This window comes from Coloeus monedula, assembly GCF_965178545.1.
Source record: "Coloeus monedula genome assembly, chromosome: 36".
Classification (NCBI taxonomy): Eukaryota; Metazoa; Chordata; class Aves; order Passeriformes; family Corvidae; genus Coloeus; species Coloeus monedula.
This window is the reverse complement of record NC_138816.1, coordinates 1,733,439-1,994,639: the sequence shown is the minus strand read 5'-3', so window position 1 is coordinate 1,994,639 and position 261,201 is coordinate 1,733,439. Positions and strand designations below refer to the sequence as shown.

Below are 261,201 nucleotides of genomic sequence, written 5' to 3'. Positions count from 1 at the left end.
GGATTTGAGGGGTTTGGGTGAGATTTGGGTTATTTTAGGGGGTCTTGGGGCATCTGGGTGATTTGGGGGGTTTGGGTAGTTTTGGGGGTATGGGGGTGGTTTGGGTGGGGATTCTGGGGGGCTGTGGTCAGTCTGGGGGGCTGTGGTCACTCGGGGGGCGCTCAGGACCGTATCCCTCCCATCCCCAGGGGATGCCGCGGTTCAAGGCCCGCTCGGCGCTGCTGGAGACCCTCAAGGAACGGGGGCTGTTCCGGGGGGTCAGCGAGAACCCCATGGTGGTGCCCATCTGCAGGTGGGGGCCGAGGGTCACTCTGGGGTGGCAGGAGATGACAATGGGTGGCACAGGTGACAGCAGGTGACACAGGTGACGCTGTCCCCCTGCCGCAGCCGCTCCAAGGACGTGCTGGAGCCTCGGGCCGTCCCACAGTGGTTCGTGCGCTGCCAGGGCCTGGCCGGGGCCGCGGCGGCCGCCGTGCGCAGGGGGGACCTGCGGCTGCACCCGGCCAGCCACGCCCGCACCTGGTTCAGCTGGATGGACAACATCAGGTGAGACCCCACGGACCCTGCCCTGCCCCACAGCCCTGCCCCACAGCCACACTCTCACCTGCCCCATTTCTTCCCCCGCAGGGACTGGTGCATCTCCCGGCAGCTCTGGTGGGGCCATCGCATCCCCGCCTACTTCGTCACCATAAACCATCCTCAAGTGCCCCCTGGCCAGGTGAGGGGGGGTCCTGTGGGGCTGGGGGGGCTGCTGGGGGGTGCTATGGGGCTGGGGGATGATGTCGTGGGGCTGGGGGTGAGCAGTGGAGAGTCTGGGGGTCCCTGGGTGACGTTTGGGGTCACATTTGGGTTATTCTGGGGGGTCCTAGAATGAGGACAGCTGGTTCTGGGTTAGGGGGGTCTCTGGGTGCTTTGGGGTGGCATTTGGGGGTCTCTGTGTGACATCTGGGATTTTTTGGGGGTCCCAGGATGAGGACGATCGGTTCTGGGTCAGCGGCCGCTCCGAGGACGAGGCTCGAGCCAAAGCGGCCGCAGCCTTTGGAGTCCCCCCGGAACTGGTCAGCCTGAGGCAAGGTGGGACTGGGGGGCACTGGGGGGTAACTTGGGGGGCACTGGGAGGGACTGGGGGGAACTGGAAGGGACTGGGAGGAGTAGGCTGGGCACTGGGAGGAGTCGGGGGGAGCTGGGGGGAGAAAGAGCGGGTCTCTGGTGGTCCCTGGTGGTCACTGCTGTCCCTGGTGGTCCCTGGTGGTCACTGGTGGTCACTGGCGGTCACTGCTGTCCCTGGTGGTCCCTGGTGGTCCCTGGTGGTCACTGGCGGTCACTGCTGTCCCTGGTGGTCACTGGCCATCACTGCTGGTCCCCGGTGGTCACTGGTGGTCACTGGCGGTTACTGCTGTCCCTGGTCAGATGAGGACGTCCTGGACACCTGGTTCTCCTCCGGCCTCTTCCCCTTCTCCATCTTCGGGTGGCCTGACCCGGTGAGGGGGAGCTCAGGGGGCTCTGGGGGGTCGCGGGGGGGGTTTGGGGGTCCCGGTCTCATTTCTGGGGTCCCCTCAGACCCCCGACCTGGAGCGGTTCTACCCGGGGTCGCTGCTGGAGACCGGACACGACATCCTCTTCTTCTGGGTGGCCAGGATGGTGATGCTGGGGCTGGCGCTGACCGGGCGGCTGCCCTTCCGCGAGGTGGGCCCCGAAACACCCCAAAATAACCCCAAAACACCCCAAAATAACCCCAAATTTCTCCTGGGACTCCCCCAGGTGTGTCCCCATCCTGTCCCGCAGGTGTCCTTGTCCCCCCCCACCTGTGTCACCTGTCCCCACCTGACCCTGTCCCTTCCTGTCCCCGGGTGTCACCTGTCCCTGTCCCCCCCCATCCCCCAGTGTAGCTCCATGCCCCAGGTGTGTCCCTGTGCCCCACAGGAGCATCACCTGTCCCCAGGTGTCACCTGTCCCCTCCCCCCCAGGTGTACCTCCACGCCATCGTCCGCGACGCCCACGGGCGCAAGATGAGCAAATCCCTGGGGAACGTCATCGACCCCCTGGACGTCATCGCGGGGGTGTCGCTGCAGGTGGGACCCCAGAACCCCCTGACCCCCCCCAAAAAAAGCCCCCCAAGTCCCCCGGGGGTCTGGGGGTCCCCGGTAACCCCCCCGTGCCCCCCAGGAGCTGCATCAGCAGCTGGAGAGCAGCAACCTGGACCCTGCGGAGCTGGAGCGTGCCCGGGAGGGGCAGGTGGGGCTCTGGGGGGAATTTGGGGGATCTGGGGGGGATTTAGAGGCGACTTGGGAGGGTCCTGGGGGGATCTTGGGGGATTTGGGGGGATTTGGGGGAGTCTGGAGGGGTCTGGGGTGGGGTTGGGGTGCCCGGAGGGTCCTGTGGAGGGATCCAGGGGGCTCCAAGGGACAGTGACGGACACTGGGGGGGGCTTGGGAGGTTCTGGGGGCTGCTGTGGGGGGAGGGGGGCTGTGGGGGGTCCCGGGAGTATTTTGGAGGGTCTTTATCCCCTCCCGGAGTGACCCCTTCCCCCCCTTCTGCCCCCACAGAAACGGGACTTCCCCGAGGGGATCCCCGAGTGCGGCACGGACGCGCTTCGCTTCGCTCTCTGCGCCTACACGGCCCAGGGTACCTGAAACCACCCCAAAACCACCCCAAAAACAGCCCCCAAATCCCCCTCTGCGCCTACAGGGCCCAGGGTATCCCAAAATCACCCCAAAACCACCCCCTGACTGCCCCGTGTCCCCCCCAGGCCGGGACATCAACCTGGACGTGGGGCGGGTTTTGGGGTACCGGCACTTCTGTAACAAGGTCTGGAACGGGGCCCGCTTCGTGCTGCGGGCGCTGGGAGAGGGGTACCGGCCCCCCCCCGCCCCACAGGTACCCCCCGAGACCCCCCCAAACCCCTCCTGACCCCCCCCCAGCCCCCTGGGAGCCCCCAGTCCTCACCTGCGGGGAGGGGACCTCGATGATGGGGCTGAGACCCTCCCCCCCCATGGGGTTTGCTGACCCTTGGGACCCCCCCCGTGTCCCCCTGACCCCCCGACCTTCATGTCCCCAATGTCCCCATGTCCCCCTGACCCTTTGATGTCCCCCTGGTGTCCCCAGTGTTCCCATGACCCTCTGATCCCCCATGTCCCCCCAATGGTCCCAATGTCCCCCTGACCCTTTGATGTCCCCGATGTTCCCAATGTCCCCCTGACCCCCCGCGTCCCCGATGTCCCCCTGACCCTCTGATCCCCCATGTCCCCAATGTTCCCCATGTCCCCCTGACCCCCCATGTCCCCAATGTCCCCTCGACGTCCCCCAGTGTCCCCCCGGTGTCCCCGTGCCCCCTGACGGCTGTCCCTGTCCCCAGGAGGGCTCCGGGGGTCCTCGGGGGGCTCTGGCCGAGCGCTGGGTGCGGAGCCGCCTCAGCCGGGCCGTGCAGGGCTGCGGGGCCGCCCTGGGGGGCTTCGACTTCCCGGGGGCCACCACGGCCGTGCACGGCTTCTGGGTGTACGAGCTGTGCGACGTCTACCTGGTACGGGGGGTCCTGGGGGGTCCTGGGGGGTCCTGGGGGGGGTACAGGGGGTTGTGGGGGCATGGCTGGGCTGCGGACGGGGAGGGCTCAGGGGGATTTGGGGTGGTCACGGGGGGTCCCTGGGGATTTCTGGGGGTCCCTGGGGGTTATTTGGGTTATCTGGGGGTCTCTGGGGTCTCTGGAGGTCTCTGGGGGTTATTTGGGTTATCTGGGAGTCCCTAGGGGTCCCTGGGGGTTATTTGGGGTCCAGGGAGGTCTCTGGGGTTATCTGGGGGTCTCTGGGGGTCTGGGGGGGTCTCTGGGGTCTCTGGAGGTCTCTGGGGGTTATTTGGGTTATCTGGGAGTCCCTGGGGGTCCCTGGGGGTTATTTGGGGTCCTGGGAGGTCTCTGGGGTTATCTGGGGGTCTCTGGGGGTCCCTGCGGGGTATTTGGGGTCCAGGGAGGTCTCTGGGGTTATCTGGGGGTCTCTGGGGGTCCCTGCGGGGTATTTGGGGTCCAGGGAGGTCTCTGGGGTTATCTGGGGGTCCCTGGGGGGTATTTGGGGTCCGGGGGGGTCTCTGGAGGTCTCTGGGGGTTATTTGGGTTATCTGGGAGTCCCTGGGGGTCCCTGGGGGTTATTTGGGGTCCAGGGAGGTCTCTGGGGTTATCTGGAGGTCTCTGGGGGTCCCTGGGGGGGTATTTGGGGTCCAGGGAGGTCTCTGGGGTTATCTGGGGGTCTCTGGGCGTTATTTGGGGTCCCTGGGGGTGTCTGGGGGTCCCGGCCCCCCCTGACCCCTTTTCCCCTCCCAGGAGTGTGTGAAGCCGGTGCTGGCCCGAGCAGCCCCCGCCCAGCCCGGGGGGGTCCCGGGGGGTCCCGAGGGGGAGGGGGAGGGGCACGACGGGGACGGCGATGAGGACGAGGAGAGAGGTGAGGGGGGGGGAGGGGAGAGCTGCGGTCACCGCCCAGGCTGGAGGGTCCGGGGGGGTTCTGGGGGGCTCTGGGTGGTTTCAGGGGGTGCCGCTGACGATGGTGACAATGACGAGGTGCCCCAGGTGACCGGAGGGGTTTGGGGGGGTGTCGGTTCTGGGAGGGGTTTGGGTGGAATCCCGGGGGATTTGGGGAGGTTTGGGAGGGTCCTGGGGGGTTTCCGGGGGTGCCGATGATGATGGTGACGACGATGACACTGTCCCAGGTGACGTGGAGGCCGTCAGGGACACGCTGCTGACCTGCCTGGACGCGGGGCTGCGGCTCCTCGCCCCCTTCATGCCCTTCCTGGCCGAGGAGCTCTGGCAGCGGCTGCCCCCCCGCGCCCCCCCCGCGCCCCCCAGCATCTGCCTGGCCCCCTTCCCCGAGCCCGAGCAGGTGGGGGGGGCCGGGGGGGGGGGTCTGAGGGGGGATTTGGGGTCCTGGGGGGGCTCTGGGAGGGGCTCAGTGGGGTCCTGTGGGGATGAGGGGGAAGTTGGGGGTCCCGGGGGTAATTTGAGGGTCCTGAGGGGGGGGGGGTCTCTGGCCCTGACCCCCCAATTTCCTCCCCCCAGTTCTGCTGGCAGGATGAGGAGGCCGAGGCCACCATGGAGTTCGTGCTGGGCATCGTCCGGGCGCTGCGGAGCCTGCGGGCAGCACACGGGCTGACCCGCCAGAGACCCCCCTGTACGGCCCGGGGGGGCCTAAATGGCGTTTTTGAGGGGTCCTGGGGGGGCTCGAAGGGGGTTTGGGGGGTACTAGGGATGCTTAAAGGGGGTCTGAGAGTAGATTTGGGGGGTTCTAATTGGGGCAGGGGGCTCCTGGGGGGCGTGGGGGGGTCCCGAGCAATCCAAGCAATGTTTGGGGTCACTGAGGGGGGGCTGGGCAGTGGGCGGGGGGGTTCCAGGTGGCTTTGAGGCCCCTCCAGCCCCCGCCAAAGCCCCCCGGAGTGGGGCAGGGTGGGCAGTGGGGGTCTCTGGGGGGGTGTCTGGGGGGGTCTCTGGGCTCCCACCCCCCTGACCCCCCCCTGTCCCCCCAGGTTTCCTGCAGTGCCCCGACCCTGCCTGGGGGTCCCGGGCCCGGCGCTACCGGGGGCTCCTGCGGGCACTGGGGGGGGTCGGGGCCGTGCGGCTGCTGGAGGGGGGCGAGGGGCCCCCCCAGGGCTGCGCCGTGGCCGTGGCCTCTGACCGCTGCACCGTCCACCTGCTGCTCAAGGTGGGTGCCCCGTGACGTCACCACACCACCCCCCCCATGACGTCATCATTGCAATGACACCATCACCCACCCGCACTGACGCTGTTTTGGGGGGGGGTTTGCCCGTTTTAGGGCGTCGTGGACCCCCCCAAGGAGCTGTCCCGGCTGGGGGGGCGGCGGGAGGAGCTGGAGAAGGCCCTGGAGCGGCTGCGGGAGCGGCGGGGGGGCCCCGGCTACGCCCAGAAGGTGCCCCCCCACGTGCAGGAGGCCGACGCGGCCAAGGTGAGCCGGGGGGGGCTTGGGGGGGCTCAGATGGAGCATGGAGGGCTGGGGGAGGCCTTGGAGGGGCTCTGGGGGGGCTTGGAGGGGGGCTGGGGGGATCCTGGGGAGTCCTGGGGGTCTCAGGAGGTGCTGGGGGGGTTTGGTGGGCTCGGGGGGTCCCGGGGGGGTCCCAGCCCATGTGTGTCCCTCCCACAGCTGACCCAGCTGGAGTCGGAGCTGCGGAACGTTCTGGAAGCTGAGGAGCTGATGAGGAAAATGCTGTGACACTCCCCCCCCTCGTCCCCCAGCCAGGACCCGCTCAGGACCCCTCCCCGCCCCCCGAGACCCCCCCCCCCCAATAAAGGCGTTCATGGACCGGTCCCGTGCTGACGTCACTGGGGGGGGGGGGGAACCCCGGGGGGGCGTGGCCAGTTTAATGAGGGGCGTGGTCTCCTCTGGCCCCGCCCCCGCTCCGCGCGGACAATGAGGGTGGGCGTGGCCGCGGGGTATTCTGGGATCGGGGCGGCCGCGGGTAAGGGGGGTCCGGGGGGGTCCGGGGGGGTCCGGGGGGGGGTCCCGGGGGCGTCGGGAGGTCCTGGGGGGGCGGGGCTCGGGGGCAGCAGCGGGGGGTGCTCCAGGAGGGGCCCAGGGGTCTTTGGGAGCCCGTGTTCCTGGGTTGGGGTCTCGGGGGGCGACTTTGGGGGGGTCCCCGGGGCGACTTTGGGGGACTCCGGGGGTCCCTGTGGAGTCTCGGGGGTCCGGGGGGGCTCTGGGGTGATGTGGGGGTCGCGAGGGGTCCCTGGGGGTTCCGGGGGGCTCGGGGGGCGTTGAGGGGCTCGGGGCGCCCCCGGCTGCTTTTTGGGGTGTTGGTGGGGCTCGGGGGAGGGGTGGGGGCGGGCGTTTCCCCCGTTAATTAGCGCTAATGAGCCCCCGTTAATCAGCGGCACTGCCCCCCCCCCGCAGCTCCGGCAGCACCGAGGCCGAAGGCTCCGCCCGCCCCCTCCCCCTCCTCCTCCTCCTCCTCCCCCGGGCGGGGGTCCCGGTGAGACCCCCCCAAACTCCCCCTGACCCCGACCCCAAACCAGCCCCGCCCGTCCGGGGGTCCCGTCCGGGGGGGTCCCGTCCGGGGGGGTCCCATGGCTGAGCCCTTCGGACACTTCACCCACGCCCTGATCCGGGCGCTGCCCCCCCCGGGGGACCCCTGGGAGGAGGCGCTGGGGGTCGCGGCGCCCCCGGGGCCCCCCCCGGACCCGGCCAAGGCGCGGCGGCAGTGGGGGGTCCTGGGGGGGGTCCTGCGGCAGCGCCTGGGGCTGCAGGTCCTGGAGCTGCCCCCGGCCCGGGGGGGGCTCCGGCCGCTGCTGCTCGAGGAGCTCGTGGTGGTGCAGGGGGGGACGGCGCTGCTGACCCGGCCGGGGCCCCCCCGCCGCGAGGAGGTACCGGGGGGACACACGGGGGTTTGGGGGGGGGGGGGTCTCAGGGGGCTGCGACCCCCGGGGGGGAGGGGGCCGAGGAGCTGTGGGACCCCCGGGATGGTGGGGGTGGGAATCGGGGTCCTTTTGGGGTGGGGGCTGGGCCGGGGGGGCTGTGTGGGCGCAGAGGGGGGGTCGTGGCTGATGTCCACTCCGCCCCCCCGGTGACCCCCGCTGTCCCCCCAGCTCGGGGGGCTCCGGGAGGTGCTGGAGCAGCTCCAGCTCCGGGTGCTGTCGGTGACGGACGAGGGGGCAGCGCTGGACGGGGGGGACGTTCTGTTCACCGGTGAGTCTGGGGGACCCCCCGACCACCCCGGGACACCCACGGGACCCCCTGGGACCCTCCAGGGTCCCAACCACCCCCTGCTCCCCCCTCCCCCCCCCCCCAGGCCGGGAATTCTTCGTGGGAATCTCCCCCTGGACCAACCTGCGCGGGGCCGAGGCCGTGGCTGACGCCTTCAGGGTGAGACCCCCGGGGGGCTTTGGGGGTTTAATGGGGTGGTCCCAGGGTTTTTGGGGTTTCCAGGGGGTTCTGACTCCCCCCTGTGCCCCCCTCCCCCCCCCCGCAGGACTTCACGGTGTCCACGGTGCCGGTGGGGGGCGGGGGGCGGCTGAAGGGGTTCTGCAGCATGGCCGCCCCCCAGACCATCGCCCACGGCAGCAGCGACGGCGCCCGCAGGGCCATCAAGGTGGGGGACAACGGGGAGGGGGGGACGCTGCGGTTTTGGGGATAAAAATCCCAGTTTGGAGGGGGAACCCAGTTTGGGGAAGGGCACGAGTTGGGGGCTCAGGGTTTGGTGGTCAGCGGGTCAGTTTGAGGGGTGTGGGGGGCCAAGGGGCCAGAGGGGAACACAGGGGGGTTCAGGGGGTGGGGTTTGGGAGGTCAGGGGGTCAGTTCTGGGGGTCAGTTTGGGGTGGTCAGAGGATCAGTTTTGGGGTGGTTTTGGGGAATCTGAGGGTCAGTTCTCAGGGTCAGTTCTGGGGTGGTTTTGGGGGATCTGAGGGTCAGTTTGGGGTGGTCAGAGGGTCAGTTTTGGGGTGGTTTTGGGGAATCTAAGGGTCAGTTCTGGGGGTCAGTTTTGGGGTGGTTTTGAGGCATCTGAGGGTCAGTTCTTGGGGTCAGTTTTGGGTGGTCAGAGGGTCACTCGTGTCCCCCCCAGGCCATGGAGCAGCTCTCGGACCACCCCTACTCGCGGCTGGCACTGCCCGATGACCCCGCCGGGAACTGTCTGTTCACACGGCCGGGGGGGCTCCCGGGGGGGGTCCTGGTGCACCGGGGGCCTGAGGAGTTCCCGCAGAGCCAGAAGGTGGGCGTGACCGGTGGGCGTGGCCGGTGGGCGTGGCCAAACAGGGTGGGGCTCTGGGTGTGGGCGGGGTGATGGGGAGGAGCCATTTAAGAGCGTGGCCATGCCCTGAGGCCCCCTCTCTGCCCCCCCAGGCGTTCCAGAAGGTTCCGGGGGTGTCGCTGGTGCCGCTGGACCTGAGCGAGGCCGCCAAGGTGGGCGGGGCCCTGAGCTCCTGCTGCGTCCTGCTGCGGGCGCGGCCGGCTGGGCGGGGCCGGCCCTGACCACGCCCACTGACCACGCCCCCATTCCCAGAGATCCCACCTCCCATTTTGGGGGTGGGGTCACATAGAGAGCCCCTCCCCCACCCCGTTTTTTAGCCCCATCCCCCCCCCCCCCCCCGGCCGCCACCCCTCCCTCCTCTGCCTTAAGAAGGCGTCCGGGACCAAATAAAAAAAAAATTCCTTTTAATTAATTCCTTAATTAATGAGTCATTACTTCTGCGGGTGGGGGAGGAGCAGAGCGCGTGCAGGGCGGGGGAGGGGCGGGGTGGGGGAGGGGTCACAGCACCCAGGGCAGGCGGAAGGCCTGGGGGGGGAGGGGCGTGCAGTGCGAGGCCTCGAAGTTCTGCAGGTGCTTCTGGGCCTGGGGGAGGAGCAGTGGGCGTGGTCAGGGCCTGACCACGCCCCTCAAGCCACGCCCCCTAGCCCCACCCCCACTCACCAGGTACAGCGCCAGCTGCCGGCGCTGGGCGGGGCTCAGATCCTCACCTGTGGGGGCGGGGCAAACGTCAGGGGTGGGGCCAGCCTGGCCACACCCAGGGCCACACCCAGCTCCTGACTGGTTGCCCAGCCCAACCCCCTGGTCCCACCCACCCTTGCCACGCCCCCACCCTCCCATTGGCCCATCCCGGCCCCGCCCCGGCCCCGCCCTGACCCAGGCTCCAGGGGAACGGGGGGCTCCGGTCGCCCGCAAAGGCCTTGAGCTGCTCCTGGCACCAGCCCTCGTCGGGGGCGCAGCCGCGGAGAACGGAGCCTGCCGAGAACGGGCGGTTCGAACCCAAAAACGGGACTTGGAACCCAAAACTGGGGAGTCAGAACCCCGAAAGGGGGGGACAGAGCCCAGAAGGGGGGGGGTCACACCCGGGCTCGGGATGGTCACTCACTCTCCTCCTCGGCGGTCGCGGCCTCGAGCCACTCCCACACCGCCCGTAGACCCTCGTCCACCACGACCTTGGGGTACCTGGGGGGGACGGGGGGAGTCAGAGCCCCCCAGAGACCCCCAGAGCCCCCTAGGACCCCCAGAGCCCACCAGGACCCCCCAAACCACCCTGAGACCCCCAAACTCCTCCAAATGCCCCCCTGCCCACAACCCACAGATCCTTCCTAGAACCCTCCAACCTCCCCCCAATCCTGCCCCGGACCCCTCCAACCTCTCCCGGCCCCCCCCAGGACCCCCCAATCCCCCCCAGGACCCCCCAAACCCCCCAGAACCCCCCATTTCCCCACCGGTGCTGCAGCAGCTTCAGCAGGAGGTCGTTGCCGCGGTTGGACGCGATGTCATCGGGGACCCTGCGGGGCGGGGGGGGACACGGGGGAGTCAGGGGGATTTGGGGGGGTCCTGGGGAGGTTTTGGGGGTCCCAGGGGGTCTGGGTGGGGGGGGGCTCACGTGGTGGTGATGATCTCATCCTTCGTCCTCCGCACCAGCAGCACCGGGCCCTGGTACCTGGGGGGCGGAGGGGGAGAAGGGGGGTTTGGGGGGTCCCTGACACCCGGGGGGGCCCGGGAGGGTTTGGGGGTCCTGGGGAGGTTTGGGGGGGTCCCCAGAGGGCGGGGGAGGGGCAGCCCCGTACCTGCAGAGCTGCTCGGCGTTGTTGAGGTTCAGGTGCTCCCTCACCGTCTGCGTCACCAGGTCCCCTGGGGGGGGAGGAGTTAGGGGGGGCTTGGGGGGGCTCGGGGGGGGGGTCTGGGGGCGGTGGGGGGAGGGGCACTCACGCCAGCTCCGGGGCAGCACCTTCAGGGCCAGGGGCACGAGGTCATCGAAGGAGGCGTCCAGCACCAGCCCCCCCACCTCGGGGTAGGACATGGCGGCCCAGGTGGCTGGGGGGGCCGGGGGTCAGCGGGGACCCTCGGGGGCCCAGGACCCCCCCACGGAGCCCCGAGCGGCTCCAGAGCCCACAGAGTGCCGGGGTCCAGCTCTTGGTCACCGGAGCCTCCTCCCGGCACTCCCAGTGCCCGCTCCGGTTCCTTCCCAGTATTCTCAACCCCGACCCAGTGCCCTGAACCCCTTCCCAGTGCCCCCCAGTGCTCCCACTGCCCTGAACCCCTTCCCAGTGCGCTCCCAGTGCTCCCAGTGCCCTGAACCCCTTCCCAGTGCCCCCCAGTGCTCCCAGTGCCCTGAACCCCTTCCCAGTGCCCCCCAGTGCTCTCAGTGCCCTGAATCCCCTCCCAGTGCACTCCCAGTGCTCCCAGTGCCCGCTCCGGTTCCTTCCCAGTACTCTCAACCCCGATCCAGTGCCCTGAACCCTTTCCCAGTGCCCCCCAGTGCTCTCAGTGCCCTGAACCCCTTCCCAGTGCCCCCCAGGGCCCTCCCAGTGCTCCCAGTGCCCTGAACCCCTTCCCAGTGCCCCCCAGTGCTCCCAGTGCCCTGAACCCCTTCCCAGTGCCCCCCAGTGCTCTCAGTGCCTTGAATCCCCTCCCAGTGCACTCCCAGTGCTCCCAGTGCCCGCTCCGGTTCCTTCCCAGTAGTCTCAACCCCGACCCAGTGCCCTGAACCCCTTCTCAGTGCGCTCCCAGTGCTCCCAATGCCCTGAACCCCCTCCCAGTGCACTCCCAGTGCCCCCCAGTGCCCTCCCACTGCTCCCAGTGCCTTGAACCCCCTCCCGGTGCCCCCCAGTGCCCTCCCAGCGCTCCCAGTCCCCTCCCAGTGCCCCCCAGTGCGCTCCCAGTGCTCCCATGGCCTCCAGTGCTCCCAGTGCCCTGAACCCCCTCCCAGTGCGCTCCCAGTGCCCTCCCAGTGCCCCCAGTATGCTCCCAGTGCTCCCAGTGCCCTGAACCCCCTCCCAGTGCTCCCCAGTACGCTCCCAGTGCCCTCCCAGTACCCCCCAGTGCACTCCCAGTGCCCCCCAGTGCCCTGAACCACCTCCTGGTGCCCCACAATGCCCTCCCAGTGCGCTCCCAGTGCGCTCCCAGTGCCCTCCCAGTGCCCTGAGCCCCCTCCCCGTGCCCGGTACCGGTGAAGCCCCCGATGGACCAGGCGTACAGGACGATGTTCGGGGGGGCGAAGTTGAGGCGCTGCAGCGCAAAGCGCATCACCACGTCCATGGCGTTGGCCTCGCTCTGCGGCAGGGGGACGCCCTGCGGGGGGGTCAGCGGGGTCCCCAAATCCCCTAAAACCCCCTGAACCCCCCCTGAAATCGCCCACCCCCGGGGTACCCCAAACCCCCCCCCCAAACCCCCATAAAAAGCACCCCCACCTGACCCCATCTGTGACACGCTCTGGGCCCTGCAATAGGGGGGGTCAGGGGATCCCCAAAATCCCCCAAATCCACCCCCCCCCAATCCTTCAGATCCCCTGGGACCCCCCCAGGCCCCCCGAGACCCCCCGAACTCACAGTGCTGCCGCCGAAGCCGGGGTGGTTCCAGCCCAGGACTGAGTACCCAGCTGGGGGGGGGGACATGCGGGGGTCACGCTGGGCCCGGGGGGCTTCAGGCCCCAAAAATGAAGGGGAAGGACCCAAACCAGCAAAAACCCCCCCAAAGACGTGCAAAGATCTAAGTGAGACCCCCCCCAGAACGAGGTGGTGCAGCCCAGGGACCCCCCAAATCCAACCCTCCCCCAAATTCAAACCCCCCCAAATCCAACTCCGCCCAAAAACCCAATCCCCACCACCCAGAACCGCCCCGGGACCCCCAAAGAAGGGGAACCCCCACCCAGGCACCCCCAACACAAATGGATCGACCCAACCCCCCCCACAAACCCCACATGGTTCACTCCACCCCCGCCTTCTGTGGGGTCTGGGGGCTTTGGGGGTCCCAGAGGGAATTTCAGGGGTCCCTGAGTAGTTTTGGGGGCCCTGGGGTGGTTTGGGGGTCCCAGGAGAGGTTTTGGGGTCTCAGGGGAGGTTTTGGGGTCCCAGGGGAAGTTTTGGGGGTCCCAGGAAAGGCTTTGGGGTGCTGAGGGAGGTTTGGGGGTCCCAGAGGAGGTTTTGGGGTCTCAGGGGTGATTTGGGGGTCCCAGGGGAGGTTTTGGGGGTCCCAGGGAAGGTGTTGGGGTGCTGAGGGTGGTTTGGGGGTCCCAGGGGAGGTTTTGGAGTGCCCAGGGAGGTTTGGGGTCTCAGGGGAGGTTTTGGGGGTCCCAGAGGAGGTTTTGGGGTCCCAGGTAAGGTTTTGGGGTGCCGAGGGAGGTTTGGGGTCTCAGGGGAGGTTTCGGGGTCCCAAGCGAGGTTTTGGGGGTCCCAGGTAAGGTTTTGGGGATCCCGCGGGAGGTTTTGGGGTCCTGGAGAAAGTTTTGGGTGTCCCAGGTGAGGTTTTGGGGTGCCCAGGGGAGATGTTGGGGTCTCAGGGAAAGCTTTGGGGGTCCCAGGTGAGGTTTTGGGGTCCCTCTCGTACCTTCCAAGGGCGTGGACAGACACCCGACCTCGTAGAAGCCGGCGTTGCCCTCGCAGCAGATCACCTGGGGGGGACATCGGGGCCGCGCGGGGGGGGACGCTGTGGGGTCAGAGCCCCCCGGGACCGCCCCGAACGCCCCCGGGCCCCCGAGGCCTCACCAGGGTGTCCCCGCGGGGGTCGCGGCCGCGCCGGTCGATGACCATGGTGTCGATCTCGTTGCCGTCACAAGCCACCAGCTTGGCCCGCTGGCCCCCGAACTGCGGGGACATGGGGGGGACAGCGGGCTCAGGGGGCAGTTTTGGGGTCTGGGCGGTTGTTTTGGGGTTTTTTTGGTACTCAAGGGTGGTGGAGACACTTTAGGGTCGCTTTTGGGTCACTTTGGGGTTGTTTCTGAGATCAGCAATTAGTTCAGAGTCTGAAAACTCTTTGGAGATAATTTGGGGTTATTTGGAATTCTAAAGAAATTATTTCGGGCTTAGTTTAGAGGCATTTTGGGGTCTCACCTGCTCAATGAGGTGCGCCTGGCCCTGCAGCACCAGGGTGGGTGTGTTTTGGGGTATTTTAGAGTGATTTTAGGGTGTTTTTGGGGTCTCACCTGCTCGACGAGCTGGGCCTGGCCCTGCAGCAGCAGGGTGGGTGTGTTTTGGGGTATTTTAGGGTGGTTTTAGGGTATTTTTGGGGTCTCACCTGCTCGATGAGGCATGCCTGGCCCTGCAGCTGGGTGGGTGTGTTTTGGGGTATTTTAGGGTGGTTTTAGGGTGTTTTTGGGGTCTCACCTGCTCGACGAGGCGCGCCTGGCCCTGCAGCTGGGTGGGTGTGTTTTGGGGTATTTTAGGGTGGTTTTAGGGTGTTTTTGGGGTCTCACCTGCTCGATGAGCTGGGCCTGGCCCTGCAGCAGCAGGGTGGGTGTGTTTTGGGGCATTTTAGGGCTGGTTTAAGGTGTTTTTAGGGTCTCACCTGCTCAATGAGGCGCGCCTGGCCCTGCAGCTGGGTGGGTGTGTTTTAGGGTATTTTAGGGTGTTTTTGGGGTCTCACCTGCTCGACGAGCTGGGCCTGGCCCTGCAGCTGGGTGGGTGTGTTTTGGGGTATTTTAGGGTGGTTTTAGGGTGTTTTTGGGGTCTCACCTGCTCGACGAGCTGGGCCTGGCCCTGCAGCAGCAGGGTGGGTGTGTTTTGGGGCATTTTAGGGTGGTTTTAGGGTGTTTTTGGGGTCTCACCTGCTCGACGAGGCGCGCCTGGCCCTGCAGCTGGGTAGGTGTGTTTTGGGGCATTTTAGGGCTGGTTTAAGGTGTTTTTAGGGTCTCACCTGCTCAATGAGGCGCGCCTGGCCCTGCAGCTGGGTGGGTGTGTTTTGGGGTATTTTAGGGTAGTTTTAGGGTGTTTTTGGGGTCGCACCTGCTCGACGAGGCGCGCCTGGCCCTGCAGCACCAGGGTGGGTGTGTTTTGGGGCATTTTAGGATATTTTGGGGCTGTTTTTGGGGTCGCACCTGCTCGACGAGGCGCGCCTGGCCCTGCAGCTGGGTGGGTGTGTTTTGGGGTATTTTAGGGTGGTTTTAGGGTATTTTTGGGGTCTCACCTGCTCGATGAGGCATGCCTGGCCCTGCAGCTGGGTGGGTGTGTTTTGGGGTATTTTAGGGTGGTTTTAGGGTGTTTTTGGGGTCTCACCTGCTCGACGAGGCGCGCCTGGCCCTGCAGCTGGGTGGGTGTGTTTTGGGGTATTTTAGGGTGGTTTTAGGGTGTTTTTGGGGTCTCACCTGCTCGATGAGCTGGGCCTGGCCCTGCAGCAAGGTGGGTGTGTTTTGGGGTATTTTAGGGTGGTTTTGGGGTGTTTTTGGGGTCTCACCTGCTCGATGAGGCGCGCCTGGCCCTGCAGCAGGGTGGGCAGCAGCGCGCGCTGCAGCAGCCGCACGGAGCCCGGGAACAGCATCCGCCGGCCCAGGGTGTGGGCCAGGAGCAGCCTGGGGGTGGGGCCGGCCCGGGACACGCCCGGGGGTGGGGTCAGCGCAGACACACCCCCGGGGGGCGGGGCCAAACCCACCCACCCATCCCCCTCCCTCCCCACCACGGCCAATCAGCTCCTTCCCCATCCCCTGGCCACGCCCCCTTGGGCCACACCCAGTACCACACCCTCATCAGCCCCGCCCACGTGGCCACGCCCACACCCCAAAGCCACACCCCTCAAAAGAGCCCCGCCCACCCCGAGCCCCGCCCACCAAAGCCACACCAACCCCGGCCCCGCCCACCCGGAGCCCCGCCCACCCCGAGCCCCGCCCACCTGACCAGGGCACACGGAAGCTTCCGGAGCGCCCCCAGGAGCCCCCGGGAGCCCCCCCGGGGCCGGGGGGGGTCTCGGAGCAGCGGCACCGCCCGGGAGCCCCCCCTGCAACCGAGAGCGGGGGGTCAGGGGGGCCCAGGGGAATTTGGTGGTCCCAGGGGAACTGGGGGGGGGGGGGGGTCAGGGGTCCCCAGAGGGGTTTGGGGAAGGCTCCCAGGGGCGTCTCCAGGGTGGTTTGGGGGTCCCGGGAGGGGTCGTGGGGTCCTGGGGGTGTTTTTGGGGGTCCCTGAGGTGTTTGTGGGGGTCCCGGGATGTTTGTGGGGGTCCTGGGGGTGTTTTTGGGGGTCCCAGGGGTGTTTGTGGGCGTCCCTGAGGTGTTTGTGGGGGTCCTGGGATGTTTGTGGGGGTCCTGGGGGTGTTTTTGGGGGTCCCGGGGGTGTCTGTGGGGGTCCCGGGGTGTTTTTGGGGGTCCCGGGGGTGTTTGTGGCGGTCCCAGGGTGTTTTTGGGGGCCCCTGAAGTGTTTTTAAGGGTCCCTGAGGTGTTTGTGGGGGTCCCAGGGTGTTTCTGGGGGTCCCTGAGGTGTTTGTGGGGGTCCCAGGGGGGTCCCAGGGGGGTCCCAGGGGTGTTTGTGGGGGTCCCAGGGTGTTTGTGGGGGTCCCGGGAGGGTCCCGGGGGGCTCTGACCAGGCGGGGCCGGCGCTGTCCCAGCGGAAGTCCACGGGCCAGCTGCGGAAGTCGAAGGTGTAGAGTCCGAGTTTGCGCTGGGGGGGGGATGGGGGAGAACAGCGGCCTAAGACCCCCCCCCAGACCCCTCGGTGGGGGGGTCGCTGACACCTTTTGGGGGTCCCCGGCGCCCCCGGGGCTCCCCGTGCCCACCTTGGCCTCGGGGGTGCCGCTGCGGTGGCTCTCCTCCAGCGCCGCGATGAACTCCAGGTACTGCGGGTTGCTCCAGCGGCCCAGCCCTGGGGGGGCACGGGGGGGGCTCACGGAGGGTCCCGGGGGGGCCCTCAGGGGGGTCCCGGTGCCCCCAAAGCCCCCTCACCTCGCAGACAGGCCACGCCCGCCAGCAGTAGCCCCAGCGTGGCCACGCAGTGCGACAGGGGCACCACGCGGGACATGGTCAGCAGGCCTGGGGGGGGGGGAAAACGGGGTGAGAGACCCCAAAAAAAAACCCCAAAACACCCCCAGACCATGCGGGGCATGGTCAGCAGGCCTGGGGGGGGGGAAAACGGGGTGAGAGACCCCAAAAAAACCCCCAAAAACACCCCCAGACCATGCGGGACATGGTCAGCAGGCCTGGGGGGAGATAAAGGGGTGAGAAACCCCAAAAAAAAACCCCAAAACACCCCCAGAGCATGCGGGACATGGTCAGCAGGCCTGGGGGGAGATAAAGGGGTGAGAAACCCCAAAATCCCCCCTTAAACCATCCAGAGACCCTAAAACCCCCCCTAAACCATCCAGACACCCTAAAACCCCCCTTAAACCCTCCAGACACCCCAAAACCCCCCTTAAACCATCCACAGACCCCAAAACCCCCCTTAAACCCTCCAGAGACCCCAAAACCCCCCTTAAACCATCCACAGACCCCAAAACCCTCCTTAAACCATCCAGAGACCGCCAAAAACCCCCTTAAACCATCCAGAGACCCCAAAACCCCCCTTAAACCATCCAGAGACCCCAAAACCCCCCCTAAACCATCCACAGACCCCAAAACCCCCCTTAAACCATCCAAAGACCCCAAAACCCCCCCTAAACCATCCAGAGACCCCAAAACCCCCCTTAAACCATCCACAGACCCCAAAACCCCCCTTAAACCATCCACAGACCCCAAAACCCTCCTTAAACCATCCAGAGACCCCCGAAACCCCCCCCAGCCCCACCTTTGCGGTACAGGTAGAACACGGCCAAGGGGGAGGCGTAGTACGAGATGGACCAGAGCACCGAGGCCTGCGGGACCCCCGCGACCCCTGAGACCCCCGAGCGCCGGGGGGGCCCCGGGGGGGAGCCCCGCTTCGGAACCGGGGGGAAATGGGGGCAGAGAGGGTCCCCAGTTCATGGGAAGGGGGTAAATGGGGTCTGGGGGCACCGGGAGGGAGTCCCCGATTCAGGGTGGGGGAAATGGGGGATGGGGAGGGGGTCTGCGGGTCCATTGGGGGGTCCCAGGGGGATGGGGACCCCCCCCCCCGGGCAGGGTGAAGGGCACGGACAGAGCCGGAGGAGTCCCGAGGGGTCTCACCAGCGCCAGGACACTGTCCGTGTGCTTCTCCAGCCCCCGCGGTTGGTAATAGGAGTCCTGAGGGGGCACGGGAGGGGTCAGCGCGGGGCTCGGGGGGTCCGCATCCCCGCGGCTGCCATGGCAACCACCCCGCCCGGGCCCCCCGCCCTCCCGCGCCTCACCCAGGCCGGCTCCCCGCGCTCGCTGCCGGCTCCGTTCCCTCCCTGCGGCGCCCCCGGGGCCCCCCCGGCCGCGCCGGGAGCGCGGGGCCGATGGACGCGGTAGAGCCGCGGGCCCAGGACGCAGCTGAGCAGCTTCGCCATGATGGCGGCGCCGGAAGTGGCGGCGCTTCCGGGAAGCTGAACATCCGGGGCGGGGCCAAGGGCAGGGTTCCCGCATTTGCTGATTGTAAAGCCCCGCCCACCGTGGCGTTGTCATGGGAACGGGGCGGGGGCAAGATGGCGGCGTTGCCGTGGGAACGAGGCGGGGCAAGATGGCGGCGTTGCCATGGGAACGGGGCGGGCCTGCGCGAAAGGCGCGAAGAGGCCTCGAAGTGCCCCAAAATCGGCTGAAATTGCCCCAAAATACAGCGAAAGGGGCGGGAATGGGGCAAAGAGATCCCAAAAGCAGCTGGAGTTGACCGAAAACAGCCGAAAGTGACACCAAAACCGACCTGGAGTGCATCAAATCCACCCAAAATTATGCAAAACTGGTCTGGAAACACACAAAACTTGCCTAAAATAGCTCAAAGTGCCCCAAAATACACCAAACCACATGAACACCTTCAAAAACCACTTAAAACTCTTCACAATCCCTCCCGAGTGGCCCCAAAACCACCCCGAAGTGCCCCAAAATGCTCTAAATCAGTCCAAGATGACCCAAAACCACCCCCAAGCATCCTCAAAAGGCCTAAAGTGTCCCCAAATAGCTCAAGTTGACCCCAAATTCCCCCGTATCGCACCCAAAATCCCCCAAACCAACTTGAATCACTCCCAAACCAGCCCAAAAAGCGCCGAAATTGCCCAAATTCCACCAACCCAGGCCAAATTACCCCAAACCAGCCCCAAAATCGCTCAAACACCCCCAAAACCAGCCCCAAACCCCCCCAACCCAGCCCGAATCGCACCCAACCAGCCTGGAGACCCCCACATTCCCCCCGAAATGAGCCCAAAACGCCGGGTTTCAGCCCAAATCTCTTTATGGGGGGGTTGCAGGGGGGTTGCAGGGCTGGGGGGGGCTCTGGGGGGGTTTTTGGGGGTCCCAGGGGGATTTTTGGGGGGTCCCTCAGCGGATGGTCTTGACGGGGCTCTTGAAGTTGCTGGCGGCCTGGAGCTGCAGCTGGTAGGCCATGGGGTGGATCTTGAACCCGTAGAGCCTGCGGGGAAAAAAACCAGGAATTTTGGGAAAAACCAGGAATTTGGGGAAAAAACGGGAATTTTGGGGACATCATGGGGGGGACAGAGTGACACCAGAAGGTTCCAGAGCGAACAAAGTGACCTCAGCAAGCACCAAAGGAATGGGGTCAAAGGGCTGTTTTTTGGGGAGTTTTGGGTTTTTTTGGAGGGAGTTGTGTTCTCTTTCAGAGTTTTTGGCTTGGGGTTTGTTTGGGGGGAGGTTGGTTTTTATTTTCATGGTTTTCGGGGGGTTTTATTTTTTTTTGAGACTTTGGAACTTTTGAGGGAGTTTTTTGGTTTTTTTTTTTTTACGTTTTTGGAGTAATTTCTGCTGTTGTTTCTTGGAAAAAGAGTTGAAGATTTTTTACATTTTAGGGTCATTTTTGATGTCATTTTTGATGTCATTTTTCGGGGAGAGATTACGAATTATTTCCTTAAGTTTTGGACTTGCTTTTGCCAAGTTTTTTAGCAGAAAGCGTGAAGTTGCTTTTGTCAAATTTGAGGGCAATTTCAAAAGAATTTTTTTTAACTTTCGGTGGTGAAATTTGGGGTCATTTTTTTCAGTTTTAGGCTCATTTTTGCAACATTTTTTCGGGCTTTTTTTTAAGTTTCAGGGTCAATTTGCAGGGACTTTTTATTCATTTTAGAAAGCGGAGGATTGGGCTCATTTCCTAAGATTCAACCTCCTTTTTGCAGCTTTTCATTCACGTTTCTCGGGGTCGTTTTTTCGACTTTCGGGGTCGTTTTCGCCGCGTTTTTTCGGGGCTGTTTTTCTGATTTCTGGGGCCGTTTTCACGGGGGCTTTTTTTTGGGGGGGGGGGGGGGGGGTTTGGGGGTTTTTTGCTGCTGGGAAACTCTGACCTGGGCACGAACTGGTTGGCGGGGCGCTTGGGGCGGTACTCGGGGTGCACCATGAAGAGCATGTGGGGGAAGCCGGTGCCGAAATAGGCGCCGTCGGTGTGGTGGTGCCGCGAGGACTTGGGCGTGTAAACATCCATGCACTTGGGGCAGTACAGCTTGACCATGGCCTCGCCGGGGATGTCCGACAGTCCTGGAGGCCACCCCAGACCCCTCCTCAAACGGATGGACCCGAACGAGCCTCCCCCGCAAACGACCCGAAATAAATCCCGAACAAGCCCCCAAAAAAATAACCCCAAACAACCCAGCCCCAAAACACCCCCCAAAATAACGCAGCTAGGGGTTTTCCCCGTTTTCCCCCAAACCCCACCACTTTTCCCCCAAACCCCTCCCAGTTTTTCCCCTAAAATCCCACCAACTTCCCCCCAAAACTCCACCAATTTTCCCCCCAAAATCCTCCCAGTCTTTCCCCCAAACCCCACCAATTTTCCCCCCAACCCCCCCAGTTTTTCCCCTAAAATCCCAGCAGTTCTTCCCCAAAAATCCCACCAATTTTCCCCCCAAAATCCCCCGTGACCACCCCCCAAAGCCCCCCAGTACCGATGGGCAGCACGGGCTGGTTCTCACAGCCCACCCACGGGCAGGACCCCTACAGTGCCCCCCCAAAATCCCCCCAGTCTTTCCCCCAAACCCCACCAATTTTCCCCCAAACCCCCCCCAGTTTTTCCCCTAAAATCCCAGCAGTTCTTCCCCAAAAATCCCACCAATTTTCCCCCAAAACCACCAATTTTCCCCCAAAAATCCCCCCTGTGACCACCCCAAAGCCCCCCAGTACCGATGGGCAGCACGGGCTGGTTCTCACAGCCCACCCACGGGCAGGACCCCCCCCCCCAGTTCCCCCCCAGTGCCCCCAGTACCGATGGGCAGCATGGGCTGGTTCTCACAGTACACCCGCGGGCAGTACCCGAAGTCTCCCTGCTGGTACTTCTCCAGCTGTGGGGGCACAGGGGGGGTCAGGGGGGGCCCGGGGGGTCCCGGGGGGCTCGGGGGGGGTCCCGGGGGGGGTCGGGGCCGCACCATCTGCGCGATGCCGCGGTTGGTGAGGATGTACCGGGCGTGGATCAGCCCGTAGAGCATCTCGGCCGCCTGCTCGATCAGGTCGCTCTGGTTGGGGTTGTCCTCCAGCTCCTCGTCTGGGGGAGTGGGGGGAGGCCGCAGGGGGTCAGCGCGATGTTGGGGACCCCCCCTCGAGCCCCCCGAAGGCGCTCAGGGCCGTACCTGGCTCCAGGTCCAGGATCATGTCCAGAGCCTGCCGGTAATGGGGCACCTGCTCGTTGAGCCCCGTCAGGTTGAACTTGTCCTGGATGTAATCCTCGTCCACCTGTGCGGAGGATCGGGGGTTTGGGGGGCTCGGGGGTTTGGGGGGGGGGGGGGGGTCAGGGTTTGGGGGGGAGGGGCTCAGGGTTTGGGTGTTTGCGGGGTGCCGGGTTTGAGGGTCCAGGGCTTTTGGGCTCTCAGGGCGTTCAGGGTGTCAGGAGGAGGATCGGGGGTTGGGGCGGGCCCAGGGCCGGGGGGTGTCCGGGGGGTCTCCCGGGGGTCCCTCGCCCACCTCGCAGAAGAACTCGTTGCCGCGGAGGCCGCAGAACCACGAGATCCACGACACCTCCTCGGAGCTGCTCATGGTCCCGGGGTTCTGGGGAGAGAAACGGGGGCAATGAACCCCCCCCCCCAGATCCCCCAAACCTCCCAGGGCCCCCTCAAACCGCCCCGACCCCCGCCCGGACCCTCAGAGCCCCCGATCGCCGGGGGCCCGAGCGCGAGCCCGCGGCCGCTCCCATCCCACCGCCCGGGCCGGAGGGACCCCGAGCTCCGCCGCGGGACTCCCAAATCCCCCCGGAGCCCCCCAAACCCCCCGGGCCCCCCCCGGGGCCTCCCGGGCCCCCTCACCCGCCGCTTTAGGGGCGCTCCGGGCACGATCCGCGCACGCGCAGCCGCCGCTTCCGCCCCAAGCCCCGCCTCCTCCCCGGAACCGACCAATCGGTGCCGGCCGCCTGGTACTTCCGCCCCAAACCCCACCCTCGGGTCAGGACTGACCAATCAGCGCCGGGTGTCGCGGTAGCTTCCGCCCGAACTCTCGTCCCGCGCCTGTACCAACCAATCACAGCCCGCTGGCGAGTCACGTGATTCCTCCGCCCCACTCGCAGCTTCCGGTGGCGGCTGCGGGGTCGGTCCGGGACCCCTCGGGACCCCCAAACACCCCCCGGGTCCCCCTGGGCCCTCCCGGGCCCCTCGATGTCGCTGATCGCGTTCCGCCGGGGCCGGGACCAGGCCGGCCGCTGGAAGGACGGGCGGCTGCAGGAGGAGCCGCCTCCGCCGTCCCCCGAGCCCTCCCCGGGCGCCCCCGACCCCGGGGCCGACGCGCGGAGCTTCTACGAGAGCCTGATCGCCGAGGGGGGAGGCGCGGAGCCCTCTCAGAGCCCCCGCAAGCGCCCCCGGGACCTTTCGGGAGAGGGGAAGGAGCCGCCCAGGTCGGTGCGACCCCCGCCAACCACCCCCCCCCCCCCCAATTTCTGACTAATTAATTACTGCCGTTAACGAGAGCCTCTTTCCCGCAGCCCCTCGGACCCCCCCCACTTCTGCCGCAGCTGCGGAGCCTCGTTCCGCGACCCCCCCGCGCGGCACCGCCGCTCCACCGCGCACCTGCTGGGGCTGGGGGGGCCGCCCGCGCCCCCGGCCCCGCTGCACATCCCCCCCTCCAACCCGGGCTACCGCCTGCTGCTGCGGGGGGGGTGGGCGGGGGGCGGCCTGGGCCGGGGGGGCAACGGGCGGCGGCTGCCGGTGCCCACCGAGCTCAAGCGGGACCGGGGTGGGCTGGGCTGGGGGCCGGGGTCGCGGCCCCGCGTCACCCACTTCGGGCCGGGGGACGCGGCGGCCGTGGCGGGGCCCCCCCCGCGGGCGGGGGGCGAGGGGGGCAAAGCGGGGCGCGGGGGAGGGTCCCGGTTCCGCTCCGAGGCGGCGGCGCGGGCCTGGGAGATCCAACTGAGGGAGTACATGGAGCGCTGGGATCCTCCGGAGCTCCCGCCCCGAGCGAGCCGGGACCCCCCCTGAGCCCCCCAACCCTCCCCGAGCCCCCCTGAGCCCCCTTGACACCCCCCCCCCCCCACCGGCCCCGCCAGCCGCCTCCCCAGAGACCCCCGCGGAGGAATTTGGGGTGGAAAGCCGCGTTTCCGGCCCCACGGTGAGTCTGGGGGGGTTCGGGAGGGGCTCGGGGCCCCCTCTGGGGCTGCGGACCCCCGAAATTGGGGAGGGGTCCTTCCCCCAGTGCCCCTCAAGGCTGACGTGGTCCTCCGCTCCGCCAGGGGGCGGCACAACGGCTTGGAGCTGCTTCCGCCCTGACTCGACTCCACTTCCGGCCGCCCGTGAGGCGACTTCCGCCCGGCCCCTCCGTGGGAACCCCCCGGGACCCCCCAGAGCCTCTCCGGGATCCCCTAAAACCCTTCCGGGAACACCGAGCAGCTCCTGCAGGAGGGGGAGGGGTTTCGGTGAGACCCTCGGCCTCGCCCCCCACCCCGGAACCTCCCCCCACCTCCCCTGGGGCTCCCCCCCCCTCACTGGGGAGGGGTCCCAGCCACGTTCCCCCCCCCAGATGTGGCAGAGCCGGAGCTCCTCAGCGCCTGGGCCGAGCACCGAGAGCCGCTGGAACCCCAAAGAAGGCTGAGGGAACCCCGAAAACGGCCGAAAATCCCCCCAGGACTCCCACAGCTCTGAAGGAACCCTCGAAATGGGTCTGGGGGCTCTGGAGAAAGCTTAAACTGCATCGAGGGAGCTCTGAGGAGGACAAAAGACCCCCAAAACTGGGACTTTGGGGGCTCGAAAGGGTCCCCCCAAACACGGACTTGAGGGGCAGTAAAAAGGGGCTCTGGACCCCCCCAGACTGAGATCTGTGGGGACGGAACCCCCCCGGGGCTGGGGGCAATAAACGGGGCAGGGCCGGTGCCCCCCCTCCCCCCCCCAGCGAGATTTGGGGCGCTGAAGTTTTCCTGGCAGGGATTTGGGGGCGGAAGCGCCAGATTTGGGCCTCCCCCCGCAAAGTTTCGGGGTGGCCGTGGCACTTTCGGCCCCCCCCCCCCCCGCAGATTTTCCGGGTCCCCCACAATGGTTTTGGGTCCCCCGTGGGCGGTTTTGGGGCCCCCCCCCCCCCCGCTGATTTTGGGGCCCCACCAGGGCGGTTTGGGTGGTTCCGCTTTCGGGGGGAGCCCCCGCCCCCCCCTTCACCACATCCTTTCCCCCCCACCCCCGCCGGGTTTTCCCAATAAGGAGGTCACGGGGGAGGGGAGTAATTAATAGCTTGGCACGTTAATGAGGCAGCAGTTCATTAATTAAGAGAGGGGAAATCACGGGGGGGGGGGGGGGGAGGATGGACAGGAGTGGGATCTTGAGAGAGGAAGGGAGCAGGGGCAGCCCCCACCCCCCAAACCCTGCCCCCCCTCCCCCGTGGAGCAGCCGGGGCCCCGCCGGGGTTTTCCTGTCCGGGGGACGTCTCGGGGGGTCGGTGACGCCCCGTGCGGGGGCCGAGGTGGCCATAAAGGCTCCGGGGGGGCTGGGCCGGCTCAGAACCGCCATGGCCGGGCCCCCCCCGCGGCCCCCCCAGCGCTGCCGTGTCCCCAGCGCCCACATCCTGCTGCTGCTGCTGCTGCTGCTGCCGCCGGCTCCTGGGGCTGCCACCCGCCTGCCCACCCCGGTACGGACCCCCTCGTGTCCCTTGTGTCCCTTGTGTCCCCTCTGTGTCCCCTCTGCGTCCCCCGTGTCCCTCTGTCCCTCTGTGTCCCCCCTTGTCCTCCCCCCATCCCTCTGTGTCCCCCCCTGTCCCCCCCATGCCCAGCCACTCCTCTGACCCCTCTCTGTCCCCCCAGGACCCCCTGGAGACGCTGACCCCGGCTGTGCCAGGTGAGTGACACCCCCGGGACCCCCCCCCATGTCCCCTCTGTCTGTCCACCCTCCCCCCCCATTCCCTGCCCCCCCCCAGCTGCCACGCCCTCCCTTTTTGGGGCCACCACCCCCTCCGAGGGGGTCCCTCCTCGTGTCCCCCCATGTCCCAACCCCCCCTTTGTCCCCAGGGGCCCTCCCGGAGCTGCCGCGGGTGACGAGGGGGGACAAACCGGCTGCTCATGTCGTGGGTGAGTGGGGGACGCCGGCGGGAGGGTGGGGTGGAGTTTCAGGGGGGCTTTGAGGGGTTTGGGAGGGACAGAGGAGCCTTTAAGGGAGTGTGAGGACATGAGGGGTGTGGGACGGGGAGAGGACAGCACACCCTGGGGTCTTCGGGGGTTTTTTTGGGGTCCTGACCCCCTTTTCGTCCCCAGCCTCAACGTGGCCGTCCTCATGGGGGTCCCTGGTGTGGGAGAGGACTTTTTTGGGGTTTTATTTGGGGTCTTTTTGGGTCCTGACCCCCTTTTCGCCCCCAGCCTCAACGTGGGTGTCCTCGCGGGGATCCCTGGTGTGGGAGGGGACGTTTTTTGGGGCATTTTTGGGATTCTGACTCCCTTTTCCCCTCCAGCCTCAATGTGGCCGTCCTCATCGAGGTCCCTGGTGTGGGAGGGGACGTTTTTTGGGGCTTTTTTGGGGTTTTTGGGATTCTGACTCCCTTTTTCCCTCCAGCCTCAATGTGGCCGTCCTCATCGAGGTCCCTGGTGTGGGAGGGGACGTTTTTTGGGGCTTTTTTGGGGTTTTTGGGATTCTGACTCCCTTTTCCCCCCCAGCCTCAACGTGGCCGTCCTCGCGGGGTTCCCTGGTGTGGGAGGCGAGTGTGGCCCCCGCCCTGGTGCGGAACGGGGTCCGGCTGCGGGGGAACCGGCTGGTGGTGCCCCGGGACGGGCTCTACTTCGTGTACGCCGCCGCCGCCTTCCAGGGCTCGCGCTGCCCGGCCGGGGCACGGCGCCAGCCGCTCCGCCTGGCCGTGTCCCGGCTGTCCCCCGAGTACCCGCGGGACGTGCCCCTGCTGCGCGCCGCCCGCTCCGTGTGCCGCGGGGGCGGCCCCGGCGGGCTCTGGGTGGAGTCCCTGTACCAGGGCGCCGTGTTCCAGCTGCGCCGCGGGGACCAGCTGGCCGCCACCACCTCGGCCGGACGCTTCCTGGACCTGCACGGCGCCGGGCAGGCCTACTTTGGGGTGCTGGGCGTGGATTAGGGGGGGAACGGGGGGGTGGGGGGACGGGGCTGGGACCGTTTGGGGTCAGAGCGGTGTCACGGGGGTGGGCGGAAGCGGGGTTGGTCAGGGGTGGACGGAGCTGGGAGCGGTCAGGGGCAGGAGGAGCCATCGGGGATGGGATGGGTGGGGATTGATGGATGGGGATTGATTGATGGATCAGGATGGGATGGATGGGAATTGATGGATCGGGATGGGATGGATGGGGATTGATGGATGAGGGTTGATGGATCGGGGATTGATGGATGGGGATTGATGGATGGGAATTGATGGATGGGGATTGATGGATGAGCATTGATGGATGGGGATTGATGGATGGGAATTGATGGATCGGGATGGGATGGATGAGGATTGATGGATGGGAATTGATGGATCGGGATGGGATGGATGGGGATTGATGGATGAGGATTGATGGATGAGCATTGATGGATGGGGATTGATGGATGGGGATTGATGGATGAGCATTGATGGATGGGGATTGATGGATGGGGATTGATGGATGAGCATTGATGGATGGGGATTGATGGATGGGGATTGATGGATGAGCATTGATGGATGGGGATTGATGGATGGGGACCAGAGCGGGCACAGAGGGGTGGAACTGGGATCAGCAGGAGCAGAGCGAGGGATGGGTGGGGTCAGCCGGGGATGGACGGGGCTGGGGTCAGTCGGAACCTGAGATCAGCAAGCCCGGAGTGAACGGGCTGAGAAAAGGTGAAATCTTATTTATTGCACTATTTATGGATTAATATGTAAATTACGGATTTTTTCAGTCTTTTGTACGTTCATATTGATTTTTTTATACGTTTTTATGTATTTATGGCACACCCACGGCCCAAGAACCGCTAAGTTGGGGCGGGGCCGGTAACTTATTGACTCCTTGTGTAATTTATTGTGGAAAGTCGCAATAAAGTGGAATTTGGGCAGAATTTCGCGCCTGGGGTTTGTCACTGGGGGTGGGGGGAGGGGCTGGGGGAGGGGCGGGGCTTCCTCCACCCCCCCGGGGGGATTTCTGGGGAGAATCTCCCCACCCCCAGCGGCAGCCGAGGGGGAACCCGGGTGTCTGGGCTGCCCCCGGTGCTGCCCAGTCCCTCCCAGTGTCCCCAGTTCCCCCCGCCGGGGGCGTGGCTCCCGTTGCCATGGGAACGAGCGGCGCCGGGCCCTTCGCGCCGCCGGGGGGCGCTGTAGCGACACCGGCGCCGCTACGGCGGCGCGAAATGACGTCACCGCCGGGGCTGGGGGCGCGTCCCGGGCCGCTCCACTGCGCGGGCGGGGGCGCCTCCTTGAGCTTGGGGGGCGGCGCGCAGGGCGCGAGCGCGGCCCGTTTTCCCCGCCCTCCCCCCGTCCTGCCCCCCGCAATGGTCTCGCCCGCGCGGAGCCCGCAGCCAATGGCGGAGCGTCCCGCGGCGGCCCCGCCCCCCGCGCGGCGCGGCCCGAGGCGCGCGGCGCATGCGCGGAGGCCCCGCGGGCCGTGTCGGAGGGAGGGGGGGGGCAGCGGAATCCGCCGCCATCCGGCGCCCGCCCGCCCCGCCCGCGGCCCCCGAGCGCGCGGCCGCCGCCGCGGAGCCCGCCCGGGGCGGACAGGTGGGTACGGGCGGGGAGGGGCGCGGCGGCGCGCGGGGGGGGGGGGCGCGATCCGGACCCACCCCCCCGCCCGGGCCGCGGCTGCGCCGGCACCGCCGCCATCTTGGAACGGCGAGGCCCCCCCCTCACACCCTCCCCTCCCCCCACACCGGCTTCTATCCCCCACCCCCGGCCCAGGTAACGGGAGGGGGCGGGGCCGGGGGGGTCCCGTTAACGGGGGGGCGGGGCCCGCTCGGGGTCAGGGGGCATGGGGGGGGCGGCCTGTGCGGCTCCGTGACCCCCCCGCCCCTCCGGTGTCCTCGGTTCTCCGGGGGGGGGGGGGGCCGCGGCCTGTGACCCCCCCCTCCCCTCCGCGGGCCTGGCGGGGCCCGAGCCCCCCCCGTTCCGCGTGTCCCCGCCCCGTGCGGTGCCGGTGTCCGGTGTGACCCCCCCGGTGCCCCCGCAGGTCCCGCGGCCGATGCGGCGCCATGAGCGATCGGGCTGCGCGGGGCCGGCGCTACAACTGCCTGAGCCTCAGTGAGAGCTACCGGGGGCGGCCGCTCGAGCCCCCCCGCGCCGCCGGTACGGCCCGGGCACCCCGGGACTGGGCGGGGAGCGCGCACCGGGGGGGGACCCCCAGGCGGCGTTCGGGGGCTTCTCGCGGGTCCCCCTCGGCGGCAGCGGCGGGTGGGGGTTCGGGGGTCCCCGTTCCTTGGGGGGGCTCAGGGAGGGAGGAGGGGTCCCGAAGTGGGGGGAGGGGGTACCCCGAGCGGCCGGGGGGGGGATTGGAAGGCCTGGGAGGGGTTCGGGGGGGGGTGCGGGACCCTCCCGCAGGCGCGTTTGGGGGATTGAGGGGTCTTCATGAGTGACCCCCCCATAGCTGGGTTTGGGGGGGGCTGAGGAGTCCGGGGTGGGGCTGTGGGACCCCCCCCGCAGCCGAGTTTGAGGGGGGGGGGTCAGGGGTTCCCCCGTGTGAGACCCCCACCGTGGGCTGTAGAGCCTGGATGAGGTGTGAGGGGGGGTTCGGGGGTCTCAGCGGGGTTCGTGGGTCCCGGGGGCCGTTCGGGGGGGTCACACGCGCTGCCCCCCCCCCAGGCGCCCCCCGCCATGGGCTGCAGAGCCTGGGCAAGGTGCCCACCCGGCGCATGCCCCCCCCCGCGCACCTGCCGAGCCTGAAGGCCGAGAACAAAGGGAACGACCCCAACGTGGCCCTGGTGCCCCGCGACGGCTCGGGATGGGCCAGCCGCAGCGACCCCCCCGACCCCCGCAGGTGGGGACCCCCTGGGGGATGAGGGGGGGCCCGGGGGTGCCGCGGGATGGGGCAGCCGGGGCGGCACCCCCTGAGCCCATCGGTGGGGAGGGTCCTGGGGGAGTCTGGGGGTGCTGGGGGGACTCCAGGATGGACCGGCCAGAGCGAGCCTTTCGCACTCTGCGGGTGGGGAGGCACCGGGCGTGGGGTGGTCTGGAGGTCTTGGGGGTGTCTGGGGGTCCTGGGGGGGGGACCTGTGGGTCCTGCCCCCCACCAAAGCCGCCCTGACCCCCCCCCCCCCACCCCGCCAGTTCCGAGCCCTCCGCCCCTCCCCCGCCGCAGTCGCCGTCACCGCCGGATTCGCAGCCGCCTGCGAGCGGCACCGGGGGGACACGGACCCCGGGGACCCCCGAGGTGAGACCCCCTGCGCCCCCATCCTTCCTTGTGACCCTCTGAAACCCCCCCACTCCCCCCACGAGTCCCCGTTGTGACCCCGCTGTCCCCGCAGAACCCCCCCCCGCCGCCAAGCGCGGCAAAGTCCTGGGCGCAGGCCAGCGGTTCCCCCGCCGATGGTGAGAGACAGACCCCCGACCCCCCCCGGGACCCCCCAGACATCGGGGGCCCTCCCTGACCCCTCACCGGGGTTTGGGGGGGCACCCCTGGCCGCAGGGGAGCTCCGTGCCCCCCCCCAAACCCCGGTTTTGGGGCCCCCCTGACCCCCCCCCCCCGTGCCCCCCCAGGTGCCAGGGCCCCCCCCCTCCCGGGCCGGTTCTCACGGGAGGAGTTCCCCAGTTTGGGGGCGGCCGCCGAGCGGGGGAGGGGCGGCCGCGAGCGGGGGGGCGCTGCCGACGCGTCGGGTGGGCGCGCACCGAGCCCCCGCCCCCACGGTGAGTGATTCCCCCCCCCCCGGGACCCCTTGGGGGGCTCCCAACCCCTCCAGTACCCCTGCTCCCCACTGAGACCTGCTGGACCCCCCCAGATCGCCCTGACCCCCCCCAAACCCTTTCTCTACCCCCCCCAGAGCTCTGGGACCCTCAGGAACTCCCAGTGTCCCCCCGACTGGTTTTTCAACCCCCCCCAGCCACTCCTGACCCTCCTGGAACCCCTCTGGGACCCCCCCGGACACCCCTGTCCCCCCCAGAACTCCTCTGGGACCCCCTGGACACCCCCAGCTCCTCCTGGAACCCCTCTGGGACCCCCCGGACACCCCCAACTCCCCCTGGAACCCCTCTGGGTCCCCTGGGACACCCCTGACCCATCTTGAGAACCCCTGAGATCCTCCTCTGCTCCTTGGGGACCCCCCAGTGGCCCCCAAGCCCCCCCCGCACCCCGTTGGGACCCTCCCCCATATCCTGGGAGCCCCCCCAGCCCCGCTGACCGCTCCGTCCCCCGCAGGCGGCAGCTGGCGGGAGGGGCGCGGGGCCGAGGAGCCGCCGGCCGAGGGGGGGGGAGCCCCCCCCGGGCCCCCCCACTTCCCCCCGTACCGGGGGGTGATGCCGCCCTTTGTGAGTAACCGAGGCTGCCCCCTCCCCTAAACCCCCCCCTAAGCCCCGGGGGCTGTGCCCCAGCCAGGGGGGGCTCCCCATTGATTTTGGGGTGTCCCTCCCCCTCAGATGTACCCCCCGTACCTGCCATTCCCGCCGCCCTACGGGCCCTTCCGCAGTCCCGACGCACAGAGGTGAGCACTGGTTCCCAAACCCCGCTGAGACCCCAAACCTTCCCCGAGACCCCAAACTCTCCCTGCGACCCCAAATCCTCCCTGAGACCCCAAACCCTCCCTGAGACCCCAAACCCCCCTGAGACCCCAGACCCCCAAGACCCCAAGCCCTCCCTGAGACCCCAAACCCTCCCAGCGACCCCAAACCGCCCTGAGACTCCAAACTCCCCTGAGACCCCCAAACCCCCTCAGCACCCCAAACCCTGAGGCCTTTCTCCATGCAGTTCCCTCATTTGGGGTTTGCCCTGCTCTGATTCTCTGGACCCCAATCCCCCCCCGCCTTGCCCCAAAGCCCTGACCCGCTTTTCCCACCAAAGCCTTGAAATTCCGTCAGTTTTTGGGAAATATAAAATTCCCTTTTTTTGTTCCCCCTACCTTTGTCCATCGGGGGAACCCCAAAACCTCATTTCCCCACAATCCCCACATCGAGAGGGACCCTGAACCCCCCAAAACCCTTGCGGAGTTCCCAAACCCCTGAATCCCCCTCTCCTCCCCAATCCCTTTCACTGAGGTGACCCCAAACCTTCCCTGTCCCCCAATTCCCGCTTTGTGGGGGACCTCAAACCCCCCCCCAATTCCTTCTGGTGCGACCCCAGACCCACCCCGCCGTAACCCCGGGGTTTTGGGGTCCCCGCAGGTTCCCACGGCCGGGGGGTCCCCGTGGGGCCACGGCCCCACCCCGGGGGGGGTCGCCCCCATCCCGGCCCCCCGTCCTGCGCCAGGACGAGCTGCGGGAGTTCGATGAGCTGGACCAGGAGAACGACGAGGGCTGGGCCGGTAACGGGGCCGGGGGGCTCTGGGGGGGCTCTGGGGGTGCTGTGGGATCCCCACCCACATTCCTCTCCCCCACCCCCCAGGAGCTCACGAGGAGGTCGATTACAGCGAGAAGCTCAAGTTCAGCGATGAGGAGGACGGGCGGGACGAGGACGAGGACGAGGAGGGGTGCGGACCCCCCCCAAATGGGGGGCAGCCCCCCCCAGCGCCCCCATAACCGCTGTGGGGCACCCCAGGCTCCTCCCTAACCCCCCCCCGTGTCCCCCCAGGAAGGAGAACGAGCCTCCGGCCCCCCCCGAGGCACCGCCCCCCCCCAGGGAGGAGCCGCCGCCCCCCAAGTCCCCCCCGGAGGGGCCCAAGGAGCCGCCGCCCCCCCCGGCCCCGCCCGCGCGGGCCCCGCCCCCGCCGCCTCCCCCCAACCGCGGCAGCTGGGCCACGCCCAACGAGCTCCCGGTGAGCTGGGGGGGACGGGGGGACAGGTGGGGCACAGGTGTGACGTAGGTACATACAGGTGTGCTCAGGTGTGACACAGGCATGCTCAGGTGTGATGTAGGTACATACAGGTGTGCTCAGGTGTGACACAGGCGTGCTCAGGTGTGATGTAGGTACATACAGGTGTGCTCAGGTGTGACACAGGCATGCTCAGGTGTGATGTAGGTACGTACAGGTGTGCTCAGGTGTGACACAGGTGTGATGTAGGTACATACAGGTGTGCTCAGGTGTGACACAGGCATGCTCAGGTGTGATGTAGGTACATACAGGTGTGCTCAGGTGTGACACAGGTGGGGCACAGGTGTGATGTAGGTACGTACAGGTGTGCTCAGGTGTGACACAGGTGGGGCACAGGTGTGATGTAGGTACATACAGGTGTGCTCAGGTGTGATACAGGCATGCTCAGGTGTGATGTAGGTACGTACAGGTGTGCTCAGGTGTGACACAGGCATGCTCAGGTGTGATGTAGGTACATACAGGTGTGCTCAGGTGTGACACAGGTGGGGCACAGGTGTGATGTAGGTACATACAGGTGTGCTCAGGTGTGATACAGGCATGCTCAGGTGTGATGTAGGTACGTACAGGTGTGCTCAGGTGTGACACAGGCATGCTCAGGTGTGATGTAGGTACGTACAGGTGTGACACAGGTGGGGCACAGGTGTGACATAGGTACATACAAATGTGTTCAGGTGTGACACAGGCGTGCTCAGGTGTGCTCAGGTGCGGTGTAGGTACGTACGGGTGTGACAGCTGTGCTGAGGTGTGATGTACATACGGGTGTGGCACAGGTGTGCTCAGGTGTCACGTAGGTACGTACAGGTGTGACATGGGTGTGCTCAGGTGTGATGTACGTATGTACAGGTGTGACAGGTGTGCTCAGGTGTGCTCAGGTGTGATGTAGGTACGTACAGGTGTGACACGGGTGTGCTCAGGTGTGGCGTAGGTACATACAGGCATGCTCAGGTGTGATGTAGGTACATACAAGTGTGGCACAGGTGTGTTCAGGTGTGCTGAGGTGTGATGTAGGTACGTGCAGGTGTGACACAGGTGGGGTACAGGTGTGATGTGGGTACGTACAGGTGTGATACAGGCGTGTTCAGGTGTGCTCAGGTGTGATGGAGGTACATACAAGTGTGCTCAGGTGTGACACAGGTGTGATGTAGGTACGTACAGGTGTGACACAGGTGTGCTCAGGTGTGATGTAGGTACGTACAGGTGCGACACAGGCGTGTTCAGGTGTGATGGGTACATCCAGGTGTGGCACAGGTGTGCCCTGGTGCATACAGGTGCGATGCAGGTGTGCTCAGGCATATTCCAGAGTGACGTAGGCACGTACAGGTGCGACACAGGTGTGCTCAGGTGTGACGTGGGTGTGGCAGACTTGTATTCAAGGGTGACGCCGGTGTCTGTAGTGTACCTAGACATGACAGAAGTGCATCCAGGTGTGTCCAGCTGTGGCAGAGGTGCGAGGCAGGTGCATTTAGGACTTCCCAGCTGTGTTCAGGTGCAGCAGAAGTGCGTGCAGGTCTGATACGTGCGTGTCAGTGCGTCATAGAGGTGTCACGGAGGTGTCACACGGGTGTCTGTAGTGTCTGTAGATATCACACAGGTGTCCTACAGGTGTCTGTAGGGGCTGTAGGTGTCACACAGGTGTCACAAAGGTGTCAGACAGGTGTCTGTAGTGGCTGTTAACACAGGTGTCACGGGTGTCACACAGGTGTTAATGGGTGGCTGTAGGTGTCACACAGGTGTCACACAAGTGCCTGTAGTGGCTGTAGGTGTCACAGGTGTCATACAGGTGTCACGCAGGTGTCGGTGGGTGGCTGTAGGTGTCACATAGGTGTCACACAGGTGTCACACAGATGCTTGTACTGACTGTAGGTGTCACACAGGTGTCACACAGATGCCGGTGGATGGCTGTAGGTGTCACAGGTGTCACGCAGGTGTCACGCAGGTGTCGGTGGGTGGCTGTAGGTGTCACACAGGTGCCGGTGGATGGCTGTAGGTGTCACAGGTGTCACACAGGTGTCTGTAGTGGCTGTTAACACAGGTGTCACGGGTGTCACACAGGTGTTAATGGGTGGCTGTAGGCGTCACACAGGTGTCCGTGGTTGGCTGTAAACATCATTCAGGTGTCATGGGTGTGACACAGGTGTTAATGGGTGGCTGTAGGTGTCACAGGTGTCACACAGGTGTCACACGGATGCCGGTGGTGGCTGTAGGTGTCACACAGGTGTCACACAAGTGCCTGTAGTGGCTGTAGGTGTCACAGGTGTCATACAGGTGTCACGCAGGTGTCGGTGGGTGGCTGTAGGTGTCACACAGGTGTCACACAAGTGCCTGTAGTGGCTGTAGGTGTCACAGGTGTCACACAGGTGTCACTCAGGTGTCGGTGGGTGGCTGTAGGTGTCACACAGGTGCCGGTAGATGGCTGTAGGTGTCACAGGTGTCACACAGGTGTCACACAGATACCGCTGGGTGGCCGTAGGTGTCACACAGGTGTCACACAGGTGCATGTAGCTGTCCCAGGTGTGTCACGCAGGTGTTGTGCCCGCAGGACGAGGACGAGGCGTGGCGGCGGCGCCGCCGGCAGAGCTGTGCCGAGCTGTCGCAGGCGGTGGCGCGGGCGCGGCGGCGCCGCGAGGCCGAGGAGCGCCGCATGGCCGAGCAGCGCCGCGCCGCCTGCGCCGAGAAGCTCAAGCGCCTGGATGAGCGCTTCGGGGCCCCCCCCGAGCGCCGCCCGCCCGCGGGGACCCCCCCGGGGCCCCCCTCCGGCACCGCCGAGGCCCCCCCGGGCCCCCCTGAGCCCCCGCCCGCCCCCCCTGAGGCCACCCCGGAGCCGCCGGAGCCGCGGGAGGAGCCCGAGAGCAGCGGGGGAGCCCCCGGGGCCGCAGGTGGGGCGGGGGGCTGAGGGATGGGACCCCCGAACCGCCGGTGGTCTCTGGAGGGAGTTTGGGGGGGCTTTGGGGGGATCTTGGTTCTGGGACTGCCCTGTAGCGGGGCTGTGGGGTCTGGGGGGGGTGTGGGAGGGTTTAGGGGTGCCCCACAGCAGGGCTGGGGGTCTGTGGGGCTGTGGAGGGTGTGTGGGGGGGTCTGGGGGTGCCTCAAAGCAGGGTGGGGCACACAGGGACCCCCTGACCCCTCTCTGTGCCCCCAGCAGAGCCGCCTCCCCCCGAGGTGCCCCCTGAGCCCCCCGAGGAGCCGCCGCCACCCCCCCCGGCCCCCCCGGCTGCCGCTGCGCCCCCCAAGGGGGACCCTAAAGGGGAGGGGGGGGCGGCCCCCCCACGCCAGCCCCCCCCGGCCCAGCCCCTTGCGTACCCCAAGTACCAGAAGTCGCTGCCCCCCCGGTTCCAGCGCCAGCAGCAGGTGGGGGGGCTCTGGGGGGCCGGGAATTGGGGAGGGGGCCGCGTAACGGGGCTGGGAGTGGAGACGCCCCCCAAGCGTGGGGGTCTCAGGAGGGTGGGCTGTGTCCCTGGCGTGAGGTCTTTGGGGGGTGGGGTTTGCCTGCAATTCAGGGGTTTTTGGGGTAGGCTTTGCTCCCCCTTTTGGGGGGGGAAGTTGAATCTCCAAACTTCAGTGTTGTGAACCAGGTTGTGCCACCCTTAATCTGGGTGATTTTGGGCTCTGTTGTGCCCTAACCAGGGGTTGGTCTCTTGGGGGGGGGCTCAGACCATGCCCCAGTCTGGGGGTCCCGGGGGGGGGGCGCTCAGACCGTTCCCCAATCCGGGGGTCCCGGGGGGTGGTGCTCAGACCGTTCCCCAATCCGGGGGTCCCGGGGGGGCTCAGGCCGTGCCCCAGCCCGGCCCCCCTGACGCCCCACACCCGCAGGAGCAGCTCCTCAAGCAGCAGCAGCAGTGGCAGCAGCAGCAGCACGGCCCCCCCGCGGCCCCCCCTGCGGCCCCGCCGGCGCTGGGGGCTCTGGGGGCAGGGGTGCCCCCCCCCGGTGCGGCCCCCCCGGCCCCCCCCGGCCCCCCCAAGCTGTTCGGGGCCCTGGGCCGGCCCCCGGCGCTGCCCCAGCTCGGCTTCGACCCCCGCTGGGTGATGCTGCCGCCCTACGTGGACCCCCGGCTGCTGCCCCCCCGCGCCGCCCCCGTCGACTTCTACCCCCCCGGCGTGCACCCCTCTGGTAAGGGGGGGGTCTCAGCCCCGTGGAACGGTTCTGGGGGGTCTCGAGCACGTGGGGTGGGTTTGGGGGGGAGTCTCAACCCCCCGCAGGGCGTTTGGGGGGAGTTTGACCCTATAAAGGGTCAGGGGTGTGTCAGCCCCACGGGAGGGATTTTGGGGAGGGTCTGAGGCACGCGGGGCAGGTGTGGGGGATCTCGCCCCACTGAGGGGGTGCTGGGGGGGGGGTCTCACCCCGTGTCCCTCCCCCCAGGGCTGCTGCCGCGGGAGCGCTCGGACAGTGGGGGCTCGGGCTCGGAGCCCTTTGACCGCCCGCCCGCGGCCCCCCCGCTGCGGGATCGCGGGACCCCCCCGGGGGACCCCAAACCCTCCTGGGGGGGCGACGCCTTCACAGCCCCCCCCGAGCCGCGGGGGCTGCCCTCGCCCCTGCGCCCCCCCACCGGCGACGACGACAAGGGGCTGCGGTGAGTGGGGGGCCGGAGGTGGGGGGGGGCGTGGGGAGGCTGCAGTAAGCGAGGGGGGGCCGGGAAGTTTTGGGGGGATCAGGGGGGGTCTGGGGGGGCGTTTTGGTGGTCTCAGCCCCGCTGACTCTCTCTCTCTCCCCTTGTTCCCCCAGGAGCGAGACCCCCCCGGTCCGCCTGCGGGACCCCGGCGCGCCCCCTCCCTACGCCTACCCCCCTTTCGAGAACGGAGGGGGCCCCCCCCTGCCCCGCTTCCCGCCCCCCCCCGCCGAGGACCCCCCCGCGCCCCCCCGGCCCTGGGCCCTGCCCCCGGCCGCGCCTCCCCCGCGCCCCCCCGAGCCCCCCCCCGCCCCCGACGGGGCCCCCCCGGAGCCGCCGCCCCCCCCCGGCGCCGCCACCCCCCGCCCACCCCTCTTCCAGGAGCCCCCCAAGAAGGCGCCGCCCCCCCAGAAAGCCCCGAAGGAGGAAGGGGGGGCGGCGCTGGGGGGGCCCCCCAAGGAGGACGGGGGGGGCCAGCGCCGGCCCGAGCGCCCCCCCCGCGCCCCCCCCGACCCGCACAAGGCCCCGCGGGGGGGGCCCCGCACCGAGACCCGCTGGGGACCCCGGCCCGGCGGCCCCCCCCGCCGCGCGGCCCCCCCCGAGGAGCCCGCCGAGAAGGGCCCCCCCCCGCGGCGCGCGGGGCCCATCAAGAAGCCCCCCCCGAAGGAGGAGGGGGCGGCGGGCGAGGAGCCCCCCCCTGCCAAGGACTCCCCGAAGCCCCCCAAGGCCAAGCCCGCGGCCGCCCCCTCCCCCGCGGCCAAGGACCCGGGGGCGCCGCCGGGGGGGGCGGGGGCGGGGTCCCCCTCCCGCCGCCGCTGTCGCGACCCCGCCCTGGAGCGCGGGGGGGGCGCGGGGGGGCCGCGGGGGCGGCCGCGGGGGGGGCGCGGGGAGTTCTTCGCGCGGGGCCGCGGCTTCCGGGGGGCCTACGGGGGGCGCGGCCGGGGCGGGGGGGCCCGGGGCCGCCCCCCCCGCGAGTTCCGCGGCTTCCGCGGCCCGGCCGGGGAGCCCCCCCCGCCCGCGGGCCCCCCCGGCGGCGCCCCCCCCGCGGCCCCCCCCGCGCCGCCGGGCTCGGAGCCGCGCAGCGAGGGCTCGGAGTACGAGGAGGAGCCCCCCCGGCGGCGGCAGCGCGGCTCCGAGAGCTCCGACACGGGGGGCGGCGAGACCCCCCCGCGGCCCCCCCGCGCCGCCGCCGCCGCCGCCGCCGCCGCCCCCCCCCCGGGGCTGCCCCCCCGCGCCCCCCGCGGCCGCGTCTTCACCCCCCGGGGGGTCCCGTCCCGGCGGGGGCGCGGGGGGGGCCGCCCCCCCCCGGCCTGGAGCCCCCCCCCGGCGCAGCCCCCGCAGGACCCCCCCCCGCAGCCGCCGGCCCCGGCGCAGCCCCCCCGCGGGGGCGGGGGCTCGGAGCGGCCCCCCCGGCGGCGGCGGCACGGGCGGGGGCAGCAGCAGGACAAACCCCCCCGGTTCCGCCGCCTGCGCCAGGAGCCCCCCCCGCCCCCCCGCGGCGCCGCCCCCGCCCCCGCCGCCCCCAGCGCCGCCGCCCCCCCCCGGCGCCCCCCCCGTTCCCCCGAGCACAACTCGGACCAGTGGGAGACGGCCTCGGAGAGCTCCGACCTGGGGGGGCGCCGGGGGGGCCCCCCCGAGCGGGACCCGCCCGCGCCCGGCGGCCCCCCCGCGCAGGGCCCCCCCCCCGCCGCCCCCCCCAGCCCCCGCCTGGCCAAGCGCAGCTTCTCCAGCCAGCGCCGCTCCGGGGGGGGCGCGGGGGGTCCCCCCCAAAACACCCCCCAAGGGGGGGGCGGCCGCAGCGGGGGGGGCCGCGGGGGGCGCGGGGGGGACAAGAGGGGGTGGCCCTCGCCCCGAAACCGCAGGTGAGGGGGGGTCCTGGGGGGGTGGGGGGGGGTCAGCGTTTTAGGGGCGTCATGGGCGGGAGGGCGATGGGGAGGGGCTGAGTGGGGTCTTGTGGGGGTAAAATGGGGAGAGGGGTTTTGGGGGTCCTGGGGGGGTCTCAGAGGGCCGGGGGGGGTGGGTCTGGGGGGGTCTGGGGGACCCAGGACTGGGTTTTGGGGAGGGCTTGTGGAATTCTGGGGCATCTTGGGGAGATGAAAGGGGGGGCGGGGGTTGAACGTTCAGGGGGGGTTCAAAAGGGGTCTCTCACTCTCTGTGTGCCCCTCCCCCACAGCCGTAACACCGAGGAGCCCCCCGCCCCCCCTGGCCCCCCCGGCTCGGGCACGGCCCCCCCCGGGCTGGCGCTGCCCCCGCCCCCCTCGGCTGTTTTCCGCCTGGACCGGGTGGTCCCGAGCGACCCCGGGGGGATCCGCAGGGCCCTGGCCCAGCTGCGCCCCAAGGCCGGGACCCCTGCCCCGGGGCTGCCCCCCCCCGCAGGTACGGACCCCCCCGAGCCCCCCTCGTACCCCCCCCGATCCCCCCAGCCCCCCATAACCGCCCCCTTTTCTCTGCACAGCCCCTGAGCCCCCCCTGGGCCCCCCCCTGGGCCCTCCCGGAGCCCCCCGGGCCGGGCCGGGCCTCGGGGGCTTCTTGGCCAAACGGCGCGAAAGGGCCCAAAATCAGGTGAGGGGGAGGGGCGGGAGGGAAGCCTGGGGGGTCCTTGGGGCTCCCCTGCCCCCTCCCCCCACTGACCCCCCCCTTGCACCCCCCAGGATCCCCTGGGGTTCGGGGACCCCCAGCAGGATGGGCCGGGGGAGCCGCAGGGGAGGCTGAGCCCCCCCCTCTGGAGCCACCTGCCCACTAGTAAGGGACTGGGGAGCACTGGGAGAAGGGACAGGGGCCACTGGGACGTGCTGGGAGGTACTGGGGGGCACTGTGAAGGGACTGGGATGCCCTGGGATTAAGTAGGGCGTACTGGGGGCACTGGCATTAAATAGGGGTTGTGGGACTTACTGGGGAGCACTGGGAGGTACTGGGGGGCACTGGGAAGGGACTGGGAGGCACTGGATTAAATAGGGGGCTTTGGGACTTACTGGGGGGCACTGGGAAGGGACTGGTAGGCACTGGATTAAATAGGGGGCTTTGGGACTTACTGGGGGGCACTGGGAAGGGACTGGGAGGCACTGGGATTAAATAGGGGGCTTTGGGACTTACTGGGGGGCACTGGGAGGTACTGGGGGCACTGGGAGTCACAGGGGGTTCCCTGCCCCCGCAGGTGCCCCCCCCAAGCCGCTGGCCCCGGGGCAGCCCTGGATCGAGCCCCTCCCCCCGTTTGAGGACGCCGCCAGCCCCGAGGTGAGGCCGGGGGGGGCACGGGGGGGTCCCCGCCCCCCGTGTGTGATTCCCCAGCCCGCTGACCCCCCCCCCCCCGCAGCCCAGCCCCTCGGACAGCGGCGTGGAGCTGAGCGGGGACTCGGCCGCCTGCAGCCAGCGCAGCTCCCCCGACGGGGGCCTGGCCCCGAACCCGCCTGGGGGGGCACAGCCGGGGGGGCCCCCCCTGCCCGAGGGGCCCCCGGAGCCGCGGTGCCGCTTGCCCCCCCCCCGCGAGGACACCCAGGTACGGGGGCCCCGAAACACCGGGGGGGGGGGTTCAGGTAAACCCTGAGCCCCCCCCTCACTCCTGAGCCCCCCCTCACTCCCTGTGCCCCCCCCAGTTGTGCGGGGCCCCCCCCACGGCCCCCCCGGGCCCCATCGGCACCGAGCGCTCCCAGCGAGCCCGGAACCCCCCCGGCGGGGGCGGCGAGGTCTGGGGGCCCCCCCACGGCACCGACGGGGACCCCCGGCCCCGAGAGCGCGGCGAGAAGGAGGGAGTGCCCCCCCCCGGGGGGGGAGATGGGGTAAGGGGGGCTGGGGGGGCACTGAGGGGGCTGGGGGGCACAGAGGGGTTTGGATCAGGGTTTGGGGCAGCTACAGAGGGGTTTGGGGTCAGGATTTGGGGAGGCACAGAGGGGTTTGGGGTCAGGATTTGGGGCAGGTACAGAGGGGTTTGGGGTCAGGGTTTGGGGTCAAGATTTGGGTCAGGCACAGAGGGGTTTAGGGTCAGGGTTAGGGGTCAGGATTTGGGGGAGGCACAGAGGGGTTTGGGGTCAGGATTTGGGGGAGGCACAGAGGGGTTTGGGGTCAGCGTTTGGGGTCAGGATTTGGGGGAGGCACAGAGGGGTTTGGGGTCAGGATTTGGGGTCAGGTTTGGGGGAGGGTTTCACTGTGTCTCTTTCCTTCCCCCCAGCTCAGCGTTGCCCCCCGGGATTGGGAGCTGCTGCCTGGGGGGGGTCCCGAGGCCCCCCCAAATCGGCCCCTGGAGTCCAAGGGCCCCCCCGGGGACCCCCCCGGGCCCAGCCAGCGCCCATTCCCCGAGCTCTGCTATGGGGGGGCTGCAGCCACCGGGCAGGTACGGGGGTGAGGGGGCCACTCTGAGGGGGGGCTGGGGGGCTCGGTGGGACTGACCTGACCCCCCCTTGTTCCTCAGGTGCCCCCCCCAGCCACGGAGCCCCCCCCCGGCAGCAGCAGCAGCTTCCGGCCAGGGACGCCCTCGCTGACCCCGTACAGGTACCTGAGGGGGGGGGCACACCTGGGGGGTCTGGGGGGTTCCTGGCTCCCCCCGAGCCCCCCTGAGCCCTCCCCCCCGTCTCCCCCCAGGCCGGTGCTGGTGGCGGGGGCGGGGCTGCCCCTCCCCCCGCTCAAGGGCCCCTTCATGGATTTCCCGGCCCTGGGGGGCCCCGACCTGGCCAAGCTGGGGGGGGCGGGGGGGGTCCTGTACCCGCCCCCGTTCCTGTACGGGCCCTACTGCCCCGACCCCCCCGTGCTGCAGGTGAGTGGGCGGGGCTGGGGGCGGGGCTGGCGGGGCCTGGGCGGGGCTAACGTGGCCACGCCCCCGCAGGTGCGGCAGGAGCTGACCCCGCCCTCGGAGTTCTACGGGCAGGGCCAGAGCAGCTTCCAGCAGGTACGGCCACACCTGGGCTGGCCCCGCCCCCCGGGCTGGCCCCGCCCCCCCCGGTAACCCCCTCCCCCCGTGTCCCCCCAGATGCTGCTGCCGCTGGTGGAGCCCCCCCCGGTCCCGCCCGTCGTCAACTTCGGGGCCCCCCCGGCGCCGCCCCTCCCCCTCCTGCCGCTGGGGCGGCTCCTGGCCCCGCCCACCCGGCCCTTCGCCCCGCCCCCCCACCGCGGGCCCCGCCCCCGCCCGGCCGAGCCCCCCCCTCCCCCCGGGGCGCCGGCCCCTCCCCCCGCCGCCCCTCCCCCCACCCTGCCTCCCCCTGTCCCCCGTGCCGCCCCTCCCCCCCCGGGGTCCCGCCGCCCCCCCAGCGCTTGGGGCCCCCCCCGGGCCCCCCCGGAGCCGCAGCGCCCCCAGTGACCCCTCCCCCACCCGGGGGGTCCCGGTATTTATGCGGGTGGGGGAGCGGCCGGACGTAATCCCCCTCCCCCTCCCCTTGCGTGGGGCGCGGCCCCTCCCCCTCCTTTGGTAAAGAAATGTTGAAAACGATAAAAAACACAAAAATGAAACCAAACGGCCCCGGCAGAGGAATAAAGGTGCAGCAGCATCCCGTGGTGGGCGTGGCGAGGGGCGGGGCCGCGTTTATTGGGGGGGCTCGCGGGGGGGCTCGCGCGGGGGGAGGGGCTCCCCGAAGGCGCGGTGGGCGTTGGGGAAGCGCCGGGGGCTGAAGTCGGGGTCCTCGCGCAGCCGGCGCTGCAGGTCCGCCTGGAGCTGGGGGAGGGGCATGGGGTGGCACCCGAGCCCCGCCCCCAACGAGCCCCGCCCCCAACGAGCCCCCCCCCACCCTCAGCCCCCATCCAGGGGCTCTCTGAACCCCCCCACCACAGGAACACCCCCCAATCCCCACCCTCCACCAGCCCCCTCCCCTCTGCCTGGCAGCTCTGGGGGGGGCACAGAACCCCCCCCATTCCCCAGAGCTTCCCCAGACCCCCCGTACCCCCCCGAGCCCCCAGCCCCATTCCCCTGTACCTGCTGCCTGTACCCCCCAGAGCCCCCCCAGACCCCCCGTACCTGCTGCCTGTACCCCTCCTGCAGCCCCCCCTCGCTCAGCTCCCGGCTGAGGCTCTCGGGGCTCCCAAGGCTCCGGGCGCCGGTGGCGCGGGCGGCTCTGGACACTGCCTCGGCCAGCAGCAGCGGGGGCGGCTCGGCCTGCATAGTCTGGGGTGGGGAGAGGGGTCAGTGGGGTCAGTGTGGGGTCAGGGCAGGGGCAGTGCGTGCGGTCAGCGTTACGATCGTTCACGGGGTCAGCGGGGTGTCGAGCAGGGCTGAAGGGGGGTCAGTGTGAGTACGGGGGGCTGTGGGCTGGATGTGTGGTCATTCGGAGGTCACCCAGCGGTCACTGCGGTCACTGACCTTGCGGCGCTTGGCCGGCATCCCGCTCAGGTAGGCGTCGCTGAGCGGGGGCTGCGGCTTCGCCTTGCGCTGGCGCTGGGCGTCCTCGCGGATGATGGGGACCCACTCCTGGCGGGGACACGGACACGGGGGGGGTCACACAGGGCTGGCCCTCCCTCCCCTGACCCACACCCGCTCCTGGTGGTCACACACGGGGGGGGTCACCGAACCCCGTCCCCCCCACTCACCGGGGGCACGGCGGCCGCCCAGGCCTCGCTGTCGCTCTCGGGGGGGGGCAGGGCCTCCTCGGCCGTGGTGGCGGGGGCGGGGGACCCCGCGCCGTCCCACTGCAGTGGGGGAGGGGTGGTAAGGGGCGGGGCCTGCACGGGGAGGCCACGCCCCCTCTGTGGGAGGCTCTGCCCCCGGTGTAGGCCCCTCCCCCTCCATACCTGGGCGTTGTCCGGGGGCGGCTCCGCCTCCTGCACCTCCATTGGCTCCTCGGGCAGCGGCTGGGCGGGGCAGAGGGGCAGGGCTTTAACCAGGGGTGGGGCTTGTGGGCCAAGGGGTGGGGCCTGTTAGTGGGTGGGGCTGCTGTTCAGCAGGGTCACACCTGGGGGTGGCGTTACCTGTGTGGGCATGGCCATGGGGAGGGGCCATGAGTGGGGTCAGTGCCCAGGGGTGGGGTTACCTGTCGGGGTGTGGCCCTTGGGTGGGGTCAGTGCCCAGGGACGGGGTTACCTGTCTGGGTGTGGCCCTTGGGTGGGGTCAGTGCCCAGGGGTGGGGTTACCTGTCGGGGTGTGGCCCTTGGGTGGGGTCAGTGCCCAGGGGTGGGGTTACCTGTCGGGGTGTGGCCCTTGGGTGGGGTCAGTGCCCAGGGACGGGGTTACCTGTCTGGGTGTGGCCCTTGGGTGGGGTCAGTGCCCAGGGGTGGGGTTACCTGTCTGGGTGTGGCCCTTGGGTGGGGTCAGTGCCCAGGGGCAGGGTTACCTGTCTGGGTGTGGCCCTTGGGTGGGGTCAGTGCCCAGGGGCGGGGTTACCTGTCTGGGTGTGGCTCGTGCTCGTGGCCCGTGCTCACCTGGCGGGGCGGGGGCTCCGGGGGCTCCCCCAGGTGCCGCACATAGGGCAGCACCTGCTCGGGGGTCACCGGCATCTGCTCGAGCACCGCCTGCAGCCGCAGCCCCACCACGGCCGTCAGCCACCCCACCAGCGACGGCGGCACGTCCGCGGACAGGCGGCGCTGGGGGGGGACAGGGGGGTCAGGGCCAGCAGGGACCCCTGAGCCCCTCTTCCCCCCCACGGGTCTGGGGTCCCACTCACGATGCGGTCGCTGATGAGGGCCCCCAGGGCCCCCCGCTCGCCCCGCAGGCAGTGCAGGTTCAGCGCCAGGCACTCGAACAGGCCCCGGTTGCAGAGCTCCAGCAGCCGCGGCCCGAAGGAGCCGTCTGGGGGGACAGGGACGGAGTGACCCCCGCTGACCCCTCAGTGACCCACGGCAACCCCCGCACACCCACTCACCACCGCCACAGCAACCAGCAGCTGCACTCGGGGCCCCCCACGACTGCCCCATGGATCCCACCAGCCCCTGCAGACCCCAGGACCCCCCCAGGGCCCCCCCGGGACCCCCGGTACCGGTGCAGCGCAGCACGTGCAGCGCGATGCGGTTGAACTGCTCCCGCAGGAACTCCACGTTGGTCCGGGTGATGTCCACCCCGTCGGCCACTCGGACACCGGCCTGGGGGGTGGTGAAACATGAAAGGGAGGCATCCACCAGGCCTCCCCCAAACCCACCCCACACCCCAAACTCATCCCTATCTCAGAGTCCCCCCCGTAAGTGCCCCCCCAGCCCCCCCGAACCTTCCCAGCGACACCCCCAGACCCCCCAGCCCCACTCACGAAGCTCTCGCGGATGAACCCCTCCAGCCCCATGATCAGGTTGTGCGTCGCTGCCTGGGGAGGGTGGGACGAGGGCACGGTCAGGGTCTGGGGGGGCTCTGGGGGGGCTCAGGGGGGGCTCGGGGGGTCCCGGGGGTTCCCTCACCCGCACGTTGGCCTCGGTGGGGTCGCGGCCGCCCAGGTAGCGCTGGCGGAAGCAGCGGCGCAGCAGCGGCTGCAGCCGGGCCAGGGGCTGGCAGCGCCCGTGCAGCAGCAGCACCACATCCACCATGGACAGGTGCTGGCAGATGAGCGCCAGCAGCGCCCCGAAAAACCCTGCAGGGAAAAGGGAAGGCTCAGGGGGCACCCCCAAACCCGGCACAGCCAAGGGGGCCCCAAAACCCACAGAAAAAGACCCAGAACCCACAGAAAGAAAACAAAAACCCACAGAAAACGACCCAAAACCTCCCAAGAAAGACCTGAACCCCCCCAGAGCCCTCGTTCCCTGGGGCTCCCGTTTCTTTCTGGTCACGGCACAGGGGACCCCCGACCTGAGCTGTGTTCTGGGGGCCCCAAACCCACCCTGCAGCACTCCCGGGGTCCCCAATCGCCCCCCAGGACCCCCCCCGTGCCCCCCTCTCACCGTCGGGCCCCGGGGAGCCCTCGAGCAGGCCGGGGGTGCCGCTGAGGCGGCTCAGGAAGGCGGCGATGCTCTCGGGGGGGCCGCTGGGGGGGGCGCCCAGGGGGCCGAGCATGGAGCTGAGCACGCCCTGCAGGACGCTGGTGAAGAACTCGGGGGGCAGCGGCTCCCCGGGAGGGGGAGGGGCGGGGCCGCCATCGGCGGGGGCGGGGCCTGCAGGGGGGGCGGGGCCGCCCTCGGGGGGCGGCGGGGAGGGGGGAGGGGCGGCAGAGGTGGGGGAAGGGGACAGGTCGGAGGTGGGCGGGGCCTCGGCCGAGGGGGCGGGGCCAGGCTGGGCAGCCTGTGGGGAGAAAGGGGGGGGGTCAGGGGGGCGTGCCCAGCACAGGCCCCGCCCCTTACGCAACAAGCCCTGCCCCCTCCATGCTTAGGACCGCCCCCTTCCCACATCGTTAATTCACCCCCGCCCACGCCCCACCCCCTCATTAAGCAGCCCCATGCCCCGCCCCCCGTGGCTCTGCCCCTCCCTGTAGCCCCGCCCCTGTGCCCCCAACCCTCCCCTGTAGCCCCGCCCCCCTTGGCCCCGCCCCCCGTGGCTCTGCCCCTCCCTGTAGCCCCGCCCCGTGCCCCCAACCCTCCCCTGTAGCCCCGCCCCCCTTGGCCCCGCCCCCCGTAGCCCCGCCCACCTGCAGCAGCTCGGCCACGCCCTCCAGCAGGGGGCTCCCCCCGGGCACGGCCACGCCCACGAGCGGCGCCGGCCCCGCCCCCAGCAGCCCCCCCAGCAGCCCCGCCAGGGGGCGCTGCTGCGCCTCGGCCCCGCCCCCCCCCGCTGTGGGTGGGGCTGGGGGCGGGGCTGGGGGCGGGGCCGAGCCCTCGGGACCCCCCGGAGCCCCCCCGGGTGGGGGGGCGGGGCCGGGCGGGGCCGGGGCTTGGCCCGAGGGGGGGGCGGAGTTGGGGGTGGGGGGCGCAGGGGGGGCCGAGGAACCGCCCTGGGCTGGGGGGAGAGAGAGAGGGGGGGTCAGGGGGTCTGCGACTCCCCCGGGACCCCCGAAACACCTCCCAGGGACCTCCCTCCACCTCCAACAGGAACCTGGAACCCCCCCCCCTTGTACCCCCAGCAACCCCCAGTCCTTCCCAGTGCCTCTCCTGCTCCCTCCAGTACAGCCCAGTACCCCCCAGTCCCTCCCGGTTCCCCCCAGTACCACCCGGTTCCCTCCCAGTTCCTCCCCAGTCTCCCTGAGTCTCTCCCAGTTCCCCCCAGTCCCTCCCAGTTCCTCCCCAGTCCCCTGCAGCCTCTCCCAGTTCCTCCCCAGTCCATCCCAGTGCCCCCAGTCTCACCCAGCACCAGCGGCTGCATCAGGAGCTGCCCCACCAGGCCGCTGATCACCTGCGCCAGCGACGCCCCCCCAGGGGCCTGGGGGGGTCAGCAGGGTCAGGGGGGGACCCCGACCCAGGACCCTTCCTCGCCCATCCCCCATCGCCATCCCCGGGGGTCCCTCCCCACTGTGACTCCCCCTCCCCACCCTGGGTGCCCCCCAGAGCCCCCCCAGTCCCCCCCACACTCACGGGGCCGGCGCCGGCCTGGGGGGCTCCGGGGTGGGTGGGGCGCGGGGGCGGCGCTGACGGCCGGGCGATGACCACACGGGTGGGGGCCTGGAACCCGCCCACGGCCTGGCCTGGGGGCAATGGGGGGTCAGGGGGGCACGAGACCCCCGAGAGACCCTCCCAGAACCCCCCCAGTGCCGTGGAGGCTTCCTAGAGAGCCACGGGGCACGGCCGGACGTAGGGCTGGGGACACTGGGGATGCTGGGGACACTGGGGACACTGGGGACGCTGGGGATGCTGGAAGCACTGGAAGCACTGGAAGCACTGGGGACATGTGGGGCAGAGCCCAGCTGGGGGCACTGGGGACACTGGGGACATGTGGGGCAGAGCCCAGCTGGGGGCACTGGGGACACTGGAGATACTGGAAACATGTGGGGCAGAGCCCGGCTGGGGACACTGGGGACACTGGGGGCACTGGGGATATGTGGGGCAGAACCTGGCTGGGGGGCTGGGGGCAGGTGGGGACTTGTGGGGCAGCCTCTGGCCATGGGTCAGTGCCACGGGGCCGGGCTGTGGGTCAGCTGTGGGGGATCATTTGTGGGTTACTCCTGGTCAGCTGCGGGTCAGGGCGAGGGGTCAGCAGTGGTCAGTTATGGGTCAGTTGTGGGTCAGGATTAGGGGTCAGCAGGGTCAGGGTTAGGGGTCAGCAATGGTCAGTTATGGGTCAGTCGTGAGTCAGAGTTAGGGGTCAGCAAGGACAGGGTTAGGGGTCAGCAGCGGTCAGTTATGGGTCAGTTGGGGGTCAGGGTTAGGGGTCAGCAGCGGTCAGTTATGGGTCAGTTGGGGGTCAGGGTTAGGGGTCAGCAGCGGTCAGTTATGGGTCAGTTGGGGGTCAGGGTTAGGGGTCAGCAGTGGTCAGCTATGGGTCAGTTGTGGGTCAGGGCTAGGGGTCAGCAGTGGTCAGCTATGGGTCAGTTGTGCGTCAGGGTTAGGGGTCAGCAGGGTCAGAGTTAGGGGTCAGCAGTGGTCAGTTATGGGTCAGTTGTGGGTCAGGGTTAGGGGTCAGCAGGGTCAGGGTTAGGGGTCAGCAGCGGTCAGTTCCGGGTCAGTTGTGGGTCAGGATTAGGGGTCAGCAGCGGTCAGTTCCGGGTCAGCAGTGGTCAGCGGTACCTGTGGCCGCAGAGGCCGCGGCCGCCATGGCCTGCTGGGTGATCTGATGGGCCACGGCCTGCAGGAACTCGGGGGGCAGCGGGGGCAGCTGGACCCCCACCCCGCCTGGGGGGACAGGGGGGTCAGGCCACGCCCACGGCCCCACCCACGGCCCCACCCACGGCCCCGGCCACGCCCACAGCCTCACCCACTGCCCCACCCAAACCCCCACTGCCCCCAGCCCCCCCAAACCCAACCTAGACCCCCCCCAAACCCCCCAAAATCCCCTCCCCCACTCACCGATGCCCAGCCCGGGGCCGGGGGGCCCAGCTGAGCCCCCCGCGGGGGGAGAGCCCGAATCTGGGGGGCACAGAGAGAGGGGGTCACGGGGGGCTGGGGGGATTTGGGGTGCTGGGGAAGGGTTTGGGGCTGGGAGCGGCCGGGGAGGGATTTGGGGGTCTGGGAGAGGTTTGGGGGGGGTCCCAGGGGGATTTTGAGGTCCTGAGAGCAGCTCTGGGGGTCCCAGGGGGATTTAAGGGGGGGTTTGGGGGTCCCAGATCGAGTTTAATGGGGGGACATGGGGGAGGTTTTCAGTGGGAATTTTGGGGATCCTGGGGGCGTTTTAAGGGGGGGTTTTATAGTTTTGGGAGGGTCAGAAAAGGATTCTAAGGAGAGTTTCTGGGGGTCCTTGAGGAGATTTTAAAGCAGATTTTTGGGGGGTCCTGGGGGGTTTGTAGGGGTACTTTAGAGGGTCCCTGGGGGGGTTTTGAGCGGGAATTCCGGGGGGGTCCCGGGGGCCTCGCTCACCCTGGATGTTCATGTGCATCATCACCACGGGCTCCACGCTCTGGTGCGAGATCCGGATCACGCGGGGGGGCCCCGGCTGCGCCCCGGGGGGAGGGCCCGGGGGGGGCGGCGGCGCCTCGGGGGGGTCCCCGGGGGTGGGGGGCGTGGGGGGGGAGGGGCCGGGGGGCAGCTCGGCCGGGCCGGGGGGCGCGGGGGGGGCGGGGCTGCCGTTCCCGGCCATCGTCACCGTGGTGCCCACGTTGATCTGGGGGGGCCGGGGGCGTCAGGGGGGGCCCCACGGCCTGGGACCACCCAGACCCAGGGGGATCAGGGTCCCCTCTGCCCCCCCCCCCCCAAAATCGGGATCCTCCCCAGACCCCACCGTGGTATTTTGGAGTTCCTCCATCCTCTACTTTGAAACCCCCACCCTCATTTTGGGGCCCCCATCCCCATTTTGGGGCCCCTAACCCTATTTTGGGGCCCCTAACCCTATTTTGGGGCCCCCATCCCCATTTTGTGCTTCCCCCTCCCCATTTCAGACCCCCCCATTCTCTATTTCCAAACCCCACCCCCAATCAAGACCCCCACCCCCCTCATTTTGGGGCCCCCCCAACCCCCTATTTTGGGGTCCAAAAACCCACAGCCCCCCACCCCTCCCGAAGGCTCCCACCCCCCAATTCCGGGGTCCCCCCACCTGGATGGGGATGGTCGCCTGCTGCACCAGCATGGGGGGCCCGTAGTGGGGGAGGGGCCGGGCGAGGTGCAGGGGGCGGGGCGGGGCCCCCCCCAGGTTGCAGCGCAGCTCGGACAGGGCCACCAGGGCATTGCCCAGCAGCCGCTGCCCCTCCCCCACCAGGTTCAGCAGCCTCTGTGCCTCCTCCCGGCCCTCGCTCTGGGGGAAGGGGTTGGAAACAGGGGGGGGTCAGGGGGGCCCCGCGACCCTCCGGGACCCCCCTGAGGTGGGGGGGGGGGGACGAACCCCCGCCGAATGCGGCTTTGGTTGCACAAAAATCCCCCGAATTCCGCCCCCAGACCCCCGAAAACTCCTCTCCCGAACTTCTTCAGACCCCCCCGAGCCCCCCTGAGACCCCCCCCTCGCTCACGCTGCCCCTCGCATCGCGATAGTGCCGCCGGTATCGCGATAGTGCGGCTGGTGGTGTGACAGCAACGCTGACACAGTCACGGCTCCCAACCCTTTGTGACCCCCAAAACCGCCCCAAACGTTCCCAAAACCCCCCCGGGACCCCCCCGGACCCCCACCCACATTGTTGTTGTAGTCGGCCGTCGCGGCGGACCCCAGGATATCGCGATAGCGCTGCCGATAAGGCTCCAGCCGCGTCTCCAGGCGCCGCAGCTCCCCCAGCACCTCGCCCAGCTCTGCCGGCGTCGGGGGGCTGCGGGGGGAGCACGGGTGAGGCCGGGACCCCCGAAGCCCCCCCCCCAGACACCCCAAATCCCCCCAAAGCCCCGCTCACCTGGCGGCCTCGGGGCCCGGGCCGGGCTCAGGGGGCTCCGGGGGCTCCGCGGGCGCCGACGCCTCCATCTGCTCCTCGGGGGGGGGCCCGGGGGTCTCCGGGGGGGCCGGGGGGGGCCCCTCAGCCTGGGCAGGGGAGCGGGACCCCCCCCCATTGCCCTGGGAGGGGGAAAAACGGGGGGGTTTGGGGGGGGCTTGGAGCGCGCTGGGGTGGGGGAGGGCACGGGGAGGGGATTTGGGGGGGTTTTGGGGAGATTTGGGGTCTCGCTCACCTCCAGCTGTGCCAGCACCCCCTGGATGTCCCTCAGCATGTGCTGGGCCACCAACAGCCGCATCCGGGGCTCGCTCTGAGGGGGGGGACACCGGGGGGGTCACTCTGGGCCCCCCAACACCCCCTGGGACCCCCGGAGCAGGGGGGGGCACAGCCTGGACCCCTCAAACCCCCCCCCAGACCCACCTGGCCGGGGCCCTGGTCCATGTTGATGTGGACGTCGACAGAGGAGCCGTCGATCTGGGGGGGGGGCCCCGAATTATTGACCCCCCCCAAAGCCACTGACCCTCCCCTCCCCCAATGAACCCCTCATCAGTTCCCCCCCTCCCAAAACCACTGTCCCCCAAATTCCCCCCCAAACTCCCCGACCTTCCACTGCCCCCCACAAAACGACCCCCCCCCAGACCCCCCCAACTCAGCGACCTTTTCCCAGATCCCCGACCCCCCCGCGGCCCCCCTCACCGGCAGGTTGAAGGTTCCCACCATGACGTAGCTGTTGGCGTTCCTGTCGGGGCCCCCCCGCGGGCCCCCCCCGTTCTGCGGGGGGGGGGAGGAGCCCAGCCCCGAGGGCCCCCCCGAGGACGGCGACTGCGCCTGGGGGGGGGCTCGCTCCACCAGGTGGATCACCTTGCCCCCCACATCTGGGGGGGGGACACGGGGGAGTCAGCGGGGTGCGATCCCCACCCAGCACCCCCCAAAAAAACCCCGAACCCCCCCCCCTGTCCCGAACCCTCCATGATCCCCAAGGAGCACCCCCAGCCCCCCCAAACTCCCCCTCCCACCCCCATCCTCCCCCCGGGGGTGCCCCCAGCCCCGTTCCCAGGGACGCCCCCAGCCCCATTTCCCCCCGGGGGTGCCCCCAGCCCCCCAGCCCCCTTCCCAGGGGCGCCCCCAGCCCCCCCAGCCCCGTTCCCGGGGGCGCCCCCAGCCCCATTTCCCCCCGGGGGTGCCCCCAGCCCCGTTCCCGGGGACGCCCCCAGCCCCATTTCCCCCCCCGCCGGGCCCCCCCTCACTGTAGTCGCGCAGCCGCCGCTCGTCCTGCAGGACGCGGCCCTGGTAGATGAGCCGCTGCTTCTCGGCCGCGATGCTCACGGCGCCCGCGATGCGCTGCTTGAACTCCCGCACCGAGATCTGCGGGGGCCGCGCCGGGGGGGTCACACCGGGGGTGGAACGGGGCCGGGGGGGGGGTGTGGAAGGGGGGGGGGTCACACCGGGATCTCTCTCCGCGCTCTCCCCGCCCTCACCTCCGGCTCCACTTCGAAGCTCCGCGTCTGTGAGTCCAGCGTCTTCACCAGCACCTGCAGCACCTCCGGCCGCTCCTCCGCCATGGCGGGGCCGGGGGGGGCCGGGGGGGCCGCGGCGACGGGGACGGGCTGCCCTGAGGGGCGGGGGGGGGGGGGGGGGTTGGGGGCCGTTACAGCGGGGCCGCCCCCGGAGCCCCCCCCCGCCCCCTCAGCCCCCCCCCCCCGCCGCCCCTCCCCCACCTCGGCGGTGGCGGCGGCTCCGACGCGGCCGCGGCGGCTCCGGCCCAGCGCCTGCTCCGCTCTGCGCCTGCGCGCGCAGGACCCCGCCGGGGCTGCCCCGCGCGCGCGCCTGCAGCGCCGCCGCCGCCGGGAACGCTCCGCGCCCCTCCCGGGGCTCTCCCGCCGGTACCGGAGCCGTTAAAAGCCGCGGAACCGCCGCGCCGGCATCAGGCGGCCGCCAGAGACATCCCCGCGTGGGGGCCCTCAGCGTGAGGCGCGCGCGCAACGCTCCGCGCCGCCATCTTAGCGGCGGCGGCGCCCCCGGCGCCGCCATTTTGTTTAAGGGCGCCGCCATCTTTGGTGAGGGCAGCCCCGCCCCGCCCCGCCCGGAACCGGCACCGCCCTCGGCGACCCAAAATCGCGTTTATTTACCAAAAAAAACCGCGGGGGGCTGGGTGGGGGGTGGGGAGGCGGGGCCTCGGGAGGAGCGCGCGCGGGCACGGCGGGCGGCGGTGGCGGGGCCTCCCCGGGCTGTGGGCGGAGCCCGAATCCCGAAGGAGGTGTCAATCACAGTGGGCGGAGCCTCGGTCCGTGTGCGTGTGGCAGCGGGGCGGGGCCGCGGCGGGGGCGGGGCCGCGGCGGGGGCGGGGCCTCCCCGGGCTCCGCCGTAAGTGGGGGCTCAGCCCGGGGGGAGGGGGCGGTTTAGGGGCCCCCGGGGGGCTCCCGGTGGTCCGTGAGTGTTCCCGGTGGTCCACGGGGATCCCAGAGGGCTCCCGGTGGTGCATCGGTGTTGCCGGTGGTCCATTAGTGTTTCTGGTAGTCCAGGGGGATCCCAGGGGGCTCCCGGGGGTCCAGGGGGATCCCAGGGGGCTCCCGGGGATCTCTGGGTGTTCCCGAAGCTCTGTTAAGTGTTCCCAGTGGTCCATTAGTGTTGGCTTCCTGGTGGTCCATTAGTGTTTCTGGTAGTCCAGGGGGGGATCCCAGGGTGCTCCCGGTGGTCCACGAGGGACTCCAGGCGGTCCCGTTGTCTCCTTAGTGTTCCCGGGGGTCCCCGCGGGATCCCGCTGGTGCGGACGGGCCCCCCCCCAGACCGAGCTGGGGGCTCCCCTACTCCGGGAGGGGTCCATCCACCGCCCCCCTGCCCCTCTCCTTGCCCTCGGGGGGCTCCCAGCGCTCGGTGGGAGGGTCCCACCACTCCGTCACGGCCTCGTCCCCCTCCGGGGGGGGGTCCCACAGCCCCGCCGGCGGCTCCCGGCCGTCGGGGGGTCCCCGGTCGCGGTGGCGGCGGGGAGGGGAGGCCGGGAGGGGCTGGCGGGGGGGGGGCCGCAGGCTGGCGAGCAACACCAGCGCCTGCAGCAGCGCGTAGAGCCCGGCCAGGGGCAGGAGGTGCCGCAGCAGCGCCCGCAGCCCCGCGGCCACCGCGGCGAAGGCAGCGAGCCCCTGCAGCCAGGCCCCCCCCGCGCCCCCCCGGCCCCGCAGCCCCAGCGCCCCCAGCGCCGCCCGCGCCGCCCCCAGCGCCCCCCGCACGCCCAGGTCGAACACGTGCCGGGCCAGCGCCAGGCAGATGTCCAGCGGCTCCGGCGGCGCCGCGGGGTCCGGCGGGGGACCCCGGCCCCACGGAGGGTCCAGCGCCCACGGGCACATCGGGGGGGCTGCAACAGAGCGGGGGGGGGAGGACACCGTCAGGGCAGGGGGGGCGATGACTGGCCCCTCCCCCCCTCCAAAGGCATAACGGGGGGGGGGGGGGGGGAACGGCGAGCTCCCCTCCCCCAGAGCCCCCCGCCCAGCCCCCGTGGGGACCCCGGCCCCGCCCAGCCCCCTCCCCCAAGCCGCCCCCACCCCGCGGGTCTCACCTCGGGGGGACCCGGAAGTGCTCGGAACTGTGGGAGCAGGGCCGGGGGTCCCGCGGGACCCCTCTGAGCAGGGCGAGGGGTGGGGAGGGGTCCCGCGTCCCTCCGGCCGCTGATTCCGCCCGGGCCGGGCCGCTCGGAGCTTCCCGGGGGGAGGGGCGAGCTCGGGGTGGGGGAGGGGCGAGTCCGGGCCGAAGGGACCCCTCGGGGGGGGGGGGGAGGGTCCCGCGCTGCCCCCCCCGTTCTGAGCGACCCCCCCCCCACTCACCCAAGATGGCGCCCGCGCCGCGCCCTCCCCAAGACGGCGCCGGGTCACGTGACCCCGGCCTGGCCCCGCCCCCCCGCCCGCGCGACCCCTGGCGGCCCCAAAGAAACAACGGCGCCATTTCAGCCCCAAAATCGTCTTTATTTCGCTCAAATCCGAGCCCTCCCTTCCCCCTGTCCGGCGGCGCAGTCGGTGCCGAGGCCTCGTCCGGGGCTGCAAAAGAGAAGCGGTTTCTGAGGGGATGAAGGACGCACGGGAAGTCCCGGTGCTCCGGGAGGGTTGGGGGTCCCGGGGTGCTGGAAATGGGGCCGGGGGGGGTGACCGGGGACAGGGGGGGGGTCCCCGGGGACGGTCCCGGGGCGGTGGCGGCGGCTCAGGGCGCTGCGAGTGTGTCTTCAGGGCGGATCAGGAGTTTTGAACCTGTTCCTCATCGCCGCCGCCACCGCAGACACGCGCAGGGACACGGGGGAATCACGGGGGACTTACCGGGGACTTACCGGGGATTTACCGGGCACAGCGCGGTCCCGCCGCCACCTGCGACACGCGGGGGAGGAACGGGGGTGAGACCAGCGCGGACCCCGAGGTTCGGGGTGACCCCAGGGGGACTCAGGGCCCGGGGGGGGTCCCGGGAGGGTTCGGGGGCGTCGCTCAGGCCTGTGGCGTCCTCAGGGGGGTCGGAGACTCTAGTCTTTGGCGTCATCACCGCGACAGCCCCCCGGGGTCGGGGACAGACCCCCAAAGGGACCGGGAACCCCACATCAACCACCCTCAACTTCACCAGTCCAGTTCCCCCATTTTCCCTCCTTGAGACCCCCAGAATCCCCCCGACGCCTCTTCCAAGAACGCTGCAATTTCCCCGAGACCCCCCAGACGTCCCACGGCCCCCGATGCCCCCTCAGGACACTCCCGGCCCGCCCCAGCAGCGCCGCGACCCCGACTCTCACCCGCTCCCGGCGCGAAGAGGCTGCGGGCAGCCCCTCGGCCCCTTTTATAGCGCCGCCAAGCCCCGCCCACCGCAGGCCCCGCCCACCGCAGCCAAGATGGCGGCGGCTCCGACTGGCGGGAAACGAGCCCCCGCCCCCCCTGTGGCCCCGCCCCCTCGTGAAACCACGCCCCTTTCGCCTTTTATGGGCGCCCATTCATTCGCAAGCCCCGCCCCCACACGCTCGAGGCCGATCCGGCAAAACTTTATTACCAAAAAACCAGAAATTTTACAGCCGGGGGAGTCGGGGGGGGGCCCCGGGGGGTTTGGGGGGTCCCGGGGGGGGGTCGGGGGTCCCCAGGCCCCTCCCCCCAGCTGCTACACAGGGGAAGCTTCACTTTTTTCTCGTTTTTTTTTTTTTTCTTCTTTTTTTTTTTTTTGTCTTTTCAGGCCTTTTTCTACAAAACCCCCAGGGGAGGGGGGGGTGGCCCATCCCCCGCGGCCGGGCCGGGTTCAGGGTGAACTTGGGGGGGTCCCGGGGGGTCCCGGCGGCGGCAGGGCCTGGGGGGTCCTTATCGGGTCTGTTCGACTGCGGGGGGAGAGAGAAAAAGGGGAGGGGGATCAGGGGCAGCACCAGGAAACCCAAACAAGGCAGCCCCCCCCCAAACCCACCCCCCAAACCCCAAAACCCCCCCAGAACCCCCCAACTGTTTCACTGTAGGAGGAGGTGTCGATCTCACGGGGCAGCTCACTGATGCTCACCCCAAACCCCGCACCCCTGACCCTCCCCCAGGACCCCCCGAAGCCCCCCAGGAGCCCCCGTTTCTCTCACTGTAGGAGGAGATGTCGATCTCATCGGGCAGCTCGCTGATGTTCACCTCGAACCGGTCCTGGACGTCGTTGAGGATTTTGGCGTCGTTCTCGTCCGACACGAAGGTGATGGCCAAGCCCTTGGTGCCGAAACGCCCCGCCCGGGCCACCTGCCCGCCGGGATCGGGGTCAGGGGCACCCCAGGGAGCCCCCAAAACCCCCCTGGGACCCCAGAAACACCCCAAAACCCCCTGGGACCCCCCCCAAATCCTCCCTGGGACATGGAACCACCCCAAAAACCCCTAGGGCTCCCCGAAAACCTCCCTGGGACCCCCCCCAAAACCCCCCTGGGACATGGAACCACCCCAAAAGCCCCTGGGACCCCCCCAAATCCTCCCTGGGACATGGAACCACCCCAAAAACCCCTAGGGCCCCCTGAAAACCTCCCTGGGACCCCCCTCAAATCCTCCCTGGGACCCCACAAATACTCCCCAAGCTCCTCTGGGACATGGAACCACCCCAAAAACCCCTGGGGACCTCACCAAATCCTCCCTGGGACCCCACAAATACCCCCCAAAATCCCTCTGCTTCCCCCCTCAAACACTCACTGGGGACCCCCCCAGGAGCTCCAGAGCCCCCCCAGAGTCCCCAGTGTCCCCCACACCCGTGTCCAGCCCCTTCCAGGACCCCCCAGGACCCCCTACCCGGTGCAGGTAGGTGTCCGAGTCCTCGGGCATGTCGTAGTTGAAGGCGATGTTGACCCTCTCGATGTCCATCCCGCGGCCAAAGAGGTTCGTGGCCACCAGGATGCGGCGCTGGAAGTCCTTGAACTGCTGGTACCGGGACAGCCTGGGGGGGGGGGGAACACGGGATGGTTCAGGGTGGTTTGGAAGTGTTCTGGGGGCTCGGGGGGGGGTCTCTGGGGTTACTTTAGAGCTGCTCCAAGGGTCCCCACCTCTCCTCCTGCGGCATGCCGCGGTGGATGGCAATGGCCGGGAAGTTCTGCTCCACCAGCAGCTGCGCCAGGGCGATGCAGCGCTGCACCGACTTCACGAAGATCACCACCTGCGGGGACCCCAAAACCTCCTGCACACCCCAAAACCCGCCCAGCCACCGCCACCCCCCCTCCCGGCCCCTGCGTTCCCCCCCTCCACACCCGGCTCTGCATTTTGGGGCTCCCCCCGCCCGATTTTGGGGGGGATTTTGGGGGGAGGATTTCGGGGCGCCCCCCGCACCTGGTTGAACTCGAGCACGTCAAGCAGATCGAAGAGCTTCCTGTTCTTCTCGTTGTCCTTGAGTTTGACGTAGTACTGCTGCAGCCCGTGCAGCGTCAGCTTCGTCTCGTCGTCCACGAAGATCTCCATGGGCTGGGGGGGGAACGCGCTGAGCCCCCGCCCGCAGCCCCCAGCCCCACCTGGGCACCCCCCCCCCCCGAGCCCCACCCGGGCACCCCAAAACTCTCTGAGCCCCAAAAGAGCACTCAGGGACCCCAATGTGGTCCCACGGGGTGGCTATGACCCCTCTGCACCCCAGAACAACCCCTGAGACTCCAGAGAGTCGTCAAGGAGCCCAAAACAGACCCAGGGAGTTCCTACGTGCCCGGGGACCCCGGGGTGGCCCCAGAGCGTCCCTGTGGCTCCCCGCACCCCAAAACTGCCCCTGAGGTCCCCCAAGAGTCATCAAGGACCCTCACATGGCCCCCGGGGGGATTCCTGTTACTCTCTGCACCCCAAAACAGCCTCTGAGAACTCAGAAGAGTCTCAAGAGCCCCAAAACTGCTCCTAAAACCCCCAAAAACAATCTCAAGTACCCCAAAACTACTCCCGAGACCCTAAAAGAGCCTCAAGGACCCCAAAACTGCTCCTGAGACCCCAAAACTGCCCTGAGGCCCCCAGAAAGAGTCCCAAGGATCCTCATCCTAAGCCCAGGGGGTCCCTACACCCCCCCCCCCATCACCCCAGCACCCCCCAGCACCCTCCCCCCATCCCCACAGAGACCCCCCCCACGATCGGGGGGGGGTCCTGCCCATCCCGGGGGGTGCCCCCCCCACCTTTCCCCCCCCTCCCCAGCCCCCCGACTCCTGCTCTGGGCCGGCTCGGGGCCGGGGCCGGGGGTCCGGGCGCCGCGGGGTCCGGGGTCGCGCCGAGGCCGAAGGGGCTCCCGCCGTGTCCTCAACGCCGTCCGGGCCGGGGGGGGGTCCCGGGGGGGGTCCCGGACCCCCGGGGCCGCCACAGCTCGGGGGGGTCTTCGTCCTCCGGGCGGGACGAGCCCGGGACAGGAGCAGGAGCAGGAGGAGGAGGGGCGGTGGCCGGGAGGGGGGGGAGGGGCGCGAGAGATCTTCCGCACAGGGGGGAGGGGCGGCGGGGGGCGGGGCCGAGGCAGGGGGAGGGGCAAAGGAGGGTGATTAATTAATTACGTCTTGCATGAATTTGCGGCACACGGGGCGGATTTCCTTGCTCAGGGTGGCGCTGAACATCATGACCTGCTTTTCGTGCGGGGTCATGCGGAAAATCTCCTGGACGTCCCGGCGCATGTCTGGGGGAAACGGGGGATCGGGGGGGGTCAGGGAGGGCATTGGGGGTCCCAGAGAGGCCGACTGGGGTCCCTGGGGTTTGGGTTTGAGGCCCCCACGATGAGGTTGAGATCCCAGTGGGGCATATGGGGGTTCTTGAGAAGGGTATGGGTGTCCCAAAGCGCTGGGTGAGGGTCCCAGGGCCTCATCTGGAGGGGAACAGGGTTGGACCGGGGTCCCTAAAGCAACAAACTGAGACCCCACAGGCTGGGTTGGGGTCCCAGGGCTGGGCTGGGATCCCAGAGAGCTGGAAGGGGATCCCAAAGAGCTGAACTGGGGTGGCAGGGGCTGAACTGGGATCCCAAAGGGCTCAATTTGGGTATCAGGAGCTGATTTGGGATCCCAAAGGGCTGGACTGGGGTGGCAGGGGCTGAACTGGGATCCCAAAGGGCCCGATTTGAGTGTCAGGAGCTGATTTGGGATCTCAAGGGGCTCAACTGGTGTGTCAAAGGCTGAACTGGGATCCCAAAGGGCTCAATTTGGGTATCAGGAGCTGATTTGGGATCCCAAAGGGCAGGACTGGGATGGCAGGGGCTAAACTGGGATCCCAAAATGCTGAATTAAGATCCCAGGGCCCAAATCAGAGCCCTCCAAAGCGCGGTTGGGGTCCTGTGGTGCCCCCCCCCCACCCATCTCCCCCCTCCAGGACCCCTGAGAGACCCCCGGGACCCCCCTGGGACCCCCGACTCACCGAGCTGCTCAAGCATCTTGTCGCACTCGTCCAGGATGAAATGCTTGATGTGTTTGAGGTTGAGGCTCTTGTTGCGGGCCAGCGCCAGGATCCGGCCCGGGGTCCCCACCACGATGTGGGGACAGTTCTTCTTCAGCACCTCCTCGTCCTTCTTGATGGACAGCCCCCCGAAAAACACCGCCACCTGCAGCAGAGAGCCCCCCAAAAACCCCCCTTGAGAGACAGCCCCCCCGAAAAACGCCACCAGCTGGGGGGGGGTGGGACACGGTGGGACCCACCCAAACCCCCCAAAAACGCCTCTGGGGTGGATGAGCCCCACAAAAACACGTCCATTCCCAAGAGCAGTCAGTGATCTGCACCCCAAAATTCCCAGTAATTCGTTGAGACCCCCCAAATTCTCTCAGAGACACCTAAAAATGGCTCAGCATGCCCCAAGACTCCCAGAACGCCCCCAAGCCTTTTCAGAGCCACCCCAAAGTCTCCCAGGTGCTTCTAGAACACCCCAGGACATCCCCCAACCCTCTCAGGTCTATCCCCAAATCCCTCAGGATTCCTCCCAAAACGCTCAGAGCCTCTTGAGTCCCCTCAAACCATCTCAGAAAGCCCCAAACCCCTTCGCCACCACTCCTAAACCCCCTCAGCTTCCCCCAGACCCGCTCAGGCCCCCCCTAAATCTCTCCAGACCCTTCCCACGCCCCCCAGGACCTCCCCAGAGCTGACCTTGACGCTGGGCATGTACTTGGAGAAACGCTCATACTCCTTGCTGATCTGGAAGGCGAGCTCCCGCGTGTGACACATCACCAGCACCGACACCTGTGGGGACACGGGGGGGGCTCAGCGCTCCGTGACACCCCCCAGACCCCCTCCCCAGCCCCCCAGCCCCCTCCTGACCTGCCCCGTGACGGGCTCCAACTGCTGCAGCGTGGCCAGCACGAACACGGCCGTCTTGCCCATGCCGGACTTGGCCTGGCACAGCACGTCCATGCCCAGGATGGCCTGAGGGATGCACTCATGCTGGACTGCAGGGGGGCGAGGGGGGGGTCAGCGCCACCGGAGGCCCCCCGGGAGGGTCCCCGAGCCCCCCCAGGGCCCCCCAGGCACCTTCGGAGGGGTGCTCGAAGCCGCAGTCGACGATGGCGCGGAGCAGCTCCGGCTTGAGCAGGAAGTCGCGGAAGCCGGAGCTGTGGATGGACACGTAGGAGCCCTTCACGTCCTTCTTGGGGGGGGCCTCGGCCCCGTCGGCCCCCGCCGCGTTCTCCACCTCGTCATCCTCGTAGTCCAGCAGCTCGTTGTCCACGTCGTTCTCCGCCATGCTCGCGGCTGGGGGGGGAACGGCCAGTGAGGAGGGGGCACCGACATCGCCCGTGGGACCACCAGCATCACCCGTGGGACCCCTGACATCACCCCTAGGACCACCAGCATCACCCGTGGGACCCCTGACATCACCCGTGGGACCACCAACGTCACCCGTGGGACCCCTGACATCACCCGTGGGACCACCAGCATCACCCGTGGGACCCCTGACATCACCCGTGGGACCACCAACGTCACCCGTGGGACCCCTGACATCACCCATGGGACCACCAACGTCACCCGTGGGACCCCTGACACCACCCCTAGGACCACCAACATCACCCGTGGGACCCTGACACCACTCCTGGGACCACCAACGTCATCTGCGGGACCCCTGACACCACCCGCGGGACCACCATCACCACCCCTGGGACCACCAACATCACTCGTGGGACCCCTGACACCACCCCTGGGACCACCAACACCACCCCTGGGACCCCTGACATCCAGCCCCAAAAGGGATCCAGGCACGGTCAGTGAGAAGGAGGCACCGGGGTCACCGACACTGCCCCATGAGGGGTCCGGGCAGGGTCAGCACTGCGCGACCACCAGTGGCCCAGGACCCCCAACACCCCCACAAAGGGATCAGGGCAAGGCCAGCACCGAGAGGCCACCGCAGCACCGGGACCACCGAGACCGCCCCAAGGGATCTGAACGTCACCGGCAGCCCAGGAGCACCGGGACGCCGGAGAGACCCCCGGGTGCCCCCGAACCGGGGCTGCAGCACCCGCGGTACCCCCAAACCCCGCCGAGCCCAGGGAGCACCCACGCCTCCCTCACCCCACCCCCGCCCGCACGCGGGACCCCGACACCGGGACCCCCCGGGCCCTCCCGGGCACCGCGATCTCCGCCGCCCTCACCGGGAGGGCCCCGGCGCCGCTCGGGGATCCCGGCCCGCTCCCCCCGGCCCCCCCATCCCGGCGGGCTCCCCCCGGCCCCGCCCCGCCCGATCCGCGCCGTTCCCGCCAATCCGCGCCGCGAGCCCCCCCCGCCGAGCCCCCCCCGCCGCCCCCCGGCGCCGCCATCTTGGAGCGCACAATCGCGGCGGCCCGAGAGCGGCCCCCGGGCGGCGGCGGCGGCCCCGGGGCGCTGCGGAGGGCGCAGGGGGCGCGGGGCGGACGGGAGGGCGCGAGGGGAGCCGGCGATGAGCGGCGGCGGCGGCGATGGCGGCGGATGCGGCGCCGGCCCGGCCAAACTCACCCCAAACGCTGCGACCGCCGCGACCGAGAGGGCGGGGCTGAGCGTCACTTCCGGTCCAGCCCCGCGCGCGCCGAGCGCGCCCCGCCCACGGCCCGGGGCTGCCCCGGGCGATCGCCTGAGCGCGCGCGGCCCCGCCGCCGCCCCGCTCCGCGCTCCCGCCGCCCCGCTCCCGCCGCCCTCCCCGCGGCCCCGCCGCTCCCCCCGCCGCCCGCCGCGCCCCCTCCGCCGCCCGTTTCAACCCGCACCGGCCCCGCTGCGGACGGACCTCCGCTCAGGCAGCGCGAAGGGCAGCCCCGCCGCAAGGTCCTCAGGGACGCCGCGCGCCCGCCTCGCCGAGCGGAAGGCCCCGCAGCAATCCCGCCCCCCGCGTCGCTATGGCGACGGTTCCCGCCACCGCCCGGCCACGCCCCCAGGGATGACGCGGCGCCGCTCTGAACCAATCGCTTTATTGCGCGCGCCGCGGGGCGGGGTCAGGGGCCGCCCGCCAGGCTGATGGTGGCCAATGAGACGCTCTCGGTGGAGAGGCTCCGCCCCTTCTCGTAGATGAGGTACACCAGGGGGGCGGGGCCTTGCGCCTCGGGGGGCGGTGCCGCCAGCGCCGAGTACCCGCTGGGCCCCGCCCACACGCGCAGGCCCCGCCCCCACCACGTGGTGCCGTTGTCGAAGCTCCAGCGCAGGGTCAGGTTCACCCCTGGGGGCGGGGCCCGTCGGGACACGCCCACTCCGGCCACACCCACGCCGCCAACACAGCCCCGCCCCCAAAGACCCTTCCCCTCCCCCCACACCTGGGACACCCCCTGAACCCCCCCCCGGGTGCTCCCACGGCCCCCCAGCCCCACCCGCGTCCCCCTGTAGCCGCCCTCGCGTTACCCCGCGTCCCCCTCGGTTCCTCCCCCGTGTCCCCGTGTCCCCCTGATGTCCCCCCATGTCCCCCTGATGTCCCCATGTCCCCCTGATGTCCCCGTGTCCTCCCATCTCCCTCAATGTCCCAAATGTCCCCATGTCCCCCTGATGTCCCCCCGATGTCCCCGTGTTCCTCCATGTCCCCCTGATGCCCCCGTGCCCCCCCAATGTCCCTGATGTCCCCCATTGTCCCCCCGTGTCCCCCTGATGTCCCCGTGTCCCCCCAATGTCCCCGTGTCCCGATGTCCCTGATGTCCCCCTGATGTCCCCGTGTCCCTCCATGTCCCCCTGATGTCTCCGTGTCCCCCGATGTCCCCCCAAAGTCCTCGATGTCCCCCTGATGTCCCCGATGTACCTGCGTCCCCCCGTGTCCCCCTGATATCCCCGTGTCCCCCCAATGTCCCCTCGATGTCCCCCCGTGTCCCCCTGATGTTCCTGATGTCCCCCATGTCCCCCTGATGTCCCTGTGTCCCCCCAATGTCTCCGTGTCCCCCCATGTCCCCCAGATGTCCCGGTGTCCCCCTGATGTCCCCCCGTGTCCCCGATGTCCCCCCGATGTCCCCCCGTACTCACGCTCGCTCTCGTGGGCTGGGTTGCTGAAGAGCACGAGCCCGTGGCTGGCCAGGGCTCCGGCGGCCACGGCCGGGTCCAGCAGCGCGGGCTGGAAGGTGACGGCGGCGGGGGGAAGGGTCTCGCCCCCGTCCCAGCTCCGCGCCAGCATCCGGCAGCGGCAGCGGTACGAGTCCTGGTTGCGGATGCTCACGGCGATGGAGCCGTCGGGCAGCTCGTAGGGCTGGGGAGGGGCTGGGTCAGTCCCGGACATCCAAAACCCCCCCAGAAATGAGGAGGGGGACATACCTAGGGACACCCCAAGCCCCCCTCCCCGCCCTCACCTGGCACTCGTCGGGGGTGAAGTCACGGGGCTGCCGGGGGGCCCCGAAGGGGATGGCGGGCAGGACCCCCCCCCGGCGCCAGCGCCGCCCGCCGTCGTCGCTCAGCAGCAGCGTGACCCCGTCGCGCTCCAGCGTCCCGTGCCCGCAGAACACCAGGCGGCCCCGGAACGGCGCCCGCTGCTTCTGCCGGGGGGGAACGGGGGGTGGTCAGACCCCTCCAGGACCCCCAGACCCACCACCCCACCCCCCCCCTCCCCAATCCCATCCCGTACCTGGATGCCAGAACCGGGCCCGGGGGCGAACACCTCCCCGCCCACCACGTCCGAGAGGTTCTGGGGGGGTCCCCAGGAGCGGCCCCCGTCGCGGGAGCGCAGCAGGAGGGTGCTGGGGGGGCCGCAGGCCTGCGGGGGGTGGGCGCAGCGGGCGAACAGCAGCAGCACCTCGGGCCCCGCCACCGCCAGCGCCCCCAGGTTCAGCCCGTCCCCCCCCCAGCCGTCGTCGGCCGCCACCTCCGTCGGGCCCCACGTCGCACCTGGAGCGGGGGGAGGACACGGTCAGAGCCCCTCGGGACCCCCCCCGAGATCCCACACCCACCCAGGGAGCCCCCAGACCCACCCAGGGACCACCGGAATCCCCCAGGGATCCCCTAGACCCCCCCACACCCAGCCAGGGACCACCGGAATCCCCCAGGGAGCCCCCAGACCCACCCAGGGACCACCGGAATCCCCCAGGGAGCTCCCAGACCCACCCAGGGACCACCGGAATCCCCCAGGGAACCCCCAGACCCACCCAGGGACCACTGGAATCCCCCAGGGAGCCCCCAGACCCACCCAGGGACCACCGGAATCCCCCAGGGAGACCCCCAGACCCACCCAGGGACCACCGGAATCCCCCAGGGATCCCCCAGACCCCCCCACACCCACCCAGGGACCACCGGAATCCCCCAGGGGGCCCCCAGACCCCCCCACACCCACCCAGGGACCACCGGAATCCCCCAGGGAAACCCCCAGACCCACCCAAGGACCCTCCACATCCCCCCAGGGACCCCCCAGCCCCAAAGCTGTCACAGCAGTAGCGGCAGGCGATGACTTTGGTCGCCCCCAGAGACCCCCCCAGGCCCTTCCAGAGACCCCCAACCCCCCCCCAGCCCCACCTCCATCAGGGGAGTGGCGGCAGGCGATGATTTTGGCCCCCACGTCGGCGGCCGAGCGTTTCCGGCCCTCGGCGCAGGCCAGCAGGGCCCCCCCGGGGGTCGCGGCCACCAGCGGCACCCGGAAGGTGTGGACCCCCCCGCGGCCCTGCCCGCTGACCCACAGCACCTGCTCCCGCACCACCCGCGGCCGCACCTGCGGGGACACGCGGCTCAGGGGGGCTGGGGGGGCGTTGGGGGTCCCAGGGGCTCAGGGGGGGCTCAGGGGGGACGTTGGGGGTCCCAGGGGCTCAGGGGGGGCGTTGGGGGGGCGTTGGGGGGGCCGTTATGGGGGGAGCTGAAGGCCTTTGGGGGTCGGGGGCATTGGGGGGGTCCGAGAGTGCTGAGGGGGGGGGGGCCCTGGGGGGTGTCACCGGTTTGGGGGGGGGGGGGGGGGGCTCCTAACGAAGGCCCCGAACGGTCCCTGGAGACACTTCCGGGGGCGGGGGGGTCGCTGGGCGGGGTCGGGGCGGGGCCGGTGGGCGGGTCCCGAGGCGGCCCCTCCCCGGTACCGTGTCGGGGGTCGCGACCCATCGCGAGGCGGCGCCGATCGCGAGCAGCAGCGGCGGCAGCAGCGCCCGGAGCGCCCGCGCGGGGCCCATCGCGGCCCCTTTAAGCGCCACCGGAAGCGCCGCGAGAGCAGCGGGAGGGGCGGGGCCCGGCCTTAAAGGGGCAACGGCGGGGAAAGCGCGGCCTTAAAGCGGCAACGGCTCCTCCGGGTGGGGTCCGCACGCTGCGAACGCAGTTGTTTTTTTGCGGGGACGAGCGGTTTTATTGTTTTTGGGGTTTATTGCACCTCGCTTCAGCCCCGCCGCGAACGCGGGGAAAGCCCCGGCCCGCGGGGGGCGGGGCTGGATGCGGGGGGGGCGGGGCCGAGGCGGGTAATTTCGAATTGCTCCCATCAGACCCGGCCACGCCCCCCAGGTCCCGGAGTAAAGAATTCGGGATAAAACGTTCCTCGGGAAGGGTCCGGTCAGGACTCGGCCAAACGCAGCAGAGGGCCCGCGGCGGTGGGGACACTGCGGGGGGCAGCGGACACGAGGGGTCAGGGGTCACCCGGGGGTCACCCGGGGGTCAGGGGGCACCCGGGGACCCCAGGCCGGTACCTCTGCAGCTGCTGAGCCCCCAGCAGGTCGTGCAGCAGGAACGGGACCCCCAGGCGGGCGCCCGGGGGGGTTTTTCCGCTCTGCAGGTCCCGCAGAGGAACCTCGCGGTGCCGGGAGCGGCGCACCAGGGCCAGCAGCGCCCGCCGGCCTGCGGACAGCGCGGTCACCGGGGGGCGCGGGGCGGCCACGGAGCCCCCCCGAGGGCCGGGGCCGCTCCGGGAGGGGCCGGGGGCGCCCCCGGGGCCGGGGGTCCGCACTCACCCCGCAGCAGCGCCCGCACGAAGCGCCCGACCCCCGGCACCGCCAGCCACCAGCTGCCGGCGTCGCGCACCGTCAGCAGCCCCGCGGCCACCAACTGCCTGGGGGGACACGGCGGGGGCTGTGACACCCCCCGGAGCCACGGGGAGCCCCCCCCGAGGGACCCTGGACCCAAACCAGGGGGGGCTGCAGCCCCTGGGAGCGCCCCGGTGCTGGTTCAGGGTCGGCACAGCCCCCCCCCCCCCCGCGACCCCAAATTCTCCTCGGGGCCCCCCAGCCCCCCCCGGGGCGTCCCCGTACGTGACATCGCGGTCCTCGAAGCCGAGCTCCCGCATCCGGCGCTGCTCGAAGCTCAGCTCGGGGCTCGCCGCCACGGCCGCGTCCAGGAAGCGCCGCACCAGCCCCTCCCGGGGGGTGCCGGCCACGGCCGCCAGCGCCTGGGGGGCACGGGGGGGTCACCGGAGGGGTCACCGCCTCCCCCAGCCCCCCGCAGCCCCCGGTACCTTCTCCCGGTACAGCTCCAGGCTGACGACCCCCAGCGCGTCGGCGCCGAGCCCCAGGTGCAGCAGCCGCACGTGGCCCTCATCCCGCAGCCGGTTCTGGGGGGACGGCGGGGTCAGGGCGGGTCCGGGGGGGGTTCCCGGAGGGGGGGTCCCGGCCCTGCGGCGCTCACCAGGTGCCGGTCCACGGCCGTCCGGTCCCGCACGACGTCGTAGAGTTGGTGGCGCAGCACCAGCGGCGGCAGCGCGTCCCCGAAGAGGCGGCGGGGGAACAGCGCGGCCACGGCCTGGAGAGCGGCCTCCACCGCCGCGGGGCTGCCTGGGGGCGGGGGGCGGCGTTGGGACCCCCGGGAACCTGCCCCGCACAGCCCCGGGAACCTCCCCACACAGCCCCGGGACCCTCCCCACACAGCCCCGGGACCCTCCCCGCACAGCCCCGGGCTCCCCCGGCTCTCCCCGGCCTCGCCGCTCAGGCCCCGCCACCCCCGGTACCGTCGGGGCGCGGTCCCTCCCCCGGCAGCTCCAGGCGGCGCCGCTTGGCCCCGAGGGCGCCGTTGGTGTCGCCGAAGCGGCGGCGGCGGCTCATGGGGGGCTTGGGGAGGGGCTCGGGGGGCTCCGCGCCCCGGAACGGCACCGGCGCCACTGCCGCCTGCACCGGGCGCGGGATGATGGCGTCACTGCGCCTTCAGATGACGCCGCAAAGAGGTGCGTGGTGATGACGCACGAGATGGGCGGAGGCAACGGACGCGACCATTAGGAACCAAAGTGGGGGGGGAAATGGGGGATGGAGAAGGAGGGAGCTGGAACAAACCACAATGGGGGGGGATACACGGGGTTCAACGGACTGGATGAATGGACTGAACCACGTGAGATCAGAGGGGGGGCGCGGACAGAACCACAGAGGCAGCGGGGGTGTCCCTGTGCCCCTTTATTGCGTGTACAGGCTGGCGGCGAAGACGATGTCGCGCTTGATCATGGCGGCGGCCGCCTCCATCTTGGCGGCCAGCGCGGGGTCCCCCACGACGCGCGCGGCCTGGCGCAGCTCCCGCAGCAGCTCCTCCAGCCGCTGGATCGCCCGCACCACCGTCCCCTCCTGCACCGGCGCCAGCCGCGCGATGTCCGCGAAGGGCTGGGGACACGGCGGGGGCACACGGGGGTCAGGGGGCACACGGGGGGCATTGGGGGTCAGGGGGCATTGGGGGTCAGGGGGCACACGGGGGGCATTGGGGGTCAGGGGGCAGTGGGGGTCAGGGGGCACAGAGGGCGTTGGGGGTCAGGGTTAGGACAGGGAGGGACGCGGCTCCCAGGGGTGTCCCGGGGGATTTTCGGGGGTCCTCAGGGGTCTCACCATGCCCCGCGCCCACTCGTAGACGACCTGCACGAGGCTGAAGCCGAACTGGGCCACGAAGTCGTCGGGGCCGGGCCCGAGGCCGTGCTGCTGCTCCAGCCGCCCCACGCGGGCAGCGACGGCCCGCAGCCGCTCCAGGGCCTGGGGGGCAGCCGTGAGGGCAGTGACCCCAGCCCCACACACCCCACAACGGCCCCCTTCAAACCCCCATAGCCCAGGGACCCCCACCCCGAGGGCCGCCGGGCCGTACCTGGGTGAGGGTGGCCGGCAGCCCCTCGGGCAGGGGCTCTCCGCGGCCCGGGGTGACCAGGCAGGACAGCAGGGCCACGCTCTCGTCCGGCCGCAGCGGCGCCAGGACGTTGCCCAGCAGCAGCTCGGTCAGCACCAGCTGCTCCGTGCTCAGCAGGGCCGCCACGCGCCCGCCCAGCGCCACCGCGCCGCCCGCGATGTACCCCAGCTCCGACAGCACCTGGGGGGACGGGGAGGGGTCTGGGGGTCCTGAGAAGGGGTTTGGGGGTCCCGGGGTGGGGTCTGGGGGTCCCAGGGAGGGGTTTGGGGGTCACGGGAGGGGTCTGGGGGTCACAGGGAGGGTTTGGGGGTCCCGAGGAGGGTTTGGGGGTCCCAGGGGAGGGTTTGGGGGTCCCAGGGAGGGGTTTGGGGGTCATGGGGAGGATTTGGGGGTCCCAGGGGGGTGTTTGGGGGTCCTGGGGTGGGGTTTGGGGGTCCCAGGGAGGATTTGGGGGTCCCTGGGGGTTGTTTGGGGTTCCCGGGGAGGGTTTGGGGGTCCCAGGGAGGATTTGGGGGTCCCAGGGGGTTGTTTGGGGGTCCCGGGGAGGGGTTTGGGGGTCCCAGGGGGGTGTTTGGGGGTCCCGGGGTGGGGTTTGGGGGTCCCAGGGAGGATTTGGGGGTCCCAGGGGGTTGTTTGGGGTTCCCGGGGAGGGTTTGGGGGGTCCCCACCTCGAGGCGCTGGTGGTACTCGGGCAGCAGCAGCAGGGACTGGTCCGACAGCTGGAACTGGAGCTCCTCCAGCTGTTCCAGCAGCTCCTGCCTGGCGGCGAACTGGGCGTACTGGGAGGGGCAGGGGTGCACAGGGAGGGCTCAGGAGGAGTCCCCAAAGCCCCCCTCCCATCCCGGAGCCCCAGCCCCCCTGCCCCGTACCTGCTGGGCGAAGCGGGGGCCGTGCACGCAGCGGAAGCCGCGCAGGGCCGAGCCCAGGGCGCGCAGCTCGGCCGCCGCCGCCAGCGCCGCGGGGTCCCGGCCCGGGGGCACCCCCAGAGCCTCGAGCAGGGGCAGCCCCCCCTCCCTGCCGGCCCCCCCCGCCAGCCGCGCCAGCTCCTGCAGCGCCGCGCCCACGCCCGCGCCCGGCGGGGGGGACCTGCGGGGTGGGGGGGGGGGGGGGGATGCGGCGTCAGACGGACCCCGAAATCCACTGGGACACCCCCAGAAACTCCAGGGAGATCCCTGGGATCCCAAAAGTTACAGAGAGCCCCTCCCCAGGGACCTCGAAAATCCACAGGAAACCCCCACCCCTGCCTTCCCCACCCAGGGACTCGTCCCTCCCCAGGGAACCCCCCCAGAAAGAAAACCCCAAAATATCCCAGAACTGTGGGGACCCCCCCCCCAAAAAGCACTGCTGGACACCCTGAGCCCCCTCTGAGAACCCCAAAATGCCCCCCAGACCCCCCCCGTACCGGGGCCGGGGTCCCCTCGGGGGGCGCAGCTCCTGCAGCAGCACCTCGGGGTTCACCCGCAGCGTCTTGGCCGTGACCCCCACGATGTCCTCGGGGCGCAGCTGCTCCAGGGAGTGCCCAGGGGGGCCTGGGGGGGCCCCCAAAACCTTCAGGGACCTCCCCCCCCCCAGAAGAGGCTCCAAAATCCCCCCCTCATTGCCCCAAAGGAGACCCCAAAGGGGATCCAGTGACCCCCAAATCTCTCAGGACCCTCCCCCGAAAGTGACGCAGGAATCTGGGGACCCCCCCAAATCCCTCTTAGGGACCCCAAGACCCCCCCCAGAATGAACTCAGGTACCCATGGAGTCCCCCGAAATCTGCAGAGACCCCCCCGGGACCCCCCAAAATCCCTCAAATACTGGGATTTTCACCCTCAGGCAGGAAGAGGCGGGTGAGCAGCAGGTCCTCGGGGTAGGGCACGTCCGGGGGGGGCTCTGGGGGGGCCCCCCCGTTCTCGGGGGGCTTCTCGCTCAGCACCAGCGTCGTGAAGGTGCGGCTGGAGCCCCCGGAGGTCACCTGGGCAGGACCCCCGGGTCAGGGGGTTTAGGGGAGATTGAGGGGGGCTTAGGGGGTGTTTGGGAGGTTATGGGGGGGTTTTATGGGGGGATTGAGGGGTTTCTGGGGGGGCTTTAGGGGTAACTGGGTTATTTTTGGTGGTGATTTAAAGGGGGTGGGGGGATTGGGGCGATTTTAGGGCTTGGAGGAGGGTTGGGGGGTCATGGCTCACAATCTAGCAGCGCCCACTGATCGTAATAGATCACTTTCTGGCAGCCCCCTAAGGCTCACTATTTGGCAGCCCCATTGACGCTGATCGATCTCTTTCTGGCAGCCCCCCGAGGCTCACTATTTTGCAGCCCCATTGATGACCATGGCTCTCTTTCTCGCAGATCCCTAAGGCTCACTATTTGGCAGCCCTGTTGACGCCATGGTTCCCTTTCTGGCAGCCCCCCCAGACTCATTATTTGGCCCCCTATTGGTTGTAATGGATTCTTTTTGGGTTTGGGGGTGCCTGAAGGACCGGCCCCAGTGTGTGGGGGAGTTTGGGGGGGTTTGGGGTACCTGCAGGACCAGCCCCAGCGCGTTGCGGTGTCTCGGGGTGCAGACCACCACCACCCGTCCTGGTGCCAGCACCCGCTGTCCCCCCGCCTGCGCCAGGCACCGCTGCGGATCCCAGAGCCCGTCAGGGGGGGGCACCTGGGACCCCCAGGACTCCCCCATTGCACCCCTGAACCTCCCAGAGCCCCCCTTTGCCTCCTGGACCCCCCAGGATCTCCAGAGACCCCCTCATGGCACCCCCGTGTCCCCAGGAACCCTCAAACCCCCAAATAGGTGCCCCAGTGTCTCCTGCCCCCCCCCCCAGGCCGTCCCCAAGCCCCCCAGGAGCCCCTGGAAGGTGTTCCCGTCCCCCAGACCCACCTGGAGCACGGCCCGGGCGCGGCGCAGCCCCACGACGGCGCGGTGGTACTGGGGCAGGTCCCCCACGTCCCCCGCCGTCCCCTCGGGGTCCCCCAGCGCCGCCAGCGCCTCCCTGAGGGCGGCCACGCGACGCGTCTGCGCCTGGGGGGGGGCACAGAGGGGGCACCAGTGCATCCCAGTGTCCACACTGGGATGTCCCACTATCTCCCAGCCCTGATATCGGGCAGTCCTCGTGTCACCAGTGCCTGCCAGCCCTTACTGGTTACCTCAGTATTCTCTAATCCATCGCAGAGATGCCCCCAGCGTACCCCAGCCTCTGTACTGGGGTGCTCTCATGTCCCCAGAGGCTCCCAGCCCCTACAGCAGGGTGTCCCTGTGCCCCCCATTCTACACCAGGACGTTCCCAGTGCCTACACTGGGGTGTCCCCAGGCCGGGGTGCCCTCACCGTGGCGTCGCGGCGCAGCGGGAACTCGGCGAAGCTGCGGCGCATGAGGTCGTGCGGGCGCAGGGCGGGGGCGCGGAGCAGCAGCAGGATCATGGGGTACGTCAGGCGGAACCGCGACTGCAGCGGCGACGGCCGGCCCTGGGCGACGTGGGGGGGTGACACACGTGTGGGGACACGCGGGGACAGGCGGGGACACGCACGGCACTCACCAGCATCATGCGGTGCAGGTCGGACAGCTCGGGCACCGGCCCCTTGCAGAGGATGATGACGGTGCCGGTGGCATCCAGCCCTCTGCGCCCTGCACGCCCCGACATCTGCGTGTACTCGCCTGGGGGGGACACAAACCCATGGTGAGTCGCAGCCCTACCCCGCAGCAACACGCTTTCTGACATTTTCCTCTTCTATTTCCCACCAATTTTCCCCCCCTCACGTTTCCCGCCTTTTTCTCCCCTCATGCTTCCTGCCCTTTTCGCCCCTCACTTTTCCCACTCTTTTTCCCCTCACGTTTCCCGCCCTTTTCTCCCCTCACGTTTCCCACCCTTTTCTCCCCTCACTTTTCCTGCCCTTTTTCCCCCTCACGTTTCCCGCCCTTTTTCTCCCCTCACGTTTCCCGCCTTTTTCTCCCCTCACGTTTCCCGCCTTTTTCTCCCCTCACGCTTCCCGCTCTTTTTGCCTTTCACGTTTCCCACTCTTTTTCCCCTCACATTTCCCGCTCTTTTCCCCCCTCACGTTTCCCGCCCTTTTTTCCCTCACGTTTCCTGCCCTTTTTCCTCTCACGTTTCCCGCCCTTTTTCCCCTCATGTTTCCCGCCCTTTTTCCCCTCACGTTTCCCGCCCTTTTCTCCCTTCATGTTTCCCGCTCTTTTCCCCCCTCACGTTTCCCGCCCTTTTTCCCCCTCACGTTTCCCGCCCTTTTTCCCCTCACGTTTCCCGCCCTTTTTCCCCCCTCACGTTTCCCGCCCTTTTTCCCCTCACGTTTCCTGCCCTTTTTCCTCTCACGTTTCCCGCCCTTTTTCCCCTCACGTTTCCCGCCCTTTTTCCCCTCACGTTTCCCGCCCTTTTCTCCCTTCATGTTTCCCGCTCTTTTCCCCCCTCACGTTTCCCGCCCTTTTTCCCCCCTCATGTTTCCCGCCCTTTTTCCCCTCACGTTTCCCACCCTTTTCTCCCTTCACGTTTCCCGCCCTTTTCTCCCTTCACGTTTCCCGCTCTTTTCCCCCCCTCACGTTTCCCACTCTTTTTCCCCCCTCATGTTTCCCGCCCTTTTTCCCCTCACGTTTCCCACCCTTTTCTCCCTTCACGTTTCCCGCCCTTTTCTCCCTTCACGTTTCCCGCTCTTTTCCCCCCCTCACGTTTCCCACTCTTTTTCCCCCCTCACGTTTCCCGCCCTTTTTCTCCCCTCACGTTTCCCACTCTTTTTCCCCCCTCACGTTTCCCTCCCTTTTTCCCCTCATGTCTCCCGCCCTTTTTCCCCTCATGTCTCCCGCCCTTTCTCCCGCCAGCTTTCCCACCACACTTGCAATGCTCTTCCCTCCGTTTTCCCCAATGTTTTTCCCCTCACATTCCTTCTCTTTCTCAACTATTTTTCTCCTGTTTTTCTGGTCCAGTTTCCCGCCCTTTTTCCTTCCCGTTTTCGCCTCTTTCCCGCCCCACTGGGACATGGAGGACACGGCACCGAGGCCCCGAACGCTGCCCCACAGCCCCCCCCCGGCCCCGCACCGGGCAGGAGGTCACGGAAGCTGTTCCCATCGTGCTTGCGGATGGAGTCAAAGACGACGGTTCGTGCCGGCATGTTCACCCCCATGGCGAAGGTCTCGGTGGCGAACAGCACCTGGGGCAGGTATGGGGCAGATTTGGGGCAGGTTTGGGGCTGGGGGTGCCGCCATGGGGCAGGACCCTGTGCCCCACACGTGGCTGCAGCACCTCTCCCCACACACCCCACACACCTTGACCAGCCCTTGGCTGAAGAGCATCTCCACGACCTCCTTGAGCAGGGGCAGGACCCCGCCATGGTGGACGCCGATCCCACGCTGCAGCAGCTCCGACAGCTGCAGCACCTGAGCAAGGGGGAACGTGGAGGTGTCACTGCCCCCACGGGCCCCCCGGCCTCGGGGGCAGCCATCACCCACGGCACGAACCCCTCACAGCTTTCCCAGCCTCCACGACACCTCCACATCCCAAAGCCCCCCTTGTCCCCTCCCAAAACCCCCCCCAGGCCCCACACCTGGGGCAGGCGCCGGTCGGAGCCGCGCAGCCGGGCCAGGCAGCGGGTCAGGAACTGCCGGACCTGGCCGCGCTCGGGGCCGCTCAGGAGGTCCAGGGAGCCCAGGGCGGCCGCCTGGTCCTCGCAGCGGCCCCGCGAGAAGGTGAAGGTCACGGCGGGCAGCAGCTCCCGCTCACGGAGGGTCTCCAGCAGGGCCAGCCAGACCCCCCGCTCCTGGCCGGGGGAAAGCTCAGGGTCAGCGGGACCCCCGGGGCAGCCCCCAGCCCCTCCGGAGCCCGCCGGACCTGCCCGGGGTTGGGGCCGGCCATGGTGGGCTGCCGCGCCCCAAAGCTCTGCGCGTGTTTGCTGCTCTGCTCCTTCTTGGCCTCCACCGCCGCGTAGTACCTGGGACAGGTGAGGAGCAGGTGTGGGGGGAGTGGGGGACGGAGAGGGGCAGGTATGGGGCAGGTTTGGGGTGAAGTTTGGGGTAAGTTTCTGGGCAAGTTAGGAGCACGTACAGGGCAGGTTTGGGGCAAGTTTAGAGCACTTTTGGGTGAGGTTTGGGGCAGATTTTTGGGGCAGGTTTAGGTGAGGTTTGGGGTAGGTTTTTAGGGTAAGTTTAGGTGACATTTGGGGCAGGTTTTTGGGGCAAGTTTAGATGATGTTTGGGATAGGTTTCTAGGGCAAGTTTAGATGAGGCACAACACAGGTTTTTGGGACAGGTTTGGGTGACATTTAGGGCAGGTTTTTAGAGCACATTTAGGTGACATGTGGGGCAGATTTTTAGGGAAGGTTTAGGTGAGGTTTGGGGCAGGTTTAGGTGACTTTGGGGCAGGTTTTTAGGGCAGATTTAGATGAGGCACAACATAGGTTTTTGGGGCAGGTTTGAGGCGAGTTTAGAGCAGTTTTGGGTGAGGTTTGGGGCAGGTTTTTAGGAAAGGTTGAGGTGAGGTTTGGGGCAGGTTTTTGGGACAGGTTTAGATGAGTTTTGGGGCAGGTTTAGGTGAGGTTAGGGGCCGGTTTTTGGGGCAGGTTTGGGTCTCACCCCTGCGTGCTGAAGGCCCCGCCTGGGCCCAGCAGCTGGAACAGCTGGTGCCGTGTCCGGGAGCTGTTCCCGGTGAACAGGAAATGCTCCAGCGGCACCGGGCGCCGCGGGGTGCTCAGCACCCGCACGCAGCGCCGCTTCGTGCGCCTGGAACACAGCAAAATCCCGTGGGATTGGGAAAAAACAGGAGGGGAGCAGTCACAGGGATCCCCCCATCCCCCATGCCACTGTCGCCCCCCACCCCCCAGATCCCTGTGGCCCCTCAGGGACGTCCCCAAAGCCCCCCAGGTCCCTCTCGGAGACCCCCAAAGCCCCCCAGGAGCCCCCCAAAGCGCCCCCCCGGTCCGTACCCGACCCACTGGGCGAACTCGAGGGCGTTGGGGACCGTGGCACTGAGCAGCACCAGCTTCACGTGCTCGGGCAGCAGGATCAGCACCTCCTCCCACACCACGCCCCGCTGGGGGGGAAAAAGGGGGGTCAGGGGGTCCCCAAAACCCCCTGGGAACCCCCAGAACTCCCAGCAACCCCCTCGAACTTCTTGGGGACCCCCCACCCTCATCTGTGATCCCAAATGAAGTCGGAGCCCCCCCCAAGACCCCCTAAGTCCCCCTAAACCCCATGAGGACCCCCCTCCCAAATCCTCCCAGGACCCCCAAACCCCTGGGAACCACCCCTCATCAAAGATCACCCGCTCCAGGTCCCAAATGACCTCTGAGCCCCCCACAAACACCCTCAGAACCCCCAAAACCCCCCTGGGAACCCCCCCGGGGGACCCCCAGACCCGCACCTCGTCGTCGTTGACGTAGTGCACCTCGTCGAAGATCACCCACTCCAAATCCCGGATGGCGTCGGAGCCGTTGTACAGCATCGACCTGGGGACGCAGCCGTGGATTTTGGGGTCCCGGACCCCCTCCCCAACCCCCCCCATCCCCCCCAGGACCCTCCCGGAGCCCCTCACCGCAGGATCTCGGTGGTCATCACCAGGCAGGCGGCCTCGGGGCGCAGCTGCACGTCCCCCGTCAGCAGCCCCACGTCCCCGAAGGTCTCACGGAAATCCCGGAATTTCTGGTTGGACAAGGCCTTGATGGGGGACGTGTAGATGGACCTGGGGGGGGGGCGGGGGACACACGGGGGGGTCACCCCACAGACCCCCGGGCAGGGCAGCAGCAGAGCTCTGGGTACCCCCAGAGGGGTGTAGGGGGTCTGGGGGCAGCCAGGAGCGAGGCAAGGAGGGCTTTGGGGACATCCTGGGGGACACAGAGCGGAGGTGAAGAGGATTTGGGGAGCCCAGAGACATTTTGGGGTCTCTCAGGGAGGTCTTGGGGTCTCTCAGGGAGGTTTTGGGCTGCTCCAGGGGATTTTTGGGGGGATATCGGGATGTAGGGTCAAGGGTTTGGGATGACTCTGGATACGCAGGGTGGGGAGGGCCTGGTGGTTTGGGGTTCTGGGGGGGGTTTGGGGTCTCACTGGGTCAGCCCAAACTCGGCCACCACCGTTCGGGGTCCCTGGGGTGGTGTCTGGGGTGTTTTTGGGGGGGGGGGGGGGGCTCTCCCCTGGGGATTTGGGGGGGTTCTGAGCACCCCCCGAGGCGCTGTTGGGGTCTCACCGGGTCATGTGGCGCCGGGCCAGCGCGATGGCGTACTCGGCCACTGCCGTCTTGCCGGCCGAGGTGTGGGCGGCCACCAGCACCGAGTGACCGCGCTCGAGGCACAGAGCTGCCCGCTGCTGGAACGGGTCCGGGCGGAACGGCCACTGCGGGGGGCAACGGGGTCACCCCAAACCCCCCCGAGAACCCCCCGAGTGACCCCGCTCAGGTCACACGGACACGAAAGGCTCTGGGGTGGGGGGGGGGGGGTCACCCCAAAACCTCCTCGATCCCCAAACCGCCCCGAGGGGTCTTCACCCCCATCCCGGGGGTCCCTGGCACCCCAAAATCCCCCCGGGGCCCCCCCAAACCCACCTTGTGTGCGGGGTCCGGCAGCAGCTGCTCAAAGCCGTCCACGGGGGACGCGGCGTCCACCATCTCCGCCCAAACCTCCTCGGGGGGCTCCGGGGGGGGCGCGGGGGGGGTCCCCGCCTCCTCCTGGGGGGGTGGCACTGAGCGATGGGGGGGCACAGGGACCCCCCAAAACCCCCCCCAAATCCGCCCCCCCCCAGCACCCACCTTGCCCAGCAGCTCCTCCAGGCTGTCGGAGCGGCGCAGGGGGGGCGCGGGGCCGGGCCCCCCCTCGGTGGGGGGGACTGGGGGGGCCCCCTGGGCCTGGCCAGGGCCCCCCCCGGGCTCCTCGCCCCCCCCCAGGTCGAAGGTGTCGAGGGTCTCCAGGAGGCTGGACAGGGACAGCGGCCCCCCCGCCGCGGCTGGGGGGGGTCAGGGGGGCACCCCCAGGGCTGGGGGGGGGCCAAACAACCCCACCCCCCCCCAAACCAACCCCCCCCCAAAGCGGGAAAGACCCCCCCGACCCCCCAAATCCCCGGTGCCCCCCTTACCTTGGGGCTTGAACTCCACCCCCCGCTTCATCCCGGGGGGGGTCGTGAGCAGCTCTGGGGGGCACAGGGGGTGGTCAGGGCGTCAGCAGCCCAAAAAAGGGGCGGGGGGCTCCCTGCGATGGGGGGGGACCCCAAATCGGGGGGGGGGACACCCCAAATGGGGGGGGGGGTCCGTACCCTTCTCAAAGTCCACGTCCTCCTCCTGCTGCTCCTGCGGGGCCCGGATCTGCTCCAGGCTGGGCTCGTCCTGACCCCCTGTGGGGCAGGGGGCATTTGGGGGGGCTCTACAGGGCTTGGGGGTCCCGGGGGGGGTGGGTCGGGGGTCCCAGGGTCGGGGGGGGGGGGGGGGTCGTACCTGGCCAGAAGGGGCAGCTGGAGATGCCCCCCCGCAGCCCCTCGCCGGGCGGGCCGGGCGGCCGGAGCAGCGAGGGCGAGTTGGAGGCCGAGAGCCCCACGGACGGCAGCAGCTCCTGGGGGGGTCGGGGGGGAGGGGGGGGGGGTCAGGGCGAGCCCCCGGACCCCCAGAGACCCCCCCAGAGACCCCCACCCAGAGCCCCCACCTCGGTGAAGCCCGTGAGGGCACCCGTGCGGGGGTCCCGCTCGGCCCGGAGCCCCCCGGCCACCGGCGTGGGGTCCAGGGAGAAGAGTGCCCGCGGCTCCGGGGTCCTGTGCCAGCTCCTGGGGGGGACAGGGGTCACAGCGGTCACTCTGAGGGACAGCGGGTCACCCTGAGGGACAGGGGGTCACTCTGAGGGACAGGAGGTCACTCTGAGGGACAGGGGGGTCACTGTGGTCACTCTGAGGGACAAAAGGTCACAGCGGTCACTCTGAGGGACAGGGGGTCACTCTGAGGGACAGGGGAGTCACTGCGGTCACTCTGAGGGACAAAATGTCACAGCGGTCACTCTGAGGGACAGGGGGTCACTCTGAGGGACAGAGGGTCACTGTGGTCACTCTGAGGGACAGAGGGTCACAGCGGTCACTCTGAGGGACAGGGGATCACTCTGAGGGACAGGGGGTCACAGCGGTCACTCTGAGGGACAGCAGGTCACTCTGAGGGACAGGGGTCACAGCGGTCACTCTGAGGGACAGCAGGTCACAGCAGTCACTCTGAGGGACAGGGGGTCACCCTGAGGGACAGGGGGGTCACTGTGGTCACTCTGAAGGACAAGGGGTCACAGTGGTCACTCTGAGGGACAGAGGATCACTGCGGTCACTGAAGAACAAGAGGTCACTGCGGTCACTCTGAGCGACAGAGGGTCACAGCGGTCACTCTGAGGAACAGGGGGTCACTGTGGTCACTCTGAGGGACAGGGAGGTCACTGTGGTCACTCTGAGGGACAGAGGGTCACAGCGGTCACTCTGAGGGACAGCAGGTCACTCTGAGGGACAGGGGTCACAGCGGTCGCTCTGAGGGACAGGGGGTCACTCTGAGGGACAGGGGTCACTGTGGTCACTCTGAGGGACAGGGGGGTCACTGTGGTCACTCTGAGGGACAGGGGGATCACTGTGGTCACTCTGAGGGACAGGGCATCACTGTGGTCACTCTGAGGGACGGGGAGGTCATTGTGGTCACTCTGAGGGACAGGGAGGTCACTGTGGTCACTCTGAGGGACGGGGAGGTCACTGTGGTCACTCTGAGGGACAGTGGTCACTGTGGTCGCTCTGAGGGACGTGCGCACCCGTGACCCCTGAACCCCCTCAAACCTCACCCCACGCACTGAAGACCCCCCCAGCCCAGGACCCCCCAGAGCCCCCCCAGAGCCCCCAGCCCCATTTCCATTCCCTCCGAGACCCCAGCCCCATTTCCAGCCCCCAGCCCCATTCCCAGCCCCATTTCCAGCCCCCCCCGAGCCCCCAGCCCCATTTCCAGCCCCCAGCCCCATTCCCAGCCCCATTTCCAGCCCCCCCGAGCCCCCAGCCCCATTTCCAGCCCCATCTCCAGCCCCCCCGAGCCCCCAGCCCCATTTCCAGCCCCCCCCAAGCCCCCAGCCCCATTTCCAGCCCCCAGCCCCATTCCCAGCCCCATTTCCAGCCCCCCCGAGCCCCCAGCCCCATTTCCAGCCCCATCTCCAGCCCCCCCGAGCCCCCAGCCCCATTTCCAGCCCCCCCCAAGCCCCCAGACCCATTTCCAGCCCCCAGCCCCATTCCCAGCCCCATTTCCAGCCCCCCCCGAGCCCCCAGCCCCATTTCCAGCCCCATCTCCAGCCCCCCCGAGCCCCCAGCCCCATTTCCAGCCCCCCCCAAGCCCCCAGCCCCATTTCCAGCTCCCAACCCCGTTCCCAGCCCCGTTCCCAGCCCCCAGCCCCATTTCCAGCCCCATTTCCAGCCCCATTTCCAACCCCATTTCCAGCCCCATTTCCAGCCCCATTTCCAGCCACCAGCCCCATTTCCAGCCCCCCCCGAGCCCCCAGCCCCCTTTCCAGCCCGTTTTCCAGCCCCCAGCCCCATTTCCAGCCCCCAGCCCCGCTCCCCGCCCCACACCTGCGGGCCCGCTGGTGGCCGTGGATCGGTAGCCACTCGGGGGTGCTCAGTAGCCGCAGCTCCAGCTCGGCCGCCAGCGGGGCACAGAACGGGGGCAGCCCCTGCGGCAGCTGCGGGGGGAGGGCGGCACCGGGGTGGGCACGGGGGGAGACCCCCCCCCAAAAACAACACAGGGAGCGGAGGGGACCCCGAAAGGGGCGGGGGGCACCCAAAGGGGGGGGCTGGGGAAGGGGGGGGATAGGGGGTGTTTTTGGGGGGCTCTGGGGGCGTTTGGGGTATTTTTTGGGGTGTCTGGGGGTGTTTTGGGAGCTCTGGGGGTGTTTTGGGGGGTCCAGGGGTGTTTCTGAGGGGGAGTCTGGGACGCTTGGGGAGGGGTCCGGGGGTGTTTTGGGGGGCTCTGGGGGTCCGGGGGTGTTTTGGGGGGGTCTGGGGGTCCGGGGGTGTTTTGGGGGGGTCCGGGCTGGTTTGAGGGGGGGGGGTTTGGGATGCTTTTGGGGAGGTTTGGGGGGCTCTGGGGGTCCAGGGGTGTTTTTGGGGGGGGGTCTGGGGATTGGGGTGTCTTGGGGGCTCTGTGGGTGTTTTGGGGGGGTCCGGGGACGGTTTGGGGCGGTCCGGGGGTGTTTTTGGGGATCCGGGGGTACTTTGGGGGAGTCTGGGGGGGTTTTGGGGTGTTTTGGGGGGGGGCTCTGGGGATCCGGGGGAGTTTTGGGGAGCCCGGAGCTAGTTTTGGGGGTCTGGGGGTGTTTTTGGGGAGGCTCTGGGGGTCCGGGGGTGTTTTGGGGGGGGTCGGGGGGTTTGGGATGTTTTTGGGGGTTCCGGGGCTGTTTTTGGGGTCTCCGGGGCCGTTTTTGGGGTCTCTGGGGATCCGGGACCGTTTTTGGGGTCTCCGGGGCCGTTTTTGGGGTCTCCGGGGTTTGGGGTTTTTCGGGGGGGGGGGAGGGTCACTCACGGTGGCGCGGGGCTCGGGGGCCTCGGCGGCGCCCGGGGGTCCCGTCAGGAGCTCGAAGCGCCCCGCGCAGCCCAGCTCCAGCAGCGCCAGCGGCAGCTCCCGCGGCCCGCGGGGGGGCACGGCTGGGGGGGGGGGGGGCACCGGGCCGGTCACCGGGGACCACCGGGAGCCCCCCGGGACCCCTCCCACAGCCCCCAAGAGACCGCCCCGCGCCGCCACGGGCACGCCAAGCCCGCCCCGGAGCCGCCCCGGACCCGCCCGGCCTCACCGATCCGCTCCAGCTCCATCCCTGCTCCGGCCCCGCCACCGGCGCCCTGACCCGGAAGTGCCCGAAGCCAACCGGAAGTGCTGTCAGCCGAGCAGCCCCGCCCTCGCCGGCACAGACCAATCAGAGCGCGGCCCGCCCTCAGCCAGCCAATGGGGAGGCGCTTCTTCGGGCGCGGTGCTCTCTGGGAAGGCGCCACTCGCTTCCGCCTCGCTCCCGGGGCGGCCGCGCCGTTGCCACGGAAACCGCGTGAGCTCGGTGTCCCCCCCCCCGGTGTCCCCCCCCCCCCACGCCGCCGCCATGCTGACCCTGCCGCCGGGGCTCACGGATGAGGAGGAGGCGCTGCAGAAACGCTTCGCCAAGCTGCGGAAGAAGGTGCGGACGGACCGGGGGGGCTCGGGGGGGGGGGCTCTGGAACGGCCCCAACCCCTCCCGTCCATCTCTCAATCCCCGTTCCCACCCCGCAGAAAAAGGCGCTGCTGGCGCTGAAGAAGCAGCAGAGCTCGGCCGGGAGCAGCGCCCAGGGCGGCATCAAACGCTGTGAGGGGGGGGGGGAGAAAATGGGGGAGGGGGGAGAAAATGGGGGAGGGGGGAGGAAAAAATGGGGAGGGGGGAGGAGAAAATGGGGAGGGGGGAGGGCTCTGGACCCCCCCGCAGCCCCCAACCGCTGCGATCCCTTTTGGGGATCCCCTTTTGGGGAATCCCCTTTTGGGGAGGGGTCTCCGCGTGGGCGCTTTGTGCTTTGCTCTGTGTGGGGGAGGGGCCTTCGGGGTCCTCCCGGGCTGTGACCCCTCCCCCCCCGTGCCCCCTCCCCCCAGCCATGTCGGACCAGCCCCCCGTGGACACGGCCACGGCCACCGAGCAGGCCAAGCTGCTGGTCAAGTCCGGCGCCATCAGCGCCATCAAGGCCGAGAACAAGAACTCGGGGTTCAAGCGCTCCCGGACGCTCGAGGGCAAGCTCAAGGTGGGACCCGACCCCCCCCCAGGATCCCCCCGGGACCCCCCTGACCTCCCCAGGGCTCCTCAGTGTCACCCAACCCCCCCAAATTCTCAATTCCCCCAAAACCTCCCAGGGCCCCCCCAACTCCTGTGGCCCCACCCCAAATCCCCGGGGGCCCCCCCAAACTTCCCTGTTACCCCCCATTCTCTGCCTCTCTAAAGATTCCCTCCGTTCCCACGCTCCCTGTGCCCCCCCCAACCCGGGACCCCCCCAAAACTCCCCTGGGACCCTCCCCAAACCCCCCTTGGGGACCCCTCAGACCCTTCTCCCCCACCTGCAGACCTTGGAACCCCCCCAAACCCCCCAGGATCCCCTTCTCCCATCACCCCAAACCCCCTCAGCCCCCCCCCCAATACCCCTGGGGGCACCCTGGGGATATTTGGGGACCCCCCCTCACCCCATTCTCCCCCCCAGGACCCCGAGAAGGGCCCCACCCCCACATTCCAGCCCTTCCAGCGCAGCGTGTCGGCCGACGACGACTCCCAGGAGGTACCGAGACCCCAAAAAGGGGAGCCTGGGGGGCTTGGGGTGTGGAGGGACCCCCCCCGTTTGTTCTTGGGGTCCCCCAATGCCGGGACCCCCCCAGTCACCCCCTCCCATTCCACAGTCGCGCCGCCCCCAGAGGAAATCGCTCTACGAGAGGTGAGCGGGGCCCCCCCCGTGGGTCTGGGGGGCTTTGGGGACCCCCTGACCCCTCCCCGTATCCCCCCAGCTTCGTCAGCGCCACCGACCGGCTGCGGGAGCCCGAGGGGGGGGCGCGGGGGGAGCCCCCCGAGCGGGGGGAGCGGCGCCTGGACTGGGACCCCGAGCCCGAGCCCGAGGAGCGGCGGGAGCGCGACGGCGCCTTCCGCAGTACGGGGGCCCTAAAAACACCGGGGGGGGCCGAAAAACACCGGGGGGGGACCCTAAAAACACCGGGGGGGACCCTAAAAACACCGGGGGGGGCCTAAAAACACCGGGGGGGGCCTAAATTCCCCGGGGGGGACCCTAAAAACACCGGGGGAGGGGCTTAAAAACACCAGGGGAGACTCAAAACCTGAGAGAACACCCCAAACCTGGGGGGAGAACCCAAACCTGGGGTGGGACCCTAAAAACTGGGCGTGGCCCCGAATCTGGGCTGTGTTCAAAACCCAAGGGCACCAAAACCCGGGGGTGGGACCCCAAAACCCGAGAGTGGGACCCCAAAATTGGGGGGGGGGATCTCACAATGTGGGGGTGGGACCCCAAAATTCGGGGAGGACCCCAAAACCCGGGGGTGGGACCCCAAAATTCAGGTGGGACCCCAAAACCCAGGGAGGATCTTAAAACTCGGGGGTGGAACCCCAAAACCCAGTGGTGGGACCCCAAAATTCAGGGGTGGGACCCCAAAACCCGGGAGGATCCCAAAGCACTGAGAGCAAGGGGGGAGCAATTTGGGACCCAAATGGGTTTTGGGGGGGGGGGGGTCCTGTGGGGTTGAGGGGGGTCGTGGGGGGGTTGCGAGCATCGGGGTGCCGGGGGCGTCCCCGTTCGAGCCCCCCCGTGCCCCCCAGGGTCGGACTCGTTCCCCGAGCGCCGCCCGCCCCGCAAGGGGAACACGCTCTACGTGCACGGGGCCGAGCTGAGCCCGGAGCTGCTGCGGGCGGCCTTCGGCCCCTTCGGCGCCATCATCGACCTCTCCATGGACACGCCCCGCAAGTGGGTGGGGCCGGAGGGGCGGGGCCGGGGCGGTGGGAGGGGCTATGAGTGGGTGGGGGCTTGATTTGGGTGTGGTTAAGCGGGGTGGAGGCGTGAGCAGGGGGAGGGGCTAAACAGGGTGGGGTCTGGTGGTGGGTGGGGCTAAGAGGGTGGGGTCATGGGATGGGGGTGTGGTCACAGGATGTGGGTGGGGCTGTGGGTGGGTGGGGGCACAGGGTGTGGGCGGGGCTATGGGCGGGGTCACGGGATGTGGGTGGGGTCACAGGATGTGGGTGGGGCTATGGGTGGGGGCACAGGCTGTGGGCGGGGCTATGGGCGGGGTCACGGGATATGGGTGGGGTCACGGGATGTGGGCGGGGTCACAGGATGTGGGTGGGGTCACGGGGTGTGGGCGGGGTCACGGGATGTGGGTGGGGTCGTGGGGTGTGGGCGGGGTCAAAGGATGTGGGTGGGGTCGTGGGGTGTGGGCGGGGTCACGGGATGTGGGTGGGGCTAAGGGTGGGTGGGGTCACGGGATGAGGGCAGGGTCACAGAATGTGGGTGTGGTCACCAGGTGAGGGCGGGGTCACAGAATGTGGGTGGGGTCACGGGATGTGGGTGTGGGCATTAGGGGTGTGGCCAAAGCAGGCGGGGTTAATTATTGGCGGTGTGGGTGTGGCCATTAGTCGTGTGGCCAAAGTGGACAGAGTTAATTATTGGTGTGGGTGTGGCCAGCACAGGGTATGGCCAAAGTGGACAGAGTTAATTATTGGTGTGGGTGTGGCCAGCACAGGGCGTGGTCACTGTGGGCGTGTCCTGAGGGCCCCGCCCCCTCCCTCTGTCCCCTCAGCTGCGCCTTCGTCACCTACGAGAAGATGGAGTCGGCCGACCAGGCCATGGCCGAGGTGGGGCTGGGCTGGCTTTGGGGCAGCTTTTGGGGGTCCTGGGGAGGGGTCCCTGCCCTGCTGACCCCCGCCCCCTCCCCCACAGCTGAACGGGGCCGTGGTCCAGGACGTGCAGCTCAAGGTCAGCATCGCCCGCAAGCAGCCCATGCTGGACGCCGCCACCGGGAAGTCGCTCTGGGGGTCCCTGGGTGAGTCTGGGGGCGCTCCCGGGGGTCCCTGGGTGGGGGGAGGGGGTCCCTGGGGTGGCCCCCACCCCACCTGACCCCGCCCCGTGCCCCCCCAGCCGTGAAGAACAGCGCCAAGGGCTCGCACCGGGACAAGCGCTCGCAGGTGGTGTACAACGAGGACCTGTTCGGGGGACAATAAAGGACGGCACGGACACGGCGGGGTCGTGGTCAGCTCGGGGGGGGCACCCGGGGGGCACGGGGACGCCTTTATTGTCACCGGGGGGACCTGGGGATGCACCGGGGACACCTCGGGGACCTCCTGGATCCTCCCGGGTCCCGCTGGTGGCGGGTGCTCGGTGACACCGGGGGGAGGCCGTGTCCAGGGTGGTTCCAGGTGGGTCCAGGCCGTGTCCAGGGTGCGTCCAGAGGGCGTCCAGGGGTATCTGGCCATGTCCGGCTGTGTCCGGGGTGGTTCTAGGGAGTATATGGCTGTGTCCAGTTGTGTCCAGAGTGGTTCCAGGGGTATCCGGCCATGTCCAGTTGTGTTCAGGGTGGTTCCAGGGAGTATCTGGCTGTGTCCAGTTGTGTCCAGGCCGTGTCCATGCCGTGTCCAGGGGTATCTGGCTGTGTCCAGCTGTGTTCACTTCATGTCCAGGGGTATCTGGGTGTGTCCAGTTGTGTCCAGGGTGGTTCCAGGGATACCTGGCTGTGTCCAAGGTAGCTCCAGGGAGTATCTGGCCATGTCCAGTTGTGTCCAGGGTGGTTCCAGCGGGTATCTGGCCGTGTCCAGTTGTGTCCAGTGTAGTTCCAGGGGGTATCTGGCCGTGTCCAGTTGTGTCCAGGGTGGTTCCAGGGGGTATCTGGCCGTGTCCAGTTGTGTCCAGGGTGGTTCGGGGGTAGTTGCAGGGTGTGTCCGGCCATGTCCGGCTCAGGGCAGGAAGCCCAGGTCCTCGTCGCGCAGGCGCTCGCGTAGCCAGGGCAGCACCTCGAAGAGGCTGATGTGGAAGTCGCGGGCGTGGGACTGCGCCCGGCCCTGGCGGCACCCGGACACCACGCCCCAGCTGACCACGCCCACCTGCGGGCACCCAGGGGTCAGTGGCCACACCCAGAGCCGGCCACAAACAGCCAGGGCTCACCTGGGGGTCAGGGACCACACCCCAGCCGGTCAGCCCCACACCTGGGACCACCAGTTTGTCCCAGTGTCCATCTCAGTGTCCCCAGACCCCCCCAATGTCCATCCCAGTGTCTCCAGACCCCCCCAGTGTCCATCCCAGTGTCTCCAGACCCCCCCCAGTGTCCGCAGACCCCCCCAGTGTCCCCAGACCCCCCAGTGTCCATCCCAGTGTCCCCAGACCCCCCCAATGTCCATCCCAGTGTCCCCAGACCCCCCCAGTGTCCCCAGACCCCCCAGTGTCCATCCCAGTGTCCCCAGACCCCCCAGTGTCCATCACAGTGCCCCCAGACCCCCCCAGTATCCCCAGACCCCCCCAGTGTCCCCAGATCCCCCCAGTGTCCATCACAGTGCCCCCAGACTCCCCCAGTATCCCCAGACCCCCCCAGTGTCCATCCCAGTGTCCCCCCAGTGCCCCCGCCGTGTCCCCGCTGACCTGGAAGTGTCGCTTCCCCCAGGTGACAACGACGGGGCCCCCGGAGTCGCCTGCGGGGGGAAACTGGGATGGACTGGGAGGCACTGGGACAAACTGGGGTGAACTGGGGGAAGGGACGAGGCCCTGGGACCCCTTTGGGGTCGGTGTGGGGCTTTTTTGGGGGGGGCTGTGGTGGTTTGTAGTGGTTCAGACTGGTTTATCCCGGTCTGTACCGGTTCAGACTGGTTTATCCTGGTCTGTACCGGTTCAGACTGGTTTATACTGGTGCGTACCGGGGCAGGCGTTGGGGTCCACTTGGGGCTCGGTGCCCCCCGAGCACAGGAACCGGGGGGTGACCACGTCGGCCAGAGAGGTCACGTTGGCGTACGGGGCGGCCCGGAGGGCGTCGGCCTCGCACAGAGCCCGCTGGACACGGGGGGACAGCAGCGGTCAGCGGGGCCGGAGGGGACACCGAGGGGACAGAGGGGACAGCAGGGACAGAGGGGACAGAGGGAACAGCAGGGGGACAGAGGGGACACCGAGGGGACAGCAGGGACAGAGGGGTCACAGGGGTCAGCAGGGACTGAGGAGACACCGAGGGGTCAGCAGGGACAGAGGGGACAGAGGGGACACCGAGGGATCAGCAGGGTCAGAGGGAACACAGGGGTCAGCAGGGACAGAGGGGACAGCAGGGACAGAGGGGACACCGAGGGATCAGCAGGGACACAGGGGTCAGCAGGGACAGAGGGGACAGCAGGGACAGAGGGGACACAGGGGTCAGCAGGGACAGAGGGGGACAGCAGGGACAGAGGGGACACAGGGGTCAGCAGGGACAGAGGGGTCAGCAGGGACAGAGGGGACACAGGGGTCAGCAGGGACAGAAGGGTCAGCAGGGACAGAGGGGGCACCAAGGGGACAGCAGGGGCACAGGGGGACAGAGGGGACACCGAGGGGTCAGTGGGGACAGAGGGGACACCAAGGGGACACGGGGAGACAGCGGCGGTCAGAGGGGACAGCGGGGACACCAAGGGGTCAGCAGGGACTGAGGGGTCACAGGGGTCAGCAGGGACTGAGGGGGACATGAGGGGACACGGACATGGAGGGGACAGCAGGGACAGAAGGGTCAGAGGGCAACGAGGACACGGAGGCAGCAGGGACAGACGGACATAGGGAGACGCAGGGACAGACGGACGCGGGGAGGGGACAGACGGACACGGGGAGGGGACAGACGGACACCGGGAGGGGACAGACGGACGCGGGGGTGTCACACGTCCCCACCTGGTCCCCCAGCTTGAGCAGCACCTTCTGCCGCTGCAGCCCCGCGCCGCTGCGGGGGGACAGGAAAAACGCCTCGACGTTCTTGGGGGGCAGCAGGAGGCGGCCTGGGGGGCACGGGGGGGGGGGTCAGGGGGGTCCTGGAGAGGGGGTCAGGGAATTTGGGGGGGGGGGGGGTCCCAGGGAGGGTCAGGAAGGGACAGGGAACAGCTGGGAGGGTTTTTGGGGAGGTCCCGGGACACTGTGGGGGTGTTTTGGGGGGGGGGGTTGGGGGTCCTATTTGGGTCTGGGGGGGTTTCTGTGGGTCTGGGGGGTCCCGGGGGTCTCGGGGGGGCTCACGGTGGTCCTGGCAGGAGCTCCTCTCCGGCAGCCGCAGCGCCCGCGACGCCCCCTCGGTGCAGGGGATGCAGATGGGGCTGGCGAGGGGGCACAGAAGTGGGGAGGGGTCAGCGCCCCAAAACGCCCCCTGAGACCCCTCAGAACCCCCCCCCCGGACCCCCCAGACCCCTCACCGGTGGGTGGGCGAGGGGGGCACGGCCCGGTCCAGCTGCACCAGGGCCACGTCGAAGTCGTAGAACTCGGGGACGCCGCGGTCGCGCCGAGCGCCCAGGCGGAACTCGGGGTGCAGGAACAGCCCCACCACCCGCCGGTGCTCCCGCAGGCCTGGGGGGGACACGGGGGGCTCAGGGGGGGCTGGCGGGGACCCCCACGAGCCCCCCCGAGCCGGGGGGACGCGGGGGACACAGAGGTAACCCCGAGCTCGGGGGTCCCCCGGGGGTGCCGGGGTCGGCTGTGCCGGGGGGCTTTGGGGGGGAACGTCGGGGGTTTGGGGGGGTCCCCAGGGTTTTAGGGAGTCCCCAGGCCATTGGGGGTGTCCCCAGGTGTCCCCTGACCGATGTCCACGCCCAGCCAGGCCGGCTGGTCCTCCACGGTGAAGCAGTGGGCAGCGGTCAGCACGAAGTAGGGGGACACGAGTGACCCCTGGCAGCGCTCCTGGTGTTGCCTGGGCCGCTGTGGGGGGGGAGGGGGAAAGGGAGGAGTGAAGGGTCAGAGGAGGCCCCAAAAACCCCCTGGGACCCCCCCCAGACCCCCCCGGACCCCCCCTCACCGTCACTGTCACCGTCACCTCCCAGGGGTTCCTCTCGCGCTCCTCGGCCTTGGTGAACTCCAGGCTGACCCCGCACAGGTCCAGGGTGGAGCTCTCATCTGGGGGGGGGGCACGGGGAGGGGGTTTGGGGGGTCCTGAGGGGCTCTGCGGGGGTCCTGATGGGATTTTGGGGGTCCTTGGGGTGATTTTGGGGTCCCCCGGTAGCGGTGGGAGAGCCTCCTCAGGATGAACTCCTTGGGGGTTTTGGGGTCTTGGGGAGGTTTGGGGGTCCCAGGGCAGTTTGGAGGGGGGTTTGAGGGTCCCGGGGCTGATTTTGGGGTGACTTGGGGGTGTTTGGGTACCGATCATGCGGTGGAACCCCTCCTGCAGCTCCTCGGTGCCCCTCGAGAGGAACACGTGCTGCTCCCGTGGGGGGCTCCGGGGGTCCCGGGGAGGTTCGGAGGGGTTTTGGGGGTGTTTTTGGGGTCTCCGGGTACCGATCATGCGGTGGAACACCTCCTGCAGCTCCTCGGTGCCCCTCAGGAAGAACACGTGCTGCTCCCCCGCCTTGTGCGACGCCAGCGCGTTCAGGAGCTCGCCGTGGTCGCCGGCGTCCTCCCCCAGCCCGAAGGCGTAAACGTCTGGGGGGAGGAAATGGGGGGTCAGGGCACCCTAAAGTACCCAAAAATACCCCAAAAACACCCCCGAAACCCACCAGAACACTCTAAAGTACCCCAAAATACCCCCAACCACCCCAAATCCCCCAGCCCGAAGGCATAAACGTCTGGGGGGAGGAAAAGGGGGGTCAGGGCACCCTAAAGTACCAAAAAATACCCTAAACCCACCCCCAAATACCCCCGAAACCCACCAGAACACTCTAAAGTACCCCAGAATACCCCAAAACACCCCAGATCTTCCACCCCGAAGGTGTAAACGTCTGGGGGAGAAAAGGGGGGTCAGGGCAGCCTAAAGTACCCAAAAATACCCCAAAAACACCCCCGAAACCCACCAGAACACTCTAAAGTACCCCAAAATACCCCAAACCACCCCAAATCCCTCAACCCGAAGGTGTAAACGTCTGGGGGGAGGAAACGGGGGGTCAGGGCACCCTAAAGTACCCAAAAATACCCCAAAAACACCCCAAAAATGCCCCCCAAACCCACCAGAACACTCTAAAGTACCCCAAAATACCCCAAACCACCCCAAATCCCCAGCCCCGAAGGCGTAAACGTCTGGGGGGAGGAAAGGGGGGGTCAGGGCACCCTAAAGTACCCAAAAATACCCAAACCCACCCCAAATCTCCCACCCCGAAGGTGTAAACGTCTGGGGGGAGGAAATGGGGGGTCAGGGCAGCCTAAAGTACCCAAAAATACCCCAAAACCCACCAGAACACCCCCCAGCACCCTAAAGTACCCCAAACCACCCCCCAAAAAAACCCCAAACCCCCTCAAAACATCCCCCAGCACACCAAGATATCCCCAGGACCCCCCAGACCCACCCAGGACCCCCCAGACCCACCCAGGAAATCCTCGCGGTCGTTCTGGGGGTCTCTCCCGATGCTCAGCAGCTCCCGGATCTGGTGCAGGACGGGCACCGGCGACCCCCCCATGTTGGCCTGGCCTGGGGGGGGGCACGGGGGGGGATTTAGGGGGTCCCAGGGAATTTGGGGGGTCCCAGAGGGTCCCGGGGAGGACTTGGGGAAACCCCAGAACGTTTTGGGGGGGGGGGTCCCAAGGGAGATTTGGGGGATTCCCAGGGGGTCTCGGGGATTCGGAGGAATTCAAGGGGTCCCAGGGGATTTGGGGAGGTCCCAGTGGGGGATTCCTGGGGGTCCCAAGGGAGATTTGGGGGGGTTCCCAAGGGGATTCCTGGGGCTCCCAGAGGGTCTCGGGGATTCGGAGGAATTCAAGGGGTCCCAGGGGATTTGGGGAGGTCCCCGGGTGATTCTGAGGAATTCAAGGGGATTTGGGGGGGATTTTGGGGCGTCCCAGGGGGATTCGGAGGAATTTAAGGGGTCCCAGAGGATTTGGGGAGGTCCCAGTGGGGGATTCCTGGGGGTCCCAAGGGAGATTTGGGGGGGTTCCCAAGGAGATTTCGGGGCGTGCCAGGGGGATTCTGAGGAATTTAAGGGGTCCCAGGGGATTTTGGGGCGTGCCAGGGGGATTCTGAGGAATTTAAGGGGTCCCAGGGGATTTGGGGAGGTCCCAGGGGGATTCCCGGGGGTCCCAACGGAGATTTGGGAGATTCCCAAGGGGATCTGGGGGGTTCCCAAGGGGGATTCTGAGGAATTTAAGGGGTCCCAGAGGATTTGGGGAGGTCCCAGTGGGGATTTCGGGGCTCCCAGGGGGTCTCGGGGATTCGGAGGAATTTAAGGGGTCCCAGAGGATTTGGGGAGGGTCCCAATGGGGGATTCCTGGGGGCCCGGTGGGGGTCCCGGGGGGTTCCGGGGGTCCCCACCGTCGGTCATGATGACGATGACGTGCCGGGTGCTGTTGGTGACCGGGGCGGGCCGCAGCCCCCGCAGCTGCTCCGCCCGTTCCTGCTGCACCAGGAGCTCGTACACGGCCCGCAGCGCCCCGGCCAGGTTCGTGCCGGGGGCCTGGGAGTGGGCTGGGGGCGCGGGGGGGTCAGGGAGACCCCAAAAAAACCCCCCAGAGCCCCCCCAAAGGCACACGGAACACACAGAGACCCCACAGAGCACACAGAGACCCCAAAAGCCCCCCCAGAGCCCCCCCAAACCCGCACAGAACACACAGAGACCCCACAGAACACACAGAGACCCCAAAACCTCCCCAGAACCCCCCAAATCCCCCCAGGACCCCCCAAACCCCCCCAGGACCCCCAAACCCCCGCACCTTCCAGGGGCAGCCCCTCGAGCCGCTCCCGGACCCCATTCCCGGGACCCCCAGGACCCCCCAGGACCCCCCAAATCCCCCCAGGACCCCCCAAACCCCCGCACCTTCCAGGGGCAGCCCCATTCCCGGGACCCCCAGGATCCCCCAACCCCCCCCCCAGGACCCCCAGACCCCCCAAATCCCCCCAAACTCCCTCAGGACCCCCCCAAACCCCCCCGCACCTTCCAGGAGCAGCCCCTCGAGCTGCCCCCAGACCCCATTCCCGGGACCCCCAGACCCCCCAAATCCCCCCAAACCCCCCCAAACCCCGCACCTTCCAGGGGCAGCCCCTCGAGCCGCCCCCAGACCCCATTCCCGGGACCCCCAGACCCCCCAAATCCCCCCAAACCCCCCCAGGACCCCCGCACCTTCCAGGGGCAGCCCCTCGAGCCGCCCCCAGACCCCATTCCCGGGACCCCCAGGACCCCCCAAACCCCCCCAGGACCCCCGCACCTTCCAGGGGCAGCCCCTCGAGCTGCTCCCGGACCCAGGCGCTCTCGGCCGCCCGCGGCTCCGTGGGGCTCAGCACCACCCGCGCCTGCGACCCGAACGTGATCACCCCATAGCGCGGGGCCGCCCCATAGCTGGCGATCTGCGGGCAACGGGGGGCTCAGGGGGGCTCGGGGGGCTCCAGCGGAGCCTGGGGGCGTTTAAGGGGGATTTGGGAGGGGGGAGAAGGGGTTTGGGGGGCTCCCGGGGAGGGTTATGGGGCGGTAGAAGGGATTTGGGGGGCTCTGAGGGGGTTTAGGGGCGTCCCAGAAGGGATTTGGGGGCTCTGAGGGGGAGTTTAGGGGCGGTAGAAGGGATTTGGGGGCTCTGAGGGGGAGTTTAGGGGCGGTAGAAGGGATTTGGGGGCTCTGAGGGGGTTTAGGGGCGTCCCAGAAGGGATTTGGGGGCTCTGAGGGAGTTTAGGGGCGTCCCAGAAGGGATTTGGGGGCTCTGAGGGGGATTTGGGGGCGGTAGAAGGGATTTGGGGGCTCTGAGGGGGAGTTTAGGGGCGTCCCAGAAGGGATTTGGGGGCTCTGAGGGGATTTGGGGGATTTAAAGGGGAGCTGTGGGGGTCTAAAGGGGATGTGGGGGCTCCCAGAGGGGATTTGGAGGGAGTCTGGAAGGGATTTCGGGGTTTTGGGGTGGTTTCGGGGTTCCCTGGGTGCTTTGGGGGCTTTCAGAGGTTTCCCGTGATGTTTTCGAGGGGGGGGTTCGAGTTCCCAGGATGGTTTTTGGGGTTCCTGGTGTGGCTTTTTGGGGTTTCTGGGGTAGTTTTGGGTTTTTTGGGGGGTGTTTTGGTGTTTCTGGGGTCCCCAGGGTGGTTTTTGGGGTGTTTTCAGCGTTTCTGGGTAGTTTTGGGTTTTTTGGGGGGTGTTTTGGTGTTTCTGGGGTCCCCAGGGCGGTTTTTGGGGTGCTTTCGGCATTTCTGGGGTAGTTTTGGGTTTTTTGGGGGGTGTTTTGGTGTTTCTGGGGTCCCCAGGGCGGTTTTTGGGGTGTTTTCAGCGTTTCTGGGGTAGTTTTGGGGTTTTTTTGGGGTGTTTTGGTGTTTCTGAGGTCCCCAGGGCGGTTTTTGGGGTGTTTTCAGCGTTTCTGGGTAGTTTTGGGTTTTTTGGGGGGTGTTTTGGTGTTTCTGGGGTCCCCAGGGCGGTTTTTGGGGTGTTTTCAGCGTTTCTGGGTAGTTTTGGGGTTTTTTAGGGGTGTTTTTGGTGTTTCTGAGGTCCCCGGGGAGGTTTTTTGGGGGTGTTTTCGGCATTTCTGGGGGTGCCACCTTCTCCACGAGCTCGCTGAGCGCGCTCCGCGCGTCCTCGTAGTCGCGGGGGCTGACGCTCTGCGAGGCGTCGAGCACCAGGAACACGTTCAGCGCCGCGCCCGCCTCCAGCCGGATCCGCCGCTTCAGCGTGGGGTCTGGGGGGACCGCGACCACCCTGAGACCCCCCCCCCGAGACAGCCCCGGGACCCCCCGAGACCCATCGGAGCCCCCCAGACCCACAGGGACCCTCGGGGACCCTCAGTATTGGGTCTGGGGGGAGGGGGCTGAGACCAGCGGGACCCTCCCGGACCCACCGGGACCCTCGGGGCCCCTTCCCGTGGGGGGGAACCGTCCCCAAAAGGCTCCGGGAGCCCCCAGTGACCCCCCCGGGACCCCCACCATGGCTGCGGTTGGCCTCGGCCGCCTCCACGGTCTGGGTGAGGGACGCCAGGAACGCCTCGGCCACGTCCTCGGGGATGTCGAAGGCGTTGGGGTCTGGGGGACACGGGGGGGACACGGGGTCACCTCCGGGACCCCCCCTCGCAGCATCCTCGGGGCTCAGAGCCCCCCCAGCCCCTCGGGACCCCCCCCGGTGCCCCCCCGGTGCCCCCAGCCCCTCATTCCGTCACTGGGGCTCAGCACCCCCAGGACCCCCCCCACACTCCCTCTGTGCCCCCCCCGGGGCCCCCCGGGACCCCCCCTCACCTCTGCACGGGGCTCGGTGCCGCTCCAGAACCCCCCGAACCCCCAGAACCCCCGGTCCCTCTGTCACCCCCGGCCCCCCCGGACCCCTCCGGGACCCCCGGGACCCCCCCTCACCTCGGCACCGGGGCTCGGTGCCGCTCCACGCCCCCCCCTCGAGGCAGCGGCGCTCGGCCGAGCCCACCAGCTGCAGCCCCGGGCGGCACCGGAACCGAACCACCCCCTCCACGCCGAACCGGGCCCGCGACCCCTCCATGGACGCCCCCGGGGGCACGGCCGGGGCCGGGCAGTCACCGGCTGGGGGGACGGGGAGGGTCAGAGCCACAAAACCACCCGAAAAACACCAAAAAACACCCAAAAACTACCCCAAAACCACCAAAAAGCACCAAACCCACCCTAAAATCATCACAAACCCACCCAAAACCAGTAAAACCCACCAAAATCGCCAAAAAAACACCCAAAAACCACCCAAAACCACCACGAACCCACCCAAAACCAGCAAAAAAATACCAAACCCACCCAAACCCACCCAAAACTACCCCAAACCGCCCAAGAACCACCCAAAACCACCAAAAAAACACCAAACCCACCCCAAAATTACCACAAACCCACCCAAAATCACCCAAAAAACACCCAAAACCCAGCCTAAATCACCCAAATCCACTAAAAAACACCAAAATCACCCAACAAACACCCCAAAACCACCCTAAACCACCCCAAAACCACCGCAGACCCACTCAAAACCACCAAAAAACCACCAAAACCACCCAAACCCACGCAAAACTACCCCAAACCACCCAAGAACCACCCAAAACCACCAAACCCACCCCGAAATCACCACAAACCCACCCAAAACCACTAAAACCCACCAAAACCACCAAAAACTACCCCAAACCACCCAAGAACCACCCAAAACCACCCGGAACACCCCAAAACACGCCGGAAACCCCCGTGGGACCCTCCAGAACACCGCCGGGGCCCCCCCAGGAGCCCCCCCAAGACCTCCCAATGCCGCCTTGGCCCCCCCCAGGACCCCCAGGACCCCTCCCCAAATCCCCCCCCCCCCTTACATCCATCGTCGCAGACGGGGTCGGGCCCCTCCCAGCGCCCCCCGGCCCCGCAGCGCCGCTCGGGGGGGCCGCGCAGGGTGAACCCCCCCGCGCAGCCGTAGCGCAGCACCGAGCCCGGGGCGTGCCGCCCCCCCCGCGGCCAAAACCAGCCCTGCTCGAACTCCAGCGGCGCCGGGCACCACACGGCTGGGGGCGGGAGCGGGGGCTGAGACCACCGGGAGCCCCCCCGGGACCCCCAAACCCACCGGGAAACCCCAAACCCACCGGGAGCCCCTCCGGAAACCCCAAGCCCCTTGGGAGCCCCCCCGGAACCCCCAAACCACCCGGGAGCCCCCCCGGGAACCACCGGGACCCCCCCCCGGAACCCCCAAACCACCGGGAAACCCCAAACCCACCGGGACCCCCCCCGGGAACCCCAAACCCCTTGGGAGCCCCCCCGGAACCCCCAAACCACCCGGGACCCCCCCCGGCAACCACCGGGACCCTCCCCGGGAACCCCAAACCCACCGGGAGCCCCCCCGGGAACCCCAAACCCCTTGGGAGCCCCCCCGGGAACCCCAAACCCCCCGGGACCCCCCCCCAACAACACCGAGAACTCCCTGCGACCCCCCCCCCCCCCCGAAATCCCCCGGGACCCCCAAAGCCCCTGGAACCGCCGGGACCCCCCCGGGACGCCCCGACGACCCCAAGGACCCCTCCCAAACACCCCCTTCCCCCACCTGTGACCCCCCCCCCGAGCCCCCCCAGCGCCCCCAGCCCCACCTTGGCAGCGGGGGGGCTCGGTGCCGCCCCCGGGCAGGGGGTCCCAGCTGCCGTCGGGGCCGCAGCGGCGCAGCGCGGTGGGGGCGGGGGCGGTGCCGGGGGGGCAGCGGTAGAGCAGCACCTCCCCCCCCGCCACCAGCTCCCCCCGGCCGCCCGCGATCGGCGCCAGCGAGGGGTCACAGCGCGGGGGGGGCAGCGAGGGCGTGGGGGCGGCCGGGGGGGGCGAGGGGACACCTGGGGGGGGGGCGAGGGGACAGTCAGTGGGGGGGGCGGGGGGGGAGGTCCCAGCGGTCATTGGGGGGCAGGTGAGGGTCCCGGGGGGGTCCCGGGGGTCATCGTGGGTCGAGTGTGGGGTCCCTGGGGGTCACTCTGGGTCACTCTGGGGTCTCTGGGGTGGTCTCAGGGGTCCCTGGGGGTCACTCTGGGTCACTCTGGGGTCTCTGGGGTGGTCTCAGGGGTTCCTGTGGGGCCGGTTTGGGGTGTCCAGGGGGCTGTGGGTCACTCTGGGTCACTCTGGGGTCCCTGTGGGGCCGGTTTGGGGTGTCCAGGGGGCTGTGGGTCACTCTGGGTCACTCTGGGGTCTCTGGGGTGGTCTCAGGGGTCCCTGGGGGTCACTCTGGGTCACTCTGGGGTCTCAGGGGTCCCTGTGGGGCCGGTTTGGGGTGTCCAGGGGGCTGTGGGTCATTCTGGGTCATTCTGGGTCACTCTGGGGTCTCTGAAGGCTCTCAGGGGTCCCTGTGGGGCCGGTTTGGGGTGTCCAGGGGGTCTCTGGGGGTCCCCGGGGAGGGGTCACTCACTGACCGAGGACCAGGGGCAGCAGCAGCAGCCCCAGGACAGCTCCGGCCATGGCTGAAGGTCCGAGTGTCCAGCGCCGAGGGTCCGACTGGGCTCCGAGTGTCCGGCTGTCCGAGTGTCCGGCTGTCCGAGTGTCCGGCCCGGTGTCCTGGGGGGGGTTACAAACCTCCCCCTCCCTCCCCCACCCCGCGGTGTCCGGGAAGTCACGGGAGGGGGGGGAGGGGGTCAAGGGCCGGGGCCGTGACCGAGGGGACAGCGGGGGCCCCGCGGGGGGGCCGAACGCGGCTTCCACGGCCCCGAAAATTCCCCGAATGGCCCCAAAAATGCGCCCGGGGAGGCCAAAAGTGGCTCCGATGTCCCCCAAAACGCCGGGAATGCCCCCAAGAAACGCCGGGAATGTCCCCAAAAAACGCTTGGAATGTCCCCAAAAATACCTTTAATGACCCAAAAAACTCACCGCGGGGGGGGGGGGGGCACGGAATAATCCTTTAATGTCGCAAAAACCGCCCCAGGGGGCACAAAAACAACTTCAATGTCCAAAAAACGCCACGAGGACAAAAAATCCCCTTTATGACCCCAAAAACGCTTCAGGGGACTCACAAACTCCCTCAACTCCCCAAAAACGCGCCCGGAGGGGGGACAAAAACGGCTCTGATGTCCCCAAAAACGGCTCTGATGTCCCCAAAAATGGCTCTGATGTCCCCAGCCCCCAGCTCCTCCCATCTGGGGCCTCCCGAGGGGATTTGGGGGTCCCCGAGGGATTTTTGAGGGATTTTGGGGCGTTTCGGGGCGATTCGTGAACGATTTCTGTCCGATTTTGAGGCGATCTGAGGCGTTTCTGGGGCGGTTTTCGGGTGATCTTTCTGGCGATTTGGGGGTGATCTGAGGCGATCTCGAGTGATTTTTGACAGATTTTGCGCGATTTGCGGCCGATTTCGCCACCCCCCCGTCACCACGGCAACGGCGACAGCGGGGACAGCGGGGACACAGGGGCGGGGGGGGGCACCCGCTGAGCCTCCCGGGAGGGGACACCGAGCCCGGGATGTCCCCAAGAGGAGGCACCGAGCTGGGGATGTCCCCGAGGAGCGGCACCGCCGTTGTCCCCCAGGCAAAGCCTCCAAGCGCCGCCACCTCCCTGTCCCCTCTCTTGGCGCTGTCACCAGGGGAAGGGACCCCCCCGGTGTCACCTCGGTGTCCCCAAGGGACGAGGACGGGGACGCTGCTGCTTCCACCTTTATTGGGGACAGGGCGGGGACAGGAGAGGGACGCGGGGAAACGGTGGGGACTTGGGGAAGAGGAGGGGACAATCGGGATGGGGACACGGGGACACGGGGACGGGGCGGGCACAGCGCGACAGGGACGCGGCGACACCAGGGGGGACACGGGGACAGCGACCCGGGGACAGCCCCGGCGCTACAGCGGCTCCCGCAGCTCCTCCGAGCGTCCCCAACCTGGGGAAGGGACACGGAGAAGGACAGCGCTGGACACGGGGTCCCTGCGTGTCCCCAGAGCCCCTCCCCTGTCCCCAGCTGTCCCCTCACCGCGGCTCTCGCTGTGCTCGGTGTCCCCGGACACGTCCCGGCTCCCGATGTCGCCGAGGGGAGCGACCCTCGGCCGCTCCGGCCGGGCGGGGTGGCCCTGGGGACGCGTCCCCTCCTCTTGGGGACCTGTCCCCTGTGCCGGGGGAGGTGGCAAAGGCCATTGGGGACGTGTCCCCGCTGTCCCCGCTCCTTGGGGACGCGTCCCCTGCCCCAGGATCTGCCCCAGGACAGGCGGGAATGGCCGCTGGGGACGTGTCCCCGCTGTCCCCGCTCCTTGGGGACCTGTCCCCTGTCCCGGGACAGGCGGGAACGACCCTTGGGGACGTGTCCCGTGCCCCAGGACAGGAGGGAATGGCCGCTGGCGACCTGTCCCCTCCTCCTGGGGACGCGTCCCCTGTCCCGGGACAAGCGGGAACGGCCCTTGGGGTCGCGTCCCCGCTGTCCCCGCTCCTTGGGGACGCGTCCCCCCCTCCTGGGGACACGTCCCCGCTCCTTGGGGACGTCCCCAGGGTCCCACCGGGGCTCGGGGATGTCCCCAAGGTCCCCGCGGTGCTTGGGGACGTCCCGGGTGTCCCTGGAGCCGCGTCCCCAAGTCCTGGAGCCACGTCCCGAGGCCCTGGGGACGCGTCCCCTCCTGTCCCCGCGCTGTCCCCGAGGGCAGCAGCGACTGCAGCAGTGACACCACCGCTTGTCCCCAGGACTCGGGGACAGGGGCGGGCGCGGCGGGGCCTGCGGGGGGGACACGGGTGGGGACGGGGACAGGGACACCCGGCCCGGTGGCCTCGTGGCCCCTCCCGTGTCCCCCCGATGTCCCCGATGTCCCCTTCTGTCGGGCTCTGTCCCTCAGTGCCCCTCTTGTCCCCACGTCCCCTTTATTCCCACGTTCCCCGTGTCCCCCCTTGTCCCCAAATGTCCCTCAGTGTCCCCCCGTCCCCGATGTCCCCCCATGTCCCCAAACCATCCAAATGTCCCCAACCCAGTGTCCCCAGTGTCCCCTTTATCCCCTTGTCCCCAAAAGTCCCCAGTGTCCCCCCTCATCCGAATGTCCCCAAGGTCCCCCAGTGTCCCCTTTGTCCCCCTGTCCCCAAATGTCCCCCAGTGTCCCCAAAGCCCCCTCACCCCCCAGCAGCAGCAGCGTCCCCAAGGCCACCGCCAGTGTCCCCAGTGTCACCTCCATGGCGCTGCCAGCCCCCCCCCCGCTGTCCCCAACTTATGGGCTCGGGGACAGGGCCGTCCCCTGGGTGGGGACAGGGGGTGGCCGTGCCCCAGGGCGGGGACAGGGGACACGGCTGTCCCCGTGGGGGTGACAAGGGGACCTCAGGGTCCCCAGTGTCCTCAACGTCCCCAAACCCTCTGCAACGTCCCCAAAGACTCCCTGGTGTCCCCAAACCCTCCCTGATGTCCCCAACCCCCCCCTCAGGTGTCCCCAAACCCTCCAGGTGTCCCCGCACCCCCCCCCCGTGTCCCCAGCGACGGCCACCGCCCGTGGTGGCACCTTGGGGACAATGGCCCATTGTCCGCAGCCAGCGGCCCCTGACACGGTGACAAGTCCGGGCCGTGTCCCCCGGTGTCCCCAATGTCCCCAAGGTGGGGACCAGCCCGGACTCGCCGCTGTCGCCGCCCGGGGTGGCCCCGGCCCCTCCCCCACAGCCACGGACCGGGGGGTGGGGGGAGGATTGGAATTTTGGGGGGAATTTATTGGAATTTTGGGGTGAACTTGGGGGGGGAGGGGGATTTTGGGGCCCCGCAAAGGCTCACGGGAAGGACTCAGAGCCGTGGGGGTTTTTTAAAATTGGATTTATTGGAATCCTGGGGCGGTTTCGGGGTGACTTTGGGGGCTTTTGGCTCACGGGAAGGCCTCGGGGGGCGGCACCGCCAGCGCGGCCGAGCTGATGATGAAAACCTTGACGTAATGAACGGCCTGGGGGGAGGGGCGGGGGGTCACGACCCCCCCGGGACCCCCCCCGGACACCCAAAAATCCGGGACCCCCCCCCCCCCCCCGAAAGGGGCCCGGGGATCCCAAAACCCACCCGGGACCCCCTTGTGACCCCCCCGGGGGTCTCAGGGATTGGGGGACCCCCCCAAGGAATTTGGGACCCCCCCCAACGTTGTTTCCCCCCACCCCCCCCCCGCAGGGATTTTGGGGCCCTCCCATAAACTTGGGCCCCTCCTCCTTCCCCCCCCGCACCCCCCAGGAATTTTGGGGCCCCTCCCCCCCGGATTTGGGCCCCCCCGACCCCCCCCGTACCGCGCAGAGCCCGGCGAGCAGCAGGAGGGCGAGCAGGAGGCAGAGGAGGGCGAGGAAGAGCAGGGGGCAGCCGGGGGGGGGCGTCTGGGGGGCGCCTGGGGGCGGGGCCAGAGCAGGGGGCGTGGTCAGGGCTGGGCCCCGCCCCCTCAGAGCCCCGCCCCCCGCTTTGACCCCGCCCCCTCTCTCACCAGCCCCGCCCTCCCGGGGCGTATCCTCGGTGATGTCATCGCTGACGTCATCGCTGACGTCGTGGCGGCGGCCGGAGGGGGCGGCCCCGAGCAGCGGCTGCTCCGCCCCGGGGGTGACGTCATCAGCGATGTCATCGGTGATGTCGTCATCAGGGCCCGGGGGGCGGTCCAAGGGCAGGAAGGGCGTGATGTCATCGTCGGTGGTGACGTCATCGGCGAGGTCGTCCCAGGCACCGTCAAGGTCCCCGGTGACGTCACCCAGCAGAGAGGAGGTGACGTCATCAGTGGTGATGATGTCATCGGCGGGGAGGGAGCTCAGGCCGGGGAAGGTGATGTCATCATCCTTGATGACGTCATCACCCTTGATGATGTCACCGAGGAGGTCGTCTTGATGGATGACGTCATCGAGGCGGTGCCCACTGGGGATGATGTCATCGATGATGTCATCCCCAGGTAGCGAGGGGTGGATGGCGATGACGTCATCGATGTGGGCGTCCACGCTGATGGTGTCATCGATGACGTCAGTTCCGGGCGTGATGTCATCGTCCCTGGGGAGCAGGGGTGTGACGTCACCCCAGGTGATGACGTCATCAGGGAAGCCATGCTCGGTGACATCATCAACGAGGTCACTCTCGGGGCCAATGATGTCATCAGTCAGGTCACGTAGTGTGATGACGTCATCGGCGAGGTCGTGTCCAGCGATGACGTCATTGGCAAGGTCATCCTCCTCTTGTGGGAGGTCACTCCCCGCGATGACGTCATCGGTGAGGTCACGGCTGATGATGACGTCACCAACAAAGTCACACCCGGGGGTGATGACCTCACCAGTGACGTCACTGCCAGGGAGGGAGGCGATGACATCACTGCCTGCGATGACGTCACCAGCAAGAGCTTCCTCCGGGACAGAGGAAGCGACGTCATCGCTGTCGATGACATCAGCAGTGACGTCATCCCTCGGCACAGAGGAAGCGACGTCACCCTCGGCCGTGACGTCACCAGCGGGAGGAGGGGAGGGGCCGCCCCGCCCCTCTGCGACGTCATCGCCCTCTCCGGCTGCGGCGATGACGTCATAGGCGATGACGTCATCGTCGGGGGCCTCCTCGTCCTCCGGGGGCGGGGCCAGCACGGTGATGGTGATGCCGCCGGCCCGGCAGGCGACAGCGCCCAGAGCCTCCCCCGCCACGGCCGCCGAGTCCTCGGCCCCGCGGGCCGCGGTGACAGCCCCGACCCCCGGGGCGGTGACATCACTGACCCCCGGGGCGGTGACATCACTGACCCCCGGGGCGGTGACATCACTGACCCCCGCGCCGGTGACATCACTGACCCCCGGGGCGGTGACATCACTGATCCCCGGGGCAGTGACAGCCCCGACCCCCGGGGCGGTGACACCGCTGTCCCCCCCGTCCCTGTCCCCAACATCCCCTGGGGCGGTGACAGCCCCGTCCCCCCCGTCCCTGTCCCCAGTGTCCTTGACCAGCTGGACAGCGGCGTTCTGGCCCTCAGTGTCCTCGTCCCCAGGAACCAGGACATCGCTGTCCCAGATGTCCCAAGGGATGGCGGCACCCCCGTCCCCAGCGTCCCCCAGGGCAGTGACACCGCTGTCCCCCATGTCCCTGTCCCCCATGTCCCTGTCCAGGGGGGCTGCGCCGTCCCAGCTCCCGCTGTCCCCTGCAGTCGCAGCGTCCGCGATGTCCCCAGGGGCGGTGACACCGCTGTCCCCGATGTCCCTGACACACGGGACGGGGACATTGCCCTGTCCTCCATCACTGGGGACCGTGGCGTCCCCGATGTCCCCAAGGTCCCCAATGTCCTTGATGACCTCGATGTCCCTCATGTCCCCAGTGTCCCCAATGTCCTTCATGTCCCCAGTGTCCCCAAGGTCCCCAAGGTCCTTCATGTCCCCAGTGTCCCCAAGGTCCTTCATGTCCCCATTGTCCCCAAGGTCCCTGATGTCCCCAGCATCCCCAACATCCCCGACGTCCCCAGAGTCCTTGATGTCCCCACTGTCCTTGATGTCCTCAGTGTCCCCAACATCCCCGATGTCCCCAAAGTCCTCGACCTCCTCCTCCGCCGGGGCCGCGGTGACGGTGATGGTGATGCCGCTGGCCCAGGGGGTGACGGTGACGGTGCCACCACCCCCGGTGCCCCCCCCGGGCTGTCCCCAGGCGGGGTCGGGCTCTGTCACCTCCCGGGGGGGGACATGGGGGGAGGAGCCGCCCTCGGCCATGGGGGGACCTGGGGGACAGAGGGGAGGTCACTGGGGGGAGGGGGGGACAGAGGGGACTTTGGGTGACCCCAGAGGGGACAGGGGGACACGGGGGGGACACGGGGGGGACACGGGGGGGACACGGGGGGGGACACACGGGGGGGACACACGGGGGGGGCGGTACCTGAGGTGGCTGCAGGTGACAGCAGGTGACCCCTGGGGGGTCCTGAGCCCGGATTTGGGGGTCCCGGCGCTGCTGCAGGGGGGTCCCGGGGACGTCACCACATCCCGGGGACAGCGACGTCACCGAGGGGGCGACACCCGGGCTGGGGGAGGGGCAGAGCCCGGTTTTGGGGTCTCTGACCCAAATTTTGGTGTGTCAAAAGTCCAATTTTTGAGTCTCAAAGGCCGAATTTGGAGCGTCTGATTCCAGTTTTGGGTCTCAGAGTCCAACTTTAGGGGCTCTGATCCGATTTTGGGGTTTTTTTGGGGGGTCTCAGCAGCTCCGGCTCCGACCGACGATCCCAATCCAGAGGGGGCGGGGCCTGGGCGCTTTGCCCCTCCCCCTCCTCCTTAGATCCCACCCCCTCACCCCAAGCCCCGCCCCCTCCCCTTATTGAGCCCTAACGAGGCTAAAACCTCATTAACAGATACTTTAAATTATATTTATTAAATCCCAGGCCCCCCCTGGAGCTGGGGGTCCCCGGGAGGGCTCAGGGGGTCCCCGGGGGGGTCCCTGGGGGGGTCCCCGGGGGTCTCCAAGGCCTGCAGGGCCTGCTCCAGGCGGGCGAGTTCTGCTCCGAGCACGGCAGCCTGGGGTGGGAGGGGTTAATTACCAATCAGGGCAGCGCTAATTAGGCCGCCCCATTGCCGTTGTCCGTTAACGAGGCCAGCGGTGCTAATTAGGGCCTTGACGAACCTGGTGCTGCTCAGCGCCCGCGGGGGGGTTGGGGGAGGTCCCCCCGAGGCTCCTGAGGCGCCGCTCGAGGTTCCTGAGGCGGGCGCGGAGCTGGGCCCGGGCGGCCCCCGGCTCCACCAGGCCCTGGGGGGGGACAGGGGGGCCCCAAATGTCACCGCGGGGGGGGGGGTTGGGACCCTAAAAATCCCCCCCCGAGCCCCGGCCCCGCCCTCACCTGGATCTGCAGGTGCACGAAGGTTCCGGGCCCCGCGGGAGCCCCCGCCCAGCCCGGCCCCGGCCCCGCCCCCGGCGGGAGGAGCCGCACAGGCCCCGCCCCCGAGAGCGTGCGGAAGGCGGGGCCGAGCGGCTCCAGCCAATCCCGAGCCGGCTCCGGGCACTGCACCAGCACTGGGGGGGGGGGAGAAACCACACCCACAAAAATGGCCGCCCCCATGTGGGACAACATGGCCGCCACCATGGGGGCCGCCATCTTGGGGTGGGCAGGTGCACGCTGGGATACGGCTGTGCCCCAAGGCACACTGGGATCTGTAGTTCCCAATCAGGAACAGCCATCTCCCAAAGCATGCTGGGATTTGTAGTCCCTTATCCCCCTGGTAGCCATCTTAGTTACTCCAGAGCATGCTGGGACATGTAGTCCCCCTGGCAGCTCTCTTGTCCATCCCAAAGCATGCTGGGATTTGTAGTCCCTTATCCCCCTGGTAGCCACCTTAGTTACTCCAGAGCATGCTGGGACATGTAGTCCCCCTGGCAGCTCTCTTGTCCGTCCCAAAGCATGCTGGGATTTGTAGTCCCTTATCCCCCTGGTAGCCACCTTAGTTACTCCAGAGCATGCTGGGACATGTAGTCCCCCTGGCAGCCCTCTTGACTCTCCCAAAGCATGCTGGGATTTGTAGTCCCTTATCCCCCCGGTAGCCACCTTAGTTACTCCAGAGCATGCTGGGACATGTAGTCCCCCTGGCAGCCCTCTTGACTCTCCCAAAGCATGCTGGGATTTGTAGTCCCTTATCCCCCCGGTAGCCACCTTAGTTACTCCAGAGCATGCTGGGACATGTAGTCCCCCTGGCAGCCCTCTTGACTCTCCCAAAGCATGCTGGGAGTTGCAGTCCCGTGCCCCCTCCCCCCGCGGGGCTCACCTGGGGGGCGGGCGGCCCCCCCGAGCCGGAAGGTCTCGCGCAGCCCCCGCACGGCCCGCACCAGCTCCAGCATGGCCGCCACCTGCGCCTCCAGCTCGGGGCTGCGCCAGTGCGCCTGGGGAGGGGGGAAACGGGCTGAGACCCCCGGGAACCCCCCCAGAGCCCCCCGACCCCTCTAAACCACCCACAACCCACCCCAGACCCCCCTGAAACCCCCCAGGACTCCTCCAAACTCCCTCTGGACCCTCCCCCAAATCCCCCCCAGTCCTCACCAGTTGCCGGGGGTCGGGGAACGGGGCCCTGCAGAGCGTGGGGGGCGCGGGGGGGGCGCGGGGCAGGCGCTGCCAGAGCTCCTCGGCCACGAAGGGGGCGAAGGGGGCCAGCAGGCGCAGCCCCAGCTCGGCGCAGGCCAGCAGCGTCTCCAGGGCGCCGGCACGGAGCGCCGGGGACTGCAGGGACGCCTTGGACACCTCCTGGGGGGACACGGGGCGGGCAGGGGGTCAGGGAGCCCGAAAATGGGGAGAGAGACCCTGAAAATGGGGAAAGAGACCCCTGAAATGGGGTCAGGGGGTGCAAAGTGGGGAGAGAAACATCAAAATGGGGAGAAAAACCCCAAAAATGGGGAGAGAGACCCCGAAAATGGGGAGAGAGACCCCTAAAAGGGGGTCAGGGGGCCCAAAATGGGGAGAGAAGCCCCAAAAATGGGGAGAGAAACCCCAAAAATGGGGTCAGGGAGCCCAAAATGGGGACAGAACCCCAAAAATGGGGAGAGAAACCCCAAAAATGGGATCAGGGAGCCCGAAATGGGGAGAAAACCCCCAAAAAGGGGGAGAGAGACCCCTAAAATGGGGAAAGCCCTGAAATGGTATCAGGGAGCCCGAAATGGGAAGAAAACCCCCAAAAATGGGGTCAGGGAGCCCGAAATGGGGAGAAAAACCCCAAACTGGGGAGAGAAACCCCAAAAATGGGGTCAGGGAGCCCGAAATGGGGAGAGAAACCTCCAAAAACAGGGAGAGAACCCCCAAAATGGGAAGAAACCCCCCAAAAATGGGGAGGAAAAACCCCAAAAATGGGGTCAGGGAGCCCGAAACGGGGACAGAAATGCTGAAAACAGGATCAGGGAAAAGACCCCCCCAAGTGGGACAACGACCCCAAAACCAGACAAACCCCCCCCAAAAAAGGGCCCAGCCCCCCAGAGAGTGGGAATTGGGTCTTTTGGGGCGTTTTGGGGCGTTTTGGAGCCTCGGGGGAGCCCCCACGCACCAGGTAGACGTCGCAGAAGCTGCGCAGCCAGAAGCTCTGCACGGCGGCCGCGGCGCCCTGCGGCTCCAGCGCCTCCAGCCGCCGGCCACACTCGGCCACGGCCGCGGCCAGGCGGGCCAGCACCCACCGGTCCAGGGGCGACCCCGGGAGCACCTGGGAGTGGGGCACGGAGCACGATGGGGGACCCTGGCGGCTTCCAGGAGATGGTTTTGGGGGGTTTTGGGGTGCCAGTACCTGCTCAGGGGGCGTTTTTGGGGTCCCAGTACCTGCTCAAGGGATGGTTTTGGGGTCCCAGGGGTGTTTTTGGGATCCCAGTACCTGCTCAGGGGGTGGTTTTGGGGTCCCAGGGGTGTTTTTGGGGTCCCAGTACCTGCTCAAGGGGTGGTTTTGGGATCCCAGTACCTGCTCAGGGGGTGGTTTTGGGATCCCAGGGGGCGTTTTCGGGGTCCCAGGAGTGGTTTTGGGGTCCCAGGGGTGTTTTTGGGATCCCAGTACATGCTATGGGGTTTTTGGGGTCCCCATGGGCGTTTTTGGGGTCCCAGTACCCGCTCAGGGGGCGTTTTCGGGGTCCTACAAGTGTTTTTGGGAGCCCAGTACCTGCTCAGGGGTTTATGGGGTCCCTGTGGGTGTTTTCGGGGTCCCAGGGGTGTTTTTGGGGTCCCAGGGGTGGATTTGGGGTCTCAGGGGTGGATTTGGGGTCTCAGGGATGTTTTTGGGGTCCCAGGGGTGTTTTTGGGGTCCCAGTACCTGCTCAGGGGGTGTTTTCGGGGTCCCAGGGGTGTTTTTGGGGTCCCAGTACCTGCTCAGGGGGCGTTTTCGGGGTCCCCCTGTCCCCGCCCAGGGCCCGCAGCACGAAGCCGACCCCGTTCCAGACTTTGTTGCAGAAGCGGCGCTGAGTCAGCACCGAGGCCACGCCCAGCCGGATTTCGGGGCCTGGGGGGAAGGGGGGAGAGATTTGGGGTCTGGGGGGAGCACCAGGACCCCCCCCAGTGCCCCCCAGTAACCCCCAGCCCCCTCCCAGTCCTATCCAGTACTCCCAGTACCCACCCTGGGGGAGGTCCCAGGGGTGATTTGGGGTCCCAGGGGGGGGGTCCCAGGGGGGATTGGGGGTCCCAGGGGGGTCCCGGGGGGGTCCCAGCAGGGATTTGGGGTCCCTGGGGGGGGTCCCAGGGGGGATTGGGGGTCCCTGGGGTGGCCTGGGGGGTCCCAGGGGGGATTGGGGGTCCCTGGGGTGGCCTGGGGGGGGTCCCAGGGGGGATTGGGGGTCCCTGGGGGGGGTCCCAGGGGGGACTGGGGGTCCCTGGGGTGGCCTGGGGGGGTCCCAGGGGGGATTTGGGGTCCCTGGGGTGGCCTGGGGGGGTCCCAGGGGGGATTGGGGGTCCCTGGGGGGGTCCCAGGGGGGACTGGGGGTCCCTGGGGTGGCCTGGGGGGGTCCCAGGGGGGATTGGGGGTCCCTGGGGGGGTCCCGGGGGGGTTTTGGGACGGGGGTCTCACCGTGGGCGTTGTGGGTGCTCAGGGCGAGCCTCAGGGCGTCGGCGCCGCACTCGGGGATCCCCTGTGGGAACTGCCGCCTCTGGGGGGGATTTGGGGGGCCTTGGGGTCAGTTTAGGGGGTCTGGGGTCAGTTTAGGGGGTCTAGGGTCAGTTTTTGGGGGGGTTTCGGGTCAGTTTTTGGGGGTCCCACCTGCCCCTCCTCGGCCGCCTGCAGCTCCTGGGGGTCCAGGACGCGACTCCGGAGCTTCTCCTGCAGCTCCTGGGGGAGGAAACCCCCAAAAAAGCCCCAAGTCAGCCCAAGTTTGGGGGGGTTTGGGGAATTTGGGGGGGTCTGGGAAAGGAAAATCCCGATTTTGGGGGTTTTTTGGGGGATTTTAGAAGGTTTTGGAGGATTTAGGGGGTCCTGAGAGGGAAGCTGGGGAAGGGAAGCCCCAAAATAACCCCAAGATTACCCCGAATTTGGGGATTTTCCTGGGATTTCGAGGGAATTCGGGGGTTCTGGGGGATCTGGGAAAAGCAACCCCCCAAGTAACCCCAAATTCGGGGATTTTTCTGGGGGTTTTGGGGTTTTTCGGGGTTCCTCAGGGGTACCTGGAGCGTGGCCCCCCTGATGATGTCGCGGGGGTCGATGACGTTTCCCAGGGATTTGCTCATTTTCCGTCCTTGGGAATCCCGGACCAGCGAGTGCAGCAGCACCTGGGGGGGACGGGGGACACTGGGACCCCAAAAATGGGGACAGGGACCCCAAAAATGGGTTTGGGGACCCCAAAAATGGTAACAAGGGGACACTGGGAGCCCAAAATGGGGACAGGGACCCTAAAAATGGGTTTGGGGACCCCGAAAATGGTAACAAGGGGACACTGGGAGCCCAAAATGGGGACAGGGGACCCCCAGGAAAGGATCAGACACCGAGAAAGGGGGAAAGGGACACCCAGGGGACACTTGGGGACACCTCAGGGACAGCTGGGGACACCTGAGGTGACCCTTGGTGACCCCTGGGGACACTGGAGGACACTTGGGGACATCGGGGACCCCCAGGGGACATCAGGAGCCCCAAAGACCCAACCAGACCCTGGGAACTGGGGGGGATTTGGGGACACAGGGGACCCTTGGGGACCCTTGGGGACAGCCGGGTGGCACTTGGTGGCACCGAGGTGAGCCCTGGGGCCAGCGGTGACCTGGGAGAAGGGCAGGTGTCCGGTGAGCTGCTGGCCCAGCATGGCCATGCGGGCCACCCAGAAGAACAGGAGGTCACTGCCCGTCACCAGCAGCGAGGTGGGGTAAAAGCGGCGCAGGTCGGGGCTCTGGGGACAAAGGGGACACACGAAGGGACAGCTGAGGTGGCACCACCGGCCTGGCACAGCCCGGGGGGACAGGAGGGGATGTGGAAGGCACGGGAGGGACATCGGGGAGGCACCGAAGGGCACGGGGGGGGGACACTTGGGGACATTCAGGGACAGTGGGGGACACTTGGGGACATTCAGGGACACTCAAAGGACATTCAGGGACACTGGGGGGACACTTGGGGACAGTGGGGGACACTTGGGGACATTCAGGGACACGCAGGGGACACTGAGGGGACACTTGAGGACATTCAGGGACACTCAAAGGACATTCAGAGACACTCAGGGACACTGGGGGACAGTGGGGGACACTTGGGGACACTCAGGGACACTGAGGGGACACTTGGGGACATTCAGGGACACTCAAGAGACACTCAGAGACATTCAGGGACACCCAAGGGACATTCAGGGGCACTTAGGGACACTTGGGGACACTCAGGGACACTCAAAGGACATTCAGGGACACTTGGGGACCTTCAGAGACACGGAGGGGACACTCGGGGACACTCAAAGGACATTCAGAGACACTTGGGGGACACTCTGGGGACACTGAAGGACATTCCAGGACATCGAGGGGACACCTGGGGACATTCAGGGGCACTGAAGGGCGCTCAGGGAGGGGGCAGGGGGGTGTTGGGGACATTTGGGGACACTTGGGGACATTCGGGGTCTCACCTGCTCGGGCCAGCCCAGGGCGGCGAAGGGGAAGAGGGCGGAGGAGAACCAGGTGTCCAAAACATCGGGGTCTGGGGACAAGAAAGCGACCCCAAAGGTCATGGGGGACCCCAGAATGGCACCCAGGGCCCCATAAAACCCATCAGGACACCCCAAAATGTCACCCAGGGACCTCAAAACCCATCAGGGGACACAGAAATGGCACCAAGGGACCCCAAAACCCCTCAGGGAACCCCAAAATGTCACCCAGGGACCTCAAAACCCATCAGGGGACACAAAAATGGCACCAAGGGACCCCAAAACCCATCAGGGGACCCCAAAATGTCACCCAGGGACCCCAAAACCCATCAGGGGACACAAAAATGGCACCAAGGGACCCCAAAACCCCTCAGGGAACCCCAAAATGTCACCCAGGGACCCCAAAACCCATCAGGGGACACAGAAATGGCACCAAGGGACCCCAAAACCCATCAGGGCACCCCAAAATGTCACCCAGGCACCTCAAAACCCATCAGGGGACCCCAAAATGTCACCCAGGGACCCCAAAACCCATCAGGAAACACAAAAATGGCACCAAGGGACCCCAAAACCCATCAGGGGACCCCAAAACAGGCCTGGGGAACCCCAAAGTGTCGCATTTAACCCCCTTCCAAAAAAAAACCCTACACTGTGGAATTTCACCCCGATTTTTTTGGGAACCCCCCCCCCCCCCCCAATTTTTAGGCTCCTCCCCCCTCCCAAATTTCGGGATATCCCTGGCCCGTTTCGGGGTATCCCCGGCCATTTTTGGGGTGTCCTGGCCGATTTCGGGCTGTCCCCGGCCGGTTTCGGGGTATCCCTGGCTGTTTTTGGGGTGTCCCGGCTGGTTTCGGGGTATCCCTGGCCATTTTTGGGGTATCCCTGGCCGTTTTTGGGGTGCCCTGGCCGTTTTTGGGGTATCCCTGGCCCGTTTCAGGGTGTCCCTGGCCGGTTTCAGGCTGTCCCCGGCCATTTTCGGGGTGTCCCCCGCCGGTTTCGGGGTGTCCCTGGCCGTTTTTGGGGTGCCCCGGCCATTTTCGGGGTGTCCCTGGCCATTTTCGGGGTATCCCTGGCCGTTTTTGGGGTATCCCTGGCCATTTTCGGGGTATCCCCGGCCGGTTTCGGGGTGCCCCGGCCATTTTTGGGGTGTCCTGGCCATTTTCGGGGTATCCCCGGCCGGTTTCGGGGTGTCCCTGGCCGGTTTCGGGCTGTCCCCGGCCGGTTTCGGGGTATCCCTGGCTGTTTTTGGGGTGTCCCGGCTGGTTTCGGGGTATCCCTGGCCATTTTTGGGGTATCCCTGGCCGTTTTTGGGGTGCCCTGGCCGTTTTTGGGGTATCCCTGGCCCGTTTCAGGGTGTCCCTGGCCGGTTTCAGGCTGTCCCCGGCCATTTTCGGGGTGTCCCCCGCCGGTTTCGGGGTGTCCCCGGCCGTTTTTGGGGTGCCCCGGCCATTTTCGGGGTGTCCCTGGCCATTTTCGGGGTATCCCTGGCCGTTTTTGGGGTATCCCCGGCCATTTTCGGGGTATCCCCGGCCGGTTTCGGGGTATCCCTGGCCATTTTCGGGGTATCCCCGGCCGTTTTTGGGGTATCCCCGGCCATTTTCGGGGTGTCCTGGCCATTTTCGGGGTATCCCCGGCCGGTTTCGGGGTATCCCTGGCCATTTTCGGGGTATCCCCGGCCATTTTCGGGGTGTCCTGGCCATTTTCGGGGTATCCCCGGCCGTTTTTGGGGTGTCCTGGCCATTTTCGGGGTATCCCCGTCCGGTTTCGGGGTATCCCCGGCCATTTTTGGGGTGTCCTGGCCATTTTCGGGGTATCCCCGGCCGGTTTCGGGGTGCCCCTCTCACCTTGCTGCAGCTGCAGCTGCTCGGGGGGGCAGCCCAGGGTGCCCGCGGCCGCCGCCCGCGCCTCGGCCTCGCTGCGCCCCACGAACCACGGCCCCTCCTGGGGGGGCCCCTCCTGGGGACCCTCGGGGCCGGGACCCCCGGGACCCCCCCTCAGCCGGTAGGCGGGGACGCGGTGACCCCACCAGAGCTGGCGGGACAGGCACCAGTCCCTGGGGGGGGCACGGGGAGGGGGCGTTGGGGACAGCCCCAAAATAGCCGGGACCCCTCCCCAAACACCCGGGACCCCTCCCCACGCACCCCAAACCCCTCCTGGGCACCCGGGACCCCTCCCCACACACCTGGGACCCCTCCCCACACACCTGGGACCCCTCCTGGGCACCCAGGACCCCTCCCCAAACACCTGGGACCCCTCCCCACACCCCCTGGACCCCTCCCCAAACACCTGGGACCCCTCCCCAAGCACCCCAAACACCTCCCCAAACACCCGGGACCCCTCCCCACGCACCCCAAACCCCTCCCCACACACCTGGGACCCCTCCCCACACACCTGGGACCCCTCCCCACGCACCCCAGACCCCTCCTGGGCACCCGGGACCCCTCCCCACGGGCCTGGAAAGCCCCCCCAGACACCTGAGACCACTCCCCAAATAGCTGGGAGCACCCCCTCGTGTGACCCCAAACACCTGGGACACCCCCCAAGAAACGTGGGGACACCCCCTGGGAACCTGGGACCCCTCCCCACACCCCCTGGACCCCTCCTGGGCATCCGGGACCCCTCCCCAAACACCTGGGACCCCTCCCCACACCCCCTGGACCCCTCCCCACACACCCGGGACCCCTCCCCAAGCACCTGGGACCCCTCCCCACACCCCCTGGACCCCTCCTGGGCATCCGGGACCCCTCCCCACACCCCCTGGACCCCTCCTGGGCACCCAGGACCCCTCCCCAAACACCTGGGACCCCTCCTGGGCACCCGGGACCCCTCCCCAGACACCTGGGACCCCTCCCCACCCCCCCGGGACCCCCCCTCACCCCGCGTTTTCCATCCAGGTCCTCCAGTTCTTCTCGTGGAATTTGGGCACCAGGCGGAGCCTCCCCGACGTCACCGCCTGGGGCCAGCGGGGACAGGTGACCCCCCTCAGGGGGCTGTGCCACCCCCAGCGTGTCCCCAACAGCCCCCCCGTGTCCCCAAACCCCCCACAAACGGCCCCAAACGCTCCTGAACATCACCTTCTGGGCACCCGGGGCACTCCAGGTGTGTGTGACCCCCCAGTGTCACTCCCAGTGTCCCCAGTGTCCCCCCAGTGTCCCCAGTGTCACCCCCAGTATCCCCAGTGTCCCCCCCAGCGCTCCCAGTGTCCCCAGTGCCACCTCCAGTGTCCCCAGTGTCACCCCCAGCGTTCCCAGTGTCCCCAGTGTCACCCCCAGTGTCACCTCCAGCGTTCCCAGTGTCCCCAGTGTCACCCCCAGTGTCACCTCCAGCGTTCCCAGTGTCCCCAGTGTCCCCCCAGCGCTCCCAGTGTCACCCCCAGTATCCCCAGTGCCACCTGCAGTGTCCCCAGTGTCCCCCCCAGTGTCCCCAGTGTCCCGCCAGTGTCCCCCCCAGCGCTCCCAGTGTCACCCCCAGTATCCCCAGTATCACCCCCAGTATCTCCACTGTCCCCCCATCACTCCCAGTGTCACCCCCAGTGTCCCCAGTGTCCCCCCAGTGTCCCCAGTGTCACCCCCAGTGTCCCCAGTGTCCCCCCCAGCGTTCCCAGTGTCCCCCCAGCGTCCCCAGTGTCCCCCCAGCACTCCCAGTGTCCCCCCAGTGTCCCCAGTGTCACCCCCAGTGTCCCCCCCAGCGCTCCCAGTGTCCCCCCCAGTGTTCCCAGTGTCACCCCCAGCGTCCCCAGTGTCCCCCCAGTGCTCCCAGCATCCCCAGTGTCCCCCCAGTGTCCCCAGTGTCCCCCCCAGCGCTCCCAGTGTCCCCCCCAGTGCCACCTCCAGGGCCGCCCTGGCCATGTCCCCGCAGCTCAGGAACCACTGGCGCTTGAGCAGGAACTCGACGACGTCCCCGGAGCGGCTGCGGGGACACGAGGGGACGCTGGGGACGGCCGAGGGCGCGGCGGGGAGGGGACAGCGGGGACAGGGGGTACCTGCAGAGGGGCAGGGTCATGGCGTGGTCCTGGACGCCCCGGACGAGCCCCCGCTGCGACAGCGCGGCCACCACGCGGGCACGGGCCTCGAACCGCGGCACGCCCTGGGGACACGGGGACAGCGGGGACACGGTTGGGGACAGCGGGGACACGGGGACAGCGGGGACACGGTTGGGGACAGCGGGGACACGGGGACAGCGGGGACACGGTTGGGGACACGGTTGGGGACACGGGGACAGCGGGGACACGGTTGGGGACAGCGGGGACACGGGGACAGCGGGGACACGATTGGGGACAGCGGGGACACGGTTGGGGACAGCGGGGACACGGGGACAGCGGGGACACGGTTGGGGACACGATTGGGGACACGATTGGGGACAGCGGGGACACGGTTGGGGACAGCGGGGACACGGTTGGGGACACGATTGGGGACACGATTGGGGACATGATTGGGGACGCGACTGGGGACACGGGGACAGCGGGGACACGGTTGGGGACACAGGGGATTGGGGACACGACTGGGGACAGCGGGGACATGGTTGAGGACACGGTTGGGGACACGGTTGGGGACATGACTGGGGACACGATTGGGGACAGCGGGGACACGGTTGGGGACACGGGGGATTGGGGACACGACTGGGGACAGCGGGGACACGGTTGGGGACAGCGGGGACACGATCAGGGACACGGGGGATTGGGGACACGGGGCTTGGGGACACGGGGACAGCGGGGACAGGAGGGGACACGATTGGGGACAATGGGGACATGATTGGGGACACGATTGGGGACACGGGGACAGCGGGAACACGGTTGGGGACAGTGGGGACACGATTGGGGACAATGGGGACACGATTGGGGACACGGTTGGGGACACGATTGGGGACACGGGGACAGCAGGGGATTGGGGACATGGGGACACAGTGATATGGGACAGGGCTGGGGACGTGGGGACATCCTGGGGACATCCTGGGGACACCCTGGGGACAAGGACCAGATTTTGGGACACTTTCGGGACCAGTTCAGAACCAATTTGGGGACATTCTGGGGCCATTTCAGGGACCAGTTTGGGCCCAGTTTGGGCCCATTTTGGGAAGGCTTTGGGGCCAGATTTTGGGGCCATTTGGGGCCATCTGGGGCCGTACCTGCAGCCACCCCCCGCCCGGGGGACACAAGGTGCCGTCGTCGCTGATGACCGAGAGCAGGGGCAGCCCGTGGGCCCGGGCCAGCGCCAGGTCCTGGGGGCTGTGCCCGGGGGTGACCTTCACGGCCCCTGGGGACGGGGACGCGGTCACCCCGGGGCCACCCCCGTTCCCCTTCCAGTCCCACACTGGTCCCAGTGCCCCATCCCAGTCCAGTCCCAGTCCATCCCAGTGTCCCCAAATCCCATCCCAGACCCCCCAGTCCATCCCAGTATCCCCACATCCCAGTCCCAGCTCAATCCCAGTCCCCCCAGTCCATCCCAGTGTCCCCACATCCCACCCCAGTCCCTCCCAGTCCATCCCAGTGTCCCCAAATCCCATCCCAGTCCCATCCCAGTCCCCCCAGTCCATCCCAGTCCCATCCCAGTCCATCCCAGTGTCCCCAAATCCCATCCCAGTCCCCCCAGTCCATCCCAGTGTCCCCAAATCCAACCCCAGTCCCCCCAGTCCATCCCAGTGTCCCCACATCCCACCCCAGTCCCTCCCAGTCCATCCCAGTGTCCCCAAATCCCATCCCAGTCCCATCCCAGTCCCCCCAGTCCATCCCAGTCCCATCCCAGTCCATCCCAGTGTCCCCAAATCCCATCCCAGTCCCCCCAGTCCATCCCAGTGTCCCCAAATCCAACCCCAGTCCCCCCAGTCCATCCCAGTGTCCCCAAATCCCATCCCAGTCCCCCCAGTCCATCCCAGTGTCCCCAAATCCCATCCCAGTCCCCCCAGTCCATCCCAGTGTCCCCAAATCCAACCCCAGTCCCCCCAGTCCATCCCAGTGTCCCCAAATCCCATCCCAGTGCCCCCAGTCCATCCCAGTGTCCCCAAACCCCATCCCAGTCCCTCCCAGTCCCACACTGGTGCCGTACCGGTGCCGAGGCCGGGCTGGACGCTGGTGTCGGTCACCACGGGCAGCAGGGCCCCGCTGAACGGGTGCCGCACCCGGCGGCCGTGCAGGTGCTGAGGGGGCGGGGTCAGGCGGGGCCACGCCCCCGGGCCACGCCCCGACCACGCCCAACACACGCTGGCCCTTTAAGAGCCTCTGGATGAGCCCCGCCCCTTCGGGGGCGGAACCACCGCTGGCCAATCCCCGGCAGGCTCACAGATGGCCCCGCCCCTGGCCATGCCCCCAGAGCCTTTTAAGGCAGCAAAGCCCCGCCCCAGCAGTGAAGCCCCACCCCCTTTGCCCCAAACCCCACCCTCTCGCCCTTATATGGGTGTCCCAAAAAGGGGAGGGGCTAAATCCTGACAGCCAATGGCTGGCCTGCAGGGAAGCCACGCCCCTCTCTGAAGCCACACCCACACGCCAAAGCCACGCCCCCCAACCCCCCCAATCATTGTCCCCAAGGGCATTCCTGTGGCCCCGCCCCCGAGGCTCCACCCACCGAGGCCCCGCCCCTCACCAGGTACCGGGGGTCCCGCGGGTGCACGGCCACGGCCACGTCCCCAAAAATGGTCTCGGGCCGCGTGGTGGCCACCGGCAGCTCCAGCTCTGGGGACACCGAGGGACACGTTGGGGACACGTTGGGGACACCCAGGGACAGGGGGGACACATTGGGGACACCCAGAGACACCAAGGGATGGGGGGGACACTCAGGGACACATTGGGGACATATTGGGGACACCCAGGGACACACTGGGGACACACTGGGGACACCCAGGGACACCAAGGGATGGGGGGGACACTATGGGGACACCAAGGACACATTGGGGACACTCAGGGACACCAGGGACACACTGGGGACACACTGGGGATGCTCAGGAACACACTGGGGACACATTGGGGGCGCTCAGGGACACATTGGGGACACTCGGGGACACGTTGGGGACACTATGGGGACATGTTGGGGACACCAAGGGCACATTGGGGACACACTGGGACACCCAGGGACAAGGGGGACACTCAGGGACACGCTGGGGACACCCAGGGACACCGAGGGTCACGTTGGGGACACACTGGGGACACTCGGGGACACGTTGGGGACACCAAGGACACATTGGGGACACTCAGGGACACACTGGGGACACGTTGGGGACACTCAGGGACACACTGGGGACACTCAGGGACATGTTGGGGACACTCAGAGACATGTTGGGGACACCCAGGGACACACTGGGGACACACTGGGACACATTAGGGACACCCAGGGACACCCAGGGACACATTGGGGACACTCAGGGACACATTGGGGACACCCAGGGACACATTGAGGACACACTGGGGACACTCAGGGACACCACGTGATGCTCAAGGCCACATGAGGGACGCTCAGGGACACGGAGGTGACACCCAAGGACGGGCCACAAACCCAGGACCCCCTCCCCAAAGCCACCGCCGGGTGCCACCGAAGCCACCCGAGGGTGTCCCCAAGGGCCACCCACCATCGTCGCCCTCCACGGGGTAGGCGAAGGTGACGAGGAGGCCGAAGGTGACGGGGTGGGGACAGCTGGGGACGCTCAGCGCCGTGGGGCCCGTCAGGACGCGGGGCTCCACCTGCGGGGACGAGGGGTGGTCAGAGCCTTCGGGGACAGCCAGGGGACAACTTGGGGACAGCCAGGGGACCCTCGGGGACACCTCGACGTCGGCCAGCGCCGAGCGCAGGGCGCAGCTCCAGCTGACGACGCGCTGGTCCCGCCGGATCAGCCCCGCCCGGAACAGGCGCACGAAGGCCTCGGTGACCGCCCGCGAGAAGCCCTGGGGACAGCAGGGGACAGCAGGGGACACTTGGGGACACGCTGCGGACGGGGAGCTCAGGGGAGGCTCTGGGGACGGTTTGGGGAGATTCAGGGCACTCTGGGGACAGCTGGGACAACCTGGGGACAACTGGGGACAACTGGGGACAGCCTGGGGACAGTTGGGGAGAGCTGGGGACAACCTGGGGACAACTGGGGACAGCCTGGGGACAGTTGGGGAGAGCTGGGGACAACCTGGGGACAACTGGGGACAGCCTGGGGACAGTTGGGGAGAGCTGGGGACAACTGGGGACACCCTGGGGACAACTGGGGACACTTTGGGGACAGCCTGGGGACACTCGGGGAGAGCTGGGGACAACTGGGGACACTGGGGACGCTTTAGGGACAGCTGGGACAACCTGGGGACAGCCTGGGGACAGTTGGGGACAACTGGGGACACTTTGGGGAGAGCTGGGGACAGTTGGGGAGAGCTGGGGACAACTGGGGACACTTTGGGGAGAGCTCGGGACAACCTGGGGACACTTTGGGGGTGTTGGACACTCAAGAACGCTTTGGGGACAGCTGGAGGAGAGCTGGGGACAATTTTGGGGCACTTTGGGGACAGTTGGAGAGTTGGGGACAGTTTTGGGGCACTTTGGGGACAGTTGGAAAAGAGCTGAGGACAATTTTGGAGACAGTTGGAGGAGAGTTGGGGACAATTTTGGGGCACTTTGGGGAGAACCTGGGAACACTTTGGGGTCAGCTGGAGGAGAGCTGGGGACAACTTTGGGGCACTTTGGGGACAGTTGGAGAGTTGGGGACAGTTTTGGGGCACTTTGGGGACAGTTGGAAAGTTGGGGACAGTTTTGGGGCACTTTGGGGACAGTTGGAAAACAGCTGAGGACAATTTTGGGGACAGTTGGAGGAGAGTTGGGGACAACTTTGGGGCAGTTTGGGGAGAACTAGGAACACTTTGGGGACAGTTGGAGAGCTGGGGACAATTTTGGGGCAGTTTGGGGAGAACTAGGAACACTTTGGGGACAGTTGGAGAGTTGGGGACAATTTTGGGGCATTTTGGGGACAGTTGGGGCCAGCTTGGAACGCCTGGGGACAGTAAGGACACCCTGGGCCGCCCTGGGGCCGGTTTGGGGCCGTTTGGGGCCGGTTTGGGGCCGTTTGGGGCCGGTTTGGGGCCGGTTTGGGGCCGTTTGGGGCCGGTTTGGGGCCGTTTGGGGCCGTTTGGGGCCGCGCTGGTGGCACTGACGGGGTCCATGGTGAAGGCGCAGCGGCTCCAGTCCAGCGAGGCCCCGAGCGCCCGCAGCTGCTCCAGGATCTCGTCCCCGTGCCTGGAGGGGACAGGACGGTGACACCACGAGGCCACCCCCCCCGGCAGCGTCCCCAAATGTCCCCAAATGTCCCCTCACCGCTCCTTCCAGTGCCACACCTCCCGCAGGAACTCGGCCCGGCTCAGGTCCTGCCGGCGCAGCCCCCGGCGCTGCCACAGCCAGCGCTCCACGATGGCCTGGGGACACGGTGGGGACACGGTGGGGACACGGTGGGGACATCTGGGGACATTCCAGGGCGATTTGGGGGCGTTGGGGACACCGGGAAGGCACAGGGGGACATTGGGGACGCTCGGGAGGGGGACTTGGGGACATTGGGGGTGGTTTTGGGGTCGTTGGGGGACACGGCTGGGTGGCGATGGCGGCGTGGGGACACTGAGGGGACACTGAGGGGACACTTCAAGGACGCTTTGGGGACACTTCAGGGACCCTTTGGGGACACACCTGGGTGGCGATGCCGGCGTGGTCAGTGCCGGGCACCCAGAGGACGTTCCAGCCCTGCATCCTCCGCCTGTGCCCAAAAACGCCCAAAATAACCCCAAAACATCCCGAAAGCATCCCAAGACCATTCCCAGAATACCCCAAAGCCACTCAAAATAACCCCAAAATGCACCCAAATCCCACCCAACCCCAAACCCCCCCAGCCCAAATCACCCCAAAACCCCCTCCCCAAACCCCACCCAACCCCCCCAAATCCCCCCAGACCCCCCCAAAACCCCTCTGAAAATCCCAAATTCCCTCTCCAAACTCCCCCCCGCCCCAAACCCCCCCAAAATCCCCCCCAGAGCCCCCCAAATCCCCCCAGACCCCCCAAATCCCACCCACACCCCCCCAAAACCCCTCTGAAAATCCCAAATTCCCTCTCCAAACTCCCCCCCGCCCCAAACCCCCCCAAAATCCCACCCAACCCCCCCCAAATCCCCCCCAGAGCCCCCCAAATCCCCCCCAAATCCACCCAAACCCCTCCAGGCCCCCCCAAATCCCACCCACACCCCCCCAAAACCCCTCTGAAAATCCCAAATTCCCTCTCCAAACTCCCCCAAAACCCCACCCAAATCCCCCCAGCCCACCCCAAATCCCCCCCCAAAACCCCTCTGAAAATCCCAAATTCCCTCTCCAAACTCCTCCCCGCCCCAACCCCCCCCAAAATCCCACCCCAAATCCCCCCCAGACCCCCCAAATCCCACCCAAATCCACCCAAATCCCCCCAAAATCCACCCAAACCCACCCAAATCCCCCCAAATCCCACCCAAACCCCCCCAGGCCCTCCCAAATCCCCCCAAAAATCCCAAATTCCCTCTCCAACCTCCCCCCCCGCGCCCCAAATCCCACCCAGACCTCCCCAAATCCCCCCAGACCCCCCCAATCCCACCCAAATCCCCCCAGACCCCCCCAAATCCCACTCAAATCCCTCCAGACCCCCCCCAATCCCCCCAAATCCCCCCAGACCCCCCCAAATCCCACTCAAATCCCCCCAGACCCCCCCAAAATCCCACCCAAATCCCCCCAAATCCCACCAAATCCCCCCAGACCCCCCCAAATCCCACTCAAATCCCTCCAGACCCCCCCCAATCCCCCCCAAATCCCCCCAGACCCCCCCAAATCCCACTCAAATCCCCCCAGACCCCCTCAAATCCCCCCCAAATCCCACTCAAATCCCCCCAGACCCCCTCAAATCCCCCCCAAATCCCCCCAGACCCCCCCAAAATCCCACCCAAATCCCCCCAGACCCCCCCCAATCCCACCCAAATCCCCCCAGACCCCCCCAAATCCCACTCAAATCCCCCCAGACCCCCCCAAATCCCCCCCAAATCCCACCCAAATCCCCCCAGACCCCCCCAAAATCCCACCCAAATCCCCCCAGACCCCCCCAACCCCCCCCCAAATCCCACTCAAATCCCCCCAGACCCCCCCCAATCCCACCCAAATCCCCCCAGACCCCCCCAAAATCCCACCCAAATCCCCCCAGACCTCCCCAAATCCCACCCAAATCCCCCCAGACCTCCCCAAATCCCACTCAAATCCCCCCAGACCCCCCCAAATCCCACCCAAATCCCCCCAGACCCCCCCAACCCCCCCCCAAATCCCCCCAGACCCCCCCAAAATCCCACCCAAATCCCCCCAGACCTCCCAAATCCCCCCAGACCTCCCCAAATCCCCCCAGACCCCCCCAAATCCCACCCCAATCCCCCCCAAATCCCACTCAAATCCCCCCAGACCCCCCCAAAATCCCACTCAAATCCCCCCAGACCCCCCCAAATCCCACTCAAATCCCCTCAGACCCCCCCAAATCCCACCCAAATCCCCCCAGACCCCCCCAAATCCCCCCCAGACCCCCCCAGGCCCCGCTGACCATCGGACCAGGATGTCCTGCAGGGTGACGCCCAGCGCGTGCCCCAGGTGCAGGCTCCCGGTGACGTTGGGGGGGGGCAGCACCAGGCTCAGCACCGGGGCCCCCCCCGGGGCCTGGGGGGCACAGGGGGGCTTTGGGGGGGAGGGGGAACTCACCCCCCCCCGTTTGACCCCCCCTCAAGGGGTTTGGGGGTCCCCCCAGGTGTTTTTTGACCCCCCCAAGGTGTTTTTTGGGGTCCCCCAGGTGGATTTGACCCCCCCCAAAGGTGTTTTTTGGGGTCCCGCAGGTGTTTTTCGGGCCCCCCCACGTGGATTTCGGGTCCCCCCAACTGGATTTGACCCCCCCAAAGGTGTTTTTTGGGGTTCCTCAAGTGTTTTTGGGGTCCCCCCAGATAGATTTGAGCCCCCCCAAAGTGTTTCTGGGGGTCCCCCAGCGGTTTTTGGGGTCCCCCCAGGTGGATTTGACCCCCCCAAGATGCTTTTTGGGGTCCCCCCAGGTGGATTTGACCCCCCCAAGATACTTTTTGGGGTCCCTCAGGTGTTTTTTGGGGTCCCTCCAGGTGGATTTCGGGTCCCCCTAGGTGGATTTGACCCCCCCCCCCAAGGTGTTTTTTGGGGTCCCCCAGGTGGATTTGACCCCTCCAAGGTGTTTTTTGGGGTCCCCCAGGTGGATTTGACCCCTCCAAGATGCTTTTTGAGGTCCCTCAGATGTTTTTGGGGTCCCCCAAATGGATTTCGGGTCCCCCCAGGTGGATTTGACCCCCCCCCCAAGGTGCTTTTTGGGGTCCCCCAGGTGGATTTGAGCCCCCCCAACGCATTTTTTGGGGTCCCCCCAGGTGGATTTGGGGTCCCCCAGGTGGATTTGACCCTCCCAGGGGTTTTTGGGGTTCTCCAGGTGGATTTGACCCCTCCAAGGTGTTTTTTGGGGTCCCCCCAGATGCATTTGAACCTTCCAAGCTGGTTTTTGGGTTGCCCCAGGTACATTTGATGCCCCCCAGGTGTTTTTTGGGCTCCCCCAGGTGTTTTTTGAGCTCCCCCAGGTGTGTCCCCCTCCCTCACCTGCTCGGGGGGGCTGAAGACCCCCGCCCTCTCCCACCACGGGTACCAGGCGGCCTCGACGTAGCGGGGGCTGTACCGGGGGGGCAGCGGCACCGCCGTGGCTGCGGCCCCAAAGCGTCACCTCAGGGGGGGGCACAGGGCCACCACCCCCCCCCCGGGACCCCCAAATCCCCCCAAAATCCCCCCCAAAATCCCCCTCCCCAAACCCCCCCGTACCCTTTTTGCCGTCGGGCCCCAGGGGGTGCCGATATTCCACCTCTGGTTTGGGGGTCCAGCCCTTGGGGAGGGCTCCGGGCTCCTGGGGAACCAGTACGGACCAGTCTGAACCAGTACAACCCGCTACGGACCGGTCTAAACTGCTGTGCACCAGTCTGAACCAGTACAAACCAGTACAACCCACTACAAACCGATCTAAACCACCACGCACCAGTCTGAACCACTACAAACCAGTACAACCCGCTATGGACCACTCTAAACCACCATGCACCAGTCCAGTCCAAACCAGTCCAAACCAATACAAACTAATACAACCCACTACAAACCGACCTAAACCACTACACACCAGTCCAGACCAGTACAAACCAGTACAACCCACTACAGACTGATCTAAAGCACCATACACCAGTCCAAACCAGTACAAACCAGTGCGGACTGTTGGGCTCTCCACCGAAACCCTTCCCCGACGTCTCCCAGTCCCTCCCAGGGCCCCCCAAGTGCCCTCAGCTGTCTCCCAGTCCCTCCCAGTGCCCCCCAAGGTGCCCTCAGCTGTCCCCCAGTCCCTCCCAGTGCCCCCCAAGTGCCCTCAGCTGTCCCTCAGTCCCTCCCAGTCCCTCCCAGTGCCCCCCAAGGTGCCCTCAGCTGTCCCCCAGTCCCTCCCAGTGCCTCCCAGTGCCCCCCAAGGTGCCCTCAGCTGTCCCCCAGTCCCTCCCAGTGCCTCCCAGTCCCTCCCAGTGCCCCCCAAGGTGCCCTCAGCTGTCCCCCAGTCCCTCCCAGTGCCTCCCAGTCCCTCCCAGTGCCCCCACCTGCCCCGCCGCCGCCGCCGCCCCCCCCTCGTTGCGCTCCCGCCTCAGCCGCTGCCGCTTCTCGCGCTGTTCGCGCCCGCGGAGCCGCGCGCGCTCGGGGCCGTCCCACGCGGGGCTCTCGGGGGTCTCCTCGGGCGGGGGGGTCCCCGCTGGAGGGGTCCCGGTGCTCCAGGCCCGAGCCCGGGCCCGGCGTTCCCCGGGACCCCCCAAAACCCGGGGGGCACCGAGGGCGCCGCGCCTGAGGGAGGGCGCCGCCATCTTGGGGGGGGCGGTGGCACCGGGGGCACGTGACCGGGGAAAGGGCGGGAATTGTACCACGTGACCGGGAAAGGGCGGGAGCGGCATCACGTGACCGGGAGAAAGGGCGGGAACAGCACGGGGGGCGTGGCCTCGGCGGGAAGGGGGCGTGGCCTCGGCGGGAAGGGGGCGTGGCCTCGGCGGGAAGGGGGCGTGGCCTCGGCGGGAAGGGGGCGTGGCCGCGGCGGCGGCGGCGTGGGGTGAGTTTGGGGGGAATTGGGGGGATTTTGGGGGGGAATTGGGGGGATTTTTCGGGGCGATTGGGGGCGGGGGGAATGGGGAGAGGATGCAGATGGCGGAGCGGGGCGGTTGGGCTGGGGGGTGGCTTTTGGGGGGCGGCAGTGGCAGGAGGGGTGACACGCAGGTGACACGCGGGTGACACGCGGGTGACACTCTGGTGACACTCAGGTGACACTCAGGTGTCCCCCAGGTGCGATGGAGCCGGCCCCGGCGCCGCCCCCGCCGCGGGCGCTGTCCCGGGGGCAGCTGCAGTGCAAGAACCTGCAGGAATTCCTGCGGGGGCTCAGCCCCCCCACGCTGGACCGGCTCTACGGGCACCCGGCCACCTGCCTGGCCGTGTTCAGGTGAGAGAGCCCCGAAAAGCCCCAAAAAACCCGCCCAAAATAACCCCAAGTATCCCCAAGTCGTCATAAATAACCCCAAAATAATTCTCAATAACCCCCCCCCCCCCACGCTGGACTGGCTCTATGGGCACCCGGCCACCTGCCTGGCCGTGTTCAGGTGAGAGAGCCCCGAAAAACCCCCAAAAAACCTGAAAAACCTGCCCAAAATAACCCCAAGTATCCCGAAATCGCCAAAAATAACCCCAAAATAACCCCCAATGACCCCCCCCCCACGCTGGACCAGCTCTACGGGCACCCGGGCACCTGCCTGGCCGTGTTCAGGTGAGAGAGCCCCGAAAAACCCCAAAAACCGCGCCGAAAATAACCCTAAATAACCCCAAATATCCCCAAATGTTCTAAAATCATCATAAATAACCCCAAAATAACCCCCAATAACCCCCCCCCAATGCTGGACCGGTTCTATGGGCACCCGGCCACCTGCCTGGCTGTGTTCAGGTGAGAGAGCCCCCAAAAAATGCAAAAAATCCCTGAAAAACCTGCCCAAAATAATTTCAAGTATTTTAAAATCATCACAAATAACCTTGAAATAACCTTAAAATAACCGCCAATAATCGTAAATAGTAAATATCCATAAATAACCCCAAAATGAAGCGGAAAAACCCCAAAATAAACAGCCCCAAACACCCCAGGGAGCTCCAGGGGCCGACGCAGGCTGGGATTTGGGGCAGATTTTGATGGATTTGGGGTGGGTTTGAGGGGATTTGGGGCGGGTTTGAGGGGATTTGGGGGTGGGTTTGGGGTGGGTTTGAGGGGATTTGGGGTGGTTTTGGGGTGGGTTTGAGGGGTTTTGGGGGTGGATTTGGGGTGGGTTTGAGGGGATTTGGGGTGGGTTTGGGGCGGGTTTGAGGGGATTTGGGGGTGGGTTTGGGGTGGGTTTGAGGGGATTTGGGGTGGTTTTGGGGTGGGTTTGAGGGGTTTTGGGGGTGGTTTTGGGGTGGGTTTGAGGGGTTTTGGGGGTGGATTTGGGGTGGGTTTGAGGGGATTTGGGGGTGGATTTGGGGTGGGTTTGAGGGGATTTGGGGTAGTTTTGGGGTGGGTTTGAAGGGATTTGGGGTGGGTTTGAGGGGTTTTGGGGGTGGATTTGGGGTGGGTTTGGGGGTGGTTTCGGGGGGGAGGTTTTGGGGGTGGTTTTGGGGGCTTTTTGGGGGTCCCGACCCCCTGTTCCCACCCCCAGGGAGCTGCCGGGGCTGGCGCAGGCCGGGATCATGCGGATGCTGTTCCTGGAGCAGCCCCTGCCCCAGGCGGCCGTGGGGCTCTGGGTCAAGAAGGAGCACAGCAGGTGGGGCTGGGGGCGGCTCGGGGGGGTCCTGGGGGGCTTTGGGGGGTCCTGGAGGTGTTTGGGAGGTCCCTGGAGGGTCCCTGGGGGTGTTTGGGGGGTCCCTGGAGGGTCCCTAGGGGGTTCTGGGGGTCCCTGTGGGGGTTTGGGGGGTCCCTGGGGGTGTCTGGGGGTGTTTGGGGGGTCCTGGGGGTATTTGGGGGGTCCCTGGAGGGTCCTGGGGGTGTTTGGAGGGTCCTTGGGAGTGTTTGGGGGGGGTCCCTGGGGGTCTCTGGGGGTGTTTGGGGGCTCCTGGGGGGCTTTGGGGGGTCCCTGGGGGTGTTTGGAGGGTCCCTGGGAGTGTTTGGGGGGGTCCCTGGGGGTGTTTGGGGGCTCTGGGGGGGTCCCTGGGGGATCTTTGGGTGGATCTGGGTGGGGGTCTCTGAGCTCCCCTTGGGTTTTGGGGGGGTCCCTGTGGCTCGGGGGTCCGGGGGGGAATTCAGGGGAGTTTTGGGGGGGGTCTCAGGGGTGTTTTTGGGGTGTTTCTGGGGGTTTTTGGCCCGCAGGGAGCAGGAGCAGAGCCGGGAGGTGCTGCTGGAGCTGCGCCTGTGGCACCCCCACACCCTCCCAGGGGGGCTCCCGGGGGTCGCCCTCCACCCCAATTTCCGACAGAACCTCAGGGTGGCCCTGCTGGGGGGGTGAGGAACTGGGGGGGGGTGCGGGGAGGGGGAAATGGGGCAAAAAATGGGGAAAAAATGGGGGAAAATGAAGAAAACGGAAAAAAAAATGGGGGGGAAAAGGGGGAAAAATGAGGCAAAAATGAAGCAAAAATGAGGCAAAAGTTGGGAGGGAACGTGAAAAAAGTGGGGAGGGGTCAGGGGAAGAACGCAGTGGGTTTTTTTGGGGGGTTTTGGGGGGGGTTTTGGGGTCCCGACCCCCTCAGGGGCGCTGATTTTGGGGGTCCCACAGGGGTGAGGCCTGTGTGGGGATTTGGGGGTCTTGTGGTGGCAAAATCTGGGCCTGAGGAGGGTTTTTGGGATAAATACCAAACTTTGGAGGTCTGGGGGCTTTGTGGGGAGGTTTTTGAGGATTTTTGGGGCAGTTTGGGGGGTTTTTGGAGTCCTGATCCCCTCAGAAATTCTGACTTTGAAGATCCTACAGCAGCAGGGCCTGGGTGGGAGTTCAGGTGCAACAGAGGCAAAATCAGGAATTGTGAGGGATGTTTTTCACATTTACCGAACTCTGTGGGTCTGGGGGTTTTCTGGGGTGGTTTTTGAGGATTTTTGGGGCAGTTTGGGGGGTTTTTGGGGTCCCGACCCCCTCAGAAACTCTGGGGACCTCACCGCAGTGAGGCTTAGGTGGGAGTTCAGGTGCAACAGTGGCAAACTGAGGAGTTGTAAGACATTTTTTTCATACTCACCAAACTCTGTGGGTCTGGGGGTTTTCTGGGGTGTTTTTTGGAGGTTTTTAGGGCAGTTTGGGGGCTTTTTGGGGTGCCAATCCCCTCAGAAACTCTGACTTTGGGGATCCCGCAGCGGGAGGGCCTGGGTGGGAATTCAGCTGCAACAGGGGCAAAATCAGGAGTTGTGAGGGGATTTTTTGACGTTTACTGACCTCTGTGGGCCTGGGGGTTTTCTGGGGTGGTTTTTGGGGATTTTTGGGGTGCCAACCCCCTCAGGGGCGCTGATTTTGGGGGTCCTGCAGGGGCAAGGCCTGGTCGGACGACACGGCCCCGCTGGGCCCGGACAGACACGCCCGGGACGTGCCCGCGCTGGACAAATACGCGGAGGAGCGGTGGGAGGTGGGCTCGGGGGTGGATTTTGGGGGGATTTGAGGGGATTTGGGGGTGCCAGGACCCCCGGAGAGGCTGAACCCCCTGTTTTTAGGTGGTTTTGCACTTCATGGTGGGGTCCCCGAGCGCGGCCGTGAGCCAGGACCTGGCGCAGCTGCTGGTGCAGGCCGGGCTCATGAAGAGGTTTGGGGGGGAAGGGGGGAATTTGAGGGGGTTTTGGGGGGGTCTGGGGGGCTCTAGGGGGTCTTAGGGGAAATTTGGGAGGGGTCTGGGGAGGATTTGGAGGGAATTCAAGGGGTGCTGGGGGGGGTTTGGGGGGGTCCTAGGGGCAACTGGGGAGGGACCAGGGGAGATTTGGGGGGTCCTGGGGAGGATTTGGGGTGTCCTGGGGGGTCCTGGAGGTGTTTGGGGGGTCCTGGGGGCATTTGGGGGGTTCTGGGGGGATTTGGGGGGTCCTGGGGGAGATTTGGGGTGTCCTGGGGGCAACTGGGGAGGGACCAGGGGGGGTTTGGGGTGTCCTGGAGGCATTTGGGGGGTCCTGGAGGGGATTTGGGGGATCTTGGGGGGTCCTGGAGGCATTTGGGGGGTCCTGGGGAGGATTTGGGGTGTCCTGGGGGCAACTGGGGAGGGATGGGGGGAATTTGGGGTGTCCTGGGGGGTCCTGGAGGTGTTTGGGGGGTCCTGGGGGCATTTGGGGTGTCCTGGAGGCATTTGGGGGGTCCTGGAGGGGATTTGGGGGATCTTGGGGGGTCCTGGAGGCGTTTGGGGGGTCCTGGGGAGGATTTGGGGTGTCCTGGGGGCAACTGGGGAGGGACGGGGGGGATTTGGGGTGTCCTGGGGGGGGATTTGGGGTGGATTTGAGAGGTCCTGGGGAGGTTTGGGGGGGTCCTGGGGGGTCTCGGGGAGTTGCTGAGTGGATTTGGGGACTCACAGGTGAAATTCGGGAGGGATTTTTTTGGAGAGGGGAGGAGAAATGAGGAGATTTTGGGGCTGTCCCCAGTTTGGGGGTGACCCCCCCAGATTTGGGGGGGGGAGGGGGGCTCACTGACGCCCCCTCCCCCCTTTCGGGGTCCCCCCAGCGAGGGGGGGGAGCCCCCCTGCATCACCTCGGCCGGGTTCCAGTTCCTGCTGCTCGACACCCCCGCCCAGCTCTGGTTCTTCATCCTGCAGTACCTGCGGGGGGCCGAGGTCGGGGGGAGCCCCAAAACCCGGGGGGAAACCCCAAAATCCGGGGGGGAGCCCCAAAACCCGGTGGGGGAACCCCAAAACCCGGGGGGAGCCCCAAAACCCGGGGGGGAACCCCAAAATCCGGGGGGGAACCCCAAAATCCGGGGGGAGCCCCAAAACCCGGGGGGGAACCCCAAAATCCGGGGGGAGCCCCAAAACCCAGGGGGAAACCCCAAAATCCGGGGGGGAGCCCCAAAACCCGGGGGGGGAAATCCCTAAAACCCGTGGGAGTCCCTAAAATTTACGGGGTCCCCAAAAAACCCCGGGATTCACCCCAAAAAAAACCCCCCCCAGAGACCCCCCCCTGGGTCTGGTGCTTCCCTGTCCAGGATTTTTGGAGGGGGGGGGGGTTCCCAAAATTTGGGGGGGGGGGATCCTGAGATTTGAGGGGGGGCCTTAAGATTTGGGTGGGGATCCCAAAATTTTAATTGGGTTCTCAAAATCTGGGGGGGGTCCCTGAAACCTGGGGGGGTCTCCCCAAATTTTGGGAGGGGGGGGGATGTCCCTAAACCAGAGGGAGTTCTCCAAAATTCGGGTTTTTCCCCAAATTTGAGGCTTTTCCCAGAACCTGGGGAAGTTCCCATAATTTGGGGGGGGGGGAGGGGTCCCCAAAAAGCCCCGGACCCCCCCCAAAGCCCCCCCTGTGCCCCCCCAGGCCCGCGGGATGGACCTGGTGGAGATTTTGTCCTTCCTGTTCCAGCTCAGCTTCTCCACCTTGGGCAAGGTGGGACTGGGAGGGACTGGGAGGGGACTGGGAGGGGACTGGGAGGGACTGGGGATAACTGGGAGGGGACTGGGGGGGACTGGGACAAACTGGGAGGGACTGGGAGGGCACTGGGGGGGACTGGGAGGGGACTGGGAGGGACTGGGAAGGGACTGGGGGGAACTGGGACAAACTGGGAGGGAGTGGGAGGGGACTGGGAGGGACTGGGGAGCACTGGGAGGGGACGGGGGGTAACTGGGAGGGGACTGGGAGGTAACTGGGAGGGGATGGGGGTTAACTGGGAGGGACTGGGAGAGTTTGGGAGGGGACTGGGAGGCACTGGGAGGGGACTGGGGGTAACTGGGAGGGACTGGGAGGTGATTGGGACAAACTGGGAGGGGACTGGGGATAACTGGGAGGGGACTGGGGGTAACTGGAAGGGACTCGGGGTAACTGGGAGGGAACTGGGAAGGACTGGGAGGGGACTGGGAGGGACAAGGGGTAACTGGGAGGAGAGTGGCGGTAACTGGGGGGGACTGGGAGGTCACTGGGGCAAACTGGGAGGGACTGGGAGGGAGTGGGTGCAGCTGCCCCAGGATTGTTCCGTGGTGGGCTGGGGTTACTGGGGGTTACTGGGGGTTACTGGGAGGAGCCGGGGTGTGACTGGGCTGGACTGGGCTGAACTGGGAGCGTTGCAGGATTACTCCGTGGAGGGGATGAGCGAGTCCCTGCTGACGTTCCTGCAGCACCTGCGCGAGTTCGGGCTGGTGTTCCAGAGAAAGGTGGCACTGGGGGCACTGGGAGGGCACTGGGGGCACTGGGAGGGCACTGGGAGGGGACTGGGGGCACTGGGAGGGGACTGAGGGGACATTGGGGACACTGGGAGCACTGGGAGGGCACTGAGGGGATGTGGGAGACACTGGGAGGGCACTGGGAGCAGTGGGAGAGGATTGAGGGGACATGGGGGACACTGGGAGTGAACTGGGAGCACTGGGAGAGCACTGGGAGCACTGGGAGGGCACCGAGGGGACATGGGGGCACTGGGAGGGTACTGGGAGCACTGGGAGGGCACCGAGAGGACATGGGGGCACTGGGAGGGTACTGGGAGCACTGGGAGGGCACCGAGAGGACATGGGGGCACTGGGAGGGCACTGAGGGGACATTGGGGGCACTGGGAGGGCACTGGGGGGTGACAGGGCTGACCGTGGGCCATGGGGACACCTGGGCACCCCTGGGCACCCCTGGGGACACCTGGGCACACCTGGGCACCCCTGGGCACCCCGGGGCCACCTCCCGCCCCCCGGGGCCACCGAGGCCCCCCCGTGACGCGCCTCGGTGGCCGCAGCGGAAGTCGCGGCGGTTCTACCCGACCCGGCTGGCCATCGCGCTGGCCTCGGGGACAGCAGGGCCGGCGGGGCCAGCGGGGCCAGCGGGGCCGGAGCCCGACGGCCACGGCTTCGTCCTGGTGGAGACCAACTACAGGATCTACGCCTACACAGGTGACACGGGGACAGCCGGGGACAGCCCCTGGCACCTGCCTGGCACCTGTCTGGCACCTCCATCACCTCCATCACCTGCCTGTCACCTCCGTGTCACTCCTGTCATCTCCATGTCACCTTTGTGTCACCCCTGTCACCTGCCTGTCACCTCTGTGTCATTCCTGTCACCTCCTTGTCACCTCCCTGTCACCTCCCCATCACCCTTGTCACCCGTCACCTGCCTGTCACCCTCATTGTCAGCCTTGGCCTCACAGCGTCCCCATATCCCGATGTCCCCAATGTCCCCAACTCCCCCTGATGTCCCCAAGCCCCCCCAATGTCCCCAAGCCCCCCCAATGTCCCCAAGCCTCCCCAATGTCCCCAACCCCCCTGATGTCCCCAAGCCCCCCCGATGTCCCCAACCCTCCCTGATGTCCCCAACCCCTGCAATGTCCCCAAACCCCCCGATGTCCCCAACCCTCCCTGATGTCCCCAACCCCCCCAATGTCCCCAAACCCCCCCGATGTCCCCAACTCCCTCTGATGTCCCCAGACTCGGAGCTGCAGGTGGCCCTGATCGCGCTCTTCTCGGAGCTGCTCTACCGCTTCCCCAACCTCGTGGTGGCCCAGGTGACGAGGGACAGCGTGCAGGCGGCCATCGCCAACGGCATCACCGCCGACCAGGTGGCACTGGGGACACCCTGGGGACATTCTGGGGACACCCTGGGGACACCCTGGGGACGTTGGGGCTTCGGGGACATTGGGATGTGGGGATTTAGGGCTGCAGGGATGTGGGAGGCGTTCAGGACGTTGGGATGTGGGGACACTGGGGGACACTGGGGGCACTGGGGGGGACACTGGGGGACACTGGGGACACTGGGGGACACTGGGGGGACACTGGGGACACTGGGGACACTGGGGGGACACTGGGGGGACACTGCTGCCCCCCAGTGACGCCCCCCGCCCCGCCCCGCAGATCATTCACTTCCTGCGCACCCGCGCCCACCCCGTGATGGCCAAACAGGTGAGGGGGGGACCCCAAATCCCAGGGGCTGCTGGCCATCGAGGGGGGGTGGTGGTCCCAGCCTGGGGCTCCCTGTCCCCTCCCTGTCCCCTCCCTGTCCCCACTGTCCCCTTTTCCCCCCCCCCAGACCCCGGTGCTGCCCCCGACCATCACGGACCAGATCCGGCTCTGGGAGCTCGAGCGGGACCGGCTGCGCTTCTCCGACGGTGAGAGCCCCAAAGTGACCCCAAAGTGACCCCAAAGTGGCCCCAGAGTGTCCCGGGGGGGAGGTGACACCCCGGGGCCCTCCCTGAGCTCGTGTCCCCTGTCCCCACAGGGGTCCTGTACAACCAGTTCCTGTCCCAGGTGGATTTCGAGGTGCTGCGGGACCACGCCCGCAGTTTGGGGGTGCTGGTGTTCGAGAACCCCGGGCGGCGCCTCATGGTCGTCACCCCCGGGGGCCACCCCGACGTCAAACGCTTCTGGAAGCGCCAGAAACACAACGGGTGACCCCGAAAACCCCCAAAAAACCCCCCAAAAAAACCTCGGAAACCTCAGAATTCGGGCTCCCAAAACCCCACGGTTTCCGCTCCTGGCACCCCAAAACAGCTCCTGCAAACCAGGAACTTGGGGTTCACCATCTCTGGAGGTTCCAGGTGTCCCAAACTTTGGGGTGCCAGCGCCTCATTCCCAGGAAAAAACGGGTTTTGCAGGGGAAATGCAATTTTTTTTTTTTTTTTTTTTTTTGTAAGAACGGTGTTTTAAGGGGCTGTTTTTGTAGTAAAAATGTTTTGAGGAAAAGGAAGCGGCGTTTTAACAACGAAGCGGGGGATCCCTGAGGAAAAAGGAGGTTCTTGGAGGGACCGTGGGGATTTGGGGAAGCTCGATGGGAAAATTACGGATTGTGGGGAGAAAAAACGGGAATTCCAGAGTGGTGGAGTTGGGGTAATTTCTGAGGGGGAAAAAAAATCACGTTTTTAAGGGAAAGAAGCGATGAAGCCCCAGGGGAGAAATAGGATGGATGGAGGGATGGATGGGTGGATGGATGGATGGAGGGATGGATGGAGGGATGGATGGATGGGTGGATGGATCGGGGACAGTGACGGGAGTGGCTGTCCCCGTGTCCCCAAATCCCCCGCTTTTTGGCCTGCGCTTCTCATCGCGCCCTTACGGCCCCGCGCGCGCGCGCTCGCGGCATTACGGTAGGGCCGGTAGCGGGCGCGGCCCCGCGAGCCGCGCGCTCTGATTGGCCGCAGCCGGCGCGGCGCGAGGGGGAGGGGCGAGCCGCGCACGCGCGGCGCGCGAGCCGGGCGCTGATTGGCCGAGGGCTTCCCGCGCCGGGCGCTGATTGGGCCGCGGCTCCGTGAGGGAGAGGAGGAGGAGGAGGAGGAGGAGGGAACGGCGGAAGCGGCCGCGGCGGCGATGGCGGCCTTGGAGCGCTGGGTGTCCGGGCAGCTGCAAGAGCTGCTGGGCCTCAGCGCCCGCCACGTCCCCGCTTTCCTGGTGGCGCTGGCGCGGCGGAGCCGCAGCCTGGAGGAGCTGCTGGAGCGGCTGCGAGAGACCGAGGCCCTGCGCGTGGAGGAGCCGCGCGTGCGCGAATTCGCGAGCCAGCTGTGGGAGAAGGTGGGCGGGGCGGCGTGAGGGGGCGGGGGGGGAGGGGCTTCTCAGAGAGGCGCGAAAATGGAGGGGGCGTGGCTTTCACTGAGGGGGGCGAGGGGGAGGGGCTTTAGATGGAGAGGGAGGCGTGGCCTGCAGGTGTGGGCGTGGCTTTACAACGCCATTGACGGTGCTGAGGGCGTGGCCAACCAGAAAGGGGCGGGACTTGATGGCGAACTGGTCAAGAAGGGGGCGCATTTTAACGCCCTTTAGAGGTGATGTCACCGCGAGTGGGCGTGGCTTACGCACAGCAGCCAATCAGGCTGTGCTCTGGATACCAGTGGGCGGGGCCATTGCTGTGCGGGCGTGGCCACATTGGGTGTGACCGGGTGGGCGTGGCCACATTGGGTGTGGTCAGCTGGGTGTGGCCAGGTGGGCGTGGTCATATTGGGTGTGGTCAGGCGGGCGTGGTCATATTGGGTGTGGTCAGCTGGGTGTGGCCATGTTGGGCGTGGCCGTGGGGCGTGTCCTGACCCCGCCCCACCCGCAGGTGCCACGGGAAGCCCCCCGGGAGCCCCCCGGGCGCGCGGCCGAGCGGGCGGCGCTGGAGCTGCAGCGGCAGAACCGCGGCTACCGATTGGTGGAGAGCGACGAAGAGGGGCCGGGCCCCGCCCAGGACCACGCCCAGAATGAGCCACGCCCACGCCGGCGTCACCTGAGGCGACGGCGCCGCTCCGAGTCCCCCCCTGAGGCCGCCGCGGCGTCGCCGTCACCCCCGCCGTGAGTAGAAACGGGGTTTTTGGGGGCCCTTCCCAAATTTCGGGGGGTTTTGGGGTCACTTCTGCCCCTGGCGGTCACCACATGTGGGTTTTGGGGTTCCTGGGTAGAAGTTTGGTGCTCCCAGGGGGGATTTTGGGCTCCTGGGTGGATTTTGGGGGTCCTGAGTGGGATTTTGGGATCCTGAGTGGGGTCTTGGGGTCGTGGGTGGGATTTTGAGGTCCTGGGTGGGAACTTGGGGTCCTGAGTGGGATTTTGGGGTCCTGGGTGGGATTTTGGCGTCCTGAGTGGGATTTTGGGATCCTGAGTGGGATTCTGGGGTCCTGGGTGGGATTTTGGGATCCTGAGTGGGATTCTGGGGTCCTGGGTGGGATTTTGGGATCCTGAGTGGGATTCTGGGGTCCTGGGTGGGATTTTGGCGTCCTGAGTGGGATTTTGGGATCCTGAGTGGGATTCTGGGGTCCTGGGTGGGATTTTGAGGTCCTGGGTGGGATTCTGGGATCCTGGGTGGGATTTTGGTGTCCTGGGTGGGATTTTGGGATCCTGAGTGGGATTCTGGGATCCTGGGTGGGATTTTGGTGTCCTGAGTGGGAACTTGGGGGTCCTGAGCGGGATTTTGGGGTCCTGGGTGGGATTTTGATGCTTTTTTGTGCTCCTGGTTGGGTTTTTTTCGCTCCCGGGTTGGATTCCGGTGCTCCTGGCGGGTTTTTGGGGTTCCCTGATCCGTTTTTCCCTCTCCCCAAGGGCGGCCGAGCCCCGCGAGGAGCCGGAGGAGGAGTGGGAGGCGTCGGAGCGGGAGCGGCTGCGGGACCTGCAGGAGCGCGACGCCTTCGCCGAGCGGCTGCGGCGCCGCGACCGGGAACGGGACCGGGGGGCTCGGAGCAACAACAAGGTGGGGCTTGGGGGGCGTCTGGGGGGGGTCCCAGGAGGGGTTTGGGGGCTCTTGGATGAGAATCGGGGCTGTTCCCCCCTTCCTCACCCCTTTTTCCCCCTCCAGGCCTACGAAGAAGCCCAAAAACGCCTGAAAATCGCCGAGGAAGATCAAAAAGCCATGGTGAGAGCTGCTGAAATTGCCACTCCTTACCCTTCCCGCCACCCCGTTTTTCCCCTCTTTGTGCTGGTTTTGTTCTCTTTCCGTCCCCTTCCATCCCGCTGCTCCCCCTCGCAGATCCCCGAGCTGCGGAAACGCTCCCGCCGCGAGTACCTGGCGAAGCGCGAGCGGGAGAAGCTGGAGGAGCTGGAGCTGGAGATCCAGGACGAGGAGCTGCTCTTCGGGGAGGATTCCCTGAGCGCCCCCGAGCTCCGGGAGCTCCGCTACAAACGCCGGGTTCGGGACTTGGCCCGGGAGTACAAACGGGCCGGGGACCGGGAGCAGCTGGAGCGGAGCAGCCGCTACCACATCCCCGAGGAGACGCGGGGCAAGGTGAGGGAAACGCCGGGATTCCCGGAATTCAGCACGTCCGGGGTGTCCCGGGAGGGTTGGAATCGGGAATTCTGCATTTGTTCCCTTAAAAATCGGTCCTGGAATCTCCGAGATCCTGTTAGAATTGTGAATTCGGGGTTTAGCCACCCAAAATCCTCCCTGGAACCTCCGGGATCCCGTTAGAATCACGAATTTGGGGTTTAGCCACCCAAAAGCCATCCTGGAACCTCCAGGATCCTGTGCAGGACCCCTGATTCTCCCCAAATCCCCTCCAGTGCCCCAAATCCCCCCCAAACCCCCTCCCATTGCCCCAAATCCACCCCCAAACCCCCTCCCAGCACCCCAAACCCCCTCCCAGCACCCCAAATCCCCCCCAAATCCCCTCCCAGCACTCCAAATCCCCCCCACACCCCTTCTCAGTGCCCCAAATCCCCCCCAAACCCCCTCCCAGCACCCCAAACCCCCTCCCAGTGCCCCAAACTCCCCCCAAGCCCCCTCCCAGCACCCCAAATGCCCCCCAAACCCCCTCCCAGCACCCCAAATGCCCCCCAAACCCCTTCTCAGTGCCCCAAATCCCTCCCAAGCCCCCTCCCAGCACCCCAAACCCCCTCCCAGTGCCCCAAATCCCCCCCAAACCCCCTCCCAGCACCCCAACACCCCTCCCAGCACCCCAAATCCCCCCCAAACCTCCTCCCATTGCCCCAAATCCCCCCCCAAACCCCCTCTCAGCACCCCAAATCCCCCCCAAACCCCTTTTCAGTGCCCCAAATCCCCCCCAAACCCCTTCTCAGTGCCCCAAATCCCCCCCAAACCCCCTCCCAGCACCCCAAACCCCCTCCCAGTGCCCCAAACTCCCCGCAAGCCCCCTCCCATTGCCCCAAATCCCCCCCAAACCCCCTCCCAGCACCCCAAATCCCCCCCAAGCCCCCTCCCAGCACCCCAAATCCCCTCCCAGCCCCCCAAATCCCCCCCCCAACCCCCCTCCCAGCGCCCCTGACGGGTCGGTCCCCCCGCAGAAGATCCCGGAGCGGGAGGAGCCGGGGGCCGAGGAGCCGCTGGCCCCCCGGGACGAGCAGCGGCGCTGGGAGGAGCAGCTGCTGGGAGCGGCCGCGCTGCGCTTCGGGGCCCGCGACGCCGCCCTGCGGCAGCCGCCCCGCGACTACGAGCTGCTGCTGGAGGAGGACGAGATGGTGCAGTTCGTCAGCGCCGCCCAGCTGGAGGGCACCGACCCCCAGAAGGTGGGCAGGGCAGGGAAAAGGGGATTTGGGGAGGGAAAAGGGGGATTTGGGGTGATGAGAGGGGGTTTGGGGAGGGAAAAGGGGGATTTGGGGTGGGAAAAGGGGGATTTGGGGTGAGGGGAGGGGGTTTGGGGTGGGAAAAGGGGGATTTGGGGTGAGGGGAGGGGGTTTGGGGAGGGAAAAGGGGGATTTGGGGTGAGGGGAGGGGGTTTGGGGAGGGAAAAGGGGGATTTGGGGTGAGGGGAGGGGGTTTGGGGTGGGAAAAGGGGGATTTGGGGTGAGGGGAGGGGGTTTGGGGAGGGAAAAGGGGGATTTGGGGTGAGGGGAGGGGGTTTGGGGAGGGAAAAGGGGGATTTGGGGTGAGGGGAGGGGGTTTGGGGTGGGAAAAGGGGGATTTGGGGTGAGGAGAGGGGGTTTGGGGAGGGAAAAGGGGGATTTGGGGAGGGAAAAGGGGGATTTGGGGTGGGAAAAGGGGGATTTGGGGAGGGAAAAGGGGGATTTGGGGTGGAAAAGGGGGATTTGGGGTGAGGGGAGGGGGTTTGGGGAGGGAAAAGGGGGATTTGGGGAGGGAAAAGGGGGATTTGGGGTGAGGGGAGGGGGTTTGGGGAGGGAAAAGGGGGATTTGGGGAGGGAAAAGGGGGATTTGGGGTGGAAAAGGGGGATTTGGGGTGAGGGGAGGGGGTTTGGGGAGGGAAAAGGGGGATTTGGGGAGGGAAAAGGGGGATTTGGGGTGAGGGGAGGGGGTTTGGGGAGGGAAAAGGGGGATTTGGGGAGGGAAAAGGGGGATTTGGGGTGGATTTGGGGAGGCAAAAGAGGGATTTGGGGTGGGAAAAGGGGGATTTGGGGTGAGGAGAGGGGGTTTGGGGAGGGAAAAGGGGGATTTGGGGAGGGAAAAGGGGGATTTGGGGTGAGGGGAGGGGGTTTGGGGAGGGAAAAGGGGGATTTGGGGTGGGAAAAGGGGGATTTGGGGTGGAAAAGGGGGATTTGGGGTGAGGGGAGGGGGTTTGGGGAGGGAAAAGGGGGATTTGGGGAGGGAAAAGGGGGATTTGGGGTGGGAAAAGGGGGATTTGGGGTGAGGGGAGGGGGTTTGGGGAGGGAAGAGGGGGATTTGGGGTGGAAAAGGGGGATTTGGGGTGAGGGGAGGGGGTTTGGGGAGGGAAAAGGGGGATTTGGGGTGGGAAGAGGGGGATTTGGGGTGAGGGGAGGGGGTTTGGGGAGGGGAAAGGGGGATTTGGGGTGGATTTGGGGAGGCAAAAGGGGCATTTGGGCCGATGGAACCGTGGTGAGCTGAGGTGTGACCCCGCTGTCCCCCCAGGGCATCCCTGAGGCAGAGCAGCACCGGCACTGGGGACAGTGGGGGGGGCACTGGTGGTACTGGGGCTGTTCTGGGGTGACACCGATGACACCGAGGGTGGCACTGAGGTGACACCGATGACACCGAGGGTGGCACTGGGGTCACACCGATTACGCTGAGGGTGGCACTGGGTGACACTGGTGACACCGAGGGTGGCACTGGGTGACACCGAGGGTGGTACTGGAGTGACACCGATGACGCCGAGGGTGGCACTGGGGTGACACCGAGGGTGGTACTGGGGTGACACCGGTGACACCGAGGGTGGCACTGAGGTGGCCCCGCTGTCCCCAGGACGTCCCCGAGGCCGTCCCCGAGGCGGAGCGGCGCCGGCAGTCGCTGCAGGACAGCCGCCGCTCGCTCCCCATTTTCCCCTTCCGGGCCGAGCTGGTGGCGGCCGTGGCCCAGCACCAAATCCTCGTCATCGAGGGCGAGACGGGCTCGGGGAAGACCACCCAGATCCCCCAGTACCTGCACGAGGAGGTGCTGCTGGGAAGGACTGGGAGGGCACTGGGAGGAGATTGGGGGGACTGGGAGGGGATTGGGAGGGACTGGAGGGGACTGAGAGGGCACTGGGAGGGACTGGAGGAGACTGGGAGGGGATTGGGGGGACTGGGAGAGAGCTGGGAGGGACTGGAGGAGACTGGAAGGGGATTGGGGGGACTGGAGGAGACTGGGAGGGGATTGGGGGGACTGGGAGGGACTGGAGGGGACTGAGAGGGGATTGGGGGGACTGGGAGGGGATTGGGAGGGACTGGGAGGGGATTGGGGGGACTGAGAGGGACTGGAGGAGACTGGGAGGGAACTGGGGAGGACTGGGAGGGAGCTGGGAGGGACTGGGAGGGGATTTGACGGGATTTTGGGTTCTGGGGGGGATTTGGGGGGCTCAGCTCTGATGTTTGGGGTCAGTTGTGGTCTGGGGGGGTCAGTGGTGATGTGGGGGGGGTCACTGGGGGGTGTGGGGTCTCTGTCACCCCCCTGACCCCCCCCCGACCCCCCGGTGTCCCCAGGGCTACACGCGGGGCGGGCTGAGGATCGGGGTGACGCAGCCGCGGCGCGTGGCCGCCATGAGCGTGGCAGCGAGGGTGGCCGTGGAGATGGGCACCAAGCTGGGCAACGAGGTGACACCGGGGGGGACGCTGGGGACACTGGGGGGGACACTGGGGACACTGGGAGGGACACAGCCCCACCCTGGGGAGCACCCTGGGCACACCCTGGTGACGCTGCAGGGACAATTGGGGGGGGGTGAGCGGTCAGAGGGCGGGACTGAGTGACCACAGGGGTGGCCCGAGCGGCCACAGGGAGGTGCCAGCGAGCTGCCCCTCGTCCCCAAGGTGGGCTACAGCATCCGCTTCGAGGACTGCACGTCGGAGCGGACGGTGCTCAAGTACATGACGGACGGGATGCTGCTGCGCGAGTTCCTCACCGAGCCCGACCTGGCCTCGTACAGGTGAGCCCGGGGACAGCGGGGAGGGGAGCGGGGCCGGCCGGGCTTGGGACACACCGGGGACGCGTCCCTGTGGCCGTCCCCAGCGTGATCATGGTGGACGAGGCGCACGAGCGGACGCTGCACACGGACGTCCTGTTCGGCCTCATCAAGGACATCGCGCGCTTCCGGCCGCAGCTCAAGGTCCTGGTGGCCTCGGCCACGCTGGACACCGAGCGCTTCTCGGCCTTCTTCGACCACGCGCCCGTGTTCCGCATCCCCGGGCGGCGCTTCCCGGTGGACATCTACTACACCAAGGTGACGGCGGGGACAGCTGGGGACACCGGGGGACGCAGGAGAAGGGAGGGGGTGCCTGAGGATTGCTGGGGACCCCCAGTGCTGACGTCCCCTCTGTCCCCCCGTGTCCCCTCAGGCTCCCGAGGCCGACTACCTGGAGGCCTGCGTGGTGTCGGTGCTGCAGATCCACGTCACCCAACCCCCCGGGGACATCCTGGTCTTCCTCACCGGACAGGTCAGTGTCCCCTGAGCATCCCCTGGCTGTCCCTCCCGCCGTCCCCACGCTCGAGACGGTTTCCCTGGGCGCGTCCCCGACGTGTCCCCGCGGGCGGCAGGAGGAGATCGAGGCGTGCGTGGAGCTGCTGCAGGAGCGCTGCCGCCGCCTGGGCTCGCGGCTGCCCGAGCTGCTGGTGCTGCCCATCTACGCCAACCTCCCGTCGGAGCTGCAGGCCCGCATCTTCCAGCCCACGCCCCCCGGCGCCAGGAAGGTGCGCTGGCCCTTTAACGGGAGGGTGGGCGGGGCTTCTGAGGGTGTGGTCAGAATGGGTGGGGTCTAAAGGGGTGTGGCTTTGAGGGGTGGGGGTGTAAATGGGTGGGGTCTAAAGGGGGCGGGGCTCGTCCGGGCGTGTCCGTGGGCGTGTCCTGAGCGTCCCCTGGGCAGGTGGTGGTGGCCACCAACATCGCGGAGACGTCGGTGACCATCGACGGCATCGTGTACGTGCTGGACCCCGGCTTCTGCAAGCAGAAGAGCTACAGCGCCCGCACGGGCATGGAGTCGCTGGTGGTGACGCCCTGCTCGCGGGTAATGCCACCTGGGTCACCTGCTGTCACTTGGGATCACGTTATTGTCACCCCCTGTCACCCCGTGTCACCCCGTGTCACCCCCTGTCACCCCCTGTCACCCCCTGTCACCCCCTGTCACTCCCCACACCGGCACCAAGTCCCTGCTGGTGATGCCCCTGCTCGTGGGTAATGCCACCTTGGTCACCTGCTGTCACTGATTGCCACCCCCTGTCACCCTGTCACCCCCTGCCACTCCCCACATGGGCATGGAGTCACTCTTGGTGATGCCCTGCTCACGGGTAATGCCACCTGTGTCACCTGCTGTCACTTGGGATCACGTTATTGTCACCCCCTGCCACCCCCTGCCACCCCCTGCCACTCCCCACGCCGGCACCAAGCCCCTGCTGGTGACGCCCTGCTCGCGGTGCTGTCACCTGTGCCACCTGTGCCGCCTGTGCCACCTGTGCCAGTCGCTGTCACAGACACAGGGTCCCCCAGGTCCCCCAGGTCCCCGCGGTGTCCCCGGTGTGACGGTGCCACCCGCTGTCCCCTCCAGGCCTCTGCCAACCAGCGCGCCGGCCGGGCGGGGCGGGTGGCACCCGGGAAGTGCTTCCGCCTCTACACGGCCTGGGCGTTCCAGCACGAGCTGGAGGAGACCCCGGTGCCCGAGATCCAAAGAGCCGACCTGGGCTCCCTGGTGCTGCTGCTCAAGAGCCTGGGTGAGGCGCTGGGAGGCACTTGGAGGCACTGGGAGGGACTGGGAGGGCGTTAATGGGGAGTTTTGGGGGGCTAAAGGGGCATTTCTGGGGCTCTGGGGGTGTCAGGACAGACCTGGGCTCCCTGGTGCTGCTGCTCAAGAGGCTGGGTGAGGCACTGGGGGGCACTGGGAGGGACTGGGAGGCACTGGGAGGGACTGGGAGGCACTGGGAGGGCATTAACCGGGAGTTTTGGGGGGTTAAAGGGGCCTTTTTGGGGCTCTGGGGGTGTCAGGACAGACCTGGGCTCCCTGGTGCTGCCGCTCAAGAGCCTGGGTGAGGCGCTGGGAGGCATTGGGAGGGACTGGGAGGCACTGGGAGGCACCGGGAGGGCGTTAATGGGGAGACTTAGGGGGATAAAGGGGCATTTCTGGGGCTCTGGGGGTGTCAGGACAGACCTGGGCTCCCTGGTGCTGCTGCTCAAGAGCCTGGGTGAGGCACTGGGAGGCCACTGGGAGGGACTGGGAGGCCACTGGGAGGCACTGGGAGCATCTTGGGGGTACTGGGGTATCCTAAGGGACATTTTAGGGACCATTGATGCCCCTCAGGTGACGTTTTAGGGATCCCTGGGACATTCTGGGACCATCCCGGGGCACCTCAGGGGGACCTTGGTGCCAAGCTCGGGGTGTCCCCGGGCTCGGGGGGGGCTGGGGAGCCCCGGTGGCACCTTGGGGACGTGGAGGTGCCATCGGGGGGACACCGGGGCGTCCCCAGGGATCAACGACCTGATCCACTTCGACTTCCTGGACCCGCCGCCCCACGAGACGCTGGTGCTGGCGCTGGAGCAGCTCTACGCCCTGGGCGCCCTCAACCACCTGGGAGAGCTCACCACGGTACTGGGAGCACTGGGATGAACTGGGAGGGCTCGCCGGGCGCCGTTAGCGGCGCGGCGCTGGTCCGGGACTGGTTCTAACTGGTGTCCCGTGGCAGCTGGGCCGGCGCATGGCGGAGCTGCCCGTGGAGCCCATGTTGGCCAAGATGATCCTGGCGAGCGAGCAGTGAGTGACGGCCGAGTCCCCAGTGTCCCCCCAGTGTCCCCCCAGTGTCCCGAGTGTCCCCAGCATCCCCTGAGTGTCCCCCGAGCGTCCCCTGAGTGTCCCCTGAGCGTCCCCTGAGCGTCCCCAGTGTCCCGAGTGTTCCCCGAGTGTCCCCCCAATGTCCCCTGAGTGTCCCCCAAGTGTCCCCCCAGTGTCCCCTGAGTGTCACCAATGTCCCCTGAGTGTCCCCCGAGTGTCACCAATGTCCCCCTCAGTGTCCCCAATGTCCCCAATGTCCCCTGAGTGTCCCAAATGTCTCCTGAGCGTCCCGAGTGTCCCCCAAGCGTCCCCAATGTCCCGAGTGCCCCAAGTGTCCCCTGAGCGTTCCCTATGTCCCCTGAAAGTCCCCTGAGTGTCCCGAGTGTCCCCTGAGTATCCCGAGTGTCCCCAGTGTCCCCAATGTCCCCTGAGTATCCCGAGTGTCCCCAATATCCCCTGAGCGTCCCCAATGTCCCCGAGCGTCCCCCGTCCCCAGGTACGGCTGCACGGAGGAGGTGCTGACGGTGGCCGCCATGCTGTCGGTGAACAACGCCGTGTTCTACCGGCCCAAGGACAAGGTGCTCCACGCCGACAGCGCCCGCGTGGCCTTCAGCGTCCCCGGCGGGGACCACCTGGTGCTGCTCAACGTCTACAACCAGGTCTGCTGGCCCTGGGGACACCGGGGACACCGCGGCGGCTCTGGGGACACGGCGGCGTCCGGCGGTGGCACTGACCGTGTCCTCTTCTCCGTGTCCTCTTCTCCGTGTCCTTTTCTCTGTGTCCTTTTCTCCATGTCCTCGTCCCCTCCCCCCGTCCCCAACGCCGCTGTCCCTCCGTCGGCGCGTCCCCAACGCCGTCCCAGTGGGTGGCCAGCGGCCACTCCCTGCAGTGGTGCTACGAGCACTTCGTGCAGGCGCGGTCCCTGCGCAGGGCCAGGGACGTGCGGGACCAGCTGCAGGGGCTGATGGAGCGCGTGGAGATCGCGCCCTCCTCGTGCGGGGCCAACCTGGACCTCGTCCGCAAGGTGAGTCCCAAAAACGGCTCCAAAACACCCCCCGGGACCCATCCCAGTCCTCCCCCCCCGCCCCGCCAGTAACCGAGTCCCCGTTTGCGTCCCCCCCTAGGCCATCACAGCCGGGTTCTTCTACCACACGGCGCGGCTGGCGCGGGGCGGGTACCGCACGGTGAAGCACCAGCAGCCGGTGTTCATCCACCCCAACAGCGCCCTGTTCGCGCTGCAGCCGCGCTGGGTGCTGTACCACGAGCTGGTGTGCACCTCCAAGGAGTTCATGCGGCAGGTGGGGACCCAGGGGGACAGCTGGGGACACAGGGAGGGACGTGAGGGACACACTGGGGACACAGGGAGGGATGTGAGGGACACACCGGGTGCTGTACCACGAGCTGGTGTGCACCTCCAAGGAGTTCATGCGGCAGGTGGGGACCCAGGGGGACACGGGGATAGCTGGGGACACACGGAGGGACACGCTGGGGACACAGGGAGGGACGTGAGGGACAGCTGGGGACACAGGGAGGGACATGAGGGACACACTGGGGACACCTCCAAGGTCCCCACGTGGGGACCACAGTGACAAGGACCCCGTAGCCACATCCCCGAGGTGACAAAGCGGCGACCCCGAGACAACCGAGCACGAGATGCGACCCCCAACCCATGGTTGTGTCCCCCAGAGATGTCCCCAGAGGTGTCCCCAGCTCCCCCCCCAGGTGACCACAGCACTGGAGGTGGCCCCCAGGTGTCCCCAGGTGTCAGCGGGTGTCCCCTGTGTCCCCAGGTGATCGAGATCGACAGCGCCTGGCTGCTGGAGGTGGCCCCCCACTACTACCAGGCCAAGGAGCTCGAGGACGGCAGCGGCCGCAAGATGCCCAAAAAAGCCGGAAAATCGCGGGAAGAGCTGGGCTGACCCCCCCGGGGGGGGACACCTGGGGACGTTTGGGGACATCTGGGGACGCTTGGGGACATCCGGGGGCGCCCCAATACAGCCCCTGCGGCAGAGGATCGGCGCCAGCCCCGCGCCCGGGGACGCTGCTGTGCCCTCTGTCACCGCTCGCTGAGTTTATTCTGTACATTAAGTTAAGGGGGGGCGAGGGGGGGACAGGGGAGGGGACAGAAGGGGACACTCCGAGGGGGGAGGGGCGCTCAGGTGTCCCCCTCGGCGACTTCAGGGCCGGGCCAGGGCCATGGCCAGCGCCGCGGCCACCAGCAGCTTCTTGGGCTCGGGGACGGCCGTGGGGGCTGGCATCAGCTGGGGGGGGGGGACACGGGGTCAGGGGACACCAGGGACGTCCCCAGGTGTCCCCCAGGTGTCCCCCAGGTGTCCCCAGACTCACCTTGTCCACGCGGTGGCAGCGGATGAGCCCCTGCGAGTTGAGGAAGAAGGTGGAGAAGGCGTCGTAAGACCTGGGGGGGACACGGGGACACTTGGGGACATCGGAGACAGAGGTGGCATCAACCCCCTGGGGGGGGCAGGGGGTGACACAGGGGGGTGACAAAGGGGTGACACAGGAGGGTGACACAGGGGTGACAAAGGGGACTGGGAGTGACACAGGGGTGGCCCAGGTGCATCACTGAGCGCAGCAGGTGCCACTTGTCCTGGTAGAAGGGGGTGACACATGGGGTGACACACGGGGAGTGACACACAGGGTGACACACAGGGGGTGACACAGGGAGGTGATACGAGGGGGTGACACACAGGAGGGTGACACAGGGAGGTGACACAGGGGTGACAGGGGGTGACACAGGTGACACACGGGGGGGTGGCATACAGGAGGGTGACACAGGTGACACGGGGGTGCCACACCGGCGGGTGCCACACAGGGGGTGCCGCAGGTGACACAGGGGGTGACACAGGGGGTGCCGCAGGTGACACAGGGAGGTGACGCGGGGTGACACAGGGGTGACACATAGGGGTGACAGGGGGTGACACACGGGGGGGTGGCATACAGGAGGGTGACACAGGTGACACAGGGGGTGCCACAGCGGCGGGTGCCACACAGGGGGTGACACATGTGACACACAGGGGGTGACACAGGTGACACAGGGGGTGCCACAGCGGCGGGTGCCACACAGGGGGTGCCGCAGGCGCGTCCCTCACCTGAGCAGCGCCCGTTTGTCGCGGCGGTACCAGCGCAGCAGCAGCAGGTGCAGGGGCAGCCCGGTCAGGCGCCAGCGCGCTCGGACGCTCCAGTCCTCGGGGTGCCGGGTCAGCGCCAGCACCTCCAGCCTCAGGCTGGCAAAGTAGCCCCAGGCCAGCGCCCGGCACAGCGCCACGGCCACCGCGTACATGGCACGGCCCCTGGGGACAGCAGCGCCGTCACCGCCCCGCGCCAGCGGCGTCCCCGGGCTGCCGGAGCACCCCCGGCCCTGACAGGGCTGTCACCCACCCCCCCGGCGTCACCCACCGCGTGTGCAGGTGCAGCAGGTGGCACTGGAACTCCACGTCGGGGGCGTACAGGGCGTAGTCCGGGATCTTCAGGAAGAAATTGGGGAGCTGGGGGGACAGGGGGGTCACCGGGGCTGCTGTCACCTCCCCTTCTCGTCAATCCCCCCCCAGTTTTGTCACCCCCTCCCCGCTGTCACCTCGTGCCGCAGCTTCTCGTGCATCGTGGCCAAGTGCTCCTCCATGGAGGGGGGGTTGGGCCGGCGGCCGGGGGGGGTCCCGGGGGTGCCCGGGGGGGGTCCCGGGGGTCCCAGCAGCAGCCGGGGGGGGTCCCTGATGGCGATGTCGTCCTCACGCCGCCCGTCCACCGTGGTGACCGGACCCCCGAGCCCCTCCAGCCCCCGCGGGGGGGTCCCGGGGGGCCGGGCCTGGGGACAGTGTGGGGGGGGCAGCAGGGCCAGGGCCGGGCCAGGGCCCAGGGGGGGCTCCAGGTCCTGCGAATGGGGGGGAAAAAAGCGGGATTTGGGATCGGAACCATTTGGGGAGGGGGCTGGGAGCAGCAGGGACCCCCCCAGGGGTGGGTGCGGGTTGCACCCTGGCTCCGCCCCCAGCGCTTAAACCCCGCCCTCGATTTGCATAACCACGCCTCTGCTGGCGGCAAACAGAAACTATTTAAGGAACTTATTTGCATAGCCACGCCCATCCCTTCTTTTCCCACGCAGCTCTATTTGCATGGCCCCGCCCACCCCATCTCCATTTGCATAACCCTTTTTCTCCCCAAACAAACGCTACGCCATTTTTTGCATAACCCCGCCCCCTCCCAATACCCGCCACACCTCCTATTGACATAACCCCACCCACTCCGCGACCCTAATTTGCATAGCCCCGCCCCTCTCCCCCCTCAGCGCGCTCCCCTCACTTGCAGCCGCGCTCGGTAGCGGCGACGCGGCGGGGTCGTTCCGGCCGCTGCGGCCGCTGCCGGGGCCCAGGCGCGGCCGGGCCGGAGGCGGACGGCGGCGGTGACGGTGGCGGTGACGTGCCGGTACATGGCGGCCACGGCGCCCCGCTCGTCGCTGTCCCCGCTGGCGCTGCCGCCTCCTCTTCCCCTCACGCCGGGCGCTCGCTCCGCGCCTGCGCGGGCCGCGCGCGCTTCCCCCCTCAGCGCAGGGCGCGTGCGCCGAGCGCGGGAAGGTGACCCGGAGCGGGCTGCGCATGCGCGGTGGCTCCGCGCCGTTACCGCCCGCCCGCCCTTCATTCATAAGGGAGCGAAGGGGGCGGGGCCACGCGGCGGCAGCCAATAGGAACCGCGCTCTCACGCTCGGGGGCGGGGCTGAGGCCATATATGGGTAACGTAGTGAATAAGCCACGCCCACACCGCCCGGAGGAGTCGCCAAGAACGAAACGCAGCTCGGAGTCACCGATTTTATTGAAATGTCCCCAAAAACGAGCGGGGAGGAGGAGAAAGGAACCCCCCCCCGGGGCCGTGCGGGGGGGGAAAGGGCACCCACGGGGGCGGGAACTGGTTCCAGTGGGGTTGTGGGGCGGGAACTGGTCCCAGTGGGGCAGGAACTGGTCCCAGTGGGGTTACGGGGCACGGACAGGTACCCGTGGGGCAGGCACCGGTTTCCAGTGGGGCAGGAACTGGTCCCAGTGGGGTTATGGTGCGGGAAGTGGTCCCAGTGGGGTAGCAACTGGTTCCCAGTAGAGCTGTGGGGCAGGAACTGGTCCCAGTGGGGTTATGGGGCACGGACAGGCACCCGTGGGGCAGGCACCGGTTTCCAGTGGGGTTATGGAGCAGGAACTGGTCCCAGTGGGGTAGGAACTGGTCCCAGTGGGGGTTATGGGGCAGGAACTGGTTCCCATTGAGTCCATGTGGGGCAGAAACTGGTTCCCAGTTGAGTCCATGGGGCTCCCAGTTGTCCCCAGCCCCCCCAAAATCCAGGTGGCCCCATCCCCCCCCACGGCCCGGCCGAGGAGGGTCAGTGGCCAAGAGGGGTCAGTGGCCGGAGTGAGGGGGGACCAGTGGCCAGGGGGAGGCAGTGGCCGGAGGGGAGAGGGGTCAGTGGCCAGAGGGGCGAAGGACTGGGGGAGGTCAGCGGCCGACGCGCCCCAAGGAGCTGCGGGGGGGGAAAACACCTCAACCTGAGCCCCAAATGCCTAAAACTGAGCCCAGAATCCATCCCAAACCCGATCCTAAAACTGAGCCCAGAATCCAGCCCAAACCCGATCCTAAAACTGAGCCCAGAATCCATCCCAAACCCGATCCTAAAACTGAGCCCAGAATCCAGCCCAAACCTGATCCTAAAACTGAGCCCAGAATCCATCCCAAACCCGATCCTAAAACTGAGCCCAGAATCCATCCCAAACCCGATCCTAAAACTGAGCCCAGAATCCAGCCCAAACCTGATCCTAAAACTGAGCCCAGAATCCATCCCAAACCCGATCCTAAAACTGAGCCCAGAATCCAGCCCAAACCTGATCCTAAAACTGAGCCCAGAATTCATCCCAAACCTGATCCTAAAACTGAGCCCAGAATCCATCCCAAACCTGATCCTAAAACTGAGCCCAGAATCCATCCCAAACCCGATCCTAAAACTGAGCCCAGAATCCATCCCAAACCCGATCCTAAAACTGAGCCCAGAATCCAGCCCAAACTAAGCCCAAAATCCAGCCCAAAACTGAGCCCAAACCTATCTCAAAATCAATCCCAAAACGAGCCCAACCCAAACCCTGACTCTGACCCAAAGCTGATCCCAAAGTGAGCCCAAAATTGGGCCCAAAACAATCCCCAAAGCGATCCCAGTCCCGATCCCAGTCCTGATCCCATCCCCGCTCCCAATCCCGATCCCAATCCCGATCCCAATCCTGATCCCAGCCCTGATCCCATCCCCGCTCCCAATCCCGATCCCAATCCCGATCCCAATCCTGATCCCAGCCCCGATCCCAGCCCCGATCCCAATCCTGATCCCAGCCCCGCTCCCACCCCCGCTCCCACCTCCAATCCTGATCCCATCCCCGATCCCAGCCCTGCTCCCATCCCCGCTCCCACCCCCGATCCCAATCCCGATCCCAATCCCGCTCCCACCCCCGATCCCAATCCCGATCCCATCCCCGCTCCCGTCCCGTACCTGGCGCGGCGCGGGGGCGGCTCCGGGGGGGTCCCCGCGGGGGTCTCGCGGCGCAGCAGGAAGGGCCGGAGGCTGCCCCGCACCGGGGACCCCCGGGACAGGTTAAAGGGCCAGGGGGGCTCCGGCTCCTCCCGCAGGACTGGGGGGACGCAGGGGACGTCAGGGGCCACGCCCACGACCACACCCACTGACCACACCCACTGCACCACCCACTGACCACACCCATTGCCCCACCCACTGACCACACCCACACCCACTGACCACACCCACTGCACCACCCACTGACCACACCCACACTCACTGACCACACCCAATGCCCCACCCACTGACCACACCCATGACGTCACCCACTGACCACACCCAATGCCCCACCCACTGACCACACCCATGACGTCACCCACTGGCCACGCCCCCCGCCCCCGCCCGGCCGGGCCCTCACAGTCACGCTCGGTCAGCGAGTACGGCTTGATGGGCTCCTCCGGCCGCGGCCGCGGGAACGGGCGCCGGGCAGGGACTGTGGGGACAGCGGGGTCAGGCACGGGAGTGACCCCGGGTAACGCCCACGAAACGCAGGAATCCGGCCCCAAAATCCTCCCAAGTGAACACCGAAATCCAGCCCAAAATCCACCCTCCCAAACACTGAAATCCACCCCAAATCCAGCCCAAAATCCACCCCGGCAAACACCGAAATCCAGCCCAAAATCCACCCAGGCAAAATCCACCCCGGCAAACACCGAAATCCACCCCAAATCCTCCCAAACACTGAAATCCACCCCAAATCCAGCCCAAAATCCACCCAGGCCAACACCGAAATCCAGCCCAAAATCCACCCCAGCAAACACCGAAATCCACCCCAAATCCTCCCAAACACTGAAATCCACCCCAAATCCAGCCCAAAATCCTCCCAGGTGAACACTGAAATCCAGCCCAAATCCACCCCAAAATCCTCCCAAACACCGAAATCCACCCCAAAATCCACCCCGGTGAACACCGAAATCCACCCCACATCCAGCCCAACCCCCCCCAGGCCGACAGCCAGAATTCACACCAGAATTCCCTGGAATCCAGCCCAAAATCCCCCCAGGGATCCCCTGGAATCCACAGAGGGATTCCCTGGAAAAGGGGGGGGGAGTTGGGCCCGGACTCACCAGTTCTGGTGGAGAAAAACCCCTCAAAGATGACGAAATTGTTCACCTGGAAAGGGCAAGAACAACGAGCTCCATGTAACCCTAATTAACCTCATTACCCTGTTAATTACAAGCACATTCATAAATGAATATGAAATTAAAGTTTATTTCAATATTTAATGGAATTCCCCCTCCCCAGCTAAAACATTCAACCTCTAACTCCTCCTTTGAAACAAAATACTCAACTTACTGAAAAGCCAATCGTTGGCGTACAACCAAAAAACCATTAAAAAAAATTAATTATTCAGTACTTCATTAATTATTTCCTTCTCCCACCTGCGGGATGAGGTCGCAGAGCCCGAAATGTTTCCGGAGGAACCCCAGGAGCTTTTCCGAGGGTCTGTCCACGGCCAGCTTCTCGGGCTGCACCCTCTCCCGCTGCAATTCCGCCACATCAGCCCCAAAATTCCCTTCTTCCCCAAAACGATTTTCCTTTTCCTGCCCAGAATTCCCGTTCTCCCCTCAAAATCCCCATCCCCCCCGCCAAATTCCCATTTTCACCCCAAAATCCTCTTTTTTCACCCTAAAATTACCATTTTCTCCCCCAAATCCTCTTTTTCCCCCCTTAAAATTACCGTTTCCCCCCCAAAATTGCTCCCAGAAATCCTGGGGTTTTTTTTCTCTTAAAATTACCTTTTTTCCCCCAAAATCCCCATTTTTTTTGCCCCAAAAGTCTCATTTTCCCCCCAAAAATCCTCATTTTTTCTCTTTCAAATTACCATTTTCCCCCCAAAATTCCCTCCAAAAATCCTCATTTTTTCCCCTCAAAAATTACCATTTTCTCCCCAAAATTCCTCCATCTCCCCCCTTAAAATTAGCATTTTCCCCCCAAAATCCCCATTTTTCCCCCCAAAATCCCCATTTTTCCCCCCAAAATCCCCCTTTTTCCTGCCCCCAGCACCTGCAGCATCTCCCGGAAGAGCTCCCGGCCGAGCCCCCGGCGCTGTTGGGATTCGTGGATGTAAAAATCCAGGACACACAGAGGCTCCACCTCGACGTGGGACCCGTCCCGGTCCTGGGGGGCACACGGGGAGTGGGGACCCCGAATCCCATGGGATCCACCCCAAATCCCACGGGATCCACCCCAAATCCCACGGGATCCACCCCAAATCCCACCAGACCCACCCCAAATCCCACGGGATCCATCCCAAATCCTGCTGGATCCACCCCAAATCCTGCTGGATCCACCCCAAATCCCACCTGATCCACCCCAAATCCCATGGGATCCACCCCAAATCCCACGGGATCCACCCCAAATCCCACGGGATCCACCCCAAACCCCACCTGATCCACCCCAAATCCCACCTGATCCACCCCAAATCCCACGGGATCCATCCCAAATCCCACTGGATCCATCCCAAATCCTGCTGGATCCACCCCAAATCCCACAGGATCCATCCCAAATCCTGCTGGATCCACCCCAAATCCCACCAGACCCACCCCAAATCCCACCAGATCCACCCCAAATCCCACAGGATCCATCCCAAATCCCACGGGATCCACCCCAAATCCCACCTGATCCACCCCAAATCCCACCTGATCCACCCCAAATCCCACAGGATCCATCCCAAATCCTGCTGGATCCACCCCAAATCCCACCAGACCCACCCCAAATCCCACCAGATCCACCCCAAATCCCACGGGATCCATCCCAAATCCCACCTGATCCATCCCAAATCCTGCTGGATCCACCCCAAATCCCACCAGACCCACCCCAAATCCCACAGGATCCATCCCAGGGACCCCAAAAATTCCCGGGACTCACCAGCAGGAAAAGTTTCTTGTAGCCCACCTTGAGGAACCCGAGCACGGCGCCTTTGGGGGAGCTGGGGGGGAATTTGGGGGGATTTGAGGGGGATTTGGGGTGGAAAAGGGGATTTGAGCAGGGAATTTGGGGGTTTGAGGGGATACGGAGGGATTCGAAGGATTCTGGGTGGCCTCAGGGGGAATTTGGAGGGTCCAAGGGGGGGTTTTGGGGGTAATTTTGATGCTATTTTGGGGGGTTTGGGGGTCCCTCAGGATGTACAGCACGTGCCCGTCGGGGGGTGATTTTTGGGAATGTTTTGGGGTTATTTAGGGAATATTTTAGGGTGCTTGGGGGGATATTGGGAACACGTTTTGGGGATGTTTAGGGAGCATTTTGGGGTTCTTTTGGGGGCGTTTTTGGGGTCTCACCGCGTGTCCCTCAGGATGTACAGCACGTGCCGGTTGCTCTCCATTCGGGCCGCGCTGGTCACGGGGGTGGAGAGGCCCTGGGCCTGCCTGGGGGGACACGGGACCCCCCATGACCCCCCCGGGACCCTTTGTGACCCCTCATTCCTCCCCTTTAGGACCCCCTCACGCCCCCTGGGACCGCCCAGCTTTCCCCAGAAACCCCCCTTGGACCTCCCATTGTCCCCAGGGACCCCTCCCCAGGACCCCTCCTTGATGCCTGGGGACCCCCTCTGACCTCCCATTGTCCCCAGTGACCCCCTCAAACCCCTCAGTGACCCCTGGGACGGCCTCAGTTCCTTCCTCCCATTGTCCCCAGTAACCCCCCAGTGCTCCCAGTGCCCCCCACCTTGGCCGAGGCTTTGCCCAGCTCATCGATCACCGTCCTCAGCTGCTGCTCCAGCTCCTCCCTGCGCCGAGGGGACACCGACAGGAGCCATTGTCACCCCACCTTCCCCTCACAAAAACCCCCAAAATCCCCCCAAATCCTCCCAAAACCGCGGGGTCCGCCAGTTTCCCGGCAAGCCCCGCGCCCGCCCTTCCCGCCCTGCCCCGCGCGGCTCCCGGTACCGTTTGGCGGTGCCGCCGCGCCCCGCGGGCCGCAGGTGCTGATCCACGACGCAAAACCGCTCGCCCAGCACCGGCGCCAGGTCGAAGGGGAACTCCATGGTCGATCCCCGGGCCCGGCCCGGCCCGGCCCGGCCCGGCCCCGCCGCCGCCGCCGCCTCCTCCGCCCGCCGGGCCCGGCCCGGCCGCCACCGCCACGGCCGCGCCCGGGCGGCAAAGAAACCACGCCCCCCGCGGGGAGGAATCAGCCAATCGCGGCCGGGTCCGACAAGCGCCGGCCAATCGCTGTGCTGCGTTCGGCCGTCCTTAGCAACCGAGTCCCGCCCTTAGCAACCGACAGCCAATCGTTGCTTCCCATTTGACAGCCCTTAGAAACCGAGTCCCGCCCACGGAAACCAGCGGACAGCCGCTGCCGCCGCCGCGCCCGTTCGTAGCAACCCAGTGCCGCCCATGGCAACCGCTCGCCAACGGCGGACGCCCCTTCGCCCGCCCTCAGACAACAAATCCCGCCCATAGCAGCCGCCGGCAAATCACTTCCGCTCTCGGGCATCAAGCCGCGCCCCTGGCAACCCGCCGACCAATCACTTTTGCTGTCCTGCGCTAAGCTCCACCCCCGGCACCTGCTCGCCCAATCGCTGCCGCCCTTTCTCCCGCCTTCAGCACCCAAGCCCCGCCCCCCTTAGCAACCCGCTGTTCGCGCCGCAGCAAAGCATGAAGGGAAGCATTCCCCTCCTTCCCCGCAAAGCATTGTGGGATATACTCCCCCTCATACACGCCGCCATTTTGCGGCTCGGCCGCCATTTTGGCCCCGTGCCTCAGTTTCCCAGACAAGGAAAACGAAGAGTTTTGGGGGTGGGTTTTTGAACGTTTTATTCCCCCGATGGGCTTGGGGGGGTATCGGGGTAATTCTCCTTGAGGAATCCCCGGTAAAGGCGGCGCATCCGGGCCACCTCGGTGGCAGGGGGCTGCTGCCACTCATACCAGGGGTACCAGGCCTGGCCCGGCCCCGTCAGGGCAGGCGCCGGTGGAGTTTTCCCCACAGCCGCGTGTTGGTTGGAGAAATCCTCGTCAGGGACCGGCACGAAGGGGACGTGGAGCCACAGGAGACCTGGAAAGGGGGGATTGAGGGTCTTGAGGGGCACCCAGGGGGGTTGGGACTCCCTAAAATCTGAGCTTCAGGGCTCACCGTGGTCCTGGGCTTGGGCAATGGCCTGGGATAGGCGCTTGTGCTGCTTCATGCAGATCCCTGAGGGGGAAAAGGGGTCAGGGACACCCAAAAGGGACCCAAGGACACAAAGGTGACCGCAGGGACGCAAAGGTGACCCTCAGGTGTCCCCTCACCTGTGTGGATGGGGTGGAAGATGATGCCAGAGTGGGGACAGATGAACTGGTCCAGCAGCTTGACATTCTGGAGAGAGAAAAAAAAGCATAAAAAAGAAAGAAAAGTGAAGAAGAAGGAAAATCAGCAACAGGGGGCTAATGCAGGTCCCCCCACATTTTCCCCCAAGCCCCCCGAACTCACCCGAAAATCCACCAGCAGGTTCCGGTCCCGGCAGATGGGGCACGGGTTCCCCACGTGGCTCCCCCGGCGCTGAGGGAAGAGGGGGAAGCGACCCAGTCCCAGTCAGTCCCAGTCACTCCCAGTGCCCCACAAAACGTCACCTGAGAGGCCTCAAAGGTCCCCAAAACGCCCCCAGTACCCTCCCAGTGCCTCTGCAGTCCCCCCCTCAGGCTCTGCAGCAGCAGAACCCCCCCCAAAATGCCCCTTTCGCCCCCCAAAATGCCCCCAGTGTGCCCAGGAGCCCTCCCAGTGCTCCCAGTACTCACCAGACAGGCCTTGCGGGTGCGCTGGGGGGGCACAGATCCCTTGTGGCTGCAGCGGTAGCCGTGCCACACGGGCTTGTCACCGTAGGTGGCCCGGTATTCTGCGGTGGGGACATTTTTGGGGGGTTTTAAGGGGTTTGGGACCCCAAAACCCCCCCTCGGCCCCCCCACAAGAATCTCCTCCCCCACACAAACCTTCGCTCTCCAGGTACTCCCAGGGCCGGTCCTGGTAGGGGGAGGGGGCGGGCGGGGGGTCCTTGGGGGTTTCTTGGGTGCTGCAGAGCCGGGGGAAGTCCTGGGGAGGGGGTTATGACGTCATAGTTGCGTTCGGAGCGATGACGTCACGCATCGCGCAGGGCTGCCCCTTCCCCCCATCGCTCAGCACCCCGCGGTGACGTCACGGGACGGAGCTGACGTCACTCAGCCCGCACTAACCAGCCCGTAGCGCAGCATGACGTAACCCGCAATGCGGATCATGACGTCACGCCTCGCCAAACCACGCCCCCTCCCCGGCGCCCCCTAGCGGGAAGAAATCGGCGCGCACTGACGTCACTCGCCCCGCCCGCCGCACGTGGCTCGCGCCGCCCTTTCCCCCCCCCCCACACCTCCCCCCGTCCCCCCAACTCCCCCCGGCGTCCCCCTCCCGCCGCTCCGTGCCTCACCTGCGCCCACCGCGGCCTCCCCGCGCCCCTCCCGCCGCCTCCTCCCGCCGCCCTCAGCGCCGCCGCCGCCCGGGCCAGCGCCATCTTCCCGCCTCTCCCTCACGCCCCGCCCCGCGCCGCTCCCCCCTCCCCTCACGCGGGGGCGGGGCGCCGCCATCTTGCCGTACGGCCGCTCCCCGCCCGGCGGCTTCCGGCGCATGCGCAGCGCCCTCCTCCTCGCTGCCCGAATTAAAACTGCGCCACACGGCCCGCGGACAATGGAGGGCGGTAGCCGCGCGCGCGCGCGCGCTGCGGGCCCCGCGCAGGCGCGGTTGGGCGGTTGAGCGGGAGGAGGGGGCGTGGCCGGCGCGCGCCGGGGGGCGTGGCGAGGCGAGGGGCGTGGCCTGGTATAAAAGGCCGCGCCCGGCGGCGCCGCCGCCATTCTGAGGGCTGGTGGAGGTGAGTAAAGAGCTGCGTTGGGCCGGGGGTTTATCGGGTGGGGAAAGGGGCGCGGGGGGGGGGGGGGGAGGGGGTTCCCCGGTTTTTTTTTTTGGTTTGGAGGGGCTCTTGAAACGCCACGTGTTGTTAATTTGGGGGAAAAACGCGGCTTCTCTCGTCCCGAAGCTCCTCCGGGGCCGCCGCCGCCCTCATGTCCTCTCAGAGTTGAGCCCTTCCCCCTCTCCCTTTTCCAAGGGCGTTTCCTCGTTATTTTTTTTGCCTTTTTCCCCCTTTTAAAACTCTAAAATCTCCCTGGGGATAACAGCTTCTAATCGTTCCGTGTCTTTTCTTCTTTGCTTCTAATTTCTTTTTTTTCAATTTTTTTCCTTTTTTTTTTGTGTCGTTATGCCCACCTCCCCTCCTCCCCCCCCCCCCCTTTTATTTTTCCTTTCCCCGCTCCAGGTTTGGTTGGTCTTGAGAGACGCCGTCGCCTTTACCACGAGAGAAAAACAATACAAACAATACAAAATACAATACAAAACGCGAACAAAACAACAAAAAATATATATACAACAAAGAGGGGAAGGAAAAAACAGGTTTTCTCTCCCCCTTTGCCGTGAAGAGCCGCTGCAGCCTCTCCGTCCTTTGGACCGTCCTTGGAAGCCGTTCCAAACCCGAAGGAAACTGCCACTTTAAAAAACATATTTCCCTCTTCTTTCCCCCCAAAAAACAAAGGCAAAGCCCACTTTTTTTTTTTAAACAAAAAAACCCAAGCAACTTTTTTTTATTATTATTTTTTTTTTGGTTTCTAGCTCGACCAATTTAGCTCGATCCACTCTTTTAGGGCTTTAGAAAACAAACCAAGGAAAAAAAAAAAACCCTTAAAAAAAAAAACAAACCAAAATACCCGTCAAGCTGCAAAAAAAAAGTTGCTGCGTTTTTTTTAAAGCCATGACTAAAATCAAACGAATTTTTTGGCTCTAACACCACCTCCAAATGCCAAAATCCAAACCTTGAAGCGCTGTCGGCTGAGAAAAAAAATTGGATAGTAAGTGTTGAATTTTCAGCAGGCTCCCCCTTTAAAAAATACAAGAAAAAAACCCTTTAAAAAAACTGATTTATTTGTCACAAAGAGCAAAAAATACTGGGAGGAAGAGCCCCCCCCCCCCCCGTGTGCTTGAGGAGGACGTGGGCTGTGCCAAAAGGTGGTGAAAGCTGGAAATTTTGGGGGGGTTTCGGGAGAAAAAAGCGGTTTCGGAGGAGGAGGAGGGGTCCACGAGCAGCTCCCACGGTTTAAAAAGCAAAATCCCCGCAAAAAAAAAACCTCCCAGAAAAGCTGGAAAACGGCCCCCCCCCGGCCCACCCCAAAAAAAACCCCCCCAAAAAAGTCGCGCGGTGGGGGAGATGGAATTTCGGGAATTCGGGGAATTCCGGGAATTTTCGGGGCATTCCCGGCCAGCAATCTGTACATAAAGATTGCAAAAAAAAAAAAATAATAATAATAATAGGGGGGGGAGAAGGGGAGGGGAAAAAAAAAAAAAAACAACCCGAAAAAACCGCGCGGGGGGGGGGTTGGAAATTTCCAAAAAAAAGCTGATTTCTTTCCTATTTTTATTTTTTAGGTGCCATTTTAGGATTGTTTTTTGCGCTGAGAAACGTGGGGCGGGGGGGGGGCCGCTTAAAGTCGGGGATGGGGTGGAAATTTTGGGACGGGGGGGTGCGATTTGGGATGGGGGGGGTCGCAATCTAGCAATAAAGATTGCTAGGCAGGCTGAGCTTTTCCCAAATCCTGCTTTTTTTCCCTCAGAAAACCACTTTAAATCATTTCCCCCCCCCCTTCCCTCAGAACCCTTCCCAGGGCAGCTCCAAAATGGCGCCCGCTCTTTGTTTTCCACAATCCGGACTTTTTTTTTTTTCCTTAATTCCGCGGTTTTGGGGATTTTTTTATTACAGCTCCAATCCCACCTTTTTTCTTTTTTCTTCCCCCCCCCCCCCCCTTTTAATTTTGGGGGGGTTTAATCCCAATCCTAGTGGTTTTGAAGGGTTTTTTTTGGGGGGGGGGGAGTTTAACAGATTTCTCTTTGTCTCTTGTTTCTGTGTCCCCCCCCCCGCTTTAAAGCCCGCTAACCCCCCCCGAAATTCCTGAAAAATCCCTCAAAACCCCCCCAATTTGGGGCATTTTTCCCAGCTCTAAAATGGCGCCGAGGCCTCGCCGTTGATGCCCCTCCCCCTGCGAGGCCCCCCCCCCTTAAAATTCCATTTCCCCCCTTTTTTAGCCCCCCCAAATTGCTCCTTTTCCCAAAATCCCTTTTTTAACTCCCCCCTTCCATCCGCAGGACCCCCAAAATCCCCTTTTTTTGCCTTCTTTTTCACGGGATTTTTTTCCTTTTTTTTTTTTTTTTCCTTTTCTCTGTTGTCTTTTCTTGGTTTTTTTTTTTTTGTGGGGGGGGTTTGGGGAATTTGGGATTGGGGGGGGAGCAGTGTCCTCGAGCCTTTGATAACCTTGAATTTATCGTGACAGGGAAATGCTACCACTGGGCTTCACCCTCCCCTTTCCTCACACACACACCACCCAAAACAAAAAAAAACCCCAAAAAAATAGGAATTTTGGGAGGGAAAACACCCCCAAAACTCCATTTTTTCCCGATTTTCAATGGTTTTGCCCCGTTTTTGCAGCTTAGGAAGCTTTACCTCAGCAAAGGGAGGGAACAGCCACAACCCGGGTAAGCAAAAAAATCCTCTTTTTTTTTTTTTTTTATTTTTTTTATTTTTTGGGCTTTTAATTCCATTTCGTGGCCTTTGGATCCAGGGTTTTGAAAACGTCAAAATTCCCGAAATTCCCTTTTTTTTCCCCCCCTCTCTCTTCCCTCTCCTGGTGCATGTGGCAGTCGGGAGTTGGGTTTTTCCCCCTCCCCCCCTCCTTTTTTTTTAACCAAAATTCAACAGATTTGGGTGAAAACCACCGAGATCCCTGATCCTTTCTGGTAATTGGGATTTTTTTGGGGAATAAACCCATTTATTTGGCATTAATTCCCCTCCAGATTCTGCCCTTTTCTCCCCAGTGGTAGCATTTCCTTTTGGGGGGGTGGGGCATGGGCAGCCCCCCCCGCCTCAATTTTGGGGTCCCCCTACAGATTTATCCCCCAATAAAACCTTTTTTGGGGGTAAACCAAGTCAAAAATGCTGTAAAAACCTCAATTTGGGGAGGGAGGGGTCAGCCTTTGACCCACCCAAGGCCCCCCCCTTCAAAAATGGGGTTTTCCCCCTTTTTGGGGGGGGTTTTGGGGCTTTTTGGGGGCCCCCAGCCCCTTTAAGGGGGGGCTTTGCCTCTGTGGGACCTCCAAAAATGGGGGGAGAACCTCAAAAATCTTTTTGGGGAGGGGGCTTTGCCCCTCGCCCAGCAGTGGGACCCTTCCCACACTCATTTTTTGGGGGGGCGGGGTTAAAGGTTACAGTGAAAATTTGGGGTAAATCTCCAAATGTTGGGGCCCTCCCTCATTTTTTGGGGGGGGGTTGTGCTGATTTAACCTTTTCTTGTGTCTTTGCAGAGGGGTGGCTTTGCTGACACCCCCCCCCCCCCCCCAATTAATTCCTATAATTGGGGGTTGTATCCTTTAATTAATTACCGTGGGGGGGGCACTTAACGAACCCCCAGCTCTGGGTGCTTCACCCACCCCAAAAATTGAGATTTTAGGGGAGCTTTCACCCGAAAAATCGAGGTTTTGAGAGGTTTTAACCCCAAAAAAAAACCCAGCCAGCTCCTCCCCCTGCCCTCGTTAAGGAAACTGGGACATAATTAAGCTTTAATTAGTGGCGATTAATGATGTCAGAGCGTGAACCCCCTCACAGGAAGGGGGAGGGGCTGGGATTGGGGTCAATGAAGGGGGGGGGGGGGTTTGGCCTTAATTAATGAGGTGTTAATTAATGGTTGGTTCATTAGAGGGTTTAATTATGGCCTGAGTTGGGGGGGGCAGGGGGTGACACCCCCCAAATGTGGCTTCTCCTTAAGTGGCAGCTTGTTAATTAACCCCTGGTTAATTAAACTTGAGGGGGGGGGGGTTGAAAAGCCCCCCTTGACCTTTGTTCTGCTCGTTAATTAACAAAAAATTATTGAAATTATGGGGAAAATGGTTGGAAATAGCAGAGTTTGTCTCATTTTCTAAATTAATGGGGTTAATTCATCTTTAAATTACAAATTTGAGGGGGAGGGGCTCAGGCTTTGTTGCCCCCCCCCCCCCCATGTGTGATCCCAAATCCTCCTCCCCTGTGTTAATATTTTAATTAATTATTAATAAACGAGGTTATTGGAATGGCATCAGAGGGGAGGGGGCCTGTGCCCCCCCCCGTGTCCCTTGGGGGTCCCTGGGACCCCTTTTTGGAGACCATGTCCAGCTTTTGGGGTTGATTTCCCATTTTTGGGGTTGATTTTCCCACTTTTGGGGTTGATTTTCCCACTTTTGGGGTTGATTTTCCCACTTTTGGGGTTGATTTTCCCACTTTTGGGGTTGATTTCCCACTTTTGGGGTTGATTTTCCCACTTCTGGGGTTGATTTCCCACTTTTGGGGTTGATTTCCCATTTTTGGGGTTGATTTCCCACTTTTGGGGTTGATACGTTGTTGCTTTTTGGGGGCCATTTCCAGCTTTTTGAGGGTCATTCCCTGCTTTTTAAAGCTGTTTTCTGTCTTTTAGGGGGCAATTTCCAGCTCTTTCAGGTTCATTTCCCCTTTTAAGTGGTGGTTTCCAGCTTTTTAGGGTTGATTTCCAGCTTTTGGGGGCAATTTCCTCCTTTTAAAGGTTGTTTTCCTCCTTATTAAAGTTGATTTCTGGTTTTTTAGGATTGATTTCCTCCTTTTGGTGTTGATTTCCAGCTTTTCAGGGTGGTTTTCCTCATTTTTGGGGCTGATTTACGCGTTTCCAGGGTTTTTTCCAGCCTCTTGGGGTGGTGGTTAGCTTTTTGAGGCCTATTTCCAGCTTTTTGGGGTTGATTGCCTCCTTTGTGGGGTTGTTTCCAGTGTTTTGATGTGTTTTTCCAGCTTTTGGAGTTTATTTTCCCTCATTTTGAGATTGATTTCCTGCTTTTTAGGGTTGATTTCTTTTTTTTCCCAACTTTTCAGAGTTGTTTTTCCTCTTTTTTTGTGTTTGTTTCCCCCTTTTCCCCTTTTTTACAGTTGGTTTTCATCTTTTAGAGTCCATTTCCTGCTTTTTAGGGATGGTTCCCCCATTTTTGGGGTTGTTTTCCAGCTTTTGGAGGTTGATTCCCTCCTTTCTAGGCCCGATTTCCCCCTTTTTGGTGCCGATTTCTCCCGTTTTGCTCTCAGGACCCCACTCAGGTCTCGTTTTACCACCGACATTTTAACGTGCCCTGAATTTAAGGGGTCTCCCCCCAATCCTAACCCCGTTTTTCCCATTTTCCCCCCTTTTTCCAGGCTGTTCCTGCCATGGGCTCCGGCCCCATCGACCCCAAGGAGCTCCTCAAGGGCCTCGATTGTTTCCTGGGCCGGGATGGGGAGGTCAAAACCATGGATGGCATCTCCAAAATATTCAGGTGAGACCCCCCAAAATGCTCTTTTTTAGGGCTCTAACATCTTTTTTTTTAATTAATGAGCACTAATTAATGTTTGTACCGTGAATTAGCCTCATGAAGGACTCCCAGAAGATGGTGAGTCGCTGCATTTACCTGAACATCCTCCTGCAGACCCGGGCCCAGGACATCCTGGCCAAGTAAGCACGTGGCAAAACGGGATTTTGGGGGGATTTTGGGGTGGATTTGGGGTGGATTTGGGTGGATTCAGAGTTTTCCCGGCTGGCTCCAGATAGAATTCCCACTGTTTTCCCTCAGGTTTATCCTGGCTGAGTAAGCACGTGGAAAAGTGGGATTTGGAGTGGGTTTTGGTTGGATTTGGAGAGATGTTGATGGAATCAAGGTTTTTTTGGCTAAGTCTGGACAGAATTCCTACTTTTTCTCCCCTCAAATTTATCCTGGGAAGTACGTACGCATAAAAGTGGATTTTAGTTAGATTTAAGTGGATTTTGAGGGAATTTTTTTTTTGGTTTCTGGTGGAGTCAGGTAGATTTTGATGGATTCCAGGTTTTCTCAGCTGGGTCCAGCCAGAATTCCCACTTTTTTCCCTCACATTCTTCCTGTCCAAGTAAACACATGGAAAAGTCAATTTTAGGTGGATTTTAGGTGGATTTTAGGTGGATTTTGAGCAGATTTGTTCAGGATTTGGGGTGGATTTGGGTGGATTTGGATGGATTCCAGGTTTTCTCAGCTGCATCCAGCCAGAATTCCCACTTTTTTCCCTCAGATTCATCTTGGCCAAGCAAACACATGGAAAAGTCAATTTTAGGTGGATTTTAGGTGGATTTAGCTGGATTTTGAGTGAATTTGTTCAGGATTTGGGGTGGATTTGGGTGGATTTTGATGGATTCCAGGTTTTCCCAGCTGGGTCCAGCCAGAATTCCCACTTTTTTCCCTCAGCTTCATCCTGTCCAAGTAAACACATGGAAAAGTCAATTTTAGGTGGATTTTAGGTGGATTTAGCTGGATTTTGAGCAGATTTGTTCAGGATTTGTTCAGGATTTGTTCTGGATTTGGATAGATTTGGATGGATTCCAGGTTTTCCCAGCTGGATCCAGCCAGAATTCCCACTTTTTTCCCTCACATTCTTCCTGTCCAAGTAAACACATGGAAAAGTCAATTTTAGGTGGATTTTAGGTGGCTTTAGCTGGATTTTGAGTGAATTTGTTCAGGATTTGGGGTGGATTTGGATGGATTCCAGGTTTTCCCAGCTGGATCCAGCCAGAATTCCCACTTTTTTCCCTCAGCTTCATCCTGTCCAAGTAAACACATGGAAAAGTCAATTTTAGGTGGATTTTAGGTGGCTTTAGCTGGATTTTGAGTGAATTTGTTCAGGATTTGGGGTGGATTTGGGTGGATTTTGATGGATTCCAGGTTTTCCCAGCTGGGTCCAGCCAGAATTCCCACTTTTTTCCCTCAGCTTCATCCTGTCCAAGTAAACACATGGAAAAGTCAATTTTAGGTGGATTTTAGGTGGATTTAGCTGGATTTTGAGCAGATTTGTTCAGGATTTGTTCAGGATTTGTTCTGGATTTGGATAGATTTGGATGGATTCCAGGTTTTCCCAGCTGGATCCAGCCAGAATTCCCACTTTTTTCCCTCACATTCTTCCTGTCCAAGTAAACACATGGAAAAGTCAATTTTAGGTGGATTTTAGGTGGCTTTAGCTGGATTTTGAGTGAATTTGTTCAGGATTTGGGGTGGATTTGGATGGATTCCAGGTTTTCCCAGCTGGATCCAGCCAGAATTCCCACTTTTTTCCCTCAGCTTCATCCTGTCCAAGTAAACACATGGAAAAGTCAATTTTAGGTGGATTTTAGGTGGCTTTAGCTGGATTTTGAGTGAATTTGTTCAGGATTTGGGGTGGATTTGGGTGGATTTGGATGGATTCCAGGTTTTCCCAGCTGGATCCAGCCAGAATTCCCACTTTTTTCCCTCAGCTTCATCCTGTCCAAGTAAACACATGGAAAAGTCAATTTTAGGTGGATTTTAGGTGGATTTAGCTGGATTTTGAGCAGATTTGTTCAGGATTTGTTCTGGATTTGGGTGGATTTGGATGGATTCCAGGTTTTCCCAGCTGGGTCCAGCCAGAATTCCCACTTTTTCCCCTCAGATTCATCCTGGCCCAGCAAACACATGGAAAAGTCAATTTTAGGTGGATTTTAGGTGGCTTTAGCTGGATTTTGAGTGAATTTGTTCAGGATTTGGGGTGGATTTGGGTGGATTTGGATGGATTCCAGGTTTTCCCAGCTGGATCCAGCCAGAATTCCCACTTTTTTCCCTCAGCTTCTTCCTGTCCAAGTAAACACATGGAAAAGTCAATTTTAGGTGGATTTTAGGTGGATTTAGCTGGATTTTGAGCAGATTTGTTCAGGATTTGGGGTGGATTTGGGTGGATTTGGATGGATTCCAGGTTTTCCCAGCTGGATCCAGCCAGAATTCCCACTTTTTTCCCTCACATTCTTCCTGTCCAAGTAAACACATGGAAAAGTCAATTTTAGGTGGATTTTAGGTGGCTTTAGCTGGATTTTGAGTGAATTTGTTCAGGATTTGGGGTGGATTTGGGTGGATTTGGATAGATTCCAGGTTTTCCCAGCTGGGTCCAGCCAGAATTCCCACTTTTTTCCCTCACATTCTTCCTGTCCAAGTAAACACATGGAAAAGTCAATTTTAGGTGGATTTTAGGTGGATTTAGCTGGATTTTGAGCAGATTTGTTCAGGATTTGTTCTGGATTTGGGTGGATTTGGATGGATTCCAGGTTTTCCCAGCTGGATCCAGCCAGAATTCCCACTTTTTCCCCTCAGATTCATCCTGGCCCAGCAAACACATGGAAAAGTCAATTTTAGGTGGATTTAGCTGGATTTTGAGCAGATTTGTTCAGGATTTGTTCTGGATTTGGGTGGATTTGGATGGATTCCAGGTTTTCCCAGCTGGATCCAGCCAGAATTCCCACTTTTTTCCCTCAGCTTCATCCTGTCCAAGTAAACACATGGAAAAGTCAATTTTAGGTGGATTTTAGGTGGCTTTAGCTGGATTTTGAGTGAATTTGTTCAGGATTTGGGGTGGATTTGGGTGGATTTGGATGGATTCCAGGTTTTCCCAGCTGGATCCAGCCAGAATTCCCACTTTTTTCCCTCAGCTTCTTCCTGTCCAAGTAAACACATGGAAAAGTCAATTTTAGGTGGATTTTAGGTGGATTTAGCTGGATTTTGAGCAGATTTGTTCAGGATTTGTTCTGGATCTGGGGTGGATTTGGGTGGATTTGGATGGATTCCAGGTTTTCCCAGCTGGATCCAGCCAGAATTCCCACTTTTTCCCCTCAGATTCATCCTGGCCCAGCAAACACATGGAAAAGTCAATTTTAGGTGGCTTTAGCTGGATTTTGAGCAGATTTGTTCAGGATTTGGGGTGGATTTGGGTGGATTTGGATGGATTCCAGGTTTTCCCAGCTGGGTCCAGCCAGAATTCCCACTTTTTTCCCTCACATTCTTCCTGTCCAAGTAAACACATGGAAAAGTCAATTTTAGGTGGATTTTAGGTGGATTTAGCTGGATTTTGAGCAGATTTGTTCAGGATCTGGGGTGGATTTGGGTGGATTTGGATGGATTCCAGGTTTTCCCAGCTGGATCCAGCCAGAATTCCCACTTTTTTCCCTCACATTCTTCCTGTCCAAATAAACACATGGAAAAGTCAATTTTAGGTGGATTTTAGGTGGATTTAGCTGGATTTTGAGCAGATTTGTTCTGGATCTGGGGTGGATTTGGGTGGATTTGGATGGATTCCAGGTTTTCCCAGCTGGATCCGGACGCAATTCCCACTTTTTCCCCTCAGATTCATCCGGATCGGGGGGTACAAGCTGCTCAACACGTGGCTGACGGGCTCCAAGGCCGCCAACAACGTCCCCTTCCTGCAGCAGCTGCTGCTCACCCTGCAGCACCTCCCGCTCACCGTCGACCACCTCAAGCAGGTCCGGGGGGGCTTTGGGGACCCTCTGGTGCCACTTGGGGACCCCCCAGGTGGCTTTTGGGGACTCTCAGGTGGCCTTTGTCACTCCTACAGTCGGTTTTGCCACTCCCCCGCTGGCTTTTTGTCTCCTTTGGGTCCCTTCCAGGGGGTTTGGGGACACTCAGGTGGCACCTGGGGACACCACGGGTGGCTTTTGGGGACTCCCAGAGTGGTTTTTGTCTCCTTTGGGTCCTCTCCTGGGGTGGATTTTGTGTCCCTGGGGTGGTTTTTGTGTCCCTTTTTGTCCCCTCCTGACACCTCATTTCCTTTGCAGAACAACACGGCCAAGCTGGTGAAGCAGCTCAGCAAGTCCAGCGATGATGAGGGTGAGCAGAGACCCCCTGGGACCTCCCCAAAATCCCCTCGAGACCCCCAAAACCTCCCTCAGACCCTTTAAATCCACTTGGAACCCCCCAGAAAACCCCATAGACACTGAAAACCCTACTGAGACCCCTCAAAACCACTCTCAGACTCCCCAAAACCCTCCTGAGACCCCCAAAATCCCCTTGAGAACCCCAAAACCTTCCTCCAACTCTCTCAAACCCCTCTCAGACTCCCCAAAACCCTTCTGAGACCCCCAAAATCCCCTTGAGAACCCCAAAACCTTCCTCCAACTCTCTCAAACCCCTCTCAGACTCCCCAAAACCCTCCTGAGACCCCCAAAATCCTCCTGACAACCCCAAAACCTTCCTCAAACTCTCTCAAACCCCTCTCAGACTCCCCAAAACCCTCCTAAGACCCCCAAAATCCCCCTGAGAACCCCAAAACCTTCCTCAAACCCCTTTCAGATCCCCCTGAATCCCCCTGACCACCCCAAACTCCCCTTCAGACCCCTCAAAACCTTCCTCAGATCCCCCAAAACTTCCCTTGCATCCTCCAAAAACCTTTCTCAGACCCCCCAAATCCCCTCTCAAACCCCCCAAATTCCCTCTGTGTCACGTTCCCCCCCCCCTGCTTGATCAATCGTTGATTAATCGCAGTTTAATTAACGATTAATTATCAATTAACCCCTCAGAGCTTCGCCGCCTGGCCTCCATCCTCGTCAGCGACTGGATGGGGGTGATCCGCTCCCAGAGCAGCTCCCAACCCACAGGTGAGTCCCAAAATCCCCCACAATTCCCTCAAAATCCCCCCAAATTCCCCCAAAACCCCCTCACCCCCTTCCCTCCTGCCCTTTTCCCACCCCAGAACGAGATAAAAAGAAGAAGAAAGAGGAAAACAAAAGCAAAACGCCCGTCCCGGAGAAACCCCAGGAGGCCAAAAATGAGGCCAAAAGTGAGGAAATGCCCGAAAAAAAGAGGGAAAAACCCAAATCCCTGCGGACCACGGCCCCCAGCCACGCCAAGTTCCGCTCCACAGGTACGAGAACACGAGATTTTGGGGGATTTGGGGCTGCTTTGGGGAATTTGGAGCTGTCTGGAGGGGATTCGAGCTCTTTTCTTGGGGTTTCAGGCATTGGGGGGCCGTTTTAGGGTCGGTTTTAGATGCGTTTGGAGGATTTTTGGGGCTGTTTTGGGCATTTCTGACCCTTTTTCCCCTCAGGGCTGGAGCTGGAGACGCCGTCGCTGGCGCCGGTGAAGAAACTGAACTCGGCCTCGTCCGACAAGTACAGCCTGAAACCCGTCCCGGTCAAGAGGCAGAGGTGCGGATTTGGGGTCTCGGGGCTGTTTTTGGGGGATTTGGGGTAATTTTGGGGGTCTCAGGGCCATTTTGGGGAGTCTCGGAGCTGCTTTTGGGGGGATTTGGGGTAATTTTTGGGGTCTCGGGGCCATTTTGGGGAGTCTCCGAGCTGCTTTTGGGGGGGGATTTGGGGTAATTTTTGGGGTCTCAGGGCCATTTTGGGGAGTCTCGGAGCTGTTTTTGGGGGGGGATTTGGGGTAATTTTGGGGTCTCAGGGCCATTTTGGGGAGTCTCGGAGCTGCTTTTGGGGGGATTTGGGGTAATTTTTGGGGTAATTTTGGGGGTCTCAGGGCCATTTTGGGGAGGCTCAGGGCTGTTTGGGGGCAATTTGGGGTAATTTTTGGGGTCTCAGGGCCATTTTGGGGAGTCTCGGAGCTGCTTTTGGGGGGATTTGGGGTAATTTTTGGGGTCTCAGGGCCATTTTGGGGAGTCTCCGAGCTGCTTTTGGGGGGGGATTTGGGGTAATTTTTGGGGTCTCAGGGCCATTTTGGGGAGTCTCGGAGCTGCTTTTGAGGGGGGATTTGGGGTAATTTTTGGGGTAAATTTTGGGGTCTCAGGGCCATTTTGGGGAGGCTCAGGGCTGTTTGGGGGCAATTTGGGGTAATTTTTGGGGTCTCGGGGCCATTTTGGGGAGTCTCGGAGCTGCTTTTGGGGGGATTTGGGGTAATTTTTGGGGTAAATTTTGGGGTCTCAGGGCCATTTTGGGGAGGCTCAGGGCTGTTTGGGGGCAATTTGGGGTAATTTTTGGGGTCTCAGGGCCATTTTGGGGAGGCTCCGAGCTGCTTTTGGGGGGATTTGGGGTAAATTTTGGGGTCTCAGGGCCATTTTGGGGAGTCTCGGAGCTGTTTTTGGGGGGGGATTTGGGGTAATTTTTGGGGTCTCAGGGCCATTTTGGGGAGTCTCGGAGCTGCTTTTGGGGGGATTTGGGGTAATTTTTGGGGTCTCAGGGCCATTTTGGGGAGTCTCGGAGCTGCTTTTGGGGGGATTTGGGGTAATTTTTGGGGTAATTTTGGGGGTCTCAGGGCCATTTTGGGGAGGCTCAGGGCTGTTTGGGGGCAATTTAGGGTAATTTTTGGGGTCTCAGGGCCATTTTGGGGAGGCTCCGAGCTGCTTTTGGGGGGATTTGGGGTAATTTTTGGGGTCTCGGGGCCATTTTGGGGAGTCTCGGAGCTGCTTTTGGGGGGATTTGGGGCTGATTTGGAAGAATATGGGATTTTTTGGGGGTGGGGGGTGATTTTGGGGGCAGGTTTTTTGGGGTGATTTTGGGGGCAATCTTGGGGGGGTTTTGGGGTGATTTTGGGGGGGATCCTGACCCTTTTTCCTCCCCCCACAGCGCCCCGACAGCCCCCGGGGAGGCTCCTCTGGCAGAGAAGAAATACAAACCCCTGAACACGGCCCCGAACGCGGCCAAGGAGATCAAAGTGAAGATCATCCCCCCCCAGCGTGAGTTTGGGGACGTTTTGGGGATTTTGGGGAGTTTGGAGACACCTTGAGGGGGTTTGGGGACATCTGGGAGCCATTTTGGGTGATTTTGGTGCCATTTTGGGTGATTTTGGTGCCATTTTGGGTGATTTTGGTGCCATTTGGGGTTGATTTTGGTGCCATTTTGGGGTTGATTTTGGTGCCGTTTTCGGGTTGATTTTGGTGCCATTTTGGGTGATTTTGGTGCCATTTAGGGTTGATTTTGGTGCCATTTTGGGTGATTTTGGTGCCATTTTGGGTGATTTTGGTGCCGTTTTGGGTGATTTTGGTGCCGTTTTGGTTGATTTTGGTGTCATTTAGGGGTTGATTTTGGTGCCATTTTGGGGTTGATTTTGGTGCCATTTGGGGTGATTTTGGTGCCATTTGGGGTGATTTTGGTGCCATTTAGGGTTGATTTTGGTGCCATTTTGGGGTTGATTTTGGTGCCATTTTGGGTGATTTTGGTGCCATTTCAGGGTTGATTTTGGTGCCATTTAGGGGTTGATTTTGGTGCCATTTTGGGTGATTTTGTTGCCATTTTGGGGTTGATTTTGGTGCCATTTAGGGTTGATTTTGGTGCCATTTGGGGTTGATTTTGGTGCCATTTAGGGTTGATTTTGGTGCCATTTCAGGGTTGATTTTGGTGCCCTTTTGGGTGATTTTGGTGCCATTTGGGGTTGATTTTGGTGCCATTTCAGGGTTGATTTTGGTGCCATTTGGGGTTGATTTTGGTGCCATTTTGGGGTTGATTTTGGTGCCATTTAGGGTTGATTTTGGTGCCATTTAGGGTTGATTTTGTTGCCATTTTGGGGTTGATTTTGGTGCCATTTTGGGGTTGATTTTGGTGCCATTTAGGGTTAATTTTGTTGCCATTTTGGGGTTGATTTTGGTGCCATTTTGGGGTTGATTTTGGTGCCATTTCAGGGTTGATTTTGGTGCCATTTTGGGTTGATTTTGGTGCCATTTTGGGGTTGATTTTGGTGCCATTTAGGGTTGATTTTGGTGCCATTTAGGGGTTGATTTTGGTGCCATTTTGGCTTGATTTTGGTGCCATTTTAGGGTTGATTTTGGTGCCATTTTGGGTTGATTTTGGTGCCATTTTGGGGTTGATTTTGGTGCCATTAGGGTTTAGTTTTGGGGTTCTTTCAGGCTTGATTTTGGGGACGATTCAGGTGATATTTGGGACCTCTCCAGAGGGGATTTCTGATGCCTTTTTGGGTTCCTTTTGGTGCCATTTTTGGGGACAGTTTGGGTGGTTTTGGGTAATACCTGGATGTCATTTTGGGACTGATTTGAGGCCCATTTTAGGACTGATTTGGACCCAGTTTTAGGAACAATTTGAGACCGATTTGGGCCAGATTCTGGTCCCATTTTGGGACCGATTCGGGTCCAGTTTCGAGAGGTGCCTTAGGTGCCATTTTGGGGTGAATTTCAGAGCCATTTTGGGGCGGATTTGGGATGTTTCTTAGGGCAGATTTGGGCACCGTTTTGAGGCAGGTTTGGGACCCATTTTGGGAGTGGATTTGGGGTTTTTTGGTGACCCCCCTGTGCTCCCCCAGCCATGGAAGGCCTCGGGTTCCTGGACGCCCTGAACTCAGCGCCCGTCCCCGGCATCAAGATCAAGAAGAAGAAGAAGGTTCTGTCCCCGACGGCGGCCAAGGTGAGGGACCCGTTTTGGGACTTTTTGGGGGCTATTTTGGGAAGGCTTTGGGAGCCATTTTAGGGATACTTTGGGTCCCTTTTTGGGGACGCTTTGGGGGTTAATTTAGGGGCACTTTTGGGGGCTATTTTGTGAATATTTTTAAGCCTTATTTTTTTGGAACACTTTGGGGGTCATTTGGGGACCACTTTGGGACCATTTTTGGGACTGTTTTGGGAGCACTTGGAGTCCTTTTTTGGGGACATTATGTTGCCTTTTAGGCACTATTTTGGTGCCATTTTGGGACCATTTGGGGACCATTTTGGGACCATTTTGGGAGCACTTGGAGTCCTTTTTTGGGGACATTATGTTGCCTTTTAGGCACTATTTAGGTGCCATTTTGGGACCATTTTGGGACCATTTTTGGGGACCATTTTGGGAGCACTTGGAGTCCTTTTTTGGGGACATTATGTTGCCTTTTAGGCACTATTTAGGTGCCAATTTGGGACCATTTTGGGACCATTTTGGGAGCACTTGGAGTCCTTTTTTGGGGACATTATGTTGCCTTTTAGGCACTATTTAGGTGCCGTTTCGGGACCATTTTTGGGGACCATTTTGGGAGCACTTGGAGTCCTTTTTTGGGGACATTATGTTGCCTTTTAGGCACTATTTAGGTGCCATTTTGGGACCATTTTGGGACCATTTTTGGGGACCATTTTGGGACCATTTTTGGGGACCATTTTGGGAGCACTTGGAGTCCTTTTTTGGGGACATTATGTGGCCTTTTAGGCACTATTTAGGTGCCGTTTTGGGGACCATTTGGGGGCCATTTTGAGGGATATTTTGGAAGCCATTTTGGGAACACCTGGAGGACCGATCCGGGGACGCTGCAGATGCAGTTTTGAGAACGCTGTGACTCCGTTTTTGGGGACGTTTTGGTGGCCGTTTTGGGGTGAATCCCCTCTGTTCTGACCCCCCCTGTGCCTCCCCAGCCCAGCCCCTTCGAGGGGAAGCCGGCGCCGGAGCCCAGCACGGCCAAACCCTCGTCCCCGGAGCCGGCGGCCGCAGAGCCCATGGACACGGAGCGGCCGGGGACGCCCGTGCCGGCCATCGAGGTGCCCGAGCCCATGGACACAGGTACAGACTGGGGGGGCCGGAGGGCACTTTGGGGGCTTTGGGGACAATTTGGAGGCATTTTGGGACAGTTTGGGTGGGACTGGGAACTGTTTGAGGACAGTTTGAGGAGATTTGGGGGCCGTTTGAGGAACACTTTGAGTCCCTCTTTTGGGACGGTTTGGGTGCCATTTTGAGAACGCTGCCAGTCCCTTTGTGGCAATGATCCAGGAGCCGTTTTGGTGTCACTTTGCCCCTTTTTGGGCACCATTTCAGCCCTCCCTGGGTGCCATTCTGGGGTCAAACCCCGCGGTTTTGGGATCCCCCTTTGCTGACCCCTCCTGTTTCCTGGTGTCCCCTCAGGCTCGTCGGAGGCAGGGGGTGACTCCAAGGCCACCGATGTCCCCTCAGAGGGTGGCCCAGGCCCGCGCAGGCCCCGCAAGAAGAAATCGGTGTCGTGGCCCGAGGAGGGGCGGCTGCGCGAGTACTTCTACTTCGAGCTCGACGAGACCGAGCGAGGTGAGCCTGGAATTCCCTGGAAAACCCCCCGAATTCCCTGGAAAAACCCCCGGGTTTTCACCCAGGACTCCTTTGGATCCTTTGAGGGATCTCCGGGACAGTTTGGGGACCATTTTGGGATCATTTCGGGGTTATTCTGTGGGACTCTTTGAGGGCCGTTTTGCAAACTCGTCGGGCACCATTTTGCGAACACCTCGGGCGCCATTTTGGAACGTTTCCAACCCGGACAAGCCGGAGCGAGACGATGCCAGGCCCTTCTCCCCTCAACTGATGCCAGATTTTCCCCTCACAGTGAACGTGAACAAGATCAAGGACTTTGGCGAGGCGGCCAAGCGGGAGATGCTGAAGGACCGGCACGCCTTCGAGACGGCGCGGCGCCTCAGCCACGACTCCATGGAGGAGAAGGTGCCCTGGGCCTACCCCAAGGCCCTGGAGCTGCCGGCGCCGCTCGTCATCCCCGGCAGCGGCAGCCGCGAGCGCTTCACGCAGGCCGAGCGCGTCAAGGGCATCCTGCAGGAGATCTTCCTCTCCAAGGAGAGGTGAGCGGGGATTCTGGGGGCATTTCTCGGGAATTTGGGCTTGGGGGCTGTCACATCCCGGATCTCCTTTCGGAGCTGCTCGGGAACGGGGGATTCGCGGTGTTCTGAGCCCAGAATGTCAGGGGTTGGTGAGGGTGATTCGGCAGCCATTTTGAGGAGACTCTGGGCGCCATTTTGTGAGGGCTTTAAGGGTTGTTTTTGGGACATTTTGGGGACATTTTGGGCACCATTTTGTGAGGGCTTTAGGAGCTGCTTTGGGGGCTATTTTGGGGACACTTTGGGGGCTGTTTTTGGGGACACTTTGGGCACCATTTGTGAGGGCTTTAAGGGCTGTTTTGGGGACACTTTGGGGACGGTTTTGGGGACACTTTGGGGGCCATTTTGTGAGGGCTTTAAGGGCCATTTTTGGGACACTTTGGGGACCGTTTTGGGGACACTTTGGGGGCCATTTTGTGAGGGCTTTAAGGGCCATTTTGGGGACACTTTGGGCGCCATTTTGTGAAGGCTTTAAGGGTCATTTTGGGGACACTTTGGGCGCCATTTTGTGAGGGCTTTAAGGGCTGTTTTGGGGACACTTTGGGCGCCATTTTAGGGACTCTTTGAGGGCTATTTTGGGGACACTTTGGGCGCCATTTGTGAGAGCTTTAAGGGCCATTTTTGGGACACTTTGGGGACTGTTTTGGGGACACTTTGGGGGCCATTTTGTGAGGGCTTTAAGGGCCATTTTGGGGACACTATGGGCGCCATTTTGTGAGGGCTTTAAGGGCTGTTTTGGGGACACTTTGGGCGCCATTTTAGGGACTCTTTGAGGGCCATTTTGGGGACACTTTGGGGGCCATTTTGTGAAGGCTTTAAGGGCCATTTTGGGGACACTTGGCGCCATTTTGTGAGGGCTTTAAGGGTCATTTTGGGGACACTCTGGGGGCCGTTTTGGGAGCACATTGCAGGCCTTTTTGGGGGCCATTTTAAGAATACTTTCAAGTCCCTTTTTAGAGACGTTTTGGGTGCAGTTTTAGAAGCACTTTGGGGGGCCATTTTGGGGACACTTTAGGCACCATTTTGTGAGGAATTTGGGGGCCATTTTGGGGTGATTTAAGCCCTGTCTTGGGGACGCTCTGAGTCTATATTTAGAAACACTTTTGGTGCCATTTTGGGAATTATTTCAGGGACATTTTAGATGCTTTTTTTGGCACTTTGAGCCTCTCTTTGGGGGTCGTTTTGGGATCCCTTTGTCCCTTTTTGGGGGACGCTTCAGGTGCCATTTTGGGACCATTCTGAGGGACACCCAAGCTCGTGGAGAATCCAATTTTTGAGGCACATCCAGAACTGGAAAACCTCAACCTGGGAATGTGGGGTTGGAAGCCCTTGGGGCCCCAAATCCCTTGGGATCCCAGAAACCCCCTGACTTTTCCCCCTCCCTTTTCCCCCCCTCAGCATTCCCGACAGCCCCCACGAGCCCGACCCGGAATCCTACGAGCCACTCCCACCCAAACTCATCCCCTTGGACGAGGTAAGCCCTTAAAAACCCCCCCAAAAACCCCCAAAACCTAAAAAGAAACCCCAAAACGCCTTTCCTGACCCCTCATTTGTGCCCCCCCAGGACTGCTCGGGCGAGGACGGAGCGTATCCCGAGGGGCTGGATCCCGGGAATTCCGCGGCCTCCCCGGAGCCGGGGGCGGGGGCCAAGCTGCCCCCAGTCCTTGCCAACCTCATGGGCAGCGTCGGGGCCGGCAAGGGCCCCCCAGGACCCCCCCAAAACACCCCCATCAACATGCAGGAGATCCTCAGCTCCATCATGGTAACCCCCAAAACGGGCAGCCCCAAAATTTGGGGAGGGTACGGGGGGGTCACGAGTACCTGGGGGGGCCACAAAATGGGAGGGGTCACCCCCATCATGGGAATCCCAAAACTGGGGGGGTGACCCTGTCGTGGGAAGCCCCAAAATTGGGGATTCATCAATTGAGGGGAGGGTTTAAATTTGAGGTCATCAATTGGGTTCCCATAATGGGAACCCCAAAATTGGGATGGGAGGGGGGGCATAAATTTGGGATCTTAAATTGAGGGGAGTCAGACATCTTTCCCCCATTTTTCTCCTTTCTTTCCTCTTTTTTCCCCCCGTTTTCCCCGGTTTTTGTCCATTTTTCTGTGTTTTTTCCCTGGTTTTTGTCCCTTTTTTGCCTGGTTTTTCCCTGGTTTTTGTCTGTTTTTCCCCTGTGTTTTCTCTGGTTTTTGCCTGTTTTTCGCTGTTTTTTCTCCGTTTTTTGTCTGGTTTTTGCCCGTTTTTCCCTGTTTTATGTCTCTTTTTTGCCCATTTTTCCTTGTGTTTTCTCTGTGTTTTCCGTGTTTTTTGTGCATTTTCTTGCCTGTTTTTCCCCGTTTTTCCCCCTTCTTTTCCCTGTTTTCCCCCCGTTTTTCCCCCCATTTTTTACCCTGTTTTTTCCCCATTTTCCCGTTTTCCTCCCATTTTTCCCCCGTTTTTTCCCCCGTTTTTTCCCCCGTTTTTTCCCCCGTTTTTTCCCCCGTTTTTGCCCCCAGTTTTTCTCCCAGTTTTTCTCCCAGTTTTTCTCCTCGTTTTTCCCCCGTTTTTCCCCCGTTTTTCCCCGTTTCCCCCCCATTTTTCCCCCATTTTCCCCCCGTTTTTCCCCTGGTTTTGCCCCGTTTGTTCCCCCATTTTTCCCCCGTTTTCCCCCCATTTTTCCCCCGTTTTCCCCCCATTTTTCCCCCATTTTCCCCCATTTTTCCCTCATTTCCCCCATTTTTCTCCCCATTTTCTCCCCATTTTCCCCCGTTTCCCCCCGTTTTTCTCACTTTTCCCCCCGTTTCTCCCCGCAGGGCGGCCCCAGCAGCCACAAGGCCGAGGAGCTGCTGAAGCAGCCGGACTATTCCGACAAAATCAAGCACCTGCTGGGCAACCTGCAGGCACAGCCGCCGGGGGGGCCCGCAGGAGGTGAGGGACCCCGGGGACACCTTGGGGACACCTTGGGGACCCCCAGGGACACCTTGGGGGCACCTTGGGGACATTGGGGACCCCTTGGGGACACCTTGGGGGCACCTTGGGGATCCCTTGGGGACGCCCCGTCCCCTCAGGGTGACCGTCCCCTCCTGGGGGGAGCTCTGGGCAGTGGCCCCGGGTGACCCCTGGGTGGCTTTGAGGGTCACCCCTTAACAGGGATGACCTTGGGGGGGGGAGGGGGTCCCTGAAATTTGGGGTGATTTGGGAGAAGTCCCTTGGAATCACCCTGGGGGGGGGGGGGGTGTCCCGTTAATTGGGGTCACCTCAGAGCTGGGAGGGGGGAGGGGAGGTCAGACAAATTTGGGGGGTTTTCCGTTAAATTCGGGTCCTTTGGGAGGTGACTTGGGGAGGGGTCCCTTCTCAGGACTGCCCCCTTCAATTGGGAGGGATTTGGGGGCGGGGTCCCCACCCTCCCTTGGAGCTGTTTTGGGGGGGATTTGGGGAGGGGTCCCCACCCTCCCTTGGAGCTGTTTTGGGGTCCCCCTGACCTCTCCCCTCCCCCTCTCCTGCAGTTCCCCACGGGCTGCTGGGCCCCGGCCCCATGAACGGCTTCCCCCCACCCAAGATGCAGCACTTCCCCCCGGGGGGGCCCATGCCGGGTAAGTGCCCCCTCCCCAAATTCCCAGCACCCCCCAGAACCACCCAAAAAAAAAAAAAAAAATCAACCCCCCCCAAAACCTCCCTCTCTAACCCCAAATTTGTCGTCTCTTCCCTTGCAGGCCCCCACGGTGGCGGCGGCGGCGGCGGCGGCGGGGGGGGGGGTCCCGGCCTCCCCCCGGGGCTCCCGGGGGGTCCCCGCCTGTTGGGCCCCCCCCCCCCTCAGCGCGGCGGCGATTTCTGGGGGGAGGGGCCTGACGGGGGTGGGGGAGGGGGAGGCCTCCGAGGGGGCCCCCCCGGTGGGGGAGGGGGAGGGGGAATGCGCGGGGGGGGCGGCGGGGGGGGGCCCCCCCCTCCGTTCCACCGCCCCCCGCCCCGGGGGGGCCGCGGCGGCGCCGAGCCCCCCCCTCCCCCCCCTTATCGCTGCCGGGGCGGGGGGGGCAGGAGCGGGGGCCCCCCCCCCAATGGCGGCGGCGGCGGGGGGGGGTCCCGGGGGGGCCCTCCCCCCCCCCCAGGCGGGCACGGCGAGCACGGCAGAGACCACCCCCCCCCCCGGGGCCACGGCGGAGGCCACGGCGGAGGTAAATTGGGGGGGGGGGCCTGGCTCTGGGGGGGGCCCGGCCCCGCTTGGGAGGGGCCCGTGGGTGCCCCCTCCCCACCCCCGCCGCCCCCGCCTTTCCTGCCCCGCTGGAGGGGGGGGGGCGGGGAGCCCCCCCCGCCCCCTCATCACCCCCCCTTGCAGCCCCTGGAGCCCCCCGGGCCTTGGGGGAGGGGCCCCGACTGGCGCAGACCCCCCATGGGGCTCTGAGCGGGGGGGGGAGGGGCTGAGAGACCCCCTCCCCCATCCCCAAAATGGCGGCTGAGGGGCTGAGGGCAGGGGGGGGAGACAGGAGAGACCCCCCCCCCCCCTTAAATGTGCTCCTCCCCCCACGATGGCGGCGGGGCCGGGGGGGGCAGCGAGAGAGCCCCCCCAAAATGGGGGTGATGGCGGTGAGGGACCCCCTCCCCCCAAAAAGCGGCTGGAGGGGGGGGCAGTGAGAGACCCCTGACCACCCCCCCCCCTCCCCAAAATGGCCCCAGGGCGGCACCGGACCCGCCCCAAAAATGGGGCAGGGGGAGAGAGGGACTGCCCCGAAAAGGGGCAGCGGCGGTGAGGGACCCCCACCCAAAATAACCGAGGGACCCTCCCAAATTTGGGAAGGGACACCCCCCCCCCCCCAAAAACGGCCCCAGGGACCCTCCAAAATGGCCAAGGGACCACCCCCAAAATGGCTGGAGGGCAGCGAGGGACCCCCCTCCCCCAAAACGGGCCCCGGGCAGCGAGGGACCCCCTCCCCTCCCCCCACAGCGTGGTGGGCTCCGAGCCCTGCCCCCCGCGGCGGCCATTGGTGGGAAGGGCCGCGGGGCATGCTGGGAGTTGTAGTTGTGTGAACGCCGGGGGAGCAAGGCATGCTGGGAGTTGGAGTTCGGTGCTGCTGAAGCGGCCGCGAGGCATGCTGGGAGGGAAAGGGGGTGTGGTAAGCCAGCCGCGAAGGCTGCTGGGAGTTGTAGTTCCGGACCTGTTGCGGCAGCAAGGGGCGCTGGGAGTTGTAGTTTGTCAGGTGGGAGGGGCGGCAGAGGATGCTGGGAGTTGAGACCGGCTCTAAACTGGAGGCCGCGAGGGCTGAGGGGAGTTCAAACCCGCTCTGGGAGAGGCCGCGGGGCATCCTGGGAGTTGCAGTTCAACTAACTCGGGAAGCAAGGGATGCTGGGAGTTGTAGTTTGGCTCCCGGGACATTCTGGGAGGGCCTAAACCCAGCCCTAACGAGGGCACTGCGGCCAAAGCGCGGCTTTGATTTGGCAGCGCGGCATGCTGGGAGTTGTAGTTCTCTAAAGAGGGGGCAGTAAAGCATGATGGGAGTTGTAGTTCGCTCCCAGGACACCTAAAGCCGGCTCTAGGAAAGGCCGTGAGGCCTAACGGGGCCTGAACCCGGCTTTAACTCTAAGCAAGCCATGCTGGGAGTTGTAGTTCCTCTAGCGGTGAACAGCAGAGGATGCTGGGAGTTGTAGTTCAGCTCCCGGAAGGGCCTAAAACCGGCCCTGAGGTGGCCACTGAGGCCTGGTGGGGCCTAAGCCTGGCTTTAATTTACCAGGAGGGCATGCTGGGAGTTGTAGTTCGGGTTCAAAGCCGGCCTAAGCCCAACGCAGGGCCCTGAGGCCTCGCAGGGCGCGAACCCGGCTTTAATTCCGTTGCAAGGCATGCTGGGAGTTGTAGTTCTTACCCTTTGCTTTTTTGTGTGTGTGTGTGGCGCAAGGGCTGCTGGGAGTCGTAGTCCGGCTCTGCAGGGGACAGCAGGGCATTCTGGGAGCTGTAGTTTCAGCGGTGGCGTGCAGAGGGGGGCTCAGGGCCCCCCCCCCCCCCAAAACCCGTGGGGCTCCCCCGCTGCCCCTCCCCCACCCTCCCCTCCCCTCCCTTCCTCCTCCTCCTCCTCCTCCTCCTCCTCCTCCTGCAGCTGCTGCCGTGGGGCTGCTCTGGAGCCGTTTTGGGGCCATTCAGGGCTTTTTTGGGGTCGGTTTGCGGCCCCCTCCCCTTTAACCCTCCCTAAACCCCCTCCCCATCGCGAAATTGCGGCGCTCGCTCTCCTCCCGGAGCGTTTCGGGGCCCCCAAAATCCTCCTTCAACCCCCCAAAACCCTCCAGAGCCGCCATTTTGGAGTCGGTCTGGGCCCTTTTAGGGCCATTTCAGGACCCTTTTGGGGCCATTTCGGGACCCTTTTGGGGCCATTTCGGGACCCTTTTGGGGTCAGGGGTTCATCCCGTCCCCCTTTAACCCCCCAAAATCTTCCTTAAACCTCCCAAAAAAGCCACCCCTGCTCCTCCTCCCGGAGCCGCCATTTCGGGGCTGGTCTGGGCCCGTTTCGAGGCCGCTCTGGGGCCACTTCAGAGCGATTTTGGGGCCGTTTTGGGGTCAGGGGTTCGCCCCCCTTTGCCTTTAACCCCACAGAATCCTCCTCACGTCCCCCAAAACCCCTCCAGGAGCCTCCCCCTTCCCCTCCTTCCTCCTCCCCCTCACGGAGCCGCCATTTTGAGGCCATCCCGAGTCTGCTCTGGGGCCGTTTTGGGGCCATTGAGGGGGATTTTGGGGTCAGGGGTTCATCCCCTTCCCCTTTTACCCCCCCCAAAATCTTCCTTGGATCCCCCAAAATCCTCCTTGGACCCCCCAAAATCCCATCCCCATCCTCCTCCTAGAGCCGCCATTTTGAGGCCGTCCCGAGGCCCTTTTGGGGCCATTTTGGGGCTGTTTTGGGGCCCTTTTGGGGGTCAGGGGTTCACCCCCTTCCCTTTAACCCCCAAAATCCTCCTGGAAGCCCCCAAAGCCGTGTCCTTCATCCTCCTCCTCCTCCTCCTCCCCCCAGAGCCGCCATTTTGGGGCCATCCCAGGCCCGTTTTGAGGCTGTTCCAGCACCGTTCCGGAGCCGTTTTTTGGGGCGATTTCGGGGCCGTTTTAGGGTTTTAGGGGTTCACCCCCTTCCCCTTTAACCCCCCCCAAAATCCTCCTTAAACCACTCCAACCCTTCCCTTAAACCACCCTCCCCTCCTTTCCTCTCTTTTTAACCCTTTCCCACCCTTTCCTCCCTCCTCTTCCCCCCCGGAGGTGCCGGGGTCTCTCCGGGCCGGTTTTGGGGCCGTTTTTGGGGCCGTTTTGGGGCCGTTTTGGGGCCGGGGGCCGGCGCCTGACGCGCCCCCCCCCCCTTTTGTCTCCCCCAGACATGTCGAGCCGCGCCGTGTGCCGCCACTTCATGCTCAAGGGCAGCTGCAGGTACGAGAACAACTGTGCCTTCTACCACCCCGGCGTCAACGGGCCCCCCCTGCCCTGAAACCCCCCAAAAAAAACCCCAAAACACCCCAAAAAACACCCCGAGATCCCTCCCCCCCCCACACCCCCAACCCGGTTATGGCTTCTGTGAGGCCTCGGGAGAGCAAAAACGGGGGGGGGGGGGGAGGGGAAAAAAGGGGGAAAAAGGGGAAAAAGAAGGGGTTTGGTGGTGGTGGTGATGATGATGATGATGGGGGGGGGGGATTGGGGTTTTTGGGGGAGAATCGGGGGTTTTTGGGGGAGAAATTGGAGAATTTAGGGGGGAAAAACCCGCTCCTTTAAGGGGTGGAAATTGGAATTTTGGCCGAGTTGGGGGGGGGTGTTGTTGTTTTTGGGGGAGGAAATGGAATTTAGGGGGAGAAATCAGAATTTTGGGCGGTAGCGCCTCTCGAAGGCGTGAGAATTGGAGTTTGTGGGGTGTGAGAGCCTCCCAAAAAGGTCCGAAATTGGGATTTACGGGGTGGAAATCAGAATTTTTGGGGGAAAAAAATTGGGAATTTAGAGGGGAAACACCTCTTCAAGGGGTGGAAATTGGAATTTTTGGGGAGGAAATCCCTCCCAAGGGAGAGGAATCGGCGTTTATGGAGCGAGAATTGGAATTTCTGGGGGGAAACGTCCCCGTGAGGGACGGAAATGGGAATTTTGGGGGGAAATCGTCGCTTCTGGGGCAGAAATTGGAACTTGAGGGGTGGAAATTGGAATTTAGGGGGTGGGATTCCCTCCCCAGGGCCAGAAATTCTCCCTCAGCAGTAAAAATTGTCATTTATGGGGTGCCAAGCCTCATTTTGGGGGCAGAAATTGTCGATTTTGGGGTTTAACACAACCCCTGCCCCCCCTCCCAACCCCCAGCTCAAAACTTGTCAATTTTAGGGCAAAAATCTTCAGGTTTGGGGACCAGGGCTGGAAATCATCATTTTTGGGGCAGCAGTTCTCTTTTTTGGGGCAAAACCTTTTAATTTTGGTGGGGGGGGGGTTTAACCCCCCCCCCCCTCCCCAGGGCTCAAAAATTTCGTATTTTGGGTCAAAATCTTCAATTTTTGGGGCCTGAATCCCCTCCCCAGGGCCTCCCCTTCCCCCCCCACCGGGGGTTTCCCTCCCCCTTTGAGGAGGGGCTGGACCCCCCCCCCAAAAGGGGACAACCCCCCAGGGGGCGGGGCGATAGCTATTAATGAATTATTAATGAGCTATTAATGAATTATTCATTCACCACCACCACCACCCCTCCCCCCTCCCCTCCCCCCGGGTCCGAATCTGCCCCACGTTGGGGGTGGGGGGAGGGGATGAGAAAATTTCCCCTCCCCCTCCCCCCCCCCCCCCGAAAATCCTCCCCTCCCCCCTCAGCTCGGGGTCGCCGCCGCCGCCCCTCCCCCACTCCGCCGCCGCCGCCGCCTCTGGGGGGGGGTGGGGGAGGGGCCGGGTGGGGGAAGGGCGGGTGGGGGAGGGGCCGGGGTGGGGGAGGGGCTGCGCCGGACGCTGTTTTCTGTGAAAACTTTGGCCGGGGGGGAGGGGCCACCCCCCCCTTTTGTATATTTTGTACATTATTAATAAACTTTTGGGGAGAAATCCCGGAAAAGGCGCGGGAAGGAGTGGAGTGGATGTGTGGGGGGAGGGGCACGGGGCAGCCTGGCACCCGCCAGGGGTCATTTGGTCACTCTGGCACCCAACAAAGGGTCATTTGTCCACCCTGGCATCCCTGTGGGGTCATTTGTCCACCTGGCACACACCAAGGGGTCATTTGGTCACTCTGGCACCCTCTTAGAGGTCATTTGTCCACTCTGGCACCCACTAAGGGGTCATTTGGTCACTCTGGGACTCACTGGGGGGGTCAGTGGTGGTCAGACCACACCCACACTGACCACACCCCAATGACATCACACCCACACTGACCACACCCACTGACCACACCCCAATGATGTCACACCCACACTGACCACACCCACTGACCACACCCCAATGATGTCACACCCACACTGACCACACCCCAATGACATCACACCCACACTGACCACACCCACACTGACCACACCCCAATGACGTCACACCCACACTGACCACACCCACTGACCACACCCCAATGATGTCACACCCACACTGACCACACCCCAATGACGTCACACCCACACTGACCACACCCACACTGACCACACCCCAATGACATCACACCCACACTGACCACACCCCAATGACATCACACCCACACTGACCACACCCCAATGACGTCACACCCGCACTGACCACACCCCCACTGACCACACCCCAATGACGTCACACCCCCATGACCACACCCACACTGACCACACCCCAATGACGTCACATGCACACTGACCACACCCCAATGACGTCACACCCACACTGACCACACCCACAATGTCACACCCACACTGACCACACCCCAATGACGTCACACCCACACCGACCACACCCACTGACCACACCCACACTGACCACACCCCAATGACGTCACACCCATACTGACCACACCCCAATGACGTCACACCCACACTGACCACACCCCAATGACATCACACCCACACTGGCCACACCCCAATGACGTCACACCCACACTGACCACACCCCAATGACGTCACACCCACACTGACCACACCCACACTGGCCACACCCCAATGATGTCACACCCACACTGACCACACCCCAATGACGTCACACCCACACTGACCACACCCACACTGGCCACACCCCAATGATGTCACACCCACACTGACCACACCCACAATGTCACACCCCCATGACCACACCCACACTGACCACACCCCAATGACCACACCCCAATGACGTCACACCCACACTGACCACACCCACACTGACCACACCCCAATGACGTCACACCCACACTGACCACACCCCAATGACCACAGCCGAGGCCGCCATTGCTCCACCACCTTTTATTCCTCCCAGGCCGGACCCCTCCCTTGGCCCCTCCCCCTGCAGCCCCTCCTGGTCACTGCCGGCCCCCCTGGCGGTCACTCTGCCGGCCCCCCTGGCGGTCACTCTGCCGGCCCCCCTGGCGGTCACTCTGGCGGTCACTCTGCCGGCCCTCCTGGCGGTCACTCTGGCGGTCACTCCCGCGGCCGGTGCACCACGACCTCGCCCAGCGCCTCGAGCACCTCCCGTTTGTAGTCGTCGAAGTCGCCGTCGATCTGGCTCAGGCCCTGCTCCTCCACCACCCACAGCTGGCAGTTGGTCTCGGTGATGAGCCGCGCGTCGTGGCTGACCACGATGACCGCTGGGGGCGTGGCCACACCGCCGTGACGTCACCGCCACGTCACGGCCCGGCCACGCCCACCCCGGCCCCGCCCAACCCGGCCCCACCTCCTTTGTACTCGTTGATGGCGTCGGCCAAGGCGTCGATGGACTCGATGTCCAGGTTGTTGGTGGGCTCGTCCTGGGGGGGGTCAAGGGGTCACTCGGGGTGGTCACAGCCGGGCGTGCCCCTCCCCCACCCGCCGGCCCCGGCCTCACCAGGATGAGCACGTCGGGCTCCCGGCAGGACAGTTCGGCAAACACCACCCGCGCCTTCTGCCCGCCTGAGGGCAACGGGGCGCGCTCAGCGCCGGCTCCGCCCACCCAGCGCCGATTGGCCGCCGGAGCTGTCAGTCAAACCCAGCCACACCCACCCGAGCGGACACGCCCCATCCCAGACCACGCCCCCATCCCAGACCACGCCCCCAAACCACGCCCCAATCCCAAATCACACCCCCAATCCCAGACCACGCCCCCAATCCCAGACCACGCCCCAATCCCAACCACGTCCCAACCCAAACCACGGCCCCAAACCCAGACCACGCCCCCAAACCCAGACCACGCCCCCAATCTCAGACCACGCCCCCACCCCAGACCACGCCTCTCCACGTGGTAGCCACACCCCAAAATGCACTAGTCACGCCCCACAACTCACTAGCCACACCTCACAACTCGTCACATCCCAAGAAGCACTAGCCACACCCCAGAACTCACTAGCCACACCCCAAAAATCACTAGCAACACCTCACAAATCAGTAGCCATGCCCCACAACTCACTAGCCACACCCCACAACTCCCTAGCCACATCCCAAAAATCACCAGCCACCTCATCAATCACTAGCCACACCCCAAAACTCACTAGCCACACCTCACAACTCCCTAGCCACACCCCCACAAACCCCTAGCCACACCCAAAAACTCAGTAGCCACACCGCAGCAATGCACTAGCCACACATCAGCCGCCCACCCGAGAGCTTGGCGATCTGCAGGGTGTGGGCGTGGCCCTCGAGGCCGAAGCGGCCCAGGCAGCGCCGGGCGTCCTGGTGGGCGAGGTTGAAGCTGCGCTGCAGGAACTCGGCCGCCGTCTCCTCCAGCCGCAGCTGCTCGGCCGCCTGCTGGTTGAAGAACCCCACCTTCTGCGGGGCGGGGTCAGGGCGGGGTCAGGGCGGGGTCACGGCCACGCCCACCCATCCTCTGCCACCAATCGGCGCCAAGAACGGGCTGGCCACGCCCCGTCGGTGATTGGTGCCACGCCCATTTTAGGCTCCACCCATTTTGTCGGGGATTTCGTGTGGCCACGCCCACGTGGAGCCACACCCATTTAGGCCACACCCCTTTTTAGCGGGCATTCGTTGAGGCCACGCCCACGTGGAGCCACGCCCCTTTAAGCCACACCCCTTTCAGGCCACACCCCATTGGTTATTTGTTTGATGCCACGCCCGTTTTAAGCCACACCCCTTTTATCGGGCATTCGTTGTGGTCACGCCCACGTGGAGCCACGCCCCTTTAGGCCACACCCCCTTTTTAGGCCACGCCCCGTTGGTTGTTTGATGCCATGCTCTTTTTAGGCTCCACCCCTTTTTGCATGCATTTATGGAGGCCACGCCCACATGTAGCCACGCCCCCTTCAGGCCACACCCCTTTTATCGGGCATTCGTCGAGGCCACGCCCACATGGGATCACACCCCTTTAGGCCACACCCCTGGGCCACGCCCCATTGGTTATTTCTGTTTGGTGTCACGCCCATTTTAGGCTCCACCCCTTTTCTCAGGCATGTGTTGAGGCCCCGCCCACCTGAGGCCTCGCCCCTCTGAGCCCCGCCCCCTCTGAGCCCCGCCCCCTCAGGCCCCGCCCCCTCACCAGGCGATGGTTCCGCCTCATCTGCCCCCGGAGCTGCGGAGAAATCGGGGTGGGAAGAGTTAAAAACCCCCCCCAAATTTCAGGGTTTCCCCCAATATTCGGGGCCCACGCCCTATTTTGGGGTCCCCTTCCCCATTTCAGGGTCCCTCTCCCCATTTTGGGGTCCCCTTCCCCATTTTCAGGGTCCCTCTCCCCATTTTCAGGGTCCCTCTCCCCATTTTGGGGTCCCTCTCCCCATTCTGGAGTCCCCTTCCCCATTTTGGGGTCCCCTTCCCCATTTTGGGGTCCCTCTCCCCATTTTGGGGTCCCCTTCCCCATTTTCGGGGTCCCTCTCCCCATTTTGGGGTCCCCTTCCCCGTTTTCGGGGTCCCTCTCCCCATTTTCAGGGTCCCTCTCCCCATTTTCAGGGTCCCTCTCCCCATTTTGGGGTCCCTCTCCCCATTTTCAGGGTCCCTCTCCCCATTTTTGGGGCCCCCTTCCCCATTTTGGGGTCCCTCTCCCCATTTTGGGATCCCCTTCCCCATTTTGGGGTCCCCTTCCCCATTTTCAGGATCCCTCTCTCCATTTTGGTGTCCCTCTCCCCATTTTGGGGTCCCCTTCCCCATTTTGGGGTCCCCTTCCCCATTTTCGGGGTCCCTCTCCCCATTTTTGGGTCCCCTTCCCCGTTTTCGGGGTCCCTACCGGCGTCAGGGCCCCGGTCAGCAGCTGCAGCAGGGTGCTCTTCCCGACCCCGTTGGGGCCCACGATGCAAACTGGGAATTGGGGGGGGGGGTTCCCAAATTAGGGCAGGGTCCCCTCGACCCCCCCAGGGGGGGATTTTGGGGCCATTGCAGGGATTTTGGGGCCCACCTCGGGATTCCATGTCGATCCCAAAGTCCAGGTTCCGGAACAGCAGCTCCTGGCCCTCGTAGCCGAAATCCACGCCTGGGATTTGGGGCAGGGGGGTGAGGAGGAAAAAAAAACCCCAAAATCCAACTTGGAACCCTCAAAATCCCCCCCGAGATCCCCCCAAATTCCATCCTAACCCCCAAAATCCCTCCCGGATCCCCTTCCAACCCCCCCAAACCCCCGCTCATTGCCCATTTCCCCCAAAAATCCCCAAATCTCCCCCAAAACCGTTCCCTGAGATACCAAAAATGCAGAAAATAATCCGGGTGAAAAACACCCCAAAATCCCTCCCGGACCCTTTCCCAAACCCCCTAAAACCCCATTGGTTGCCCATTTTCTCCCCAAAAATCCCCAAATCTCCCCCAAAACCTTTCCCTGGGATACCAAAACCTCAGAGAATAATCTGGGTGAAGAACACCCCAAAATCCCTCCTGGATCCCCTTCCAACCCGCCCAAAACCCCTCTCATTGCCCATTTCTCCCCCAAAAATCCCCAAATCTCCCCCAACACCTTTCCCTGGGATACCAAAAATGCAGAGAATAATCCAGGCAGGAAAAGAGCCCCAAACACCCCAAAATCCCTCCTGGACCCTTTCCCAACCCCCCCAAAACCCCTCTCATTGCCCATTTCTCCCCCAAAAATCCCCAAATCTCCTCCAACACCTTTCCCTGGAATACCAAAAATGCAGAAAATAATCCGGGTGAAAAACACCCCAAAATCCCTCCCGGACCCTTTCCCAAACCCCCTAAAACCCCACTGGTTACCCATTTTCTCCCCAAAAATTCCCAAATCTCCCCCAAAACCTTTCCCTGGGATACCAAAACCTCAGAGAATAATCTGGGTGAAGAACACCCCAAAATCCCTCCTGGATCCCCTTCCAACCCCCCCAAAACCCCGCTCATTGCCCATTTCTCCCCAAAATCCCCAAATCTCCCCGAAAACTTTTCCCTGGAATACCAAAAATGCAGAGAATAATCCAGGCAGGAAAAGAGCCCCAAACACCCCAAAATCCCCCCCAGATCCTCTTCCAACCCCCCCAAACCCCCGCTCATTGCCCATTTCCCCCAAAAATCCCCAAATCTCCCCCAAAACCGTTCCCTGAGATACCAAAAATGCAGAAAATAATCCGGGTGAAAAACACCCCAAAATCCCTCCCGGACCCTTTCCCAAACCCCCTAAAACCCCACTGGTTACCCATTTTCTCCCCAAAAATCCCCAAATCTCCCCCAAAACCTTTCCCTGGGATACCAAAACCTCAGAGAATAATCTGGGTGAAGAACACCCCAAAATCCCTCCTGGATCCCCTTCCAACCCGCCCAAAACCCCTCTCATTGCCCATTTCTCCCCCAAAAATCCCCAAATCTCCTCCAACACCTTTCCCTGGGATACCAAAAATGCAGAGAATAATCCAGGCAGGAAAAGAGCCCCAAACACCCCAAAATCCCTCCTGGACCCTTTCCCAACCCCCCCAAAACCCCTCTCATTGCCCATTTCTCCCCCAAAAATCCCCAAATCTCCCCCAAAACTTTTCCCTGGGATACCAAAACCGCAGAGAATAATCTGGGTGAAGAACACCCCAAAATCCCTCCCGGACCCTTTCCCAAACCCCCTAAAACCCCCTGGTTACCCATTTTCTCCCCAAAAATCCCCAAATCTCCCCCAAAACCTTTCCCTGGGATACCAAAACCTCAGAGAATAATCCGGGTGAAGAACACCCCAAAATCCCTCCTGGATCCCCTTCCAACCCGCCCAAAACCCCTCTCATTGCCCATTTCTCCCCCAAAAATCCCCAAATCTCCCCCAACACCTTTCCCTGGGATACCAAAAATGCAGAGAATAATCCAGGCAGGAAAAGAGCCCCAAACACCCCAAAATCCCTCCCGGACCCTTCCCCAAAATCCCCAAACTCCGTAAAACCCCGCTCATTGCCCGTTCCTCCCCCCCAAATCCCCAAATCTCCCCCAAAACTTTTCCCTGGGATACCAAAAACGCAGAGAATAATCCAGGTGTAAAAACACCCCAAAATCCCTCTCAGACCCTTTCCCAAACCCCCTAAAACCCCCTGGTTGCCCATTTTCTCCCCAAAAATCCCCAAATCTCCCCCAAAACTTTTCCCTGGGATACCAAAACCGCAGAGAATAATCCAGGTGTAAAACACCCCAAAATCCCTCCTGGATCCCCTTCCAACCCCCCCAAAACCCCTCTCATTGCCCATTTCTCCCCCAAAAATCCCCAAATCTCCTCCAAAACTTTTCCCTGGAATACCAAAAATGCAGAGAATAATCCAGGTGTAAAAACACCCCAAAATCCCTCCTGGACCCTTTCCCAACCCCCCCAAACCCCCTCTCATTGCCCGTTCCTCCCCCCCCCCCCCCAAATCTCCCCCAAAACTTTTCCCTGGGATACCAAAACCGCAGAGAATAATCCAGGTGTAAAAACACCCCAAAATCCCTCTCGGACCCCCCCAAAATCCCCCCAAACGCCCCTTGGCCGCCCCTCCCCCCCCCCGGTACCGTGCAGGCCGAGGATGGGGGGGCTCAGGGGGGGCGGGTTGGGGAAGGTGAAGCGCACGGAATATTCCCGGGGCCGCCGCAGCAGCTCCGGGGCCTCGGCCGAGCCCTCGTCGGGCGCCCGGCGCCGGCACTTCTGCTGCTTCCGCGTCAGCGCCTCCTTGGTCTGCTTCTCCTGCGGGATTCGGGGCGCGCCGGCCTCAGGGAGGGGGCCGGGAGCCGGAATTTGGGGTTTCGTGGGAATTCTGTGGGGTCGCGGCAGCCGGGAACGGCCCCGAAACCCTCGGGGTTCGTCCCGGGGTGGATCGGCCCCAAAAACATCACCGGGATCGGGGAAATGGTGGGGGGGGGGATTTGGGGAGGGGGAGGCAGAGAAAGAGGGGGGGGGGTTCCAGAAAGGTCTGGGGTTTTGGGGTCAGATTGTGGGAATTTGGGGCTCAGATCCTGGCAATTTTGGAGTTGGGATGGTGGGATTTTGGTGCTCAGATCCCAGGAATTTTGCGGCTCAAATCCCGGGAATTTTGGGGCTCAGACGCTGTGATTTTTGGGGCTCAGATCCTGGCAATTTGGGGCTCAGGTGTCAGGATTTTTGGGCTGGGATCCTGGGATTTTTGGGCTCAGATCCTGATGATTTTCGGGCTCAGACCCTGCGATTTTGGAGCTCAGATCCCGGGGTTTTGGGGCTCAGATCCCAGCGATTTTGGGGCTCAGATCCCGGGATTTTGGGGCTGGGACCCTGGGATTTTGGGCTCAGATCCTGCCGATTTTTAGGCTCAGATCCCAGGATTTTGGGGCTCAGATTCCGGGATTTTGGGGCTGGGATCCCAGGATTTTGGTGCTCAGATCCCAGCAATTTTGGGGCTCAGATCCTGGGGTTTTTGGGGCTCAGACCCTGTGATTTTTGGGCTCAGATCCCAGCAATTTTGGAGCTGGGATCCCGGGATTTTGGTGCTCAGATCCCAGCAATTTTGGGGCTCAGATCCTGGCAATTTTTGGGCTCCAATCCCAGCCATTTTTGGGCTCAGATCTCGGGATTTTGGAGCTCAGATTCTGGGATTTTGGGGCTTGGATCCCAGCAATTTTGGAGCTCAGATCCTGGGGTTTTTGGGCTCAGGTCCCGGGATTTTGGGGCTCAGATCCCAGCGATTTTTGGGCTGGGACCCTGGGATTTTGGGGCTCAGATCCCGGCAATTTTGGGGCTCAGATCCCGGGGATTTTTGGGCTCAGGTCCTGGGATTTTTGGGCTCAGACCCTGGGATTTTTGGGCTCAGATCCTGGGATTTTGGGGCTCAGATCCCAGGATTTTTGGGCTCAGATCCCGGGATTTTGGTGCTCAGATCCCAGCAATCTTGGGGCTCAGATCCCGGCGATTTCGGGGATCAGATCCTGGCAATTTTTGGGCTCCGATCCCAGCGATTTCTGGGTTCAGACCCCGGGATTTTTGGGGCTCAGATCCCGGCAATTTTGGGGCTCAGATCTCAGGATTTTGGGACTCAGGTCTCGGGATTTTTGGGCTGGGACTCTGGGATTTTTAGGCTCAGATCCCAGCAATTTGGGGCTCAGATTCTGGCGATTTTTAGACTCAGATCCCGGTGATTTTTGGGCTCAGATCCTGGGATTTTGGGGCTCAGATCCCAGCGATTTTTGGGCTCAGATCCTGGGATTTGGGGCTCAGATCCCGATGATTTTTGGGCTCAGATCCCAGGATTTTTGGGACTCAGGTCTCGGGATTTTTGGGCTGGGACTCTGGGATTTTTAGGCTCAGATCCCAGCAATTTGGGGCTCAGATTCTGGCGATTTTTAGACTCAGATCCCGGTGATTTTTGGGCTCAGATCCTGGGATTTTGGGGCTCAGATCCCAGCGATTTTTGGGCTCAGATCCTGGGATTTGGGGCTCAGATCCCGATGATTTTTGGGCTCAGATCCCAGGCTTTTTGGGGCTCAGATCCCGATGATTTTTGGGCTCAGATCCCGGGCTTTTTGGGCTCAGATCCCGATGGTTTTGGGGCTCAGATCCCGATGATTTTTGGGCTCAGATCCCGGGATTTTCGCACCCCAGCAACGCCTCACCGCCTGCTTGGTGGATTTCCCCCCGGCTTTGAGGTCCCGCAGTTTCTTTTCCTGCTTCTCGAACTGCTTCAGGAGCTCCTTCTGCTTCTGCTGGTACATCTTCTTAAAGGTCACTGCGGGATCCCAGGAATTCCGGCTCATCCCAGGAATTCCGGCTCATCCCAGGAATTCCGGCTCATCCCGGGAATTCCGGCTCATCCCGGGGCCCCCCGGCTCCCCTTCCCCTCCCCAGGACTCCCCCATTCCCCTTCCCTGTTTGTTCCCTCCTTTATTCCTCTTTTTCCCCCATTCCCAGTCCCCTTTTCCCCTCATTTCCCCTCGTTTTTCCCCAGTTTCCCCCGTTCCCATTCCCAATTCTCATTCCCATTCCCATTTTTCCCGTTTCCCCCCATTTTTCCCCCCTTTTTCCCCATTTTTCTCTGGGTTTTTTCCCTTTTCTCCCGGTTTTCCTCCATTTCCTTCTCGTTCTCATTCTCATTCCGATTCCCATTTCTCCCCATTTTTCCCCATTTTTTCTCTGTTTTTTTTCCCTTTTTCCCTTGTTTTCCCCCATTCCCGCTCATTCCCACTCCTGTTCCCATTTCCCCCCATTTTATCCCATTTTTCTCTACTTTTTACCCCTTTTTCCCTCGATTTCTTCCATTTCCCTCTCATTCCCATTCCTATTCCTGTTTTCCCCGTTTTTTCCCGTTTTTTCCCGTTTTTCCCCGTTTTTCCCATTTTCCCGGTTTTTCTCCCCAAACCCCGCTGCTCTCACTGTAGTTCCCGCGGTAGTAGTGCAGCCTCTGCGAATCCAGGTGGACAATTCCAAATTCCCCCCTTTCTATCCCATTTTTATCCCATTTTTCCCCCGTTTTCCCCCGTTTTTCCCCGTTTTCCCCGTTTTTCCCCGTTTTTCCCATTTTCCCGGTTTTTCTCCCCAAACCCCACTGCTCTCACTGTAGTTCCCGCGGTAGTAGTGCAGCCTCTGGGAATCCAGGTGGACAATTCCAAATTCCCCCCTTTCTATCCCATTTTTCCTCACTTTTCCCCCGTTTTTCCCCGTTTTTTCCCGTTTTTTCCCGTTTTTCCCCGTTTTTCCCATTTTCCCGGTTTTTCTCCCCAAACCCCGCTGCTCTCACTGTAGTTCCCGCGGTAGTAGTGCAGCCTCTGCGAATCCAGGTGGACAATTCCAAATTCCCCCCTTTCTATCCCATTTTTATCCCATTTTTCCCCCGTTTTTCCCCGTTTTTTCCCGTTTTTTCCCGTTTTTCCCCGTTTTTCCCATTTTCCCGGTTTTTCTCCCCAAACCCCGCTGCTCTCACTGTAGTTCCCGCGGTAGTAGTGCAGCCTCTGGGAATCCAGGTGGACAATTCCAAATTCCCCCCTTTCTATCCCATTTTTATCCCATTTTTCCCCCGTTTTTCCCCGTTTTTCCCCGTTTTTCCCCGTTTTTCCCCGTTTTTCCCATTTTCCCGGTTTTTCTCCCCAAACCCCGCTGCTCTCACTGTAGTTCCCGCGGTAGTAGTGCAGCCTCTGGGAATCCAGGTGGACAATTCCAAATTCCCCCCTTTCTATCCCATTTTTATCCCATTTTTCCTCACTTTTCCCCCGTTTTTCCCCGTTTTTTCCCATTTTTCCCCGTTTTTCCCATTTTCCCGGTTTTTCTCCCCAAACCCCGCTGCTCTCACTGTAGTTCCCGCGGTAGTAGTGCAGCCTCTGGGAATCCAGGTGGACAATTCCAAATTCCCCCCTTTCTATCCCATTTTTATCCCATTTTTCCCCCGTTTTTTCCCCTTTTTTCCCGTTTTTCCCCGTTTTTCCCATTTTTCCGGTTTTTCTCCCCAAACCCCGCTGCTCTCACTGTAGTTCCCGCGGTAGTAGTGCAGCCTCTGGGAATCCAGGTGGACAATTCCAAATTCCCCCCTTTCTATCCCATTTTTATCCCATTTTCCCCCGTTTTTTCCCGTTTTTTCCCGTTTTTTCCCGTTTTTCCCCGTTTTTCCCATTTTCCCGGTTTTTCTCCCCAAACCCCGCTGCTCTCACTGTAGTTCCCGCGGTAGTAGTGCAGCCTCTGGGAATCCAGGTGGACAATTCCAAATTCCCCCCTTTCTATCCCATTTTTATCCCATTTTTCCCCCGTTTTTCCCCGTTTTTTCCCGTTTTTTCCCGTTTTTCCCCGTTTTTCCCATTTTCCCGGTTTTTCTCCCCAAACCCCGCTGCTCTCACTGTAGTTCCCGCGGTAGTAGTGCAGCCTCTGCGAATCCAGGTGGACAATTCCAAATTCCCCCCTTTCTATCCCATTTTTATCCCATTTTTCCCCCGTTTTTCCCCGTTTTTCCCCCTTTTTTCCCGTTTTTCCCCGTTTTTCCCATTTTCCCGGTTTTTCTCCCCAAACCCCGCTGCTCTCACTGTAGTTCCCGCGGTAGTAGTGCAGCCTCTGCGAATCCAGGTGGACAATTCCAAATTCCCCCCTTTCTATCCCATTTTTATCCCATTTTTCCCCCGTTTTTCCCCGTTTTTCCCCCGTTTTTCCTCTTTTTTCCCATTTTCCCGGTTTTTCTCCCCAAACCCCGCTGCTCTCACTGTAGTTCCCGCGGTAGTAGTGCAGCCTCTGCGAATCCAGGTGGACAATTCCAAATTCCCCCCTTTCTATCCCATTTTTATCCCATTTTTCCCCCGTTTTTCCCCGTTTTTTCCCGTTTTTTCCCGTTTTTCCCCGTTTTTCCCATTTTCCCGGTTTTTCTCCCCAAACCCCGCTGCTCTCACTGTAGTTCCCGCGGTAGTAGTGCAGCCTCTGCGAATCCAGGTGGACAATTCCAAATTCCCCCCTTTCTATCCCATTTTTATCCCATTTTTCCCCCGTTTTTCCCCGTTTTTCCCCGTTTTTCCCCGTTTTTCCCCGTTTTTCCCATTTTCCCGGTTTTTCTCCCCAAACCCCGCTGCTCTCACTGTAGTTCCCGCGGTAGTAGTGCAGCCTCTGCGAATCCAGGTGGATGATGTCGGTGCAGACGTCGTCCAGGAACCCCTGGTCGTGGCTCACCACCAGCAGCGTCTTCTTCCAGCTCTGCAGGTAACTGGGAAATGGGGAGAATTCCGTCAAAACCGGGAAATTTGTAAAAAACGGGGAGTTCCATAAAAAAATGGGGAACTCCGTAAAAAACTGGAAATTCCGTAAAAAACTGGAAATCTATAACAAATGGGGAGTTCTGCCAAAAACGGGGAATTCCGTAAAAAACTGGAAATTCCACGAGAACAGGAAATTCTGTAAAAAAAGGGGAAATTCCGTAAGGAAATTCAGCAAAAAGGGGGAAATTTCATAAAAAAAGGGAAATTGATAAAAAATGGGGAATTCCAGAAAAAGCGGGCAATTCCACTAAAAACTGGAAATTCCATAAAAAACTGGAAATTCCGCAAAAAACGGAGAATTCCGTACAAAACGGGAAATTCCACTAAAAACTGGAAATTCCGAAAAAAAATGGAAACTCCACAAAAAACGGGAAATTCCGTAAAAAACGGAAAATTCCACAAAAAATGGGGAATTCTATAAAAAACTGGAAATTCCGAAAAAAACGGGGAATTCCATAAAAAACTGGAAATTCAGAAAAAAACGGGGAATTCCATAAAAAACAGGAAATTCCACAAGAACAAGAAATTCTGTAAAAAACCAGGAAATTCCGTAAAAAATGGGAAATCTATAAGAAACGGGAAATTCCGTAAAAAAGGGGAAGTTCAGCAAAAAACGGGAAATTCCACGAAAAGAGAAAATTCCATAAAAAACAGGGAATTCCATAAAAACTGGGAAATACCATAAAACACGGGAACTTCTGCAAAAAATGGGAAATTTCATGAAAAAAGGGAAGTTTATAAAAAATGGGTAATTCCAGAAAAAGTGGCAAATTCCACTAAAAACGGGAAATTCCGTAAAAATGGGGAATTCCATAAAAAAACGGGTAATTCAGCAAAAAATGGGAAATTTCATTAAAAAAAGGGAAATTTGTAAAAAACAGGAAATTCCACTAAAAACGGGAAATTCCATAAAAAGCGGGAAATTCTGTAAAAACGGGGAATTCCATAAAAAACTGGAAATTCAGCAAAAAACTGGAAATTCCACAAAAATGGGAAATTCCATAAAAAACGGGAAAATCCGTAAAAAACGGGAAATTTCATAAAAAACAGGGAATTCCATAAAAGGCGATTCCCGCGCTTCCCCCCCACCCCAAAATGCCCCAAATCGCCCCCAAATCCTCTCCAGCCGCCCCCTGCCCCCACCCCTGGGATCCCAAATCCCGACGTCCCCAAAAATTCCTGAAATCGCCCCGAAATTCCCCCCCAAGAAAAAGGAAAACCAAAAAAAAACCAAAACAAAAACCGCCCGGGATTTCCAGAGCCCCAAAAATCCACGAAATCCCCCCAAAATGCCCCGAAATTCCCAAAACCTCCCCAGAGCCCCCAACCCCGCCTGCCCCACGCCCCCAAATCCAAGGAAATCCCCCCAAAAATCCCCCCCCGAACGCCCCGAAAATTCCAGAAAAAAATCCCCAAATCCCCGAAATGCCCCAAAATGCCTGAAATGCCCCAAAATGCCCCAAAACGCCCGAAATGCCCAAAACGCCCGAAATGCCCCAAAATGCCCGAAATGCCCCAAACGCCCAAAATGCCCCAAAACGCCCGAAATGCCCCAAATCCCCGAAATGCTCAAAACGCCCAAAATGCTCAAAACACCCGAAATGCCCCAAACGCCCGAAATGCCCCAAAATCCCCGAAATGCCCCAAACGCCCAAAATGCTCAAAACGCCTGAAATGCCCAAAATGCCCGAAATGCCCCAAAACGCCCGAAATGCCCCAAACGCCCAAAATGCTCAAAACGCCTGAAATGCCCAAAATGCCCCAAAATGCCCGAAATGCCCCAAAATGCCCGAAATGCCCCAAACGGCCGAAATGCCCCAAAATGCCCAAAATGCCCCAAAATGCCCGAAATGCCCCAAAACGCCCGAAAGGCCCCAAAACGCCCAAAATGCCCCAAAATGCCCAAAATGCCCCAAAACGCCCGAAATGCCCCAAAACGCCCAAAATGCCCCAAAACGCCCAAAATGCCCCAAAATGCCCGAAATGCCCAAAATGCCCAAAACACCTGAAATGCCCAAAATGCCCAAAATGCCCCAAAATGCCCAAAATGCCCCAAAATGCCCGAAATGCCCAAAACGCCCGAAATGCCCCAAACGCCCGAAATGCCCCAAAATGCCCGAAATGCCCAAAACGCCCGAAATGCCCCAAAATGCCCAAAATACCCCAAAATGCCCGAAATGCCCCAAACGGCCGAAATGCCCCAAAACGCCCGAAATGCCCCAAACGCCCAAAATGCCCCAAAATGCCCAAAATGCCCCAAAATGCCCAAAATGCTCAAAACGCCCGAAATGCCCCAAAACGCCCGAAATGCCCCAAATGGCCAAAATGCTCAAAACGCCCGAAATGCCCCAAACGCCCAAAATGCTCAAAACGCCTGAAATGCCCAAAATGCCCGAAATGCCCCAAAATGCCCGAAATGCCCCAAACGCCCGAAATGCCCCAAACGCCCAAAATGCCCCAAACGCCCAAAATGCTCAAAACGCCTGAAATGCCCAAAATGCCCGAAATGCCCAAAATGCCCCAAAACGGCTGAAATGCCCCAAATGCCCGAAATGCCCCAAATGCCCGAAATGCCCCAAAATGCCCGAAATGCCCCAAACGGCCGAAATGCCCCAAAATGGCCAAAATGCCCCAAAATGCCCGAAATGCCCCAAACGCCCGAAATGCCCCAAAACGCCCCGAAGCCGCACTTGTTGAGCCAGATGACGGCGTTCAGGTCCAGGTGATTCGTGGGCTCGTCCAACATCAGCAGCGTCGGCTCCAGGAACAGAGCCCTGCGAGAGCACAGCTGGGCACAGCTGGGCACACCTGGGGGCACCTGGGGCACACCTGGGGACACTTGGGGGGGCTGGGGACACACCTAGGGACATCTGGGGCACACCTGGGCACCCCTGGACGCACCTGGAGCACATCTGGGTCCCACCAGGGGACACCGGGGCACACCTGGGCACACCCAGGACACACCTGGGGCACACCTGGGCACAGCTGGGAACACCTGGGCACACTCAGGACACACCTGGGGGCACCTGGGGACACCTGGGGACGTCTGGGACACATCTGGGGCACACCTGAGGCACACCTGGGGATGTCTGGGCACACCTGGGACACACCTGGGGCACACCTGGGGCACCCCTGGGGACATCTGGGCACACCTGGGCACCCCTGGGCACACCCAGGACACACCTGGGGCACCCCTGGGCACACCTGGGACACCCAGGGGACACCTGGGACACACCTGGGGCACACCTGGGGCACACCTGGGCACACCCAGGACACACCTGAGGCACACCTGGGCACACCCGGGGCACCCCTGGGGACATCTGGGCACACCTGGACACCCCTGGAGACCCCTGGGCACACCCAGGACACACCTGGGGCACACCTGGGCACACCCAGGACACACCTGGGCACACCCAGGACACACCTGGGCACACCCGGGGCACCCCTGGGGACATCTGGGCACACCTGGGCACCCCTGGACACCCCTGGGCACACCTGGACACCCCTGGACACACCCGGGACACACCTGGGCACCCCTGGGCACACCTGGGACACACCTGGACACCCCTGGGCACACCCAGGACACACCTGGGGCACACCTGGGCACACCCCGGGCACACCTGGGCACACCCGGGGCACCCCTGGGGACATCTGGGCACACCTGGGCACCCCTGGACACCCCTGGGCACACCCAGGACACACCTGGGTCCCACCAGGACACACCTGGGCACACCCAAGACACACCTGGGCACAGCCCGGGCACACCTGGGCACACCTGGACACCCCTGGGCACACCCAAGACACACCTGGGCACAGCCCGGGCACACGCCACCCCCATCCATGCCCACCTGCCCCGTGCCCCCCCGCCGGGCTCACCTGGCCAGGGACACCCTCATCCTCCAGCCCCCCGAGAACTTGCGCGTGGCGCGGTTCTGCATGGCGGCCGTGAAGCCCAGCCCCGCCAGGATGCGCCGCGCCTTGGCCTCGGCCGCCGCCGCCCCGATGGCACGCAGCTCCTCGTACACCTGCGGGGCGGGCACAGTGAGACACAGCCGGGGGGCACCCGCGGGGCACCTGAGAGCACCTGAGTGCACCTGACAGCACCTGTGCCCACCTGAGAGCACCTGAGAGCACCTGACAGCACCTGAGTGCACCTGAGAGCACCTGAGAGCACCTGTGCCCACCTGAGAGCACCTGAGAGCACCTGAGAGCACCTGTGCCCACCTGAGAGAGCCGCGGGGCACCCGCGGGGGCACCTGAGAGCACCTGAGAGCACCTGAGTGCACCTGTGCCCACCTGAGAGCACCTGAGAGCACCTGACAGCACCTGTGCCCACCTGAGAGCACCTGAGAGCACCTGACAGCACCTGAGAGCACCTGAGAGAGCTGCGGGGCACCCCCGGGGGCACCTGAGAGCACCTGAGTGCACCTGTGCCCACCTGAAAGCACCTGAGTGCACCTGAGAGCACCTGAGTGCACCTGTGCCCACCTGAGAGAGCCGCGGGGCACCCCCGGGGGCACCTGAGAGCACCTGAGAGCACCTGTGCCCACCTGAGAGCACCTGAGTGCACCTGTGCCCACCTGAGAGAGCCGTGGGGCACCCGCGGGGGCACCTGAGAGCACCTGAGTGCACCTGAGAGCACCTACAGGCACCTGAGAGCACCTGAGAGCGCCGCAGGGCACCCCCAGGGGCACCTGAGAGCACCTGAGAGCGCCGCAGGGCACCCCCAGGGGCACCTGCGCCCACCTGAGAGCACCTGAGTGCACCTGAGTGCACCTACAGGCACCTGAGAGCACCTGAGAGCGCCGATGGCACCCCCAGGGGCACCTGCGCCCACCTGAGAGCACCTACGGGCACCTGAGAGCACCTGAGCGCACCTGAGAGCACCTGAGAGCACCTGTGCCCACCTGAGAGAGCTGCGGGGCACCCCCGGGGGCACCTGAGAGCACCTGAGAGCACCTGTGCCCACCTGAGAGCGCCACGGGGCACCTGCGGGGGCATCTGCACCCTCCTATGGGCACCTGAGTGCACCTACAGGCACCTGAGAGCACGTGAGAGCACCTGTGCCCACCTGAGAGCACCTGAGAGCGCCGATGGCACCCCCGGGGGCACCTGTGCCCACCTGAGAGAGCCGCGGGGCACCCCCGGGGGCACCTGAGAGCACCTGAGAGCACCTACAGGCACCTGAGAGCACCTGAAAGAGCCGCGGGGCACCCCCGGGGGCACTTGCACCCACCTATGGGCACCTGAGAGAGCCCCGGGGCACCCCCAGGGGCACCTGCGCCCACCTGAGAGCACCTGAGAGCACCTGAGGGCACCTGAGAGCACCTGCGCCCACCTGAGAGCACCTGAGAGCACCTGAGAGCACCTGAGGGCACCTGTGGGCACCCGCTGCGGCCCCGGATGTGCCCTGGGGGGCTCTGGGGGTCTCCAGGTGTGCCCTGGGCATCCCCGGCTGTGTCCGGGTGCATTTTGGGGCTCCCCAGGTGCCCCCAGGTCTATCCCACCCCCCCAGGTCTATCCCACCCCCCCAGGTGTGTCCCGGCCCACCCAGGTGCCCGCAGGTGCCCCCCAGGTGCCCGCAGGTGTGTTTTAAGCCCCCCCAGGTGTGTCCCAGCCCCCGCAGGTGCCCCCAGGTGTGTCCCAGCCCCCCTCCCAGCCCCCCCAGGTGCCCCCCAGCCCCCGCAGGTGCCCGCAGGTGCCCGCAGGTGCCCTCAGGTACCTTCTCCAGCCGCTCGGCGGCCGCGTCGTCGCCGCTGTCCAGCAGCCCCTGCAGGCGCCGCTCCTCGTCCAGCAGCCGCAGGCGCTTGGTGTCGGCCCGGAGCACGGCCTGGACGGCCGGGGTGTCATCGGCCAGCACCTCTGGGCACAGGTGAGGGACAGGTGAGACATGGGTGGGCACAGGTGAGGGACAGGTGAGGGACAGGTGAGGGACAGGTGAGGGACAGGTGGGGACAGGTGGGACAGGTGAGGGACAGGTGAGGGACAGGTGAGCACAGCCAGGGTGTCATCGGCCAGCACCTCTGGGCACAGGTGAGGGACAGGTGAGGGACAGGTGAGGGACAGGTGAGGACAGGTGGGGACAGGTGGGACAGGTGAGGGACAGGTGAGGGACAGGTGTGTCCAGGTGTGTCCAGGTGCATCCCAACCCTCCCCCCCCAGGTGCCCCCCAAGTCCCCCCAGGTGCCCCCCAGGTGTGTCCCAGACCCCTCAGGTATGTCCAGGTGCCCCCCAGGTTCCCCCCAGGTGCCCCCCAGCTGCCCCCCAGGTGTGTCCAGGTGCCCCCCAGGTGTGTCCAGGTGCCCCCAAGTGCTTCCCAGCCCCCCCCAGCCCCCCCAGGTGCCCCCCAGGTGTGTCCCAGCCCCCCCAGGTGCCCCCAGATGTGTCCAGGTGCCCCCCAGGTGTCCCCAGGTCCCCCAGGTGTGCCCAGGTGCCCCCCAGGTGCTTCCCAGCCCCCCCCAGCCCCCCCAGGTACCCCCCAGGTGTGTCCCAGCCCCCCCAGGTGTCCCCAGGTGCCCCCCAGCTGCCCCCCAGGTGTGCCCAGGTGCCCCCCAGGTGTGTCCAGGTGCCCCCATCCCCCCCAGGTGCCCCCAGGTGTGTCCCAGCCCCCCCAGGTGTCCCCAGGTCCCCCAGGTGTGCCCAGGTGCCCCCCAGGTGCTTCCCAGCCCCCCCCAGCCCCCCCAGGTACCCCCCAGGTGTCCCCAGGTGCCCCCCAGCTGCCCCCCAGGTGTGCCCAGGTGCCCCCCAGGTGTGTCCAGGTGCCCCCATCCCCCCCAGGTGCCCCCCAGGTGTGTCCCAGTCCCCCCAGGTGCCCCCACTTGCCCCCAGGTGTGTCCCAGCCCCCCCCAGGTCCCCCCAGGTGCCCCCCAGGTGCCCCCAGGTGTGTCCAGGTGCCCCCAGGTGCCCCCCAGGTGTGTCCCAGCCCCCCCAGGTGTCCCCAGGTGCCCCCCAGGTGTGTCCAAGTGCCCCCCAAGTGCCCCCAGGTGCCCCCAGGTGTGTCCAGGTGCCCCCCAGGTGCTTCCCAGCCCCCCCCAGCCCCCCCAGGTGCCCCCCAGGTGTGTCCCAGCCCCCCCAGGTGTCCCCAGGTGCCCCCCAGGTGCCCCCCAGATGTGTCCAGGTGCCCCCAGATGTGTCCAGCTGCCCCCCAGGTGTGCCCAGGTGCCCCCCAGGTGTGTCCAGGTGCCCCCATCCCCCCCAGGTGCCCCCAGGTGTGTCCCAGCCCCCCCAGGTGCCCCCCAGGTGCCCCCCAGTCCCCCCAGGTGCCCTCCAGGTGCCCCCAGGTGTGTCCCAGCCCCCCCAGGTGCCCCCAGGTGCCCCCAGATGTGTCCAGGTGCCCCCCAGGTGTCCCCAGGTCCCCCAGGTGTGCCCAGGTGCCCCCCAGGTGCTTCCCAGCCCCCCCCAGCCCCCCCAGGTACCCCCCAGGTGTCCCCAGGTGCCCCCCAGCTGCCCCCCAGGTGTGCCCAGGTGCCCCCCAGGTGTGTCCAGGTGCCCCCATCCCCCCCAGGTACCCCCCAGGTGTGTCCCAGCCCCCCCAGGTGTCCCCAGGTGCCCCCCAGGTGTCCCCAGGTGCCCCCCAGGTGCCCCCCAGATGTGTCCAGGTGCCCCCCAGGTGTGTCCAGGTGCCCCCCAGGTGTGTCCAGGTGCCCCCATCCCCCCCAGGTGCCCCCAGGTGTGTCCCAGTCCCCCCAGGTGCCCCCCAGGTGCCCCCAGGTGTGTCCAGGTGCCCTCAGGTCCCCCCAGGTGCCCCCCAGGTGTGTCCAGGTGCCCCCCAGGTGTGTCCCAGTCCCCCCAGGTGCCCCCACTTGCCCCCAGGTGCCCCCACTTGCCCCCAGGTGCCCCAGGTGTGTCCCAGCCCCCCCAGGTGTCCCCAGATGCCCCCAGGTGTGCCCAGGTGCCCCCCAGGTGCCCCCCAGGTGTGTCCAGGTGCCCCCCAGGTGTGTCCAGGTGCCCCCATCCCCCCCAGGTGCCCCCCAGGTGCACCCACCCTGCTCGCAGAGCAGCACGTCGATGTTGGGCGGGATGCTCAGGGCCCTGTTGGCGATGTGCTTCAGCAGCGTCGTCTTGCCCTTGCTGCCCCAAAAAGGCCGAGATTAACCCCAAATCCCGGCCCTGGGAAAGCCGGGGGGGGCGGGGGGAGGGGAGGGGAGCCCCGAAACGCCGGGGTTTGGCCCCAAACCGCACCCGTTGGGCCCCACGAGGCCGTAGCGGCGGCCGGCCACGATGTAAAGGTCAGCGTTGACGTAGAGCTCCTTGCCGTGAGCCGAGATGCTGAACTTCTCCAGCTGGGAGAAACGGGGCGAAAACACGGGGAATCGGGAAAAATGGGGGAAAACATGGGAAATAGGGAAAAATGGGAAATGGGAAAAATGGGGGGAAACACGGGGAATCGGGAAAAATGGGGGGAAACATGGGAGAATGGGGAATGGGGGAAAAACACGGGAAATGGGGAAAAATGGGGGGAAACATGGGGAATAGGGAAAAATGGGAAATGGGAAAAATGGGGGGAAACACGGGAATCGGGAAAAATGGGGGAAAACAGAGGGAATCATGAAAAATGGGGAATGGGGGGAATGGGGGAAAATGGGGGAAAACACGGGAAATCGGGAAAAATGGGGGGAAAATGGGAAAACGGGGAATGGGGGAAAAACACGGGAAATAGGGAAAAATGGGGGGAAACATGGGAAATAGGGAAAAATGGGAAATGGGAAAAATGGGGGGAACACGGGGAATCGGGAAAAATGGGGGAAAACACAGGGAATCATGAAAAATGGGGAATGGGGGGAATGGGGGAAAAATGGGGGGAAACACGGGAAATGGGGAAAAATGGGGGGAAACATGGGAAATAGGGAAAAATGGGAAATGGGAAAAATGGGGGGAAACACAGGGAATCGGGAAAAATGGGGGGAAACATGGGAGAATGGGGAATGGGGGAAAAACACGGGAAATCGGGAAAAATGGGGGGGAAATGGGAAAAAGAGGCAAAATCAGGAAAAATAGGAAATGGAAGGAATCGGGAAAAATAGGGAAAACCATGGGAAATGGGAAATGGGGAAAAATGGGGGAAACACGGGAAATGGGGAAAAACAAGGAATGGGGGAATGGGGAAAAATAGGGGAAAATGGGGGAAATCGGGAAAAATGGGGGGAAAATGGGAAAAATGGGAAAATGGGGGAAAAATGGGGGTAAATTGGGAAAATGGGAAATTGGGAAAAATGGGAAATGGGGGGAAATGGGGAGAATGGGGAATGGGGGGAATGGGGAAATGGGGAAAAATGGGAAAATGGGAAATGGGAAAAAGGGGGGAAATTGCGAAAAATGGGAAATGGGGAAATCAAGAAAAATGGGGAAAAATGGGAAAAACGGGGCGAAAAATAGGGAAAATGGGGGGAAATTGGGAAAATGGGAAATCAGGAAAAATGGGAAATGCGGGGAAAATAGGGGAAAAACGGGGGAAAACGGGGAAATGGGGACTCCCCAGCAGATTTCGGAACTCCCAAGGAGGATTTTGGGGCTCCCAGGCAGATTCTGGGGCTCCCGGGCAGATTTTGGGGCTCCTGGGTGGGTTTTGGGGCTCCCAAGCAGATTCTGGGGCTCCCGGGCAGATTTTGGGGCTCCCAAGGCAGATTTTGGGGCTCCCGGGCAGATTTTGGGGCTCCCAAGGCAGATTTTGGGGCTCCCAGGTGGGTTTTGGGGCTCCCAGGCAGATTTTGGGGCTCCTGGGCGGGTTTTGGGGTTCCCGGGCAGATTTTGGGGCTCCAAGGCGCATTTTGGAACTCCCAGGCAGATTTTGGGGCTCCTGGGCGGGTTTTGGAACTCCCAGGCAGATTTTGGGGCTCCCAGGCAGATTTTGGGGCTCCCAGGCAGATTTTGGAACTCCCAGGCAGATTTTGGGGCTCCTGGGCGGGTTTTGGAACTCCCAGGCAGATTTTGGGGCTCCCAGGCAGATTTTGGGGCTCCCGGGCGGGTTTTGGGGCTCACCTTGATGTCGGAGGCGTTCTCCAGCATGGCCTGGCGCGAGGACAGCTCGGCCTGGGACACGGCGAAGTCGCCGTCGCCCGACGCGGCCGCCGCCCGCAGCGAGGCCACCTGGCGCTGGAACTCGGCCTGCGGGGCCACGGGCGGGGTCAGCGCGGCCACGCCCACCGCGAGCAGGCCACGCCCACCGCGAGGAGGCCACGCCCACCGGGAGGAGGCCACGCCCTCACCGGGAGGAGGCCACGACCCCACCGGGAGGAGGCCACGCCCACCGCGAGCAGGCCACGCCCCCACCGGGAGGAGGCCACGCCCCCCATGAGGAGGCCACGCCCCCACCGGGAGCAGGCCACGCCCACCGCGAGGAGGCCACGCCCCCACCGGAGGAGGCCACACCCCCCAGGAGGAGGCTACGCCCCCACCGCAAGGAGGCCACGCCTACCGGGAGGAGGCCACACCCCCTCCTGGATTAGGCCACGCCCTCCGTGAGGCCACGCCCCCCAACAGTGCTCCTAGATTGGGTCAAGCCCACCGGGAGGAGGCCACGCCCCCAGCAGCACTCCTGGTTAGGCCACACCCACCGGAAGGAGGCCACGCCCCCAAAAGCGAGGTCACACCCCCCCGGATTAGGCCACGCCCATCTGGAGGAGGCCACGCCCCCGAAAAGCGAGGCCACGCCCCCAGCAGCGCTCCTGGATTGGGCCACGCCCACTGAGAGACAACCCCCCCAAAGCGAGGCCACGCCCCCTCGGTTAAAGCCACGCCCCCACCACGTGGCAGTGCCCACCATGAGGCCACGCCCCCTCAGTTAACCCACGCCCCCATGTGGCCACGCCCACTTTAAGGCCACACCCACAAAAGCCCCGCCCCCAAGCCCCGCCCCCGGGTTAAGCCACACCCCCAGGTCCAAGCCCCGGGCCCGGCCCCACCCCGGTCCAAGCCCCGCCCCCAGTTTAAGCCCTGCCCCAGTTTAAGCTCCGCCCCCAGCCCAAGCCCCGCCCCCTGCCCAAGCCCCGCCCCCCGGCCCCGCCCCCCACCTGCTTTTTCATCTTCTTCTTCTCCTTTTTGCTGACTCGGGCGTCCGGCCCCGCCCTCGGCCCCGCCCCCTCCTCATCCTCCTGCCAGGGAGCCCCAAAATCAGCCCAGGGAGCCCCAAAATATCCCCAGAAACCCCAAAACACCCTCAGGGACTCCCAAAATGCCCCCAAAACCACCCCAGGAACCCCCAAAATACCCCCAAAACCATCCCAGGCACCCAAAAATATCCCCAAAACCACCTCAGAGACCCGAAAACCACCCCAGAGATCCCAAAACTCCTCAGGGACCCCCAAAGTATCCCCAAAACCACCCCAGAGACCCCAAAACCACTGCAGGGACCCCAAAACACCTTTGGGTCCCCCAAAACTCCTCAAAGACCCCAAAAATCACCCCAGGAATGCCAAAAATCAGCCCGGGGACCCCCAAAATATCCCCAAAACCACCCCAGGGACCCCAAAACTCCTCAGGGACCCCAAAAATCACCCCGAGAATGCCAAAAATCAGCCCAGGGACCCCAAAACACCCAGGAGACCCCCAAAATATCCCCAAAATCACCCCAGGGACCCCAAAACCACCCCAGGAACCCCAAAACTCCTCAGAGACCCCAAAACCACCCCAGGGACTCCCAAAATATCCCCAAAACCACCCCAGGGACCCCAAAACCACCCCAGGGACCCCCAAAACCACCCCAGAGATCCCAAAACTCCTCAGGGACCCCCAAAGTATCCCCAAAACCACCCCAGGGACCCCAAAATACCCTCGGGGACCCCAAAACCACCCCAGTGACCCCCAAAATACCCCCAAAACCATCCCAGGGACCCCAAAAATATCCCCAAAACCACCTCAGGGACCCCAAAACCACCTCAGGGACCCCAAAACCACCCCAAAACCATCCCAGGGACCCCAAAACCACCCCAGGGACCCCAAAACCGCCCCAAAACCACCCCAGGGACCCCAAAACACCCTCGGGGACCCCAAAACCACCCCAAAACCACCCCAGGGACCCCAAAACCGCCCCAAAACCACCCCAGGGACCCCAAAACCACCTCAGGGACCCCAAAACCGCCCCAAAACCACCCCAGGGACCCCAAAATACCCTCAGGGACCCCAAAACCGCCCCAAAACCACCCCAGGGACCCCAAAACCGCCCCAAAACCATCCCAGGGACCCCAAAACCACCCCAGGAACCCCAAAATACCCCCAAAACCACCCCAGGGACCCCAAATTGACCCAAAACCACCCCAGGGACCCCAAAACACCCTCGGGGACCCAAAAACCACCCCAGGGACCCCAAAACCACCCCAGGGACCCCAAAACCGCCCCAAAACCATCCCAGGGACCCCAAAACCACCTCAGGGACCCCAAAACCGCCCCAAAACCACCTCAGGGACCCCAAAACCACCCCAGGGACCCCAAAACCGCCCCAAAACCACCCCAGGGACCCCAAAACCACCCCAGACATCCCAAAACTCCTCAGGGACCCCCAAAGTATCCCCAAAACCATCCCAAGGACCCCAAAATATCCCCAAAACCACCTCAGGGACCCCAAAACCACCCCAAAACCACCCCAGGGACCCCAAAACCACCTCAGGGACCCCAAAACCGCCCCAAAACCACCCCAGGGACCCCAAAACCACCCCAGGGACCCCAAAACCGCCCCAAAACCACCCCAGGGACCCCAAAACCACCTCAGGGACCCCAAAACCACCTCAGGGACCCCAAAACCGCCCCAAAACCACCCCAGGGACCCCAAAACCTCCTCAGGGACCCCAAAACCGCCCCAAAACCACCCCAGGGACCCCAAAACCGCCCCAGGGACCCCAAAACCGCCCCAGCGACCCCAAAACCGCCCCAAAACCACCCCAGGGACCCCAAGACCACCCCAGGGACCCCAAAACCGCCCCAAAACCACCCCAGGGACCCCAAAACCACCCCAGGGACCCCAAAACCACCCCAGGGACCCCAAATTGACCCAAAACCACCCCAGGGACCCCAAAATACCCTCAGGGACCCCAAAACCGCCCCAAAACCACCCCAGGGACCCCAAAACCACCCCAGGGACCCCAAAACCGCCCCAAAACCACCCCAGGGACCCCAAAACCACCTCAGGGACCCCAAAACCGCCCCAAAACCACCCCAGGGACCCCAAAACCACCCCAGGGACCCCAAAACCGCCCCAAAACCACCTCAGGGACCCCAAAACCACCCCAGACATCCCAAAACTCCTCAGGGACCCCCAAAGTATCCCCAAAACCATCCCAGGGACCCCAAAATATCCCCAAAACCACCTCAGGGACCCCAAAACCGCCCCAAAACCACCCCAGGGACCCCAAAACCACCTCAGGGACCCCAAAACCGCCCCAAAACCACCCCAGGGACCCCAAAACCACCCCAGGGACCCCAAAACCGCCCCAAAACCACCCCAGGGACCCCAAAACCACCTCAGGGACCCCAAAACCACCCCAAAACCACCTCAGGGACCCCAAAACCACCCCAGGGACCCCAAAACCATCCCAGGGACCCCAAAACCGCCCCAAAACCATCCCAGGGACCCCAAAACACCCTCGGGGACCCCAAAACCGCCCCAAAACCACCTCAGGGACCCCAAAACCGCCCCAAAACCACCCCAGGGACCCCAAAATACCCTCAGGGACCCCAAAACTGCCCCAAAACCACCCCAGGGACCCCAAAACCACCCCAGGGACCCCAAAACTGCCCCAAAACCACCCCAGGGACCCCAAAACCACCCCAGGGACCCCAAATTGACCCAAAACCACCCCAGGGACCCCAAAACCACCCCAGAGATCCCAAAACTCCTCAGGGACCCCCAAAGTATCCCCAAAACCATCCCAGGGACCCCAAAATATCCCCAAAACCACCCCAGGGACCCCAAAACCGCCCCAAAACCACCCCAGGGACCCCAAAACCACCCCAGGGACCCCAAAACCACCCCAGGGACCCCAAAACCGCCCCAAAACCACCCCAGGGACCCCAAAACCGCCCCAAATTCCCTCGGGGACCCCCAGCCCCCCCGGACTCACGTTCTCGCTTCCCTTCCGGGCTCCTTCCTCCTCCTCCTCCTCCTCCTCCTCCTCCCTCAGAGCCGTGACCTCGTTCTGCCACAAAACGGGGTCAAAAGCCCCAATTTTGGGGTCTCTCCCTCCCTCCAAAAACCCCCAAAATCCCCAAAAAACCCCCAAAACCCCCAATTTCCCCCCCTTTACCTTCCTGCCTTTGGCCTCCTCGGAGCCTTCGGCCTCATCCTCGCTGGGAGATTTGCCCTGAGGGTTTTGGGGGCCAACATGAGTCAAAAACCCCCAAAATTTGGGGTGATTCGGGGTAATTTGGGGCGTTTTGGGATTCCCACCCCCAAAAACTAGAAAAAAACTCCAAAAAGGAGGAAAATGGCCCAAAATCTCCCACCTGTTTCTTCCCCTTGGGCTTCTCGTTCTTGCGGCTCTTCCTCCTCCTGTCGCCCTCCTCTTCCTCCTGTGGGGAATCCCCGGCGTTTTGGGGCTTTTCCTGGCGTTTTTGGGGTTTCCCGAGGATTTTGGGGCTTTTTTAAAGGATTTTGGGGTTTTTTTAAAGGATTTCGAGCTTTTTTTAAAGGGTTTTTAAAGGTTTTTTAAAGGGTTTTTGAAAGGTTTTTTTCACAAAAATTCAAGAAATTTTTGAACTTGTTTTGAGATTTTTCCCAAGGATTTTGGAATTTTTCCTGCATTTTTGGGGGTTTTTCCAAGGATTTTGGGTTTTCTTAAAAGATTTTTTTAAAGACTTTTTTAAGGGGTTTTTAAAAGGGGCTTTTTTAAAGGTTTTTTTTTTTTTTCAGGAATTCATAAAATTCTTGAAACGATTTTGAGATTTTCCCCAGGATTTCAAAATTTTTCCCACGTTTTTTTGGGTTATGCCAAAAATTTTGAAGATTTTTAAGATTTTCTTTAAAGGGTTTTTTAAAGGCTTTTAAAGAGTTTTTAAAGGATTTTTTTAAAGGTTTTTTTCACACGAATTCAGGAGATTTCTGAAATTATTTTGAGATTTTCCCCAGGATTTTGATATTTTTCCCACATTTTTGGGGGTTTTTCCAAGGATTTTGGGTTTTTTCCACAGGAATTCAGGAAATTTTTGAAATTATTTTGAGATTTTCCCAAGGATTTTGGAATTTTTCCAGTATTTTTTGGGGTTTTTCCAAGGATTTGGGGGTTTTTTTCAGAGATCCAGATTTTATCCCCCCAGATTTTGGGGGTTTTTCCAAGGATTTTGGGGGTTTTTCCAAGGATTTTGGGGTTTTTCCCAGGGATTTTGGGATTTTTCCAAGGATTTTGGGGTTTTTCCAAGGATTTTGGGTTTTTCCCAGGGATTTTGGGTTTTTCCAAGGATTTTGGGGTTTTTCCAAGGATTTTGGTTTTTTTCCAGGGATTTTGGGGTTTTTCCAAAGATTTTGGGGGTTTCTAGGGATTTTGGGGGTTTTCCCAGGGATTTTGGGTTTTTTCCAAGGATTTTGGGTTTTTTCCAGCGATTTTGAGGTTTTTCCAAGGATTTTGGGTTTTTCCCAAGGATTTTGGGTTTTTCCAAGGATTTTGGGTTTTTCCCAGGGATTTTGGGGTTTTTCCAAGGATTTTGGGTTTTTCCCAGGGATTTTGGGGTTTTTCCAAGGATTTTGGGGTTTTTCAGGGATTTTGAGATTTTTCCAAGGATTTGGGTTTTTCCCAGGGATTTTGGGATTTTTCCAAGGATTTTGGGTTTTTTCCCAGGGATTTTGGGTTTTTCCAGGGATTTTGGGTTTTTCCCAAGGATTTTGGGTTTTTCCAAGGATTTTGGGTTTTTTCCAGGGATTTTGGGGTTTTTCCAAGGATTTTGGGGTTTTTCCCAGGGATTTTAGTTTTTTCCCAGGGATTTTGGGGTTTTTCCAAGGATTTTGGATTTTTCCCAGGGATTTTGGGTTTTTCCAAGGATTTTGGGTTTTTCCAAGGATTTTGGGTTTTTCCCAGGGATTTTGGGGTTTTTCCAAGGATTTTGGGGTTTTTCAGGGATTTTGAGATTTTTCCAAGGATTTGGGTTTTTTTCCAGGGATTTTGGGGTTTTTCCAAGGATTTTGGGGTTTTTCCAAGGATTTTGAGATTTTTCCAAGGATTTGGGTTTTTTCCAGGGATTTTGGGGTTTTCCCAGGGATTTTGGGGTTTTTCCAAGGATTATGGGGTTTTTCCAAGGATTTTGGGTTTTTCCCAGGGATTTTGGTTTTTTTCCAGGGATTTTGGGGTTTTCCCAGGGATTTTGGGGTTTTTCCAAGAATTTTGAGATTTTTCCAAGGATTTGGGTTTTTTTCCAAGGATTATGGGGTTTTTTCAAGGATTTTGGGTTTTTTCCAGGGATTTTGGGGTTTTTCCCAGGGATTTTGGGTTTTTTCCAGGGATTTTGGGGTTTTTCCAAGGATTTTGGGGTTTTTCAGGGATTTTGAGATTTTTCCAAGGATTTGGGTTTTTTTCCAGGGATTTTGGGGGTTTTCCAAGGATTTTGGGTTTTTCCCAGGGATTTTGGGGTTTTTCCAAGGATTTTGGGATTTTTCCAAGGATTTTGGGGTTTTTCCAAGGATTTTTGGTTTTTCCCAGGGATTTTGGGGTTTTTCCAAGGATTTTGGGATTTTTCCAAGGATTTTGGGTTTTTTTCCAAGGATTTTGGGTTTTTCCCAGGGATTATGGGGTTTTTCCAAGGATTTTGGGTTTTTTTTCCAGGGATTTTGGGTTTTTTTCCAAGGATTTTGGGTTTTTTCCAGGGATTTTGGGTTTTTCCCAAGGATTTTGGGTTTTTCCCAGGGATTTTGGGTTTTTCCAAGGATTTTGGGGTTTTTCCCAGGGATTTTGGGTTTTTCCCAGGGATTTTGGGGTTTTTCCAAGGATTATGGGGTTTTTCCAAGGATTTTGGGTTTTTCCCAGGGATTTTGGGGTTTTTTCCAAGGATTTTGGGTTTTTCCCAGGGATTTTGGGGTTTTTCCCAGGGATTTTGGGTTTTTTCCAGGGATTTTGGGGTTTTTCCAAGGATTTTGGGGTTTTTCAGGGATTTTGAGATTTTTCCAAGGATTTGGGTTTTTTTCCAGGGATTTTGGGGTTTTTTTCAAGGATTTTGGGTTTTGTCCAGGGATTTTGGATTTTTTTCAAGGATTTTGGGGTTTTTCCAGGGATTATGGGGTTTTTCCAAGGATTTTGGGGTTTTTCCCAGGGATTTTGGGGTTTTTCCAAGGATTTTGGGGTTTTTCAGGGATTTTGAGATTTTTCCAAGGATTTGGGTTTTTTCCCAGGGATTTTGGGGTTTTTCCAAGGATTTTGGGGTTTTTCCAAGGATTTTGGGGTTTTTCCCAGGGATTTTGGGGTTTTTCCAAGGATTTTGGGGTTTTTTCCAGGGATTTTGGGGGTTTTCCAAGGATTTTGGGTTTTTCCAAGGATTTTGGGTTTTTCCCAGGGATTTTGGGTTTTTCCCAGGGATTTTGGGTTTTTCCAGGGATTTTGGGATTTTTCCAAGGAGTTTGGGGTTTTTCCAAGGATTTTGGGTTTTTCCCAGGGATTTTGGGGTTTTTCCAAGGATTTTGGGTTTTTCCAGGGATTATGGGGTTTTCCCAAGGGATTTTGGGGTTTTTCCAAGGATTTTGGGATTTTTCCAAGGATTTTGGGGTTTTTCCAAGGATTTTGGGTTTTTTTCCAGGGATTTTGGGGTTTTTCCAGGGATTATGGGGTTTTCCCAAGGGATTTTGGGGTTTTTCCAAGGATTTTGGGATTTTTCCAAGGATTTTGGGGTTTTTCCAAGGATTTTGGGTTTTTTTCCAGGGATTTTGGGGTTTTTCCCAGGGATTTTGGGATTTTTCCAAGGATTTTGGGGTTTTTCCCAGGGATTTTAGTTTTTTCCCAGGGATTTTGGGGTTTTTCCAAGGATTTTGGGTTTTTTCCAGGGATTTTGGGGTTTTCCCAAGGATTTTGGGTTTTTCCAAGGATTTTGGGTTTTTCCCAGGGATTTTGGGGTTTTTCCAAGGATTTTGGGGTTTTTCAGGGATTTTGAGATTTTTCCAAGGATTTGGGTTTTTCCCAGGGATTTTGGGTTTTTCCCAGGGATTTTGGGGTTTTTCCAACGATTTTGGGTTTTTCCCAAGGATTTTGGGGTTTTTCCAAGGATTTTGGGTTTTTCCCAGGGATTTTGGGGTTTTTCCAAGGATTTTGGGGTTTTTCCCAAGGATTTTGGGGTTTTTTCCCAGGGATTTCGGAGTTTTTCAGGGATTTTGGGGTGTTTTGGACCCCGGCCTGGCCCCACCTTGGCACTTTTGCCCTTTGGGGTTTTTTTTTCCTCTTCCTCCTCCTCCTCCTCCTCGCTCTGCTCCTGGCCCAGCGCAGCAAAGACGTTCCCACCCTGCAGAAAAGATCCCAAAAACCCCAAATTATTCACATTTCCCCCAAACTCCCAGCGAGTCCCACCCTGAACCCTCCAAACCTCCCAAATTTGGGGGTTTTATCCCGTTTTTCCCCATTCTTCTTCATTTTGGGGCTGTTCCTCTGAAATTCCCTTTTCTGGGCGGTTTCTCCCCTTCATTTTGGGGGATTTTCTTCTCATTTTGGGTTTTTTCCCCCTCATTTGGGGTTTTTTCCCTCATTTTGGATTTTTTCCCGTTCATTTTGGGGTTTTTTCCCTCATTTTGGGGTTTTTTCCCTCATTTTGCAGGTTTTTTTTTCATTTTGGGGGTTTTTTCCCTCATTTTGAGTTTTTTCTCCTCATTTTGGGTTTTCCCCCCTCATTTTGGGTTTTTTCCCCTCATTTGGGGTTTTTTTCCCTCATTTTGGGTTTTTTCCCGTTCATTTTGGGGTTTTTTCCCTCATTTTGGGGTTTTTTCCCCTCATTTTGCAGTTTTTTCTTTTCATTTTGGAGCTTTTTTCCTTCATTTTGAGTTTTTTCTCCTCATTTTGGGTTTTCCCCCCTCATTTTGGGTTTTTCTCCTCATTTTGGGGTTTTTTACCCTCATTTTGGGATTTTTCCCCCTCATTTTGGGGTGGTTTTCCCCTCATTTGGCGGTTTTCCCCTCATTTTGGGTTTTTCCCCTCATTTGGGTTTTTTTCCCCTATTTTCGGTGTTTTCCACTCATTTTGGGGTTTTTTTCCCTCGTTTTGCCGTTTTTCCCCCTCATTTTGGGGGTTTTTACCTCTCATTTTGGGATTTTTTTCCCCTCATTTTGGGGTGGTTTTCCCCTCATTTGGCGGTTTTCCCCTCATTTTGGGTTTTTCCCCTCATTTGGGTTTTTTTCCCCTATTTTCGGTGTTTTCCACTCATTTTGGGGTTTTTTTCCCTCATTTTGGGGGTTTTTACCTCTCATTTCGGTGTTTTCCCCCTCATTTTGGGGGTTTTTACCTCTCATTTCGGTGTTTTCCCCCTCATTTTGGGGGTTTTTACCTCTCATTTCGGTGTTTTCCCCCTCATTTTGGGGGTTTTTACCTCTCATTTTGGTGTTTTCCCCCTCATTTTGGGGGTTTTTTCCCTCATTTTGGCGTTTTTCCCCCTCATTTTGGGGGTTTTTACCTCTCATTTTGGTGTTTTCCCCCTCATTTTGGGGGTTTTTACCTCTCATTTTGGTGTTTTCCCCCTCATTTTGGAGGTTTTTACCTCTCATTTCGGCGTTTTTCCCCTCATTTTGGGTTTTTCCCCTCACTTGGGTTTTTTTCCCCTATTTTAGGTATTTCCCACTCATTTTGGGGTTTTTTTCCCTCGTTTTGGCGTTTTTTCTCCTCATTTTGGGGTTTTTTACCCTCATTCTGGGATTTTTCCCCCTCATTTTGGGGTGGTTTTCCCTTCATTTGGCGGTTTTCCCCTCATTTTGGGTTTTTCCCCTCATTTGGGTTTTTTTCCCCTATTTTCGGTGTTTTCCACTCATTTTGGGGTTTTTTTCCCTCATTTTGGGGGTTTTTACCTCTCCTTTCGGTGTTTTCCCCCTCATTTTGGGGGTCTTTACCTCTCATTTCGGTGTTTTCCCCCTCATTTTGGGGGTTTTTTACCTCTCATTTTGGTGTTTTCCCTCTCATTTTGGGGGTTTTTACCTCTCATTTCGGCGTTTTTCCCCTCATTTTGGTGTTTTCCCCCCATTTCGGTGTTTTCCCCCTCATTTCGGTGTTTTCCCCCTCATTTTGGTGCTTTCCCCCTCATTCTGGGCTCTCTCCCCCACTCCCACCCTCCTTTTCCCCCACTTTGTGCCCCCTCCCCATTCTCACCCTCCTCCCCTCCCTCCACGCCCCCTCCCCTCATTTCCAGCCCCTTCCTCCCCCCTCACCTTCCTCCTCCTCCCTCCTTTCCGCGCCGCTCCGACTGTGGGGACATTTTGGGGGGTCACTGAGGGCTCAGAACCCCCTGGGGACCCCCCCAAATTCCCATCCTGGACCTTCCTCCTTCTCCTCCTCCTCCTCCTCCTCCTCGGCAGCGGCCGCCAGGGCCTGGAGCCGCCGGCTCAGCTCGGCCTCCTCGGCCTCCTCCGGCTCCCGCGGCCGCCGCGGCTCCTTGCGGCGCTCCCGCCTCTTCCGGGACCCCTGCGGGGGGGAACGGCCCTCAATTAGCGCTAATTACCCCTTAATTAGGCTCTGGTTGCTGCTCATTAACGGGCTGGGCGCTGGAGCTGGGCGGGGTGAGGCTCCTCCCGCTCGGGACACGCCCGGTTTGGCCACGCCCATGCTGACCACACCTCTTTAAGTCCCTCCCACTTTGGCTACACCCAGTTAAGCCCCTCCCACTTCAACCACACCCATTTAAGTCCCTCCCACTTTGGCCACACCCAGTTAAGCCCCTCCCACTTCAACCACACCCAATTCAAGCCCCTCCCACTCTGACCACACCCCTTTAAACCCCTCCCACTCTGGCTACACTCACTTAAGCCCCTCCCACTTTGGCCACACCTATTTTAGCTCCTCCCACTTCAGCCACACCCCATTAAGCTCCTCCCACTCTGACCACACCCCTTTAAGCCCCTCCCACTCTGACCACACCCCTTTAAGCCCCTCCCACTTTACCACACAAAGTTAAGCCCCTCCCACTCCAACCACATCCCATTTAAGCCCCTCCCAGTCCAACCACACCTCTTTAAGCCCCTCCCACTCTTGACACGCCCCTTTAAGCCCCTCCCGTTGTTGCCACACCCAATTTAAGCTCCTCCCACTCTGCCACGTGCCTTTAAGCTCCTCCCACTCTGAGCACACCCAATCCAAGCTCCTCCCACTTTGGCCACACCCCTTTAAGCCCCTCCCACTTTGACCACACCCAATCCAAGCTCCTCCCACTCTGGCCACGCCCCTTTAAGCCCTCCCACTCTTGTCACACTCGTTTAAGCCCCTCCCACTTTGACTGTGCCCCTTTAAGCCCCTCCCATTCTTGCCACACCCAATTCAAGCCCCTCCCACACTGACCACACCCCTCTAAGCCCCTCCCATTCCAGCCACACCCCTTCATCCCACTCCCACTCTGACCACACCCATTTAAGCTCCTCCCACATTGCCACACAAACTTAAGCCCCTCCCATTCTTGCCACACCCAATTTCTGCTGCTCCCACATGGGCCACGCCCCTTTAAGCTCCTCCCACTTTGGCCACACCCCTTTAAGCCCCTCCCATTCTTGCCACACCCAATTCAAGCTCCTCCCATGCTGGCCACACCCAAAACAAGCCCCTCCCACTCCAGTCACACCCCATTTAAGCCCCTCCCATTCTTGCCACACTTAATTTAAGCTCCTCCCACTCTGACCACACCCCTCTAAGCCCCTCCCACCCCCTTTCCTCCCTCCCCCCAAGCCCCACCCCTTCCACCCTTAAGCCCCACCCATCCCAACCCCACCCCTTTAAGCCCCTCCCCCTCAACCCCCACCCTCCTTGGCTCCTCCCCATGCCCCGCCCCCTCATTAACCCCTCCCTAATTAACCTGGGGCAGGGGCTGCCCCTCCTTCTCGGGGGCGGGGGGGGCCTCAGCCGGCGCCGCCTTCTCCTCCTCCGCCAGCTCCTCGAAAAACTGGGGGGGATTCGGGCGATTTTGGGGCCGCTCGGGAGCCTCGGGGAGGGGTCCCAGGAATTGGGGGAGGCTCCAGGGTCAAAGGTCAGGGGTCACTCACGGATTTTTTGCCCTTCCGGTCCTTCCTGCCCTTCTTGACCGGCTGGTCTGGGGGGGGGGGGAGGAGAGGGAGGAAAAAGGGTCTGGGGTGCCCAAAATCCGAGGATTTGCGGCAAAACCCCTCCCCGGAATTTGGGGTTTGGTCCTTCAGGGCAGCCCAGGCCCCACAAAGGGAGGAATTCCCCGCACAAAAAGAGGGGTTTGCCCCCAAAAAATGGGGCTCTCCCCTCACAGAAAGGGGACCGCACCCTCCTCACCCCCCTCAAATCCCGGGGGTCCCATCCCGGGGTCTCCCCCAAACCCCGGGGCCCCATCTCGGGCTCCCCCCTCAGTCCCGGGGGTCCCATCTCGGGGTCCCCCCCTCAGTCCCGGGGGTCCCGGGGGTCTCCCCTTCCCCTCTCCCCATCCTGGGGATCCTGAGGGGTCCCATCCCGGGGTCCCCCCTCAGTCCCGGGGATCTCCCCCTCCTCCCCCCCCCCAGTCCCGAGGGTCCCATCCCGGGGTCTCCCCTCAGTCCCGGGGGTCTCACCCTCCTCCCCCCCCCAGTCCCGAGGGTCCCATCCCGGGGTCCCCCCTCAGTCCCGGGGGTCCCATCCCGGGGGTCTCACCCTCCTCCCCCCCCTTCCATTCCTCCTGCTTGGCCCCCGCCGGCCGCGCTCCCTTCGGCATGGCCGGGCACCGCGCTCTGCGCATGCGCTGCCACCGCCGAGCCGCGCCTCTTCCGGGCCGCGCCGCCGCTTCCCATTGGTCCGCGCCGCCGCAAGCCCCGCCCACCGCCTGCGCGCCTCTTCTCCCTTTGGCGCTCGCCGGTTCGTCCCGCCCACCCCTGAGGTGATTCTGTCTCCTATTGGTTGATCCTGCACCGCCCCGTGTCCTGCGCTGCTATTGGTTCGTCTTCCTGTCAATCACGCTGCAGCGCTGAGGCGGCGCGCCTTTCCATTGGCTCCTCCTCCAGCGGTGTCCCCGCCCCTTCGCTCCTATTGGTGGAGCGCGGCCCCGCCCCGGCACGTGAGCTCCCGCCATGCCCCGCAAGCTCCCGTTCAGCGCCAAGAGGAAAAAGCAGCAGCTCCGGGACCGGCGGGAGCGGAAACGGGGCGGTGAGGGGGGGGCTGCGAGCCCCGGGAGTGAGGGCTGGGATCCACGGGACGGGGGGAGAGAGATCCCCGGGAATGAGGGCCGGGACCCCCGGAATATGAGCAGAGAGATCCCCGGGAATGAGGGCCGGGACCCCCGGAATATGAGCAGAGAGATCCCCGGGAATGGGGAGAAAAAAGCCCTCCCGGGATGGAGATAAGAACCCCCGGGATGGTGACAGGGGCCGGGCTGGGACCCTTGGGATGGGACCCTGGGGAACGGACCGGGACCTCCCTGAGCCCCATCCCCGGTGGCCGCAGATGCCCCGGCCGGGCCGGCCTCGGGCCCCGGCAGCCGCAGCGGGAGCCGCGAGCGGGGCGGCGATGGCCCCCCCGGAGACCCCCCCGCTGAGCCCGCGGGGCCCCCCCGGCGCCACGACCCCGGCAGGTACCGAGGGGGGGCCGGGAGGTGGGGAGGGGGCGGGAGCTGAGGGGGGAATTAATGGGGAGGGGGGGAAAACGAGCGGATTTTGGCTGGAAATGGAGTTGGGGAAGAGCCCGGAGAGGATTTAGATTGGAATTGGGAAGGGGAGGAAACCTGGAGTGGATTTAGGGGGGAATTGGGAATGGGAGGAAACCTGGAGTGGATTTAGGCTGGAACTGGGAATGGGAAGAAACCTGGAGTGGATTTACGCTGGGATTGGGAGGGAGAGGAAACCTGGAGTGGATTTAGGCTGGGATTGGGAGTGGGAGGAAACCTGGAATGGATTTAGGCTGGGATTGGGAGGGGGAGGAAACCTGGAGTGGATTTAGGCTGGGATTGGGAGTAGGGGGAAACCTGGAGTGGATTTGGGCTGGGATTAGAAGCGAGGGAAAGCCCGGACTGGATTTGGGCTGGAGTCTGGGATGGGCGTAAACCTGGAGTGGACTCAGCGCAGGATTTGGAACGGGGGAAAACCCGGCCTGGATTCCTCCTGGAATGCAGAACAAGGGAAAACCCGGCCTGGATCCTGGGTCTCCGTGCCCAGAGGGGGGGTCCGGCCGTGGGTGGGTGACCCCAGGAGGGTCCGGCCGTGGGTGGGTGACCCCAGGGGGTCCCGCCCGGTGACCCCGGTGCCCCCCCCAGGTTCCGGCTGCAGCTGGGGGGGCCCCGGGCCGAGGCCCTGGAGCGGCGCCGGCGCCGGGCCCAGGAGGAGCTGCTGGAGCCACTGCCCGAGAGCGCCCTGGAGCTGGACCCCGACAGCGTCTACGGCCCCGGTGAGGGGGAGTGGCCACCGGGAGGGGGGAAATGGCTACTGGGAGGGGGAATGGTCAGTGGGAGGGAGAATGGTCAGTGGGAGCGGAGAATGGCCACTGGGAAGGGGGAATGGCCAGTGGGAGCGGAGAATGGCCACTGGGAAGGGGGAATGGCTGCTGGGAGCGGGGAATGGCCACTGGGAGGGGGAATGGCCAGTGGGAGGGGGGAATGGCCACTGGGAGGGGGAATGGCCAGTGGGAGGGGGGAATGACTACGGGAAGGGGAAATGGCCACTGGGAAGAGGATATGGCCACTGGGAGCGGGGAATGGCCACTGGGAGCAGGGAATGGCCACTGGGAGCGGGGAATGGCCACTGGGAGCGGGGAATGGCCACTGGGAGCAGGGAATGGCTATTGGGAGGGGGGATATGGCCACGGAGAGGGGAAATGGCCACTGGGAGCAGGGAGTGGCCATTAACATGGATGCAGCAGCCACTGGAAGAGGCCTTTGGGCTTTTGTCACGGGTGAGGGCTCCGAGTGACCACTGGGAGGGCTCGAGTGACCCGAGGGAGGGACAGAGCCCTTGGGCTACCACAACCCCCCGCGGAGAGCGGCTCTGTGACCCCGTGTGACCCCCGTGGCCCCGTGGCCACCGTCCCCAGGGCTGGACTTCCCCCGGCGCCCTCCCTGGAGCTTCGGGATGAGCCCCGAGGAGCTGCGGGCGCGGGAGGAGGCGGCGTTCGGGGACTTCCTCAGGGGCCTGGGCCAGCCCGGGGCCAGCGGGGCCAGCGGGGCCAGCGGGGCCAGCGGGGAGCTGGCCCCCTTCGAGCACAACCTGGAGGTCAGAGGGGCTGGAGGGGGGTCTGAGAGGGGGGGGTTTGGGGACAGGGAGGGGTCCGAGGGGGGGTTGGGGTCACTGGGACAGGGAGGGGGACGTGGGAGAGGTCTGGGGGGTTTGGGGTCTTTGGGGACTGGGAGGGGTCTGGGGGGGGGTTTGGGGACATTGGGGAGTGGGAGGGGGATGTGGGAGGGGGTCAAGGGGGCTTTGGGGTCACTGGGGACGTGGGATGGAGGGTTTGGGGTCACTGGGACAGGGAGGGGGACACGGGAAGGGTCTGAGAGGGGGTTGGGGTCATTGGGGACTGAGAGGGGGATGTGGGAGGGGTCTGAGGGGGGTTTGGGGTCACTGGGGTCACTGGGGACAGGGGGAGGGACACTGGGGACACGGGAGGGGTCTGAGGGGGGTTTGGGGTCACTGGGGACACTGGGGTCACTGGGGACAGGGAGGGGGACACGGGAGGGGTCTGAGGGGGGGTTTGGGGTCACTGGGGTCACTGGGGACAGGGGGAGGGACACAAAGGGACACAGGAGGGGTCTGAGGGGCGCGGTGTGGGGGTCTCCCAGAGGGGGGGTCTCCCAGAGCGGGGGTCTCCCAGAGGGGGGTTTCCCCACAGGGGGGGTCTCCCAGAGCGGGGGTCTCCCAGAGGGGGGGTCCCGGCTCAGGCGCCGTCCCCGCTGTCCCCAGACGTGGCGCCAGCTCTGGCGGGTGCTGGAGATGTCGGACATCGTGCTGCTCATCGCCGACGCGCGGCACCCGGTCAGCGCCGCTCCGGGGGGGCACCTGCGGCTCCTGACCCCCCCCTTCGGGGCCACACTGACCCTTCCCGTGGCCACGGGGTGGGGGTCCTTGGGTGCCATCACCCCCTGACCCTTCCCACACCCCCAGGGTGGGGGTCCCCATGTGCCCACCCCCCCTCCCCCGTGACCCTTCCCATGCCCCCCCCCCAGGCGCTGAGCGTGCCCCCCGCCCTGGCCGGCCACGTGACGCAGGAGTTGGGCAAGGGGCTCGTGCTGGTCCTCAACAAGGTGGACCTGACCCCCCCCGCGGTGGCCGTGGCCTGGAGCCACCTCCTGAGGAGCCGCTTCGCCCCCGCCCGCGTGGTGCCCTTCAGCTCGGCCCCCGCGCCGCCCGCGCCGCCCGACCCGGGTAGGGGGCTCGGGGGGGGGCTGGGGGGGGGGCTGGGGTCCTGGGGGGGGGTTTGAGGTGGGTTTGGGGTGATACTGGGGGGGTTTGGGGTGGGTTTGGGGTGATAATGGGGGGGTTTGGGGTGATACTGGGAGGGTTTGGGGTGATACTGAGAGGGTTTGAGGTGATACTGGGGGGGTTTGGGGTGATACCGGGAGGGTTTGGGGTGATACTGGGGGGGTTTGGAGTGATATTGGGGGTTTGGGGTGATACTGGGAGGGTTTGAGGTGAGTTTGGGGTGATACTGGGAGGGTTTGAGGTGGTATTGGGAGGGTTTGGGGTGGGTTTGAGGTGATAACTGGGGGGGTTTGGGGTGATATTGGGGGGGTTTGGGGTGATATTGGGGGGGTTTGGGGTGATACTGGGGGGGTTTGGGGTGATATTGGGAGGGTTTGGGGTGGGTTTGGGGTGATACCGGGAGGGTTTGGGGTGATACTGGGAGGGTTTGGGGTGATACTGGGGGGGTTTGAGGTGAGTTTGGGGTGATACTGGGAGGGTTTGGGGTGGTACTGGGAGGGTTTGGGGTGGGTTTGGGGTGATACTGGGAGGGTTTAGGGTGATACTGGGAGGGTTTGGAGTGATATTGAGGGGATTTGGGGTGATACTGGGAGGGTTTGGGGTGGTACTGGGAGGGTTTGGGGTGGGTTTGGGGTGATACTGGGGGGGTTTGGGGTGATGTTGGGAGGGTTTAGGGTGATACTGGGAGGGTTTGGGGTGACACTGGAAGGGTTTGAGGTGGGTTTGGGGTGATACTGGGGGGTTTGGGGTGATACTGGGAGGGTTTGAGGTGATACTGGGAGGGTTTGGGGTGGGTTTGGGGTGATACTGGGGGGGTTTGGGGCGATGTTGGGAGGGTTTAGGGTGATACTGGGAGGGTTTGGGGTGACACTGGAAGGGTTTGAGGTGGGTTTGGGGTGATACTGGGGGGTTTGGGGTGATACTGGGGGGGTTTGAGGTGATACTGGGGGGGTTTGGGGTGATACTGGGAGGGTTTGGGGTGGGTTTGGGGTGATACTGGGAGGGTTTAGGGTGATACTGGGAGGGTTTGGAGTGATATTGAGGGGGTTTGGGGTGATACTGGGAGGGTTTGGGGTGATACTGGGAGGGTTTGGGGTGATACTGGGGGGGTTTGGGGTGATACTGGGAGGGTTTGGGGTGATACTGGGAGGGTTTGGGGTGGGTTTGGGGTGATACTGGGAGGGTTTAGGGTGATACTGGGAGGGTTTGGGGTGACACTGGAAGGGTTTGAGGTGGGTTTGGGGTGATACTGGGAGGGTTTGGGGTGATACTGGGGGGGTTTGAGGTGATACTGGGGGGGTTTGGGGTGATACTGGGAGGGTTTAGGGTGATACTGGGGGGGTTTGGGGTGATACTGGGAGGGTTTGGGGTGATACTGGGGGGGTTTGGAGTGATACTGGGAGGGTTTAGGGTGATATTGGGGGGGTTTGGGGTGATACTGGGAGGGTTTTGGGACCTTCGGGGGGGGGTTTGGGGGTTGGTCTGGGGTCCTGGGAGGGCAGCACTGGGGGGTTTTGGGGTCCGGGGGGGGGTTTGGGGTGCGTTTGGGGTCCTGGGGGGTTTGGGGTGACCCTGGGGGGTTTTTGGGGTGCCCCGGGGGTGTTTGGGGGGTTTTTGGGGTGCCCCGGGTGTTTTTGGGGTGCCCCGGGGGTGTTTGGGGTGGGTTTGGGGTGACCCTGGGGTGTTTGGGATGGGTTTGGGGTGACCCTGGGGGCTTTGGGGTGTTTTTGGGGTGCCCCTGGGGTGTTTGGGGTGTTTTTGGGGTGCCCCTGGGGTGTTTTTGGGGTGCCCCTGGGGTGTTCAGGGTGGGTGTTTGGGGTGTCCCGTGGGTGTGTTCGGGGTGGGTTTTTGGGGTACCCAGGGTATGTTCAGGGTGGGTTTTTGGGGTGCCCCGGGGGTTTTTGGGGTGCCCCGGGGGTGTTTTTGGGGTGGGTTTTTGGGGTGCCCCGGGGGTTTTTGGGGTGTCCCTGGGGTGTTTTTGGGGTGCCCCGGGGGTGTTTTTGGGGTGGGTTTTTGGGGTGCACGGGGGGTGTTTGGGATGTTTTTGGGGTGCACGGGGGGTGTTTTTGGGGTGGGTTTTTGGGGTGCCCGGGGGGTGTTTTTGGGGTGGGTTTTTGGGGTGCCCGGGGGATGTTTTTGGGGTGGGTTTTTGGGGTGCCCCGGGGGTGTTTTTGGGGTGGGTTTTTGGGGTGCCCGGGGGATGTTTTTGGGGTGGGTTTTTGGGGTGCCCCGGGGGTGTTTTTGGGGTACACGGGGGATGTTTTTGGGGTGCCCCGGGGGTGTTTTTGGGGTGGGTTTTTGGGGTGCACGGGGGGTGTTTGGGATGTTTTTGGGGTGCACGGGGGGTGTTTTTCGGGTGGGTTTTTGGGGTGCCCCGGGGGTGTTTTTGGGGTGGGTTTTTGGGGTGCACGGGGGGTGTTTGGGATGTTTTTGGGGTGCCCCGGGGGTGTTTTTGGGGTGGGTTTTTGGGGTGTCCCTGGGGTGTTTGGGGTGGGTTTTTGGGGTGCCCCGGGGGTTTTTGGGGTGGGTTTTTGGGGTGCACGGGGGGTGTTTGGGATGTTTTTGGGGTGCACGGGGGGTGTTTTTCGGGTGGGTTTTTGGGGTGCCCCGGGGGTGTTTTTGGGGTGGGTTTTTGGGGTGCACGGGGGGTGTTTGGGATGTTTTTGGGGTGCACGGGGGGTGTTTTTGGGGTGGGTTTTTGGGGTGCCCGGGGGGTGTTTTTGGGGTGGGTTTTTGGGGTGCCCCGGGGGTGTTTTTGGGGTGCACGGGGGATGTTTTTGGGGTGCCCCGGGGGTGTTTTTGGGGTGGGTTTTTGGGGTGCACGGGGGGTGTTTGGGATGTTTTTGGGGTGCACGGGGGGTGTTTTTGGGGTGCTGACCCCCCCGTGCCCCCAGGGCTGCAGAAGAAGCAGAAGCAGCGGGGCGGGCGCTGGGGCCGGGCCGTGGGGCCGCGGCTGCTGCTGGAGGCCTGCGAGGACATCGTGGGGGGGGCCGGTGCGTGGGGAGGGGGCTGCGGGCTGGGGAGGGGGCTCTGGGGGTGGGGGAGGGGCTGGGGGGCACCCAGGGGGGGCTCTGAGGGCACCCAGGGGGGTTCTGGGCGTGGGGAGGGAGTGGGGGCACCCAGGGGGCTCTGGGCGTGGGGAGGTGGTTCAGGGGGCACCCAGGGGGCTCTGGGCGTGGGGAGGGGTCTCTGTGGGCACCCAGGGGGGCTCAGGGGGTTGGGGAGGGGGTGGGGGCACCCAGGGGGTCTCTGGGGATGGGGAGGGAGCTCTGGGCATGGGGAGTGGCTTGGGGGGCAGTCTGGGGGCACCCAGGGGGGCTCCAGAGGGTGGAGAGGGGCTCTGGCTGTGGGGAGGGGGCTCAGGGGGAACCCAGGAGGGCTCTGGGCATGGGGAGGGGGCTCAGGGGGTTGGGGAGGGGGCTCGGGGCACCCAGGGGGCTCAGGGGTTGGGGAGGGGCTCTGAGGGCACCCAGGGGTCTCAGGGGGTTGGGGAGGGGGCTCGGGGGGCACCCAGGGGGCTCTGGGGATGGGGAGGGGGCTCTAGGGGCACCCAGGGGTCTCAGGGTGTGGGGAGGGGTCCCTGTGGGCATCCAGGGGGGCTCAGGGGGTTGGGGAGGGGTCCCTGAGGGCACCCAGGGGTCTCAGGGGTTGGGGAGGGGCTCTGAGGGCACCCAGGGGTCTCAGGGGTTGGGGAGGGGTCCCTGAGGGCACCCAGGGGTCTCAGGGGTTGGGGAGGGGCTCTGAGGGCACCCAGGGGTCTCAGGGTGTGGGGAGGGGTCTCTGTGGGCACCCAGGGGTCTCAGGGGTTGGGGAGGGGTCCCTGTGGGCACCCAGGGGGTCTCTGGGGTTGGGGAGGGGTCTCAGGGGTTGGGGAGGGGTCCCTGTGGGCACCCAGGGGGTCTCTGGGGTTGGGGAGGGGTCTCAGGGTGTGGGGAGGGGTCCCTGTGGGTGTCCCCGGTGCCCCCTGAGCGCCCCCCGGTGCCCGCAGTGGACCTGAGCAGTTGGCGGGCGCGGCTGGAGCGGGGGGAGGGGCAGCAGCAGGAGGAGGAGCCGGGCGGGGCCGAGGATGAAGATGAGGATGAGGATGAGGATGAGGATGAGGATGAGGATGAGGATGAGGATGAGGATGAGGAGGGGGCCGCAGCCCCCCCCCGGCAGTGGCAGCGCTACCGGCACGGCGTGCTCACGCTGGGCTGCGTCGGTGAGCGCCGGGGGCGGGGCTTGGGGGGGCGGGGCTTCCTGGCAAGGTGGGGCTGTGAAGGGGCGTGGCCTGTGCTGGGTGGGCGTGGCTCGCTGTGGGTGTGCCCATGTGGGTGTGGCCTATCCCGGGTGGGCGTGGCTTGGGATGGGTGTGTCCAGGGTGGGTGTGGCCTATCCCAGTGGGCGTGGCCTGTCCTGGTGGGCGTGTCCCTGGTGGGCGTGGCCTCTCCCCAGTGGGCGTGTGGCTCACCATGGGCGTGTCCCGGGTGGGTGTGGCCTGTCTGGGTGGGTGTGTCCCGGTGGGTGTATCCCGCTGTGGGTGTGTCCCGGGTGGGCGTGGCCTCTCCCCAGTGGGTGTGTCTCACCGTGGGAGTGTCCCGGGTGGGCGTGGCTTGTCCCTGATGGGTGTTTCTCACCGTGGGCGTGGCCTGTCCGGGTGGGCGTGGCCCGGGTGGGCGTGTCCCGCTGTGGGTGTGTCCCGGTGGGCGTGGCCTATCCGAGTGGGCGTGTCCCGGGTGGGCGTGTCCCGGTGGGCGTGGCCTGTCCCGGGTGGGCGTGTCCTGCTGTGGGTGTGTCCCGGGTGGGCGTGTCTCACTGTGGGTGTGCCCCGGGTGGGTGTGCCCCACCATGGGCGTGTCCCGGTGGGCATGGCCTGTCCTGGTGGGCGTGTCCTGCTGTGGGTGTGTCCCGGGTGGGCGTGTCTCACTGTGGGCGTGTCCCGGGTGGGTGTGTCCCGGGTGGGCGTGTCCCGGTGGGCGTGGCCTGTCCTGGTGGGCGTGTCCTGCTGTGGGTGTGTCCCGGGTGGGCGTGTCTCACCGTGGGCGTGTCCCGGTGGGCGTGGCCACTCCCCAGTGGGTGTGTCTCACTGTGGGTGTGTCCCGGGTGGGCGTGTCCCGGTGGGCGTGGCCTGTCCTGGTGGGCGTGTCCTGCATGTGGGTGTGTCCCGGGTGGGCGTGTCCCGCTGTGGGTGTGTCCCGGGTGGGTGTAGCCCGTCCGGGTGGGCGTGTCCCGCTGTGGGTGTGTCCCGGTGGGCGTGTCCCGTCCCGGTGGGTGTGTCCCGTCCGGGTGGGCGCGTCCCATCCGGGTGGGCGTGTCCCGTGCTGACCCCGCCCCCCAGGCCTGCCCAACGCGGGCAAGTCGTCGGTGCTGAACGCGCTGCTGGGCCGGGCCGCGGTGGGCGTGTCCCGCGCCCCCGGCCGCACCCGCTACTTCCAGACGCATTTCCTGGCGCGCTCCGTGCGCCTCTGCGACTGCCCCGGCCTCGTCTTCCCGTCCCGGGCACCGCCCGAGCTGCAGGTGAGAGCCACACCTGGGCAACTGAGAGCCACACCTGGGCAACTGAGAGCCCATGGGGTACCTGAGAGCCACAGGGGCAACTGAGAGCCACACCTGGGCAACTGAGAGCCCATGGGGCAACTGAGAGCCTCACCTGGGCAACTGAGAGCCACACCTGGGCAACTGAGAGCCACAGGGGCAACTGAGAGCCTCAGGGGCAACTGAGAGCCTCACCTGGGCAACTGAGAGCCACAGGGGCAACTGAGAGCCTCACCTGGGTAACTGAGAGCCTCAGGGGCAACTGAGAGCCACAGGGGCAACTGAGAGCCTCACCTGGGCAACTGAGAGCCACAGGGGTACCTGAGAGCCACACCTGGGCAACTGAGAGCCTCAGGGGCAACTGAGAGCCTCACCTGGGCAACTGAGAGCCACAGGGGTACCTGAGAGCCACACCTGGGCAACTGAGAGCCTCAGGGGCAACTGAGAGCCTCAGGGGCAACTGAGAGCCCCACCTGGGCAACTGAGCGCCACACCTGGGCAACTGAGAGCCACAGGGGTACCTGAGAGCCCCAGGGCTACCTGAGAGTCCCACCTGGGCAACTGAGAGCCCAACCTGGGCAACTGAGAGCCTCACCTGGGCAACTGAGAGCCACAGGGGCAACTGAGAGCCCAACCTGGGCAACTGAGAGCCCCAGGGGCAACTGAGAGCCACAGGGGCAACTGAGAGCCACACCTGGGCAACTGAGAGCCATAGGGACAACTGAGAGCCACACCTGGGTAACTGAGAGCCACAGGGGCAACTGAGAGCCACAGGGGCAACTGAGAGCCACAGGGGCAACTGAGAGCCTCACCTGGGCAACTGAGAGCCACAGGGGCAACTGAGAGCCTCAGGGGTACCTGAGAGTCCCACCTGGGCAACTGAGAGCCCCACCTGGGCAACTGAGAGCCTCACCAGGTCCTGGCAGGGCTGTACCTGACCCTGTTTTATCCCAGGTCCTGGCAGGGCTGTACCTGACCCTGTTTTTATCCCAGGTCCTGGCAGGGCTGTACCTGACCCTGTTTTATCCCAGGTCCTGGCAGGGGTGTACCTGACCCTGTTTTATCCCAGGTCCTGGCAGGGGTGTACCTGACCCTGTTTTTATCCCAGGTCCTGGCAGGGGTGTACCTGACCCTGTTTTTATCCCCAGGTCCTGGCAGGGGTGTACCTGACCCTGTTTTATCCCCCAGGTCCTGGCAGGGCTGTACCTGACCCTGTTTTATCCCCAGGTCCTGGCAGGGGTGTACCTGACCCTGTTTTTATCCCAGGTCCTGGCAGGGGTGTACCTGACCCTGTTTTTATCCCAGGTCCTGGCAGGGGTGTACCTGACCCTGTTTTTATCCCAGGTCCTGGCAGGGGTGTACCTGACCCTGTTTTTATCCCAGGTCCTGGCAGGGCTGTACCTGACCCTGTTTTTATCCCAGGTCCTGGCAGGGGTGTACCCCATTGCCCAGCTGCAGGACCCCTACTCTGCCGTGGGCTTCCTGGGCTCCCGCCTGGCCCTGCCCCCGCTGCTGCAGCTGCGCCCCCCGAGCGGCCCCGGCTGGACGGCCTGGGAGCTCTGCGAAGGTGCCGGGAGCTGGATTCGGGAATTCGGGATTTGGGATTCGGGAATTCGGGGATTTGGGATTCGGGATTTGGGGAATTTGGGATTTGGGAATTTGGGATTTGGGATTCGGGATTTGGGATTTGGGAATTTGGGATTTGGGATTCGGGAATTTGGGATTTGGGAATTCGGGATTCGGGGATTTGGGATTCGGGATTCGGGAATTTGGGATTCGGGGATTCGGGAATTCGGGAATTTGGGATTCGGGATTCGGGGATTTGGGATCCAGGATTCGGGAATTTGGGATTTGGGATTCGGGAATTTGGGATTCGGGAATTTGGGATTTGGGATTCGGGAATTTGGGATTTGGGAATTTGGGATTTGGGATTCGGGAATTTGGGATTTGGGATTCGGGGATTTGGGAATTTGGGATTTGGGAATTCAGGGATTTGGGATCCGGGAATTTGGGATTCAGGGATTTGGGAATCCGGGAATTCAGGAATTTGGGATTTGGGATTCGGGATTTGGGATTCGGGAATTTGGGATTCGGGAATTCGGGATTCGGGAATTTGGGATTCGGGAATTCAGGAATTTGGGATCCGGGAATTTGGGATTCAGGGATTCGGGAATTCGGGATTTGGGAATCCGGGAATCCGGAATTCAGGATTCGGGGATTCGGGATCCGGGAATTCGGGATTCAGGAATTTGGGAATTTGGGATTCGGGAATTTGGGATTCGGGAATTTGGGAATCAGGAATTCGGGATCCGGGATTCGGGAATTTGGGATTCGGGAATTCGGGATTCAGGAATTTGGGAATCCGGGATTTGGGAATTCGGGAATCTGGGAATTCAGGAATTCGGGATCCAGGATTTGGGATTCGGGATTCGGGAATTTGGGATTCGGGGATTCGGGAATTCGGGATTTGGGATTCGGGAATTTGGGATCCGGGATTCAGGAATTTGGGAATTCGGGATCCGGGAATTCGGGAATCTGGGAATTCTGGAATTCGGGATTCAGGAATTTGGGATTTGGGAATTCGAGAATTTGGGATTTGGGATTCGGGAATTTGGGATTTGGGGATTTGGGATCCGGGATTCGGGAATTTGGGATTCGGGAATTCAGGATTCGGGAATTTGGGATTCGGGAATTTGGGATTCGGGATTCGGGAATTCAGGAATTTGGGAATCCGGGATTTGAGAATTCGGGATTTGGGAATCTGGGAATTTAGGAATTTGGGATCCGGGATTCGGGGATTCGGGATTCGGGAATTCGGGATCCGGGATTCAGGAATTTGGGAATCCGGGATTTGGGAATTTGGGATTCGGGAATCCGGGGCCTTTTTGGGGCCTTTTTGGAGCCGTTCCTGGGAATTCGGGAATTCGGGGCCTTTTTGGGGGTCGTTCCTGGGAATTCGGGGCCGTTCCTGGGAATTTGGGGCCTTTTGGGACATTTTTTGGTGGCGTTTAGGGGGGTTTGGGGGCGTTCAGGGGGATTTTGGGCTGTTTAGGGGGATTTTGGGGCGTTTAGGGGGGTTTTGGGGCGTTTAGGGGGATTTTGGGCTGTTCAGGGGGATTTTGGGACACTTGGGGTAGCGGGCGACATTCCCGGCGTTATTTTTAGAACTCCTGCTCTATTTTTGGGGCGATTCACGACGATTTTGGGGTTCACTCGGAGCCGTTTCGGGGATTTTTTTCGGGGCCGTTCCCGAGCTTTCCCCCAATTCTCAAATCCCTTCGATCCCACCCGTTTCTCCCGGAATTTTTGGGGGTTTTTCCCCCCCAAGCCTGGGCAGAGAAGAGGGGCTACAAGACGGCGCGGGCGGCTCGCAACGACGTGGCCAGAGCGGCCAACGGGATCCTGCGGCTGGCGGCCGAGGGGCGGCTGCGCCTCTGCATGACCCCCCCGGGCTACAGCGCCCACAAAGGTACCCCAAAACCCCAAAAAACCCCCCAAAACCCCAAAAAACCCCCCCAAAAAAACCCAGAAGAACCAAAACCCCAAAAAACCCCAAAAAACCCCGCCAAAAAACCCCAAAAAACCTAAAAAAACCCTGCAAAAAAACTCCAAAAAACCCCCCAAAAAAACCCCAAAAAACCCCAAAAAAACCCCAAAAAACCCCCCCAAAAAACCCAAAAAACCCCCCAAAAAAACCCAAAAGTCCACGAAAACCCAAAAAACCCTAAAAAACCCCGCCAAAAAACCCCAAAAAAGCTAAAAAAACCCTGCAAAAAAACCCCAAAAAAACCCCAAAAAAACCCCCCAAAAAACCCAAAAAACCCCCCAAAAAAACCCAAAACCACCCCCAAAAAACCCAAAAAACCCACAAAACCCCAAAAAACCCCCCAAAAAAACCCAACCCCCCCCAAAAACCCAGAAACCAACAAAACCCCAAAAACCCCCCCAAAACCCCAAAAAACCCCCCCAAAAAAACCCAAAAGCCCACAAAAACGAAAAAAAAAACCAAAAAACCCCGCCAAAAAAACCCCAAAACACCTAAAAAAACCCTGCAAAAAAACCCTAAAACCCCCAAAAAAACCCCAAAACAACCCCAAAAAAAACCCCAAAAAACCCCCCAAAAAAACCCAAAACCACCCCCAAAAAAACCAAAAAGCCCACAAAAACCAAAAAACTCTAAAAAACCCCGCCAAAAAAACCCAAAAAAGCTAAAAAAACCCTGCAAAAAAACTCCAAAAAACCCCCCAAAAAAACCCCCAAAAAAACCCCAAAAAACCCCCCAAAAAAACCCAACCCCCCCCCAAAAAACCCAGAAACCAACAAAACCCCAAAAAACCCCCCAAAACCCCAAAAAACCCCCCCCAAAAAACCCAAAAGCCCACAAAAACCAAAAAAACCTCAAAACCCCCTCAAAAAAACCCCCAAAACCCCAAAAAACCTAAAAAAACCCTGCAAAAAAACTCCAAAAAAACCCCAAAACCCCAAAAAACCCCAAAAGCCCACAAAAACCCAACCCCCCCCCAAAAAAACCCCAAAACCCCAAAAAAACCCCCCCCAAAACACCCAAAAAACCCAAAAACCCCCCAAAAAAACCCCAAACCCACCCCCCCAAAAAACGTAAAAAAATACCCAAAAACCCCAAGAAACCCCCAAGAAACCAAAAACCCCCCAAAAAAGCCCCTAAAAACCCCCAAAACCCCCCCCAAACCCCAACCCCCCCAAAAAAACCCAAAACCCAAAAAAAAAACCCCCAAAAAAAACCCCCAAAAAAAACAAAAATCCCCCAAAACCCCCCCAAAAAACCACCCAAAACCCCCCAAAAAAACCCCAAAAACTCCCCCCAAAAACCCCCAAAAAACCCCAAAAACCCCCCAAAAAAACCCTAAAAAACCCTAAAAAAACACCCAAAAAGCCTGGGGGCTCCTGGGGGGAATTTGGGGGGTCCTGGGTCCAGCCCCGGGGGGGATTTGGGGTGATTTTGGGGGTTTTTGGGTCATTTCTAGGGGGGGTTGGGTCATTTTTGGGGGGTTTTAGGTCATTTCTGGGGCATTTTGGGTCATTTCTGGGGGATTTGGGGGTTTTGGGTCATTTCTGGGGGTTTTGGGTCATTTTTGGGGGTTGTGGGTCATTTCTTTGGGGTTTTGGGTCATTTTTGGGGGGTTTGGGTCATTTTTGGGCAGTTTTAGGTCATTTCTTGGCAGTTTAGGGTCATTTCTGGGGGATTTTGGGTCATTTCTGGGGCATTTTGGGTCATTTCTGAGGGTTTTGGGTCATTTCTGGGCAGTTTTGGGTCATTTCTGGGGGATTCTGGGTCATTTCTGGGGGATTTGGGTCATTTTTGGGCAGTTTTAGGTCATTTCTGGGGCATTTTGGGTCATTTCTGGGCAGTTTTGGGTCATTTCTGGGGGTTTTGGGTCATTTCTTTGGGGTTTTGGGTCATTTCTTGGGGTCTGCCCCCCACCCTCGGGGGGATTTGGGGCTTTCTGGGTCATTTCTGGGGGGTTTTAGGTCGTTTCTGGGTCATTTCTGGGGGATTCTGGGTCATTTCTGGGCGGTTTTAGGTCGTTTCTGGGGGATTTCTGGGTTATTTCTGGGGGGTTTTAGATTATTTCGGGGGGGGGTTGGGGCATTTTTGGGGGGTTTCTGGGTCATTTCTGGGGGATTTGGGGTCATTTCTGGGCGGTTTTAGGTCATTTCTGGGGGATTTGGGGTCATTTCTGGGGGTTTTAGGTCATTTCTGGGGGTTTTGGGTCATTTCTGGGCGGTTTTAGGTCATTTCTGGGGATTTTGGGGCATTTTTGGGGGGTTTCTGGGTCATTTCTGGGGGATTTGGGGTCATTTCTGGGCGGTTTTAGGTCATTTCTGGGGGTTTTGGGTCATTTCTGGGCGGTTTCTGGATCATTCCTGGGGGATTTGGGGTCATTTCTGGGGGTTTTAGGTCATTTCTGGGGGTTTTGGGTCATTTCTGGGCGGTTTTAGGTCATTTCTGGGGATTTTGGGGCATTTTTGGGGGGTTTCTGGGTCATTTCTGGGGGATTTGGGGTCATTTCTGGGCGGTTTTAGGTCATTTCTGGGGGTTTTGGGTCATTTCTGGGCGGTTTCTGGGTCATTCCTGGGGGATTTGGGGTCATTTCTGGGGGTTTTAGGTCATTTCTGGGGGTTTTGGGTCATTTCTGGGCGGTTTTAGGTCATTTCTGGGGGTTTTGGGTCATTTCTGGGCGGTTTCTGGGTCATTCCTGGGGGATTTGGGGTCATTTCTAGGGGTTTTAGGTCATTTTTGGGGGGTTTTAGCTCATTTCTGGGTCATTTCTGGGCGGCTTTAGGTCATTTTTGGGGGGTTTTAGGTCATTTCCGGGGGGTTTCAGGTCATTTCCTGGGGTCTGCCCCCCCCCGCCCGGGGGTGCCCCCCACCCGCTGACCCCTCCCCACCTCCCCTCCCCCCTCCCCAGAGCAGTGGGAGCAGCACCCCGAGACCGCGGCCATGGCGGCGCTGGCGGGGGGAGGGGCGGCCCCCCGAGCCCCCCCCGGCTCCAGCTCCGACGAGGAAGAGGAGGAGGAAGAGGAGGAGGGGGAGGGGCCCGATCAGGCCACGCCCCCTCCCAGCCCCGCCCCCAACCCCTTCGCGCTGCTGGGGGAGGGCGAGTGCTAAGCCCCGCCCCTTCCGGGGGCAGCGGCCAATCGGAGCGCGAGGATGGCCGCACGCCCATATATGGAATAAAGCGAGGTTTATTTCTGCAGAGCTGATTGGCTGAGGGCCGGCGCCACGGCGGCCAATCACGGCGCAGCGCCTGGGGAGTGATGTCATTGCGAGGCCACGCCCCTTTCCGTAGCCACGCCCCCATTTCCTTATTTGGGGACGTGGCCACACCCACCACGCTCGTTTGTATTTGGCCACGCCCATTTCACCTTATTTGGAATTTGCCCCGCCCCCTTTTAAAGCCCCTCCCACATCTCCTTATTTGGGGTTGCCCCCGCCCCTCGCTGACCTGTGGGCGTGGCCTGACCGGGTGGGCGTGGCTCAGGTGGGCGTGGCTCAGGTGGGCACAGGTAGCGCCGCCGGCGGCCGCAGTGGAGGCAACGAAGGACGAGGCGGGGCTGGCCACGCCCTGGGGCGGGGCAGGGGGCGGGGCCAGGTTCAGACACACCCCAAAATGCCCCAAAACGCCCCAAAAACCACTCCCCAAAACACCGCGAGATCCACGCCCTAAAACCGCCCTGAAACCCCTCCTAAATCCACCGAAAATCCACCAAAACTCCCCTCAAATTCCCCAAAATGCCCCCAAAACCCCAAATTCCCTGAAATTTCCCCCAAATCCCAAATTCCCCAAAATCCTCCCAAAATCACAAATTCGCCCGAATTTCCCCTAAAACCCCAAATCCTCCCGAAACCCCAAATTCTCCCCAAAATCCCAAATTCCCCCAAATACCCCCAAAATCCCAAATTCCCCGAAATTTCCCCCAAATCCCCCCAAAATCCCAAATACCTCCAAATTCCCCCCAAAATCAGAAATCCCCCCAAACCCCCCCCCCAAAATCCCAAATCCCCCCAAACCCCCCAAAATCCCAAATCCCCCCCAAACCCCAAATTCTCCCAAATCCCCCCCAAACCCCAAATCCCCCCAAACTCCCCCAAAACACCAAATGCCCCCTGATTTCCCCCAAAATCCCAAACCCCTCTAAAATCCCAAATCCCCCCAAAACTCCAAATCCCCCCAGATTCCCCCCAAAATCCCAAATACCCCCAAAATCCCAAATACCCTCCAATTCCCCCCAAACCTCCAATTCCCCCCAAACCCCCCCAAAACCCCAAATCCCCCCGATTTCCCCCCAAACCGCACCCCTGAGGCGGAGGCCGCCCCCCAGCCCCGGCGCCAGGAGGGAGCAGCAGCGGCGGCAGAGGCGGCGTTTGACCGAGGGGGTCCTGGGGAGGGGCAAAAAGGGGGGTCAGGAGCCCCGAAATCGTCACCAATCACCCCAAAATCACCACAAATCCCCCCCAGATCCCCCGGAACTGCTCAAAGCCACCCCGAAAACCTTCAAGTTCCCACAGAATCGCCCCAAATCCCTTCAAAATCAGCCCAAAAGCCTTCAAAATCACCATTAAATTGCCCAAAGCCCACAAAACCCCCCAAAATCCTTCGAAATCACCACTAAATCGCCCAAAACCCCACAAAATCTCCCAAAACCCCACAAACTTCCCCCCGAACACCACAAAATCTTTCAAAGTCACCACTATAGCACCTAAAACCCCAGAAAATCCCCCCAAAACCCTTCAAAGTCCCCCATAAATCCCCCCAAGACCCCACAAAATTCTCACGAAACCCCACAAAATCCCAAAACCCTTCAAATTCACCACTAAATCACCCAAAACCCCACAAAATCCCCCCAAACCCCACAAAATCACCCCAAACCCCCCAAATTTTCCCCTAGACCTCCCCAAGCCCCCCCGAACCCTTCCAAATCACCCCTAAATCCCCCCAAAATCCCCCAAAAGCCCCAAGCTTTCCTCTAGACCTCCCCAAAGCCCCCCAAAACCCTTTAAAATCACCCCTAAATCCCCCAAAACCCCACAACCCCCCCCAAAATCCCCTAAAACCCCACAAATCCCCCCAAAACCCCACAAAATCCCCCCAAAACCCCCCCAAACCCCACAAAATCCCCCCAAACCCCACAAATCCCCCCAAAACCCTTCCAAATCACCCCTAAATCCCCCAAAAATCCCCCAAAAGCCCCAAGCTTTCCTCTAGACCTCCCCAAAGCCCCCCCAAACCCTTTAAAATCACCCCAAAATCCCCACAAAAACCCCACAACCCCCCCCAAAATCCCCCCAAACCCCACAAAATCCCCCCAAAACCCCACAAAATCCCCCCAAACCCCCCCAAAACCCCACAAAATCCCCCCAAAACCCTTCCAAATCCCCCTAAATCCCCCCAACCTCCCTCCAAACTTCCCCCCCAAACCTCCCGAACTCCCCCCAAAAAATCCCCCCAAATCCCTCCCCCACCCCCCAAAATCCCTTAAACCCCCCCCCCCTACCCCTCCCGGCGCCCCCCTCGTTCCCCCAAATTGCCCAAATCCGCCCGAATTGGCCCCAAAAAGCACATCCTGAGCACGAGCCGCCGCGCCGCCGCTCTCTGCGTGCTGAGGTAGAACCGGGCCAGGCCGGGGCTCCGCGGAACCGCCCAATGCGCGGCCTGGGGGGGGGGGCGGGGGGGGAACGGACGGGAACACCGCGGCTTTAGGGGGGTGCAGACCCCTCCCCAAATTCCCCCCGACCCCAAAAGGACCCCCCCACACCCCCTCGAGACCCCTCAGAACCCCCCAAAGCCTCCTCAGCACCTCACGGATGCTCCCCGAGAACCGGGACCCCCCCCCCCCGGGGTCCCCCCCAAATGCCGGCGCCCCCCTCCCCTCACCTGGAACAGGAAGTTCAGCCGCTGGAGCGCCTCACGGTCCCTCACGGGCGCCGCCATCTTGGGGTTGGCTCCGCCCCTTCGTGGGCGTGGCCGGTGATTCTCATTGGACGGCGCCTCAAGGGGAGGCGCGCGTCACTTCCGGTGGCGGGAAGGGCTCGGCGGGAAGCGCGGTGAGGGGAGGGGGGGGCAGGACCCCCTCAGGGGACGATTTTTGGGGATTTCCCCCCCAATTTGAGAGACCCCTTTTGGGGACCTCCTTTGAGAACCCCCCCACACTCTTTAGGGACCCCTTTGGGGATCCCGTTTATGTCGCAGCCTCGCTTTGGGACTCCCTCTGAGGGACCCTCGCAGTGGCCGCGGGTCCGTCCCTGGCCCTGTGTCCATCCCTGTGTCCGTCCCTGGCCCTGTGTCCACTCCTGGCCCTGTGTCCATCCTGTGTCCGTCCCTGTGTCCATCCCTGTGTCCGTCCCTGTGTCCGTTCCTGTCCCTGTGTCCGTCCCTGTCCCTGTGTCCGTCCCTGGCCCCGTGTCCCTCTGTCTGTCCCTGTCCCTGTGTCCCTTCCTGTCCCCGTGTCCCGTCCTCTCTCCCGTGTCCCTCTGTGTGTCCCCATCTCCACCCCGACATTCCAATGTCCCTCTGTGTCCGTCTCCACCCCGACATTCCAATGTCCCTCCGTGTCCCTCCGTGTCCCCACATCCCGTGTCCCTCCCGTGTGTCCCCACGCCCCTCCGTGTCCCCGTCTCCCTCCCTGACCCCACCCCGACATTCCAGTGTCCCTCCGTGTCCCTCCGTGTCCCCACATCCCGTGTCCCTCCCGTGTGTCCCCACGCCCCTCCGTGTCCCCGTCTCCCTCCCTGACCCCACCCCGACATTCCAATGTCCCTCCGTGTCCCTCCCGTGTCCCCGTGTTTGTGTTTTTCCCGTCCCCACGCCCCTCTCCGCCCCCTCCGTCCCCACCTCCGTCCCTCCCCGTCCCGGCTCTGTCCCACCTCCGTCCCCACCTTTCTCCCACCTCCATCCCCACCTCTGTCCCCACCTCCGTCCCCACCTCTGTCCCACCTCCGTCCCCACCTCCGTCCCCACCTCCATCCCCTTCTCCGCCCCTCTCCGTCCCCACCTCCATCGCCACCTCCGTCCCCTCTGTCCCCTCTCCGCCCCTCTCCGTCCCTTCTCCGCCCCCACCTCCATCCCCTCTTCGTCCCGGCTCTGTCCCACCTCCGTCCCCACCTCCGTCCCCACCTTTCTCCCACCTCCATCGCCACCTCCATCCCCCTCTCCGCCCCTCTCCGCCCCTCTCCGCCCCTCTCCGTCCCGGCTCCGTCCCGGCTCTGTCCCCACCTCCATCGCCACCTCCATCCCCTCTCCATCCCCTCTCCATCCCCTCTCCGCCATGGCCCCCTCGGGGACCCCGGAGCGCGGTTCCCTGGCTCGGCTGGCCCGGGACACGGCGTGTCCGGCCTGCGGGGCCGCTCTGCGGGACCCGGTGCTGCTGCCGTGCGAGCACAGCTGCTGCCGCCGCTGCCTGGCTCCCGAGCCCTCCGCCTGCTCCGCCGGCGGCCCCGCACCGGGCCCGGCGTGTCCCCGCTGCCGCCGGCCCTGCGCGCCCGGCCGCGTCCGCACCGCGGTGGCGCTGGCGGTGGAGGCGCGGATCGTGCGGAGGCTGGCGGGGGACGGCTCGGGGGGCGCGGGGACGCTGCGGAGAGCCAGGAGCTGCAGGTGAGGCTTGGGGAGAGCTTTGGGGAGAGATTTGGGGGCTTTGGGGGGAGTTTGGGGAGAGATTTGGGGGTTTGGGGAGAGGTTTGGGGGGTTGGGGACAGGTTTGGGGTGAGATTTGGGGGTTTGGGGGGCACGCGGGGGGCGCGGGGACGCTGCGGAGAGCCAGGAGCTGCAGGTGAGGCTTGGGGAGAGATTTGGGGAGAGATTTGGGGGGTTTGGGGGGAGTTTGGGGGGAGATTTGGGGGTTTGGGGAGAGGTTTGGGGGTTTGGGGGGAGTTTGGGGAGAGATTTGGGAGTTTAGGGAGAGGTTTGGGGGTTTGAGGGGAGATTTGGGGGGAGATTTGAGGGTTTGGGGAGAGATTTGGGGGTTTGGGGAGAGGTTTGGGGGTTTGGGGGGAGTTTGGGGGGAGATTTGGGGGGAGATTTGGGCGTTTGGGGAGAGGTTTGGGGGTTTGGGGGGAGCTTTGGGGAGAGATTTGGGGGTTTGGGGGGAGATTTGGGGGTTTGGGGGGAGATTTGGGGGGAGATTTGGGGGGAGATTTGGGGGTTTGGGGACAGATTTGGGGGTTTGAGGGGAGATTTGGGGGGAGATTTGGGGGGAGATTTGGGGGGAGACTTGGGGGGAGTTTGGGGTGAGATTTGAGGAGAGATTTGGGGGTTTGGAGGCAGATTTGAGGGTTTGGGGAGAGGTTTGGGGGGAGTTTGGGGTGAGATTTGGGAGTTTGGGGGGAGTTTGGGGGGAGATTTGGGGGTTTGGGGGCAGATTTGGGGTGATATTGGGGAGTTTGGGGGAGATTTGGGGGGAGATTTGGGGGTTTGGGGGGAGATTTGGGGGTTTGGGGGGAGATTTGGGGTGATATTGGGGAGTTTGGGGGAGATTTGGGGGGAGATTTGGGGATCTGGGGGGCGCGGGGACGCTGCGGAGAGCCAGGAGCTGCAGGTGAGGTTTGGGGGGAGATTTGGGAGTTTGGGGTGAGATCTGGGGATTTGGGGTGAAATTTGGGAGTTTTGGGGATGTGCGGGGAACTCAGGGGGGATTTGGGGGAATTTGGGGACGTGCGGGGGGGAGGGACAGAGAGAATTTGGGGGAGATTGAGGGGATTTGGGGACTTGAGGGAAATCCGGAACCTGGGAGGGATTGGGGGGAATTTGGGGACATTTTGGGGGGGGCTCGGGGGGATTTTGGGGGGGACAGAGGCGATTTTTTGGGGGGGGGATTGAGGGGATTTTTTGGGGGGGCCTGAGGGGATTTTTTGGGGGGGGGACAGAGGGGATTTTTTGGGGGGGATTGAGGGGATTTTGGGGGGGACTGAGGGGATTTTTTGGGGGGGATTGAGGGGATTTTGGGGGGGGGACTGAGGGGATTTTTTGGGGGGGACAGAGGGGATTTTGGGGCTCCCCCGCAGCAATTCTGGGCTGCCCCCCCCCCCTCACGTGCCGTGGCCACCTGAGCCCTCCCCGAGGTCGCCACCGCGCCCCGCAGGTGACCTCGATGTGCCCCCCCCCGGGGGGGCCCCGCCCCCTCCCCGCCCGGCCCGGTGACATTTTTGGGGGGTGACAATTTTTGTTTTGCTGCCACCCGGGCCCCTCCCCCCCCCCCCCCCCCCCCTCCAAATTTTGTGCTGTCCCCTCCCCTCCCCCCCTTTTTTGTGTCCCCACAGCCTCGGGGCCCAGCTGCGAGCCGACGCCGCCCCTCCCCCACCCCCGCGGGACCCCCCCACCAACGCCCCTCCCCCCCAATAAACGCCCCCTCCCCAAAATTGCCACCCCCGAGTCGCGGCTGCCGCCTTTAATGGCCCCTTTTTTTTTGGGGGGGGGGGGACCCCAAAATGCCCCCCCTGGAAGGTGGGGGAGGGGGGTGGGGGAGGGGCGGCTCGGGGGGGGTCATCGGGGGGTGGGGGAGGGGTCCCGGTGTCCGTTTGGGGGGGTCCAGGGTCCATTTTTGGGGTGTCCAGTGCCCATTTTGGGGTGTCCGGTGTCTATTTTTGGGGTGTTCAATGTCCATTTTTGGGGTGTCCATTTTTGGGTGTCCAGGGTCCATTTTTGGGGTGTCCGGTGTCCATTTTTGGGGTGTTCAATGTCCATTTTTGGGGTGTCCGGTGTCCATTTTTGGGGTGTCCGTTTTGGGGTGTCCAGTGCCCATTTTGGGGTGTCCAGGGTCCATTTTTGGGGTGTTCAGGTGTCCATTTTTGGGGTGTCCATTTTTGGGGTGTTCAGGGTCCATTTTGGGGTGTCCCGGTGTCCATTTTTGGGGTGTCCAGGGTCCATTTTTGGGGTGTTCAGGGTCCATTTTTGGGGGGTCCCGGTGTCCATTTTTGGGGTGTCCATTTTTGGGGTGTCCATTTTTGGGGTGTTCAGTGCCCATTTTGGGGTGTCCAGGGTCCATTTTTGGGGTGTCCATTTTTGGGTGTCCAGGGTCCATTTTTGGGGTGTCCATTTTTGGGGTGTCCAGGGTCCATTTTTGGGGTATTCAATGTCCATTTTTGGGGTGTCCAGTGCCCATTTTTGGGGTGTCCGGTGTCCATTTTTGGGGTGTCCGGTGTCCGTTTTGGGGTGTTCAGGGTCCATTTTGGGGTGTCCAGGGTCCATTTTTGGGGTGTTCAATGTCCATTTTTGGGGTGTCCATTTTTGGGGTGTCCAGTGCCCATTTTTGGGGTGTTCAGTGCCCATTTTGGGGTGTCCAGGGTCCATTTTTGGGGTGTCCAGTGCCCATTTTGGGGTGTCCAGGGTCCATTTTTGGGGTGTTCAGGGTCCATTTTTGGGTGTCCATTTTTGGGGTGTTCAGTGCCCATTTTGGGGTGTTCAGGGTCCATTTTTGGGGTGTCCATTTTTGGGGTGTCCAGTGCCCATTTTTGGGGTGTCCGGTGTCCATTTTTGGGGTGTTCAGGGTCCATTTTTGGGGTGTCCAGGTGTCCATTTTTGGGGTGTTCAGTGTCCATTCTGAGGTGTTCAGTGTCCATTTTTGGGGTGTCCAGTGCCCATTTTGGGGTGTCCAGGTGTCCATTTTTGGGTGTCCATTTTTGGGGTGTCGAGGTGTCCATTTTTGGGGTGTTCAATGTCCATTTTTGGGGGGTCCCGGTGTCCATTTTTGGGGTGTCCATTTTTGGGGTGTCCGGTGTCCATTTTTGGGGGGTCCATTTTGGGGTGTCCATTTTGGGGTGTCCAGTGCCCATTTTTGGGGGGTCCCGGTGTCCATTTGGGGAGGGGGGAGGGGGGAGGTCCAGGCCTCAATCCCAGGCATTGAAATTTAGGACGGGGGGAGGGGGAATTCTGGGTTAAAACCCTGAAATTTTGGGGTTAAACCCCAGGAGTTTGGGGCTGAAACTCCAGAATTTCAGGGCAAAAAAAATTCCCTGGAATTTCGGGGTTGAAGCCCTGGAATTTTGGGGTTAAACCCCTGGAATTTTGGCGTTAAAACCCTAGATTTTCGGGGTTAAAACCCGGGAATTATCGCTAAAACCCTGGAATTTCGGGGCTGAAACACCAGAATTTCGGGGCTAAAACCCTGGAATTTTGGGGTTAAAACCCGGGAATTTCGGGGCTAAAACCCTGGAATTTTGGGGCTTAAAACCCTGGAATTTTGGAATTAAAACCCTCGCATTTCGGGGCTAAAACCCGGGAATTTCGGGGTTAAAACCCTCGAATTTTGGGGTTAAAACTCCAGAATTTTCAGCACTAAAACGCTGGAATTTCGGAGTTAAAACCCGGGAATTTCGGGGCTAAACCCCTCGAATTTTGGGGTTAAAACCCGGGAATTTCGGGGCTAAAACCCTGGAATTTCGGAGTTAAAACCCGGGAATTTCAGGGCTAAACCCCTCGAATTTTGGGGTTAAAACCCGGGAATTTCGGGGCTAAAACCCTGGAATTTTGGGGTTAAAACCCGGGAATTTCAGGGCTAAAACCTTCGAATTTTGGGGTTAAAACCCGGGAATTTCGGGGCTAAAACCCTGGAATTTTGGGGTTAAAACCCGGGAATTTCAGGGCTAAAACCTTCGAATTTTGGGGTTAAAACCCGGGAATTTCAGGGCTAAAACCCTGGAATTTTGGGGTTAAAACCCGGGAATTTCAGGGCTAAAACCCTCGAATTTTGGGGTTAAAACCCGGGAATTTCGGGGCTAAAACCCTGGAATTTTGGGGTTAAAACCCGGGAATTTCAGGGCTAAAACCCGGGAATTTTGGGGTTAAAACCCGGGAATTTCAGGGCTAAAACCCTGGAATTTTGGGCTTAAAACCCGGGAATTTGGGGCCGAACCCCCGCAATTCCCCTCTGGGGAGGGGTCGCACCCCGAAGCCAATTTTGGGGAGGGGGTGGCGAGGGGAAAACTGGGGGGGGGGGGGAGGGGCGGGGCCGGGATTTCCCCCCCCCTCCCCCTCCCCCCCCCTTTCAGTGCTCCATGGCCGTGGGGGGGGTCCCGATGGGGGCGGGGGGAGGGGGCAGCGTTTGGGGGCTCCCCCCGGCCCCCCCCCGGCGGCCCCGGCCCCGTTTGTGGCCCCGGATGCAGTGCTGGTGGCCACAGCCCCCCTCCCCCCCCCGCCCCTCCCCCCGCTCCTCTTCCTCCTCCTCCTCCTCCTCCTCCTCCGAGCTCTCCGAGGAGCTCTCGCCGAACGCCCGCGGCCTCTCGTAGATGCAGCAGCCTGGGGGGGGCACGGGGGGGGGATTTGGGGTGGGTTTGGGGTCCCCAAGGGGGGATTTGGGGTCCCCAAGGGGGGGTTTGGGGGTTTGGGAGTGGGGGGAGGGGGATTTGGGGTTGGGTTTGGGGTCCCCAAGGGGGGATTTGGGGTCTCCAAGGGGGGGTTTGGGGGTTTGGGAGTGGGGGGAGGGGGATTTGGGGTGGGTTTGGGGTCCTCAGGGGGGATTTGGGGTCCCTAAGGGGATTTTGGGGTCCCTGGGGGGGGATTTGGGGTTGGTTTTGGGGTCCTCAGGGGGGATTTGGGGTCCCTAAGGGGATTTTGGGGTCCCTGGGGGGTCACGGGGGGGGAATTTGGGGTTGGTTTGGGGTCCCCAAGGGGGGATTTGGGGTCTCCAGGGGGAGTTTTGGGGATTGGAAGTGGGGGGAGGGGGATTTGGGGTTGGGTTTGGGGTCCTCAGGGGAGTTTGGGGGGGATTTTGGGGTCCCTGGGGGGGGCACGGGGGGGGGATTTGGGGTGGGTTTGGGGTCCCCAAGAGGGGATTTGGGGTCCCCAAGGGGGGGTTTTGGGGATTGGGAGTGGGGGGAGGGGGATTTGGGGTTGGGTTTGGGGTCCTCAGGGGGGGGTTGGGGTCCTCAGGGGGGATTTGGGGTCCCCAAGGGGGAGTTTTGGGGATTGGGAGTGGAGGGAGGGGGATTTGGGGTTGGGTTGGGGTCCTCAGGGGGGATTTGGGGTCCCTAAGGGGATTTTGGGGTCCCTGGGGGGGTCACGGGGGGGGGATTTGGGGTTGGTTTTGGGGTCCTCAGGGGGGATTTGGGGTCCCTAAGGGGATTTTGGGGTCCCTGGGGGGGTCACGGGGGGGGGATTTGGGGTTGGTTTTGGGGTCCCCAGGGGGGATTTGGGGTCCCCAAGGGGGGGTTTGGGGGTTTGGGAGTGGGGGGAGGGGGATTTGGGGTTGGGTTTGGGGTCTCCAAGGGGGGATTTGGGGGTCCCCAGGGGGGGATTTGGGGTCCCTAAGGGGATTTTGGGGGTTTGGGAGTGGGGGGAGGGGGATTTGGGGTTGGGTTTGGGGTCCCCAAGGGGGGATTTGGGGGTCCCCAGGGGGAGTTTTGGGGATTGGGAGTGGGGGGAGGGGGATTTGGGGTGGGTTTGGGGTCTCCAAGGGGGGATTTGGGGTCCCCAGGGGGGATTTTGGGGTCCCTGGGGGACACAGGGGGGGGATTTGGGGTTGGGTTTGGGGTCCTCAGGGGGGGTTTGGGGTCCCTAAGGGGATTTTGGGGTCCCCGGGGAGACACGGGGGGGGAATTTGGGGTTGGTTTGGGGTCCTCAGGGGGGATTTGGGGTCCCCAAGGGGGGGTTTGGGGGTTTGGGAGTGGGGGGAGGGGAATTTGGGGTTGGGTTTGGGGTCCTCAGGGGGAGTTTTGGGGTCCCCAGGGAGAGTTTGGGAGTCCCTTGGGGAGTTTGGGGGGGATTTTGGGGTCCCTGGGGGTTTTTGGGGTCCCTGGGGGACACGGGGGGGGGATTTGGGGTTGGTTTGGGGTCCCTGGGGGGGATTTGGGGGTTTGGGAGTGGGGGGAGGGGGATTTGGGGTTGGGTTGGGGTCCTCAGGGGGGGTTTGGGGTCCCTAAGGGGATTTTGGGGTCCCTGGGGGACACAGGGGGGGAATTTGGGGTTGGGTTTGGGGTCCCCGGGGGGGATTTGGGGGTCCCCAAGGGGGGATTTGGGGTCCCTAAGGGGATTTTGGGGTCCCTGGGGGGGTCACGGGGGGGGGATTTGGGGTTGGGTTTGGGGTCTCCAAGGGGGGATTTGGGGTCCTCAGGGGGGGATTTGGGGTCCCTAAGGGGATTTTGGGGTCCCTGGGGGGGTCACGGGGGGGGGATTTGGGGTGGGTTTGGGGTCCTCAGGGGGAATTTGGGGTCCCCAAGGGGGAGTTTTGGGGATTGGGAGTGGAGGGAGGGGGATTTGGGGTTGGGTTTGGGGTCTCCAAGGGGGGATTTGGGGGTCCCCAGGGGGGGATTTGGGGTCCCTAAGGGGATTTTGGGGGTTTGGGAGTGGGGGGAGGGGGATTTGGGGTGGGTTTGGGGTCCCCAAGGGGGTTTGAGGGGGATTTTGGGGTCCCTGGGAGGTCACGGGGGGGGGGATTTGGGGTTGGTTTGGGGTCCCCGGGGGGGTTTGGGGGTTTGGGAGTGGGGGGAGGGGGATTTGGGGTTGGGTTTGGGGTCCTCAGGGGGGGTTTGGGGTCCCTGGGGGATCACGGGGGGGGATTTGGGGTGGGTTTGGGGTCCTCAGGGGAGTTTGGGGGGGATTTTGGGGTCCCTGGGGGTGACACGGGGGGGGATTTAGGGTGGGTTTGGGGTCCCCGGGGGGGATTTGGGGTCTCCAGGGGGAGTTTTGGGGATTGGGAGTGGGGGGAGGGGGATTTGGGGTTGGTTTTGGGGTCCTCAGGGGGAGTTTTGGGGTCCCCAGGGAGAGTTTGGGGGGATTTTGGGGTCCCTGGGGGGGACACGGGGGGGGGATTTGGGGTTGGTTTGGGGTCCCCAAGGGGGTTGGGGGGGGATTTTGGGGTCCCTGGGGGGGGATTTGGGGTCCCTGGGGGTCACGGGGGGGGGGGATTTGGGGTGGGTTTGGGGTCCCCAAGGGGGGATTTGGGGTCCCTAAGGGGATTTTGGGGTCCCCGGGGAGACACGGGGGGGGAATTTGGGGTTGGTTTGGGGTCCCCGGGGGGGATTTGGGGGTCCCCAAGGGGGGATTTGGGGTCCCTAAGGGGATTTTGGGGTCCCTGGGGGGGTCACGGGGGGGGGATTTGGGGTGGGTTTGGGGTCTCCAAGGGGGGATTTGGGGTCCCCAGGGGGAGTTTTGGGGATTGGGAGTGGGGGGAGGGGGATTTGGGGTTGGTTTTGGGGTCCTCAGGGGGAGTTTTGGGTTCCCCAGGGAGAGTTTGGGGGGGATTTGGGGTCCCTGGGGGAGTTTTGGGGTCCCTGGGGGGCACGGGGGGGGGATTTTGGGGGAGTCTGAGGGGTTTTTTGGGGTGCCCAGGGGGGGTTTTGGGGTTTGGGAGTTGGGGGAGGGGGAGTTTGGGGGGTCCCTGGGCCGCTCCCACTCGGGCAGGGGGGATTTAGGGGAATTTTGGGGGGATTTGGGGCTGGTTTGGAGCAATTTTGGGGCCGTTTTGGGGTGATTTGGGGCTGTTTTGGGGCAATTCCGGGCTGTTCTGGGGTGGTTCAGGGTGGTTTTGGGGGGATTTTGGGTGTTTTTGGGGCGATTCAGGGCTGTTTGGGGGTGGTTTTGGGGTGATTTGGGGCTGTTTTGGGGTCATTCTGGGCTGTTCAGGGTCCTTCAGGGCCGCTTTGGGGTCATTTGGGGCCGTTTTGGGGTTATTTTGGACTGTTTGGGGTCATTCCGGGCTGTTTTGGGGTGCTTTTGGGGCGATTTGGGGCTGTTTCGGGTCATTCCAGGCTCTTTTAGGGTCATTCAGGGCTGTTTGGGGTCATTCTGGGCCCTTTTGGGGCCATTCCGGGCCCTTTTGGGGTCATTCTGGGCTGTTTGGGGTCATTCAGGGTGGTTTTGGGGTCATTCCGGGCCCTTTTGGGGTGGTTTTGGGGTGATTCCAGGCTATTTGGGGTCATTCCGGGTGGTTTGGGGTCATTCCGGGTGCTTTTGGGGTCATTCCGGGTGGTTTTGGGGTCATTCCGGGTGGTTTTGGGGCCATTCTGGGCCCTTTTGGGGTCATTCTGGGCTGTTTGGGGTTATTCAGGGTGGTTTTGGGGTGATTCCGGGCCCTTTTGGGGTCATTCCGGGCTGTTTGGGGTCATTCCGGGCTGTTTGGGGTCATTCCGGGTGGTTTTGGGGTCGTTCCGGGCCCTTTTGGGGTCATTCTGGGCTGTTTGGGGTGGTTTTGGGGTCATTCACGGTGGTTTTGGGGTCATTCAGGGCTGTTTGGGGTCATTCCAGGTGCTTTTGGGGCCATTCCGGGCCCTTTTGGGGTAGTTTTGGGGTGATTCCGGGCCCTTTTGGGGTGGTTTTGGGGTCATTCTGGGCCCTTTTGGGGTCATTCTGGGCTGTTTGGGGTCATTCCAGGTGCTTTTGGGGCCATTCTGGGCCCTTTTGGGGTCATTCCGGGCTGTTTGGGGTCATTCCGGGTGGTTTTGGGGTCGTTCCGGGCCCTTTTGGGGTCGTTCCGGGCTGTTTGGGGTCATTCCGGGTGGTTTTGGGGTCGTTCCGGGCCCTTTTGGGGTCATTCTGGGCTGTTTGGGGTGGTTTTGGGGTCATTCACGGTGGTTTTGGGGTCATTCAGGGCTGTTTGGGGTCATTCCAGGTGCTTTTGGGGCCATTCCGGGCCCTTTTGGGGTAGTTTTGGGGTGATTCCGGGCCCTTTTGGGGTGGTTTTGGGGTCATTCTGGGCCCTTTTGGGGTCATTCTGGGCTGTTTGGGGTGGTTTTGGGGTCATTCCGGGTGGTTTTGGGGTCATTCTGGGCCCTTTTGGGGTCATTCTGGGCTGTTTGGGGTTATTCAGAGTGGTTTTGGGGTGATTCTGGGCCCTTTTGGGGTCATTCTGGGCTGTTTGGGGTGCTTTTGGGGTCATTCCGGGTGGTTTTGGGGTCATTCTGGGCCCTTTTGGGGTCATTCTGGGCCCTTTTGGGGTCATTCTGGGCTGTTTGGGGTGCTTTTGGGGTCATTCCGGGTGCTTTTGGGGTCATTCCGGGCCCTTTCGGGGCCATTCTGGGCCCTTTTGGGGTCATTCTGGGCTGTTTAGGGTGGTTTTGGGGTCATTCCGGGCCCTTTCGGGGCCACTGTGGCCACTCACACTTGGACGAGCGCCGGCCCAGGTGCTCGTTGTCCACGGTGTCGCTCGACCACTCGACTTTCTTGTCCGGCTTCCTCTTCCTCAGCTTCAGCGTCAGACTGCGGTTCTCCTGTGGGCGGGCACCGGCGGGCACCGGCGGGCACCGGGGGCACTCAGGGTCACTCAGGGGGCACTCAGGGGGCACTCAGGGTCACTCAGGGTCACTCAGGGGCACTCAGGGGCACTCAGGGGGCACTCAGGGGGCACTCAGGGGTCACTCAGGGGCACTCAGGGGTCATTCAGGGGCACTCAGGGGTCACTCAGGGGTCACTCAGGGGCACTCAGGGGGCACTCAGGGGGCACTCAGGGGTCACTCAGGGGCACTCAGGGGTCACTCAGGGGCACTCAGGGGTCACTCAGGGGCACTCAGGGGTCACTCAGGGGTCACTCAGGGGCACTCAGGGGGCACTCAGGGGCACTCAGGGGTCATTCAGGGGTCACTCAGGGGCACTCAGGGGGCACTCAGGGGTCACTCAGGGACACTCAGGGGGCACTCAGGGGTCACTCAGGGGCACTCAGGGGGCACTCAGGGGCACTCAGGGGTCATTCAGGGGTCACTCAGGGTCACTCAGGGGTCACTCAGGGGTCACTCAGGGGCACTCAGGGGGCACTCAGGGGTCACTCAGGGGTCACTCAGGGACACTCAGGGGGCACTCAGGGGTCACTCAGGGGCACTCAGGGTCACTCAGGGTCACTCAGGGACACTCAGGGGTCACTCAGGGGCACTCAGGGTCACTCAGGGGTCACTCAGGGGGCACTCAGGGGTCACTCAGGGGCACTCAGGGGTCACTCAGGGTCACTCAGGGACACTCAGGGGTCACTCAGGGTCACTCAGGGGCATTCAGGGGTCACTCAGGGGTCACTCAGGGGTCACTCAGGGGTCACTCAGGGTCACTCAGGGGCACTCAGGGGGCACTCAGGGGCACTCAGGGGTCACTCAGGGGGCACTCAGGGTCACTCAGGGGTCACTCAGGGGCACTCAGGGGGCACTCAGGGTCACTCAGGGGCACTCAGGGGCATTCAGGGGGCACTCAGGGGTCACTCAGGGGTCACTCAGGGGCACTCAGGGGTCACTCAGGGGTCACTCAGGGGTCACTCAGGGGCACTCAGGGGGCACTCAGGGGCACTCAGGGGGCACTCAGGGGGCATTCAGGGGCACTCAGGGGTCACTCAGGGGCACTCAGGGGGCACTCAGGGGGCACTCAGGGGTCACTCAGGGGTCACTCAGGGGGCACTCAGGGGTCACTCAGGGGCACTCAGGGGTCATTCAGGGGTCACTCAGGGTCACTCAGGGGTCACTCAGGGGTCACTCAGGGGCACTCAGGGGCACTCAGGGGTCACTCAGGGGCACTCAGGGGGCACTCAGGGGTCACTCAGGGGCACTCAGGGGTCACTCAGGGGTCACTCAGGGGCACTCAGGGGCACTCAGGGGTCACTCAGGGGCACTCAGGGGGCACTCAGGGTCACTCAGGGGCACTCAGGGGTCACTCAGGGGTCACTCAGGGGCACTCAGGGTCACTCAGGGGGCACTCAGGGGTCACTCAGGGGCACTCAGGGGTCACTCAGGGGCACTCAGGGGCACTCAGGGGTCACTCAGGGTCACTCAGGGGGCACTCAGGGGGCACTCAGGGGTCACTCAGGGGTCACTCAGGGGGCACTCAGGGGCACTCAGGGGTCACTCAGGGGCACTCAGGGGTCACTCAGGGGTCACTCAGGGGTCACTCAGGGGGCACTCAGGGGCACTCAGGGGTCACTCAGGGGTCACTCGGGGTCACTCAGGGGCACTCAGGGTCACTCAGGGGTCACTCAGGGGGCACTCAGGGGTCACTCAGGGGGCACTCAGGGGCACTCAGGGTCACTCGGGGTCACTCAGGGGTCACTCAGGGGTCACTCAGGGGTCATTCAGGGGCACTCAGGGGCACTCAGGGGGCACTCAGGGTCACTCAGGGGTCACTCAGGGTCACTCAGGGGCACTCAGGGGTCACTCAGGGTCACTCAGGGGTCACTCAGGGGCACTCAGGGGCACTCAGGGTCACTCAGGGTCACTCAGGGGCACTCAGGGGGCACTCAGGGGTCACTCAGGGGCACTCAGGGTCACTCAGGGTCACTCAGGGGCACTCAGGGGCACTCAGGGGGCACTCAGGGGTCACTCAGGGGCACTCAGGGTCACTCAGGGGTCACTCAGGGGCACTCAGGGGGCACTCAGGGGGCACTCAGGGTCACTCAGGGGTCACTCAGGGGTCACTCAGGGGCACTCAGGGGGCACTCAGGGGTCATTCAGGGGTCACTCAGGGGTCACTCAGGGGCACTCAGGGGGCACTCAGGGGCACTCAGGGGCACTCAGGGGCACTCAGGGTCACTCAGGGGTCACTCAGGGGTCACTCAGGGGACACTCAGGGGTCACTCAGGGGTCACTCAGGGGCACTCAGGGGCACTCAGGGTCACTCAGGGGGCACTCAGGGGCACTCAGGGGTCACTCAGGGGGCACTCAGGGGTCACTCAGGGGGCACTCAGGGGCACTCAGGGGTCACTCAGGGGGCACTCAGGGGTCACTCAGGGTCACTCAGGGTCACTCAGGGTCACTCAGGGGTCACTCAGGGGTCACTCAGGGGGCACTCAGGGGTCACTCAGGGGCACTCAGGGGGCACTCAGGGTCACTCAGGGGTCACTCAGGGGTCACTCAGGGGGCACTCAGGGGGCACTCAGGGGTCACTCAGGGGGCACTCAGGGGCACTCAGGGGTCACTCAGGGGCACTCAGGGGGCACTCAGGGGTCACTCAGGGGTCACTCAGGGGCACTCAGGGGCACTCAGGGGTCACTCAGGGGCACTCAGGGGTCACTCAGGGGCACTCAGGGGCACTCAGGGGTCACTCAGGGGTCACTCAGGGGCACTCAGGGGTCACTCAGGGTCACTCAGGGTCACTCAGGGGTCATTCAGGGGTCACTCAGGGGTCACTCCGGGGTCACTCAGGGGTCACTCAGGGACCCTTCCCAGTATCCCAAACCCCATTCCCAACAATTCCCAGCACATCCCAGTACACCCCAGTACACCCAGTACATCCCAGCACATCCCAGTACACCCAGTACATCCCAGTACATCCCAGCACATCCCAGTACACCCCAGTACATCCCAGCACATCCCAGCACATCCCAGTACACCCAGTACATCCCAGTACATCCCAGCACATCCCAGTACATCCCAGTACATCCCAGTACACCCAGTACATCCCAGTACATCCCAGCACATCCCAGTACATCCCAGTACATCCCAGCACATCCCAGTACATCCCAGTACATCCCAGTACACCCAGTACATCCCAGTACATCCCAGTACATCCCAGTACACCCAGTACATCCCAGTACATCCCAGTACATCCCAGCACATCCCAGTACACCCAGTACATCCCAGTACATCCCAGTACATCCCAGCACATCCCAGCACATCCCAGTACACCCAGCACATCCCAGTACATCCCAGCACATCCATGTACATCCCAGTACATCCCAGTACACCCAGTACATCCCAGTACATCCCAGTACATCCCAGTACACCCAGCACATCCCAGTACACCCAGCACATCCCAGTACACCCAGTACATCCCAGTACATCCCAGTACACCCAGTACATCCCAGCACATCCCAGCACATCCCAGTACACCCAGTACATCCCAGTACATCCCAGTACACCCAGTACATCCCAGTACATCCCAGCACATCCCAGTACATCCCAGTACATCCCAGTACATCCCAGCACATCCCAGTACATCCCAGCACATCCCAGCACATCCCAGTACACCCAGTACACCCAGTACATCCCAGTACATCCCAGTACATCCCAGTACACCCAGCACATCCCAGCACATCCCAGTACATCCCAGCACATCCCAGTACATCCCAGCACATCCCAGTACATCCCAGCACATCCCAGTACACCCAGTACACCCAGTACATCCCAGTACATCCCAGTACATCCCAGTACATCCCAGTACACCCAGCACATCCCAGTACATCCCAGTACATCCCAGCACATCCCAGTACACCCAGTACATCCCAGTACACCCAGTACATCCCAGTACATCCCAGTACATCCCAGTACACCCAGTACATCCCAGTACATCCCAGTACACCCAGTACATCCCAGCACATCCCAGCACATCCCAGTACATCCCAGTACATCCCAGCACATCCCAGTACATCCCAGCACATCCCAGTACACCCAGTACACCCAGTACATCCCAGTACATCCCAGTACATCCCAGTACATCCCAGTACACCCAGCACATCCCAGTACATCCCAGTACATCCCAGCACATCCCAGTACATCCCAGTACATCCCAGCACATCCCAGTACACCCAGTACATCCCAGTACATCCAGTACATCCCAGTACATCCCAGTACATCCCAGCACATCCCAGTACATCCCAGCACATCCCAGTACACCCAGTACATCCCAGTACATCCCAGTACATCCCAGTACATCCCAGCACATCCCAGCACATCCCAGTACACCCAGTACATCCCAGTACACCCAGCACATCCCAGTACATCCCAGTACATCCCAGTACATCCCAGCACATCCCAGCACATCCCAGTACACCCAGTACATCCCAGTACATCCCAGTACACCCAGTACATCCCAGTACATCCCAGCACATCCCAGTACATCCCAGTACATCCCAGCACATCCCCGTACATCCCAGTACATCCCAGTACATCCCAGTACATCCCAGTACATCCCAGTACACCCAGCACATCCCAGCACATCCCAGTACATCCCAGTACATCCCAGCACATCCCAGTACATCCCAGCACATCCCAGTACACCCAGTACACCCAGTACATCCCAGTACATCCCAGTACATCCCAGTACACCCAGCACATCCCAGTACATCCCAGTACATCCCAGCACATCCCAGTACATCCCAGTACATCCCAGTACACCCAGTACATCCCAGTACACCCAGTACATCCCAGTACATCCCAGTACACCCAGTACATCCCAGTACACCCAGTACATCCCAGTACATCCCAGTACACCCAGTACACCCAGTACATTCCAGCACACCCAGTACATCCCAGTACATCCCAGCACACCCCAGTACATCCCAGTACACCCAGCACATCCCAGTACATCCCAGTACATCCCAGCACACCCAGCACATCCCAGCACACCCAGTACATCCCAGTACATCCCAGCACATCCCAGTACATCCCAGCACATCCCAGTACACCCAGTACATCCCAGCACATCCCAGTACATCCCAGTACATCCCAGTACATCCCAGTACACCCAGTACATCCCAGTACACCCAGCACATCCCAGTACATCCCAGCACATCCCAGCACATCCCAGTACACCCAGTACATCCCAGCACATCCCAGTACACCCAGTACATCCCAGCACATCCCAGCACATCCCAGTACATCCCAGTACACCCAGCACATCCCAGTACATCCCAGTACACCCAGTACATCCCAGCACATCCCAGCCCATCCCAGTACATCCCAGTACACCCAGTACACCCAGCACATCCCAGTACATCCCAGTACATCCCAGTACATCCCAGCACATCCCAGTACATCCCAGCACATCCCAGTACACCCAGTACATCCCAGTACACCCCCGTACATCCCAGCACATCCCAGCACATCCCAGTACATCCCAGTACATCCCAGTACACCCCCGTACATCCCAGCACATCCCAGTACACCCCCGTACATCCCAGCACATCCCAGTACATCCCAGTACATCCCAGCACATCCCAGCACATCCCAGCACATCCCAGTACATCCCAGTACATCCCAGTACACCCAGTACATCCCAGTACATCCCAGCACATCCCAGTACACCCCAGTACACCCAGCACATCCCAGTACACCCAGTACATCCCAGTACATCCCAGCACATCCCAGTACACCCAGTACATCCCAGTACACCCAATACATCCCAGTACATCCCAGTACATCCCAGTACACCCAGCACATCCCAGTACATCCCAGCACATCCCAGTACATCCCAGTACATCCCAGCACATCCCAGTACATCCCAGTACATCCCAGTACACCCAGTACATCCCAGTACACCCAGTACATCCCAGTACACCCCAGTACACCCAGCACATCCCAGCACATCCCAGCACATCCCAGTACATCCCAGTACACCCAGTACATCCCAGCACATCCCAGTACACCCAGTACATCCCAGTACATCCCAGCACATCCCAGTACACCCAGCACATCCCAGTACATCCCAGCACATCCCAGTACACCCAGTACATCCCAGTACATCCCAGCACATCCCAGTACATCCCAGTACACCCACAGCCCCTTCCCAGTATCCGAAACCGACCCCTCCCAGTTCCCAGCCCCCATTCCCAGTTCCCAGCCCCCATTCCCAGTATCCAACCCCCATTCCCAGTACCCAGCCCCCATTCCCAGTATCCAACCCCCATTCCCAGTATCCAACCCTCATTCCCAGTACCCAGCCCCCATTCCCAGTATCCAACCCCCATTCCCAGTATCCAACCCCCATTCCCAGTATCCAACCCTCATTCCCAGTTCCCAACCCCCATTCCCAGTTCCCAGCCCCCATTCCCAGTTCCCAGCCCCCATTCCCAGTCTCCAGCCCCCATTCCCAGTATCCAACCCCCTCTCCCAGTTCCCAACCCCCATTCCCAGTACCCAGCCCCCATTCCCAGTTCCCAGCCCCCATTCCCAGTCTCCAGCCCCCATTCCCAGTATCCAACCCCCTCTCCCAGTTCCCAACCCCCATTCCCAGTACCCAGCCCCCATTCCCAGTTCCCAGCCCCCATTCCCAGTGCCCCCAGCCCCCATTCCCAGTGCCCCCAGCCCCATTCCCAGTATCCAACCCCCATTCCCAGTCTCCAGCCCCCATTCCCAGTTCCCGGCCCCCATTCCCAGTCTCCAGCCCCCATTCCCAGTATCCAACCCCCATTCCCAGTCTCCAGCCCCAATTCCCAGTTCCCAGCCCCCATTCCCAGTCTCCAGCCCCCATTCCCAGTATCCAACCCCCATTCCCAGTCTCCAATCCCCATTCCCAGTCTCCAGCCCCCATTCCCAGTCTCCAGCCCCCATTCCCAGTTCCCAGCCCCCATTCCCAGTTCCCCCCCGGCCCTCACCGGTTCCGCCGCTCCGCTCTCGGTGACGGTGGCGGTGCCGCACCCGCCGCTCTCCGCCGCCTCCGCCATGGCCCCGGGGGGGGTTCCCCGCTGCTGGGCGAGGGGGGCTCCCGCTACTGGGATGGGGAGGGGGCGGAACTGGGAAGGGCCGGGCCGCTCTCGCCGCCGCCCCCGGTGCAACGCCCGACGCCGCCCCGACTTCCGGTGTGCGCGGCCCGCGCCGCTTCCGGTTGGTGCGGCAGCGATTCCGGTCCCCCTGTGCGCGGCACTTCCGGCGTACGGACAGCGGGGGGGGGGGCGCTACGGAGGCGCTACGGAGGCGCGGAGGGGCCAATTTAGGGCGGGGGGCGATTTGGGGGTCCGAGAGGGGTTTGGGGTCACTTTGGGGTCACTTTGGGGGGTCCGAGAGGGGTTTGGGGTCACTTTGGGGTCACTTTTGGGGGGTCCAAGGGGGTTTGGGGTCACTTTGGGGGGGTCCCAGGGGGTTTGGGGTCTCTTTTTGGGGGTCCCAGGGGGTTTGGGGTCACTTTGGGGTCACTTTTGGGGGTCCAAGGGGGTTTGGGGTCACTTTGGGGTCACTTTGGGGGGTCCCAGGGGGTTTGGGGTCACTTTGGGGTCACTTTTGGGGGGGTCCGAGGGGGTTTGGGGTCACTTTGGGGTCACTTTGGGGTCACTTTTGGGGGGGTCCCAGGGGGTTTGGGGTCACTTTGGGGTCACTTTTTGGGGGGTCCGAGGGGGTTTGGGGTCACTCTGGGGTCACTTTTGGGGGGTCCCACAGGGTTGGGGTCACTTTGGGGTCACTTTTGGGGGGTCCCACAGGGTTGGGGTCACTTTGGGGTCACTTCGGGGGGGTCCCAGGGTGGTTTGGGGTCACTTTGGGGTCACTTCGGGGGGGTCCCAGGGTGGTTTGGGGTCACTTTGGGGTCACTTTTTGGGGGTCCCACAGGGTTGGGGTCACTTTGGGGTCACTTTGGGGGGGCCCAGAGGGTTTGGGGTCACTTTGGGGTCACTTTTGGGGGGGTCCAAGGGGGTTTGGGGTCACTTTGGGGTCACTTTTGGGGGGTCCCAGGGGGTTTGGGGTCACTTTGGGGTCACTTTTGGGGGGTCCCAGGGGGTTTGGGGTCACTTTGGGGTCACTTTTGGGGGGGTCCAAGGGGGTTTGGGGTCACTTTAGGGTCACTTTGGGGTCACTTTGGGGGGTCCGAGGGGGTTTGGGGTCACTTTGGGGTCACTTTTGGGGGGGTCCCAGGGGGTTTGGGGTCACTTTGGGGTCACTTTTTGGGGGTCCCAGGGGGTTTGGGGTCACTTTGGGGTCACTTTTGGGGGGTCCCAGGGGGTTTGGGGTCACTTTGGGGTCACTTTTGGGGGGGTCCGAGGGGGTTTGGGGTCACTTTGGGGTCACTTTGGGGGGTCCCAGGGGGTTTGGGGTCACTTTGGGGTCACTTTGGGGGGTCCCAGGGGGTTTGGGGTCACTTTGGGGTCACTTTGGGGGGTCCCAGGGGGTTTGGGGTCACTTTGGGGTCACTTTGGGGTCACTTTTGGGGGGTCCGAGGGGGTTTGGGGTCACTTTGGGGTCACTTTGGGGTCACTTTTGGGGGGTCCCAGGGGGTTTGGGGTCACTTTGGGGGGTCCCAGGGGGTTTGGGGTCACTCTGGGGTCACTCTGGGGTCACTCTGGGGTCACTTCGGGGTCACTTCGGGGTCTCCAAACCACACCAGCCCCAAACCCCCAGATTTTGGGGTCGCTTTTATTCCTCGTCCGACACCAAAAAAGGCCCGAAAACGGCGAATTTCAGGAATCCTCCTTCTCCTGGAACCTGCGGGGACACGGACGCGGCTTTGGGGCCATTTGGGGTGATTTGGGGATTTTGGGGGTGATTTGGGGATTTTTGGGGTGATTTTGGGGGTTTTGGGGTGATTTTGGGGATTTTTGGGGTGATTTTGGGGCTTTTGGGGTGATTTTGGGGGTTTTTGGGGTGATTTGGGGATTTTTGGGGCGATTTGGGGATTTTTGGGGTGATTTTGGGGGGTTTTGGGGTGATTTTGGGGGTTTTTGGGGTGATTTGGGGATTTTTGGGGCGATTTGGGGATTTTTGGGGTGATTTTGGGGGTTTTGGGGTGATTTTGGGGCTTTTGGGGTGATTTTGGGATTTTTGGAGGTGATTTTGGGGTTTTTGGGGTGATTTTGGGGCATTTTGGGGCTGATTTGGGGGAATTTTGGGCTGATTTGGGGGAATTTTGGGCTGATTTGGGGCATTTTTGGGCTGATTTGGGTGATTTTGGGCCGATTTGGGGCATTTTTGGGGTGATTTTGGGCCGATTTGGGTGATTTTGGGCCAATTTGGGGCATTTTTGGGGTGATTTTGGGCCGATTTGGGGCATTTTTGGGCTGATTTGAGTGATTTTGGGGTGATTTTGGGCCAATTTGGGTGATTTTGGGGTGATTTTGGGCCAATTTGGGGCATTTTTGGGGTGATTTGGGGCGGATTTGGGTGATTTTGGGCTGATTTGGGCTGATTTTGGGGTTTTGGGGCTGATTTGGGGGAATTTTGGGCTGATTTGGGGCATTTTTGGGCTGATTTGGGTGATTTTGGGGTGATTTCCAGCTGATTTTGGCTGATTTGGGGTGATTTTTGGCTGATTTCGGCTGATATGGGGCGATTTTGGGCTGATTTGGGGGAATTTTGGGCTGATTTGGGTGATTTTGGGCCAATTTGGGGCATTTTTGGGCTGATTTGGGGCCGATTTGGGGGAATTTTGGGCTGATTTGGGTGATTTTGGGGTGATTTGGGGTGATTTGGGGCTGATTTGGGGCATTTTTGGGCTGATTTGAGTGATTTTGGGGTGATTTTGGGCCAATTTGGGTGATTTTGGGGTGATTTTGGGCCAATTTGGGTGATTTTGGGGTGATTTTGGGCCGATTTGGGACATTTTTGGGGCGATTTGGGGCCGATTTGGGGCATTTTTGGGGTGATTTTGGGCCAATTTGGGTGATTTTGGGGTGATTTGGGGCCAATTTGGGTGATTTTGGGCCGATTTGGGTGATTTTGGGGTGATTTGGGGCCGATTTGGGGCATTTTTGGGGTGATTTGGGGCCGATTTGGGCCATTTTGGCTGTTTCCAGCCCCGTCTCACCGGCAGCGGGGGCAGGTGTAGAACACGGTCTGGCCCTCGTCGGCCGAGCGCGTCTGGCGCGTGCGGTACCACATCCCCTCATGCCCGCAGCCGGGGCAGCGCCGCTCCACCTGCCCGCGGCCCCAAATCCTCCTTATCCACCCCAAAATCCTCCTTATCCACCCCAAAATCCTGTTACCCGCCCCGAAATACCCGGTATCCGCCCCAAAACCCCGGTATCCACCCCAAAATCCTCATTATCCACCCCAAAATCCTCATTATCCACCCCAAAATCCTCGTTATCCACCCCAAAATCCTCATTATCCGCCCCAAAATCCTCATTATCCACCCCAAAATCCTCATTATCCACCCAAAATCCCCGGTATTCACCCCAAAATCCTCATTATCCACCCCAAAATCCTCCTTATCCACCCCAAAATCCTCATTATCCACCCCAAAATCCTCATTATCCACCCAAAATCCTCATTATCCACCCAAAATCCTCCTTATTCACCCCAAAATCCTCATTATCCACCCCAAAATCCTCATTATCTGCCCAAAATCCCAGTATCCACCTCAAAATCCTCATTATCCACCCAAAATCCTCATTATCCACCCCAAAATCCTCATTATCCACCCCAAAATCCTCCTTATCCACCCCAAAATCCTCATTATCCACCCCAAAATCCTCGTTATCCACCCCAAAATCCTCATTATCCACCCAAAATCCTCATTATCCACCCAAAATCCTCCTTATCCACCCCAAAATCCTCATTATCCACCCCAAAATCCTCCTTATCCACCCCAAAATCCTCATTATCCACCCAAAATCCTCATTATCCACCCAAAATCCTCATTATCCACCCCAAAATCCCCATTATCCACCCAAAATCCTCATTATCCACCCAAAATCCTCCTTATCCACCCCAAAATCCTCATTATCCACCCAAAATCCTCATTATCCACCCCAAAATCCTCATTATCTGCCCCAAAATCCTCATTATCCACCCCAAAATCCTCCTTATCCACCCAAAATCCTCATTATCCACCCCAAAATCCTCATTATCCACCCAAAATCCTCATTATCCACCCCAAAATCCCCGGTATCCACCCCAAAATCCTCATTATCCACCCCAAAATCCTCCTTATTCACCCCAAAATCCTCATTATCCACCCAAAATCCTCCTTATCCACCCCAAAATCCCCATTATCCACCCCAAAATCCCCATTATCCACCCCAAAATCCTCATTATCCACCCAAAATCCTTATTATCCACCCCAAAATCCTCATTTTCCACCCCAAAATCCCCATTTTCCACCCCAAAATCCTCATTATCCACCCCAAAATCCTCATTATCCACCCCAAAAACCCCGGTATTCACCCAAAATCCTCATTTTCCACCCCAAAATCCTCCTTATCCGCCCCAAAACCCCGGTATCCACCCCAAAATCCTCATTATCCACCCCAAAATCCTCATTATCCACCCCAAAATCCTCCTTATCCACCCCAAAATCCTCGTTATCTACCCCAAAATCCTCATTATCCACCCCAAAATCCTCATTATCCACCCAAAATCCTCATTATCCACCCCAAAATCCTCATTATCCACCCCAAAATCCTCATTATCCACCCCAAAATCCTCCTTATCCACCCCAAAACCCCGTTATCCACCCCAAAATCCTCATTATCCACCCCAAAATCCTCATTATCCACCCCAAAATCCTCATTATCCACCCAAAATCCCCGTTATCCACCCCAAAATCCCCATTATCCACCCCAAATCCCCGTTATCCACCCCAAAATCCTCATTATCCACCCAAAATCCTCATTATCCACCCAAAATCCCCGTTATCCACCCCAAAATCCTCCTTATCCACCCCAAAATCCTCCTTATCCACCCCAAAATCCTCCTTATCCACCCCAAAATCCTCCTTATCCACCCCAAAATCCTCATTATCCACCCCAAAATCCTCATTATCCACCCCAAAATCCTCCTTATCCACCCCAAAATCCTCGTTATCCACCCCAAAATCCTCATTATCCACCCAAAATCCTCGTTATCCACCCCAAAATCCTCATTATCCACCCCAAAACCCCGGTATTCACCCCAAAATCCTCCTTATCCACCCCAAAACCCTGTTACCCGCCCCGAAATACCCGGTATCCGCCCCAAAACCCCGGTATCCACCCCAAAATCCTCATTATCCACCCCAAAATCCTCATTATCCACCCCAAAATCCTCGTTATCCACCCCAAAATCCCCGGTATCCACCCCAAAATCCTCATTATCCGCCCCAAAATCCTCATTATCCACCCAAAATCCCCATTATCCACCCCAAAATCCTCATTATCCACCCCAAAATCCTCATTATCCACCCCAAAATCCTCCTTATCCACCCAAAATCCTCATTATCCACCCCAAAATCCTCATTATCCACCCCAAAATCCTCATTATCCACCCCAAAATCCTCCTTATCCACCCAAAATCCTCATTATCCACCCCAAAATCCTCATTATCCACCCCAAAATCCTCCTTATCCACCCCAAAATCCTCATTATCCACCCCAAAATCCTCATTATCCACCCCAAAATCCTCATTATCCACCCCAAAATCCTCCTTATTCACCCCAAAATCCTCATTTTCCACCCAAAATCCCCATTATCCACCCCAAAATCCTCATTATCCACCCCAAAATCCTCATTATCCACCCAAAATCCTCATTATCCACCCCAAAATCCTCATTTTCCACCCAAAATCCTCATTATCCACCCCAAAATCCTCATTATCCACCCCAAAATCCTCATTATCCACCCCAAATCCTCATTATTTACCCCAAAATCCCCGTTATTTACCCCAAATCCTCATTATTTACCCCAAAATTCCGTTATTCCCCAAAATCCCCGTTATTCTCGGAATTCCCAGGATTTCCCCCCCAAAAAAAACTCCCAGGAAAATTCCAGCATTTCCCCTCCAAAATTCCCAAAATTCCAGCATTTACCCCCCAAAACTTCTTCCTCAGAAATTCCCAAATTTCCAACGTTTCCTCCCCAAAAATTCTCAAAATTCCAGCATTTCCCTCCCAAAAATTCCTGAAATTCCGGCATTTACTCCCCAAAAATTCCCAGAAAATTCCAGCATTTCCTCCCCAAAAATTCCCAAATTTCCAACGTTTCCCCCCCAAAAATTCCCAGAAAATTCCAGCATTTCCTCCCCCCCAAAAATTCCCAAAATTCCGCCAATTCCCCCCCAAAAATTCCCCAAATTTCCAGGATTTCCCCCCCAAAAATTGCCCAAATTCCCGCATTTACTCCCAAAAACTCCTGAAATTCCAGCAATTCCCCCCCAAAAATCCCCAAATTTCCAACGTTTGCCCCCAGGAAATTCCCAGAAAATTCCAGCATTTCCTCCCCCCCAAAAATTCCCAAAATTCCGCCAATTCCCCCCCCAAAATCCCCAAAATTCCCACATTTACTCCCAAAAAAATTCCCAGAAAATTCCAGCGTTGCCCCCCCCCCAAAAAAATCCCCCAATCCCTAAAAATTCCCCAAAATTCCCAAAAAAAATCCCCCAAAATCCCTAAAAATTCCCCAAAATTCCCAAAAAAAATTCCCCCAAAATCCCTAAAAATTCCCCAAAATTCCCAAAAAAAATTCCTAAAAATTCCCCAAAATCCCAAAAAAAATCCCCCAAATTCCCTAAAAATTCCCCAAAATTCCAAAAAAAATCCCCCAAAATCCCCAAAAATTCCCCAAAATTCCCAAAAAAAATCCCCCAAAATCCCTAAAAATTCCCCAAAATTCCCAAAAAAAATCCCCCAAAATCCCTAAAAATTCCCCAAAATTCCCAAAAAAAATCCCTAAAAATCCCCAAAAATTCCCCAAAATTCCCAAAAAAAATCCCCCAAAATCCCTAAAAATTCCCCAAAATTCCCAAAAAAAATTCCTAAAAATCCCCCAAAATCCCTAAAAATTCCCCAAAATTCCAAAAAAAATCCCCCAAAATCCCTAAAAATTCCCCAAAATTCCCAAAAAAAATCCCCCAAAATCCCTAAAAATTCCCCAAAATCCCAAAAAAAATTCCCCAAAATCCCTAAAAATTCCCCAAAATTCAAAAAAAAAATCCCCCAAAATCCCTAAAAATTCCCCAAAATTCCAAAAAAAATCCCCCAAAATCCCTAAAAATTCCCCAAAATTCCAAAAAAAATCCCCCAAAATCCCTAAAAATTCCCCAAAATTCCAAAAAAAATCCCCCAAATTCCCTAAAAATTCCCCAAAATTCCCAAAAAAAATCCCCCAAAATCCCTAAAAATTCCCCAAAATCCCTAAAAATTCCCCAAAATCCCCAAAAATTCCCCAAAATTCCCAAAAAAATCCCCCAAAATCCCTAAAAATTCCCCAAAATTCCCCAAAAAATCCCCCAAAATCCCTAAAAATTCCCCAAAATTCCCAAAAAAAATCCCCCAAATTCCCTAAAAATTCCCCAAAATTCCAAAAAAAATCCCCCAAAATCCCTAAAAATTCCCCAAAATTCCCAAAAAAAATCCCTAAAAATTCCCCAAAATTCCCCAAAAAAATCCCCCAAAATCCCTAAAAATTCCCCAAAATTCCCAAAAAAAATCCCCCAAAAAAATCCCTAAAAATTCCCCAAAATTCCCAAAAAAATCCCCCAAAAAAATCCCTAAAAATTCCCCAAAATTCCCAAAAAAAATCCCCAAAAATTCCCCAAAATTCCAAAAAAAAATCCCCCAATCCCTAAAAATTCCCCAAAATTCCCAAAAAAATCCCCCAAAAAAATCCCTAAAAATTCCCCAAAATTCCCAAAAAAAATCCCCCAAAATCCCTAAAAATTCCCCAAAATTCCCAAAAAAAATCCCCCAAAATCCCTAAAAATTCCCCAAAATTCCAAAAAAAATCCCCCAAAATCCCTAAAACTTCCCCAAA

General features: G+C 63.1%; 26 protein-coding genes and 1 long non-coding RNA gene across 41 annotated transcripts in view; 10 read left to right on the top strand and 17 right to left on the bottom strand.

Annotated features, from left to right (window-relative positions):
* Positions 1-6,279, top strand: part of VARS1 (valyl-tRNA synthetase 1) — an 11,468-nt gene extending 5,189 nt beyond the window's left edge. Inside the window, exons 16-32 of the mRNA XM_082299996.1 lie at positions 189-292; positions 388-546; positions 628-718; positions 969-1,074; positions 1,411-1,481; positions 1,561-1,686; positions 1,968-2,072; positions 2,167-2,235; positions 2,547-2,625; positions 2,750-2,877; positions 3,356-3,520; positions 4,310-4,427; positions 4,693-4,862; positions 5,039-5,150; positions 5,503-5,678; positions 5,790-5,939; positions 6,135-6,279. Coding sequence (XP_082156122.1) covers positions 189-292; positions 388-546; positions 628-718; positions 969-1,074; positions 1,411-1,481; positions 1,561-1,686; positions 1,968-2,072; positions 2,167-2,235; positions 2,547-2,625; positions 2,750-2,877; positions 3,356-3,520; positions 4,310-4,427; positions 4,693-4,862; positions 5,039-5,150; positions 5,503-5,678; positions 5,790-5,939; positions 6,135-6,203 — 1,998 coding nt within the window. The 3' untranslated portion in view covers positions 6,204-6,279. The remainder of the gene's footprint in view (positions 1-188; positions 293-387; positions 547-627; positions 719-968; positions 1,075-1,410; positions 1,482-1,560; positions 1,687-1,967; positions 2,073-2,166; positions 2,236-2,546; positions 2,626-2,749; positions 2,878-3,355; positions 3,521-4,309; positions 4,428-4,692; positions 4,863-5,038; positions 5,151-5,502; positions 5,679-5,789; positions 5,940-6,134) is intronic.
* Positions 6,280-6,955: 676 nt separating this feature from the next.
* Positions 6,956-8,993, top strand: DDAH2 (DDAH family member 2, ADMA-independent). The gene is made up of 6 exons (XM_082300088.1): positions 6,956-7,351; positions 7,580-7,673; positions 7,777-7,850; positions 7,957-8,076; positions 8,548-8,694; positions 8,826-8,993. The coding sequence occupies exons 1-6, from the start codon at positions 7,055-7,057 to the stop codon at positions 8,952-8,954; spliced, it is 861 nt and encodes a 286-aa protein (XP_082156214.1). The 5' UTR covers positions 6,956-7,054; the 3' UTR covers positions 8,955-8,993.
* A 122-nt stretch (positions 8,994-9,115) lies between these two features.
* ABHD16A (abhydrolase domain containing 16A, phospholipase) lies at positions 9,116-17,843 on the bottom strand. 3 transcript variants are annotated; one of them, XM_082300094.1, is made up of 19 exons: positions 17,792-17,843; positions 17,436-17,502; positions 16,598-16,684; positions 16,432-16,517; positions 16,240-16,316; positions 15,556-15,660; positions 15,124-15,238; positions 13,440-13,538; positions 13,282-13,345; positions 12,285-12,334; positions 11,904-12,027; positions 10,666-10,770; positions 10,524-10,587; positions 10,340-10,396; positions 10,179-10,241; positions 9,836-9,912; positions 9,607-9,741; positions 9,394-9,440; positions 9,116-9,315 (listed from the first exon to the last, which is right to left on the bottom strand). In XM_082300094.1, the coding sequence occupies exons 3-19, from the start codon at positions 16,671-16,673 to the stop codon at positions 9,232-9,234; spliced, it is 1,428 nt and encodes a 475-aa protein (XP_082156220.1). In that variant the 5' UTR covers positions 16,674-16,684; positions 17,436-17,502; positions 17,792-17,843; the 3' UTR covers positions 9,116-9,231. The 3 variants fall into 3 exon arrangements, with proteins under 3 accessions (XP_082156220.1, XP_082156221.1, XP_082156222.1); XM_082300095.1 differs by having other exon boundaries at positions 9,607-9,705; XM_082300096.1 differs by lacking the exon at positions 9,607-9,741.
* A 1,109-nt stretch (positions 17,844-18,952) lies between these two features.
* CSNK2B (casein kinase 2 beta) lies at positions 18,953-22,036 on the bottom strand. The gene is made up of 7 exons (XM_082299988.1): positions 21,970-22,036; positions 21,632-21,715; positions 21,301-21,403; positions 21,100-21,215; positions 20,940-21,015; positions 20,026-20,215; positions 18,953-19,145 (listed from the first exon to the last, which is right to left on the bottom strand). Exons 2-7 carry the CDS (start codon positions 21,701-21,703, stop codon positions 19,055-19,057), a joined length of 648 nt encoding a protein of 215 aa, XP_082156114.1. The 5' UTR covers positions 21,704-21,715; positions 21,970-22,036; the 3' UTR covers positions 18,953-19,054.
* A 1,092-nt stretch (positions 22,037-23,128) lies between these two features.
* On the top strand, positions 23,129-26,203 carry LOC309584146 (tumor necrosis factor-like; the record flags this gene model as incomplete). Its single annotated transcript, XM_082300087.1, has 6 exons — positions 23,129-23,260; positions 23,382-23,564; positions 23,669-24,763; positions 24,936-24,969; positions 25,140-25,199; positions 25,779-26,203. The coding sequence occupies exons 3-6, from the start codon at positions 24,440-24,442 to the stop codon at positions 26,201-26,203; spliced, it is 843 nt and encodes a 280-aa protein (XP_082156213.1). The 5' UTR covers positions 23,129-23,260; positions 23,382-23,564; positions 23,669-24,439.
* Positions 26,204-27,659: 1,456 nt separating this feature from the next.
* PRRC2A (proline rich coiled-coil 2A) lies at positions 27,660-42,061 on the top strand. The gene is made up of 27 exons (XM_082300007.1): positions 27,660-27,805; positions 28,251-28,366; positions 28,880-29,054; positions 29,345-29,447; positions 29,542-29,605; positions 29,774-29,920; positions 30,429-30,538; positions 30,647-30,711; positions 31,388-31,527; positions 31,608-31,692; positions 31,794-31,977; positions 34,574-34,910; positions 35,174-35,382; positions 35,845-36,142; positions 36,392-36,602; positions 36,755-38,500; positions 38,812-39,014; positions 39,094-39,200; positions 39,290-39,380; positions 39,793-39,872; positions 39,952-40,134; positions 40,232-40,414; positions 40,804-40,965; positions 41,044-41,123; positions 41,214-41,385; positions 41,455-41,517; positions 41,599-42,061. The coding sequence occupies exons 2-27, from the start codon at positions 28,273-28,275 to the stop codon at positions 41,923-41,925; spliced, it is 5,619 nt and encodes a 1,872-aa protein (XP_082156133.1). The 5' UTR covers positions 27,660-27,805; positions 28,251-28,272; the 3' UTR covers positions 41,926-42,061.
* An 8-nt stretch (positions 42,062-42,069) lies between these two features.
* BAG6 (BAG cochaperone 6) lies at positions 42,070-52,254 on the bottom strand. Of its 3 annotated transcripts, none has more exons than XM_082300008.1 (26): positions 52,117-52,254; positions 51,877-52,010; positions 51,646-51,763; positions 51,095-51,273; positions 50,819-50,872; positions 50,634-50,708; positions 50,363-50,520; positions 50,152-50,281; positions 49,582-49,779; positions 48,909-49,152; positions 48,402-48,461; positions 48,123-48,227; positions 46,974-47,083; positions 46,746-46,821; positions 46,094-46,401; positions 45,414-45,750; positions 44,937-45,106; positions 44,792-44,845; positions 44,528-44,630; positions 44,216-44,340; positions 43,974-44,135; positions 43,347-43,406; positions 43,146-43,244; positions 42,919-43,026; positions 42,577-42,723; positions 42,070-42,276 (listed from the first exon to the last, which is right to left on the bottom strand). In XM_082300008.1, exons 2-26 carry the CDS (start codon positions 51,958-51,960, stop codon positions 42,148-42,150), a joined length of 3,393 nt encoding a protein of 1,130 aa, XP_082156134.1. In that variant the 5' UTR covers positions 51,961-52,010; positions 52,117-52,254; the 3' UTR covers positions 42,070-42,147. The 3 variants fall into 3 exon arrangements, with proteins under 3 accessions (XP_082156134.1, XP_082156135.1, XP_082156136.1); XM_082300009.1 differs by having other exon boundaries at positions 46,746-46,794; XM_082300010.1 differs by lacking the exon at positions 50,819-50,872.
* Positions 52,255-52,542: 288 nt separating this feature from the next.
* LOC309584077 (uncharacterized protein C6orf47 homolog) lies at positions 52,543-54,143 on the bottom strand. Its single transcript, XM_082299989.1, has 2 exons — positions 53,949-54,143; positions 52,543-53,747 (listed from the first exon to the last, which is right to left on the bottom strand). The coding sequence occupies exon 2, from the start codon at positions 53,737-53,739 to the stop codon at positions 53,203-53,205; it is 537 nt and encodes a 178-aa protein (XP_082156115.1). The 5' UTR covers positions 53,740-53,747; positions 53,949-54,143; the 3' UTR covers positions 52,543-53,202.
* A 187-nt stretch (positions 54,144-54,330) lies between these two features.
* Positions 54,331-55,029, bottom strand: LOC309584090. The gene is made up of 2 exons (XR_014227196.1): positions 54,708-55,029; positions 54,331-54,423 (listed from the first exon to the last, which is right to left on the bottom strand). It is a non-coding gene; the product is annotated as an uncharacterized lncRNA (long non-coding RNA).
* Positions 55,030-55,409: 380 nt separating this feature from the next.
* Positions 55,410-61,784, bottom strand: DDX39B (DExD-box helicase 39B). The gene is made up of 11 exons (XM_082299982.1): positions 61,759-61,784; positions 60,307-60,525; positions 60,097-60,224; positions 59,926-60,018; positions 59,206-59,389; positions 58,359-58,477; positions 57,178-57,309; positions 56,898-57,007; positions 56,647-56,791; positions 55,965-56,112; positions 55,410-55,721 (listed from the first exon to the last, which is right to left on the bottom strand). Exons 2-11 carry the CDS (start codon positions 60,515-60,517, stop codon positions 55,705-55,707), a joined length of 1,287 nt encoding a protein of 428 aa, XP_082156108.1. The 5' UTR covers positions 60,518-60,525; positions 61,759-61,784; the 3' UTR covers positions 55,410-55,704.
* A 444-nt stretch (positions 61,785-62,228) lies between these two features.
* On the bottom strand, positions 62,229-65,474 carry NEU1 (neuraminidase 1; the record flags this gene model as incomplete). Its single annotated transcript, XM_082300086.1, has 6 exons — positions 65,256-65,474; positions 64,708-64,900; positions 63,827-64,086; positions 63,555-63,737; positions 63,235-63,454; positions 62,229-62,449 (listed from the first exon to the last, which is right to left on the bottom strand). Exons 1-6 carry the CDS (start codon positions 65,343-65,345, stop codon positions 62,229-62,231), a joined length of 1,167 nt encoding a protein of 388 aa, XP_082156212.1. The 5' UTR covers positions 65,346-65,474.
* A 120-nt stretch (positions 65,475-65,594) lies between these two features.
* WHR1 (winged helix repair factor 1) lies at positions 65,595-67,266 on the bottom strand. The gene is made up of 7 exons (XM_082300068.1): positions 67,100-67,266; positions 66,781-66,926; positions 66,611-66,706; positions 66,408-66,544; positions 66,111-66,208; positions 65,850-65,997; positions 65,595-65,762 (listed from the first exon to the last, which is right to left on the bottom strand). The coding sequence occupies exons 1-7, from the start codon at positions 67,191-67,193 to the stop codon at positions 65,717-65,719; spliced, it is 765 nt and encodes a 254-aa protein (XP_082156194.1). The 5' UTR covers positions 67,194-67,266; the 3' UTR covers positions 65,595-65,716.
* Positions 67,267-67,527: 261 nt separating this feature from the next.
* SKIC2 (SKI2 subunit of superkiller complex) lies at positions 67,528-81,035 on the bottom strand. Its single transcript, XM_082300020.1, has 29 exons — positions 80,980-81,035; positions 80,712-80,833; positions 79,763-79,872; positions 77,839-77,956; positions 77,634-77,748; positions 77,456-77,533; positions 77,279-77,332; positions 76,956-77,149; positions 76,752-76,874; positions 76,398-76,543; positions 75,750-75,896; positions 75,579-75,663; positions 75,142-75,248; positions 74,792-74,938; positions 74,052-74,151; positions 73,768-73,980; positions 73,490-73,600; positions 73,263-73,374; positions 71,757-71,875; positions 71,548-71,685; positions 71,102-71,242; positions 70,745-70,846; positions 70,057-70,201; positions 69,647-69,773; positions 69,114-69,330; positions 68,913-69,023; positions 68,206-68,424; positions 67,956-68,096; positions 67,528-67,736 (listed from the first exon to the last, which is right to left on the bottom strand). The coding sequence occupies exons 1-29, from the start codon at positions 80,996-80,998 to the stop codon at positions 67,536-67,538; spliced, it is 3,762 nt and encodes a 1,253-aa protein (XP_082156146.1). The 5' UTR covers positions 80,999-81,035; the 3' UTR covers positions 67,528-67,535.
* Positions 81,036-81,127: 92 nt separating this feature from the next.
* On the top strand, positions 81,128-84,928 carry NELFE (negative elongation factor complex member E). The gene is made up of 10 exons (XM_082300047.1): positions 81,128-81,351; positions 81,444-81,516; positions 81,795-81,940; positions 82,391-82,465; positions 82,584-82,618; positions 82,689-82,828; positions 83,509-83,653; positions 84,483-84,537; positions 84,623-84,725; positions 84,821-84,928. The coding sequence occupies exons 1-10, from the start codon at positions 81,277-81,279 to the stop codon at positions 84,901-84,903; spliced, it is 930 nt and encodes a 309-aa protein (XP_082156173.1). The 5' UTR covers positions 81,128-81,276; the 3' UTR covers positions 84,904-84,928.
* Positions 84,929-85,047: 119 nt separating this feature from the next.
* CFB (complement factor B) lies at positions 85,048-96,665 on the bottom strand (the record flags this gene model as incomplete). The annotated part of the gene is made up of 18 exons (XM_082300085.1): positions 85,048-85,779; positions 86,312-86,361; positions 86,584-86,716; positions 87,569-87,672; positions 87,905-87,981; positions 88,078-88,228; positions 88,459-88,576; positions 88,674-88,771; positions 89,150-89,293; positions 90,171-90,272; positions 91,110-91,262; positions 92,000-92,138; positions 93,303-93,439; positions 93,684-93,779; positions 94,104-94,283; positions 95,057-95,242; positions 95,819-96,052; positions 96,620-96,665. 18 exons carry the CDS (start codon positions 96,663-96,665, stop codon positions 85,633-85,635), a joined length of 2,295 nt encoding a protein of 764 aa, XP_082156211.1. The 3' UTR covers positions 85,048-85,632.
* A 6,786-nt stretch (positions 96,666-103,451) lies between these two features.
* Positions 103,452-123,529, bottom strand: VARS2 (valyl-tRNA synthetase 2, mitochondrial). Its single transcript, XM_082300067.1, has 28 exons — positions 123,263-123,529; positions 122,457-122,538; positions 122,241-122,341; positions 121,183-121,295; positions 119,274-119,340; positions 118,911-119,008; positions 118,751-118,832; positions 117,389-117,508; positions 117,196-117,307; positions 116,217-116,305; positions 115,683-115,773; positions 114,766-114,893; positions 113,624-113,727; positions 113,469-113,550; positions 112,518-112,594; positions 111,486-111,694; positions 109,624-109,694; positions 108,784-108,909; positions 108,197-108,301; positions 107,796-107,864; positions 107,607-107,685; positions 106,912-107,045; positions 106,113-106,265; positions 105,122-105,322; positions 104,850-104,964; positions 103,931-104,103; positions 103,717-103,839; positions 103,452-103,610 (listed from the first exon to the last, which is right to left on the bottom strand). Exons 1-28 carry the CDS (start codon positions 123,518-123,520, stop codon positions 103,467-103,469), a joined length of 3,306 nt encoding a protein of 1,101 aa, XP_082156193.1. The 5' UTR covers positions 123,521-123,529; the 3' UTR covers positions 103,452-103,466.
* Positions 123,530-123,734: 205 nt separating this feature from the next.
* On the top strand, positions 123,735-132,451 carry GTF2H4 (general transcription factor IIH subunit 4). Its single transcript, XM_082300006.1, has 14 exons — positions 123,735-123,759; positions 123,990-124,143; positions 125,378-125,482; positions 126,025-126,156; positions 127,163-127,259; positions 127,345-127,433; positions 128,330-128,438; positions 129,133-129,201; positions 129,879-129,962; positions 130,526-130,679; positions 131,211-131,341; positions 131,634-131,681; positions 131,809-131,887; positions 131,998-132,451. Exons 2-14 carry the CDS (start codon positions 123,995-123,997, stop codon positions 132,168-132,170), a joined length of 1,419 nt encoding a protein of 472 aa, XP_082156132.1. The 5' UTR covers positions 123,735-123,759; positions 123,990-123,994; the 3' UTR covers positions 132,171-132,451.
* Positions 132,452-133,067: 616 nt separating this feature from the next.
* Positions 133,068-144,269, top strand: DHX16 (DEAH-box helicase 16). Of its 2 annotated transcripts, none has more exons than XM_082300098.1 (20): positions 133,068-133,283; positions 133,807-134,036; positions 134,778-134,925; positions 135,031-135,087; positions 135,202-135,456; positions 136,476-136,694; positions 138,340-138,528; positions 139,056-139,166; positions 139,380-139,495; positions 139,579-139,789; positions 139,905-140,003; positions 140,104-140,256; positions 140,430-140,570; positions 141,108-141,270; positions 142,021-142,139; positions 142,237-142,304; positions 142,819-142,981; positions 143,185-143,346; positions 143,447-143,620; positions 144,113-144,269. In XM_082300098.1, the coding sequence occupies exons 1-20, from the start codon at positions 133,083-133,085 to the stop codon at positions 144,239-144,241; spliced, it is 3,108 nt and encodes a 1,035-aa protein (XP_082156224.1). In that variant the 5' UTR covers positions 133,068-133,082; the 3' UTR covers positions 144,242-144,269. The 2 variants fall into 2 exon arrangements, with proteins under 2 accessions (XP_082156224.1, XP_082156223.1); XM_082300097.1 differs by having other exon boundaries at positions 136,473-136,694.
* A 109-nt stretch (positions 144,270-144,378) lies between these two features.
* On the bottom strand, positions 144,379-146,869 carry LOC309584063 (uncharacterized protein C6orf136 homolog). Of its 2 annotated transcripts, none has more exons than XM_082299969.1 (6): positions 146,637-146,869; positions 145,918-146,211; positions 145,740-145,828; positions 145,433-145,633; positions 144,669-144,738; positions 144,379-144,583 (listed from the first exon to the last, which is right to left on the bottom strand). In XM_082299969.1, the coding sequence occupies exons 1-6, from the start codon at positions 146,763-146,765 to the stop codon at positions 144,500-144,502; spliced, it is 867 nt and encodes a 288-aa protein (XP_082156095.1). In that variant the 5' UTR covers positions 146,766-146,869; the 3' UTR covers positions 144,379-144,499. The 2 variants fall into 2 exon arrangements, with proteins under 2 accessions (XP_082156095.1, XP_082156096.1); XM_082299970.1 differs by having other exon boundaries at positions 144,669-144,698.
* Positions 146,870-147,180: 311 nt separating this feature from the next.
* Positions 147,181-152,943, bottom strand: ATAT1 (alpha tubulin acetyltransferase 1). Of its 2 annotated transcripts, XM_082299965.1 has the most exons (10): positions 152,814-152,943; positions 152,593-152,653; positions 152,208-152,290; positions 151,798-151,858; positions 150,934-151,047; positions 150,309-150,410; positions 149,994-150,039; positions 149,285-149,359; positions 148,846-148,984; positions 147,181-147,834 (listed from the first exon to the last, which is right to left on the bottom strand). In XM_082299965.1, exons 1-10 carry the CDS (start codon positions 152,909-152,911, stop codon positions 147,810-147,812), a joined length of 804 nt encoding a protein of 267 aa, XP_082156091.1. In that variant the 5' UTR covers positions 152,912-152,943; the 3' UTR covers positions 147,181-147,809. The 2 variants fall into 2 exon arrangements, with proteins under 2 accessions (XP_082156091.1, XP_082156092.1); XM_082299966.1 differs by lacking the exon at positions 150,309-150,410.
* Positions 152,944-153,663: 720 nt separating this feature from the next.
* On the bottom strand, positions 153,664-155,389 carry MRPS18B (mitochondrial ribosomal protein S18B). Its single transcript, XM_082299994.1, has 7 exons — positions 155,297-155,389; positions 154,830-154,929; positions 154,638-154,735; positions 154,333-154,401; positions 154,152-154,218; positions 153,997-154,056; positions 153,664-153,918 (listed from the first exon to the last, which is right to left on the bottom strand). The coding sequence occupies exons 1-7, from the start codon at positions 155,378-155,380 to the stop codon at positions 153,680-153,682; spliced, it is 717 nt and encodes a 238-aa protein (XP_082156120.1). The 5' UTR covers positions 155,381-155,389; the 3' UTR covers positions 153,664-153,679.
* A 413-nt stretch (positions 155,390-155,802) lies between these two features.
* PPP1R10 (protein phosphatase 1 regulatory subunit 10) lies at positions 155,803-179,896 on the top strand. Of its 2 annotated transcripts, XM_082299978.1 has the most exons (20): positions 155,803-156,761; positions 158,390-158,436; positions 161,141-161,259; positions 161,349-161,435; positions 165,128-165,263; positions 165,576-165,627; positions 166,317-166,394; positions 166,490-166,660; positions 166,844-166,943; positions 168,315-168,424; positions 170,002-170,102; positions 171,074-171,218; positions 171,558-171,713; positions 172,006-172,252; positions 173,687-173,762; positions 173,853-174,050; positions 175,085-175,199; positions 175,778-175,864; positions 175,985-176,443; positions 179,610-179,896. In XM_082299978.1, exons 3-20 carry the CDS (start codon positions 161,153-161,155, stop codon positions 179,717-179,719), a joined length of 2,535 nt encoding a protein of 844 aa, XP_082156104.1. In that variant the 5' UTR covers positions 155,803-156,761; positions 158,390-158,436; positions 161,141-161,152; the 3' UTR covers positions 179,720-179,896. The 2 variants fall into 2 exon arrangements, with proteins under 2 accessions (XP_082156104.1, XP_082156103.1); XM_082299977.1 differs by lacking the exon at positions 158,390-158,436 and having other exon boundaries at positions 155,804-156,761.
* A 2,808-nt stretch (positions 179,897-182,704) lies between these two features.
* ABCF1 (ATP binding cassette subfamily F member 1) lies at positions 182,705-216,257 on the bottom strand. 4 transcript variants are annotated; one of them, XM_082299979.1, is made up of 26 exons: positions 216,143-216,257; positions 215,536-215,582; positions 215,349-215,435; positions 213,826-213,970; positions 213,718-213,752; positions 211,719-211,814; positions 207,849-207,914; positions 207,650-207,706; positions 207,467-207,541; positions 204,425-204,505; positions 203,394-203,519; positions 201,597-201,697; positions 201,400-201,485; positions 199,138-199,277; positions 197,292-197,440; positions 196,106-196,189; positions 193,239-193,363; positions 190,308-190,420; positions 188,241-188,412; positions 185,689-185,763; positions 185,521-185,591; positions 184,840-184,872; positions 183,929-184,115; positions 183,199-183,263; positions 183,049-183,121; positions 182,705-182,962 (listed from the first exon to the last, which is right to left on the bottom strand). In XM_082299979.1, exons 1-26 carry the CDS (start codon positions 216,225-216,227, stop codon positions 182,796-182,798), a joined length of 2,541 nt encoding a protein of 846 aa, XP_082156105.1. In that variant the 5' UTR covers positions 216,228-216,257; the 3' UTR covers positions 182,705-182,795. The 4 variants fall into 4 exon arrangements, 3 of the variants coding, with proteins under 3 accessions (XP_082156105.1, XP_082156106.1, XP_082156107.1); XM_082299980.1 differs by having other exon boundaries at positions 183,932-184,115; XM_082299981.1 differs by having other exon boundaries at positions 183,947-184,115; positions 216,143-216,256.
* Positions 216,258-216,531: 274 nt separating this feature from the next.
* On the top strand, positions 216,532-232,120 carry GNL1 (G protein nucleolar 1 (putative)). Its single transcript, XM_082299986.1, has 12 exons — positions 216,532-216,631; positions 216,929-217,055; positions 217,734-217,864; positions 218,507-218,685; positions 219,370-219,441; positions 219,633-219,831; positions 222,783-222,881; positions 223,877-224,089; positions 225,206-225,384; positions 226,825-226,969; positions 228,731-228,871; positions 231,852-232,120. The coding sequence occupies exons 1-12, from the start codon at positions 216,556-216,558 to the stop codon at positions 232,049-232,051; spliced, it is 1,761 nt and encodes a 586-aa protein (XP_082156112.1). The 5' UTR covers positions 216,532-216,555; the 3' UTR covers positions 232,052-232,120.
* RPP21 (ribonuclease P subunit p21) lies at positions 232,080-235,782 on the bottom strand (the record flags this gene model as incomplete). Its single annotated transcript, XM_082300084.1, has 5 exons — positions 234,819-235,782; positions 234,509-234,596; positions 233,241-233,323; positions 232,389-232,508; positions 232,080-232,190 (listed from the first exon to the last, which is right to left on the bottom strand). Coding segments are annotated over exons 1-5 (459 nt in total), but the record flags the coding sequence as incomplete, so codon positions are not given.
* A 164-nt stretch (positions 235,783-235,946) lies between these two features.
* On the top strand, positions 235,947-239,813 carry LOC309584096 (RING finger protein 39-like; the record flags this gene model as incomplete). Of its 4 annotated transcripts, none has more annotated exons than XM_082300016.1 (4): positions 235,969-236,534; positions 238,196-238,839; positions 238,893-239,068; positions 239,198-239,813. In XM_082300016.1, exons 2-4 carry the CDS (start codon positions 238,327-238,329, stop codon positions 239,811-239,813), a joined length of 1,305 nt encoding a protein of 434 aa, XP_082156142.1. In that variant the 5' UTR covers positions 235,969-236,534; positions 238,196-238,326. The 4 variants fall into 4 exon arrangements, with proteins under 4 accessions (XP_082156143.1, XP_082156142.1, XP_082156141.1 ...); XM_082300015.1 differs by having other exon boundaries at positions 235,971-236,534; positions 238,196-238,713; positions 238,752-238,772; positions 238,893-239,813; XM_082300014.1 differs by having other exon boundaries at positions 235,975-236,534; positions 238,893-239,813.
* PPP1R11 (protein phosphatase 1 regulatory inhibitor subunit 11) lies at positions 239,679-254,478 on the bottom strand. The gene is made up of 4 exons (XM_082300018.1): positions 254,422-254,478; positions 253,147-254,282; positions 245,968-246,076; positions 239,679-241,169 (listed from the first exon to the last, which is right to left on the bottom strand). The coding sequence occupies exons 2-4, from the start codon at positions 253,213-253,215 to the stop codon at positions 240,919-240,921; spliced, it is 429 nt and encodes a 142-aa protein (XP_082156144.1). The 5' UTR covers positions 253,216-254,282; positions 254,422-254,478; the 3' UTR covers positions 239,679-240,918.
* Positions 254,479-261,201: the final 6,723 nt, after the last annotated feature.

Coding starts and splice junctions, on each gene's coding strand:
- DDAH2 (XM_082300088.1), top strand. CDS start 7,055: ATGGCTGAGCCCTTCGGACACTTCACCCACGCCCTGATCCGGGCGCTG. Junction 7,851..7,956: donor CCGTGGCTGACGCCTTCAGG/GTGAGACCCCCG, acceptor CCCCCCCCGCAG/GACTTCACGGTGTCCACGGT. Junction 8,077..8,547: donor GCGCCCGCAGGGCCATCAAG/GTGGGGGACAAC, acceptor TGTCCCCCCCAG/GCCATGGAGCAGCTCTCGGA.
- ABHD16A (XM_082300094.1), bottom strand. CDS start 16,673: ATGTCCCGCGTGGTGCCCCTGTCGCACTGCGTGGCCACGCTGGGGCTA. Junction 16,317..16,431: donor GCGGCACCCCCGAGGCCAAG/GTGGGCACGGGG, acceptor TCCCCCCCCCAG/CGCAAACTCGGACTCTACAC. Junction 9,742..9,835: donor CGCGACCGCCGAGGAGGAGA/GTGAGTGACCAT, acceptor TTGGGTTCCAAG/TCCCGTTTTTGGGTTCGAAC.
- CSNK2B (XM_082299988.1), bottom strand. CDS start 21,703: ATGAGCAGCTCCGAGGAGGTGTCGTGGATCTCGTGGTTCTGCGGCCTC. Junction 21,404..21,631: donor GCAACGAGTTCTTCTGCGAG/GTGGGCGAGGGA, acceptor TCCTCCGCACAG/GTGGACGAGGATTACATCCA. Junction 21,216..21,300: donor GATCCTGGACCTGGAGCCAG/GTACGGCCCTGA, acceptor CCACTCCCCCAG/ACGAGGAGCTGGAGGACAAC.
- PRRC2A (XM_082300007.1), top strand. CDS start 28,273: ATGAGCGATCGGGCTGCGCGGGGCCGGCGCTACAACTGCCTGAGCCTC. Junction 31,978..34,573: donor CCACGCCCAACGAGCTCCCG/GTGAGCTGGGGG, acceptor TTGTGCCCGCAG/GACGAGGACGAGGCGTGGCG. Junction 34,911..35,173: donor GGGAGCCCCCGGGGCCGCAG/GTGGGGCGGGGG, acceptor CTGTGCCCCCAG/CAGAGCCGCCTCCCCCCGAG.
- BAG6 (XM_082300008.1), bottom strand. CDS start 51,960: ATGGCGGAGGAGCGGCCGGAGGTGCTGCAGGTGCTGGTGAAGACGCTG. Junction 51,274..51,645: donor GCGGCGGCTGCGCGACTACA/GTGAGGGGGGGC, acceptor TCCCCCCCCCAG/ATGTGGGGGGCAAGGTGATC. Junction 43,027..43,145: donor GGGCGGCCGCCGTGCCCCCG/GTGAGTGGGGGG, acceptor TGTCCCCGCCAG/GAGTGGGTCCCCATCATCCG.
- LOC309584077 (XM_082299989.1), bottom strand. CDS start 53,739: ATGTGCCCGTGGGCGCTGGACCCTCCGTGGGGCCGGGGTCCCCCGCCG.
- DDX39B (XM_082299982.1), bottom strand. CDS start 60,517: ATGGCGGAGAACGACGTGGACAACGAGCTGCTGGACTACGAGGATGAC. Junction 57,008..57,177: donor ACGTGCTCGAGTTCAACCAG/GTGCGGGGGGCG, acceptor GGGTCCCCGCAG/GTGGTGATCTTCGTGAAGTC. Junction 56,792..56,897: donor GGCATGCCGCAGGAGGAGAG/GTGGGGACCCTT, acceptor CCCCCCCCCCAG/GCTGTCCCGGTACCAGCAGT.
- WHR1 (XM_082300068.1), bottom strand. CDS start 67,193: ATGAGCCGCCGCCGCCGCTTCGGCGACACCAACGGCGCCCTCGGGGCC. Junction 66,927..67,099: donor GGAGGGACCGCGCCCCGACG/GTACCGGGGGTG, acceptor CCCCGCCCCCAG/GCAGCCCCGCGGCGGTGGAG. Junction 65,763..65,849: donor GGGGCTCAGCAGCTGCAGAG/GTACCGGCCTGG, acceptor TGCCCCCCGCAG/TGTCCCCACCGCCGCGGGCC.
- SKIC2 (XM_082300020.1), bottom strand. Junction 68,097..68,205: donor TGCCGGCCACCCTCACCCAG/GTACGGCCCGGC, acceptor GCTGCCCCCCAG/GCCCTGGAGCGGCTGCGGGC. Junction 67,737..67,955: donor ACGAGTGGGCGCGGGGCATG/GTGAGACCCCTG, acceptor CCGTGTCCCCAG/CCCTTCGCGGACATCGCGCG.
- NELFE (XM_082300047.1), top strand. CDS start 81,277: ATGCTGACCCTGCCGCCGGGGCTCACGGATGAGGAGGAGGCGCTGCAG. Junction 83,654..84,482: donor TCCATGGACACGCCCCGCAA/GTGGGTGGGGCC, acceptor CTGTCCCCTCAG/CTGCGCCTTCGTCACCTACG. Junction 84,538..84,622: donor CCGACCAGGCCATGGCCGAG/GTGGGGCTGGGC, acceptor CCTCCCCCACAG/CTGAACGGGGCCGTGGTCCA.
- VARS2 (XM_082300067.1), bottom strand. CDS start 123,520: ATGGCGGCGCCCTCCCTCAGGCGCGGCGCCCTCGGTGCCCCCCGGGTT. Junction 119,341..121,182: donor CAGGACATCCTGGTCCGATG/GTCAGCGGGGCC, acceptor TTTTGGGCACAG/GCGGAGGATGCAGGGCTGGA. Junction 108,302..108,783: donor GACACCTGCCCTTCTCCCAG/GTCACCGCTGGC, acceptor CGTCCCCCCCAG/GTGCTGCTGCACTCGCTGGT.
- GTF2H4 (XM_082300006.1), top strand. CDS start 123,995: ATGGAGCCGGCCCCGGCGCCGCCCCCGCCGCGGGCGCTGTCCCGGGGG. Junction 127,260..127,344: donor ACGCGGAGGAGCGGTGGGAG/GTGGGCTCGGGG, acceptor CCCTGTTTTTAG/GTGGTTTTGCACTTCATGGT. Junction 129,963..130,525: donor GGCTGGTGTTCCAGAGAAAG/GTGGCACTGGGG, acceptor CGGTGGCCGCAG/CGGAAGTCGCGGCGGTTCTA.
- DHX16 (XM_082300097.1), top strand. CDS start 133,083: ATGGCGGCCTTGGAGCGCTGGGTGTCCGGGCAGCTGCAAGAGCTGCTG. Junction 134,926..135,030: donor GGGCTCGGAGCAACAACAAG/GTGGGGCTTGGG, acceptor TTCCCCCTCCAG/GCCTACGAAGAAGCCCAAAA. Junction 140,257..140,429: donor CGCCCCCCGGCGCCAGGAAG/GTGCGCTGGCCC, acceptor TCCCCTGGGCAG/GTGGTGGTGGCCACCAACAT.
- LOC309584063 (XM_082299969.1), bottom strand. CDS start 146,765: ATGTACCGGCACGTCACCGCCACCGTCACCGCCGCCGTCCGCCTCCGG. Junction 146,212..146,636: donor GCTACCGAGCGCGGCTGCAA/GTGAGGGGAGCG, acceptor CCCCATTCGCAG/GACCTGGAGCCCCCCCTGGG. Junction 145,634..145,739: donor CTGCTGCACCTGCACACGCG/GTGGGTGACGCC, acceptor TGCTGTCCCCAG/GGGCCGTGCCATGTACGCGG.
- ATAT1 (XM_082299965.1), bottom strand. CDS start 152,911: ATGGAGTTCCCCTTCGACCTGGCGCCGGTGCTGGGCGAGCGGTTTTGC. Junction 148,985..149,284: donor CTCGCTGACCGAGCGTGACT/GTGAGGGCCCGG, acceptor GCGTCCCCCCAG/TCCTGCGGGAGGAGCCGGAG. Junction 147,835..148,845: donor CCGCCCCCGCGCCGCGCCAG/GTACGGGACGGG, acceptor CCCCCCCCGCAG/CTCCTTGGGGCGCGTCGGCC.
- MRPS18B (XM_082299994.1), bottom strand. CDS start 155,380: ATGGCGCTGGCCCGGGCGGCGGCGGCGCTGAGGGCGGCGGGAGGAGGC. Junction 154,219..154,332: donor ACCTGCTGGTGGATTTTCGG/GTGAGTTCGGGG, acceptor TTCTCTCTCCAG/AATGTCAAGCTGCTGGACCA. Junction 154,057..154,151: donor CTTCCACCCCATCCACACAG/GTGAGGGGACAC, acceptor TTTCCCCCTCAG/GGATCTGCATGAAGCAGCAC.
- PPP1R10 (XM_082299978.1), top strand. CDS start 161,153: ATGGGCTCCGGCCCCATCGACCCCAAGGAGCTCCTCAAGGGCCTCGAT. Junction 165,628..166,316: donor CAAGTCCAGCGATGATGAGG/GTGAGCAGAGAC, acceptor TTAACCCCTCAG/AGCTTCGCCGCCTGGCCTCC. Junction 171,714..172,005: donor GCTCGACGAGACCGAGCGAG/GTGAGCCTGGAA, acceptor TTCCCCTCACAG/TGAACGTGAACAAGATCAAG.
- ABCF1 (XM_082299979.1), bottom strand. CDS start 216,227: ATGCGCAGAGCGCGGTGCCCGGCCATGCCGAAGGGAGCGCGGCCGGCG. Junction 201,486..201,596: donor GGCCTCGTGGGGCCCAACGG/GTGCGGTTTGGG, acceptor TTTTTGGGGCAG/CAAGGGCAAGACGACGCTGC. Junction 190,421..193,238: donor CTACTACCGCGGGAACTACA/GTGAGAGCAGCG, acceptor GGGATCCCGCAG/TGACCTTTAAGAAGATGTAC.
- GNL1 (XM_082299986.1), top strand. CDS start 216,556: ATGCCCCGCAAGCTCCCGTTCAGCGCCAAGAGGAAAAAGCAGCAGCTC. Junction 222,882..223,876: donor GGACATCGTGGGGGGGGCCG/GTGCGTGGGGAG, acceptor CGGTGCCCGCAG/TGGACCTGAGCAGTTGGCGG. Junction 226,970..228,730: donor GGCCTGGGAGCTCTGCGAAG/GTGCCGGGAGCT, acceptor TTCCCCCCCAAG/CCTGGGCAGAGAAGAGGGGC.
- PPP1R11 (XM_082300018.1), bottom strand. CDS start 253,215: ATGGCGGAGGCGGCGGAGAGCGGCGGGTGCGGCACCGCCACCGTCACC. Junction 246,077..253,146: donor AGAGCGGAGCGGCGGAACCG/GTGAGGGCCGGG, acceptor GCCCGCCCACAG/GAGAACCGCAGTCTGACGCT. Junction 241,170..245,967: donor GGGCCGGCGCTCGTCCAAGT/GTGAGTGGCCAC, acceptor TGCCCCCCCCAG/GCTGCTGCATCTACGAGAGG.